The sequence below is a fragment of the Nyctibius grandis genome, chromosome 9 (genome assembly GCF_013368605.1).
Source record: "Nyctibius grandis isolate bNycGra1 chromosome 9, bNycGra1.pri, whole genome shotgun sequence".
Lineage (NCBI taxonomy): Eukaryota > Metazoa > Chordata > Aves > Nyctibiiformes > Nyctibiidae > Nyctibius > Nyctibius grandis.
The window spans coordinates 31,039,894-31,283,686 of NC_090666.1; the positions used below are offsets into that span (position 1 = coordinate 31,039,894).

At 43.6% G+C, this 243,793-nt stretch overlaps 3 protein-coding genes across 6 annotated transcripts; 2 read left to right on the forward strand and 1 right to left on the reverse strand.

Moving 5' to 3' along the window:
- The first annotated feature begins 38,712 nt into the window (after positions 1-38,712).
- Positions 38,713-93,103, forward strand: SLC15A2 (solute carrier family 15 member 2). Of its 3 annotated transcripts, XM_068407707.1 has the most exons (23): positions 38,713-38,837; positions 53,978-54,024; positions 57,356-57,443; positions 58,059-58,200; positions 60,065-60,157; positions 61,246-61,345; positions 66,505-66,595; positions 68,755-68,832; positions 71,476-71,558; positions 72,809-72,895; positions 73,226-73,315; positions 73,662-73,706; positions 75,932-75,964; positions 77,040-77,128; positions 79,134-79,215; positions 81,135-81,260; positions 82,064-82,228; positions 84,847-84,893; positions 86,534-86,644; positions 88,042-88,138; positions 90,588-90,734; positions 91,775-91,879; positions 92,736-93,103. In XM_068407707.1, exons 1-23 carry the CDS (start codon positions 38,771-38,773, stop codon positions 92,910-92,912), a joined length of 2,190 nt encoding a protein of 729 aa, XP_068263808.1. In that variant the 5' UTR covers positions 38,713-38,770; the 3' UTR covers positions 92,913-93,103. The 3 variants fall into 3 exon arrangements, with proteins under 3 accessions (XP_068263808.1, XP_068263809.1, XP_068263807.1); XM_068407708.1 differs by lacking the exon at positions 91,775-91,879; XM_068407706.1 differs by lacking the exon at positions 38,713-38,837 and having other exon boundaries at positions 53,893-54,024.
- A 40,147-nt stretch (positions 93,104-133,250) lies between these two features.
- Positions 133,251-170,095, reverse strand: HSPBAP1 (HSPB1 associated protein 1). 2 transcript variants are annotated; one of them, XM_068407682.1, is made up of 8 exons: positions 169,928-170,095; positions 159,720-159,905; positions 153,921-154,105; positions 149,663-149,799; positions 146,290-146,407; positions 138,556-138,639; positions 135,510-135,620; positions 133,251-135,302 (listed from the first exon to the last, which is right to left on the reverse strand). In XM_068407682.1, the coding sequence occupies exons 1-8, from the start codon at positions 169,962-169,964 to the stop codon at positions 134,745-134,747; spliced, it is 1,416 nt and encodes a 471-aa protein (XP_068263783.1). In that variant the 5' UTR covers positions 169,965-170,095; the 3' UTR covers positions 133,251-134,744. The 2 variants fall into 2 exon arrangements, with proteins under 2 accessions (XP_068263783.1, XP_068263782.1); XM_068407681.1 differs by having other exon boundaries at positions 146,290-146,461.
- A 328-nt stretch (positions 170,096-170,423) lies between these two features.
- SLC49A4 (solute carrier family 49 member 4) lies at positions 170,424-243,195 on the forward strand. Its single transcript, XM_068407937.1, has 9 exons — positions 170,424-170,876; positions 190,142-190,235; positions 202,628-202,896; positions 208,494-208,623; positions 213,936-214,044; positions 214,680-214,747; positions 219,706-219,833; positions 232,894-233,076; positions 236,403-243,195. The coding sequence occupies exons 1-9, from the start codon at positions 170,516-170,518 to the stop codon at positions 236,516-236,518; spliced, it is 1,458 nt and encodes a 485-aa protein (XP_068264038.1). The 5' UTR covers positions 170,424-170,515; the 3' UTR covers positions 236,519-243,195.
- Positions 243,196-243,793: the final 598 nt, after the last annotated feature.

Sequence of the window (243,793 nt, forward strand, 5' to 3'; positions counted from 1 at the left end):
ATGAGCGTAAATTTCCTTTCAAACTGTATTAGGTATTATCTGTTAAATAACTAGGCGAGCACAGAGCAAGCTGAACCTCTGACCTGCTCAAATTAAACAATTCTCTCTGGGTGAAGCTGAATTAAAATAATCCCGCTGGATGGGAAGGCTCCCTTTCTGCTTTGGCTCTGCAGATCAAACACTGTGAAAACAAACAGTCTTTCCAGCCTTGTGCCCCTTTTCAGACCATCACCTGCCTTGTTCTTGTACAGTATCTCCTGCGCTGGTATTACAGCTCTTCCCCTCCCGTGTGTAGGGACAGAAAGGGTGGTGGAACAGCGCAGATGTACTGCGGATTGCCAGTTCACTCCACTGGCAAATAACCTAGTGCCCCAGACTGTCTGAGCTCATATGCAATATTGTTCAGGATGTGCTTACTGCAACACGGGATTATCATCTGCTCACGGATCTTTGGTTGCCTCAAAGTACTGTTCTTTCCTCAAGGTGTCTTTAAAGAACGCAGCTATTGCAACTTGACTCCCTCTGTTTTTCCAACCTGTGAATACAAAAATAGATCGATTTTACCTGGTGTGTTTGGCCTTTAAATTGGTGGAGGAATCATAGGGCTTTCAGTTAGCAATGATCTGCCGTACAAATGTGTGTCCATTCTGTGCTACATGGTGAGCACTGCATCTACCACCTCTGCAGCAGTGAGGGGCTGTGGGGTGCAAATAGACCTGGAAGAAGCCTCTTCTTTGACCTGTGACATCCTGTGATTTTATGTAAGCAGCATGTCGAGAGTCCCTGACACTGGAAGGGATGGAACCAAAGGGGCTTAGTCTGTCCTAAAATACAAGCCAAATATGCTTGGGATGCAGAATGCAGTTTTTCTTTCATATTTACTGCTACCTACCACTCCCTTTGCCAGGTGGGAAAGTACAGGCACAAACCTCAGCTCCTGCCAGTCACAGCCCCTGCTGCCTGTGCCTTACATCAGCATTCCCCTCACCTAGCAGCTATATTGCTTTCCTCCTCTGCTGTCTGGCTCTGATTGATGCTGTCATTTGTGTATTGAGACAACCAGAGCCTATAAATCCTTCCAAATACCCTATTATTAAAAAGGGATCTCACCTTCAACTTTGGGGTAGTGAGAAGGGCTCATTATGCTTCTGTTTGTTAGCTGTGCTTATGCAGGCAGTGTCTCTTGGGGCCACAGATAACGCTTGGATGTGTGGTGTAATACAGTCAGCGAGTCGGTTGCATGCATCAAAAGGTGTCTCGAGGGCAGGCAGAGCTTTCAAAGGCAGCAGCCTGCAGAAGCCGAGATTTTTGCAGCTGCACTGTGAGGGCTGGCAACGTGGGGATGGGCATTTGTGACTTCCAGGTGACAGCTCTCTCCAGAGCGATTCAGAGTGGTGGCACCAGCCCAAGGACCCTTTGTTGGTTCCTTACCTATGGCTGAGGGTGAAGATGGGTATAAAACCAGAGGGCCTGTTTAGCCAGTGCTAAGCCTGCCTTGGAGAGCCTGTTGCAGTGCTGTTTTGGAGGGACTGAAACAGCCAGTATGAGCAAGGCAGGCGCTGTCTTGAACTGATGAGAGGCTTCTCAGCCTGCTCCCTCCTGTGTCCCTGGGGCCCTGCTTCCATAGGGGAGGGCAGCCATGGTCCGTCTATGCACCAAGACTAACCTACAGGCCAGACTACAAAGACATCTATAAGAAGAGTCATCCATGTACAGGTTTGGCAGTATTGACTGAAAAAAATAATGCTGAAGCAAATGTCTATCTTTGTGCTCAATTGGACTGAATTTTCCTGTGTTCTGGAGATTTCTTTCCCATTTTTTATTATTTTGTCTCAGGCTGAAGGGTCTGTTTTAGGGCCAGCATAGTAACTATCATAACTTTGTCAGCCTGACATATCAGTATGGTGCCAACCACAGTTATAGAGACCCTGGGACCACTTCATCACAGCAGCTTCACTCCAAGGCTCCTTTTAATCTTTCCTAATAAAATCTAAATGACAGTAGCTGTTCCAGTCATGAACCAAGGAAAGCCTCTCATATTATTTCCTCCCTTTTTTTTTCCAGTGTTGGGTTCTCCATTTTATAGTGACAAATTTATATCAGAGCTGACATCTTCCAGAGCTGGCTATGTGTGTCTGAAACAAGTGGCACTTCTGTTTAGTGACTTTTCTCAGCAGACAGAGTGTTTCCAGAGTGATGTGGAAAATTGTATCATTGGGCCATTGCCACCCTCAGCAGAATCCAGGCTGAACTTCCTGATGCTTATGGGTGGTTTTGACCAGGAGCTGTTATTAAGCTTGGATAGAGATTTGCTGCAGCTTCTTCTGTTAGAGATCTGTCCCGTTGATCATAGAATCATAGAATAATTTTTGTTGGAAAAAACCTTTAAGATAATTGAGTCCAACCATTGACCTAGCACTGCCAAGCCCACCACTAAACCATGTGCCTAAGCACCACATCTACTCGTCTTCTAAATGCCTCCAGGGATGGTGACTCCACCACTTCCCTGGGCAGCCTGTTCCAACGCTTCATAACCCTTTTGGTGAATAAATTTTTCCTGATATCCAACCTAAACCTCCCCTGGTGCAACTTGAGGCCTTTTCCTCTCATCCTATCACTTGTTACTTGGGAGAAGAGGCCAACACCCACCTCACTACAACCTCCTTTCAGGTAGTTGTGGAGCAATAAGGTCTCTCCTCAGCCTGCTTTTCTCCAGGCTAAACATCCCCAGTTCCCTCAGCTGCTCCTCATAAGACTTGTGCTCTAGACCCGTCACCAACTTCACTACTACTCTTCGTTGTTCTTGATGGTGCTGAGGTGCCTCGCTGCCCTTCAGTCCCACATTAAATGAGGAGAGCCAGAGGGTCCTCACATGCTTCTACTTTCCTCCTCTCCCCAGTGGAAGATAGTAGAAGGAGAACTTCAAAAAAACTGCACAACCTTTTCACTTGAAGCATGAGTGGCATTAAATGGCCTGCCTCGCTGGGACATGGGCCTCGCACTTGGAAGGGGAGGGAGGGTGGTTTGTAACAGATTTTAGATCCTGCAGGCTGTACAGTCCACAGACTTGGACCAGCCCTTGAGAAAAAAGTCTTTGGCAGTAAGAGTCAAGCCACAAAAGTGTCTCAGCCTTCCCAAAGTGTGAAGGGTCAGGGAGCTGTTTGGAAATCCTGTGGCTTGAACCTCAGTCTGAGCTATTTCTAGCACTGAACACACTGGGACTGGAGCAATAATTTGGATTATGCCCATGTCTTTTTCTTATTTTTCATTTAACCTGCTGATGACTGCTGTCTTGTATTGCTTTTCAGATCTACTGAGAGCAACTGCTCATGACTGCATGAGTGGGAATGGATGTTTATGACTGATCCCTTGGTGGCTGCAAACCCATCAAAACCCATTTGATGCTCCATCAAAACATCACACTCAGCTTGGTTCAAACAGGTATTTTTTTCTGGGCTGTTCCTCAATCTGCTTCTAGCAGAAAGATGGAGAATGACCAGAATCACTGAGGCTCTCAGAGTCCTGGTGAGAAAGAAGAAGGATGCTGGCGTGGGGAGGGTGTCAGTCCGGTGGGCTGGATGCTACCCCAGTCCAAACACCCCATGGGCGATACGCTTGTGTGTTGGGGTTGTGTGCTATGGGCAGGTAAGTGCAGGATTGCTGACCCAGACTCCAGGCATTTCCAGGTTCCCCTCATGTCATTCATAAGTCATGAAGCTGGAGGGAAGGCAGGAGCCTGCACTGGTAACATGAGAAATCCAAGTGCTGTGGCAAGGAGGTAGGAGCTGGGGGATGATATCCTTTCTCGTCTCAGTTAACCTCTTCATCCAGTGAATTTGCACTGGTCTGGTATGGGGAAGACCTGCTCCAGCACAGACCTCCCCTTTGACCTTAGGACTTTTTCTTCCTTTCTTTTAGCAATTGGCCAAGTCACGTATGTAAGGGAAAGGGCAGTGAATTGTAATGAAGACATCTTCCATCTCCTTTCAGAATGCATGTCAGGGAAGGTGATATCTGGGGCCTTATTAATACCGCAGTGGTGAAATGTCACTGACTCTGTGGCACGAGCAGGTCTTGATTTACATGAGTGTAATAGAGATCAGACTGAGGTCCTCAGACTTCAGTGTCAAAGGCCTGCAGGACTGTATTACATTTTCTTCCCTGCTGATGAATATGAAGTCCTGGGGGAAATGAGTGGTGTGGTCTCATCTGAATTCTTTCTGGAGTAGTGTTGCCTTCAGAAACTCTAACTGGCAGTCAGCGCCTCTCTTCTTGGCAGTCTCAGCTGGAAAAACAAGGAACGAACAACATTTTTGGCATCGCTCAGCCATCAGTGTTACCTCATTTAGCTACAAGTGGGGTTGTTACCAGGAATGTTTGTCGTGTCTAGGTGGAGAATGAGATAATATTTAGAAGTCACACTATGCATATGAATCTCTGTCACTTTCTAGAGCCAATCCCAAACAGACCATCTTTGAAGGAGATGACATCTTTGGTTACATTTCCAGTCTTTACTCAATATCCAATGTCCTTCCATCAGCCTACATCTTTCTGCACGACTGTTTGGCCCATACACACCAGCATCATTGCCCTCTTGTGCTGATACCTTTCCAGCATGCCTTGCTGGAGATCTGGCCCTTTAGCAAAACTGCATGTGTTTTTGGGAGACTTGACCTTGGAAGACTTCTGGCCAAAATGTACCAGTCTCAAGAGCTTGGATGTTACAGGGCATCATCAGCTCTTTCTATCCTGAGTTACTTGCGGTTAGCTCGTTCAGAAAACACTGCCTAGATTGACATTTGCTTTGCTGACTGTTTTCAGTACTTAATACTTCTCAAGTTTTAGAAGATGTAGGGGAAAGTGAACTAAGATCAGATCTGTAAGGCATCCTAACATGAAGTTAGGTATCCTGATCCTTTGGTCTATGAAGGTTGTTTTTGTTTTGGTAGTAAGATGAGCGTTCTGGCTGCTGCTGCTGCAGGAGATGAGTGAATATTTCTTATTACAGTAATCTTCTTGGGTCCTGTTTCCCTTCCCTAAGACTTTGTTATAAATTACAGCAGAAACTAAGAGGTTAAGGGAAAGTTGAGGCTGTTTCTATTTTTCGTCTTTCCAGGTGTATGTCCTCCCAGGTTATATGTCCTTGCCCCATTCTAAATTGCAAATACCCTCCAAGGGTTTTCTCCCCAAGGACAACCTTGTTACCACTGAGGCAGAAACAAAGCCACACATGTCGTAGTGATTTCTGGCAGCAAACAGTCTGAGTAATTCAGGGGCTGTTTTCAGGGTGGACGAGGACCTTGCTTCTCACTTTCAAGGGACCAAATCCTTTTCATCTGACTCTATCCCATGTAAAGTTTTTGCAAGTTGCCTAGAGCTTGCTACAGACTACTGCTGTCCAGAGACACTTTCTTCAGTCTGTTGCTTTTTGGTGGATCTCTGAAGAACATCATAAACCGTCAGTTTTGAAGCCTAACAGATCCCTAGAGGGTAACTGAGGCTCAAAGAGTTACAGTAACTCCAGCGACATCTTTTTAAACCCCTTTCTTTTCTCTTACAACATTTTAAATTCTTTGCTCCTGTGGCATCTTTTAGCATGTACCAATATGTGCAGTTTCTAGCAGAGAGCATCCAAAGTTCTGTTTATGGGGGGCTTGTGTATGAATTATTACCTGCAAAGCTAGCAGTCAAGTAGTGGGTTATAGTACTAATTAAAGCAAATGTCATAGCAAGAGCATGCTGACGTTGTTGGAATTAATGGCCCAGAGCATTACTACTTAGCACACCTTTTGAAGTTAATGGAATCATATTAACTGGGATCTTGGAGGGACTGAAGGATACAGGGTACATTGCTCCTGAGCAGCACCTCTGTTATTACATTAAGGCTGGAATAGCATCCAGGTTCCTCCTGCCTTTTGTGCCCCCTTTGCACAGCCATTTCACAAATGGATGGCTCTGACAAGGCCTGGGGGGAAGGTTGTTTGGTCCTAGGGTAAACAGTGAAAAAGTCTGTTCCAGCTGTGGTTGCAGAGAATCACTCTGCCTCCAGAAACCACTGCTGAGAACTGCCAGCCAGCCTCTGGCACAATCCTGAAGGAACAAGGAGGTGGGTTCAAAACTATTGTGTACCCTTGTCCCTGGGTCTGATTCTGCAAATTCACCTCCCCTCCACAGAGCTTGTTCTGATGAGCACAACCCAGGGTATTGGCGCAAGGCACAGTGTCAGAGCACTAAAAAAAAAAGTGTCTGTCAGCAGTACTGAGTCCTTTCAGATATTTGCGAGCTGTGGTGGCAGTGAGACCAGTGCAGTGTGTGGTTAGACCTAATGCCAAGAAAATTTTAGTTCTGACATAGCAAAAAGCAACTCATGGAGGGCATCTGCTTTCTTTGAAAAAATCTGAGAGAGCTGATACTTTTCCATAGAAAACCAAACCTCAGAACTTTTAATACAGTGCTTTGTGCAGTTGAGGAAAAAAGGAAAAAAAACCACAACAGTTTTCTACTGAGAATTTTGGTTCCAAACCAGAATGTTCTCATTTTCATCCAAGTTTTCCACACGGGGGAAATACTTTTCAGGCATTTCTCCTATAAAGTAATTAACCACAGAGGAAGAGTGGATGATTTCAGAAGAACAGGAACACATACTATCTCTAGATAATGATATTGAATCCATTGTGCACTGGGAATGAAAGTTTTTATGATATGTAGATTTGCTGTGCCATTTTATTCTTGTTGAGTTCAGACTTACAAAAAAATACTCAGCTGTGATATAGCATTTTCTCTGTATTAAGAGGAGTACAATTATTAATTGTCCTTTGCAACATTACTGGGATGTAGGTTCATGATTACCATTGACTAAACTTGTAGACTTTCACATTATCTCCTGGGTTAACATAGGGGAAACATTCATATGTGCTTGAAACGATGATGATTTGATGTCAACTCAATCTCCCACTGCATGGAAGTTGAAACAACAGCGTGGTTGAGCCGGTGCTGCCCACATAGGAAGTTCCCTGTCAGCTCCATGCTGGTCTCTCCCCCTGCCTTGGGCACCTTGGGGGCCTGACTGCGATATGCAGAGCTCATCACATATGGCGCTGCTCAGCTGGGCAGGAGCTGGAGCATGGGAACCCTAATCCTGCTGCAGACTTACTGCATGATGTTGGACACGTCTCCGCCTTACTACTAGGTCGGCTGTGCAGCCACCTGTAACTGGCTGCAAGGATCAGGCAGGGTTTGCCAGCAGAAAGTTCTTCTGTTCAGGGCAGTTTCTCAGGGCTTGTTACCCTGACCTTCGCCTGCAGAACTGCTTTGCTCCTAAGCAAGTGCAAAGTGCTCCTGGCTGTTTAAATCTGTCGCAGTTCTGTTTGAATTGAAGGATTCCTCTGTTCCTCGGCAGAGTGTGTTGTAAAACAATCAGTGACATTTGTTAAATGGAGAACACGTAGGGCAAGGACTCCATCAGCTCCGAGAAGACAGTGAGTAATGATCTCTTAATGTCTGAGAGCTTTAAAGCTACTATAATATTCTTCAAAGTCAAGATAGTGCGGTGAGGCCCCGCATTGCTATCCTGTGTTCAGGGGCAGGCTGTCACTGAGCACGTAGCCAGCCACCATACTTCAGCAGCATCTATATGGAGGAGAAGGAATTAGTTGCTGTGCAACATGCATCAGAGATGAGACAGATTTATTATTTACTTGCAAGCATCCCTGTAGCACCCATCACTCAACTGGTTACCCGTGCCTGCTAGACGCTGCTTTGCACTTCTAGTGGTGTCTGCTCTGCCCTCTTCCTGACACAAATCAATACACTAAGCCTCAGTGCATTTGGGAAGGAGGTAAAAGTTGCACAGCCTTCACCACAAAAGGGGGAGCGGAGGGGAAGTGCTTGTCTGTGATCGGATGGAAACTTGCGGTACAGCTGGATGTGGATCTCCGTGTTTTGGATCCCTCAGACCTGTGGTGATCTCTGTCCAAGAGCTTCGTCTTACCCCTTGGGCAAGGTCCTGTCCCTGGAGGGCTCAGAAGAAAAGGCAGGACAATAACTTCATTCTGAGTCCCATACTGGGATCAGTTTAGACTGACTGTCTCTTCCCCTTATGTGCAGAGCTCTTGAGCTGAGGGGAGCAGCTTAGTGGAGGAGGCTGTCCTGAGCATTTGCAGGACCTGCGAAGGCTCTCTACCAGCCAGCATTACCGCTTCTGCCATGCACAGCACAGGGCTGAACTGATTGACCTCGTCTGTCACCAATATATGAAGATGCATATTAACGCTACTTGAAACTTGGCTGAGTAACAACTATGTGGTAATGAACTGTGCATTTTTAGCTTCAGAGCCTCTGGGACAGACGGATGGAACCAGAGGGATGATTTATATCCTCAAACCTGTTATTTACAAGCACTCATGTTCCTCATCTTCCTGTAGACAAATTGAAAGAGTTGTAAATGTGCCATATACAGTCCCTTGAGCTAATGCTTATGGGAGATGAAATTTAAAACTTTCATTTGTCCTGGAGAACTGAGCCTGAACAGCATTGCCATGGAAATAGGTACAAAACTGGAAAATAGGTGGACACACTCCTCACAGTCCTTACTATAAAGAATTGACTGTTCATATAGACACAACAGAAGAAGCAGGAGTGAAATCAGGTCTCCTGAGTGGCAATTCACCTTATTAATCACTGCCACTAGTGACTAGTTAAGGACTAATTAAGGGCTAACTGTGGGTCATGAGAAGTGAACCAGCTACCAAATAGGCAAGGCAGCATTGGGCATTTATTCCCTAACTGATCATATAGACCTGAAAGCGCACCCTCTGCTTTTAGTAAGCAGGGGACTACTGACATTTTAGAATTGATCTGGAAAACAATTCTGCCTTGTTTCTAAGGAAAAATCTTGTGTGTGTGCCTGTGGGAATACAGCCATTATGTGAGATAAGGTACAAAGCGTGGTAGGCATCACACCTTTGAATATTTGCACTTCTTCCTTTCTGGACACTTTTATGAGTGACCGTCTGTTCAGTAGGACTCACCCTGTGCTGAAACATTTGGAAGAGCAGGGGTGGCGAGGGACTGTTATTTTCCTTTGCAAATAGTCTGGTGTATCATCATTCCCCAGTGCCTGTGGCTTACCACCCAGCATCCTGAGTTTAAGGAAGAGGTGAAATATAGCTATTTTCTGTACTTTGTCGGTTTTCCCTGCAAATCTGCTTTCAGCCTGGAATATGGATTTTGGAGGGCTAATGTGGAAGTCAATAGCTCTAGTTAAATGGACTGGATTCCCTTTTAATTCTAGTAATTGGACTGGCTTGACTGGAGCTGTTCCTGATCTACAAGAAGGAATTGCCAGTTGTGCCATGAACTTCTTATTTAAAGGAAGAGGCCAAGACTCTGTAGGGCTTTGTGCCTCCATTTCTCCTCTCCCACCTTCACAGTCTTGTTTCTTGCTGTGAGTGGAAAGCACCAAGTACAGTGAATCCCCAGTGCCTGCTCTGGCTCATGGGCAGAGCTAATGGCAGATCCTCAGAGTCCTGACCGGAGGCTATGGCATAAGCCTTCTTTCTGTTCCTGCTATAAGGCTGCCACACATATATCTAAATCACAGGAGGAGAAGACTTTACCTATTTGTCCAGGGCTACCTCAACGTAATGTTACAAGCAGATCACCAAATTCTATGTTCTGGATCTGCCTTTCTTTCTGTCTGTACATGGATCAACCATACCTAGGAGCTCTGCAGTACCTGATGAAATGGGGCTTCACACGGTAACTGCACCAGTCTCATAGTCCTGAGGCTCTCAGGGCATCTGCTTGCCTGCCTGTTCCCCCGATCCTGCTTGGGTATCTCAGCGCTGTGCTAATACAGTAGCGATATTCCAATACTGATCAAAATACATCTTCCACTGCATTCCTTTGCTAGCACTGCCGGACGTTTTAAAATAGCTTCCTTAGACCTGATGCTCCCTGGCTGTTATCTTCATTTCCCGCACAGCTCCTAGGTGTGTTTTCTCTTTTAACCAGATGTTCCATGTAGCTGGTGATGGTGAATGCCCTATATTTTCCAGAACTACTTTTGTTGTTATCTGCACATTATTTATTCCTCTCCGTCCCAGAGATACAGTCCCTGTCACGGCATTGGGTCCCCCCTTCCCTGCAAAGAGGCAGGAGGAAAAAAAATTGCTTTATAAATTCCCCCATTTCATCACCTGCTGACTCCAGTTCACCCCTATCATTTTTACTGGAGTAATCATCTTGTTTACTTTCTGTCTGGTATAGACTTCTCCACAGTGCATTATGCTTCCTGGGAACCTCTCTGTAAGTCTGATACTCAATATCTCTTTCTGGCTCCCTAATAATCCTCCTAACTCACTTTGCCTTGTTTTTATAGGTCTTCGAGTCCCCTTGCTAGGTAGTTCATATCTTTAATACAATTCTCCTTATTGCTTGTACTCCTCTTTACCTTCTGGCCTAAACACATTGGCCATATTGCCTTGGGTTTTGCTCCAAGTCTAGACTCCTGTAATTAGCACTGAGCTCACAGCAGGTGAAACAGTAATTTTACAGAGTCGCCCATGGACCTGTGCATATGAGAGAGCATCCAGGGGCAGAGCCCGGGTTTTTCTGCCCCCCCAAACTGTCTCTGCCCCTGATGCTCCAAAGGCTCCTCTTACACAGTGCTGTTCCTTTCCTTTTCTGTGGCCTGTTGTTATTTCAGGCTTATTTGGCATTTAGCACAGTGGAGCTGGGCAAGGAGGTGTCTCCCACCTGCAGATAAGAAAGATGTCCCCCTGGTAGCACTAGTAGGGCCATTATCTCTCATTTTTGAGCTTACATCTGCAGAGAGTCCAATGCAGGCTCAGTGGAAGCAAAGGGGTGGATTTGACTGCATGCTCTAAGGCATGTGGAAATTAACACCAGCCTCTCTACATGGGCACTTTCAAACCTTAAATGTGTAAGTAAGTTAGAAAAAAAATCTGAAGATATCCCAGTATTGCACTAAAGCTGGGAAGAACTCAGGAAATTCATGACTGATGGAAATGGATAGTGGAGGATACTAGGGTGTTCTGTAGATCAGGTTCTCAAAGCAAGCGTGATAGTCTGTTCTGCTTCATAGATCTCTTATATTTTATGTCCTTGATTATATGTGCAAGATTGGTGTCAGATAGCTGTAACTAGTCCCCAGTTGGGTACGCATGTGAAGCAAGGTAACGTATGCGTGCAATTTCTTTTGCTCCAGTATCAGGAGCGAATCCAAGCAAGGTTTCATCCCATAACCCAGTCTTCAGCTTGTGCCCATGTCAGAACTGATTCAGTCAGTCCTTGTGAACCACAGCCCTGCTTCACTGGCGCACAGGCTGGGGCCCTGTTCTGTGCAGTATGACTTGGGGACACTAGCAATGGGTAAATGGCAAAGAGGCTCTCATCCAGGTCAGTATCACTCCCACTGTTGTCTGCAGGCTTTTCACAGCAAGCTGTGTGAAAATAAAGACTACAGATGAACTTTCTCCTAATCCCAGATAGAGAACATTTCCTCTGATCAGTATATTGGCTTATCTCCACATGCAATGCAGAAATTCTTCAGATGGGCACAGGACTGCTAACAGGAAGAGAACATCTCTAGAGGCAACATGTTAACAGAGTGGAAATAAAAATCCTTTCTCCTTCACATTGCCAAGATAAGATGAAGTGTTCTCCATGTCCCTGACCTGTCACCTGCCTTCCTGTCTTGCCTTTTTGTCTGTGGCAATAATGAGGATAAGTGATCCAGCAGGATGACTTTCCATTGAAGATCCAAGAAAGGCCAGAGAGCTGAAATATTGTGAGGTTATTCAGAGAAGCAAAGATCTTGAGGAACAATTACTTCTTTTTTTAATGGCAAAAAAAGCTGTGCCAGTATGACTCCATCTTCCTGGTGCGCAGAAGCCACAGATGTGCTTTTAAGGCCCTACAAGTGTTGGCTTGTGCATAGCACATCTTGTGCCTATTATTGCTCTGCTTTCTTGCTGGAATTTCGAAACACCAAAGCTTGCGTTAAAGTGGAGGGGACCAAGACCAAGTAAGACATAAAGGCATCATAGTGGAGTAGTTATGGTTCTGGCATAACAACAAGAGGCAGTGAGGACTTTTACTTTGGAGAGGAGAATGGCGCTGAAAACTCCTGGATTCTTTTATTTTCAAACCAAAGTGTGCCACACATTGTGTGGAATAGAGTAAAGTATTAGAGACACTGTTTAATGAGATGTTACAAGCAAAATTAATTCAGTTGGCTGAGAGGTAAATGCTACCCCGAGGCTTCAGGGACACATTTTGTATGGCTAGAATATGAAATGCATACTCCTGTCTCAGAGCGGGGTGGTATGTGTGTGATTTTCTGTACTTGATTATTAATGTGTATATTTACTTTGTCTTGATGGAAGAGACAAAAACAGAGGTAGGGAGCTTTCTGAGTAGTTCCCCAAGCCAGTGTTTCAGCAGGACTTTGGAGCCTCGTGAATCTTCTGGGACAGGGGTCCTCTTCCCTGCCTGCAGGCCATCTAAATGTAGGCTGAGAAGACTTCACCTCCTCCTAAGGAAAGGGTTAGAGATGGGCAGAAGAATTGCCTGCCAGAGGAGTTGGTCTCCCTCCAGTGACTAGAGGGACCATCTCAATGAGTAGGTTAGACTACAGGTGTCACTGCTGGATGGCTGAAGGTAGGCAAGAGGTGTCCCACACCTCTGGACACACTTGCAGAGATATCTAGTGGGAGTTACCTGTCTGCATCTATATTTAAAGACTCTGGGCATTCTTGCATTCTGTAGACAACACCTTGAGGGCAGCTGGGGATAGATGTGAATGCTACCCATTTCAAGTAGGTGAATGTACCTGCTCCTGAGTACTGGAGAAAAAAATAGTTTCCAATTTGAGCATTTGGGGAATAAAATGGTAAGATAAAATCCCATAGTTCTGATTTCCCTGTTCATTTCCATCTTCTGATACAAGTATGTTCTGACGTCAGTCATGAGAACTGCTGGCTCTGGAGTTAATGCTGCACAGTGCCTTGGAGCAGAGCACAGCAGCGTTCCTGTGCCGCCTCTGTTTTGAGGGTTCATAGGAATATTAGCTGGACCTGAGGTGCAGTCTGGGAGGGAAAGCAAGACAGGCATCACAGGAGATGATCCTTTTTGAAAGGATTATTTTCTTTATTTCATTCTCTTTTTGAAAATCATCCATATTGTCTTCCATTCCCAATTCCTCAGCAGTTTCAGTACACTTAATTAAAAGATCATATTCATCTATGCCTGGTGCCCTAGATAGCTTCTGCTTCCACTTTCAAGAGAAGCTAAGATTCCCTAGTGAGGATAAATGGGGAAAGTATGAGATCAAATTGGGTAGATACAGTTTCTGTGGAACACAGGGAGAAGGAAAGCATATGTAGAAATCACATCTCCTGACAAGACTGCTCGGGCAAGACATTAGTCACAGGCTGGGAGTCAAATGGCTTTCTGAATAACACCAGGAAACAGCAGCTATCATCAAATGACACATCTCAATATGATACTTCAGGGCAAATTGCTTAATGCATATGCATTTCAGCTTAACTCGCTGTGAAATAAGAACAACACAGTGTTCACTCATCCCCAAAAGTAAATACGTAGGGAAGGTAATAAGTTCTCTAGATATTCATGTGATGGAATGATACATCAGTGTGTAGTGTGCACTGAAGCTTATGCACTGCTGCCTGTTCTTGACAAACATGCGATTTCATATGGGGATATCTGGAAGAATCTATTAATCATCCTGGACTGGAGAAGTTTCACCAGTGTCCTGAGTGGGAGGTACTGTCCCATTCATGAGAAGTGCTCCTACTCTCTGCTACATGCCAATGAAGTTTCTGTACTCGAGCACTCTGAATGTCATATGCACGTTTTTCCGTGCATGCCCTCATGCGCATACATGGTGGAAAACTAAATAGGCTACATTCTCTTACCCCTTAAGCAGAAGGTTATGAAAATGTGAACTCCATAGTTAAAGTTGTAAAACCAATTTCATAACTCATGTAGTAATGTTCCCTCTATTTAATAAGGCAATTCGTTGATCTGCAGCAGCAAATTATACTTTTTGAGCATTTAAGTAATACTTCCACTTGGCTTCCAGTTTACGAGGCAATTTAATATTTCCCTGGGCTCACTAGTGCTGACTGTACAGAACTTCTGGTGTTGGGCATTTATTCAGCACAGAAGCTTGAACAAAATTATTGGTATTTTAGGCACAATATGGGAACATTTCCTTTCAGAAATCTCCCCTTTGCCCAGCTACCACCAGTGCCATTGGAGTATGCCCAATCCTGGCAAACAAATCCAAAAAGAATGGATTAATCCAAGTGAGCTGCATAGGTAGCCAACACAGGAACACCTGGCCCAAACGGGACATGGTGCCAGATTTCTAAAGCCATCCTGACCTGTTCACTGTCTCTTCAAAAGCACCAAAGGACCCGGTGTGTCCCCTGAATAATGGGGAGATTTCAAACATAGTAATCAAGTGCCTTGAGGAAAAATATTTCAGAGGGAGCCATTGAACAAGAACTGGTGGTATTTGTGTTGAGTCCTAAGTGATTTGAAGAAGATATTTTTATGATCCTAAAGCTGTTTTGGTTTTCTGTTTAGGGCAGCTCATGTAATTAAAGATACTGCTCCTATCTACAAACCTTCTCTCATCTGTAGCCATTGCCATCAAGATGCAGCCCTTGCAGTGCTGACAGCAGAAGTCCCCTCGTCCCATCCATTTGCAGTCATGGTTGTACTGGAAATCTGCCAGGACACTGGAGCTGATTCCTGGAGACAGAAATATCCTGCTTGTAATATTCCATTTTCCAATGGATTCTACTTCAGCTAAAAGCCTGCCTTAGCCTGGAAACATAAACATGTTTATTCCAGGATATTTCAGAACATTTTTGAGAAATTTCCTTTAGGTGGCAGCAGGAGTACAAGAATATTCAGCCTCTTCGAAACTGGGCTGCTGCGGTGGCATGGCTTCGTGCTGAACATAAACCCAGTTTTACAACCCTTTCACAGCCTAACACACATGAGTTTTTATTTTCATTATTAGAGCAATGACTTGCTGATGAGCTGAAGTAATGAGTCAAGACCTCCTCACCTGACTGGCCAGTCCTTTAAGTCTCTGTATGTAACTGCTATGACTGTCTGGACACCTTAACAATATGGAAATAATGCAGTCCCTGCCTAGGGGTTCTCAGTCTGGACACAGTATCGCCTACACATAACATTGTGATGGAGTGTGAAAGGCAAGGAGATGGGGAGGAGAATGCTCAAGATTACTGTGTTGCTTGTTCACCTGTTTTACAAGTTGAGGCAAAACTATCAATTTTCTAAATACAATTGCACTAGAGCTGCTAAATTTTGCAGAATTCCCCATCTCTGGGATGGCCCTACTGCTTGCTTATCTGCTGGGAGGCTAAAAGATGTTTCTCGATTCCTCCCCTCATTTTCAGACTCTTTCTTCCTTCAAGTCTTGTTTGTTTTGGAAGGAAATTCCCAGCTGATGTGTCCATCACATTCCCTGTGAAATGCTTTGAAATTTATGGTCTGCTTCTGAGACAAGGAAGCCTGCAAAACCCTTTCCCTTTGGACATCGGTATGCCTAGGGATCTCTTGGGAAGAGGAACAGGGGTCTGGAAGTGTTGGCTCTCTGAAGTCCCTAGGATGCTATTCAGGCACTTCCATCCAGCTGGAAATGAGCCAGTAGCTCTCAGTACTGCTGAGGGGAACCTGCCTCAGGCCAGGCTGGCCTTGGGCTCGTGGGAAGCAAGACAGAGGCTGAACTATGGCTGTTGTCTGTCCTTCACCATTAAGTGACTGATGTGGGATCTAGCTGGGCACCCATGGTTGGAAGCCTCAAGTGATTGCTCATATGCTGCTGTATAAGAGCCTGCTCTGCTTCAGATCCTTCTGCTTTCTGGGCTTTCTGGCCCCATACTCCTCATTTTTCAGTGCTGCTCTGGAGGAGAAATCATGTTTTTCCTGTATGTTGGGCTCCTGCCTTCTCAAGAGGGCATCACCTTTTTGAAGAGCAAGCAGATACACCTGATCTATACATTGCAGTGACTCGTGGAAGCTGCTGGCTGCTTGGTATAGGTCCCAGTATCCTGGCATTCTCCGTCACACTCAAACCTCCTTCCATTCATCTGTCAATGAACAACTACCATTGCCTCACACCCTCCTGGAGCCTGGCCATTTATCCAGCTTTTATGGTGAGTAAATAATATGCTCAGTTATATGTCTGGAATAAGGTTCTGTACAAATTCCTCGGGCAATCAATATACAGAGTCGTTTTATGTTAGAAATAGCTTGTTCCAAATGGCCATATATATCTTTATTATAACTGTAAATTCCCACACTGTCACTGGAAGCAACATATGCCTTATTGCCCAGCTTTGGTTGCAGAGCAAACTCCTTTCCTCCTTCCCTTTCCAAGCTTCTTTCTCTCTCCTTCCGTCCCCTTGGCTCAAGGCTTAGGAATTAACTGACCTCTCCAATGCACCGCAAAATCTCCTTCCCTTCCTGATACAAAAGTGTCCTCTTGGGATTTTTTTCTCCTCTTGAAGACCCCACTGCAGCTTTCTTCCACAAAACCAAATCAGGCTTCGAATGTCCATGCCCTATAGCCGTACTATTTTAGCTGTGTTTTCTCTGTCAAAATTATTTCTATGGCAAAAACCTTGAGAGCTCCTAGCCAGCACTGAGCCCCATGCTGTCAGGCGCTGTACCCAGTGCACAAGATGGCTTTAGCCATCTCATCCCCTCACCCCCTCTCCCCAAAGGCCAGTAGGCTGAGAGGGGACATAGCTAGGACAGCTGACCCATACTGACCAAAGGGATGTTCCTTGCCATATGACATCATGCTCAGCAATAAAAAGCTGAGGGAAAGTCAGAGGGGGACATTTGTGGTTAAGGCATATGTCTTCCAAAGCAACTGTTACACATACTGGGGCCCTGCTTCCCAGGAAGCAGCTGGACATCCGTCTGCTGACAGGAAGTAGAGAATAAACATCTCTTTTTACTTTGCTTCTATATGCAGCCTTTGCTTTTCTCATTAAACTGCCTTTATCTCAACCCATGAGCTTGTCCATCATCAAGATGGCTTTAGCCATCTTGAACCAACAATTTTACCAGATGTCCACTGCATCCTCGGTTAAGGTCTCTCTAGATCTGGGGACTAGTCTGAAAGGTTTGTGAAAAATGAAGTTGTGGGACCTGGGCGGTCAGATAAAGTGAGGGCAGTTCTGGCCACATTGTGGAATACAAACTGCACTGGCACCACAGGCAAGGATGGAGGAGACGGCTGGTTTCTGCCTGTCAGCATCTGGGGGGCTGCTTCACAACCCTGTGCTTTAACTAGAAAATCGCTGGCAGTGGTATAGAGGGAGGCTTTTGGTAACTGTGAGTCTTCTCTGTGGGGAAAATGTAAAAAAATTTAAAAATCAGATGAGAGGCAGAGCATGGTGATATTTGCAGATGGAGAATGAGAGCCCTCGAACACAGGCACAGCTGACCCCCTAGAAGCACTCCCATTCTCCTTCCTGAGATAGGGAAATGAAAGCTATTTGCAGGGTTAAAGTTACAGGCATTGGAGACAGCAAAATAAACAATAATGGCTTGAAGAGAAGACAGGGAGATGAAGCATGGCTGTGCCCTGGGAACAGCGACTGCTTGCTCAGCGTGTCTTGCTGCTGTACACCAGCTCAGACTGGGTTGCACCTTCAGACTTTGAATTACTTTAGGGGAGGTATCTCTTTTTACTGTTCTTAGCATTGTTGTGCTTGGAGACAGCAAGCAGGGATGTCTTGCTCTGGCACAACTGTAGCGAAGCTCTGGCTAAATGACATCCAGGGACTGCTGTGGAAGAGAGGGGTGATGCTCACGGGGGTGAGGTGCATGGGTTGTAGCTTACTGTGGGTCTCAGCTAAGCTCAGAAGAAAGAAGTTTCTTTACAAATCCAGCATGTTTGAGCAGAAGTGCTGAGGAGGCAACTAAGATGCCTCACTGGGAAGCCATTTTTTCTTTTCAGGATGAGGGTGGATAATCAAGTGCATCATTTGCAGGGCTAGGCCTGGGTGGAGGGGCTGAAACATGGCCCACAGGTCTGGGACTGAGAAGTTTCTCCCCACCCGGTAAGAGCTCCCCTTGGAATAAGAGTATTTCTCTGTGCCAGGGTCTGGTGCTCTTCTTAGCGCAGAGGTGCCCACATCTTCAGCTGTGGAGATACTAGCTGTGGCCAAGCCATGACCTTGGGCCAGGGCTCTTGGGAGACTTGCTGCCAGCTCCGCGGTCTGACAGAGAGGTGATAAGTGAAGTTGCTCAGCATGGTTACGTGACATGTTTGGGAAGGCTGTTAGTAAAATACAGCCAGGAGGACTTGCTCCAGCCTCCTGAGACAAGGACTGCAGCTCCGTGAGCATCACCTCCCTGTGCTAGACAAGGAGAGAAACCCCGCTACAGCCCCCTGAAGGCAGCACCGCTTGTGTGGGGAGGCAGAGCTCCACCAGAAAAGCCAATGTAATCCTGCAAAATGAAGTCACAACTGGAGGCAACGGGCACATTCTTTGCTGGTGTAAATCACCGTGATCTGATTGACTTTAGGGTCAGCCTTGGTATTGAAGATGTCACAAAAAGTTCCTTTGAAGGAATCTTTAGAAAAACGTTTTTGCCTTGGTCTCCTGTTAACTTGCCTGTGATAATACATCTGCAGTATGCTATCAGCGTGGAGTTTGCTCACGAGAAAAAGAAAGAAGGAGAGAGACTGCTGTTCATCTTATTGACTACTTATTCACTTCTTTAAAAGTAATTAGGAGTTTAATCAGAGTTTCTATGGATTTTTGGGGGAATCTGTAATTAAAATCTGCACAGTCCCCTTGCATTATATACTTAACTTTCTCCCAGAGCTGCTCAAGTATAATATTCTCACTTCCTCTAATGGAAACTGTCAAGTACTCCAATGTAAAAACGAACAGCTAACCAAACTGCTGCAACAGTCCGCCAAACCGCAGGCCCCAACAGTTTTTTGTTGTTAGGAAAGGTCTGATCTGTGATAACAGCCCAAGCTGTAGGTTAACAGGCCTGATCAACTCCAAGCTGCTTTTTCTCTAATGAATAGAGATGTTCCTTTTCATCAGCGTAAAGAGTGCAGTGTATGGAGAGGGGGAAGGGAAGGCGAAGGAAAAAAAGCCATCTCACTGCGTAGGGATGGAGCCAGTCTCTTGATAAGCTTTCAATTAAGAGCAGATTAAAATTAGTTTTATCTTCTCCTGAAAATGGCAATGACGTTAATATAATAATACAATGTAATAACTTAATAACCCAGTTGGAAGTGACTCATCCACATTGGAAAGATCACAATTTTGGTGCCTAGTTCTGGGGAGATTAAGCGTGCCCGTCCCTCGCTCCTGCAGGCGTGCAGGTACTTGTGGGGAGAGGCAAAGCTGGACAGTAATTCACACCCTGGCTGCTTCTCCTCCCTGGCTGGTCCTCAGTGTGGTTGGATCGCCTACCTTCAGGGCTGCTGGGAGGTGAGAGTTGTGTCCAGTGTGGCTGGGGAGATGATTAAGGGCTCTGATTTGCCTTGAAATGCAAATCTCCTGATAATTAGTGTATTCCTGGAGAAAGATCTTCACCTGATGGCAGGCATTGCCTTTGGAGGGTAGCCAGGGTTAGCCCAGCTTTCTCTCTCAGCAGCAGACCTAACAGTCCTTGCTTCTTCGTTAGCCCCTACCTGGTAGGGAGGGCCCTGTGTCCTTGGCCCAGGCAACCAGCAAGGGACCAGTGGCATCCGGTGGCCCCAAGGGAAGGTGAGACCCTGCTCTGAGCCACAGGCAGGAAACGCATTTGTTTCCCTGTGGGACAGAGCAGCTGGTGCCTGAGTTCAGCCAAGCGTCACCACCACTCCCTGATACGCAGCCCAACACACGGGCACAGCCCTGGGATGTGACTTTGTTCAGGTTGCCTCAGGTGCCTGGGAAACCATTGAGATCTGGTCTCCTGGTCTCCTTTGTCTTTCCTTTTGCTCTAATGTTTGTTGAACTGCTCTTTGTGCATCACTTTGAGTTCCTTGGTGCCATCCTTCACAGTTTGAGGCCACAAGGAGCTGGTTTGGCCTGTGTGTCTGAGTTTGCATTTAGACACTCAACTGCATTCAGATCTCCCTTGTAAGTGAAGAAATCTCTTTTCTTGACCACATCAGCTAAGCAATGTGTTCCTGAGCACGGAGGTCAGGCTGGCAGGCTGGCAGCTACAAGAGAGGATTTTCTTCACTGCGAACTGCCCCCAAACTACCTGTCCCCTCACCCCTATGGGGCCCAAGGCTTCCAGCAGCATCAGGAAAGTTGGTGCTTGGACAGCTGGTTTGGAGGTGTACATTGAAGCTATGCTGACTTGGGCCACCGCTTCAGATCTGCTCCACACCAATTCCTCCTTGGCTCCTTTCTGTGTGCCACTGGCTTTTCCCAGTCTCTGAACCCAGCCTGGTCCTGGAGGAGTACTCTGTCAGCATTTCTCTTGCATGATGCACAGAGGCATAAGCGGAGCCTGAGGCTCCATTTTTCTAAGTACTCTGTTAGCACATGGCACCTACCCCCAAGCAGTTTGGTGTGACTGACAATGGAGACTTGAGGTGCAGAGGCATGTGGTGGATCCGTGTGTAGAAAAAACTGCTGAGGCTCAGCAGAGTCCTCCAATGCCTGGACCTTACTGCTTACGCAATCCATTGCTCTACCAGGGAAAGGACAAGGTTCTAGAGCTTTGAGGTGTAGCAGCCTGTGTCTGGCATTGCTAGGAAAGGATCCAGGAATCAAACACCCATGGCTGGTTGTTCCCTACTTCTCAGTCCGACCCATCACATGCATTAAGGACTATACATTCTGCTGGCCTTAGTGGGAATTTCTCTCTTCTGTTCAGGTAGAGGAAATAGATTTCCTCTGCCACAGGAGAGTGTTAGTGAAAGCTGCCCTGTGCAGTGTTTGCTGCCTCGAGCTCAGGTGTTGACCCCTGCAATTAACCCAGACTGTCACCGCGAAGAGCCTGATTGAACTGGTGTTGTGGGATAGGGCAGTTGCTCATTCAGCTCATGTCTGGATGAGGCTGGATGATCTCAAACATGCCCTCTGCTTTCAGGGACAAAGCTGGTAAATCCATTCCTGCAATCCAGACAAGGTAGCATTTTCCTGCTCCTCCTGGACAGATACTACATCGATTTATTTATGTCTGGGAAAAACACAGTAAGAAATACTTCTTTTTTTTTTTTTTTTTTAATGAACCCCTGCTTAAGACCATAGCAGTCCACTTTCCTTTTAATGTCAGTGGTGCTTTGAATGCAGGATGCATGTCTGGTTTACAGCTGCTGAAACCTGTAGTCCCACTGCAGATTCAGGCCGGCTCCTGCAATGAGCTTCAAGTTCTCTGTTTATGCAACTGCCTGGCTTTGTATTAAATCCCTGTGAGGGCCAAAAATCAGCCTCCTAAGGGCCTGATTGCCAGAGCAAAACCTTTGTAGGCACTTCTTCTACAAGGGCCCACTAGCTGGAATTAGCCTTGATGCTTACCATCTGTTTGATATGACTGCATTGCTGGTCGTTCTACCCAGACAGTTTTACTGTTAATATCAATCCATTACATCTGCTGATCAGTGCTCTGTTGTCAGACATGAGACAATGCCTCCTGCCCCCTTGGAGGGCTGCTGATGTTCGGTATCCTCTGCACACTCTGCAGAGCAGATGGGATATGGCTGATTCCTCACCATCCCTTGGCAGAGGTGACTGGTGCAAGATGCTAACACCATACCTGGTGCTTAGCCCCTCCGAGAAGCTGAAATGATCAGCCTCAGAGAGAGAGGCAGGAAGGAGCTTCCAATGCAAAGTAATCTCTGGTGTCTTTAGCTCCCTCTTCATTGGGCTCTGCCAGCTGCCCTCTAGATTGAGGAGAACTGATTTGGCTGGGGATGATTTGCTCATGTTGTTACATGGGTCGATCAACACTGTGGCCTGTAACTCATATGTCAGGGAAAGGTATTTGTCTCTGTGCCCTGTGTGGTGATTTTATGGAGGAGGGTATAAAATGCTTCTCTTCCCTTGTCATGAAGGCTGTCATCCTAGTCCAGAACTTGGGCATTAAGGTTTACCCATGAGAAGTGATCAGATTAAATGGGTTGTCTTCCCAGACAGAGCACTCAAGACCTCTAAATAATAAAGTGTAATGATGTAGTAATTTTCAGCTGACAATGTGTAAGCACTTGAATGAGTTACCATGCTTTTGTGTGCTGGCCACTCTGTTATGTGCTGGAGATTTCCTGCACTTCAGTGTGTCAGTGGCTTGCTTGTGCCCTTGAGTTTATTTAGCTGAAAACAATGAATTAAAGTAGCTTTCTGGAAAGACAAACACTTACCTGTGCCCAAATGCAAAACCCTTCAGAGCAGTATTTACTCATGTCTGACCTCTAATGTGGGCCTAACCCTTTACCTTTTGAGTTGAGTGACTCACTGTGATTGACTGCAGGATGGGTCTGCTCAGCCCAATGCAGGTGCAGGGTGAAGAAATTCAGTGGTAAAGAAAGCGAAAACCAACAATAAGCAACTGAAGTAACAAGGATATATCAGCCTGGAGAAAAAAAGACCAGATTTCTTCCCCTTGGCATTATGGGCTGTATTTTTTCCATCTATAAAGTGGGGTGTGTAGGACTGTCATGGTCTTAAAACTCTAGCTTTAATTCAGAAATGCCTCTGATGCACTGGAAAGTCATCCCATGGAGAGTGACAGCATAACAATGCTGTGGCCATGGCTAACCTCATTCCTTGTGGTTTTCCCTTTCCCACTCCTGGTTGTACAGCTGGGGATATTAGAGTGGAAAAGAAATGACTTGAAAGCAATTAAACTGGGAAGTGTTTAGATCCTCTGTAATAGCTATAGGGAGAGGAGAGCAAGGGAAAACAAGGGAAAATGAGGAACGGGAAGGGAAGGAAAAGATAACAAGGGATTTCTGAGGTGTAAAAAGGACATTGCATGAACTGCATGAGATGTGGCATCAACACTGGCAGCAGGAATCTATCTGTCCATCCTGCGCTGGTCATGGAGCTCAGTTTCTTTACCCTGCTCTGGTTTGATTTTGAAGGTCACTCAGCACCCATCTGGGATCAGGAAAAAGTGTCCCTCATTCCTGTGTTTTGTCTGAGGTGATGCCCATCAGGTTGCTTTTCACCACTCGTGGTATTGGTGACCTGGTTTCTCTGTGCAGCAACTTGTGGTGGCAAAAGGGAGGACACAGTCCTGGGACCCCAATTGTCCCCAGGTTTGTGTCTGACCTCATATGTCTCTTTACACCAGAGTCTGTCACTTCAGTGCTTACTGGGGCGCGCATCTGTTAGAGGAGCTGCCTGTGTCGGGAGGGGATGAGATAGGCTTTGTTGCTTATATTCAAGGATAAACTTTGCAGCCTCTGCAGTACTGTCTGAATGCTCTTCTCCCTCAATTGTTTGAGACAATGAAGGCAGCAGTTTCTTGTTTGGATTTATGCTGCTTCAGAAGGTTAAGCTGTGTCCTGCTTTCGGGTACTTCTGTGTCCCATCACTCACGTCCTATGACAGCGGATTTGGTAAGTGCCTGCTTAGCTGCAGGACAGCTGCTCACCAGTTGGACAACTGCATGGATTTGTTAACACTCTCAGAGGAAAAGAAAAAACGTGGGGCATTTTGCAATGGGAGTCTGATTTTTATTGTAGCAATGATATAGGCTGTTTTCTTGAGCTTTGGCCTGTATAATTTTGGCCTGATTTTGAAGCACTTGTTTTTTAATAGTTTTTCATTGACTGACACAGCAGGCTGCTTGTAAAATTGTAACAGAGAAATTAAAATGTTGCACTCTATAGAAAAATAAGCCATTTGTGTTGTACATCATAAACGGGGAAATTTAGCCTTTGACAGCAAGAACAAGCTCAGCTGATTGTGGATGTTTCTGAGGATGCTTTCTAGCTTTGTCCCCTCTGAACAGCATAGTCAAGATTGGAACTCCTACATGGGTGTGTGAAAGGTCCTTGTCTTTATTCTTGAGTGACCAGGGCTAGCCAACATTGATAACTGTCTTCAGTGTTCAATAAACTGTGTTTATTGTGGTTGGAAAAAAGTAGTTCCCCTTCTGGCAGTGAAGAAGGTGTGATTTGTAAATACAGTTCTGAGAGCAGTGCTGTGGCTGCAGATACAGTGAGGGTCTGACAGAAACACAGCAGAGCTGGATTATGTACATGTCGGTGTGCGGGAACAGAACACCCTGTCAAAACAGACTCTGATTACTAGAGCTACTGCCCTGGATGAGACCCTGCAGAAAGGAGATACTGTGCAAAATGGCTCATGTACCATAATTCCCAGCCATGTTTACAAAGTAGGAATTCTCCAAATTATGTGGGACTGGAAAAACATGCCATTTCAAACGTGAAATATCTTTAAGAAAAGTATCTTACATTGACCATGTTGTAGACACTGAGATGCCTACTAAGGCTTGTTGTACAGGTCACGGCTGTTTTCCCTTGAACAGATCATATTGCTTGTATATATAGAGAGGTGTTTTTTCAAAGGATCTCCGCTCATCTGGCATGCTTTTGTGGGTTTTCAGCTCTCAGGAGCCTTTGCTCTGCTCTGCTCTCCCACCTAGGGTTCTCTTTGTCGTTAATTTCCTCTGGAACAGAAGCACCTGAGCTGCAAACTCAGATGCTGGAGGAGCACTTGGGAATGTGCCACTTGCCCTGTTCCTGCACTTTTGCCTGAGCATCTTCGGCCACATCAGGGGCAAGCTCCTGACCAAGGTGGACACACCTCTATACTGGCAATGCTGTTCTTTTTTAATTATTCTTGTTTTTCTCTCCCACCACTTTGCCACCCCGTCTCTGTGCTGAGAAGTTGATTGAGGACATACCTTGGCCTCTTCCCTAACTTAAGCCTGGCATCATCTACAGGCTGGATGTAGCAATGAGCAATTCAGGTACTGATCCCTGGCTGCCAGTTCATGCAGCAACGTGGCAGGAGAAGCTTCCCTTTCTTAAAGATAGGATTCTCATGGTAACTGCAGATACGCTGAATTGTCCCTTGAAGCACTTATCTCCCTGATGTGTGCAGCCGCCTCCTTGTCCTGGGCCTGGCCACTACTTAGTCAGGATATAGATGTTTAGTCTGTTTTAATTTGTTCCTCACAAATCAATCCCAGAAGCCTCCCAGCCATTTCTGCTGCCTTTCTCCCAGTGCTGTTCAGTGTGTTGATACCCAGCCCGCTGCTGGAGATTTAAAAACTTATATGTGTATTTTTAAGCAAGCAGCTCTCTGCACTGAGCTCTTGGAGAGCAGCAACTGAAGGCTGTGTGCACAGAGGTGTACAGGGAGGGGAAGCTGGAAAAGGGAGGAAGATCCACCAGGATGCTTGCTGTCTTTCCCTGACCCCATTGAGGACCTGCTCAGAGCCCATGCCTCATTTCGAGTCTGTTACCTCAGTTGTCAGGGAGCTGCTGGAACAGGCTGGGAACAGGCTGTGCTGGTGCCAATGGCGCTACACAAAAAGGCATTCACAAATAACGAAGCTCTGAAACACCCTGAGTAAAAGTGTCAGCAGCTTGAATTGGGGTCACTTGTGCCTTGGAGAGAAGCGGGCTGGGCTGGGGGAGCAGGGAAGAGACCTCCCCATCTTCTGCCTGGCTGGGAAAAGGGCCTCCAAGGCAATGGGGAGCGAACCTGCTCCTGCTGACTGTCCTTGGGAAAGCCAGGCTCTGGCAGGGGTCCTTAACCCTCCTGCAGATCAGGGTCTTGTCACCCCAGTCTTCTTCAGGCCTCACGTGGATACCCAAAAAAGCATGCTCCCAGCCACAGAGCATGACTTTCTGAGGCTGCTGTAGGCAAACAGATGCTGCCCACGGACCAGCAGTTCATGTAGCCTGTCTGCAATGCCCTGAGCAGCCTTGGACAAGTTGCCACTTTGTTCCATGCCTCAGTTTCCCCTTTTCTATAACAGGATAATAACGCTGATCTACCAAGGGGAGGGTGGGAGGTGAGGAAGGATGTTTGTGTCATTATGGCTGTCTCTGCCTGAGGGGCTGCTGCTCCCAGAGAGTGAAAGGAGGTTGGTTTTGAGAAAAAGGCAGAAGGATACTTCCCTTTGTCATTAAAACAGTGGCTGGCTCTGGTGACATGATGACACCTCTTCATGCTGTTTCTTTAAAACAGGAAGGCAGATCCCACCAGGTCCAAGTAGCACCAAGGGTTTGCTGAAGCTTAGAACTGAACCAGCCAGTCTGTGGTCCCCATTTGAAGGTGTCATGCCTCTGGCTAAAGGAAGCTCATCAACCCAAGTCATAAGGACCCACCACAGCAGGGTATGTAAAACATAGGCTTTCCACTGGCTATACTTGCTTCATGAATTACCTTTGAGGTAAGAAGATAAGATTTTTAAGGCTCTATTGAGTGGGAGCAAAGCCTTCCCCTGCCTCCCAGGTGTTTAATAGTAACTAAGCTGCTAAAGGCCTTTGCCAGCATAATTTCTTCTTCAGTGCAGTACCCAGGGTTGAGCCACCAGCTACCTGCTCTGAACACATGAGATGCAGCCCTGAGGACATGTGGGATGTAGCTGTAGTGTTGCTTTTCCCCATACTGGAATGGTTAGCGAGTGTGCAGATACCAGCTGGATGTGTGTTCAGGGTTATTACAAGTACAATCACCAAATACTGTCTCCTGAAACCCTGGGGCTGCTTTGCAGCAAATTAAAAAAGAGAGCAGAAGCCCATATGCTATTTGACTGGTCAGAGTGAGGAGAACAAATTAAAGTGCCTGTTTTAGCGCAGTGAGACAGCTGTGCTCCTAAGGCAGTTCCTGAGAAGCCACCTATCCATGTTTGATGGAGGGGAAAGCATCTGGCCTAGCAACAGCCAGTTAGCTAGAAGTGGCAGTGCTGGGTAATGGTTGCTGTTGAGGAAATCTTCGGATGACAGCTTGGTAAAGACCGAGGGGCAGATGCAAGCCCCAAACACTCCCCACTTAGTGTCAGGTGCCTTTCATGGGACTGTCACGTGCCAGGTGAGAAGGAGCTGTGACCTAGGCAACGGGGCTTTTTAGGGCTCAGTGGCAGTGGATGTCAGGTGTTCAGCGGCATTTGTTCACTGTTGGTTGTGACTCTGAGTTACCATCGGCAGAGTGAAGCTGGGGAACTGGGTTGCAGAAACACTCTTCATCTGCTTCCCTTCAAAGTCAGGCAGCTACTTAAAGAGCCTGTAGTGGTTTTTAAGCAGTACAGATGTATTATGTATATCATGTTACTGTTAAGCCTTAGTGCACTCTGGAAATGTCTGGCATTCTTATTCTTCTGTTAGCAAAATGAGGGTTAGGAAGTTTAAGTGACCAGAATCCCAATAGATTTCTGCATGAGGAGAAAAGGTGAGAGTATTTTCATGCCTTGCCACAAGCATAACAAGTGATGATTGCTAACTGTGATTGTTCTTTATTTCTAACATAGTTTTCATAACAGAAACAGAGTTGGAAATTAGAGAAAATGTCACTTCAGTGTTAATAGATCACAAGAACCAAGTCGCTCAGAGGATGTAATCCCTCCCAGTACGTGTACATAGATGTTGGGTGTGTTTAACTGTTTCAGCATCCAGCATACCGTAGGGGGATTTTCAGCACTTTCTTTTAACCCCTTGTTGATGGTGCTTTATAGTTCACAAGAGATGATTCAACTAAATTAAACCACACCAAATCTAGGCTGAAGTTTCCTTTACTTAGCGTTTAGGTCTTTACACTTTGGAATGAGTTCAGCCTGAGGTATGCATGGTTTTGGATGCTCCTGGGCTATTCCTATGTGGTCCAGAGCTGAGAAAAGTTGCTCTGTTATCAGGAGGTTTTAGTTTGCCAAGCAGTGTCTACCTGTCTGCTGAAAAGGTTCTTATGGGTCCACAGTCAATAAAAGGTTGCAAATGATTTTTATAGAGGGCTGATGCTTTAAGACAAAAGAATAGTTTCTTTCCTTTTCCAGGTGAAAACTCATCCCAAAGATGAAGTGGTTTGCTGAAGGTCCCTCAGAAAATATAAAGGAGAGACAGGAGATGAACCCAAGTCTTCTGACATCCCATTTGATGCTCTCTTAACTAAACTGCATGCCTGCATTATGGGAAACTCAGCAAGAAACATGGATAATGAAGCTGCCCAGCTGCCTGGAAGAATGACTCTGCTGCTATACAGCAGGTAATCCTTTAGATTTCAGAAATGACATAACTTGTATATAGGAAGTTTAGAGAATACGTCATCTGAAGACACTGCCATGTTTAATGCATTTGGTACCAATGATTTGCTTTCCCTTGGTATGCTGTTTACAGAGCAGCTGGTGCAGAGCTGTTGAGCTTGCTATTGAAGATGAAAGGCTGGTTGTTTTTCAAAGCCCTTTGTACCTCTTTGCTTCTAACTGGAGCTGTCAGTGCAGATGCTTTTTATTTCCTTTATCACTGGAGGTCTGAAGTCCCTTCTCTGAAGATTTCCTCAATTCAAAGGAAGATTTCTTTTGCTCTTAGTCCCAAAAGACCTGAAGGGTCTTTGCTCTTTTGTTTGGGCTGAAGACTCCACAGGCAACACCAGTGCTTTCGAAGGACTGCTGAAAACCTTTAACCCCCAGACAGCCAATGTCCCATCCGAAGTCCTTTGATGAAGGCATGAGGAATTCACTCTGTCCTGCTCATTTCTGTGGCCTGGGAATGAGAACATGCCTCTTGAACTATATAGATGCAGTGAAAAATTTCTGGTAATTATTAATTAGTAGTGTTTACAATGGTACATAAAGGATGGAGCTTCCGCCCTCAAAACAGCCACAGAGAGCACGTGTTAGGTACTGTACAAACCCTCCCAAAGAGATGCTCGCTGAAGTTGTTTAAAAGCCAAGTAATCAAGGCAGCAGAATCTTCCCCGTTTCAAAGCTGAGGCACTGAAGCTATGGGAGGTCAGGTAATTTGCTCAAGATCATGACAGGAAGATGAGACATAGCTGAGAATTGAAAACAAGGTGCTGCTTTGGTACCTTAACAACCTGATTTTCCTCTTGTGTACCATCTCTCATGCACTGAAATAGGCTGAATTACAGGATTTTCTCTCTCATACACTCTTGTCAGCTGGTGGTTCTGTTACTTTGGTGGGGGAGCTGTCTTAGAAACCTCTCTGATCAGTCATTAAATCTGCATTATATCACTTTTTTTTGAAATGTTCTAGCCAATGAATTTCTCTCAGAGCCTATCTAATTGGTCCTTAGCGGCAGTCTGAAGGGCAGCCCCTGCGATGCCCATTCCAAGCACGCAGCCTTCCCACCCAGCCTGCACCAGCAGGGTTATCTGTCAGTGAGACCAATGCTCCTAAATGGCTACATCGCCCAACTGGAAAGCAGTCTATGCAAATCTCATAACGAAGCTGTACTGACAAGAACTGGATCCTGAGTGTTCTTCAAAGCTCTCCCCATCAGTGCATTCAAGTGACTTCTGCCTGATTAAAAATGCTCTTCAGCTAAATGTGCTTTTCATCTGTAAATGTGTTTTCTGTAAGTGACTCATAAAAATGATTCCAACTGGTATTTTTCAGGTTGCGCTGTAGCCCTGCTGCAAACACACACCCCTTGCTGACTACACAGTATAGCCCTGGAGGGGAGCTGCAGCTGACCTGCTGGTGAGCTGTGTAGGGCTGAAAAGCCCATAGCCCAAACCACTCTCATCTTAGCTGAACGAGAGAGAAACAGTCCCAAAGTCATATAGTTCACTAACAGCCAGAGCGGATCTTGATCTCCTTGCTGGGCAGTTTTGGTGAGTCGATACCAAAGGGTGAATGCTGAAACCAAAGGCAGAATGACTCTAGATACATTTCCAATTTCCATGTTCTCCACTTGTCAGAAAGTGATGGCACCTGACACTGGGAGATCCAGGCAACTATCTGCTTGTTTACTTTATTTCTTGGGGTAGTGTTTACACAGCAAACCACATGCAGAACGCACACAAACTTCTTCCTTCTGTGCATCCACATATGAGCTACTTCTTTGATGTTACTGATTAACCATTACATAATTGAGATTAGAAATACATGAGTGTGGGGAGGGCGACATGGCTGCCAAAGAAAACTTGTGTCCTGCATCTTAAGTATCAGGTCACCAGAGAACTGTGTAAAGAGTAATGAAAATGCATATGGCTACTGCTGAAGGTAACTGCATCTCAGTAGGGAATGTGGTTCTTTCTCGCTGTTATATTTGACCAATTGCACTGTATCAGTGCAAAAAACATTCCCCAAACTCAGAAGACTAGCTCCAGTCACACCAGAAGTCTGTACAGAACTGGTAACAATGTGAATCTTTCAAGTCGTAAAGCATTGCACTCAATTTGCTTTCTCAAACTGCCCGATCTGAGAACATCACAAATTCTCTGATTCTGTTACCAACATTGCTGATTTCTATTTTAAAAGGTTTTGTTGATTTTTTATTTTGTAAATTTTAACCTCTTCAAAAAATATCCCAAGTGCACTGAATATGTCATCTCCTGCCACAGAACCCGTTTGGCTTAATAATTAAGAAAGAGATTGATCACCACCAGCAACAGACATAAAAGATTAAACTGTGTATAACTGTTCTCTGTACTAATGCAATAAAAGTGGTGTTACTTCTACAGTGGTAATTTTAGCTGCAATCTAAATCAACATCCTGTTGATGATCAGACAAATCTTCCGTTAAACAGAAACACAGTGCAAGTGAGCTAGTTAGTATTATGGGCACATTATTGTCTTTACTTTCCGCAATCAGCTTTTATTCATGCTTTTACAATAGGTGTAAATTTTTATATTTCCTTAGGCAAGCAGAAGAATGAACTGAACTTCCAGAAAATTACTTAAAATAGGCTATGGTAATAAAAAATAGACAATCCTGTACAATGTGTAAAAGGTCAACGGATTAGAGTGCTGAGTACTGCAAATGGGCAGCCCTGCTATTCTGGGGCTGGCAGTCAGGCAGCTGAAAAAGAAAAGCTTGACTGGCACGGTGTTCAAAGTGTGGTGGGGTGTTTTCTGTATGAATATGTGTTGGGGAGTTTGGGAGGGGAGAGGGAGAATGACGGGGAGAAAATTCTGTGATATGAGGCACAGCCTCTGGGTGAATGGTGTTTGGAAGAGGAATCTTCTCATGTGAGGATGGGGAACTTGCTCTTGTGACAGACCTGGGCTCCCTCAGCTGTGTCTTGTCCTCATCTCTCAATCCTAGGCTGCCCTCAGCTGTGACCAGGTCTAGGAGAAGTGAGGGAGACCAGGGAAGTGGCTTTGTACCTTTGTGTGATATACTGACAAGCACACTGTGCAGAGAGAAGAGCAATGCTGGAAAGCTCTGGGTTTGATGCTCTCAAGCAGTACCAAAAATGGAGGGCAGCCAGTTTTATTTTCCCATTCTCTTAACAATGTTGCTTTAAAAAGTTGAGAGAAATCATTGAGATCTTGTTATGCTAAAGTTTCAAGGGCACTCACGTCACAGAAAATCTTGTTTCCCACATCACTGTATTTCCAAGCTGCACTGGCTCAGACAAGCAATGTGGTGGCAGCTCACACTCACATTACTTCCAAGGGTGGAGCTTTTGGTTTTCTTCTTTTCTAGGTCCACCCAAAGGAGCCCGGGTCAGTCACAGGATGCCCTGCATGCCTCTCTCTGGAAGCTCTAGATGGATTTATGCTTGCAGTTGATTTGAGGATCACCACTTTACTTTTGTCAGGAGTGCAATTCATGTTGGCTTCCAGGATAATCTGTTCAGCTGAACATCCAGACAGACATGTTAATTATTATCCTTTCTGCTCCTTTAATGTCTCGATAGTTCCTTGCCATCCTCTTCCGAAACAAGACCACTCATGAGTCAGTTTGAATGCTACATGCAATGTGCTGTTCCAACCTGACAGGGAACAGCTGTTCTGTGTGCATGGCTGCATGTTGGGAAATGTTTGGAGCTGTCCTGAGGCTGACCTGCCTCATATAGCAGTCACTGCCCTGTGTTTTCCCTTCAATAATCTTTCAAACCATTCTCACATCTGACTGGCATTTTGTAAACTCTCATGAAAATTGGTTGCAAAGTGCTATAATTGCAATTTTCAAGCAAAAGGAGAGAAATGGTGGTGGCAAATTCAGTGGAGTATAACTGAAGACAGTGTCATGCATTACATTATAGTTGGCCTTTCTATCTCTGGGCCTTTCTTTTTTTATGAGTAGCAAGATGACAATAAGTCAGCTTAGGTTGACTGTTCCTTGCCTGAAGAGCCGTGCCAGTGTATCAAGAGATGGCCGTGTGATGGACAAGTTGAATATTAAGCCTTGTATGTTTGCCGGTCTGGATGATTCCTCACTAAAGCAGCTTACATCAGTGCAAGTTCAGATCCTAATGTAGAAACAGCCTCCTTTGCAACCAACAGGGCTGGGCTGGGCCATGGCCTGTTTTCTCAGGCCTGTTCCAGTTTGCAGAATAACCCATTTCCCTGGGCAGGAGCAGGCTGCACCTTCTTAAGTTGCTTAGTCAATTTGGTTCACTTAGCGATAGTAGGATGGGTATAGCAGCCCGGCTTGCTTTGTCCTAGAGAACCGTGTCTCCAGGGACTCTTGAGTCATCTTCTCTGCAGTCAGTGACAGATGGGGGTGGCTTTGATATCTGCTTGCTTTTTCCTTGGGGACTCAAATGGAATCAGTAGCTCATTGTAGGTGGGCTGTTGCAGAGCTACTGAATGGCAGTGCAATTGTATTTTGATACCAGTGGAGAAATCCAGGGCTGATTACCTTACCTGTCGGGACTAGAAAGAGCATGGAGACTTCCACAGCTGATGGAAAGAGAAAAGACATGGGATGGAGAGTCTGTGAATCAATGGCCATCTACATGTTGAAGAACAGAGAGGAAAACCCATCTGTCAGCTGGTAGTGATAGCTTATCACCATGGTTCTGGAATGACTTGGAGGACGAACACTCTCCAACTGCACACTGGAAGCAGAAGGTTCAATGAAGTGAGCTTCTGTTGTGTGCCCTGAAGCCAAAGAACATATATTTCAGGAACAACCCAGTGCTAGCCATGACCTTTTGTATCCTATCCTTCTTTGGGGCAGTCGCTTGGCTCTGGTGCTCTGTATAAGCCAATCCTTTGTCTTGGTTTTGGCTTTCCTTTGCCTTCCCATTTCTGGCTCACCTTGGTTCATCACATGTCAAATTCCTTTCCTCCTTGCTGCCTGCCAGGGTCGGCCATGGGCCAAAAGTATGGTAGAGCAGAAGGTACCACATGCATAGCTTGTTTTCACTGGCCAGGTACAGTTGTGCAGTCTAAGCCAGTGGTCCCAAAGCTCTTTCCTTAGCCTGTGAGTAGGCAGGGAGCCTGTTGCCTTCAATGACTCTTTTGCCTAAGGAAGCACTTTGTTACTTGTCCTACAGCAAGGTGTTAAGTGATGCAGGCTTGCCTCTCTCCAAGCCATCTGTCCAGCCTCTGATGGAGAAGAGGAGCTGTTCAATGTGTTGTTTAACCTGTGTTTGGCCATCCGTTGTTTGGGCAGACCGGCTGCCCTTCACTGGCTTGCACATCGATACAAACTGGCTCAGGCAACCACCCAATGCATCTGCCACAGCTTTACAAAGTAGATGCAGCTTTCATTGGCATGGCCAGAGTCATCTGTTCTGCATGAATGAAGCTGCCCAGCATCTGGCACATCTCTGCACTGCTGGGATCTGTTGTGAAGAGTGAGGGACCGAGTACTCCAATAGCCTGACTATAGTGCAGGACTTAGTCGCTGGAAGCAATGGCTCTGCCCTTATGTGGTTGCCTTTGAGCTTCGAGCTAGAGTGAGCCAGGCTCCTTCCCTATTTAAAACCAGCTGGATCCACAGTGTCTAGCAGTCACAATATCTGTCACATAGGCAGTTTTTTGGGTGCCCATGGCTTCAGTTTCAGTGGTGGGTGCTCTCTCCATGGAGAAGTTTGCTCTGGCAGCCAGCATATAGCTGAGGTATCTGAGAGTCTGCCCCAGCAAGGGAGGGCTGGATGGGGTGGATAGGTGGGGCAGATCTGGCCCATGCAGGCATCAGGTCTTCACCCTGTGCAAGTAGCCATCCTTTTCACTCTGTCCTTCCGTAACATCAAACACAACCCCAGAGCTTGTCCTCCTTGGCTGGCTGGTAAATGAGCCATGTTTACTGCAGAGGCAGCCGAGGCAGTGTAAACTTGTATTGCCACTCATTGGCAATAACCTGCCTCATTGCATGTGCTTTATCCACACCAGTGCACCATTAGCAAGGTGGAGAAGTGGCAGGAGAGTGCACTGACAATGCCGTTGTCTCCAGCTCTAGAAGATCTGGGAAGATAATGGACTTAGAGAGTCAGAGATGCACATTTCCACTCCACCAGGATATCTGAGATTTAGAAAACCTTCCTATCCTGAAGAAGAACAAGCTGCCTGCATTTTGAAAAACTGAAAAACATGGCTTGAGTCAGTCAAAATGTTTTTGACATGTTTTATTTCAACTGCGAGCTTTTAGTATGCATTTGCAGATTTTTTTAACTATAACAACTAAAATCTTTGAAATGATGTATTTGAACAATTTTGAAACTTTATTCTCTCTCTCATTTCTTACATAAAGACAACCTTCTCAATTCCTTTCTCCTGCAAGCCCACATTTTTTTGCTGGTCTAACTGAGTCCCTACTTCCTGCTTAAAAAAAAAATCAGTTGGTATAATCTAAATCTGCTTGATTCAATTAGAAAGAGTATTTGTGGAGCTGCAAAGTCAGGGAGTTTATCTCTTGAATGCTAAATGGTGGCAAAGAGGTCACCACTAGACATAAAATTAACTCTAGAACCAGTTTTTCAAAGCTTCTAGCTCAGTTTTAAATGCTGATAATTCTGTTTTTGGATTGAGTCAGGAAATCACAGTAAGAAGCCTCATAAAGCACCTAGAAATTATTTGATAGTGAGACAATGAGACACCAAACAAACACAAATGTGCTTCCACATGTTTTATAGTCCTAACTGCAAGCAAAGACATTAACTACTCGTGCACTAGCAGTTGATTCCTATAAAGAGCTTGAGAAAATATATGTTCTTGAGATTTACCATGACCAAGTCTTTCCTCATACTGGGTCTTGTAGCTACTTGACTAATAATGTGAGGCACAAGGGTACAAGCCACCTAACAGCTTAGCACCAGAGTAAATCTATTCAATCCTTGCAGCATGTATTGGTTTTTAACTAGACTTTGCTCCAGCTCTGTGTCCCTACCACACAGAACTGTCTCACTGGTGATAACCCACTAAAATCAGTGGAGTTAGTTACACTCTTATGTCTGCGGATCTGGTCCTACAGGGTCCTCTTGGTCTTCTGCAGCCCCATATGCCAGGCCACAACTTAAGCCTGGAGTATGACCTGCCACTGGGCTCCAAGGCTGGCATATTAAAATATATGGATCTGTACATATTTGTACATATTTTGATGATATATCTGTAATTGTTTGAACAGTTCGGCCTGAGGAGGATTGAACTGAGATACAAAGGAAGCACCCCTGTCTGGCCAAGATACAGCAGAGGAAATCTCTGCAATAACTGGTGATAACAAACCACAGCAATTACTCAATTAAAGCTAACTGCATCTTTAATCAAGACAGTCAATCTAAGAAGCCTTTGGGATTTTTTGAGAAGGATGAACTCCTAATCAGTGCAAAGGGAATTGCTCCTATTTATTCCAGGGTTGAAGTTGCCCCCAAATTTGCAGATGCTAATTTTGAAAAAGAGAATCAATCATTAGTTTTTAATAAAGATTTTGCTCCTTGGGGAGATGGAGGGAGGGACTGAAAGCATTTCCCCGTACGGTTTAGAGTTCATTAGTGCACCGATCGGGGAAAGTGTGCAAGAAAAGTGCAGTCAGATGAATATTCCTTATTTAACATCTGAACCAGTAATTCAGAAAAAAAGCAATTTCTTCTAAATCTGAGTTCCAGGTGACTGCCTTTTATCTGAGCTCCATTAAATTATTCCCCTGCTAAATTCTCATGAAATAGTCTGTTTGCTCCAGCAGCTGTTGACTCCCTGAGATCATTTTGAAACCGAAACATTGTTTTTATTAGTGATGATCCATCTTCTACCCCGGTGATGTGAGGGGCTTGAGGAAGGTGTTTGTGCCTGGGTTTCAACTTTCCATACTGAATCACTGCTGCTTCACTGGCATGGGGGCAGGCTGGATGAGCTGGTTCCTGCTTGTATCCCTAGCTGTGGGTAGCACTGGGGTACAACAGAAAGATGTGAGACCACCTGGCAGCGGTGCTACTGCCAGCCAAGTCAAGAGGCAGTGTCCTTGGCCTCACACTCAGTGCACAAGCTTGTAGCTAGATCCCTCTCACCCTCATTCCCACCGCAGTGTCTCAGCAAGGTCTCCTCAGTCTCAGTTATGATAATTTCTTCCTTCCCTGATTGCCCCATGTGATTCATCCCCAGGGCTTATTTCTGTGTGGCAACTACTAGACATAATTTTTCTACAGTCTCCTGTTTATTCTGGACTTGCACACTGAAAATTTCCTACATAGCCTTTTTTAAAAACACAGATTATTTGTTTTTACTGACTGTGGTCAAAGTAGCTGTTCTGAAATCCCATAGGGACGGAGCATTAGGGGCAGACAGATGTGGTGAGCTGGGCCTGCTCCACATACCAAGTGCAGCTGGCTGAAAATAGCCTTGACCTTTTTATAAACTGAAGTATTGTCCAGCCCTGTTTTCACTGACCTGATGTGTTAACGTGCTGGGGGGACTGGGCAGGAGAACTGTCTCAGCATTTCCCAGGTGGTGTTTGCTTGGGGCATATTTGCCTTGACAGATTTCTTCCCGTGCATGAACTCTTGAGGCAGAATGAATATTTTATAAAGCTTTTTATATCTCTGTCTACAATTTTTATGGCAAATTGAGCTCCCATCATGTTGTATTGCTTCTCTTCCTTCCTCTCCTTGGTAACCTCACAGTCATCAGTGCCTGGATTCCTGCTCTTACGTACCTCGTTTTCTCTCCCTACTGCCTCCGAGGAGAGCTCCATATCCATGACCTAGCATATGTGGCTTTGACGCTAGTTACTGGGATCTGAAGGGCAGTTCACATGGCTTGAGCAGACTAGGGCTTATCTAGGTGCGTAGAAGATCCCAGAAGTCTGGGATTCCCTGCCAGGAGCAGCAATGGGAACTGCAAGCTTATTGCAGGGCTTTTAGGCTCCTGCCTCTACACCAGGGAGCCTGGAAGCCCCCAGACACCAAGGGTTTGCAGGGTCCTCGCTGTGGAAATGAGACGGGTTCCCTGGGCAGCCAGATGGTACTGAGGTCTAGGGGTCGAGATGTCCTCACTCCGATGCAGTCTGCCAACACACAAGGGGCAGATGTTTCCCATCAAACCATTTTACTACAGGTTGAACTCCACAGACAAGGCAGCTCCTCCAGCTTCTCACCAAAATAGGTGAGAGGAGAATCAGGCTCTTAATCTCAAGGGACCCAATGGCATCTAATCATGTCCTCTGAGTTATTCCTTTGGAAGCATCCTGAATGTCTGGTTTATCCCCTCTAAAATGATTGGTACAAGGCTCATCAATCAGCCTTCTTTAACAATAACCTGCCACAGGTGGTTTAGCAACCTGAGCATTGGGGCTGAAATAGTTGCACTCTCTGGAGCCCTGTGCCTGAACTGGGAGGGAGCTGCTGGTGCCTTTGAGATGCTTGGGTGCTGAGAGGATGGGAGCACGGGGTGCCTGGCCAGCTGTATCAGGCTCTCTCCTCCTGCACCATACCAACTCGGGAGCAGCAAATTTCAGTTTTACAGTGGCTTATGCAGGCAAGGCTGAAGAAAGTGAAAACTTTTCTTCTTTCTCAAGCAATTAAAGAACCCACTGCAAGCTGCATTTCAGTGGCAAAGTGATTCTCGCATGTGTAGAAAGTGGGGGTGCCTGAGAAGTGTTTGGTAGTCACAGGAGGACTGGCTTTTTGGAGAAGCTGTCGGTCCAGCGAGTTTCCCTCCTGCCTGCCATTCACCAAAGCCTAAATCTAATTTTAGGCATTAAGATGAATATGAACTCTTGAAAACATATGGCATCAATTATGATTGCTGATCACTTTTGGTAAGTTGGCTTGATACACCCAAACCCTCTGAGTTACTTTCCATTCCCCAACAGTGAATGTGAAAAAAGGAGGAAGCTCTAGGGCTGACAGAGACCAGGTCTGGCCAAGCTAGCGCCAACACGATCCCTGTTTTAGCTGTCTGATCTCCCTGTGGGACCAGCTGTTTCTACAGGAGCCCTGCTCTGGAGCATGTACAAGTCACAAAGAGACTCCACCAATAACTCTACACTTGCAAAGGCACTGAGCAGTACAGAAAATATGAGACTCGCCTGAAATACATGAATGATGAATTAAAGAGTTAATGAATCCTGAAGAAACTTTAAGTTTGCATACAGAAATCAGAGAGGGGAGGTTCACCAGTACATTTCTCTGGCCAAACCCACAGATGAAGATTAACTGAAAGCCTTCAGGGACAGCAAACGGAACAACGTTACTGTGAGGCCAAGAGCTTGTTTTGCTATTTGTTCTCTGTATGTCAGCATACAAGTGCTGCTGTGGGTACAAGAAGAAATAACCTTATATTTATTCCCTACATTCATCTCAGACACATCCTGAAGTTTAAACAGTTCATAGTGCTCTTTTTTTTTTTGTGTTGGACCACTTCACTGCTTCCTCCATGGAAATCCCTCCATCTGAGGACACTAGACCAACATGTTTCATTGAGACTTGCTGCAGATATTTCCGTAAGTAACGTGCTTTGATTGTGTTCCTATTCTTTCCGCATTCCCTGGCTGGGAGTGCTTGAGCAGACAGACATTGTGTGAGGAATGTTTGTGGGAGTGGGCTGTTTTGAGGCAATCGTCCAAAATATCCATGAGAGAGCTTCAGAATGAGAGTTGTGCAAATGTGCACTGCGAACCCGTTTCTAAGATGTATGTTCATCTAGGTGAAAAACTCTGAAGTGTACGATGTAACCTGTGTGTCCCGTTGTGCCTGCTTATATTGCAGATCACTAATGCTGTTGAAGTACCTGAAATTGTTTGCAGAAACTACTTGACAAATAGTTCTGAAAAACAAATAAAATTAAAAATTCCATCTTTGTTCATAGGGGGAAAAAAGCAAAAGGCAGAAAATGAGCAAGCTACTATTATTTTTTGTGAATTAATCACCCATCTCCAGATCTGACAAAATAATTGAGGAGGCTGGAGTCTCTTTTTGTTCTGTTTTCAGCCAGTGCTGGAAGCAAAAGTGCCAGAAATCTCTCTGCAAAGCCTGTTCTGATGAGATTTCCAGCCAGTTTTATGAACCAAGTTGGTTTGGATTAACTGTGAATAAGCCCTTGGGCAGAACTAGCAAATCATGTGTTCATTGATCACAGACACTTCTGTGCATGGGGTCTGACCCAACACTCAATAAAGGCAATGAGAAACCTACTGGGGCAGCTTGTCTGATAGCTGTGGAGCCTCTTTGCAGTTCTCTCCAAGGCAGCCGGCGTCAGCTGTTCCCAGACACTGGAAACTGGAGGGGGGTGAATTTTGCTTATGATCCATTCACCCAATTTATGAGGGTTTGCATCAGGCCCAGGGACAAGTTCTCTCCACTGTTCGCTGCTCAGTTTAAAAACTGGTGTAGCAGATGAGACCTAGTAAGAAACAAGCTTGTCTTTTCCTCATGCTGCTCTGATGCCCTGTTTCCCAGCAGTAATTAACAGGGACAGTTGCCTACTTCTTCTGGGATGGTTTAACTGTGGGGACACTTTCAGGGCTGTCCCTGGAGGCTGTCTCCACAAGTAACGTTTTTTAAGTTATGCCCCTCTATTGATCCCTTGTCTGAACAATTTCCAGTGGTGCTTGCTCTGAGCCCAAAGGTGTCTGCAATCAACCCCATAACGATATTTGAGAAGAGCACTATTTTAAAAGGCTGCCTCTCCTGGAGTGTGCTGTGTGTTTTAAATGTGACAGGCTACACGAGAGGACCCAAAACAGAGACATTTGAGAAAGCTTGAGAGCTTTTAATCCTTGAGCCCATACTTTCTGACTTTGGTTTGGGAGCCTGTAACATGTGCTTTTCACTTGGCATCCAAGCCTGGAGCAGACCATGTCCTCTCTCCAATCCAGAGGGAACCAGAAGCCTTAAAAAAAGCAAATTCTGTCAGAAGCTTTTGCCTGAAAGTGAGTTCCTCAACACGGTAAGAATGACTGATCTCGTGATATTTCATAATGGTGGAAATCTTGTGAGGCTGTCCCCTACCTTGCTTTAAAATGCCTTCCCCTGTGCCTGGGTTCCTCTTATGCACCCAAATCCCAGCTTCCGTCTAAGCTAAGCAGAAAGTTGCAGTCACTGCTTCAAGACATGGATAAAACCTTCTATACCCCTCTGTACCTTAAGGACATTTCAAAAATAGAAGTTAAAATATCTACACAGCTATACAGTCAAGCACAGAAAGAAGCCAGTTTGAGATGAGCAAGAGTGTGAGTTAATGGGGTTTAGGTCTTCACCAAGTAATTATGGGATAATTAATTTAATGACATACATCTGTGGACCCAGCTGAGCTGTACTTGAGTGGTGATGGTGAAAGGCAGTTTAAAAGGCAGCATGTCCCACTAGTCTGTTGGTGCAGTGTTACTGTGGGGCATTGGATTTGCTGAATGCTCTTTAGGGGTGGGGTGTCAGCCTTATGGTATAGGGCTCAGCAGCTGTTTCTCAGGTTTGTGTAGCACAACAGTGCTGTCGTAGTGTGATTGCAACATGCATAAGACCTGCTTGCTCTCTAGCTGCTTCTTCTCATCCTGCTGCCATCCTGGTTGCATTTGCTATGCTGCCCTCAATGTATGCTGCCCTTGAATGCACATACTGTGAGTTCTCTGTAGACAGGTAATCCTGAGGTCTTTGCTGTTTTTTTTTTTTGGCTTATGAACACAACTGGAGCATGTTTGAAGGACTGGTTTGTATCATTAAGAGGGAGAGAATATAGGTTTCCAGGTTCTCCTTGTATCACACCTTGACAACCTCTCCTTGCCTTGTAGTCCTTCTGAGAAATGAAAGAGTTAATGTATTCTCCAGCATCTTTATCATTCCTGCAGAATAATCACTGTTTTAAAGATGCCTGCCTTGATATTACAATGTAATACTCTGCCTGACTAAACCCTAAAAATGTGGTGTCTGGTAGATAAAAATCATTGAGAATAATCATTTAATTTGAGGCATCAATAACTTCAGCAGAGCTGTTAGGACAACTGCTCAGATTCTCAGAAAATGGCAAAGAAAATTTTTTTGTGTCGAGTAGCTTGCTTTGCTTGCCCTACAAGTTCCAGCTGAGGCTCCTGGGGGTCAGATTTTCTGGAGGTGGAAATCCAGTATTGAATGTCTGATGGGGCATCAGGGCTACCAATCCTGCTTGTGAGGCTGTGTGAGAAGGTAATATGTGTGTTGAGAACTAAAAGCACTGACTGAATGATCATTCAGGAGTTGTGGGCCCAGTTCTTGTTTCTGCGGCTCGTTTTCTGCACAACCTTGGGATGGTTTCTCTTTCTCCTTGTCCTTACGTCGCTTCAATTGCTGGACCAGTCTTGCAGTAGGTGGGAGAGAATGGGAGAGAATAGAAGAAGTTGGACCTCCCACCTGCTTCTTCAAGCAGTCTGGACAGCCCCACAGCTGGCAGAGTTTCTGCTTGGAGTGACTTGAGTCAACCAAGAGCGAAGGCAGTAGGGAACTGTGATCCCTGTCTCCATAAGAGCTGTCACTGCGCTTCCGAGCAGCTGCAGCACCAAACTGTGCTTGTGGAGCCAGATGCCACGCTGGAGATGGGACTTGCAGGGAGAATCCTTGAGGCAGTGGTTTTCCTTCAGAGCTTTTCTTTTAGAAGGTGGATAGTCCTCTGTCACTTCTTCCCAGTTTGGTGGCAGTTACTTGGGCTGACAGCCCTCAATTTGGAGGCTGATGCAGGAAGATGGGTTGGAGTGAGCCTGTGTTTGAAAGGGGTCTGTGCTGATTAGGGTCAGATGCCATTACCATAAGGGCAGTTAATTGAGAGGGTATCAATAGACAGCAGGCCATCTCTCTCTAATCTTCCTTTCCTGCCTGTTATTTAATAAAACTACTGAGAGGAAGACTGCATTAACTTTACTTTTCTTTAATTCTGTGACTGCAGTAAAAGCCAGTATTAGAGAAGTCACTGAATACAGGGTAGAATTGATTCTGTAAAAATAATATCAATTTGTTTTCCGTCTTTGAAAATAAATCTGATCCTTAGTAGAAAGATTTACCCGTTGCTGGCAGTCCATCAGCCAGGACAATTTGGTCTCTGAGTACTTGATTAGAATAACTTTAAGGAAAATTGTCTTCCTGAATCAAGTAAGGGTCCTTTAACCTGATGAAACAGGGTTTGCTTATCTGAGAGGTTAAGACTCAAAACACAGTCTGGGCTGCATTAGATGAGGCCTCTTTTAGAATGACATAAAGATGGAAAGTAATAAAAACACCATCTGTCATGTCTAGTCAATCAGATCTAGTATAAGAGAGGAATTATTCTTCTGACTTTACCGTTATAAGATCGTCTGTTTGTTAACAATGGGAAGTGTCAGGAATGCTGAAAACTGGTTTTATTGCCTCAAATTATTTCTAGCTATCTTTATCTTGGAAAGAATGAATATTAATCTGAGTTTATACAGCAAAGAAACATTTCTAGATGAGTACAATGCTGAGGCATTCCATGCGGAGTCTCTGTAGTGATTTATTGTTAGAAGTAAAAATGAATGAGAGATGGAGAAAAAGTGCCATATACACTTTGCTTCTGAGACTGATTATTTTTATAAACAAATCTCTTGCAAGTTACTGGGCACTCAAACGTTCTTTGAAGTCAGTTGAATATATCTCTTGAGTGGCCCTTTGCATCTTAAAGGACTGGTGTGACTAGATTTTTCTCAGGTAGCCTAGACATAGCTGGAGGTCATGGAAAAGATGATTGCATTTTTTTCACATGGGTTTATTAAAGCTAATAAATGTTGGCACTAATGGATTTCTCTGTCAGTGAGTACCAGTGTGCTCTCCTCTGTTTATTAAGGGCTACACAGGAGCACTTGGAGACATCGAAAGGCTGAATGCCAAATAGCAAAGACATGCCAGCTGTGGGCACAGGAGATGGAAGGGGTGGTGGGAAGACTGTTCCAGCATATCACAGCACTGCTGTTCATCAGCTGGGGTGGAAATGCCATCTGCCCTTGTCACGCACCGCAGCTGAGACTGCAGTGGATATATTAACTGACCTGAATGGGCACGTCTTCCATCATCTATCAACCCTTGCTGTAGCTGGTACATGCCTATGCTACCTCACAACCCACGTGTACCATTTCCATCTTGCTATTGCAGCTGATGAGCTTTTCCCCATTTGCCAGGCAGACGTCCTCTCCAGGGAATAGGTTTAAGAGGCAAGTGCTGGGACCAGTGAAACCTCTGCTAGGTTTGGGTATTTTGCTTTGCTCAGATTCAGATGGGATTGGTTGCTGGTAAGTAGTATGTCCAGATCAATAGCTGATAGCTCACCACAGGAAGATACTGGAAATCTGCGGAGGGTTTGTATCCTTGTAGTGTACGAGGAACTGCTTAGAAATAGAATAGAAAAGCAGAAGGGCATGGAGGTGAGTGTAGTAGCCTGAAGAGTGAATGTGGCTTAATCTGACTTCAGTAAACCTCCTGTTGTTGTGTAGGACTCATGCTTTAAGCCTGTGTCTGCAACCACTCAAAACACATGTGGCTGGCTCTGCTCCTGGTGAAGCCAGCAAGGCTCTGCTGATTTGCAGCACAGCAGGCTTGTCGCTTGCAGGCACAGTAAGAGCAACATACACCCTTGCCTGCTGCTTGGGTGTGTGCCATGCAGCTGCCCTGCATGTTAGCACTGCTCTGCAGCTCCTGGGTGGCCACAAGCTAGAAAATACCAGAGGTGGTTTTTCATGTGCCCATGGGAAAAACATTTCTGTGTTCAGGGTTGCTGTTTGCATGAGTGTTTGTAGGTACGTGGTGCAGGACTGGGCCATTGTGTGATGGGTACAACCCAGTGCTAGATCTCAGGAGGAGGGAGACAGGCTGGGGATAGAAGAGGAGGGTTAGAGCAAGTGCCTGATTCAGTATTCAATCATAGCCAGAAGATGAGCTCTAGCTAAGCTCCTGAGACAGGAAAGGTTATTTCTGGGAAAAAAGACTGTAGAGCACAGGGAAGTTAGCATGTGCTGTGGGAGTGATGTCTGTGAGAGGCTGAGCATCCCTGGTCCCACTGACGTCAGGTGGATCTTTTGGGGAGTGAGCGCAAGGAGGAAGAGGCACAGATGAATTCTTCCTTCTACGCGAGTATAACATTTCTCCCCCAAAAGTAAGAGGGGATTTGCCATGAGTGCCAGGGGAGAGCAGACTGCCCTGGGCACACGATGGCCAGAACAACATTAATTATGCTACAAAGTGTCAGGATCCCTGGAGACCCAAAAACTGTATGTTTAAATCAATGTTAAAAAAAGCAAAAAAAGGTCTCTAATTTATGCCTGTCCCTCTGGGACCTGATGCAGGGAAAACCCACATGACTATACTTCCCACTGGAGCTGGTGAGAGCTACTCACACTCACTGTGTCAGCAAATTGAACCCCATCTTCGCTGCAGAAGGAGGCTGAAAAGAATGGATGGCACTGCAAGCTCGTTATGAAAATGCAGGGAACCAGAGTTAATGAATCTTGGATGAGCCCCTGATCCATCTGGCCCTTGGTGTGGTGGTGGAGGGAGCTGTTTGGGGAAGGTCGGATTAACGTCTCAGTGGAAATGACAGTCCCTAGAATGCAGAAGGTCATATCATATCTGTCTGTGCTTGCATCTGGGAGAGGTCACTGTCAGAGAGCTGATCTCTCTGGATTAGATCAGCAGGGGTTTTTTATCCGAACAGAGGTATTTTGGGGATTTACATGTTTTCTGTCCCTGGCAGCTTGCCCTGATGAAACACTGGTTACGCAATTGCAATCTAACTTAAACTGTAGTCAAAAAATCAGCTGTGTGCTGGGATACGGTGAGATTACCCTCTCTGGATGGCAAAGATTTGAAATTGTGCAGTGCGTTATGTCTCCTGACACAGAGAAGCTTGCGAAGAACAAAACAATCAGGCTGTTTACTGTGGATGCATGGAACAAAATGGAAAAGCTGTAATTAATGCCTTCCCTGAGATTCTCCTAGTCCTGTAGCCGGATTAGTGAATGAAATCATTTGCCCCAGATGTACAGTAGATTAGTGCTGCTTGACTCTTGTTTTATGGCCAGTAGAGTTAAGGCTAGAAAACTTGAAATATGTGCTCAAGGTGCCTGAGGAGTAGCAGAACTGAACCCCAGGGTCCTGCTGCCACATCCAGTAGCCATACCCCCTCCTTCACTGCCCCATAGACCCCCCTGGTGCCGGGCATCCTAGCGAGAGGCAGCTGGCAATGAGAAAGCAGGAATCCATCGCTGAAGGAGAGGCTAGCAGTGAGTAAAAGCAGCTTTTTACTCTGGAGCAGGGTGGGAGAGGGTGTGGGACTCACCACCAGAGAGGAGCTACTGGCCAGCTGAGGGGTCAGTGCAAAAAGGGAAATTCCCAAGGCAGTATCTGTCCCAGAGGCTGGAAGTGAGCACAGAGAGGAGGGCAATGCACCCAAAGGATGACTGAGACACTGGATGTGATTGTCTTTGAGTGTTCCTTCAGACCCAAGGCTGCTGCAAGCTGTGATCTCTTCAGTAACTGAGCTATCCCTCAGAGCCTGTAGCAGAATAAATCAGTAGCTGGTTTTTCTTTGCTGTGATAATACTACAGGCAGGGCAGCTTAATGGATAGACTGCTGGGCTGGCATGCAGGAGGTTTCAGCAGAGTCTGCCTTCGTCAGGATGGTTTTTTGCTCCTTTGCTTGTCTCTGAAATGGAGATAATGATACCTGTTCAGTGAAATGCCCTGAGACCGGCTGCTGAAAGGCACTCTGTAAGATCCTGGTTCTGCTACCACCAGGGAGAAAATGTTCTTGGAACACCAAACAGTCCTCAAGTGCTTTTCCAAAGTCCTGCCGCACCACATCCATCTTTCTTTCAGCTGCAGGTGCCTCCCACCTTCTCACTGCATGAAAGGGATGACCCAGCCTCAGCCCCAGGCAAGTGGACCGGGTAAACCTTCAAATTTTTCTGTCTCCAAGCTGTCTTTGTTATTCAGAAGTTTTGAACAAAGAGCCTAAGCTATGCCTGAGCCAGACAGCTATGGGGTTAGGTGTGTGAGGGGCTAGCACACCTTGTTTGTTAAGGGCATAACAAAGACATTCAGAATTGATCACTTACACCCTTGTGAGTCAAACAGTGCTGACTAGTGTGTTAGAAACTGAGCTCACGTTCCCTTTTACACCTATCATCTCGGCTCTCCTTTTCTTGATTTGTTTTTTTCAGAGCATTCTCTCTGTTGCTGACTTTACATACCTATGTGAACAGTAAAACTAGCTACTGTTTTAACTAGGGACTGTCTCTAAGAAGCGGGCATCATTCCTAAAATGCTTTAAATCACTATAAAGGGGAAACTGTCCCAGCAGGAAGGGCAGAACATAGAAACAACCCAGAAACTGGACATGTTCCCATGGGTCCAGATTGCCTGTGGCACCTGGATGTTTATTTTCTCTATGTCTTAAACTTACTGAAACCAGTGCTACCAGTCAGCTCTGAGTCAGGGCATGTTACCTTATCCCATAGCATCACATAAAACTTAGAACTGGAAGGGAAAATAGCTGGAAAGGAATTCAAGAGGTCACTTAGCCCATCTCCTTGCTGAGAGCATGAATAGTTAAATTATTCCTGATTTTCTATGCAGTATTTAGCTTCCTTGGTATTCACTTACTGTTAATCAGTGGTCTGTTCCGAAAGACCACAAGTCTTACTTTGGAGCCAACTTCCAATTTTTTGCAGTGGCTTTGCGATACTCCCATCTTGAAAGCCTAGAAGGTAATTTAAATTTGTGGTTGTATTTTGTTTGTGCTGGGCTTTCTTCATTTCCTGCCTCAGCTGATCAGCTCTGTTTCCCTGTGTTTTGCTTGGACATTCCCTTCAATGAAGAGAAAATTCCTAATATTTCTGTGCTATGATAGTCTCTTAAAAAGCTGTTTGGAAAGAAAAGTCCTTTCCTGCTGTTTTTTTTTTCCCCCCTAATCTTCTAACAGACGTCACAAGCATTACCAAGTAAAGCTTTTTATTCTTTGCAAGAACTATTTTCCCTCCAGATTTTCTTCTCTGTTGCGTTGCTTGGCCTGTAGTGCTCGTACTTCTTTTCTGCTTGTTTTTCACAGCACTTGCCCAGAATCTCATACTGCTAGCTTTGCCATGCTGTGCTTTGTACTAACCGATGGTACACCTTCTCATGACCGACGCTCCCTGGATCCTGGCCGTACATCCTACATTCTGGATTTAAATCCTTCTTACCATCTATCTTTACTTTAATATGTCTTGTGTGAATAGCCTGCTCTTTTGTAGCCGTAATTAAAGTTTTGCTTCAATCCTTCTTTCACATGCCACTTACAATTTACCATTGTCTTTTTATGAGTTGTTTGTGCTGTTGTTCTTCCTTTCACTTCAGCCTGTGCAACCCTTGCTGCTCTATCAAATGACTCAACACCTGTAGGAATTTATTCCTCACTTCATTTTGGAATTTGATCTGCGATTGGCTTAGGCTGCTCACTATTACACATATACGTAGCTATTGGTGCATGTTTCTCTTCCCTGTAAAGTTTGGATGTCTCTTAGTGTTTCCCTAGTGCATCTTTCTAGTCCTCCGGCCCAGTTTCCTTGGGTCAACCTTTGTTCAGCTAATAGCAGAGTTCATTAGAAACTACATGTCTGTTTGTAGCCTTGACTACATTTTGTGAATTGAGGAGATGATGGGAGATATGGGACCATGAAGCACATGGGACTGAGATTTCAGTGCAGTGAAGAGGGGAAGGATGCAGATGGCTTCAGGACCGTGATGTGTGATGATGGAAACCCCATTTTGCTCTACTGCTGAACATACAGAATTTCACTGTGAGCCATATCTGTATCTGCAGAAAATATCTGGGGCTTTCACCTGCAGAGGAGATGCCTTAGAGCCTTTCTGAAAGGAAGTCACAGCAGTTTAGAGGAGGTTATGGGGGGAACGCAGAAAGAAATAAACAGCAGAAGTGTGGTAGCAAGAATGTTGGTCCTTCCTTCAGGCAGCTCATAGATTTAAAGTGAAAAAGGGTCTAGGAGGATGGCATGTCAATGTTATGTCTGCATCCCTGTGTGACACGTGAAGAACCAGGAACTGAAGCCAGTCTGTCAAAAGGTGATGAAACCCTGTGTCCTCACAACCTTAACTACTAAAAGACGTATATAGTTAAGGCCAGCTCTGTAGCTGGTGTACCGCACCAAAACTTTGGATTAATGGCCAGCTGTAGATCCTGTCTAGTCACAGGTCCAGTCCCTGTTCTCATCCAGAAGTAGTAATTTTATTGAAAGATAGTGTAGCTGCAGTGTGAAGCGATTGATCGTGAACATCCGTGAAAGATGCCATGCAGCTTTAGAGGCTGTATTCAAGGAGAAAGGCAAATTCCCAATGACATTTGGGAGCTGACAAGAGATTACTTCAGTTTGACTTCAAGATCAAAAATAAATGAAAGTTTAACTATTTTATTGGTGACCAAAGGACTGTTGTGAAGTGACACTTTAACAACAGGGTGAGAGCGAGCCAGGATTGCTCAACGAGGTTCATCTCTGGGCACAACAGAGCTGGGGTTGTCCAATGCGCAGGAAGCAGCAGGCATGGCAGAGGGAAACGGCAAGCTGCAGGCTGCAAAGGAAGCCCAAGCTGGTGAGAGAATTTTTTAAAGATTTCTTCTTGCTAATCATAGAAGATACTGAAAGCAAAAAGGCACTAGGAGGGACGAGAAGTTTCTCTGATTGTTATCTGATTGTTGCAGGTGACCACATGACAGGCTTTTAAATACAGATTAGGTACTTGATATTGTTAGTGCTATTAATCTAAATACCTTTATACTTTTGAGTCTATAAGGGCTGGTGAATAGACCAGAGATGCTGGTCTGAAGGCTTCTGGCATATTTTCCTGGTTGTTTAAGTGATTTGATACATCATTTTCTTGAATTACTTTGAAGTTTGAGAGAAATCTGCAGGCAATGGAAACTAGTCTTGGTCTGTATAAATCAGTTAAGCCATGTTCTTTCCTATAATCAAAGGACTGGAGAAAACAAGCCAGAAGAGACCTGGAGAGATTATCTTGTCCATCCAGGGCCAGGTCATTAAGTCCAAAGTATTGCTGACACACATTCATCTAGCTTCTTATAACCTTGTCTTGCAAAGAGAGAAAGAGAAAAGAAACACAGATATGTTAAGAGGGCTATAAAAGTATGACCAGTGTATATGAATTCAAAGTAAGACTCGTTATTAAGAGACCAGTGTGGCTGAGCTGAAAACCAAGAAGGGATTGTACCACAAGATGAATGCAGATAAAAACGAAGAGATCAATTGAGTATAAACAGATTAATGTGCGCAGCACTGCAGCAGGAATCAGTGAGAATCTGAGGACTGTAAATGCAAGGGGGAAATGCAGATTGTCTGCCTGTGGATTTGGGAACTATAAAAAATTAAATGATGAACTGAAAGTCATAGAAAAGTGTATTCATGGGAACTTCTGGCTATGCAAGGCATCTGGTAGCTGAATATTACATTTAAGCATGAATCATCCTGCAGATTCCCCACTCGCATAAAGGATAACTAAGAAAAGAGGAAATTTTATAGAACACAGTCCTAGCTTTTGTGCTTACCAGTTGAAGTTGTTTAGCACATGATTTTCACAGAAATTCAGGAAGGTACCTCACCCATCTGCCTGCTCTGGGACAGGACCTGATATTTAGCCAGTCCCTAATATGTTCTTATATAACAGACATCACAGAATCACAGAATCAACCAGGTTGGAAGAGACCTCAGGGATCATCGAGTCCAACCATTGCCCTGACACCACCCTGTCGATTAGACCATGGCACTAAGTGCCATGTCCAGTCTTTTCTTAAACACATCCAGAGATGGTGACTCCACCACCTCCCTGGGCAGCCCATTCCAATGTCTAATAACCCTTTCTGAAAAGAAATTCTTCCTAATGTCCAACCTGAACCTCCCCTGGCGAAGCCTGAGGCTGTGTCCTCTTGTCCTATCGCTAGTTGCCCAGGAGAAGAGGCCGACTCCCACTTCACTACAACCTCCCTTCAGGTAGTTGTAGACAGCAATAAGGTTACCATCAGGGATTGCCTGAGCCCCAGCCACACAGTCTCTGTTCCAATGCTCACCTGTCCTTGCAGAAAGGGAATTTGGCCAAAAGCAGCCACAAATCTTTTTTACTGAAAATAGAGTCAGTTATTTTTCTCATCTTATCCTCCATACAAATGGAGAGTAGTTGGTCTCTGTGGCTGCTTTTCCTGTCAATGGGCAAGGGTAGCATTTGGTAGTCGTCTTCCCTGAATTTCATGTTTTTCATTCCAGAGCCGCAAAGTGGTTTCTCCCATTTAGCAACATAATTTTGAGTTCGTACTCTGTTCTCCCTGAGGCTTGCTCCACGCTGGTTTTGGACACAAACATGAGCAGCACACTGGCTGTGCTGATGTTCTCTTTGCTCATGGAAAAGCTGAGGACCTCCGTGTTTCATGCCCTCCTAATCTGATGGAAAGTCATTGATAGCTACTCTGAGAGGGATTTCCCAGTTGCCCACTATATGGGTACTTTATCTGGACCCTGTTTACCTTATGAGACATTAGAGACACTAGAGTTAGGATGTATCACATCCACAGCTGCTCTAGCTGTTACACCACTTACCCTGTCACCGAAGAACAAAACAGTCTGGTTTGAGAGCATTTTTTCCAATCCAAAATGGCTGGTTTGTAATCCTTATTCTCCTTTTGGTGCTTAGAAGGGATTATCCGATCAAATATCTCTCTGGCTATGGGGGAACATGACTGGGTTGTCCTAACCTGCCTTTTTAAAGCCAGTGGTGATGCTTGTCCTGCTTCTACCCTTCATAAGGAAAGTGGCTCAATACTACATTTGGCACTTGAAGGTGATCTTCATCAGGCTCTAATTATTTGAGCACATTTGAGGTATCCAGATATTCTTTAAGTCGTTTTTGTCTCATTTCACCCATATTCCTACTGGTTCATTTTAATGGTGTTATGTATCTTGTTGCAATTTAGTTTTCTTAGTGAACACAAACAAAAAGGACACAACCTTTCTGGTTTCTCTGGATGAGCTTTTGTTTTCTTGTTTTCTAGTTTAAATAACAGACTTTCATTTTCCTTCCTCTTTCTCCAATATTGACAGCATTTCTAACACCTTTTCTTATTGCCTTTTGTCTCCCCCTGCTAGCTGTAACTCATTTTGTGCTGTAGCTTTGCAGCCTCTATTGCTCTATGGTTGATTCGTTTGTTTATACTTGTCTTCAGAAATGCCACCTTATTTCCATTTGTGGTACAATTCCTTCCTGATTTTCAGCCCAGACACACAGGTCTCCTTCTGTCGAGTCTTATTCTGTATTCATTTGTATCTGAGGTGCTCGCAGATTTATTCTCTTTAACTTCTTCTTGCTGTTTGCCATGAGTTACCATGTATTACCAGACGTTTTGAATTCCTTTTTCCCTTTCTATCTCAGAAAACCTTCTGGCAGTTAATGGTCTAAACATCTCTGTAGTGATATGTTAATCCCACCAACTGATACGGTTTTTCATGCTAGTATTAAAAAAAAAAAATCATTTATCTTATGTGATGCATGGAACTGTGTACATAGTCAGGAAATACAGATGTGGGATGCTGAAAATATTAAGGCATCACATTGCAGCAGCATGGGAGCCCTGCACAAGAGATGGTGAAACCTTTTCTGTCTTCCTTTTCTATTAGTCCTTTAATAACTTCACTGCTGCATTTGCTCTGCTCACTTATGCATGGCAGAATACAGCAGGTTTCTACTGGGAGTTGTCTAGAGATACTTGGGGCAGTAAGAGATACCACCAAAAGGCTCAGAAATATTCCTTCTGCCTCTAGCACAGGGCCAGACTTGTGGGACACAAGAGTGCATACTAACCTGGTGTGCAGGAGGTAGGACCAATGTACACAAGCCCATACCCCAATGTTGGGTATGCTTTTGAGTCACTCTTGCCCATGAAATGGGGTTAACAAACCCTAGCTCCCTGGAGGCTATTGGTGGCACCTGAGAAGTAACCCCAGTGAAAAGCAAGGTCGCATGGGTGGGCAAATCACTGGGAGGGCTGAAAGTGAGGAACTAGTCTGTGGCAGTATGAGGAAGGTACCAAACTGTTGCGTTGCCACTACTGTAGAAGAAAAAGGGAATAGGAAATGGGTAGATGTTCCTGGCCTCATCTGAACTTTGAGCTTCATGTTTAGCTGCCCAGTTAGCAGGAGTGAAACAGGATCCCTGGGGATCTTCAGAGGAAGCAATGCCAGAGCACATGAGGGAATATGGAGAATAATTATGCCTGCTCTGTGCACTATGCCTCATCTGAGTCCCTTATCTAAGTGTTCCCTATGTCTTGTTAGCAATAACTGAAGCCAAATTAAGGACCTGTGGTGTGAGAAAAGGCCTCTTTCCTGGTTTGTCACTGCACACCTGGTTCCTGTGATACCCAAGCACTGGCAGAAACTCTGTACTGGAGCTGGGGAGGAGTTTATGGAGACTCCTTTTAACAGCTGCAGGTTCTGGGCATGGTCTGTACTTTTGCTAATAAGAGAAGGGAGAAATATTTGGGACAATTCTTTGAACATTTGCCTTTTAAAGAAGCCAAACGTAAGGGGAAGAAAAAAACCCCTGCACTGCGCCGAGAATACTGCAGAGCCACAGCCACTGAGGATGGTTTATGAGAAGGTTGTGAATTTTGCTCTGTAATTGCAACTGGCACTGGAAGAATACTGATAAAGAGCTCCTCTGTTCCCATGGGAAGGGCATGGAAGGAGGGATAACAGAGTACCTGCAGGGAGCTGAGCCCACCTAGTTGCAAGGGGATTCCAGGGGCTCCCAGGACAGTGTAGGATGCATTTGTCACATAGGGAGTTCCAAGGTGGCCTTTTGGGTATAGGAAGTAGAGATGGGGCTTGGGGCTGCTACTGGGTGCTGGCTGTGCCCTCTGAATTAAACTATCCCATAGGAAAAGGCAAGGTCATTCCAGGGAATTGGTGTGGGAATGAACCCTGGGTCACTTCACTCCTGTGATAGCAAGGAAATGATTTAACACAGTGCGGGTGTCCGTGACATCCAGCATCCGAGGGTTTGGCGTGATGAGCATTTTAGTAGTTATGACTTGGGATGGATGTGTGGCTTTTCAGTGGAATGAGATCCCTGTAGTCCCTGCAGAATAAACCTGTCATTACCGCATCGGGAGGAGATGCACGCTCTGCTCCTAAATCCGCAGGCTGTAGGGGTATCTGGGACCTGGGATTTTTATTCAGCTCACATCTGTTCAGCATACAGTGCTGTGCTGGGCTGGGGCACGCACGCTAGCTGGGGGCATGCCAAGCAAATAGGAGGTCTGTGCCATGAAGTGCTGACAGCCCCAACCTGTGAATGATTTAGGCTGTGTTCCCTGACTCTTCATGAACTCTGGGGTTGTCTTTCCTGGTAGCATCTTCCTCCCCTTTCTGCCCTGGCTGCACAAATGTGTTCAATTAGGGTTAACTCAAACTGAATCAAACTTCATGCCTGAGGCTGGAAATCTTCCCAGTCAACTCACCACAGCCACATAGCATGGTGGGAGCCAAGGCGAGAGAGGAGATGAACGCTTTTCAGAGAAACGAATCCAAGGAAACTTTGTTCACTTTTATTTCTGCAGGAGATGATCCCCCCAAAGGAGATTTCCCTGTTCAGAAAAAATCCCCGGTGAGTGTTACAGCTGGTTTCCTTGCTTTTCTTTCTGCTCAGCTTGCTCTAAACATTGCAAAATCTCTCTGTTCTTTCCTCTGTTGTGCTCTGGCTAGAGACAAACACCCTTTCTTGCAGAGAGTTGAAATAAGCATTAACAACTCAAGGCAAAAATCCCTCCACTAACCTGATTAAGTTAAGAAAGTGCAGCTTAAAGGGAGAAAATTAACTCTCTGAATGTTTGGGAAAAAGGGTAAGGGTTTTGATTGCTGCCTGTTTCCTGAACACTACTTTTCTGGTGGGAAAGGACTTACTTCTCTGAATTGGAGGGGGACGTTGTGTGTAGGAGGAAGGGAGTTGTCCTGTACATTTGCTTAGTTTGATGAAATCCACCAGGGAAGGGTCCACAGATGCTGCAAAGCAGAAGGAAGGACAGGGATTGAGGACAGGCCGCTGATGTGCGTTACAGAGCCCAACTGTAGTGCCAGAGCCTCAGGTTTACATCTTTGGCTCTGATTCAGGTGAATATTTTGCTGCCTTGCAGCTTTGATGTTTGTGCAGGTTTTCAGGCTAATTCTGGTTGAGTGCTTGACCCCTAAAAACTGTACACTGTATTGACTTCAGGGAGAACAGGGCTTGTATTGCACCTGCTCTGACTTGCAGGACAATGTGGTAATACTTGCTCTTAAAGCTCACAGTCATGTCATTAGCAAGCCAACTATTTAACTCACAATTTTAAGTACTATGCAGACATTAACTATTGGGTAGTCAGGGCTCCTAGGAAATACTAATTTTGTACCATTTTGCAGCTAGTCAGCAAGAAGCAGAGGTGAAAACAAATGTCTCCTGTAGCTGGCACTTTAAGTGACCTTTCTTTTTTCCAAAGACACAGACTATCAACTTCCACAGTATCTTTAAGAGCTCCATAATCCCACAGATCCCAGGCTCACAGTGGCAGCTAAGCACAGCAGACTATCTGTGCACTCATGAATCCAGGCTTAGCCTCTTTGCTTTTGCTGGGGCTCTCTGCTGAGCAAGGTCCTTCTCCGCGAAAGCGAGCAAACTGCATCTGGCTCTCCGCATGGATGAAAGCTGCCCGCTTTTGGATGTCCAGGCAGGCCACAGGCAGGTCAGTGATACAGCGGAGAGAATACGTGAGGGTTTCTGCGTGTGCTGATGCCTTCTCATGACATACAAGCCAGATGGAAGTACCGCTGCTTGTAAGTTGTTGCTCTGTGTTTGTAAGCACCTACTCAGGGTCTTGGCTCAGGCGCTTGGGGAGATTTAGCTGGGAAGTCACCACCTCCTGTTCTCCTTTCCCTGCTTGCCCCTGCTCATCTGTAGGAGGTGCCCATCCCAGAGCAGGAGTGGCTGAAATGGGTCACTGCCAGGTTTTCTGTCACTGCGGGTCGCAGCATGGCACTTGATACCTTAAACCGCTGCAGCTAAATCTGGCAGGGCTTATGCATCGTGGGCAGAGGGGTGAGTTCAGGCAGCAGGATTCCCGACACCTGGCCGTATGGGTTTGAACAGTCATGCTCTGCATCTCCATCAAATGTTATTAAATATGATAGCGAGATCTGTGAAAGAGAGGAAGAAAAATATCCCTGTTATAAATTTTTTACTTCCAAGTTCAGAAAATGCCTCCAGGCACCCACAGGAAACATAATTTGCCTCTTATGGCTTTTCTTCTTTATTATGAAATACTTGTTGGAGAAAGGTATTCTGTGTGTGCATGTCTGTGTGTGCATTTACAGCTTATATATGCCACCATTTTTAGGCTAGTCTAAAAGCAGGAAGCCCCAATGAGGTTTCCAAGGGAGCCCACTCTGTCTTGCAAGCCATATGCTGAGCATGATGTTTCAGAGTAAAGAATAAATGAAATGGATAATTATGTATTTACTCTAGTAAAGCAAAGAGGCCAAGGGTTTCTTAATAAAAAGGCAGCCCATAAATAGTGAGAGAAAAATATGTATTTAAAACAGGACAAAAATATTTGTTCTTTAGAGATGCTGGGTTAAGTAATGGAAAGCGTTATTTGTTTTATTTTTGTTTGGGTTTTTTTTGCAGACAGCCAGTCTCTTCTCTTTTGTTGCTTTTGTATAATGTTGAGCAAGACACCATCATTAAGCTAAACTCTTCTAAACTTGATGATGTTGCTTTGGGAATCCAAATAAGCTCAGGTCTCTTGGTGGTGAAATAAACCTGAATAAACACATCTATTTTGGTATCTGTATTTGCATTCGGGACTCTGGGAAGAAATATAGGAATTCATTATTTCCAACACGAGGCACAGAAATGCATGTGAAGAGTTCATCTCACTTCACTGGCTCATACCATGGCTGTTTAAAACCATAAATATAAATGCAGCTGTTAATATCACACTCTCCCCCATCCCTCACCAAGTGCTTGGCCAGCCCCTCTCTCCCACTAATTGGCAGAGGCTGGGCAGTGCTGTGAAAACTTACTTTCCCTGTTGCGAAGCAGTGCCCTGTTGCTTCCAGCTGCTTAGCTCAGACTGCAGTGGGGTAGCAAGAGGCATGGAGGCCCACATGAGGTCATGCCAAGACTCAACCATTTAAATGCCTTGTATTTCACTTGGAACTGCTGATTTTAGCTCGAGTAAAGTCAGATTCAGAGTAAGAGTGGCCATGCTCAGATAGGTTTGACAGTCCCATCACTGTTTTGTTTAGTTTTGATTAATAAATTGAATTGTCCATAGCTATGCCAGCATTCTTGGAATACAAAATGGATGCCATGCCTGAGGGAGAGGAGGACACAAGGCTGATGCTCTGCGTCAGTGAAGGTGGTGGCACAGTTCAGTGCAAGTGACGTGCAGAGACTGAGGGCAGTTGTCACATGGGAGGGAGCAGCTTCACATGGAAGCAGACAGCAGCTCCCTGGGGTCTACCATCTGCTGAGGCAAGGTCTGGTACTAGGAGAGGGAGCAGTTTTGGGGTAGGGTAGTAGCTTTATGTGAAGTGTAGGAGAAAAGGCATCTGAAGGTGTTTTTGCATCTCGGTGGGTTTTTGCATTGCAGCGGAGAGGCGGTAGGACTCTTCCACTGGATTTCCTGGAGCTATGAGCATGGTGGGCTGCTGACAGCCCCCATGATGATCCTTACTGGACCCATGTTGGCCAGGCTGATTCACTGGGGAGTCTTACTCAAAGCAAGATAGGTGTGGGGTCCCCTCCCTCCTTTGAGTCCAACCCACAGGCCAGTCAAGCAGCAATGGGCGCCTGGTTTTTGGACTGGACTCCTCTCCACTGCGCAGGCACTGTGGGGATATGTTGCTGGGGTGAAGGCTTTCACAGAGTTGGTTGATAGGTTCTTATTTGTCTCCTGCAGAAACTCTGTGGCTCCAACTACCCCCTAAGCATAGCCTTCATCGTGGTGAACGAGTTCTGTGAGCGCTTCTCCTACTATGGCATGAGAGGTATGTGGCCTGTATCTGGGAAGAGACTTTCCTGTCCTTGGGTGTATATACACGCAGGCCTGGTGTTCCAGGGCTGTGCTGTATGTGGTCTCAGCTGTATTTCAAAGTAAATTGGCATTTTGGGATGCAGGTATGAACAGTGTGCCCTAACATTGATGCTACACCTGCTCTGAGCAGAAGCTGGGACTAGAGAGCTCCAAATGTTCCTTCCACTCTAAATTTTTATATGATTCTCTGTATCAGACCTGGTTTTCCGGTGTGTGATGTCTTTCATAGTTGTGTGCAATCAGTGTGTTTGGGAATTGAGTTGTACAGGCACCTAATTTGCAAATAGAAAATGTGCATGAACAGAATTACAGGTTATGGTAAGATAAGCTAGAAATTATATTTTCCAGCTAAACATAAATCTTTATGAGCAAAAAATGCCTGATATTCATATATCTCATTTTAGCTTTTCCTGTGTCAGTGATAATGTGGAACAGGTCTGAAAGCACAGATCTTTCCACAACAGTGCTCATAGCTGTTAGACAAATCAGGTTTTTTTGTCACCATGATCCTGCTTACCTGCAGAGGTACACATTAATTATCTGATGTGATTTGTTTGTTTCCTTTTAGCTGTTCTGACACTATATTTCTTAAGCTTCTTCCACTGGGATGAGAATCTCTCCACCGCTGTGTACCATGCCTTTTCTGCATTATGTTATTTCACACCTGTAATCGGAGCCATCATGGCAGACTCATGGCTGGGGAAATACAAGTAAGTGAAGACATCTGTCTAATTCAGACAGAATCTACAGAATGCAGCCTGTGCAAGGGCAGTGCTGTGTGTGCTCTCAGTTTATAGCTAGCTCAGAGTGCAGCAAAGACACGCTTGCGGAGGTCAGCTCCTCTCTGTTAATGGATGAACAGCTGATCTGTTTCCTCATACTGTTCTGTGCTCCTCTTTCACCCAAGGGCCAATAGGCAACAAAGTTGGAATAAATTAAATGTCATAAACACACTTGTCCTCCACTGTCCTTCCCTGCCCACTGTGAGGAAGCTGAGGTGCAGGGTGATTAACCCTCAGATTGCCAAGATCTGCTTCTGAGAAGGATTCAAAGATGGTGAGGAAGTGGTATTGTCCTCTAGATATCGCAGTTTCAGATGAAATGTTGCTAAATACACTATACTTACTTATCCTTTCACAGCATAGGGAATGTGTGAGCACACCCATTTTTGTGCCAGAGGAGCCTGGCACTCAAATAATCTCCCTTAGCACATAACCAGGTAAACTCTCCCTGAGTAAGTTAGGCAGTCTTCCTTTCCACTGCTAAGTTGTGGGGCCATCATCTGCCCCAGAGTGGTGGTGAGCAGCTGGATATAGGACTTTCTTTGCTTAGCACTGCTTGTTCATTGTCTGAGGAGTCTTGGCTGTCAGAGTGATGAAGCGCAGCCAAACCCTTCTCTCTAGGACTAAGCACATCTGGCAGAAGAGTCTCAACAGGAAAAAAACAGCTGCCATATGCCTTTCCAGCAGAAAGTTCTTAAGGAGATATCAGTGTTCTTTTTTCTTTGTGCTCAATTTTAGTCATTCTCTTGTCCTTTTGAATGAAAAAAATAACAGTGCGGGTTTATTAACTTCATTATTTAAGGTCATCTAGCAATGTTTGTTGGTATTTGAAGATATCTATCTTGCAGCATGATATTGTGAGACGGTAAATCCTTATGCAGACTTTTGTGCATTAGGCAGGAGACTTTCCCTGGAGTAGTCCATGTGACTAAATGGGAGGTGGCTTTTGCTGTAGTAGCTGGACCTCGGCCAGTACCAAGGACAGGATAACAGATTAGAGGGGCTTTTAGGAATGATGTGATGTGGCTCTAAATTAGCTCTTGCAACTGGGGTTTGGATGTGTCGAGGACCACTTCTGTACTCAGAGCTCATAGGGCTTCTTCTAGTGCCTCTGTGCTAACAAGTCCTTCCATTCCCTCTGTGTGTGTCTAGTCTGCATGTAAATACATAGACATCTCTTAATCCTGAAGGTGATGAAGGAATAGAATGCACTCAAGAGCCTGATCCTCCTGGTCAGATTTCTTCTCCTCCCTTACCAAGACTTGGGAGGCAGATAGATGAGCTCAATCCTTCAGACGTACTTGAGATCTAAAACAGACTTGTAGTGGGGAATCCACACTCCTAATTCAGATGTGTTAGTCAGGTGGGTTGAAAGTAGGCAGCAGTTCCTATAGATGCCTCCCAGTCAAGGGATTCACTTAGGTGCATGCTACAAAATGCCAGTTATTAGTAATCTGGAAACTGAGTTGGACCTGAACAGTACTCTTCTATTTGCAGCCTTCCATGCGTGACAAGACTGGAACACTTTTAGTTTATTCTGCTCAGCAACCTCTGCAAAGAAAGCAGGGGCTATCCCTCCTTAATCTGAACCCATTTGCCTATCTCTTTCTTCCAGCACACTCAATGTTGACACAAAAGAGTTATAGCTGCCTGCACTACCAGTGGTATGAACAAACCAGTTCATTGTGTGTCTGCCAAGTAGACCTGTCATATCAGGAAGCACAGGCACACTCTGTTTTTGGATCGTACATCACCCAGCACCTTCAGTCACTGCTGTTTGCTTTCCTCACAGGACGATCATCTACCTCTCCATTGTGTATGTTGTTGGCCATCTGATAAAGTCAGTCGGTGCAATTCCATCCCTAGGCAACCTGACGGTTCATGTGTAAGTAGCTGTTAAAGCTGCAATACTGTAGTAGATTGTGATGGTAGTTGGTTTACCCAGGACTGTAATTGGTTTCACTTCCATCAGGCCAGCAGTTTGAGGGCTGTGCATGGGTTGCTTTTATCAGGGGAGGGTTTGGGATATCTGAGTAAGAACAGAAGGGTGGATCTAGAGTGAATGCACCAGGAGCTGGAAACCACCACAGAAACTCTAAGTCCTTTGAGACAGGGACCTCTGATCACGCCCTCTGCTATACTGTGCTACTGGAGTTTGATCTCCTCCATCCAACTGCCTGCACCAGGCTCATTCCTCCCTCATTTCCTCATCAGGACAGCTGCCCGGCTCAGCAAGGTTTGCCTGTGTGCATGGGAACACAAAACCAAAGATACATTTTCTGATGTGATAGAGGAAGGGTCTGTCTCTTCCATAGGGTCCAACCCTTCTTGCCCTCTAGATTCTGAACTGGTAGGCTTGTCAGAGTAGTTCTCCAGCTGGCATCTCTGAAACCACCAAGCTGGTTTTGCCTAGGTGGTCACAGCTCTAAAAATATGCATGTGCTGGCAGAACCACATCTCATTTCCAGAACAGTTTCCTTTTGTCCCAGATCTGACCAGTCCTGACACTTCTGTTCCCTACAGACGTAATCTGTCAGGCCAACAATGGTATTTTGCGGAGCACTGGGAAGTAGAAATCACCCAAGGATAAGCCTAATTCAAACAGTTTCTCTGTGCTTACCCAGGCTGGAAGGCTATAGGAAAAGGCTTTTTAAAATTTTTTTTTTCTTTTTCTCAGTTGATCTCTGCAATCTTTTGTTTTCATATGAGTGAAAAATAATCCCACAGATCTTTGATCTCTAGTATGTCCATCAGGCCTCAGAACAGCAAGAAACTGACAAAAGCCGTTTGGTTAATTGACTGGTACTGAATGCAGAAGTGAGTGTAATTTGTTTTTCGCACTTATCTGGCTCATCATCACTACCCATGTGCAAAAGACAAAGATACCAGAGGAATCATGTTGGGTGACACTGAAATACTCTCACAAGCACTGGAAAGGTTCTGCAATGGTGATATTTTTGTTCTTGCATGAAGGATCCTGTCTATGGTTGGTCTGTTTTTGATCGCCCTTGGAACGGGAGGTATCAAGCCCTGTGTCTCTGCATTTGGTGGGGACCAGTTTGAAGAGGAACACGTAAGATTTCTTTTCTTTCATAAAATCTGCGGTGTCTGCTTAATTTATGAAGATGTTTATGTGATCAAATCCTGTTGTACTAGAATAAGGGCCAGTTTGCTAGGAAAAGACATAGTAAGATGTGAGGTAGGATGATTTGCATAAAATTTGAGAGAATCTGAATGCTTCAGGAAAGGAAAATGACAGCAGAACAGGACTGATATCAGGAAAGATAGGTCATAATTGCATCAAATCATCTAAATATTAATTGGACATCACAGTAGTTGGAAAATACTGTATTGTGTATCACAGAACTGTAGCCATTTCTGAACCAGCTTAACAGGGGTGATTATAGTGCACTGCAATGGGATACAGCAATTGAAAAGAAAATTGTATTACCAGCCTATGCTTCCTTGGGAATTTTCCCTCAAATCAGTCATAGTCTGTGTCTTAGATGTTGCTCAGAAAGACCTGTAGGAAATTCCAGTCTTTTGAAAGTAGTGCTGGTACCAAATCTACTCAAAATGTTTTCTAGATATTCCAGAATGGAAAGTTTTGAAGAGTTCGGAAAATGTTTCTTTTTTAGCTCTGTTTGTTCTTTGCATCCTGTGAGTTGTAGTCCAGTTGCTTCGTGTCCTTGTTCTCTATTGCGAGTGCTTAGCCCCTCACCTGTGCTAATCTCAAACTTTATGCAGCACAGTGGCTCAACCAGGGATAAGGTAGTGCTTAAAGAAGCGAAGCAGGTCAGGAAGTACTAATCCTCAGGCAAAATGCATGATTTTCAAATTGGCCTGAAACTAAACACTTATATTTATGTTGACCTAACACACAAATAACAACTTCATTTTTCTCAATGAGAGTATTCAAATCAGCAACTTCTGTGCATGGCATAAGTCCTCAAATATGTAGAAGGCCACTGCTACAAGAAAGAAAACAAGTGTTGGGGTCTGTGATGAGTAGGCTTAAATTCAAGGATTATTTAGGACTGACAGTAGGAAAAAAATTCCAGAAATATATCTACAGAAGTACTGGAAAATACGAGGACATTTGGGAGATGGAAATTCCCATCAATGGAGGCATTAGACTAATGGTGTGTCAGGAAAGGCACTGGTAGAGTTGGACAAGGGATGGCCCTCTGGCCTTGGACTAGGGATGGGAGCCCCGCGGGGCTGTTTGCTGTTTGTCTTTTGCAATGCTCCAGCACGTAGCCAGCATTTAATGAATGAATAATACAGACTAGAATGTTTATTTTAAAATTTTGGGAAAACTCGTGTTTTCTGCACATGAGCTGTGTGATGGTAAAGTGATGAAGCTTATGGTTACTAAGGAGTTACAAAATACAGGATGTTTCATGGTCACTTGTTCAAAGCAGATCCTTCTGCAGGCATGTCCATCCTGTGCTGTCAGTTGGACCCAGTGCTTTAGAGGATGTTGCAGAAGAGGGAGCAGCAATCATCTGGTGGTCACCAGCCTCCCCACTTGGCCCAACTCTGACCAAAAGCAAGCTGGCAGTACAGCACGCGCGCTCTGGGAATACACTGCGTGCATACTAGCATGTGGGCATCCCAGCTTGCAGTGCCAATAGTTGTCCCAAAAGGATTCTAACAGGTGTTACAGCAACATTTTCAGAAGTGCTACTTCTATGAATATTAATGATTAATAATGTTTATCCAGCATCTTTCAATTACCACCTAATTACAGTATGATAATAGGTACCACTTATCTGCAGAGTGTTTTACAGACCTCACCTAATGAATCTCAGCACCCCAGTCAGGCACATACATATTATTATCCCAAACTTATAACCACAGCTGAGTTACAGAGAAAAACCTGAATTGTCCATAGGTGTGTGGGCCTGTGCCCATTCTCCAGCATTCAGACTACGCCCCTCCAGGAAATTTATCAAATAATAAGGCTCAAACATTCACCTGTGTGTTGCCTTCAAGAAAAATTAATTTAGAGAAAGAAAACTGTAAAAAGCCTTCTGATAAGGACAATGTGTTCTGCTCTATTCATTCTTTTCAGAATAGAAAGTTTTGTATTTTCCCATTTTGAAATGACTTGGCCTTTACAAAGAAAAAAAGGTTTTATGCTCTGTGATAGGAAATTTAAGTCTTCAAAATTGGAATGAGAAGTTTTGATTTTGTAAGGAATGAAAGGTTTGGGGCCAGCCAGAATATTTCTCCCCTCCAGAATGGTGTTTGAGAGGAGTTATCATGTTTTTTATCTTCCACTCCAGGTAAGATGAAATAAGTTTTGAAAATTCCTGGTGAAATGAAGTATTTGATTCCCCCTTAGTTTTCAGGACACCAATAAACTTCAGCTGAGCCCTTAAGTGCACAGGCTTAGTTGTTCCATCTGGAAACTAGCAATGTGGTAGTTCTGTATATAAAATGAATAAATTGCCCCTGCTATTCCCACATAGAGACAAATTTATGTTTTGCGGTAAATGCACACCATCAGTATGGTTTTCTTTTAAGTACTTTATAAGTGTAATAGTCTTGGATCTGCCACTTTGAGAACAGTACTACTACAAACAGTGATGGACACTGATTCAGCAGGAGATCAGATAGGGAAAGTAGATTTATCTGCAGGAGATTTCCAAGCATCTTTGTCTATGGGATTAGGAGTCCAAGCAAAAAAATGCCTGAACAAATTATATTTACGATATGTTATATGAATGCAAAGGCTGTTGTGCATATTAATTGAGGACTGAAGCTGCTTTCAAACAGTGTTTAAGGTACTAAATAGCTTTCTCTTTGTTTCTTTATTTTCTGGTTGCCAAGGAGATCAGGATTATCGTGTATGATACCTTTTCTCAAATTAGCTAATCCAAATCATGTTGCTAATGTACGCCTGCTCCAAAGATTAAGAAAATAGGGAGAGAATTCTTTTTTCCAATCAGTGTAACTTGCAAGCTGCTGGGTCATTATTTTTGTATTAACTTCTGCTTTTCTCTCGCCATTTTTTTTTCCATCACTGAAATATGAAAATGTGTGAAATAAGATGCTCCAAATTCTTTATGCATCACTACTCTCTTCTCTTACCAGTGCATTCCTTTTGGTAATAGTTGCTCTAGATTTTATCATGTCGAGAGCTGCATGCTTGAGTTTTTCTCAGGTCTCAGAAATTCTGAGTTGGTCAAATACGAAGGATTAGAGATATGGGATGAGAATTCAACTAGAAGAGAGCAGGACTGTGAGGACTTAACTGCACCACCCATGTCAAGCCATGGCAGAGCTACTCTGGGAGCAGGAGAGATTGCTGAGGCTGCTTATTTCTCTAGATTTCCTTATGATGACAAATAACTAGTCATAAAGGTAGAATGAAGAAGAAAATATACTTTTACTAGCATAGCAGTAGAAAGTTCCAGGTAATGAACTGGTAAGGATAGAAATGGAGTATAAGAGATAGTAAGACCCAGTGCTGTTTGCTATTAACCATGGGAAGACGCTATAGAGATGATTATTATAAGGTTTACAAATCCTTTAATCCAGGATAAATCATTTATGGGTAATGTATGGATTGGATTGCCTGGGACATGCTAGGAAATAAAATTGTGGAAGAGCCAAAAGCTCAAGTTGATGACATCTCCATAACTGTGCTGGGGCCAGGCAAAAAGCCCTTAATCCAAGTGAGGGGACCCCCAGACTCCTTGGAGGGTGGCAGTGGGAGGCAATGGGGCTCTCGCCCTCAACTTCCCAGTATCTGCTTCACAAGGGGACATAAAGAAAAGCCCTCCCACCTGCCCACCTTCCTTGCAGTAATCCCCTGTGATAAGAGGCTTCTTGCCATATGGAGTAGCAATATTTCATGTTGGGTGCACCATCAGTCACAGGAAGTTTTGTTACATTTTTGGATCCCAGGTTTCATTCCTTAAAAACTGTCCTCTTTTAGCAGCCTGCAATTCTTCACATTTTCTCCTGTTTTCTAGCCTTGTGAATATTGTTGTCTCAGGGAGCAGAAGGAAGCAGGACATATTAGAAGGAGAGAGGACAGAACTAGGCCCCTGAGGAGCTTCCTCACACTCAGCTAAGTTAAAGCTTTGCATTCAAATGATACTCAGGTCATAGAGATGTGACTCAAGGTGCCCTAAGGAGCTCTCTGCCAGGCACCAAGCCAAGTCCCAAGCACTTTGCCGACTACCTTTACAGAACCTGGTGACAGCTGGGAGTGAAGCCTCAATACACACAGAATACATTGGCTGCCTGGGCTTGGGCTGTCCTTAAATGCTGGTTTCACTGACTCAGATGTCCCATAGCTGGTGATACAGATGAGCGTGGGACAAGTCAAGTACCCTGCTCTTCTTTCTCCACTCTTCTCGCCCACCCAGGCACAGGGAGGAGGTTTAGCACTGTGATGTGCGTGCGACTGTGCATTTATGTCTCCCCCACAAGCAAGGAGAGACTGCTCTCGGTTGAATGCCCTCACACATTACTCCTGCAAAAAGGACCAAACTCTGCATCAAGGTCTTGATTCCTTCCAAATTATGAACTATGCAGGAAGAAAGAAGATCAACAGGAATCCTTTGACTGTATGAACTATAATACGTTACAACATCAGTTAAATTCTGAACTCTTTCTCTTAAAGCTCATCCCTCCATCGGGCTCTTGAATTTGCTCCCATAGATTTAGTTTACCGTATTATTTGGAGATTGACTGGCCTCAGCTTGGTAATCTCTTGTTTGATGGATACCTCTCATTTACTGGCACTCTCTCATCTATGCTGTCATTAGCAGGTCCTCAAAATACACAGGTTTCTTCTTCTATTTCTACACAGGAGAGGAGGGAGAAAAAAAAAAAAAAAAAGAGCTCAGACATGGGAAGAAATGATGAGCTTGTCAAACCGTGCCAAATTGGATTGAATTAGGTGACAGAGGATCTGAATCATGCTACTTGTTCTGAATAAGTAAATGCTCCCCCCTCCTTCCAATCTCACAGGCTCGAAGCAGTGGCTTTTCCTCTGAAATGCCAAAAAGCCCCAAAGCGCTTCTGAAGTAACGTGAGCTGATTTGTGTGAGCATTTACCATCACCTGCACGCAAGCTTGTTTGCTTAACATTTTATGTGCTGTGTGTCAATATTTACCCAGTCTTCCTAAGAAGAGAATTGATAGTGTTCAATTTGCAAGCCCAATGCTGTGCATTAGCCGTGACATTGATATTGTCTTCTCTTGTTTTAGACCTCGGAGAGAAGCAAGTTTTTTTCCATCTTCTATTTATCCATTAATGCTGGAAGTTTGATCTCCACGTTTGTAACTCCTGTATTAAGAGGTCAGTGTTGATTTAAAATAAGACAATAAATTAGCTGCCCTCTGACTACTCTGCTGTGTATAGTTAGGCTCTTATGACGACTGAATGGCAGAAATTATATTATCTGTAGAGTGGCCAGTGTATTGCATTTATGCCTTGTTAATCCTGCCATAGCAGCTAACAGATTTATAGTACAAGCAGACAAGTCACAGAAACTATATTCCTGGTTGTATTTCAAAGCCAGCCTGAACTGTAGAGTTAAAATATGAAAGGTGGAAGGACCTATATGGTCATCTATTCCTCCCCATTGCCAGTGAAGGATTATTCCCCCATCTTGCCTGCAGGTAACCTGTGGATGGGAACTGATCTCTGCTGTCCTGTGAAGGTGTCAGGGCTGAAAAACTTCACAGGGCTGGTTTTGAAGTCCTGCCTTCTCCCTCCCACAGGCTGCTGCTGACTTCTGGAGGGCTCTGTCCTGGCACCCAGGCGTGTCTTCGTGGGTCTGCTTTCACGATTGCAGCCCTGAGCAACTAGCCTTGAAGACAAAGCACAGGCCTATGACCCACTTAAGACCTACTTTACATTCTAGCCAGATTGCACAACCCCTTTTAGTCTTGCTGCACTTATTTCATTGTATCGCAGCACCTAGAAGCTAGGGGGATTGGCAGGCTCTAAATACAGACACAGAGACAGAGCAGCAGGCCATAGGCGATGGGGATGGGGACAGGGACAAGGTAGCCTTCACACTTAGTAGCAATTCTTTTCATTCCGTCCCGTGGCCTCCTGGAAGCTTTCTTTGTTCAGAGTGGTTATTTTAACAAGCTGTTCATTTCACAAGGCTGTGGGCAATTATGCTTGTCTCATATTTACACCATGCATATGGGCAAAGACAAATGCTGTATCTCGTGCTCTTTCTCTCACCCGTGTCCCCAAGTCAGCCTTCTGTTGGGAAGGGGCTTTTTGCTCAATGTAGTCAGTGGGCAGATGAAAATCCAGTCCCCTTTGAACATCAAAACCTGTGCCAATATAGCCTAGCAATAAACTAGTTGCAACAGGGAAATGAGGTGGAGAGGATGGGGAAAGAGTAAAATTTCTGCAAAGTGTGAAAGCTTTTCTTGGAAGAGCAAGAAATGCAGTTCATAGACATTTGGCAGAAATGTGGAATATATACTTTTAGGTGGAGAAGTCCAAATAATTTTGCATGTCAAAAGTTCAGTGTGCCCATAATGTCTCGCTGCCAGCTTTGTTGGATTTCAGCTAATTTGCTGAAAATAAGTAATAAATGCTATGCACGCACACAGCTATGCAGCTGACTGTGACTGCCCAGGGACAACAAACAGGAACACCTGAAGGTTTCATGGGTTGGTTTCCTGTTAACTATGTTGGCTTTATTTTAGCCATTTTGTTATTACTCCATGTAAAAATGCAGTAATTCAGCCACTGGCATACAAACACAGACTCCACTGCTGGCTTCTTGTTTGTAACTGGCCTTCTAAGTTCATGTGGTGCGACAACTGACCTGGTCCAAGAGGCACAGGGTTTCAGTGAACCATAGCTCAGATCGATCAAAGCCATGCTGTAACAAACCTGGCTTCTTGATGGGTTATTGCAAAACCTGACATTTGGAGCAGGCTGCCTCTAGTGAGATTGGGAAAGTGGCGAGAAAGGGAACTGGAGTGTTAAAACTAATCCTCTGCTCCCACTTATTTAGTAGGGGTATTGGCTTCCACTTTGTCCAGTGTAGGTAGCTATGAAATTAGATTCAGGTTTTTAGCTCAATAACTCAGGCAGCTGGCACATATAATGTGGAAACACAGTACTGGTTATTTAGATCTAGGTAAATACAGAATGGCTTCAGATTATTTTAAGTGTTGCATGTTTTTTCCCAGTTACAGTTCCTACTACTTCTTTCTACCTATTTGTCTCCCCCTCCCTTCTACATTCTCATCAATATCCCATTATCATCTGCTTTTGCTGGCAGACACTAACCCTGCTTCCAAATTGCCTTCATCAAGGGAGGACAACTGTTTCAAGGAGATTCAATTCACAGTGTCAAGCACCAGCAAAGAAGATTAAAAGCCAGGGGAAGTGACTGATTTGAGGAAAGCAAATCAAGGCCCTGCCCCGGTAACATAAGTCTGACTGTAATGAGGTGCTTTTATTTTTAACTTCTTTTTCAGGGGATGTGAAATGTTTTGGAGAGGATTGTTATGCCCTGGCTTTTGGTGTCCCAGCAGCACTGATGGTGTTGGCGCTTGGTGAGTGGAAACAATAATGCTTATAATAGGAGTTACCATTTTTGAGTCCATGGATAGATGAGAAAATGGACGATCTCTGTATGGATACCACCATGGGAAACTCAAGGGTTTAAGGTCATCCAACAATTCCACAGTTCAGAACAGGAAGAAAAATCACTAGTTCTCTTAGTGGTGGGCAGACCATGGTTTTACTGTGATCCTTTATCATGATACTGGTGAGAGGGTTGTCTGGTGGATGTTTCACAATACAATAGCCTTGCTCTCTAAAGCGAAGGGAGGCACCAAAATGATTCTCCTGATGACTTGCAGCTTTGCCTATGAGCAGGCTTGGCCTTTGAACTGCAAACTGGGCAGTCTTCAGAGTTCCCCAGCTTATAGAAGAGAAGCTTAGCGTGCCACTTCTAACCTTTCCACAAGCTCTTTGAAGCTTGGGGCCATCTTTAATGGCTCAGACTTTTGCTTCAGAATCTATGCGCCACACAGAAATCACAGAAGGAGCTGAATGAGATGTTACTTTATTCTGAGCTGTCTCAATTTGCTTGGCTGAAGTAATTCCCACAATTACAGTAACTGCTTATTATTATGTTGCAATAAAAAGCCCTTATTGTTCAAGTGTCAGGAGGCAGCCGCAATCACCCTACTTCCTAAAGCTTGTATCTTAGCCTCATTAACGTACTTGTCAAGACTTCTTCCTCAACCCTTATAAAATACTCAGCAATTTCCACATCCTTACTGTTACTGCTTAGTAGCCAATGCAGAGGACACCCCATTAGCTTTAGTTTCACAGTTCCAAGCTGCTAAGGGGAGCAGTCCCCTTATTATACTACATTTGAGAGGTTCTGACACAGTATGGGGTGACTTCTCATTCAGCTTGTTAGCTTAAATGAGAAACCAAGCAATTGTGTGATTTCACCACAGCATCTGTGATTTGAAAAGTTCGTCCCCCGGAGAATGTGAATATTGTTCTCTCCCCTGAAACTTCCATCAGAGAGAAGAATCAGGACACTGGAGATATGTCATCAGGCCACAGCTAACGTTACAGCAATTATTTTCAAAAAAGTGCATGGTCACGGGCCTGAGAAGCTTCTCTCTTCCCCTGTGGCCTGTTCCTGTCAGTTTAAGGCAGCACAGGCTCGTCTGTGCACCGTTGTGTGATGAATGTTTCTAGCAGGGTAGTAGTTGCCCAGGGGAAAATGGACGTATAAATATTGCAGTTTTGGTGAGTCCATCAATCGAAATGTGTTTTTAGCTAATGTCCTGCTGCCAGATTCCATGGCCTGCCTGGCAAAGCAGCTCTGTGTTTGTTTGTAACACGCTAAAATGCTCTTGGAAGTGATGTATTTGACTATGTGAGCAGCACGCAGAACTGGAGAAAATACCCTTTCAGCCCTGACTGGCCTTCTCCCTGTGGTGATGGAAAGCAAGGATAGATTTAGAGGCAGAATGGAAATCTTAGAAAGCAAGATTTTCTGGGCTGCTTCAGTTTCTGAAAGATGGGGGGAAGATTGATACTATTTAATTCCAAATGCCAAACCTAAGGCAGGAGTCTCAGTTCCCAAAGGAGTCAATGGCATCGCCAGAAGGTATTTCAGCAAACCTAATGAATCACCTTTTAGAGGCGCCAACAGGTCCACAGGGAGATGCTAAAAATTAGGTAGTGCAACTACCCACTCTGGGTGACTTTGGACAAGTGTCTTTCACTGCAACTGACCTAAACTGACTTCAGAGTTCTGCAAGTTAAAACTGGATGCGAAGGGTCTTCATAGTCAGAAAAGAGAAATGGTGAGTTCCCTACAGTGTCCCAGGCCTTCTGTGTTAGGACAGAGGTGCCTGCCTTTGTCCACTGGCTGTGGACTGACCCAGACAATTCGATTAGTTTAAAACATTGAGATTAGTTTGTTTTATGGATTTCACACTCAGCTTTTATTGTGCTTCTCCCTGCTAATGTCTTTGGAATTGCAATGTGCTCAGAGGCTCTCAAAGAGCAGAATAAATGGTCTGTAATCAGATAGCCTGCTCTCTGACAGGATTTTGAAGCCTCTGTCCAATATTATTTGTTCTTTGAGGGAGAAAACCAAGACAAAACAATATCTTAAATTGTATATCCCTTCATAGAAACCATAAGTGGAAATAATTTCTGTTAACACCAGCGTGTGATGCAGTGACCTTTGTGGCAGTTTCCACTGAAATGTGCGTGAGATGCAAGTACACAGAGCCTGTGTTGGATCTGGATTAATCCTCACACAGCTGCAATGTCTCAGGGCTGATTTCCAACATCAGGAGCAGCAATTCGATGTGGATTGTATTTTAAGTTTAGCCTACAAAAAGCATAGATGGGGGGAATTTTCAAAGCTTTGATTCCCAGCATGAATCAGATGTGGAGATGCCTCTTGTGCCAAAGCAGATCATGAGAAGATGATGGTGACTTCCTAGGGATCACACTGCCTCTTGTAGGATGTTGTGTTTTCTTCCATTTAGGCATTAAAGGAGTCCTATATATTTATTTTGTTAAAAGTGCAGTCGTGTAAGCCCCAAGGGGAGAGGATATCTGTTGAATACAGGGGTGGGGGATCCTTCCCAGAAGCCAGTGCAGGATTAAGCCTCATTCATGGGAATTCCCATTTGGATTATAATATTTTTCAGTTGTGTTCATTGCTGGAAGTGGACTGTACAGAAAAACGCCACCACAAGGGAACATCTTACTTGAAGTGTGCAAATGCATCGGCGTAAGTGTGTGCCATTCTCTCTTTTTCATGCATGACTGTGAGCTTGCAGGTCAGAAAAGTGCAAAGGGAAAGAGGAGGTGACATTTGGAGTTCTTCTGTATGCTGCTACTGGAGATCTTGCTGATGAGCTGTAAGGAATAAGAAACACATTTAGGTCCTAGTTTATTCTTTCAACATTTCAATTGTTTTTCCTTAGCTGCATGAACTGTTCAGCTGATGTCAACAGAACCACTTGCGGCAGATGCTGGTGGAGACTGAGCTGAAAGAAAGATTCAGAAACTTGCAGAGTATCAGATATATGACTCGATTTTTTTCAGCTGAATAACTTTACTGAAGTTTATCAGTTCAGCAGACCGTAATAGTACACATTCATATTATGCACATTCAGCATGTTCCCGTAAATGCAAGACACCTGCTGAAGTCGCATTATAGCCTTATCAATTATTTGTCATAGTGTGTGAATATAGTATGTGAAAAAATACTTTCTTATTATTAGGTAGATAATGATGTTTCTTTTTCAGGAAGCTGTTGCTAACAGCAGATATTTTCTTTTTACCTAGGTCAGTCCCAGTGACAGATTTACCTTGGGGAAACAGGCCAGATATTAAAGACAGGATTTCTGAATGAGGTCTGCCACTCTTTTTACCAGAGTGGCTGTGTTCAGTGTGATCAGTGACTGGAGCACACAGCATAAACAAACAAGTTACAAATTCTGTGTCACTGATTTATCCTCCAGTGAGAAACCAGCTTGAAAGCTGGTCTAGGAGTGGATGATACATGGGCTGCACAAGGAATATGCAAAGAAAGGTGTACAGAACAAAAAGGGAGTGAGAGTTCTGGTTTTGATGTTGCTTTGGATAACGAGGCATTTTCTCCCCAGCACAGTGGTCAACCTGACAGGTGCTTTTTGGAAGAGAACTGAAGAAATGATATGTAAAGCTTTATTGTATAGCAGGTTTTAAATCAAGCACGAAACAGTCTTTGGGGGCTACTGTCAGATTTGTCTCTGAAAGACAAGCCTATGAGGTAGTTCATTCCCACATCATACCTTTAATCAACCAATGTCACAGAAACTTCCCTGCAGAGAATTGGTCACAAAGCATCCAATCTGAGAGTTTGGAAGGGTCCAGCAAAACTCCCTGAATTTTCTGGCACTGCTTACATTTGGGGATGGGGAGGGCAGCCTTGAGTTGGGAATGTGACAAGGGCAGATACACCACGAGCGAGTTCTCACCTGTTTTTCTCCCTAGTTTGCTATTAAAAACCGTCTGAAAAACCGCTCCCATCAGATTCCAAAGAGAGATCACTGGCTGGATTGGGCGTCAGAAAAATACTCAGTAAGTGATGCTCTACCTGGCAGTTTTGAAGGGGGGAGGGGAGAGACGGGCAGACAGACAGGGGAGACAGTAAGACTGGCCTGGCCACACCACTCCTCACATACACCGGGCTATGATTTGTCCTGTCCCTTCCCACATCTGTACTCTCCTGACCCTTAATGGACAGTTTAGGTGCTGCACTGAGATGCAGAAATGCAAATATGTCTAATATCATGAATAAGTGCAATGAATAACTGCCATACAGAAAGAAATAGGAGCTCTCATGTTTTGTGGCTTGAATCACCTGTTGGCTTTTCACCCCCATCTTACCTTTTTGCCTGTTCCCTTTAGAAACAGCTGATTGGGGAGGTTAAAATGGTGACACGCGTTCTCTTCCTCTTCATACCGCTGCCAGTGTTCTGGGCCCTGTTTGATCAGCAGGTACAGTACAGTGCATTGCAGGTCTGCCTGCCAGCCTGGGTTTGCACCCTTGTCCTGCCAGGGTAACACCAAAGCATCCTGGGGGCACAGAGCACCACACCCCTATGAGGTGTCCAGGGCCTTGCTAAGGCAGTACCCACCATCACTGCTGACCATCCCTTTACAGTCCTGCCGGGTGTCAGGCACAGGAGGGTGAGGAGGAATGTGCCTTGCCTACTGACAGGTGTTACAGGGAAGGGAAGGAATAGATGGGAAATAAGACCTTCAGCACTGTCTTCTATGTCCCCGTGTTTTCTAGTCCCATAGGACATCTTGAAGGCTTCACAGCTGTCTGTTTTCTTCTTAGGGATCCAGGTGGACTTTGCAAGCCACAAAAATGAATGCTGATTTTGTAAGTACTTAATGTCACCAGGGCTGGTAAGACTAGTAGTAACGTCACTGCTCTTGCTTTTTAACTGGAGTCTTACAGTACTAAGAGCATCTGCTTGATGAGTCTGGGTGAGTTGCACTTTTGGTGATCAGAAGCGAGAGGCTCTGTGCAGCCACGTTCAATTCATCACAGCACATCTTGGCAAGGAACGAGGGCTAGGGAGCCATCAGCAGCCTGCAAGGTCAGGAGTGCTGACCTACTGGCAACCAGTTGCTCTGTGACCTTGAGCAGGTAGTGTTTCCAGCCTGCTACCCCCACTGGAGACAAGGGAAAGTTCACACAGCCCTTGTAAGGTGTAAGTAGAGCTTTTGTAGTTGTATGTTTCTGCTCTGGCTTACTTGGTCATACATTAATGAAGCCTCTGAAAACCAGCAGGAATCTTGTGTATAGGGTAGAGATGTGATGAGGATTATTCAGTTAGCAAACATAAAGTTCTTCAAAGATGTGAATGGCAAGTGGTGCAGGGTACAGTGGCAGATAAATGTGCATCAGGTCTCTGTGTAAAGATGCCACCATACAGGGCTAGTTTCCAGACATATATATTTTAACAGACCATCTAGATCTTACCTGTGGATGCTCACATCAGAATTTAGGATTGTAAATACCCATTTTCCAGTTTAAAATTGACTTAAAGCCCAAAATTTGTGCCCTTCTATGTCACTCCTGTTAAAAATTGGGCTCTCAGCATGTGATACTCATTAGGCTTAATTAATTAAAATGAGGCATGAAAAAGACTACACCTTGGGTAATATTTATCCACCTCAGAAAGACAAAAGAATGAAAGTTCATGCAGTCTTTGTGATATGTATCTAAAAACTTTGTTTTCTGCTGTTTTGCTCATGTGCACTTAGTGATCCATTAGCAGAAGATCTAAGAATCACCAGGTGTCACTTATTAAACTCTCCCTGGTGGAGAAGGGCATATTCAGGGCTTTTTTGTCACACTGACTTGGATAGATTTTTGGCTTGTGTTTCAGTCTCATCCCCTCTGCACTGGTGAGTTGTCCCAACTCATGAAGGTAGGAATTAAGTGCAACATCGGCGTGATCCCACCATTAGGCTTGTTGGAGTTCACGTTTGTAATATTCCATGCTTTTCCCTTCTGCAGACAAAGGGCTCAGCTAAGAAGTCTGGAGTTAAACAAGGAATGATTTAGTGTGAGATGAAATATTTGCAGTCTTGTTTCCTAATGGCACATTTGTATAGTGTGCACACAGTAGCAGGAGGGGATATTTGGCTGATATTTTTAATTGTAAGACTCCTTTACTGTGACTGGTGGTTTCCACTCTCCCAGGAGGCAGCTGCCAGCAGAGAGGCAGCCATTCTAGATTCAGCTCAGGACAAGCCTGGCAGGCAGGAGACAAACTCCCGCAACACTTTCTTGGAAAGATATTATTTCCTTCCTAATTTTTCCCCCTCTTCTCTTCATCTTAATTTGAAATGAAAAGCATTGTGTGGAGTTCAGACAGACACCAGCTCCTCCCTGGAGGCAGCTCATTGGTTCCTTTTGGGGACTGGGATCGTTCTGTCCATCCCTGTTGACCTTGTCCGATTCTTGCGGCTGGGTACAGTGAGGCAAGTGCGAGGCACCTCTTATAGCATTTAGGACTCTTGGCTCAAACCAAGAAGTCACAGTTGACCAAAGCCCATTTGGTGCCCTGGGCAGATGGAGGAAGGAAAGAGGTGTTTGTGCAGCCCACTGGCTCAGGGATGGTCTTTTGTTATCCTTTTGGGGTGCTTGGGAGAAATGCCAACAGAGCTCAGAGGATCCTGTAGCTTGAGAGCGCTCACTTGTAGGATTTGGGCTTTTCCCATTACAGAAGCAGGGAAGGAGGAAGCTCTAAGTCCAAATCCCAACTGGGACACTAACATGCCCATTCCTCCCCACTCACCTAGTTCATGGCTCAGCCAGTCTGAAAGATGGGTCTCAGTACCTGTCATAGGCTGTGTCCCAGCCGCCATATATCAAGGACCGAGTGTAGCTTCCTTCTGCAAAATGATTCTTATCAATCACTGTGTCCTTAAACAACAAGTGTCAAAGCACAATATCAGCTGCTAAAGCCAACATAAAGCATTTGAGGAAACCACCTTTGCTGCTAAGGCCTCTACTGGACTGGTTGCTTATTTGCCATATGCACTGTTATGTTATGGTGTTTATGAATCACTTGGAATATCTTTTTGTTTCAGGGAATATATGTCCTTCAACCTGACCAAATGCAGGTAAAAGATACTGTAGGGTAGGAAATAACCCTTAGAAATGTATTTTCTTTTTCTCTTTTTTATTTTTCTCATGGGATCAGTGGCCTTTCTCTGCTCTTTTTGAAGGTAATAGCAGTGTTCCTGCTGACTGCTGTGATGTGGACTTGGCCTTATTGCTCAGTAGCTGTTTTGCAAGCTTAGTCTTGGGGTTCAGAAGACCCCAAGGATGTCCTAACACAGGGGTTGAATCCTGCAGAATAGTGCAGAGGCGTGGGGAGACATGCCACCATAATAGTTCTTGAACTAGTGCTGGCATGTGGACGATACAAGCTGTGTCTCCTTTTAACATGCCCTTGTGCTGGGATGAGCATTGTACCTGAAATATGTTTCCTTCCTGCGTTCCTACAGGGCAGATGAATATGTGAAGGCTCCAAGATGGTCCTGTGTTGTCACAGTTGATTACAGTTCTTATGCTGAACAGCTCTGGAGAAATTCAAAGCTGTGCTGTTCCCTGAAATCTTCCTTCGAAACTGGAACAGCATCTTTCTCTGCTTGTTCTCCATCATTCTCTATTTTCTTGCTCTGCCACTGCTGGCTGGCAGACAAGCTCTGGCCCTCCCAGGAGAAATGTAGTTCCTGGGGAATTACCAAGCTGTGTGGAAGTGCGAGAAATTGCCAGTCTCACAGAATAGTACCTGTTCCTCTAGGATTTTGCTGAAGTCCCAAGACGTTTCCATTATTGCTGATTTGTTGTAAGGTCCTGCCACAGCACCAAAGGTCACCTGCCTCTATTGTCAGTGGGTTTTGTACTCTTTAAAAACATATAATGCTTCAGTTTTCTCTTCAGGGAAATTGGGCCAGTGATGCTTTCTTACCTCTTGGAGGGGAGGATATGAACAAAATGTATTCGTGCCTGTGAAAGCTAAATAGCAGAAGCTGTCGAAGTGCAAACTATGATTATATTTTAAAAGGAGGTTTTTAAGTGTTTGTTCATGTCCTTTCTGTAATGGAATTATTTCTGGAGGACAGTGCTTTATGAGTTTAATTACTGAAAGTTGCTTCCTAGTCACTAAACTCCCATTCTTTTGTATTGCAGTTCTTAAATCCACTTCTTATTCTTGTCTTCATCCCAGTTTTTGACCTTGGGCTCTACCCCCTGATAAACATGTGCAAATTTAATTTCACGTAAGTACTTGGGGACAATGCAGATGCCTCAGTGCTTTTTCTTTTACAGCAAGTGTGCAGAATATCTTTTAAGGAGGAGAAACACAAATTTCCATTCACCCTTCCTAGTACTTGCCTCTACTTCAGTCCCAATAGGCAGCATCATGCTTTTCCATAGGCCCTGAAAATTCCAGGGAAGAAAATTCAGTGATGTTGGATTCTGCTCCGTACAGATTTTCCCTGAAAGCAGATATGAACAGTCCCTCTTTGAATTTGATCAACATGTTCTTCACCTTATTTCCTATATTGCCCCTAAATAATTCCCTTCCTGAAAGGTCCCTGTGGGGCCATATTCACTGTCCCACATGGGCTACATGTGGTGTTGTGAAATCAGATTCTACACTAGGATCTGAACCAGTGAGTACATAAGGGAATTTCCGTATGGCCCAAGCATTTTATTACAAGTGTATGTTAGCAAGAAGTACAGTGCAATAGGAGCAGACCTCCAGGTTGGTTCTGAGACCCACTTTATGCATTTGGGGGCTTTTACTTCAGGGTATCTGTAGTCTGTCTCTGTGGACTTCAGCAGTAAGAGTATATTAGGTGCACTCACAGAGTGCCTCTGTCGTGCAGTTTCAGCTGAAAGGAACCAAGTTTCCATGCACAATCACCACTTCTCAATGTGACCCACAGTGCGTGAAGGGATGATGAGTGGGAGATAGGCTTAAAAAGCATGTTCCTAATCCAAACTAAAATGCTGAATAGACAAAACCACATACAATGGGGATCGAAGGAGCCTCAGAAGCCTACCCCTTCACCCTGCTGATCCTCTCCTGTCATGCTGAATTACTTGCACCTAAGGACATATCAAAGACATTGTCCAGCCCTGCAATGTGCCCTTTGGAGAGCACACATCAGAAGCTGTGCTTCTCCATGCTACCTCAGTGTGAGACCATGCCCTGGACTGAGCCCCAGCTCGACAGAAAACTTCCTGCCTGATGACTAGTTCACAGACTAGATTACCCAGCAGCACAGTCATGCACTGATCAGGACTGAATGCCATCCTGTTTCTGTCCCCTGGATGTAGGATACTAACAGGCTCCTATCCAGTTTATCTGTAGAAGAGGCTGTGAAAACACTGTAGCCTGCAGGGTGTTAGCCTATGGGGCTGCAAAAGTTTGTGCTACAAAATCCCAATGCAGCATTGAAGATCAAAACAATTTTTTTATTACAAGATGCAAGCAGTAAATATTTTCTTATCCCAGAGCATGTAACTGAGAGACAGAATTTGGGTTCCTATTCGGAATTTCCCACAGCCCAGTCAGTCTGGAATATGAATCTAGACCATTACAAACAGCGGAGACCACTGAATCTAGAACCAGATTTATTTCAAATCTCAACAACTCAATACTCAGTTTGGACCTGCTGTTCTGGACCTATTTTATTCTACTTTATATCAGATTGTCTCATGTAACTCTGGTAGAGTTGCACTAGTTTTGCTCCAAATTCAGAAGCAAGCTCTTTATTCTCTAGAAATGTAAATGAATTGGCATGAAAAATAGCCCAGAATGATGCCACAGATGGCCAGAAACATTGATGACACAAACTACACATTTTTTCTACTCCTCATTCCTGCTGCTAAATAGCATGCTACTTTTCTTTTGCCTTTCCCAAAAGGGACTTGAAGACACATAATTTCTAGTGCTCCTTCCAACATCACAGGTTAACATAATGCCATGAGCTACTCCCACTAGAAGAGCTACCAACAAGATAATACGAAACTTGCAAGCAAAGAGCTTTTTTTTCACGGCATATCAGTTTTAATTGGCCTCAGTGCTGGCCTCATACAGAATAACAGAATAGTTTTAAGTTAAATGATTGGCAATTTAAACAGTGCGTCATCCCCAGTGCCACCTGTGGGACAGTTTATTACGTGGTTTTGGCACATCTTTGGCTTCGAGGAATGGTATTCTATATTTTAAATTACTTTTCTTTCTTAATGGCACCTCTTTCATTTGATCCACAGACCTATTAGGAAAATGGCAACAGGTATGATCCTTGCAGGGATGGCGTTTGGACTTGCAGCCATTGTAGAAGTCAAAATAAATGTAAGTATAGCACAAGGGATTCCTTAGAAATCCTTTCTTTCCCTGGGGTGTTTTTATTGATGCCTTTTAGATAATCCTTTTAACCATTGTGTTCCTTGATCATAATTTTTAATGTGTTCTTTACAATTAAGCATACTGATCCAGTTGCTAATGATAATTCTTACTTTGTCTACTTTTCCCTCTCTTTGTCTCTTTCACTCTTTCTAGTCTTTGCAGTTTTGCTGTGCTGGTCATCTGTATTGGTCTATGTTCTAGATTTCCATCGTCAAAGTGCTTGACAGACATCTAGTTAATGCTAGTGATTAATTCCCAACAGGTAGTCTGTTCTCTCTCCTATTTCTTGCTGTAGTTTGCCTATATTTTACTGTTTGGGGGTGGTGTGTGTGTGTGTGTGTGGTGGTTTGTTTTTTTTTTTAATTACTTTCCTACTTTAGGGTGGGGATGTGGATTTTTACAAGACCAATTGTTTCTCCAGTGAGGCGGGTGAATGCAGTCACTTCCATAGCCACAGGCGTCAGTGACTGTCAGGCATCCCCAGACATGATGGCAGCAAATCTCTTGTAAATTCAATGTTAGCCCCTGCAAATTTGTACTATTTGTTTACATCTCCTGACCAGCCTTATGCAGACTTTGGCTGACCTTTGGCTCATGAAAGTTACTGTAGGATTAATTTTTAAAGCTTCCCTGTATACTTAAAATGTTCTGTTAGAGTGGCTGACGCACAGCCCTCGGTTAATATCTGCTAGTTCCTCAGGTGAATCCACTGGCAAGTCTCCCACTGAAATGAGACTTTGTAGGTTCAGGTCTTCTTTCTGATCTCTTTACCTGAGCAAAGAAATGTTCTCATTGCCACCACCAGCAGCTCTGGCTGAGCACTGAAGCTCTGCTCTGGCTGTGGGTGACTCCTCTGGGCAGAGGCAAGGTGAGTTAGTGTTTCCTTCTTGCCTGTGCATGGAAATTTTACCCTGAAGGCCACTAAAAGCTCTAGCAAAGAGGGCGATAGGACGGCCCACCTTGGCTTGGCTGTGGGTAGCACAGGCAAAAAGCCACAGTAATAGGATTTGCTGAGGCCTGTTGGTCCAGAGCACCATATGGATACAGGGAAATCAGTGTCGCCCTGTCTTCTCTGACAGTGTGTCCCCCCACTGAGTTAGGTTTGAACTACCCTGCCTGCAATACCCAAACTATAGGATGAGATGATGGAAAAAATTCCTGGCAGCTACTTGAAAATAAAGTGAGAAAAAAAAAAAAAGAGAAGTTTAAAAAAAAATCATTGTTTGCAGGTAGTACAAGGCTGATGATGCTGATTGAAGTACTCTTTCTAGGAAATTATTCCCGACAGAAAGAGATACCTCTGTGCTGGAGGCATCATCTTCCCTTTCTCAGGAAATAGGGAATAAGATCTGTACAGTCAGCTGTTAGATAGAGTAGTGTCAAGTGATGCAAAAGCACCGATTACAGACATGGAGCTGGACTGGGATTTTCAAAACCGCTTAGCTTCTGGCCTAGTTCTTTTCCCAGTCACTGACTGCAGTGGGAAATAATTATTCTGATCACTGCTTTTGAAAGCTATGCACAATTTTTTCCATTCTGATACAGCAGTTGGTTAAATCCAGGCACTAGGGAACTGTATAATGAAAGCAGTGACATTGCTCTACGTACCCAGCAGTTGTGTCGCCTGTATGCTTAGCAGTGTCAAGAGCAATTTTTGGGAGGAATGATAGGATGGCTATTGAGCTACTATGAGGAAACCTCCCTAAATAAGATTTATGTTCAGTTTTCTCTCAGTGCAACTTCTGATGAGGAAGGGATGGAAAAGTGTCATTACAGAGAGGAAGACTATTATGGCTAAAAATGAAGAGATATTAAAGTGCTAATAAAGCATACAGATAGCACTTAAAGCCTTTTACTTTAATTAGGAAACTGATATGCCTCAACTTGCCCCAGAAGAAAGTTTAATTCAGGTCCTGAATTTGGCAAAGAACCCAGTTCAAGTAACAATCCAAGACCGGGACCTATTTCAGCAGCCCGTGGAGGCTTTTCAGGTAAGCATATATGCGGGGCTGGAAGGCCTGACTTGCGTCCCATTGAAGAAAGGGTGGGCTTTTTTTCAGGCATTTTCTAACAAAGCCCACAGATGTGAGAACTTGTTCTACTCCACTGCCTTAGAAGTGCATGGGAATAGCTTTAAAAATGGAGCATATTATCTCCATTGATTGAGATAGAAATGAAAAGTTTGGAGACTTATTTCCATGGCAAAGGAGGAAATGGCTAACTACATTCACCTGTGGTTAGGAAGAAAAGATAGTTGTCCTGACATGAGCATGTAGAGACATTCAACTTACCTCTCTCACTGCTCAGACCGGGCATTACTGCTGTGATCTGGATGGCATCTGAAAAGTATTTACCTGCAAAGGAGGAAAGAAACATGAAGGCAGTTAACTCCGCATGGGCGCTGGGTTGTTTCCTATGTCAGCTTCCAGATTACTTTACAGGTCAGGCTAGTCTGGGACTCAGCCCAGCAGTCCATTGGCCATCAAGCTGCCTGCCATGTCTTAGATGTAGTCCCACTGGGGCACAGCAGGACCAGGGGAAAGGGTAACTGTGTGGGCAGAAGGTGCGCACTGGCCTTCGGGTTGTGTCTGGCAAGGAAAGGTACTCCAAGCTCTGGCTTGACCAGCCCAAAGCCTATAGATCAACATAGGTCCTTTGGTGTAGAAACAGCTCTGACTGTTAACCTCTCTTTACAGGCTCCCTTGAAGAGAGGATAGGGTTGCACTTGGTGGGAAGAGCCAGGTCCTTTTTCTCATCTGAAGAAAGTGTGTAACCAAATTTGTTTTTTCCACAGAACCCAGCTGAGTACTCAAAATTAATATTGAATGGAAAGCAACAGAGCCTTCGCTTCATCCTTCAACGTCAAGGATTGTCTCTTGCTTTTAACTACACCGTGAAGGAAAAATCAGTATACAGCTTAATTGTTTTTGAGGCAGAAGGAAGCCTATCAAGCCGCTTAGTGAGTGTGGGAGTAAAGTGTAAATTCAGTATTAATTCAATGGCTGTGATGATACAATGGGGTAATAGGCTCATTAATTAGTTTGCTCAGTTGCAGTGTCTGTCTGATTGCTCTCAGATGCTCTAAACCTGACTTCTTAGCTAACGGCACTGGATCTGTACGCATTTCTGCTGGTTGATTAATAGAGGCATTATGGCATCTGAGAGTTGCTGGGCACACTTTAATCCAGTGAATGCTGCAGTGGGAGAGCAGAGTCATGCCTGCTAGGCAGCAGAGCTTGAGAAAGCCAAGGAAACAGCCAGAGATTTTCCCCCAAAGATGGTTCTATAAAGCAAAGATGTTAAAGAGGCTCTAGGGCTGGGCATGGAATAACAGCATCAGAGAAATGATTCCGGGTTTAGTTATTGCAAGTGTTTAGTGAAAATGCACAGAAGGCCCATTTGTTTTGCTGAACAGAATAAATGATTAAGCTCATTTCAGGCTCTGCAGCAGGGCCGGCTGCATTTGGACTTTTGTGTATTGCTGCAACAATCACAGAGAGGCATGTGGGATGTATAGGGCTGGATTCTGATATCTTTTACATGCAGCTGTATCTCAAGAAGCTCTCTTGAAATAAACGGTGTTATTGCACATTGTGGCAGGTGTGTATGTATGTGTGTAAATGCCATCAGAATCTGTCCTCATGCTAAAATATCAATTCTCTTTGCAGTTCTTCAGCCTCCTACCTTGCAGGGTTGCCACACCAAGCATTCAATATTGTATTAGAAATCACATAACTGTTTTTAAAAATGAGGAGTTTTAAGAAATTGTTTTTTCCTTTGGGGCTTTTTTTGCTGCTTTAAGGTTTAGAGCTTGGGGCTCATTATCACACAATGTTGTTAAGTTTCCCTGTCACCCTGATGACTGTGTGCTGTTATCATAAGAAATGGATACTCATACAGTGATTTTCATATAGTTCTTAAGAAGAGAAAGCCTGAGACAGGGTGGAGCAAAGCAATCTCTGAGCTTCAGGACATCTCTGTGCTGCCCTAGCTATCTAGCCTGTGTTTAAATTAATGTCCACCCTGGCATGGGCAAGCTCCCATGTACTGGGGAATAGCAGTGCTGTTGGGTGATGCTATTGACCGATCATTCTCAGGGAGGTGTGGAAGTCAATGTGGTAAATGATGCTCACTTTTCCAGCATTGTAACACAAGGAAGGCAATGCCAGCATCACTGCTGTGTTGCAGGGCTTGCCCTGGAGTAGCCACACCAGCAAACCTCACTGCTGGGTTTGGCCTCCTCACTCAGCTGGGGGGTGCTTTCCTGGAAGGAGCCAATCTGGAATTTGTTTCTTCTCCTTTGTGGGCTGTTGTGTGGGCGGGAAATGAATTTGAGAGCTCTGGGGATCATCGATGAAAGTGAGTAATGATTTGGCTGGCCTCTCTGCAATGAACTAGAGTGTTAATCCCCATGTGTCTCCTACAAATGATGTTGTTGTTTATTATTTATTGCTCTGATATTTATTATTCACTGTGGCTATTATTCAGGGCATACATTATTTGTGGATCAGCATATCACACTGAAGTACAATAGGCATTTTATATATATACTGAAATTCTGGACCTTTGGTCTTAGAAGCTCAGGGTTTAACATTGTGAGGAAAGTGTGGAGAAAGGGCCAGAAAATGTTAAGAGAAAGACAGTTTCTGAAGGTAAATTTGGTCCTTTTTGACTTGCCTGGGTTCTGTCTGTGGGCAGTGCAAACTGAAATTGCCAACTTAAGTGGACATGGCACAACTGTGGATGTCTACCAGCCGAGAACCTTGCTCTGTATTCTTTTTGTGTGACATATAATATTCTGCCTTTTTTTCAGCATTGTGCACCAAATAGGCTCTCCTCAAATCAATGTAGATCATGTTAACTATTGAGCTGATGCTCTAAATGTGATCTCCAGGAGAGGCACTCTCACTCTCCAGTGTGCCCAACCAGGTGGCCGTTTCAAGGATGTGTCTGTGGAGATTGTGAGCGCAAACAAGCTCTATGCATCTTGGTCTCTCCTGCTCTCTGCCTGCACCATACAACAGTTTAATGGCTTGAGGGTCAGGGAAAATATGAGTGATACGTGATGATCAGAATAGTAACCTATTGGTTCCTATTGGCTTTAGGCTTCTGTGAAGTCCATAAGTATGCCAAGAATCAAGGTCTGGAAGTTAGGCAGTTACAGGTTTTGTAGGAGTAAGGCACTCATGTTTAATTGTAATTAATCATTGAAAGAGACTAATCTGGATAATGCTCTCTTACTATCTTCAGATCAAGACAAATACTTTTTTGGAGGGTGTTACATGCCTCAGTAGAAGGGTGACTGGCTGAAACTGTGTAGCCTTTGTTATGCAGGAGGTGAGGAAAAAAAGTATGATCTCGCCATAAGCCCTTGGTGGAGCTGAAATTTTTGACGTTGGCTTCATAGTACCAGGACTTCACTTCTGTCGCCTGATGTAAATCTTATGTGAGAGTCCAGTTGATTTCCATGGGCTTTACAATACATGTGTAACTCCACAGATACTAGTATTTTCTGCTACACATTGTTTATAAAGCAGCATTAATAAATGTTTGCTTTTTTTTTCTTCCCCTTTTTAGATTATAGACTTGGAAGCAAAGCCAGAAAATGGTTTGGCAGCTGTTAGGTAGGAATGGCTTTTTTTGAGGATTTGGAGGTGGTGGGGTAAGGGAAACTGCTTTTGTCTAATACAAACTGTATGTAACATAACCCAGATGTTCTCAGGTTGGAATCTAGTCCACATTTCTCATGCAAGACTCAGGTGTCAGCTGCGGAGGCTGACAGTGTGTCACCTCCCACACTTGCCATGCAGAGCTGAGCATTATTGCTGCTTACTGCCTAGGATAGTCTCAGCTGAGATGGCAACACAAAAGATCTCCTCCCTTGGAACAGTGGTAAATTCATTTCACTGTGTCCCACCTCTTTGGGAAAGAAAGGAAAGAAGCAATCTGGAAAGGACCCATTGCCATTTGTCCTCTGCAAACTGGCCAACCCATGACATTCACTTATCTCATTCAACCTTATGCATAAATGCCTACTAAATCAGATACTGTGACAATTTTACATCCTTGTAAACAATTCAGCTGGGCATTGGGCTCTGCTTAAGCAGCTAGTCTACTTTCCAAATTTGAGTTAGTCCATGAACAGTCCTGCACCAGTCTGTGCTGAGATGCAGTCTCACTGAGGTCACAGTTACCTCCAGCACCACACCACCAGACCTATGTGAGGATGCTGAGTTGCAGAAGCAGCAGGTTTGCAAAAAAATTAAGAGGATTCCAGCTGGATTTTCTGGAGGATTTGGGCAAGCTGCAATTTAAAAAAAAAAAAACAACCAACCAAACAAAATCCCCCCAAAAGCTGGATATCATAAAACAATGACCAACTCCCTTACCTGAAAGCCTGTGTTGACAGTAGCAGAAGAGCAGTATCTCTTCATAGCCCTGTGTTTGTGAAGGTTTCTACTAACTAAACTCCACCTTGGAGACTTGATTAATATCTGCAGTCACAAATGTTTTATCTTTTCCTGTGAACATTTTTGACAGAATCCCAAAACTTTCCCTTCAAAAATTTTTGAAGAGGTTTCACTAGGAAAAAACTATCTTTCCACTAAAAAGTTACTTTTGTTAAGCACTTCACTATCTTCAGGGATTTCACCCCCATTTTAAGAACTGAAAATGAAAATATTTTAAAACATAGATCAAATGAAAAATTTGCTAACAATTTTTGAGCTGTCAAAAGGAAACTGTCTTTTGTGTATGAAAAAGCATATAAACACTAGATGAAAAAACCTAAACCTGAAGATTCCCGTGAAAGTTTTGGTTTTGATGAAAAGATCTTATTTTGCTAGAAAACTGTTTCCCGCTTGTAGAAACTCCTTGGAAAGTATGCCAGCATGGTGCACATGCTCATCAGGGCACCCAACTTTATAGTTTCCTGGGGTGGGCTGGGGCTCTGTCCTCTTGAACAGCCACGGAGCAATCTTTGAAGGTCTCTGAGAAGAGACTGCCTGGAAATCCTAACCCACAAAAAGCGGGAGTCACTTTTCACCGGAGAGTAAAAGGGTAAAATTACACAGCAAGGAAAACTAATCTTATATTGAAAAACTGAGCAACAAATCAGGCAAATATTTTGGTAGCTTACAGGAGAGACTGTCGTAACCTTATGGAATTACAGAATGCTTTGGGAGAGAGAGTACACTTCTTCTAAAGTGTCTGATGTTATGCTTCTCCTGCCCTGACAACTCAGTGAAATATGCTTTCTTTGCAGATTCATTAATGGTTTGAGACAAGATGTCAACCTCACCATTGACAGCAAACGGTTCATTGCTGTTCAGAAAAACTACAGCGCTTCTGAGTACTCACTGCTAGAGAGGGACACGTAAGTTTCCCTTGCTGTGCATAAGGTCCTTGCTGAGGCCTTTCCTTGGGTACAATGGGGCTTTTCTTGGGTAAATAGCAAAACTTTCGTTGCTATTGTCTTGGCATTTGGTTGTGGGGGCAGATGTTTGTAAAAAAGCAGAACTATTTGCTCTGCACAGAGGAGGGGCTCTGGGCCACTTGTGCGTGTGCAGAAGCACCATGCATTTAGTCTGCAAAGTGTCCAAGCCAAAAGACAGCAAATCAGTATCACTGTGTGTAATATGCAGTTAAATAGTTTCAGCCTCCAAACAGTGTCTGGGATAGCTCCCTTTCCATGTCTGTTACTGCTTTGGTAAGATAAAATCAGTAGGGACAAAACTTGGAAACTTTATTCCCATGACATGAGTATAATGACATCCTAATTCAGGCCATAATCTGAGTTTTCTCAGAGTCAGGCCAGGGGAATTTTGGAAACCCAAAAAACCTTTCGAAGAAGTCCAGATACAGCACTTCACTTTCTCTGAGCTTTTATTCACATTATGTGGGGGGCCTGGAGGGAAGAGTGCATTCCTGTGCATCCGTCAGCAGAGTAAGGTGGGACACAGTGAAGTCCCCTCTGCCATTTGATGCTTGCTCTATTTTGATATTCTCTCAGGCCCAAACTCTTAGTGTTAGAGTGCTCTCAGGGAAAGGCCAATTCATATTCCACACTACAAAGTGTTGGTATGTGGGCTGGTAACATCAAGTAACATTACGTGGCTTTGAAGGCTGGGCTTGTTAGACAGGGGCTCCATATGGCCTTGGTTTGGCAGCATTGGAGTTGGCTCTTGTAGGGTATTTCTGGCATTTGCAATGTTTCAAAACAAGGTTCATGGCTTTTCTCTGCATCGGCTCCATCCAAAATATTTATTGCTGCAATTTAGTAGGGTGCAGCAGCCATTGTAGCAATGTTGCTGAGCCTCTGTGCTATCTCACACATCCAAAATCAGATGAACAAATATGAATGCTAATTTTCTCTTTTGAAAGGAAACAAAGTAACTTGTGGGTGCATGTCTCTGATTTCCCGAAGGCTGCTTGAGCCTGGCTAACTTGTCTGGCCACAGTTCCTAAAGGAGAAAAGTTTGGAAGGAAAATAAACCTGAGGAGGAAAAAAAAAATCAGTGCTAGGAAGAAGCAGAAACCATTTAAAAATATTAGCAATAGCCCAGGACATTAGGTGAACTCCAGTCAGTGCCTAAGTGTTTCTGGAAGGAAAAGAGGGCAAGAACTCTAGTGAGCGTATGACATAAACATTACTGCAGCTTTACATCATGCATCCTCCCTACTCCATTGTAGGGGCATGTTTGATAGCTCTGCACTGTGCTTTTTTGTCTGTGGGACTAACTAGGAAATACTGTACTTCATCCTTTTATCTAGATATAATAATGGAAAATGCGTAACTGAAATGGGAGAGTTCACCCTGGAGCTAGGGTTGCTCGACTTCGGTGCATCATACACCATTGTGATAACTAACGTAAGTGTCCCTGTGGTGGTAACAAGCTCCTCCTGTTCTAGTCTCTGGCAGTGCTTTTGTTCTTATGTTTGTGACTCTCACTTGCTTTCTCCACCCTGAGAGACCTGAGCAGTAGCCATCTGAAGGCAGTCCATTATACAAGGGCTAGTAAAATGTTTTGGCACCTACATAACCAAGGTGGGTGGGTACTCATTCCACCTTATACTGTGATCTTGTCAGATCTCATGAGTAAAACAAGAAGAAAGATGTTTTCCTTGATGGAAATCCTCCATGGAAAATCATGTGATCCATGGTTTGCGCTGGTCTCCCGCCATCCTCATTCAGTTAACAATGACCCAGTGCACTGCAAAGAGCTATTACATTCTGCCAAGAGCTGGCTCTGCTTGTGGTCTTTAAAATACTGTACCTGGTGGTACCTCACACCTGAAAAATTCTGCAGAAACAGTCTGCTGTATCCTTACATTTAACTCACTGATCTAAAGGCTGATCTTCCAAGACTTATGGATTATGCAAGGTGGAAGAGGGACAAAGTGTTGAGGGAGGAGGTTGGTGAGATTGTGCATCTGGTTTTCCTCCTCTCACTGTCTGTACAGCTCATTTGGAGCCTAGTGTAAAGTCAAGGCATGGTTTTCTGAACAACCTAGCTCTGATGGGGCGTGAGCACTGCTGAGAGGGTGGTTGCTTTTGCCTGCCTGCCAGCCTCTTAGGCACGCATCTCCCACCCTGGTCCAGCTGGCAGGAACCACAGAGATGAACGTGATCAGCTTAGTTCCCATTTTAACCTTTCCACTGCACAGGCACACAGACAAACCAGGCCTGACAGAACGCACTGCTAAGCTGCCCTCTGGGACTTTGACTACTGTGTTGTGATGAGCAGAACAAAGTGCTGTCAACTACTTCCTGGCAGTAACATTTCCCTGTTGAGCAATTAATGGGAGCTGTTCATGTCTGCGGAGTCCAAATATGTAGGAGGAAAAATATAGCTGCAAAGCACCTGGCATTTTTTTTTTTTTAACTCCAGTAGCTGGAGTGGGATACACAGTTCTGGAGGGAACAGGCAGATGCTGCCATCTGTGACTGCAGAGATTTATGTACATAAAGCACATGCACACTTGAAGTGATGTTGGCCAGACCCTTCCTCCATGGCTTCAAGTCTCTCACCGGATGAGAAACCAAGTAGAGAAGTTGCGTGAAGAATATTACACTAAGAATATTGCCCCAGAGCCTCTGGCAATGCAACTGAGTCAGGGCCAGCTGAGGTAGATGTGTGCCACCTCACTATGGGCAAGAATTCCAGTTTGTAGTCTCATCTACAAAAGTCCCTGCTGTAGCCATGGCTACTCGGGGGTGGCTCTGTGCCTCAGCCTCTCTGGATCCTGTGCTAGTCGTTTAACCTTTTTGACCCTCTCTTTTTCCATCTGTCTCCCTGTGGTTTCCTCCTTCTGTAGAGAGTTAGTTTGCTCCAGGCCAAGATAATTTTTAATTATTGCAGTGATTTGTACTGAGCCCTGCTCCTCTGCCAAGAGTACTATATAGAAGAACCAAGAATGCAATATATTAGTCTGGTAATGTGGCTGAACTGTGATGCTTAAATCATGGGGATGCTGCCTTCTACCCAGCCTTCCTCAGTGTGCAGTTATAGTATGGTGCTTGTGACATTTCTTTATGGGCTAAAGAGCAATGCACAGCTCTCCTCTCACCCCTTTTAGCCTTCTGAAATACACTCTCTTGATTTGCCTCCCTGCATGGTGATTAAGTACATCTTGTAAACATGCTTTGTATTTTCCCAAGTACCCTCCTTAAACACAGGGTTTTCTGTCTGAAGTCATTTCAGCCTAGTGTTTTCCTGGCTACTAGTCAAACCTTTCTGCCTCTGAGCCTCTGTGCATCAGAGGCAGTATTAATTGCACCTGGGAAAGCAAACAAAATAATTAGGAATACAGCTACCATAACTATCTGAATACATCTGATACAGGGCAGTCTCTCCTGCTCTTGGTATTCCTGAACTGGATTTGTTTGGGTGTCACCGTTACAGTAGGGGAGTTGTACAGTGCCGATGAAATGGGAACAGTGGCCGCATGGATGCAATAAGCATTTATCCTCTCATCCTCTTCTGACCTTAGAGACAGCAGCAGGTCACAGTCCCTGCACAAGTACCACACAGGCTTTTCCCAGCCCCACTACAGAAGGCAAATTGCTGGTTTGCAATAACTCATGCAACTCTTGCGGCACATGAGTGAGCTGGGACAATTCCATCCTCCACCTCTGCCCTGTGCAGTAGGATTCAGCCTGTTCCCAACAGGCTTGGAAATGGCAGGGGTCAGACCTGTAGTTTTGCTTCCAGTGTAGAGATTTTGTTCTACCTTTGCTTAAATTCACTGTTGTTGTCCAGGCTAAGAAGGATCTGATCTTTCAGCAGCTAATCAGTGTGACTTTATTTTCCTGCTAGGTTTCTGGAGGTGCTGTTAAGACATGGAAGTCAGAAGACATCAAAGCCAACAATGTCCATATGGCTTGGCAGTTGCCACAATACTTATTAATATCTGCCGGGGAGGTGATGTTCTCCATTACAGGTCTGGCCTTCTCCTATTCTCAGGTATTCCACTTAAAGATAAGGGGCTTACAATTAGACTTCAGGATTTATTCCTGCATCTGCTATTGACTTGTAATATGTCCTTTGGCATGACGCTTACGGACAATGCTATCTGTGCTTCAGCTAAAAGTGGGATTATAACACTGCTTGCTGGGTGCCCTCAAGCTAAATTAATTTATACTCTGAAGATACCTGTTCTCAATTATACTCAGGAAACTCCTTTTCTGGTAAAGCTGAGAACAGAACAGAACTGGATAGAAGTGTATTTTAATGTGAAAGTTCTATATACTGTAATATCATGTTTTTCTCAAGGTGAAATATATTGTGGTATGTATTTTCCAGTGATGAAAAAGCAAAGGTATCTCAAGAACTACGGGGTGGCATGGGGGCTTGGAACCTGCTTTAAGCTGAGGTATTGAAGGGGTCTAAGCCTACCCAAGTCTGTAACAAGGGAGCAGGGGATAATGAGTGTGCAAGGGATGATTTGACTGTAGTATACTATGTTGTGTGGGGAGAAGGTTTACAAGAAGAGAGGACTGAGACATTACAAGATCAAAAAGCTGAAGATATTCAAATTTATCCTTGGACTAAAGTTTAGAAGTTTGTTAGTGAGGGTGGTTAATCCAGTGGGATGATCTGTCGTTGGATGTGGAAAATTTGTCATCAGCAGGAAGCTTAACATCAAGATCCAGTCTTTTTCCAAAGGCGTACAGCCATAGGGCACCAGGCTCCAAGTTGCAGGGCTTGTATGGCTCCCTGGGCTTCCTGATCTTCCAGTTTCAGATGATGCAGGTTGGGGATGATCAGGATCCAGCTCTGCAACAACAGCATCTCCTTCTTCTTGTGTCCTCCTGGATGACATGTTTTGAAAGCTCCTTGTATGCAGCTGTTGAAATTAACCACAGAGGAGACTCTCTGCAGAGGAAATTTTACCATCTCCTAGGCTACACCAGGCAGGACATCATAGGGTGAACCTATGGGTGAAACTAGGGCAGAAGGGCACAGCGTGATACCCACTGACCAGGCCCTTCTCCTCGTTTCAGTCTCCAGCCAGCATGAAGTCGGTGCTGCAGGCAGGCTGGCTGCTCACGGTGGCTGTTGGGAATACCCTTGTGCTCGTTGTTGCACAAGCTGCACCAATGGCACAGGTATGGTTCGGCTCTTAAAACAGAGGTAATGCTTTAAAACCGGCCTGGATGGTGCTTCTGGATGTCCGTGTCCTGGAGGCACAGCTTCTCCTCACAGCCCCAGGCTCCTGCAATGGAGTCGTGGCAGCCTGCACCGAGCTGCCTCCCAGCCAGGGCTCTGTGTTGCCCTTCGGGAGCAATGACTCTCTCTAAGCCTCCCAGTGGCAGTACATAATAGTGACCTGCACCACGATAATGTTGCTGGAGCTCAGCTCTAGGCAAGTAGGCTGTATTTGGGCCTGGATCCTGGACATGATGCCAGCCACGTTGCAGTTGCTTACTGAAAGCAGCTTGCCTTCATCCAGCTAGCCCAGTGGGCCCGCAGCCTCCTCAAGCATCTAGATTGGGACTCCTTCAGGGCCAGCTGCCTGTGGCACCCCTGAGATGTCAGGCTTGCATGGGGAGGTTGTGGTGCAGAACTTGTTTAATTCAGGCTATCAGACTTCTTGGATGATGGCCTGAAGGCATGAAATGGGGCTCATTTCTGGCTAACATGAAACTGCCGCTCCCGAAGGCATCTTGTGGGCAAAAAGCCGAGGCAGGTATGTTCCAGTCAGGACAGATTCGTAAGAAAATATTTAATGAAACTAGCCTAATCTGACTAGTTTGTTTCAAGGTATATCACATATTCATAATTACATTATGTGTTCATGAGTTTACCAGAAAACAGGATGAGAAGGTTTCTATCTTGTGAGCAATCTCGGAAGATAAAAAGTAATTTTCACCCAACTCTTTAAAAATTGCTTGGAAGTGCAGAGAAATCCTCTGGACTGAGAGTCTAGGGTCCCCTGACCTGCTGTTCTTTTTTCTTTCCTAGTGGGCTGAATTTGTCTTGTTCACTGTTCTCCTCTTTGCTGTGTGCATTATTTTCTCCATCATGGGATATTTCTATGTCAGTGTGGATCCAGAGGACCTAGAAGAAAAGGAAGAGAAGAGAGAGACCTCAAGCAGAGGAAACATGATTAGTCTCGTTACTCAGAAAACAAAGCTCTAACACATGATGGGTTGTTTTGTTTTGGTGTTTTTTTTTTTAACTCAGTAGATGGGAGGGTAAAAGAAAGGTGGGGACAGCGTTATTTTATATTATAGCATTGCAGTCTTTATTACTCAAATTGTAGCCACTTTCTAAATGGGACCAAATAGCCATCTATAAAAACAATGGGAGTCCTGAAATCAGAGCAAAACTCCCTGGGAAAGCTTCTCTGGTATTAAAAGCTCTTATAAGTAAATACAGTGTAATTTAAAACCTGCCCATCTTTTAAAGCATGGAATGCTTTCCTATGATTTTGGTTTAAACATATATTTAAGGCAGCAGGGAGGAAGGGTGGAAGGAATGCCATATGACAGCAAAATTTGGAGATGTTGGGAGAAAAGAATGAAAACCCAGTACAGGAATTAGGGAAGAATAGATGTTACTGACAGATGAATTTTTAATGCTATCATCGAGCACTGGAAGTGTTACACACAATCCCAAAGGATTTCTTCATGTAACACTCCTTATGAGTATTTCACCTCATTATTGCATGTTATGAATGGTCCTGATTTATGACTTTCACCTCCAGGCCCAGAAGTAATAACAGGGAATAAAATTCTGCAGGCTAAAATATTCCCAAAACACCACTGAAGAAGATATGTACGCTACCATCTCTCTGATACCCATTTTTTCCTAGAAGTTTTTAGCAACTGATGGTCTTCTTTGATTAGACGTGATTAGAGTATTGGTTTATGCTTTCTTATTTCAGAAATCCAGGCAATTATTTGCCATCTTCCTATATATTAAGACTTTACTGGGCATTTCCTTTTACAGCACCTGCCACTGCAGGTTAGGATATGGCTCATTTCTTATCTCATGCTTCAGTTATTCCCCACTGGGAGACATATTGCAGCAGTTTCTATAAAATTCCAGGCATCCTGCAGTGAGTTAAACAAGGATGCACTTTATCATTTTTTCAGTCTACAAGAGGAGACCATGGCATAGGAGATTTTCCTTCTTCCTCCCTGTTTTTGTGCCTCTCTACCAAACTTTGGATATAGCTATTTTATTGGAATTGTGATATAATTGCCTGATTTTCCTCACTTGCGTGAAGCTGTGATTTCATGTTCTGCATAGAAGTAATTCAACCATTGCTGATCTACTAAAACTCCTGAGAGAGTCCCTGCCTTCCTCTGTCAATCCAAGGCCACAGTTGTAACAGGTATGGCCTAATTTACAACAAGGCTGTCAAATAGGGTCTTCTGGTTCACAGATGGTAGATTTTAAATGGTGCTTTCCTCCTTCGTCTTGGCATTGGCCATATCTGGCCACTGATGCTTTGATTCAGGAGATCATAAAATACATGTTTAATTTCATTCCTGTTCAGGATAGTTCTAGGGAATACTCTCAGATTGACATCTTTGCTACTTTAATGTGCTGCCTTGTGTGTGTGTCTTCTTGAATAAGGCTGAGAAAACCACACTTTTTGGTTTGTAACTGGAAGATTCACAGCCTCAGATTGTTTCCTTTGCTTCCTGTCCTAAATGGCCATGAACTTCCACCGGTAGTTCTGCATAAGCTCCTGCCTGCTGTGAAATAGCATCTGGGTCTTGTGCCAGAGGGAGACCGTGGTCTCAGACAAATGACAGCAGGCTGCGGGTGTGCACACAGAAACACTTAATGTGGTTCAGTCGATGCAGGGCCATTTATTAAGCTGTGGTGGCTGGATCTGGGCAGCTGAACCCTTCGACTCAGCGGGGAATGAAGGGCATTGAAAGCCATCTATTAGGTCATCCGACCTGCTCCTCAGAAGCCAAGTGAGAATTATTCCCTCTGCTCCTTTCTGGTATTGTTCTCCTGCTGTGATGCTTTGTGTGGGTTCTTTCTCCTCCAGGCATTGTTGTTTTCCTAATCCTGTTTTATGTTACACTGTGAATCAGCTCAGAGGCCGCTGAATCATGCTGCTGTGACGTTGTTTGACCGGCTTCCAATCTGAAGTACTAATAGAAGGCATTTCTTTCTCTCCCCCTCAAACAAGACAAAAATCCCCAAACTAAAGGAATGGACAGGCTCCAGTAACACTGAACAGACACAATTTAGAATTATTGGAGCATTTAATTTTTTATAAGCCTTGAATTTCAAAATATGTTGGGCTTTGAGGGCATATGTGGTGAAGAGACAATTTAAAATTATTGGAACACTTTCCTTGGGAAGCACTTGGTACACCACAGCTCAAAGTGGCATGAGGGAAAGCAAGGTGTCCAGATGACATGATCTTTAAGACTACACATGCTCAAGAACCTCTTGATTTTTATGTTTTATTTCCTTACTGGCAGCACTACCAGAAGCTGTCACTCACTCTGAGCTTAATTTAAAAGAATTATTCCAAACTCATAAAAGATACATTTAGGATGTCATCTGTATCTACTTTTTAGACTCCTGATGCCAAATTGCCCCTTTCCAAACATCGCCCTGTTCCAAACCATTGCCATAATGCTGGGGGGAGAAAAATTGCAATTCAGAGTTGGGAAGGTTATGAACAGGAATGCAATGATATAAATAAAGTGCTAACACGAGGCTGGGGGGTGCTCCTGGAGCCCCTCTGGGGAATTGCTTGCCTGAGGGAGTGAAAGGCTCTGTTCATGTTTCTCTTCCAGCTGACACAGTTACTTCTTCCTACCTGCTCATCATCACCTATTGGAAGCTTTGTCCTCCTCTGATATGCCTGCTTGGTTGCTGGTATGATCGTTCCCCACTGTTTCAGCTGCAGTCGTAAAGCTTTGCTAATTGGACCCATTTATCTGAAATGCACCAGCAGTTTGGAGGGATTTCCACTGGGCATGCTGAACAACCAGCCGGGAGCAGGCTAGGAGCTGTAATGAAGAGCTGCCCTTGCTGTAGCTGGAGAAGGTGGCAAAATAGTACATGCAGCATAGCACTTCTCCAATTTTAGAGCCACAACTCCATCCTTGGAGCCTTTTTATCACTTTCAAATGGACCCAAGACTGAATCAAAGATTTAGGACCTGGTTCTGTGAAGTATTGACGTCTCTGGGGTCTTCTTCCATACGGTTAGCTCAGTAGTGGGGCCACGCACAGCTCTTAACACCCAATTTTAGAGTAATATTCCTTATTCCTCCCAATTCTGATTTAGGATCAGAAGGAGAAGCCAAATTACTGGTAGTATATGTAAAGCTTTATGAACCTCTGTAGAGAAATACAGCCTGCTGCCTGGCCAGCTTTGCCTGTCACTGAAGGGAGTCTCAGCTGTTGGTGGAGTTTGCCCTGGAGCGGATTAGGGAAAGCTCACACCAGCTGTTTTGGAGGCTGACCTATAGAAATTATCGTATCCAGCTAAGGGACAGTAATCAGCTGGTGGGGATCTGTAGGTATGTTGCTGCACAAGCTTTCATGGAGATTGCAGGGGCTTGACTTCACTGTGGAAGTATGTGTGTTAATCTATTTTTCTGAAGGATGCTTTCTGATACAGTTTTTTTGTGCAGCAAATTTCCCTTCAGTTGCACTGGTTGTTATTCAACACATTTTCCCCCTTAGCAGGTTGTAACTGTGGCCAGTGTTAGTTCCTGCTTTGCATGAGATAAGCATAAAAATGAGATTTCAGATTCAGCAAAACAACTTCTTGGCTGTGAGTTCCTTAAATTTACCTCTTCTTTCTGAGGCAGTCGAACGCCTTTAGGTAGCAAGCTGCTCTGTGCAGCTCAAGGGTCTTGCATCTTTCTTTTCTTCCCTCTCCCTTTCTTCACAGCCCCATAATTCCAGAAGATGAGTTTTGGAAGATCCCAGATGATGAGCCCTGGGAGGGCTGCATGGGACTGGCTCAGATGCAGCTGGTGTGGACTATCAGCACTGGCTGGGAGGCAGGAGCCTGGCCAGGCGCAGGAGCTGGTTCCTCTCTGGAGACTGAAATGGGGCTGGGCAAGGTAGCCTGGGGCAGGGCTTGCCCTGGTGGAAGATGTGGTTTTCCCAAGCAGTGATCTGGATGTGAGTTTTATTGTGAAAGTGAAAGGAGAAGTTTTCACTGGCCTTGGCTTTGGCCTGAGGCACTGCGCAAGGAGGCTGGAGACTGACAGGCAAGGAGGAAAGAAAGGGCTATTCGGTCAAGGTCTTCCCAGCTCCTCAATGAACAGCTGAAATTCCTCGCATTGAATTAATTGGAGAGAAAATGAGATGGAAGAAGAGGAAAGCTCAGATGATTAAATAGTGGATGACTTCAGACCTTTCAGAAAAGTGCTCTCCTAACCAGTGGTGAAAGGCCTTCGGGGGAGTTAGTCACCCATGGCTTGAAAACTGATTCATCGTTCCAGAGTATTGCAAAAACCAGCATACAGTCCTGCGTCAGTAGGTCTGCAGTGACTGGAGGAGGAGGCGGCTGTGCTTTGGTGACGCCCTCACCATCCATGGCAGCCACCACCTTGGCTTCCCCTTGGGACAGAAAAAACAGCTGAAGGTGTATTACACATGGGGGTAGCACAGGAGGGAGAGCTAAAGTTAAGGATGGTTAATGGGCAGTTTTAGCCAGGGTCACACACAGAGGAATAATCTCCTCACTGTGTTCAATTTCTTTGCCTAGCTACAAGAAACACTTTCTATCACCAGCAGCTTCAACTTGAGAGTTCAGCTCCATGGCAAATACCACAGCTGCTGAATTTTGGACGGTACCAGACTCTGCATTTCATTATCACTACATTTGTTATTGTGATATAATTTTAAAACAGCATTTAAGAGATGTTTCTGGTCCCAGATGTTGACAGATCTGGCCAGGGTTTTGCATGTTGATAGCCGGATTTATGCTAGTCTTTCATGTTAATGTGTGCGATAAACCTGTCATGTACAAGTAGATGTTGTGGGGCCTTTGGATTTCCCCAGCAATTTAGAAAAAAACGAACTCCCTGGTGAAGCTGGCAAAGCATGAACTGTGCCGTTGCTTCTTTGTCAGAGCTGCCCTCGTGCTTTGTAAAGCAGGGACCCCCATTCATCTCTTGCAAAGTGCTTCCCAGAAAGACAAAAATGGTGGACACTATTAAACAGTTTGCCTTGAGAAGGGCTTATGCTGCATTACAGAAATTGCATGAAGGAAAATAATTGCTTTGCTTAAAATCCTCCTTCCTCACCATCTCAGGTGGTCAACAAGGAATGAAACAAGTTGTTTCTTAGTGAACTTTGAATCAGGAGCTGCTGCATCTTCTTAAGGTCTTTCCATGCTGTATTTTATCAGCAGATCAACATTAACCTAGTATCTGTAGATCAGAGGATTGCCAGGATGCAGAACAGCCACACTGCAGGCTCCCACTGCCAGCTGATCAACTCTGATCTCTTCATTTTTAATGAATAGTTTTAGCAGTTATCCTGCAGGGCTCAGCCAGAATTGGTCTGCATTTAGGCCAAAACTAAGGACCTGAGAGACTTGTAATCAACAAGATAAATAGCAAAACTCTCAACCTGCTAAAACACTGGGTTAGTGCGTAACTAAAATTTTACTATGCTTACGGAAAGTAAAAACCTAAACAAGAATGCAGCAGTTCAGCCTAAGCAATGAAGACCTGCAGTTGGAATCCAGCAGCATGGCAACTGGCAGCCAAGCTGAAGACACAAAAATCAAGCAAACATCACTTCTTAGATTATTTTTTGTTGTTGCATATGTTGTTCAGTCTGCTTGGCCTGTCCTGTTCAATCTACCCATGTGTGTAAGGAAAAGAAGCTGAACTGACCTGTGGAAGCCATGCACCCTCCCCAGGCTGCAGCTTGGTTTTCCTCTTGTTGCAGACTCCCAAGTTAGCTTCAAATAACTCCCTTCTTTAGCAGTCAGCCCCCTCATTCCCACATGCTGATCTTCCCTCCCCAGAAGTCACTCAGATTTCTCCCTGATGACTTTGCCAGCCCTCAGCACCTTGCTTATTCCTCCTCTCATGCAGCCTCTCTGCTGCCAGCAACAGCATGTCTTCTTGGGCGTTGTCCTGGCTAATGCTGCCCACTTTCCTACAGCCGGAAAAGCTTCTCACCTGCGGGACCACCATATCTGGGCAGAAATCATGCAGAGCCAAATATCTGCTGGTAACAGGGCATCTGCCCTGGCTTGCTTTGGCTCTGGCCTCTTGTCACAGCCTTGTATGACCCTATGCATCTTCTGTAGGCAAATCAGTTGAGAAGCATTGGGGTAACCCAGCATCTCTGCATGTCTCTCTGATCTATCCTGTGCCCAGTCAGCTGCCCGCAGTCAGCCCTTGTGTTCTGCCATGTTAAGCTGCAGGGACCCCTGGGCTGACACACTGCTGTTACGAGCCATGAAGGGTCTGTTTGTGCTGCCTGTGGCCCTTGGTGGCCCCAGACTGCTTTAGCTGGTGTTTGTTTATACATTATTTATGGTCAGGCTGCTCTTTCCAGCCTCCCACTTGTGCTGGAGGCCCTGGAGTCCCAGCCTGACACCCCAGTCACTTTGTGAGTCTTTCTCTTTTAGAGAAATGGGAGAAAGCCACTCAGGTTGTGTTCATCGCAGCACTAGTGTGTGGTCAGTGGGCTTCATAGGCAACCACAGATCTCCCATCAGTGTGGACGTGGTAGCCGGTGAAGCGGGGCCAGCTCCTCTGCCAGTAGTGCTGGCACAGGGACTGCTGGTGTGGGTAAGGCTGGCTCTGTGGCCTTCCCAGGCTTGACCAGGGTGTTTTAAAAGCCAGTGTCAATGTTTTGCTGTGAGACCTGTGTTATTAGCATTGTGACGCCAGGCTTCAGCTTCTGAATTTGCTGCGTGAGGAGCAGCAGGCTGCGTGCCTGGGCAGAGCTGCTCCTCCCAGCACAAGGACCTGTGCTGGTGTTGCTTGCCCATGGCAGAGTGCTTTCTACTCCTTCTTCATCTACTTACACAGCCCCAGTGACCAGGTCTCAGGTAACTGGCATCTTGCAAACCTCCCAGTGTTATGTGCTCACCCACAAGAGAAGTTTCTTTGAGTGGAAGTGAATTTAGTTGCTTTGAGCTCTGACCCTACCCAAATCTGCTTGGAGCTGCTTGGAGCCTTTGTTCGGGCTCTTTCTCTGTTTAACCTGTGCATCAAAACACTCTCCATATAGGCCTTCATGCTATCCTCACCAAAGACAGGAACCTCTCAAAGATCATGTACCAATATGGATTTTTCCTGCCCAAGTTAGAGATGAAACAGGCCAGTAGGAATTCATCAGGTGCCAGGAGCTGCTGCCTTTCAAAAAGGCAAGCTGCTGTCAATCATGGTAGCCCCCCACGTGCGAGGTCATGCAGCCCAGCTCCTGCTGTGCCCTGAGCTCAGCAGAGGCCAGCAGATGCTTGGACACCTCTCAGGGGCTGTAGCTCCCAGGTCCCAGCACTGGCCAGCTCACCTGTGTGCCATTTGTGGTCTGTCAGCGCCAGCTTTGCTTCTTGACACTTTATACAGACCAAAATCTGCAAAGCAAAGAGAAGAAACTCCCCTTTTTCCATAGAGGGTATTTAATTTACTTTTCCCCACTCCTTTCTCATTCACAGCTGGTGTCATTAGCTGCCCTGTTATTTCAGGGCTGGCCAAGGGAACTGCGCAGTTCCCCCATCTCATCACTGCCTTGGAGTAAGGGGAGGTTGGGGCTCTCCCACTCTGCCCATCCATAAGCACCTTCCTGGAAGTTGTCCTCAAATTCAGGACCCCCACTCCTCCAAAGAACACATCCCTCATGAGACCAAGGATTCGTCATGTTTTTAACCAGCCAGTCTGAGTAATATTTGCATTTCACCCTGTGCTGTCTCCTGGCTGTGTCTTTACAGTTGGAGCTAATGTCACTGTTTTTCTTTCCTTTTTCCCCCCAAAGGTTGTCCTGAGCACCTGCACTCCCTGTATAAAATAAATAAATGCCCTTGCCTGTTTGCAGGCAGATAGTCTGTCCATCTTTTACTGAAACTTTGATAGTGCCATGAAGAATCTCTCTGAGCTAACAGTGCCAGTATAGTCCTTTACATCTCTACCGGAGGACTTCTTTGGCCCTTCTTTGCACCATCCTCTTGTACATGCTGGGTAAAACCAAAGGGCGTGTGCTTCATTTCTCACAGCCCACAGCACTCCTCAAGCTTCTGCAATGCAGGCTCCGAGTTCCCTCTTCTGTTTGAGCTGAAAACTATTAAAAGCCATTGAGTGCTTCAGAACCAGCTGGTTTTGTGTAGTAAAGTTTTTTTTTTTTTTTTGCAGTTTTTTACTGTGTTCACATCCTTCACTCACAGCTATGGAGTGAAACACTGCTCCAGTCTTCTCCTGTCAACCCTCACTTTTCCGGAGAAGGTTGGGCTTTTAGCTTTTCCATGAAAACCTTATCTTTGGTGCCTTTAGTCCAAATGCTGTCCATTGTTCAGCATCCCTTGAAGCCAGTGATTTGAGCTCCTTCCTTTGGATTTTTGCTTCTGTCTGCTCAGCATTTCTTAGCTGGTGTCACTGTATTACATCTCCTGGGGCCCACTGACCTACTGGGCTGAAAAAGAGCAGAGAAGTCATCCCAGTGGTTTTAAAAGATGTACCTAGACTGAACCTGCTCAACTCTGAAAGTTTTGAGCTCTTTTTCAGCTTGTTAGAGGAAGAGCAGGCACTTTTCCATGTAAAGGTGTGCTCTCATGCCTACTGCTTCCTGCTCTGGCTGGGAGGGGATGCTGCCAGGTCAGAGCAGCTCTGCCAACCCCAGCACTTTGCTCCTGCTTTCCTCTGGCTCTGCATTTCCTGGCTTGGATTGATCTGCTCTGGCCCTCTCCTAGGTGGGTCTCTTGCAGTAGTGATATTCACTCTGAGGGAGCCATTGCCTCCAACAATTTATTTAACTAGTCTCATGATGTTACTCCTGGTGACACCCATCATGGGGTTTATTTTGCCTCTTCAGTCTCCACTGTTGTTACAGGTATCTGCTGTGGTTTCTCTTGATTCAGACTGTCAAGCTCTTGCCAATTTTGTCTCCTTGTCATGGCTTCCCATTATCAATGCTGTGCTTGGAGTCCAAGTGCCCTTCACGACACAGATCTGCAAGCTAAGTAAGCTTAGCAAATCATTAAGGCAGACTTTGACCACTCCTGTCTCCATCAAAGACTAGGATTAAATTAGGTCCCTTTGATAAACTGATCTGATGGGCCAATCTGGATTGCACATGTGGTATTATAAGCCTCGTGGGGCTTATGATTAAAAGACATAAGAGAATGCAATTATTTAGAGAGCTACTGGGAGACTGCTGTAACACTCTAGTGACTTCTTTATCAGAACAAAAGAAGAGCCCAGTTCTGCAGGGTGGCAGGCAGTCCCTGGGAAGTGTCTGCAAGCCACTGGGGGAGGTGAGAGTCACATTTGTCTCCCGCAGGTTTTGATGTGTGTGATAACACTGAAGGGAAGAATGTCACTCTGACTGCTTCTGTCCCCAAGGCACTTGCTCCAGGAGTGAAACCTTTCACACGGGTGTCTTCTTTATATCTTTCTACAGTTGCTTGGGTTTTTTCCCCCATAAACTACAGTTGTCTTTGCAGGAAGATAGAGCTCAGCTGGCTGTCTTTGCTGCACTCTCATCAAATCCTGACCTGCACAGGGAGCTCAGTGCAATCTAGGCTGACTCCCTACATCAAATCCTCAAGCCTGGGGCTGGATCCTGACCCAGCAGGAAGAGCTCTGTTAGCTTAGGCTCTGCATCAAGACCTGATGATGAGAAATGTCGGACTGGACACAAATGCAATTTCGCCTGTTTTTTTTCTCTCAGGTTACTGAATCAGAGCTGGATGGCATATGTAATTGTAGTAGGGCTATTCTTCTCTCTCTTTTTTTTTCAAAAAACATTCATGCTGCATTTTAATTACAACCTGTAGAATACGTCCAAATAGTTTGAGCCCAAATTGATCTTATTTTTCAGCCAGGAAGCTTGTTTTTCATCTATTATAATAATAAATGTGCTATTGATAATAGTTTAGGTGCAATACAGCAAAGCTTTGTGTTATGCATCAGCTCTGGAGGGACAAAATTTTCTTCTTATCCATTATTGATATGACAGTTTGCAAATATTTAACAAAGAAATTACCAGGTTTTCCTTGTTCTCTGCTTAGTTTGCAATCTCAGTCTTTTTGACAGCTGAATTCAAGATTAATGATGATCTTATTTAAGGCAATTGTTTGTGAGCAGGTTTATTCTCTAAACCTACAAGTGCAGTAGGAGAACTAGCACTGGCACTTTCAATTAAATCTCATCCTTGATGAAGCAAATTTTTAGCTTTCTTCCCTCTAGTTCTAAGTAGAAATAGGATTTGCCTGGTAAAGTGCTTAGACCTGTTATTAACTTCTTACTTTATGTAGTCATTTTAAATATAGCAGCTTAACATGAAGGGCTGGCAACAGGATCTGTTTTTCTCTCCCAATCCTGAGCTTGCTGGGTCTGTTCAGATTGTAAGTGCTTTAAGAGATAGGTCCTTGCTGAGCACAAGCATGGGAGCAGTGAGACCACCTTGAGCCTCTGTAGAAAAGAGAGATCCAGAAGGACATGCTGGATTTGGTCCTCGGTAAAGCACTGGAGGCAGCACTGGGAAACATTCAGTCCAGGTCCTGGGACTGGTAAAACACATCCATGCTCTGCAGCAGCTTCCTCTCTGCCTGTTCCAGCTCTGAGCACAGGGTAAAGAGTATGGGAAGGGCTGAAGTGCCAACATCTGCCTGGGAAGGTTGTTTCTGGTGTAGATGGCTGCAGGTGAAGCAAGAAGGGTGCTACACCCCATGGGAAAGCCTGATGCATCCCCGAGAGTTTAAGCAAGGGTTAGTTAACCAGTGGGGAAGCTGTCACAGAGACAGGGGCATCTTCTGGGGGAAAACACAGCACCAGAACAGAGAAACAAAGCAAGCGTGAAGCACCCCCTTGGAGCACGTGCTGGGCACTGGGCCATTTCTGCCCTGTGGTTTCTGACTGTGACTTTGCATACACAATACAGGAATTCACTAGTGTGTGAGTCAGGCTTTGGAGATGAGAAGTGAATTTGTTCTCAAGTAAAATCACCTTTTGTTAGCAGAAAATTTGTGAGTTGGGTTCCCCAAGTCAATAGCGTTTGAAAATCATGGATGATTAAAAGATAACACATTTGAGGGTTCTTTTGTTTGATTTTTGTGGGGGGTCTTTTGTTTGTTTGCCTTTTGGGTTTGGGAAGCTGGATGCTGCACATAAGTTTCTGCACAACTGACCTGGCCACAATTTTTTTAAGGCAAGAAAATCTGAGACTCTCCTTAAAAGAGGAGCCCCCAGGAGTTCTGAAATACCAAACGTCACACCAGCAAAAATGACTAAAGTTGGCAACTCCAAGTGTAGCGTATCACATTGGTCTTAAGCAAAAATAAGCCAAACCAAACAAAACCTGATGGAACAGAGTAAAAGCAGACAAGCACCACAGCCTGGCTTGAAATAATGTGTTAATAGAAAGAGCGTTTCTTCATTACTTTTTATTTGATAAGCAGTAAAACCACAGACTCACGCTGAACGCAGTTTGTGTGTGCCCTCTGCTAATTGCCCATCCCCATCTGCAATGCAAGCACTCATTACTCACCTCCCTCCGAACTGGCCAGTGTGGAGCAGTGGGGAGAGCGGCACAGCTCTGTATTTCAACATGTCTGCACATGTGTTTTCAGTCCTGGAATAATCTCCATTTATGTCAACATTTTAGCCTGGTATTTAAGTCTTCATCTCACTTCTTTTTAAGGCTTGCTTAACACTTTTCCAGTTGATTGATGCAGCATCAATCACAGTAATATGCCAGCTATGATGTTCCTGTTAATAACTACCGAGGAGTCGGGTGGCTCAGGGCATTGTTTGGTGCCCTGAGCTGAGCACGGGCATTTTCTCTGTGAATGCCAGGAGGGATTTGCTGACCACAGCAACTTGCACCTGTACCGGCAGCAGCAAGAAACTGCCCATCATTTGGTCCCCAAGCATCTCCCAGCTTGGGAATATGGCTATCGATGTGGTTACATTTGCAGCCCTCTTTTGCTGTTGGGCGTTAAGGTTTTGAGAAAAAACAGCCTTACATGCAAGTCTGTGAAGTGGCACTACCAGCTGGACACCCCAAGGGTAAACTGGCTCCAATTACCTACTTTGCTTACACCAACTGCCATGTACTACAAATCAAACCAGCCACAAGGAACCAAACTGTTAAGCTGCTTTCTCTCAATCATTAATTATGAAGATACCATCACTCACGTTTGTAATCTATGAACTGTCCTGTGATAACTGATCTATTTTTTTTCAGTTCAGTGAGTTGTGATGGTGAGGCTGCAAACAGTTTTAACAAGCGATTCCCGCAGGGACCCACTCCTGCAGGTCTGAGCTGGTGAAACATCCTTTTCATGACATGAGGCCAGCACAGAGACCGCACGGGTACAGATTTATGTTCCTCCCGTCCTTCTGGCCACTCTCTGGGAAAAGCCCAACCCAAATATGTCCTGCTTAGATGGTCTGGCAGAAGAAGGCCAGGCAAGTATTTGATACCCCGAAAGTCAATTTAAGGAGAAGCTTTCAGGCCAAGAGGGTGTCACCCCAAAGACTTTCTCTGGCATGCTGAACACCCCAAAACTTTGCTGGGATCCATCAGTCTGGGTACTGACTTCCCCTCTCCTGCTTTCCCATCTCAAATGTGTTTATTCTCAATGTGGCAGCGCAGTGAGAGGGTCTCTTATCCCCCTCCCAGGGCAAAGGCAGCAGGTATGGGGCAAACCCCATACTTCTTTAGGCCTCCCCCAATTCCTTCTGCTGGTGTTTGGCCCTCCTTACACACCTCTACCCTTTCCTGCTGCTGGGAAGTGCAGCAAAGTGGGTCAGAGAGGAAAAGCCCTCCAAAGTTGCTCATCCCACCAGGGTCACTTGCTGCCCAGGTTGGCCATGGTCCAGAGACTGAGTTACCCATGGGACTTGCTAACAGAGCATCTGGGACAGTCTTGTACTATTTTCTCCTGTAACTGCTTCCCAGAAAGATGTCTCCCAGCTGGCCAATCTCCTCAGATGTGCACATGAGTCCATGCGTTTGATCGGATCACTGATAGAGGCTCTGCAGCCATCTGGATGTAGGGAAGAAATGACAAATCTACCCCCCACCAACCACACCTTCCATGAGATACTGATGAATGAGATCTTTATTGGCTGCTGGGCTAATTAAATAGAAGTTGCATCATCTTCTAGCTGACAGGCTCTACTTGCTCCTGAGCAGATTTTGAGAGGACCAGATGAATAGGAAAATAAAAGGAGAGACTGTGGACTGGATCCAAGGATGTATCTGACTGTATCGTGCTTCAGACGAGCTGGAATTTTGTCCCACCCTTCCCTGGGGAACAGGGACAGGGCAGGGGGCTCCTGTGCTGCAAGAGTACACAGGGAGGTGCTGTCAGAAAAGCCAAAATTAATGTAGATAACAAAAAGGACAAAATAGTACCCTGGTTTTAGATAAGAATTTCTGAAGCCTTGTCTTTGCCCCAGTCTCTAGCTTCAGCTTCGAGCAGCTGGTACCCATTGCTCTGTGCTCCTGGTTCCTGTCTGTCACGCAGGACTAACAACACCTGCTGCCAAGGGCTGAACTGTCGTGGATGCTCTGGCACCACATGACTCCCTGAGCCTGGAATTTTTTTCCTCTTGTTGCCTTGAAGTCCAAAGACTGCAAAAGGGGTGTCAGGCACCCAGCAGCCCCCACAGCCGAGGGGTTTCCAGCCCTCTGCAGCCTTGCTGAGGCCTTAGGAGAAGGATGCTCCCCTCCAGCAACAAGGCTGTTGGGGCTTTGAGCCTGGTCCTTCATAGCACATGGTCCTTTGAAGATGAGAGGTGTTATGCGTGTGCGCGACACAGTGTGCCAGCTGCCAGCAAGGGGTGCAAAGCCCTCTTTGCCTCTTGCTGCTGTTTCCCCCTGCAGGATGAGGGCCAGGGTCCAATTTGCTTCTCTCCTCCACACTCCTGCCTAAACCTCCAAGTGGGGAGTGTGGATGGTTCAACAGGAGAGTCACTAACAGCAGAAGTTGCTGGGCACCCATGTTTTGGGTTGGTCCACGACAGAGCTGGACCTGGTACACAGTAGATCCTGGGATTGAAAAAATTAACTGAAATTAACGGGCAAGCCCTCAGTGACTTCAGTGGTGTCACGTTTTCCCCAGTGGACTCTGTGGGCTATATCTGGGCACATCCAGCCTAAGAGGCTTGTCCCATGTTTAATTTATGGGGTGATGAATGAGTTCTTAGCATACAATGCACTTAATTCCATTTTGGCCTGATTTATGGTGTGATGTGAACTGCATGTGAAGTTTTTAATTCAGTAGGTGGTGACTCTGATTCAGTATATTGCGTGTGACGGAAGAGGTGATAAATTTGATTCCAAAGGTGATGCATCAACTTCAGTGTGAAGTGCATCAAATTTATCACATGGGACATTGGTTTCAGTGCATGACACCCCAGCAACGGCAATGCCAGGATGGTCAAGTGGGATAGCTTCACTGTATTGCCAGTGGTCCCCAAGTCCACTGCCTCCCCAGAGGAAAATGGCCCTTGCTGTTTGTCTTTTATTCAGCCTTGCAGGACTTGAAGAAAAACAGTAAAATGGCCCATCAGGTGCTGGTCAAAATATTTGTCTTCAATTAAATACATGGCCCAGGTAAGGGCTTCTGATATACCACCAATTTCAGGTCTCAGGAAGATGCCTCTGCTCATGGGAATCTCAGCACCTGGGAATCTGAGCAAATTGGCCTCATTTTGCGTTCATTTCATGACTCAATATTTCTGCTTTTAACTCAAAGTCTGTCTGATCCACATCGCGGAATGAGGATGTGGAGTTTGAGTCCTCTCTGGGAGAGGGAGACTTTAACATTGGGCTCTCTCACACCTGTAACTTTTGAAGGGTATTTTTAAAACACCCAGAGAAGACACCTCCTCTTCCCCCTCACTCTACACTGGGGATGCTTTTGGGATAAGACTTCCCTGCTGAAATCAAACCATGCCTTGATGAGGGGAACCTAATGGCATTCAAGCAGCAGATGTCTGGGCTGATGGGACTTGGTGCATGCAAGTGGGACAGCCCGGGGCGTGCTGGGGACTGAGGGGGCTCCCAGTGCCTGTGGTACCCAACCCCTTCCCCATCCTCATGTCTCAGCACCACTGAATCCAGCCCAGGCACGGTGGAGCGTGCCGAGTTGCTAATGCAGCTGAAGAAGACATGAGAGGGCTGATGAAGGGATTTGGTGACAAGCTGAGCAGGAAGTAATTACTTTTCTCCTTCTCTCCTGCTCTCACTGCCACAGCCTCTGCGGTGGCGAGGATAAATGCAGTATATTAGCAGCAGTGAGTGGCAGATTCACTGAGCTGCAATTTATAACAGTCCTCCCCAAAGCCTCATTGGAGGGCATTACGAAGCTACCTTCGTAAGAGGGGATAAAATGATGAGAGGGTCACTCTGGGAAAGCATTTGGAAACCCTCAGGAAAGGAGCTATTTTCTTCTCTCCAAGCCAGGTGTGTCTCATTGAGCCAACCCCAGCTGAGCTCCGAGGGAGGGTTAGCACTCATACACCAGATATTAAATTTAATCCAGTGAGAAGGAGCAGATGCTGATGTGCCAGGCCTGTCTGCCACCACGTCTAATGCATAAGGATGGCTGAAAAATCTTCCATCAAAATGTTTTCATTTTTCTTGAAGAAAAAATAGAAAACTTCTACTGAAAAAAAACCCAAAACCCCAAGGCAGAAAACTTATGGCTGAGAAAACTTTGTCTTCAGACTATTGATAAAGGGTTGCTGCTGCCAGAGGGGATAAAGAGGAGGATGTTTTTCATCAGCCATGTTAATCTGATCTATCCCTGCATGCAGGCCTGTGCGGGCAGATAAAATAAAACAGATCCTGATACGCTGATGAGCCAAACCCTATCGCAGGTTCCAACAGGGGACTCTGAGCTGTCTGGATGGAGAGGCAGGGGAAGGCTCTGGCTTATAATATACCCCCTGGGGAAGGGTGTCAAGCATCAGGGACAGGCACTGGGATAATGTGCCTCTGGTCTGCCTGCAGAGAGCTGTTTGCAGGCTCGGTCCGTGCTCTGGGCTCCCAAAACCTCTACAGCAAACAGATCACGCTGCTCCTGCCGCTGACAGCCCAGTTCCTGCAGGGAGAAGCAGCTTTAATCCAGTCCTCCACACTCCAAAAAGGTTAAAAAAAACCACACAGTCATACTTTAAATGGTTTAAATAGTACAAGGGAGAGGAAATGTTAAAAAGCACCTCTTTTGCTCATGGATCTGGACTATTTCAGCACCACCTTGCAAACAAACTTGTTCATAACCAGGATAAGAACCACTGGGTCTGGGAAGTCACTGTGCCTGCCCCTCCATCTCCCAAGCACCCCTGTGAGGGGAGGTATGTGCCCCGCTGTACCCCAGCCACGGGGACCAGGCGGACTCAGGGGTGCTCCCACCACTGCCCCTTGCAGTGAATCTCAGCAGCTGAGCCTGCGGGGACCAGGAGTTGGGCAGCAGGGAGCGTCCCGGCCAAACGGTGTGGATTCTGCTCCTGCATCCCGGCTGCAGGGCCACTCACCGAGCCCCTGGCACAGACCCCCCGCAGAACCATGCAGCCACCCTGCGGAGCTTCCCGGCTGCCAGAACATCTCTCAGTTGTAGACAGAAGCGAGTAATTTATTTCTTCGTTTATTTGTTTTGCATGGGAGACAAGGCTGCTGGTTTATAATGTTGAACAACCATTTTAGCTGAGTGCAGTATGTCCCATAAATCAATCGCCCTCTGCAGGGCATTAAGCAGTCACCAGGAACCAGCGGTTTTATGATGCTTTTTCATGTTACTCTGGCGGGACTCTGGGGCTAGAGTCTCAGCTGGTGTAACTTGGCCTCACTCTCCAAATCCAGGTGATTTATATTAGCTACCTGATGCTGCTATGAACTACTGCAAGTATTTTCATGCAAATAGTTTTAAAATCTTATTTGGCCTAATTTTTACTGAAGGAGGGTTCATATATTGCTTCATGGTGTTTTAAAATGCATTTGACAGAGCACTTATTTGCCTCAGGTCAAACTGTATGACCCAAAGGCACCTGTCACTCTGAAATAACTCTGGGCCAAAGCATTATCTAAAAGGAGTTCCCTCTCCAGTAGTACGTACTCCAAAGGTTACTGGTCCCGTTTAGCCAGGCCTCCCGGGGGCTCGATTTCCTCCTGCTTGAATTGCTGAGGCTCTCAGTAGACATCATGGTTTCCCTTCAAACCCTTTATCTATCATTTGCTTAAGAATGGTGAGGCTGCTGGTGCTGCAGCCTGTTGGGATGGCTCCTGTCTTCTCCTTGGTTCACCCTTCTCCACTATCTCCATCCTTCCATCCATCCATCCATCCATCCACCACCTTTTATCTAGAGGGCAAGATCCTGGGGCAGGAACTGTCTTTCTTTTCTCTGTTTTATCCCATTCCTTGAGTGGCAGGTTTTTACTGACTTGCAAATATACACAAAGCCCACTTCTGTCCATGATCAAAAGGACGTGGCTGAGCTAACGTTCTTCCAAGCTGCTTAAGGGTGAGCCCTTATTTTTATTTTGAACTGCAGTTTTTTAATTTCTGCTGGCTAAAATGAAGTTCTTGTGCCTTGTGAGCCACACACATGGCCTCTCAACGAGGTGGAAATCACTGATGGGGATTCCTGTACCCTCCTGTCCTGCAGGACCCCTCACACTTCTAATGATCAGGTGGTCACTCTGTGCTGTTGGATTTCCTGGAGATGTTTGAGACCTGGGTGATTTGCACCATTTTGTCTCACTCCATTTTCCCACATTGCTCTGCTATTATTTTTTTTTTACACAGAGAAGAGGAAAAGGAGATCTGAGGCCTCTGGGTAAAATTAATCCTCTGCACACTCAGCTGGACATGGACCTGTCCTGGCTTTTGGCTTATTTTCTGTGCAGATAGAGCTAAACTTAGTTTCATCTGTAAAATTTCCCATTCACATCAGAGGATGTTTCAGTTAACTGGTAATCCATGATGATGAGTTTTCTATGAACTACAGGACCCAGGAGGCTTGAAGAGAGTATCTGAGTATGTCTTTCCCTTCGGCATGGGGCATTCGGAAATGGCTGGGGTCCAGACTGATATAAATACCTCCCCTTTAAAAGGATTTAAGTTGTAAAATTTGGGCAGTTCCTTGTTTGTTTTGAATCAGCTTTCCCTGATTTCCACCACCAGCATCTGGCTTGGCACGATTTTAACGTACAGCTTTGGGTTGCAAAGAGAATTGAAATTTTCAGACATAAGGTGCTAGCTTCGTAAGTGGTAATTGCATCAACTTAGGATCAATGGAGCAGAATAATATCTGCCCACTAATAATGGCTTAATAAAATTAATAGCATTGGTCCTGTCATGAATTACTTTAAAATAGGGATTGTAGGATAGTAATGTAAACAATCATTGATTTTTCTTGGGAAAGTAGAGTACTGTAAACTAGATATGACTCTCTTCAGTGTGTAGTTGATACCAGACAATGCAGAAAATGTATCATATTACCTCGAAGGTGGGTGGAGAGGGAAAAAGCAAACGGGCCCCCTGTGGCACTGGGGAGGCGATTAGATAAATGAAATGAGCCTGGACCAGAAGATGAAAGCTCAGAGCCGCATGGCACTCAATATTGCTGCCATCCAACCTGACCCAATTAATAACACATTAGCACTGAACAGGTCTGTTCAACGGTCCAGGTCCGTTAATTGAAATACTGTGATTAATGGCATTGAAGGAGATGAGGAATACTTAGAAAAATGACGGGAGTCTGCAGCTCCGTGCCATGGCTGGTGCATCACTCGGCGGCGAGGGAGATAGAGGGCGGCCATGCTCCTCGCAACACCCAGCCTTCGTGTTTCAGCACCCCCCGGCTGGGCTTCGGTGCCCTTGACATCCTGCTAGCACCCTAGCGCTGAGCTCAGTGTCAATGCTGGTGTTGGAGAGGTGGCAGCTGGAAGAACCAAATCCATCCTCAGCCTTCCCTGTGGGCTCGGCGGCACTGACACCCGTGGGGTTTCCACGCCGGTGTCCGGGCTGCATCTGGCTGCTGGGGCGAAGGCAGCCAGGGTCGGGCTGGATGCAGAGCAGCCGCTCCCACAGCTGCCAGCACCCATGGATGCCACATGGGGGGACATTGGGGCCCCAGCAGCAGCGTGACTCCGTTCGCACCAGCTCACACACACCTGATGTCCACGTTCCTCCTTCTGGAGGCCAATTTTCCTGTCGATTCCAATTAACCTCAGCACTGACATCTCAAGGACAGCTCTGGAGGTGGCTTCACAGAAGAGCAGCAATTCAGAAACGTGTTATGGGGCTGCAACAGTACCTCAGAGCCCAGCCTTAACTACAGCAAATGGCCAGGAAGAGCTGTACAGTGATTGGAGCTGTTGCCATTTTCAGAATGATTTGGCTGCAAGATTACCTTTGGTCCTGCTCATGGCCTGCCCTCTTTCCCTTATGTCGGTGCCTGTGCTTGAACGCAGGGCTCAGCACAGGAGTGGGCACGTGGTGCAAACCCCGGCCATTTACCTGGCAAAAACAGTTCTTCCCTTTCTTCTCCCTGTTAAATACTTGCCCTGCTGCCGGTGCGTGAGCGTGCCGGGGAGGGGAGCGGTGGGCTTCACTTCTGGGGAGCCAGGGCGAGCAAGCAGCTCATCCCAAACCATTGCCCCCAGCCGTGGGGAACGCAGCATCAATGCTTCAAGATCTGCTCTGCCCTGGTCCTTATTGGCATTTCCATTGTCCCCATGAAAGCTTGGGGTGAGCTTTTCCCCCCGTGCCTCGGGGCCAACCGTGCGCCCATGCCTCCCCCCAGGCACGGAGCCTGCCCATGCGACCCTGGGAATTCACACTCCATTTGAAATGCCCAAATCCACAAGATTTTGGAGGACAGTGTGGCTAACGGGGACGGCCCGGGTGCCTTTGCTCCTGGCAGAGACTGCATGTGCTGCAAAGGCTGGTTTCAGGCTGTCAGAGGCAAAAGGACAGAGATACAAAAGGAACGGCAACACCAGAGAGAAGCGGGTTCAGAAGGAGAAGCCAAAGCACGGCTTTTAAAATGGGGAATAATAAATGTACAGAAGGACCCACAGCGCCGCAATGAAACATTCCTCAAATCCTTTGTTTTTGTTTCAGATGATAAAGGAAAATCGTTAGGGCTCAATTAGTCATGAAAGGCAGGGGTCCTTCTGCATCGCACCGGCTTGAGGAAGTGACTCCTGTTCAAGAGCACATCTTCCCCCTCCGGTGTGGGATCACTAAATATCAAACACTTTATTTGTGCTATTTGCATTGCCTATTGCACCCTTGCGCAGGATGAAAACCCTGCGGCAATAATTGATGTATGTGGTTTTAAAGGCGCTCGGCTCTCTGCCTCGCAGAGCTTAAAACAAGCAGGGAGCTGAAGGAGGGGCTCTGCACGGCGGAGGCTGCCGGTGCCGCGCCAGCAGCCCAGCGGGATGCAAAGGAAAAGAAAAAGGGAAGGAGTGACAGATGAGTTTACGTGACCCTGACATGGGGAGATAAGTGTCTTGGCCACATTGCCTTTCCCTTGGGGATGGAGAGGAGGGGACAGGGCAGGTGACAGCCACTGCCAGTCCCAGTGTGTCACTGGGATGAACTGGTGTCCCCTCCCCGCTGTGCTGGGGGGAAACTTTGCTGCAGAAGCCTGTGCACATGTGTACACACATGTACATTATAAAGCAGTAACTGATGTTGAGGTGATGGGCGAGAGAAACTCCAAACCGGGGAGGTTCCTGAAGCCGTTTGCATGCTGGCCCCGCCACCAGCCCTCACTATGGGACTGGTGGGACCCTTGGTGGTGCCGGCACGGGGCTGTGGTTCAGGCTGAGCAGCCAGAGGAGACCTCAAGAGGAAATAAAGTAAATAATCCATAAAAAAAATCCCCCACAACAGAACAACCTCCCCCAACCCCTCTCTCTCCACAGACATGACTGCACTGCACACAGGCTGTGATTTGTTTTTGTCACCGTGGGAAATGTAAAGCACAGCAGCTGTGTGTTACTTACTGCTTTCATTCCCTGTCTCTCTCCCTTTATTTCTTTGCCGAGACTGCACATAAAAGAGCAGATTAGTGTCTGTGCTGCTCTCACTGTGCTCAAAGGCAGGGAGGGCAGAGGAGGTGCCTCGAGCCCCAGCATGGCCCCGCAGAGAGGAGCCACTGAGCAAGGGGCATGGAGGAGGGATGAGCACCCGGGTCTTTGCCATGTTTCGGCACATGAGAGCCCGTGTGACGGGGCAGAGCGAGCATCCCCGAGCAGCCACCTCAGGGCAGGTCACACAGCAGGGACGGGCTCTGGCACAGGGCTTCATCAGGAGCAGGTCGGGCACGGGATGAGGTCGGGTACCGGCTCATCTGCCCATGGGGAAGGAAGATGCTTGTGCTGCTGCAGGCACCTCGACAGCTTTGGGAGGAGAAGCCTGGCCGGGCCTGCCCAGGCTAAAGCAGAAGGGACTCGCCGTGGCTCTGGGACTTGGGGATTTAGTTTCTTCCTCTCCATGCAATTTTTTCCTTCCTGCAAGCGGGGACTGCAGCAGGCTAAACAAATAAGGAGCTGTAATGTAATTGTAGATATACGCTCTTTAGGAAACGAATTCACGTTTAGAGCGCAAGCCGTAATATTTTGGTTTATTATTTAATTACAGAGTTTGTAAACGTAAATGGATTTAGACCCTTAATTTTAGGGGGGCTTGAATTACCCTCCATTCCTTGTTTAATATTCAGGTGGGAAAGCTCCCATGTTTGCTGCAGCACGTCTGGGGTGTGCAAAGCAGCCGGGCATTTTCACCGCTCTGTCTTCTCATTTGTAGAAGTTGGGCCAAACTGTGTTTTACTGTAAAGTGCTTAAAATTAATTAAGTGGCAGAGCATAAAGGAGCGGGTTTGAGTCCTCCTTCCCCCAGCAGCACTTTGCAAACTGTGATAAACTCCCCAGTGAAAACCAGGAGAAAACTGAGCCCCCGGTCGCCAGCTTTTCTTTTGCACCTGAAAATTTAAACCCTGTCTTTCTGGGAACGTTACCCGATTAGAAATTGTTTGCCTAATATTAGCCATGTCAGATGAACCCCCGATGGTACAAGGCCTCCTTGGCTTGAAATCTGAGCTCTGTTCCTGCGCGGTGCTGGGAGCCCGTCTCTTGTTTTAATCAACTTTTGTCAAAAGGCGTGAGCACGTGTGTGGGGCTGAGCCGGTGCTGGAGTATCCCCATGATCTGCCCCTGCTCAAGGTGACTGAGGCCCCAAAACACTGAAAGCTGAGCAGAAAGTGCTTTTGAGGACTCACATCTGAGCCCTCTGCCCACACAGGGGTTTGATTTTCCTGTTTTTCCTCTTAGGTGGATACTACGCTTCCAAAATAGCTGCTTTTCTGGGAGGTTTTTCTTTACTTTTCTTCTAGTGAAGGTTTTTTTCAGGGGAGTTGCCTCCCTGTTTCATTGTGACGGGGTCCTCCCTGGCCAAAGCTCTCGGTGCGCCCCAGGGGATAGTGCTGGCTCTCGTGCCAGGACCCCGCAGAGGCACTGCCTGCCTGGCCGGGCAGGGATGCTCCTGGGGCGGCTCCTGCGGGGGTTTAGGGGTAACCCCCATGAGCAGGAGGGCAGCGCCCATGCCTCCCCACAACTCCCTCTGCCACCCCAGTGAGCCCGGGGATCCCACACCACGTGCCTCCCAGACACACCACCAAGCAATGGGGCCGTTAATTCGGGGAATCAACTTGTTGCCCAGGCAAGGTGCTGGCACCAGTGATGCTGCTCAAAAGTGAAGTGTTTATTTAGGGAAAACCCATTGCTGAGCATTTGCATCCCCCTTCGCCATTAAGCTGTTCAAGTCAGATATTGCCAGGCACTTGCCCTGGGAGGCACAACAGTGGGGTGGGGGTTTGGGCTGCACTCCTGGGCATCCTTCCCTGCTGCTCCCCTGTGATGTGGCCAAGGCTGGTTTGGGGATGCCCCACTTGTCCCCCATGAGGAGGGGGACCAAGCCATTTTCACCACTCAGATGAAGCCCAAAATAGAGTTAGAAACTTTCCAAAGCCCAGCCTGTGGCTACAGGCCGTCCTGGCCAGTGCAACGGTCCCGAAGCGCCTTGTGTGTGCCTGGGGACAAAGGGAAAGCTGCAGCTTTTCTCACTGCAACCTAAGAAAAAAATTATTTCATTTCCATTGTCTATTTTGAACTGTGTTTATCTCAGGCTGCTCATCCCCTGCAGTTCCCATCTCCTCATGCTTCCTCCCAGCATCAGCTGTGTCTGCAGGCAGCTGGCCAAAGGTGGGAGCTACTGTGCAGAGATGCTGCACGCCTACATGTTTAAAACCCTTCTTTACCTTGCAGGGAGACCCCGACCAAAATCAGGGAGGGGGTCTGCAATCTCTTCGACACCTCATGAGGCATGTACGTGCTCCTACCCAGCTTTTCAGCAGCAAGTTATGGACAACTTAACCTATAGGTCAGCTCTTGTAAACAAAACTCCTCACTTGTTCAATGCTGAGTAAAACTCTATAATCATTTCTTCATGAGAAGAGTCTGCAGAGGGTCACGCTAAGCTTGGTAACATATTCTTGGGATGCACACTCTGAAATAACTATTCTCCCTCCTGAACATCATGTTTTAACAACAAGCTGCTTTTTTTTTTCCTTTTAATGTTGTATGATTTTAAATCGCTGCATTCAAGCAGATGTACATTTGGTGTCTGGATAGATGATGCAACATAAAGTAACGACCATCTAATTCCTATCCATCTGGATTTGCCATATAAATAATTAGAGTGAAACACCTTTAGAGAGGAGGCTGAGGGGGGCTGAGCCCATCAATGAATGGCAAAAGAAGACGTCAGAGTTAGCATGACGTGTTCGTCTTAATCCCTCACTGCAATTCAAGAACGCTAAAAATAAACCCCCTTCGAGTTTCGGCTGTTTACACAGCTGTAGCATAAATATTTAGATTTGCAATAGAAATGCTTGCTCAGCCAAAATCCTTCCCAGATCTCTGGAGTCAGCAGCGGGGGGCTTAGAGGGGCCCAACATTTCCTTGGAAAAATGAAAATCGATAATAATTAAAGCAGGGAGAGATGTTTCCGCAGCACAGCTCAGCACTTGTGTAAAACTAACTCGGCTTGTGTTCTTCAGGGGGTGTGTGAAAAACTCCCCACGAGGGCTGGTAAACGCCGTTACAAGCTGCCGAACAAGCACTGCGTACTGGGACCTTATTGACGCGGCTGGTTTGGACGCTGGGCGGGCGATGTGGAGGGCGCAGCCATCGCTCCAAGGGCTGGGGGTCCCCAGGGACCTGCAGTAGCCACAGCAGAGCGTGCCGGGCTGCTGGGACAGAGAGGGGTCAGTCCAGTGTGTTTTCTGGCCGTTGGGTTCTCCATCAGGGATGTGTCTGGTGTTGCCCCAGCCAGGAACCACCAGAGGAGGGCCACGAAGATGATGAAAGGGCTGGAGCACCTCTCCTATGAAAACAGGCTGATAGAGTTGGGGCTGTTCAGCCTGGAGAAGAGAAGGCTCCGGGGAGACCTTCTAGCAGCCTTCCAATACCTGAAGGGGTTACAGGAAAGCTGGAGAGGGACTTTTTACAAGGGCGTGGAGTGATAGGACGAGGGGGAATGGTTTTAAACTGAAAAAGGCCAGATTTAAGTTAGATATTAGGAAGAAATTCTTTGCTGTGAGGGTGGTAAAACACTGGCACAGGCTGCCCAGAGAAGCTGTGGGTGCCCCCTCCCTGGGAGTGTTCAAGGCCAGGTTGGATGGGGCTTTGAGCAACCTGGTCTAGTGGAAGGTGTCCCTGCCCATGGCAGAAGAGTTGGAACTAGATGATCTTTGAGGTTCCTTCCAACCCAAACCATTCCATGATATGATTCTATGATACTTCCATATGTTGTGTTTTTCTCCCTGCATTTTGGGAAGTGGCAGTGGACCCCAGATTGTCTTTTGCCCACCTCCTGCCAGGGGAAAGGAAGGCTTTTACTGCTCTAGAATATTACACAGGCAGGTATGGCATCCCCCACCCAAGGGAGGGGATGGAGAACGAAGCTGGCTCCTTCCCGCTGAATGACTGCAGACTCCTTTGTAGATAAAAATCTTTAAGTGGATTTTCCATCTGGTAAACCATCACTTTAGGAAAACCATAAGGTATAGCAGTTATTAAAAAGAGGATTTTTACTAATGCACCTACTGTGTCTTCATTATGTCAGGGCACCTCCATGAAGAGATTTGCGGAAGAATCCATCCATTCATTTCCACACATAATTCCTCAATAGCCCATTTGCTTCAAAGATTTTTATTGACTTTTACTACTACACGAATCCTCAGATATTTATTTTTTAGGCCCCAGGGGACCCACTGAAAAAGAAATCCATTTTCTGAAGTTTTATGACAAAGGTTTTGCTCTGGATAAAATCTTCCCCTTATTTCCAAACTTCTGTTCTCCACAAAGATGACTTTGGCGGGTCTGCTCTTACGGCTGCCACAGGGCGTGAGGTATGGGTAAGATTTTAGCTCCCAGAAATAAATAAGAATATATTTCTCTTGGGAAATTCTGTGTGTTCCCATGTTGTTCCCATCAGCATCATCTGCCTCCATGCCTGACCCATCTCTGTGCAGGCCAGTCTTACCGCGGACTGGCCCTTATAGATCCCCTTCATGCCCTCCAAGTCCTGCCTGCGTGATGGTGCTGGGAATACAGCAGCAGGGCAACCGGCTGGTGAAAATCCTTTGAAATCATTCCTGATGGGGCCGCAATGGAGTCCAGCTCTCTCCTGGTGAAAGGTTTTGCTGTGCATGGATATCCTGTATCCCAAGTGATGCCTCCCATGCTGATTCGGGCTCTGCTGGAGGAGCTCATGGAGTTTTCTGCCACATGTTGTGCTTTGATCTGGTGTTTTTTTTTTTTTTCCCAGGGCTGCTGCAGCCAGTGCAGGCAATGGAGAGTGGCCAGCAGGTCGGGCTGGTTCCCTCCATGCAGCCCCTTCCCAGCCCCCAGCACCCAGGTGTTTTTCAGTGCCAGCAGCCGGAGAGGGATGAGCAGGAGGAGGTGCCCCGGGGGCTCCCAGCCAGCCCAGAGGGTACCTGGGACATTAGCCCAGGCTGGCAGGATCCCTCCTGGCCAGATCGGTCATGGAGATGGCAAAATTTAATGAGAAACAGGCAAAACTTGGACTAATGAAAACTTTTTTCCCTATTTCCATGAGCCTCGTGCAATGTTTAAGCTGTGCAAGGGCAAGGCAAACTCATGGCACTCTGGGAACATTTTCTATATCAGCTGTACTTTTTTGGGGGAAGGAGCCAAGTCTCTTCTTGTTTTGCTTTTCTGAGGATTGGGAGTTTCCAAAAGCAAATCAGATGCCTTGAAAAATACGCTAATATGAGTGTGGGGATGTCACGCACATCCATTAGCAAAATAGGCATTCGAGGCAGCCCAGCAATCCAGGTGCTCCTGGTTTGTGTAGCTCCAGGATGATGGTGACCCATGTAAGCTGGAGGAGTAGATTTGACTTGTAGCTTAATAAAAATATAAACTGTCTGTGTGCAATCCTGCTCCTACTGAGGTCTGTCAAGATGAGATTTCACTGCCTTGGTCTCCAACATGGTACGGAGTAGAGCAGGGTGATGGAGGTGAGGCCAACAGAGAGGGTGGAAGAGGAGGATTTGAGGGGAGCAATGTGGCCACATCCATCTGCAGCCATGAGACAGGCACAAGAGGGAAAACCAGACGGTTACACTGTGACAACGCTGACACAGCTAAAGGAAATATTTAACTGGACATGTTTGCCATGAGGTGTCATTGGAATTAAGAGCCAACACGTCCATGAAAGGATGAGGTGCTACACGGATGATGAGCACTTCCAGCACTGTGTTTATTGAGGGACATAAACCGCCATGCTTCAGGGAGTGAGCCAGCCACGCTGGAGGGAGAGGAGGAGGAAGGATGCTGCGGGCAGACGGGCACTTTCTGGTTTTCCCTATGAGGAAACACACTGGCAAAAAACATGGCTGGGTTTGCTGTTTGTCTGCCCACGTGGTGCCATGGCAGTGCACCAAGGGCCACTGCTAGCAACTATCTCCATGTGGCACTTGTACAGACAACCAAGCTTCTTCCTCCATCTCTTGCATCCCACTGCTGTGGCTGGATCTGTTGGGACAGTGTCCTTGTCCCTTTGCTTGCCCTGCCCCATGCATGCTGGCAGGGCTCCACAAGCAGTGGTGGGACAGCAGTGAGTCCTGTGGGCAACTGTGCAGCCTGCACTAGGTGGCCCACCTCACCATCACTGTGAGCACCTGAGGGACATCTCCAGACCTTCACAGCCCAGGAGTTCTGCCTCAGAAACTGCATCCGGCAGTAGATCAGGGCAATCAGCCCTAATCATCCTGAATTATCACAAGTCCTCCTCCATCCCAGCTTTTCTGCTTCTCCTTCCCCCAGAACTTTGCTCTCTCATTAATCAGAACAGAAACTTTCTGTCACCACTGATTGCATCGGTCGATGTCAGTTGCCTGGAAGGATAAATACAAAAGGTGGAAAGCGGGTGCCTTTGGTACAAATAAATAGGTGCCAGAGAAGATAATCTAATTACACAGTGATTGAATTAAGTGGAAGAAACTGCATTATGCGCACAAAATATCTGCCGTGACGACTGATTTGAGGCATGGTCCCTGTTTGGCCAAGTGATGGGGTTTGGCTGGGAGGGCTGGGGAGTAGCTCCTGCCCAGTGCCGTTGGGATCATTGTGGATACGTGGGCTCATCCCTACTTTTCTTGGTGAAATTGGCTGCTGGCAGAGGGAGGCCGGCATTAAAATGCTCTCGTTGTCTGCTACAAATTTTCTGTGCAAGAAAAAAAGGACTTTAGAGCAGATGAGCCTTATGGCTGGGCTGTGTCCTTCCACCACCGTACCTCCTGTGGGATTAAATGGGACAAACTGGAGCAGTTAAGGGACAAAAAGAAAAATCCCACTTGGATGTGTGTCACTGAAAAGTGAAAGCCATGAGAAGTTTATATAGGAGGGAAGGAAATATGGATTTACAGATGAAAAAGCCAAGGCAGGGTCCTGGAGCCAAGCGCCCTGACAAACGCGCCGCAGCCCGAGCGCACCCCTAATTAGGATGAATTTCCCCGCTGCTGGAGTTAATGCATTATATATTGAAACCATTTGTGTTCATTTGTAGCAAAAAATTACTTTAAAATGTTATCATTCATTTGGCTTTTTTGACTTCTCTATTAATTCTATAAATAATTGTTGAAAAGGTTGTGTTGAGGTCAGTGAAAATCATCAACATTATCCCGTTATTGGTCGATAAACGCTGTGCAGCGGCTCCCTGTGGTTGGGACGGCGGGGAGGTGGTGGCTGACCTGTCGGCATCACCGCAGACCCCCCTGAGCCCCCGGTTCCCAGCAGCTTCCCACTGCCCCTCGGTGACACGGGGCATGTGGTACATCCGCGCTGAAAACCACCTCGTGCCCCAAACGTCGTGTCTCCCTCTTAATTGTTAGGAAACGCTTCAGTTTCGATGTAAAGCTGCACCCATCTCCTTCCCGCCTTCCCCTTGCTGTAAATTTTCTGTCCTGCGACACTTAAAAGAAAAAAGCAATCTTCTTAATCACACCATTTGATAACACAAACAGAGGTACAAGGTAAAAGGCGGCAGGGCAATAAGCTCCTCCGTTGTGTGCCCTTCAATCTGGCTCGATAAATGGGGATTTCACTGGCACATTTTTCATGCATTAGCATTAAAAGTGGAGCAAGGCTATTTTCTTTCCTTGCAAGGTGAGACAAAAGAGCCGTGCTTTCAGGTTCAGCAATGTCAGTCTTTATTTCAAGGGGGGAAATTAAATAAACGAATCTGAAGCAGGAAGGAGGGAAAAGCCTTCAGTACAGAATTTTAAAAAATTATTTCTGGGGCTCCCCACATCTTCCCGATGTTTCGGCCAAGTCCATAAAGCATTAGGGAAACACATGGACACCGTCAGCATCCCACCACCCTGGCCAGGTGCAGGGGTAGCAGCCCCCTCCCGCTGATGCTCCAACCCAAGAAGCTGCCAAGATTTTTTAAAAGTAGCCCGTCAATTACCTGATTCTCTCAGAAGAATTTATTCCGGATAAATCCAAAGGGAGAACGTAAAAGGTCTTTATGTTTAATTTGATCAAGGCTTTAATAACATCTGGCTGGATCAGTATGCAGGTGCCGCTGCGCTCCCAAGAGTGGGGCTGGAAATGGCCTCCCGGCACCCCATGTTTGCTGCTCTTAAGTGATTTCCCCACCAAGTTTGCGCCGCTTGCCAGTAAAAAGGATGCTGTGGGGTGTCAGTGGCTGCTCCTGCAGGCACTCTCGGGGAGCTGGTGGTCCCACCGGCACCGATCTACCCCTACCCATCCATGGAGGAGCGGAGGAGCTGGCCCTGGCAGAGCCACCGTCATGAACTGGGGGAGAAGGTGCTCTGCGGGGTGGCTGGGGGTGGGAGGGCAAAGGGGCAGGGGATGGGGGCTCGGCCCCTCTCACACCTCATGCTGTCATGTCGCTGTTCTGTGGTGGGGCTTCTCCTGGGAAGGTATTGCAGCAGCTGGCACCAGAGAGGGATTTCGCCTCCCCTTAAATCACGGGAAGATGATTTAAGGGACTGAAAGCTTCAAGCCAGGACTTTTAACCGAAAAGACGCATCGATTTTCTGTAACTGATGGAATGAAAGAATTACTGTGGTGCAAAAAAAAAAAAAAAAAGAAAAAGGAAGAAAACTGTTCAAAAAGCCACCTTGGCACGTGCTGTGCATTGGTGGGGCTGGTGCTCCCGGGTGCTGGAGACATTCCTCTTGCAGCCCCAACCTGCACGGCCACGCAGGCATGGTTTTGGGTGCTCTGTGGTGGGAGCAGATGGAGCCCAACATCTGGAAGGACCCCGGGTGATGCTCCCCCTGTGCCACGGGGAGACCCCCGGACAGGGTGGGGGGGGTTTGGGAATCACACCCAGCTGCAGCCCAGCAAGGAGGGAGGCGTTACCTCTGCTCGCCAGGAGGGACCAGATTTCCTTGCTGGCTTTCCTACCACACCTCAGACATTTTAATCCCCCACCCCACACACCTCCCACCAGGGTTATTATCTCCATCTTGCAGATGAGGCATGGAGGGAACCACGTGGGACCAGTACCAGGGCTCCCTGCCTCCGAGTCCCTCCTTTTGTGTGTGCAGCCTTGGCCCCACTCTGGGGTTTAGGGATCAAATTAGAATCATAGAATGCTAGAACGGTTTGGGTTGGAAGGGACATTAAAGATCATCTAGTTCCACACCCCCTGCCATGGGCAGGGACACCTTCCTCTAGACCAGGTTGCTCAGAGCCCCATCCAGCTTGGCCTTGAACACTGCCAGGGAGGGGGCAGCCACAGCTTCTCTGGGCAGCCTGTGCCAGTGTCTCACCACCCTCACAGCAAAGAATTTTTTCCTAATATCTAACCTAAATCTGGCCTCTTTCAGTTTAAAACCGTTCCCCCTCGTCCTTTTGCTACATGCCCTTGCAGTGGGGGGACAAATGCCAATGGGATGAGGACGGGGAAGCAGGGAGAGGGGGTGTCTCTTTCCGCCGGGGGGTTTGCAGCCGCCAGCAGCAGGATGCCGGGAGGCTTTGCTCTCCCTGCGATCGAAGCTGCTCCGCTGTGTATGAATAATTGAGCTCCCCCTCGCCCGTGCCCTAATACCCGGCCATGGAGTCAATCGCTCACTTTCTCGCTCGCTTTTCCCGATGAATATTTCATACCTCCCTGGGGCAGCAGCGCAGCCCGGGCAGCCAGCAGGGCCGAGGCTGGCTGGGGTTTAGGGGAGCACCCACCGCCCGTGGGGAGAGGATGGGAAAGGGCAGCATGTTACATGGAAAAATGCCTTGAAATGTGTCACCGAGATGTCCCCAGTGCTCACAGCTCTCAGTTTGGTGGCTGCATCTCTCAGAGAAGGAGCGGAAGGCAGGAGGGCCATGGGGAAAAGCAAATGGGGGTCACTTTCGGGCTCAGCGGGCACCCTGCCCGCTCTCAGTGCGGGATTCAGGTGATCCCCATGGGGAGCAGCTGCCCATGCTGGTGGCAGCCTCTCACCCCGACACCCCCCTCCCCGGCACTTTGCTTTCCCACTGGTGCCCAGGAAAACCCCCCAGAAACCCCTTGCTCCATGGCCATAAGGAGCTGGCAGCGTTCCCCCGGCCCTCTGCGAAGGCACTTGTTAATTCTCTATTTCTTCCTTAATTACACAAAAGCAACAACCCATCTATCATCACTTTATGCTGCAGCTTAAATCCACTATTAAGGCAGGAGTGTTGCAGCTCAGACATTTTAATTAACATGAATGATCTCACCTTTGTCCATAGCATCTTTTTACATGGTATTATATCAGGTAATTGTTAAACTACTCACTGGCTTGGAGAGGTCTGTGCTTTCATTAAAACGTCCTGCTTTTTCTGACCCGTCAGATTACTCACATTTTTAAGCCTAGTATTTTCAGGTGATTTGAGTTCAATCAATCTGCAAAAAAAACCTGATGAATTATTTAGAGCACTGGTGGTCTCAAGCTAGGAAATGGGGTTTGGTCAATGTTTCTCCAAATTTCAGGAGCTTCAAGGTGCTCCCAGAGCTGGCTGGGAAATCAACTCCCTATTGACCAAAGCAATCAAAAGAAAGAACTGAGTAGTTTAAATTCACTTGAAAACTTTCCACACTTGTGGCAAAAAAAACCCCACCCAGCATTCATTAATTTTTAATGTCTCCTTTCTTGTTTCCTCTCTTACCAGAAAAAAGGCTAGGGGAGAAATCATGGGCTCTTCGATCAGGAGAGGAAAGCCCTTCCAACTTTTTTGAGCTTTTTAGAAATGCTGCTTGTGGTTTTTCAATGTGAAATTTCATTGTAAATGGAGTGGGGGATGAAAGAAAACCCAGCCCACAAACCCAACCCAGAAATCCTTTCAGGGCACACTCGGACCTGGGTGAAGCTGCTGCTTCTGACTGATTTTGACCACTGGAAAATGTCAGTTCTCCTCTCAAATCAGGGAAAATGGAAATAATTTTGTGGAAGCTATGAGGACTGGCTAAAGCACCTCACCTGCACGCCCCCCCTCAGCCCTGAGAGCAGTCAGTGATCCTGCTTTGCCACTAAAACACAGCCTGGGGGCTGCAAGAGGCTCAGTCCTCCTCTTCCCAAGGGCAGCTCCTGCCTCCTGGGTTTGGGGAGCGATAAGGTGAGAGCAAGACAGAGACACGGGCACGGGATGAGACTTTTCCTCAGCTGAGCAAGGACCGAGACACTGGGAAAAGCCTGAACTTTGGTTTGAACACCTGAACCTTCACCTTCTCCTCTTCCTCACCCCAGGTTGCTACCTGAGAAGCAGGAGTGGGTCTGAATTAGAACAGCCCAGGAAGGAAATCTTACCACCGCTGCCCTTCCCCATCAGCACTGGGAGCATCGCCTGTCCCCAGCCCACAGCAAACCAAGGCTCCAGCACACAAAACCTTTGATGGTTGCTCACCCTCCGTTATCACTGGAGGAGAAGCACCTGAAGGCCCTAATGGTGCTTCCCAGCTTCACCTGGGACCCACACCCGCCCACAGGCTCTGGAGCCCCATTTCAGCTCAGCCCTGGGGCAGCAGTTCTGGCTTGAGCCTTGCCTTCAGAAGAGACTTTAGGCCCATGCTGTTATGTTTCTCCAGCTCATTTTGCTCCTAGTTGCTGGACTTTGGTGGGGCTCTGGACCTGGTTCATGGCTTGTTGTGTGAGGAGCTGTTGATGGACTCAGGTACTAGACCCTGTAGTCCCGCACCCCATTGATGAGGGTCACTCTTGGCTCCCAGCTTGTCCTGCTGCTCTCCAACAGTAAGTTGTTGCGCTTTGGGAGGTGGTAAAAGCAAAGCTGTGTGCTTACTATGTTGTTATGCAGGGTATGAACCTGGAAAAAAGAGCTAGAGGGCACCCTGAGTTAAGGAACTGTCTTAATTTTTGCCATGTATTTGACCAACCCATGTGTGCACCTTTTCCAGGACTGGGGTGGGTCTGCTGCAGCGTTACCCATCCCACTGGAGATATTCATTTGGGTCATATGAACTGTGTGGGGTAAGGGCTGTTGTGTTGTCCTGCTCTGAAGAAGAGCCTTTGCTGCTGCTGGGCTGTGAGCCAGATCTGTAACTCCCAAACCCACCCCAGAGGAGGTGAAGCGGGGAACAGCTCTGACCTGCAGCCCTGTGGATGTGCCACCCGGGCCCAGGGCTTGGTGAGGCTCTTCTGTGCACACCAGCAGCTCGGTGCAATGCTAACGAGAGCCGTGCTTAACTGGGTTAATTATATTCGTGTTGCTAGGATCACTGTGAATTATGTTAATAGTAGCATCTGGGGAAATTACATCTTCATTAATTGGTCCTGATTGCTTTTTGGTGGTTGCGAGATGTTTTTTGACTTTAACATGCAGGACAAAATTTATTGTAATCAGCGTATGAAGTAAATGTCCAAATACCGGTACCTTGCCTTGCTAATTAACTCTCCAAAGAGGAAGAGATGGGAAAGACCTCCTTGGCCATCTCTTCCTTTCTGTGTTGTCCCAGACAGGGCAGGCTTGTTTTCACACAGAATCACAGAACGTTAGGGATTGGAAGGGACCTCAAAAGATCATCTAGTCCAATCCCTCTGCTGGAGCAGGATTAGCTAGATCATGTCACACAGCAATGCATCCAGGCGGGTTTTGAATGTCTCCAGAGAAGGAGACTCCACAACCTCTCTGGGCAGCCTGTTCCAGTGTTCAGTTACCCTCACCGTAAAGAAGTTTTTCCTCATATTTCTGTGGAACCTCCTGTGTTCCAGCTTGCACCCATTGCCCCTTGTCCTGTCAATGGATGTCACTGAGAAGAGCCTGGCTCCATCCTCATGACACTTGCCCTTTACATATTTATAAACATTAATGAGGTCACCCCTCAGTCTCCTCTTCTCTAAGCTAAAGAGACCCAGCTCCCTCAGCCTCTCCTCCTAAGGGAGATGTTCCACCCCCTTAATCATCTTCGTGGCTCCGCGCTGGACTCTCTCTAGCAGTTCCCTGTCCTTCTTGAACTGAGGGGCCCAGAACTGGACATTGTATTCCAGATGTGGCCTCACCAGGGCAGAGTAGAGGGGGAGGAGAACCTCTCTCGACCTGCTGACCACACCCCTTCTAATACACCCAAGGATGCCATTGGCCTTCTTGGCCACAAGGGCACACTGCTGGCTCATGGTCATCCTGCTGTCCACTAGGACCCCCAGGTCCCTTTCCCCTACGCTGCTCTCCAACAGGTCTGCCCCCAACTTGTACTGGTACATGGGGTTGTTCTTGCCCAGATGCAGGATTCTACGCTTGCCCTTGTTCTATTTCATTACATTTCTCCCCGCCCAACTCTCCAGCCTGTCTAGGTCTCTCTGAATGGCAGCACAGCCTTCTGGTGTGTCAGCCACTCCTCCCAGTTTGGTGTCATCAGCGAACTTGCTGACAGTGCACTCTGTTCCCTCATCCAAGTCATTAATGAATATATTGAATAGTACTGGTCCCAGTACCGACCCCTGAGGGACTCCACTAGATACAGGCCTCCAACTAGACCCTGTCCCATTGACCACCACTCTCTGGCTTCTTTCCTTCAGCCAGTTCACACTCCACCTCACTACCCGATCATCCAGACCACACTTGCTCAGTTTAGCTGTGAGGATGCTGTGGGAGACTGTGTCAAAGGCTTTACTGAAATCAAGATGCAGGAATGCAGAGCTGCAGGCTGCAAACCCCCTCGCCCTCCGCGGAGCAGGGGCTGAGGCGCGGCCAGGGTCCCTGTTTCGGGAGGCGATGGGATTTGCTCGGGGCTTTGGGAAGGGGCCAGCCCCGCACCCCCCCGCCCCGCCGCCGCTCGCACGCGTGCAGCTGGGCGCCCTCTGCTGTGTCCCAGCGTGGCACCTGGGAGCCGGGCGAGCCCCCGCCCGGGTACCCCCCCCGCCGCCCCAAAACCGCTCGCCACCTTCCCCGCAGCCCCTTTACAACAGGATGGTGGGCAAAGAAGCAGACCCCCCCCCCCCCCCCCCCCCCCCCCCCCCCCCCCCTCCACCGCAGCAACCGCTGGGAGAGGCTGGATCCCACTGAGCCCTCTCTTGCTCACCCCCAGTCCCCCACTCCCAACCAAGGATGCTGTGACAAGCCCCCACGAATGTCCTGCTCCACGTGGGGTGCAGCACCCTGCCGTGGAGCGGGACCTTTCCCCCAGGGGAAGGAGGAGAAATGCATTTGTGCTCCCCGGCTTTTCCTCACAGGCTCTTTTCCAGCCGTGGCACCCAGCGAGGTGCTTTGCAGCATGGCTGGGCGAGTGAGTTTGGCTGCTGAGGACTTTCCCGAGTGCTTTTTGTCTCGTGTGGCTCCTTCCCTCGAGCCGCACCACCTCCCGACCCTCCGCGCACACCCCATCTCGCTCGGGCCCCTCCTCAGAGGGAGCCGCGCATCCTCCCGAGCGTCCCCAAGCCGCTTTATGCCCCTGCTTGGGCAAACCAGCTCCAGCAAAGCTGGCAGTGGGGAGCTGAGACATCACAGCGTCCAGCTGGCTCCTCTCCCCCGCTGCCGGAGGGCCCTGCGTGTCCCTCGGGTGTCCCTGATCCCTTGTTTTGAACCTGAACGTGGCCGTGGATTTGTACTCGGGCCCTGAGCTGCAAACTTGGGCTTGAAGAAACATCCCCAGGGGCCCACCACCGGGTGGAAGACGGGGCTGTTGGGGTATCAGCAGAGAACAGTCATGGTGAGAGCGGTGATGATCTATATGCTGTGTGTGCGTCAGTGTCTGCAATTCTTTAGCTTTCAGCCAAGGTAGCAGCAAACAAGGAATTAAACCACATTTGAATGAACTATCGTTATATAGCAGAAATCTCTGTTTTTAACCACGGTGGAGATCCTAATCTCTCTGGATATAAACCCAAAGCTCTGAGCGAATGCAGAGCGTGGGGCGGAGGTAATGCGTTACCTCCCTGGGGAAAACTGGGCTAAAACTCAGGCCAGGCATCGAGCTCCTTGTAACTGATGAGGCTGTTCGTCTGGGGATGGCAATAAATCGTATTATGGCCCTGCTTGCTCTGCCGTCTATTCACACAACACCATTTTTCATTTTAACGGTGGTTTTTCAGCCAGCTTTGTTAGGGCTGCTGCTAATTGGACTGGATTCATGTGCCAGGGCAGGCGAAGGCCGGTGCTGGGTAAATGGGAAGGGTGAGTATTACTGCCTGGTGCTTTGAATGGGCATTGCCCAGGCTGTGGGGAGCAGGAGGAGGGGGCATGGCAGGGGTGAGAGAGGAATTTAGGAACAAGTTTAACCCTCTGGCTGCCATGGAAGCTCAGAGGTGCCCTCCCCATGGCAGTGATGGGGCAGAGAGTGGCTCCACATAAGTCAAATAGCTCCTAGAGAGATGAAAATCCTTTTTTGTGAGTGACCTTTCTGACCTGGAAAGATGCAGGCCCGCCTCTTTTGCTGGGAAATTGGGTTTAAAAGTTCTTTGGTGTTTGAAGTGTCAGCTTCAGACCTTAATGAAGTGGTTTTCATGGGTCACCACAAGGAATCAGAACTCATTAGTGGGACAGTCTCACCAGAGCTTTGGAAGAAGCAAAGTTTGAGCTAGAAACTGTAACACGTGCTGAGCAGGGAGTAAGCCATGTCTGTTCTATCACATTGTCCCTGTCGATAGGTAAGCAATAACACAGGGACCAGGACAGCTGTAATGCACATGAGATTTGGCTGCAAAGCAACACTTCTGGCTTGTTGGGACACTTTTACCCACTGCAGGGATCCCCAGGTCCCTCAGCACAAGGGCCCTGGGAGGTCAGAGAGCTCCTGGGTTTCTGCTTGCATTCCCAGGGCCTCTGGGAGACTTACACAAAAATCCTCCCCCCCATCCCTGACCCACAGCATCTGCCACCCCTGGGTCCCCACTGCCCTACGGTCCTCCTTGGAGCCCTGGATACTGTGGTTCTGCCAAGCTGACTGTCCCAAGGTGACCAGAGCTTCTAGCTCCCAGTCATCCCATTATGATGGAGAAACCCCACCAAACAGATGGAGAAATAAATGTCTAGCAGAGCACCCATTTGGGATGTCTCCAAAAACACAGCTCTGAAATGTGTGGCTTTTTAGGCAGAGGTGCCATCGTCCCACTGCCCCTTCAGCTGATGTGGCAGCATCTGTCCCCACCTCACCATGGGATAACACCTCTTCGCCTGGAGGACAGGAAAGCATGGGGCAGAAGAGCTATGCTTCTCTTCCTCACCCGCTCAGGTGAACCGGGTGGTAAAACCAGGCCATCCATTTGCAGTGGTCTTTCCCCATCAGCCACTGTTGTAGTGACAACAGAAATGTCAGGGAACTCCCCCAAAGAGGAAACCTGCCCATGCCGTACACCCAAACAGTTCACATTTGTAGCCAAGAAACACAGCAAGGAGCTTCCTAATTGGCAAAAGTACTGACTTGTAGCACCGCCTTTATTTTAAAAGGCAATTAGCACTGTGGAAGGATTCTCTCTGCCTCTTCAATATGCCACATTCGTTAGTTAAAGCTTCAATTTATGGTTAATGCTACGGCATAACATATGTCACAGCTCTGCAATTGAGTTGCTCTGTGGCATCAAGCACACAGAGCCAGAGCAGAAGTCCCGAGAGATGTGAACGTGGTGGGAAATAGTGCCGTGAAACAAGATGGTACCCGCTGAAATGTAGTGGGGAGGTTTTTGGTGAAAGATGAAACCTCTGGAAGATGTAACTATTTGGGGTTTTCCCTTCCTGCTCTCTTGAGAGGTGGAACTTTTTGATTTGGGTATGGTTTTTTCTTTGCAGACAAGCGAAGTGCAAAGGTGAGGGCTGTGCTTGGGGACAGAGAGCAGCAACATCAAACAGCCGAGGGGAGACAAACCAGACTGGGCTGTGAAGCACTTTGTAAAGCAAATTTTGGGCAAGGAAGACCCAGGGTTTCCATCAGGCAATGGGGATGGACGGGATGTGCGTGGGGAGATGAACATGCTGGCCAGCCTGCTGCTGGGTCTGGCCCCTGGGCTGGAGCATGGCTTTAACGTCATCCCTGAGCCATGCGGTGACCAGCAGTTATCATCACTGGCTGTCACCAGAGAGGTCAGAAATAATTTACTTTTAATGCTATGAATATGTAGAAACTTGTCTGAGTTTCTCCACCGGTGGCCATGAATTTAGAAACGGCATCAGAAATCACAGCACTCGGTACCCTGCAAATCGGGGCAGAGCTATAAATTTCCCTTATTGGTGCGCCAGCCGTTTGCCATACGTGACTTCCCGAATTTGTGGTCATTTCTCTCTCTGCTCCTGTGTGCCGAGGGTACGAATGAGATTTTATATTGCGCCTCTGAGACACAAAGTCCTTCTGGTGCTTTTGCCAAGCATCCTAAGCAGGCTTGTTTGCTCTCTTCCCTGTCCCCTTTGCTAATGGCTTCTGGCCACAGCCTGGCCCTTAAATCATGGGCTGCCCCTGGACAGGCATAAATGCGGCTCCCCCAGACAGAGGGTATTTGTTCAGAGCGGTGAGCAACGCGCCTCTGAGCACGCATGGTTCAGCCCCGTGAGAACGGCTGCTCCTGTGCCGAGTCCGAGACGGGTTCTCTGACCCAGCCACCAGGGACAAGTCCTGCAAAGACCTTCAAAACATTCAACAAGCCCTTTCAAGGACAGTCGTTCTGAATGCAAAGGGAGAAAGCGTTCAGCGTAGGTATCGCAGGGGTACGTTAACGGATCTCTGCGCTGGGAGGAAAGCTCGAGCTGAGGAAGCTCACATTGTGGGGACTGGAAGGCGGTGTCGCCATCCACCTCCTCCACTTCACTGCCTGTGCTCTTCCTCCCCCGCCTGTATCTGTTCTAGATATAAAAGATTTTTTATTGCAAGACTAGTTTTTGCTCCGTGAATTAAAATGAAGCATTTGCAACTGCTCCCAGCAGCAGTGCTCTCTGACTGGTGCCAGCCTCTCCGGTCAGCCTGGGGAAGGAGACAAGGGCAGCAGCAGGATGGAAGTGGGCTGTCATTAAAGCCCAGCTCTGCTGAGGTGCCCCCATGTATCAAAATGGGGCTGCCATATTCGACAGATCTGCTCTCTTAGAGCCTGGGGAACCACTAAAAGGCAGCAGATATGACTAAGATGTTTCCTAACTGATTTTTAATCTTTTTGGCACAGCAGTGCCAACACACAAACATGAACTGTATCAACGGGACTGTTTATTAAATTCCGGTCTTGTCACAGTGGTGCAACCCCATTGAGACAGTTCGGTGTATTAACATAAAACAAGGAAAGTGGATTTTCTCAGATGCTGCTGAGAATTGCATCCTGCCTGTGGGTTGCTGCTGAAAAGGATAGATTGGTGTCCTCAGGGTCTGAGCCCAGTTACGAGGGTAGAGCAGGACATTGGAAACTGCAGCCTTCTGGGCCAAAGGCAGAGCTGATACAGCCCCTACTACTAACTCACAGTCAGTTTCAAAGCCAAGGTCTCCAGCAAACTACATGTACCACTTTGTTTCGTTTCTCCTTCCTGGCCAGCTGGAGGAATGAGAGCTAAATCCTGCCCCATCCAGTAGCTGAAGTAACCATACCCAAAAGGGCCCATCAAGATAAGGTTTCTGTGCTTGTTAAATGCGAACCTTCAAGCCTTTCCAATTTAATCCAAGTGTGTTACTTTTTTTGGGGGGAAAGGGGGGTTAAATAGCAAGGTTTCCTGGGTTTCTGACCTGTTGGTGCATATCTAGAGCACTGACCATTGTCCATCAGGGCCCTGACAACCTGCAATCTGTACAAAAGCAGAGAGAAAGCACCTTTGTCATCATTATTTTTCAACTATAGATTGCTGGAAGGTGATATTTGTGAAAACAACACTAGCTTTGTGTATTTGACAGGGAATAGGCATAAGGCAAAGGAAATATTGGGAAACAGAGGGCTGGTGGTGCAGGGTTTTGAATGTGGAAACAGGTGAATGATAGAAACTGGTTGGAAGGTGCTAGACATGAGCAAAGATAAGTTTTGAAAGCAAAGGCTTCACAGGAGTTGTCCCAGAAGAGCCCCTCTGAAGCCATGGCTAGGGCAAATGCCATTCTCTGTTGCCACTGCAGACAGAACACAGAGGAGGCGAAAGCGTTCCAGAAGACCTCAGCAGCTTGCTTTCCAGTTTTTTCAAGCCTCCATGCACAGCTTCAGTGTTAACCCACCTTCTTCCCTGTATTTTCAAGTTCCATAACCTTTAAATCAAAGGACTACCCTGCCTTCAAAAACAAATCCCAGGACTACTATGCCTTGAAGAAAGGATGGTCTTGTACAGCAACCACTTACAACCAAAAGAAAAAAAGTAATTAAATTTTTATTGTTATGGTAAAGAGTAGGACAGAAGCTAGAAAGTCATAACTGCTTTGTTTTGTTCTGTGGAGATAGGGAATGGTGTGCATCTGGCTTTAAATAAATCATAACAGTAACTTCCTGATGGCCTTTTGTCTCCTAGCCTCAAGTGCTTCTGAACCAGCTGAAGGATGCTTTCTTGCGAAGGGCTTTTGTCTCACTCCCTCCTAGAGCTTTGTGACAAAACCTATGCTGTTTTGTGGGAGGAAGTAGATGCATTCGTGAGTGCAGCACCTCTTGGCTGAGGTTAGGTTTATTTGAACTTCTTATTTCTAACGTGGTCCACTGATCACTTATTGACCATTTTACTTTAAATGCGGTCAAGGGCTGCAGCCCACAGTGAGTCAGCCTCCCTTCTCCCACCCTCAGTCCCCCTGTGATGTTACCACCTCCTGAGTCTATCATCAAGCCATAGTGGTTTCACTAGTGATGCTACTCTGCATCTTCCCAGCCCTGGGAAGTGTAATGTTGAAGGACAGCACAGAAGGGCTTTTTCAGCCCTCCAGCTGCTGACCAGCTTTGGCAGTGGAGGCCTGTGATCAAGTGCAGGGTTCAGCGTCTCTGGTACGCCTCTTCAGGACTTAAGTTGCCCACCCTGAGGCCCAGAGCTCTAATCTTTCTGCTGGGGTGATCCTCCCTCTCAGGAAGCTGCAAACTGCAATCCTCATGCCTGTGGGGATGAATCAAGTCTATTACTTGAACGTAGACATGGATCAAATGCATCCAGCTTCAAGTCTGCTCTCCAGTTCTGACCCCAGCTGTGAAGCATTAAGTGCTGCCGTATCTCTTCAATATGGCTTAGCCACATTCACTCCTAGTGACTGCTGCTTGCAGGGTTCACCGTTGTGGTGAGGGATGTCTTGAGCCCAGAGCTGGTTTGCTTGGTACCTGGGGCAGTGAGGGTGCTCAGACCGAAGCTGTCAGTCAGTACAGTTGGGCTGCTCCAGTTTAAAAGAAAAAAAAAAAACAACAAAACCAAACCAAAACAAACCAACCAAAACCAAGAAACCCCTGCAAGAACATGACACATCCCCTTCTGGCAGCTTAGGTCTAGCAAGCTTAATCCAGGAGGAATGACAACCTATGCTGTCACCCCCTGAAATGCAGAGCCTGCTCGTTTCTGCACAGCTGCCCCAGCCGATGCTCAGAGCTGTAGAACGCTTTACAGATCCCATCCACACAACAAGGTGGGATTATAACTGCGTGTGCTCTGTTTTGTTCGTAACACCGAGGAGCTTTTGACTAAACACACCTTTCTCTTCCCAGCCATCACTAACCAATTATTCTTCTTTCAGCTCAACTTCAATCTGCCACTTAACCATTAACTGTGTCTGTACCTAAAAATTATTTGAAATGAAACATTCAGTTATTACTGAGCTTAAACACCCAGAACAAGGCTGCCATTTGGTTTCTCTATTTCAGAAATGATAAAGCACTCCAGCACTAAACTCTTGTTCTTTCCAACAGTAGCCGCGCCACTAAACTGATGACATGTGGATTAACCAAACAGTCTAGCAAATCATTGGTAGAAAGGGCTGTTTGTGAGGCATTTGGACTGCCGTCTGAATCCATTTGGTGCGCAGGCATTTCACAGTCAGTACTCATTACTAAGCGCTTCCTGGTGTGGTGTAATTCTCCAAAATGTCCTCCTTTATTTTCATGGAGAAGATCTCCACTGTCACGTTCAGCTGCAACCGCACCCATCGAGCTTGTTTCTTGAGACTGTGGTAAAACTTGAATAAGATGAGGCCCAAAAGGTATTTTCTGTAACTTTTCTGCTTTAAATGTTGACAAGCCAAATTCATGGGTTAGTAATCTGCAGCCCTCTGGTTCACAGCCAGCTTCCCTCTTCTTCCTCTTGCATGAGGCACTCATCATTTGCTCTGCACCAGTGCTGCTGGGACGTGCCTGCTCTGACACACTTCCCTTTTGACATTTGAAATATGCAGACACTGCTTTATTCAGGTACTGAAGATTGATTTCATGGGATGTTGCCTCAACCTAAGAAAACACACAGGATACACTCTGTTAAAAGGAGATATGTTTCAATGCAGTGTTGCGTGATTATCTTCCATGAATCACTTTTGCTACGTGAAGGGAAGGAATTTAAAATTCTTTTTCTCAGGCAGCAGAAAGACTCGGGGAGCTAAGCAAAATGTCAGTAATTCTCTGTTATCACTGCTATAATGGGAGCAAGAGAGGGCTTACCTCGGTGGGATTTAGCCAGAGATCTCCATCACTGGGATTTTCTGCTGATTTTATGGCACATACTAGCATTCGAGTTATTGCTTCTTCTACACGGGCTTCATGATCTGCATCCTGCCTCAAGGGAACAAAAGTGTTCGGAGATAGGTTAGCACTTGAGTCTCTGCAGAAACGTGGAAGTTCTTGGAAAGAACTAAATGGATGGCCTTGGTTTGAAAGCCATACTTGTGTATGTGAAGTCAGTGAAAGATTTCAGACTTTTCATGCTCCTGCACATGCGTACAGCCCCCACATGAGTAACAGCACAGGCTTTGGTGTGACTACTCATCTGAATAAGGATTTGCAAAAAATAGATTCTAGTGTGTGTATATAATCTTTTTCTTTACTAGTGTTCTGTTAATTGAATCTGGTGCTTGAAATTACAATGCAATGTTAGCATTTAATTAATGTATACATTTAGACAGCTCTTCTGGACTAGAAGGACCATGAAAGTACATAGCAAATTTTATATATCTACATATTATGTCTAATTTAAGTACTTAAAACACACATAGCAAGGCAGCAGCTATCTGGGGGCTACTTACTTACAAAAGTAAGTCTTAAGGAAATTCAGGAAATATTTTATCATGTAACAGTAGCTGACATACTGCTGCAGTTTTAAACATCAGCAGAAGGAAAAACATGTTTCCTTTGAAGGTCTCCTGCAAAAATACAAACTAAGTTATCAACCGGTTCTTTGTTTCAGGCCTTCACTTTCTGCATCATCCCCTCGTGCAGCTGGGCACCAGCTAGTTTAGGTTAACAGAGCAAAACTTTATAGGATCTTTTTAAGCTTTCTATCCTACTTAACTGAATTTCTTGTATGTGGAAGGAACCACTAAGACTCCAAACAAGATGGGTGGTATAGTTATTTCAATGACAAGTGCCTAGGAGAGGATACATAAATTTGCTTTCATTGAGATGCCTGGACACACAAGTTTTGGAAGAAAGATGTAACCTTGTCAGCCCACAGCCCTGAACTGCCTAATTGTGGCTTCGGGGAACACGTCAAGCAAACCATGCATCTTGCTAGTATGAGTGTTGAAGGCAGTAATTCATCCTGGAACCTGGAGCGGAATTTGGGATAGAAGCAGGGAGAAGTGCTCTTAGCATTTTGAGGCTTTGGATGCTTGGCTAATTAATAGCCTTGTATTACAAGCACCCAAACCAGAGAGTTTGGTATCTACATGCGGAAATTATTTAAGGTATTGCACTCCTCGTATTCATCCTGGTCTGCTGAATAACAGAGTTGTACCAATTGCATGAGAGTATGCTAGGAAGCAAGGAATACAAGGAATACTTTGAGTAGCTCACATCCAGCTGAAAACAAATTAAACTTCTACTCTGAGGTCTTGCCAGTATAATTAATGGCTTCACTAGGACTATAAATGTTGGCATGATTCACATCTGTCAATATGAAAGCAGCTGGTAACAGTTGCAAGCAAGAACTGCTTGATCTGGTAATGCAAACGTTCTCAGTATTGTCTTCCAGCATCGATGTCAGAATTTATTTTTATGGATGGCTTGCCCGACACCTAACAGTGCTGCCAGCACCAGCTGTAGGGATAACTTCTGTAAGTAACTTTCACCTGGGTTGCAATAGCTACACTTGCTTATGGCAGCTTGTGATATTTGGGGAGGGGGAGTGTGTGTGTGTCATTCATTAGCAAGATCCAGAAAATGTTCCTCTGCTCATGATGCCATGCCATACAGGACTACCCGCTCTTGCTATCACCAGGTGGGATCTTGGTGACTTCTGCAAGACCTTTATGACCAGAAAGGCCATGGAGTTTAGCTCCATTTTTTTTTTTTTCTCTTGCAGCACATAAGATCAGCTAGAAATGCTATAGCTAACGCACCACCCAGCCACCTGGGAGCTACCAGCCTGCTGCTACTGATCCAGTCCCAACCTGCTCCTCCAGAGGGGGACAATTTGTGAGGCACAGCTTAGGGTACAAGTGTGTGTGGTGACATCAGGATTTTCCAAGCATGGGGCACATAGACAGTTCTTCTGAATTACCTCAAAGGCTGCTCAAATTTAAGGCAGGCTTAGATGGTTGCTCTACCATATCACTGGTGCTTTCTCTGGCACTGGATGCAGCCTGACTGTACATGGGGCTACATAAGAGCTTGGTATGGGCTGTGGGCCTGCTGTCCTCTCTCAATACATAGTCTCATCTGGAAAATTTCTCCACGAGGGAAACACCCAAGTGAGTTCCTCTGCTCTGCAAATGCTTGGTTTGATGTTGGTAGGAGAAATGTATCATTGGGTCTTTGAACAGCAGCTGAACGCATGTGTTCATACCCCTGGAGATTTCCAGTCTAATAAAGGTTTTTTTTTTTTTTTTTAAAAAAAAAAAAGGCAATAAGTATTTTAGTGAGGCAGCTTTCACAGGCCATTTCAAAGGGTCTTTTTTTATATTAAGCCAGGATTAATGATAAAGTAATTTGAATCAGAAAACCTTCTGGAGCATTAAGATGATATCCCTGGGATCATCCCATACATAGTGGTTAACATGAGCAAGAAAAATCAAAGCCTGGGGAAAAGAAAATTAATTAAATACTTGGGAAAATCCAACTCCAGGCAAATCAAAACTATCACAGAGAAATGAAAATTCAAAAATCCTCTGCCACTCCCTTCCTATCACATTAATCTGATTTAAATTCTAATTTAGCTTTGCATATAAGCATGTGCTTGAGCTGAAGCTGCTGTTTTGTCATCCCCTATTCAGCACAAAGCTAGTTAGCCCATAAGAAACTGGACATGAAAAGTTTAGCTTGTGTTTAATTGTTTGCCTGATTGAGGTAAACTTGCACATGATTTTCCTGATTTGGGGCTTCAGATCTGGAACCTGGGAAGGTTCTTCAGGAAAAACTGTATCCACAAGCGCTCTTCCTTCCCCAGCCTCTGAATACAGCACACCCAATGGGGCTGAACCTGGCAGGCAAGGGACAGAAGTCCAGGCAGACACGGAAGTGCTACATCACCATGACACAAAAAGGAAGATACCAGTTCAATCCAGGAGTTTATGCTGACAGTGATGGGATCAATGGATTCCACATAGTGCCACCAGTGCCTTGGAACGAGCAGGACCTGGAATCAGAAGCATTGCATTAGGGTACTAGCAGAAGCCTGAAGAAAGATAAGGTGTTTTAATTAAGGTGACGTGGGATGCAGAGGCATAATGAGGCAAGGAACAGGGGTGGGAGGTGATCTTTCTTTCTTTCTTTCTTGTAAAGAGCCTTTTCTGAAGACTTAAATGCCCACTCTCTCTTCCCATTTTATCAATACTAACACGTAAGAAGTGGATGTGATCCAGAACTACCTCTCATCCAAAGTCCTTCTCACGTGAAGCAGGATTGTAACCTTACAACTGCTCTAGGTAAGCAAGGTCCAGCTGTACAAAGGGAGTGCAGCTGGTGTAGCAGTAGAGCAGGGCTTTAGAGGAAGTCTCAGCCAAGCAAGAAATCTTTTGTAGACTCTCCAACTGAGCAGACTTCCCATTTAGAAGGACTGCCAGCTGGCTTCCCCAAAAAGCAGGTATCTTAATGCTCATGTAGGTGATTAACAATATGTAGCTTTAATTCTGGTAAATAATCACTGCTATTAAACTTGTTACTTTTAGTAGATAGGCTTTTAAAAGAAGGTGTCCCAGAAATCACGACAATCTAGTTTAGATCAGAGCTTTACAACTATATCAGGATGATAGCTGTGACATAAAATTGATTCTAACCCATGGCTTTTATGGTACAAAGACATTAATGTTGTTTTGGTGATATAGTACAAGCTTTACAGATTACTGAACATTGGATTAACACAGAGCCATCAAGGAAAGCATAAAAGATGGTTTTTGACAGGGAATAAAAATGGTCGGAGATGGATAAAAATATACACTTCAGAATGGGGAAAGTGAAGCAATGATCTGTATCTGAATTGCAGTCAATTCTTTTTCTTGGTAGACACAAATTACTTAAAAGAATGTTCTGCTACCTAGATAGCCCTGTGCTTCATTATACCAAAACGTGGCTAATGAGAAAATGTCTGTGTAGGAAACAACGACTGTGGCCCTAGGCCTGCAAACACTTACTTACAGGACAGTCAGAGCAGAGTCATTTCTGGGCCACAGGACAAAATGTTCTCCATAGGTTTCAATTTAAATCAAACAAAAAAAAAGCATTGGCTCTCTAAAGGTCAAAAACATTTGGAAATTGTACCTTAATCCAGTACAGCATACAAAAGAGAGAAGGAAGTCAGTCTGTGGAGGGCCATTATTTAAAAAAGACCATAAATGAGTTATTCCTGACAGCTAAAAGTGTACAAAACCCTACACTGACTGAAGCCAAAATGTGTTTTCTACACAGAACAAGTTTCAGGGTGGTGCTTTTATCATAGAAACCTACACTTTTAAATGAAAAGTGCACTTGCATTAGATGCAATGGGTTTATCTGTTAGCAAGTGTTTGCCCACACTTCATTCACTGCGGAATCATACAAAAAACCACTCATCTGCTCTATAGGAAATCTTACATTGTACTCTGTTCTGGGTGCTGTCTGAATGACAGGGTATAATGATGAAGCCTGGAAAATTTTGGTGTACAGCAGAAGGCGGCATAGCTTCTGGAGTAAGTAGTGGTTTCCAACAATGGGGTCCTTACTGTGAGAGTTGCGTAGGAAGAGCAAGCTTGTGACACGCTGGAGAAGTGGATGAAGACGCTAGGGAACTGGGGTATGGTGCAGAGAGACTATGTAGCAAGGGAACAAAAGCAAGAGGCAAATTAAGCGAAGTGTATAAATGTTTCAGTAAGAGGGGCTGCCTGGAAAAAACAAGATGGAAATTAGGAATGGGATGTGCTGGCTCAACTTGATTCACATGCAAAGTGGAGACTGAATTGCTTTGGGAACAGGAGGTACAGCTAGGAGGAAAATACAATCCCCCAACTAGTCCAGTCTCTTCAAACCAAAGAGGGGGAACTTGGTCTTTGGAAAGACTAATCAGATTCTACTTGCCAGCGGGTTAAGGGTAATAACTGCAAAGTTGTGTATTTCTGCAGCTGGAACTGTTTGCTAATGCAATTTATAGAGGAGCTACAGAGCTGTGACTCAGAGCGGCAAAACAGGTACCATACAGATAGTTGCTCTGCATCCTTTGTTTTTGGGCAAGCTTATGCTTGTTAAAATAAGGATTTATAGCAGCAAGAAAACGGAAATTATCAAAAAGCAAAAGGACTAAAACTTTAAGGAAGACAAAGAAATGGAAAAGTAATTAAAACCAAAACATACAGCTGGCAAGGGAGCAGCAGAACTAACAAAAGACCAAAAAAAATCCATCAAAGACAGAAGTAGAGTAGGATTCTTCTACCTTTACAAACTAGTGTTCTAGGTTGGCAAACTAAAAGGAAAAAAAACCAAACCCACAACAAAACTAAAACAAACAAAAACTCACCACCCTTTCCCCCCCCAACTATCAATTCCACAATAAAATAAAGCAGACTTCCATATGTTTAGGAATATGGGACACAGATCTAGCTACATTTGAAATTACATTTCAATAGGAAATGTCAAAGTAAACCACAGTGAAATAACACACGTGCAAAAAAAATCCAGCAAACATTTTACAGGGAAAAGGTAAAGTGCAAAAGTAAGACAGAACTATTCCAAGCTAAGAGATAATCTTGGGTTAGCCTGCTTTCTACAGAATATATCTAGCTTTGTGGGCTGGGAAGATACTGATCTCAACAGCAACCAATCAGATAATTTTAGTATTTAGGCTAGTGATAGGCAAATATAGCAGATGAAGTCAAAGTAGGACAGAAATCCTAGAAAAGATAAAACGAAATTCTGGTCTGTAACAGGAGGAAAGAAACCAAGAGAACAGATGGGAGAGCAAGTGGAGCAATGCTGAAGACTTGTACAGCACCGAGAACAGAACAGGTTTAAATTCTCAATGGACATGATTATCTTGATACAGTGCAAAGGTAGAGCAAAGGTGGAATTGCTTCAAAAAGAGAGCGTACCCTGAAGTGAAATATTATACCAGGAAATTCCTGCTCGTTAGAAAAATATATTTAGGTAAATGCGCAAGAAAAGGAAGCACCAAAGAACGCCAGTGTGATGGGAAGAAAAAGATGGGGGGGCCTGTGAGGGGACGCAAGCAAATCCTAGAGCTGCTTGCAACCCTGGTGATGAAAAATAAAATAAACAAATGCACAGCCAGCTCTCTGGGAGCATCACGTGAGGACTCTGAGAGCGCTGTCACCCCAGCCTGTGCCAGCTGGTGCCTGGCTGCCCTGGTGCTACGAAGGCACTGCTTACCCTGCCTCCCTCCCGAGCTGGCATCTTCCCATCCACTGAGATGGAGTACCCAGGGCTGATGGCATCAAACACAGGCACAGCCCTGGGGAGAAGCACTGTGAACAGGGAGGGAACGGGGCTGTTGCCATGCTGTGTCTGGAGGGACCCGGGCGAGGGACTGACGGAAGCTCAGGGAAGAGGTGGAAAAGTAAAGTTAGGAACTGGCAGCTTTCACCTTTGGTTTGCTTGATGTTTTGGGCACTCGTGGGGTTCTCCATGTGTGTTGCAGGCTGAGTGGTGTTTTCATCACCAATTCTAGTGTAAATTCAGCTCCTGGACTTCTCTGCCTCTTCTGTGATGGGGACAATAGTTCTGGTGTCCAGAGATTGAGCTGGGCTGCCTGCCTTCTCTATGGGGTAACTTGGGGCCAGCTCTGCAGTTTCCCACATGAAAATTCTTTCTTCTTTCCCCAAAACATTATCAACCATCTACTATGCATAATGCTGCAGACAACTCTGAATTCTCCTTTACTAAAATCACTTAAACTCTTCTCCAACAAAAGCAGTTTTTGATTGCAACCCCTTTTTAGAAGTATTTTGTATACTTCAAGCTGGAACATTTAATTGCCTTTTTAAAAGTTGCAATTACTGCATTTCCTGACTTACTACAACACTTTTTTGGTATCAGTTATATTTTTCTTGGTTATTCAGACTGTCTGTTCTGCTGTTCCCCACTTTAAGCCCAATCTGAAGCTCTCACCCCTTTTCTTTAAAGGTGGCACATAGGGAAATCCCTCCCTGACTTCATGAAGATTTCTGCTTGCTCAGGGTTCGGTTAGAAGTCAGAGGTCTGCCTGCGCTGTTCAGAGCTCTGGCTGCCAAGCAGGATCCTGCGGTGAGTTAGATACTGCTGCAGCAGCAGCACAGAAAGAGAAAACCTTGCAGCTATACACAGGAACTTAGTGATAACTGTAGTTGTGGACACAGACTGAGTTTGAGACGTGTTTCTTTAGACTTTGAGAAAGCAGGGAAGCAAAAGCAGGGGAGGAGAGCTTCTGAGCAGCAGACCACGGTCAGGGACAGCCAGCAATAACGTTGATCTTTTTAAAAATAATTTTTTCCCATGCTGTGACAATGTTTTTCAAGGCTGGAAGGGAGGGTCCTTCTCTGATTTGATGTGCCTCTAAGACTAGCTCAGTTAGGCCCGTCCTTGCACCTCTGGTGTCTAGACCTGCACTGCAGCTCCTCTGGCTCCAGGCTGCACCTGGGACACAGGGCTGGGAAGCAGAAGAGCAGGCAGCTGAGTGCTGCTTGTAACAGCATGGGTCCTGGTGTCCACTACCCCTCCTGTCTGGGGTAGCATGAGAAAGAATGGCATTGCTTGTGGGAGTCCAGCATACAAGGTGCTTGCTCTCTGTTAGGGCAGATGTGTGGAGCCTTATGTGTCTACCTTCAGACAAGCTCAGATGCACTTTCTAGTCTTTTTACCATTGTCTAGTTATACGGATATGGATTAAGAGGAAGATGAATTAAGAGCAATTACATTAGCGAGCAGGATGGAAGCAAGAAGCTAGTGAGAAGTGGGGCAGAGGAAAGAATGATCAATGATTTTGTATTTGTATAGCATCTCATTTTTGTAGCCTTCTCAGGTGGTATCCTTCTCTCCTATTTTTAATCATCAAAAAGGTTAAACATCTATGTGTGTAGGCTGCTTTTATAGCCTGTGCTGAAGGACAAGATGGGACGAACATTCCTGCAGAACTATAATTGTGTAAGATGGGGAGGATGAATTGCCTTGCAGGGGTGCAAGGTTCTTCCCACTTCTGGCAGACAGGACATCTGTCCTGGATAGGTTTAACTTGAGGGTGGTAGATCCTACTCTAACTCTCTTAACACTTGTCCCATATTGTGGGGTGGAAGACACGTGGTGTTTTAAGCAGTATTTGTGAAAACAATCCAGGTTAGTAGAAATATTGCAGAATTTTTGAACAAATAAAAAAAAACACCAACGCTTTGGGTGAAAACTCACTAGTTCAGTGAATACAAATCCACTAGCAGTCAACCTCCTGCTCCATACTTGCCACTCAGCCTTACAATGACCACGTAGGTGACCAGGTCCAAATATTTATAAGGAGCCCTTGTGTGACACAACTTGAGCTTGTAACTTTGTGGATGTAGTAATGTACAGCTGCAAACCCTTAAACTACTCAGCTGCCTATTTAAGTAAGTTAGATATCTAAATGTTATCGTAATTTGTATTGAGAACAGATCACTAATTTTTAACCAGAAGTTGCGTTAAGACCTCTGTGGAAATGCAGCCAACAGCCACTGGTCAAGTACAGGATGAAACCTTATAAAACCTAAAGTCTCAGCCAACTACCAAAATTCATAACAGAGGTTCACCTCTGAACAATACAGTGAAAGGGCACAAAGGATGCAATTGAAGGAATTAGTTTTTGAAGCCTTAAATGGTTGTAGAAAAATGTCTTGTAGCCAACAACGACCAGAAGGTGGCAGGAGACACAGTAAGTTTTTGATATTCAAAGCTGCACTCACCCTACATGCAGTTGCTCTCCTGAATACCTAAGAACACATTTGTCTTTATTTTTCAACCCTTTATTGTTACAATATCTAATCCAAAATGTTCTGTATACCCTCTGGGAAGGAGCAGAGATGCTGTGTATTATCATAAAATATAGCTGGCTGCAAATTCTGTAGTAATTGTATTAATTCTACATGAAACCCACTGCTAAGCACATATCAAGATTGTTATTATTTAGGGATCCTCTCCCTTGTTAACAAAGGAGTTCTTCTAGGTCATTCCTTTCCTCTCCATCAAACAGCAGCAGTCCCCAGCCACCTGCCCCATAAGCTTCTGCATGAGATGCTGGAAAGCACCACCCAAAAGGTGCTGATAAAATGGATGAAGGCAACACCTCACTGCTCCATCATTGCCTCTACGTTACTTTCCCTTCAGAAATCCAAACAGTATCTCCTTCATGGCAATGCAGACAATTTGTATTACTGAGCTGGCTCAAGATCTTTATTCCTAGCAAGATTAATTTGTAATTGCTTTAAGCCTAATTAAAATTAAGATAATATTAAAGGTTCACTACTATACTTGATCATTCCAAAGGAGATTGTAAATTGTAATAGCGTTGGGGATCATGGATAATGCAGTGCTGAATGGATGTGGCATTTTTATCAATAGTAAAAATTTGTTCTTTGTGCTTTAAATTATTGAATGCTGCAACCTTACAAAGTGCAAAATGCAAAACTAATCATTTGCTTTAGGAGTATGACTAGGAGCTAATGTAGTGCAAACAATGAAGGTCGGTCACAGATTCCCCATTTGCAACTGTACCAGCAGAAGCGCATACTCTTCCCAGTTGATAGATATCATCCTCTTGTTGGAAACTACTATCCTGCTCCAGTCTGCCATCTCACCAGTTCACAGGAGTGCTCCTCATTCTGTCTCCTTAAAATTACCTGGATTAGCAAAAATCCGTTCTTTAAATTGTTGAAGGCAGCTGGGTTTGCCAGCTAGGGGCAAGAGAACGCTCGCACAAGTTGCTGAGCTGGCAGGTCAAAAGAGGTGACAACATCTGGTAGGAGAATGGTGAAAAGGCCCTAGAAGCTGCAACTCCACTGTCTTCAGCGGTCGGAGCAATGAACGTTGCAAAATTCCTTTGGAAAGGCCTGACAGTTTGAGATGTGCAGGAGTGCTTCACAAGGACGGGCACTGCTGAACAAATTAAAAAGGGTAATTCAGGCTCCAAATACGGACCACGTTGATTAAATGAAGGAGGACACCATTTACGGCAGGAGACTAGGAATTAAGAGTCCTGAGCCCCACTCTCATACTGCTGCTGACTGTATGACTATAAGGCAGGAACTTATAACTGATCTTTCTCAGTAAAACACAGTTAATAATATCCTCACATTCTTGTAAAGCACTGTGAAATCCCTGGATGGAGTGCGCTTTAAATGCAAGTATCATCATTACAATACTCTGCTATTAAAGCAACAAGTTGGGCCAATATTTCCTGGTGAAGGTTATTCACTATCAAAATATGAGTTCCTTTGCTTGCTCTACACACTCATTAATCAAATACATTTTATGGAACATACTGGTTTTGGAGTAGACAGGTTGGAGTACTGTTCAAGAAAGTTTTAAAGCAGACAAATCGGAGGTGATTGCAAGAACTGTCATGGAATCAGGCAGCCGATTGAACTAACCCTCCAAATGTTTATGGTTTTTGTACAAAAAAGGCTAGTAAAATAACTGTGAGCAAAGAAAGTTCCCATGCTTAGAAAAATGCTTCAAGCCTGAGTGCAGAGCGTAGGGAGAGGGAAGTTCCACAATCAATTTAAGATTTTCTAGCCCTTAATTAGCCAGTTAAATAATTTACTAGAATCTTTAAAGTAATGTAAAGCTTGTATGTGAATGGTACCTGTCCTGGACTGAGTGTAACCACATGGGCTGTTGTGTTCCTAAACTTGGGAAAGCGTTTCAGATCAGGGTTGGCAACGTTGACTTTGCTGAATATGCTGGATTCCTCATAAGGGATCCTGGTGGGATAAAGGAAACTGGTGTCACCAGGTGGGAAGAGGTGCCATCTCTTCCTGAAAATAGAGAGAAGATAAAAATGTATTCAGTGCATGTCAGTTACAGCAAAGAACTAAAGGCAGCAGCAAGGTTTTCAATAAAACATAAATCTGCCTCGCTGTGTGAATCTCCTACGCAGTGAGAACACAGGCAGTGCTTACAGGCTGTCTCCTAAAAGTGTTTTTAAAATATTCCACTTTTTAATTTTTTAACTGAAAAGATTTACAGCTTCTCACAAATTATTTTTAAAAGGCAGATAAAATTAAAAAAAAAGCTCTCCCATCTGATTCCTTCTTCCTCCCTTTTACAGAGCAACATGCAGCATTTACAGATGCTCAGAGGATTAAAAACTGCTCTATAAACCAGGGGAAATAGTTTTGTTAGAGTAATCTACTTTTGTTCACTGCGTGAATAGCTGCTGCACCCATGTCTGTTTTAAAAGGAGGGTATTGTGTGTTTAGAGTGGTAATATTAAAGGGGTATGGACATTGTCTGCTCCCTATCATCACCTACAGTACTTATTTGGCTGTAAGTCACAAACCCCTCATTCTTAGTAAAACTCGCCTCGATGCTCCTATGCCACAGATAGGGCAATGGCACAAATAAAAACTAGAGACATCCATAGACATAAGCATCCTGAAACACCTGTATTTTTTTGGTGTTATCAGTCCCACATGATGAAAATGTGGCTTGCGTGGGCCACTGGGGTTAAGAACTCACTGGCGTGACTAAATGCCCAGATGGAGCAGGACACGGTCGTTCTGCTCATGAGGGCATTCGTGTTCCAGGTTGCTCTCTATGTGCCCAAAGAAGCGGGTCAACACATCACAGTGCAGGACCCAGTAGAGCTGAGACACTGACCTTGTCCTCAGGAGCTAATGTCTCTATTTCACTGACGTAGACCAGATCAAAGAGAGAAAAAAAGAATATGCCAGAACTGGTGGTGCCAGTTTTATGAGTACTATAAATGAAGTATCTCAGCAGGTACATATGTTATTTAGAAATAGGAGTTTTATATGGCAGTACTTTAGGTGATGGAAATGCCCAGAAAGGAATACACAAAGAGAGAATTTATTACATTTAAGATGTGCCAGACAATCAGTATAACAGTGACCCATGCTCTAAGCAATGGAAAAGTAAAGGCAGTACTTTGCTGCACAGTTGGACAACTTGAGCAGCTCTCCTCTTTTTTCCAGACTTTAGTGAGACCTTTTCTTTTTGTCCCTTGCCTTGGTATTCACTTTGTTTTTGCCTACTGCTGCTGGTTGTCAGTTCTAAGTCACAGATCTGAAAATGGGAGAAAAGCAGCCAAATGGCACAAAACCAGAAGAGACAGGAATAGCAGGATAGCCAGAACTACAGGGATCGGCACAGATGGAAGTCCCATCGACCGCTGATATTTGTTGGTAATTACCAAAGCTACTGCTGGGTGCAAGCACAAAAAATAGTTCTCCTGAAACTCAATCCCTATTGCAACTTTATTTTGTCCTCCAAACTAGATCCTCTGAAGGGGCAGAGAATAACTAGGTTAGGAGGCTCATGGGTTAATCCTGCAGGCTCGTGTCAAAGCAAAATCATGTAGCAAAAAATTAAGAAGCCCAAGGGATGCAAGGAGGAAATTCAAGATAGCAACAAAGGGCTAAGGAGTCATCCCTGGCTTTCCTGCAAAGACAAATCTATTTAAGTTTAGCATAAGCTTATATTCTGTTACAAAGCCTGTCTTGTTTGTAAGTCTCAAAAGGGAATCCTTCTGCTCTGAAGAAGCACAGGACTCACAAGCTTGTGGAAGTTTGCAATCTATTTATAGGCTTTGCTCTGAAGAGAAAAACAACTTTGTCTTTTCAGGCCATGCAAAGGCTTTAGGCTTCTTTCCCTGACAGGAACAAGGATTTGGTGCTACCAGAGTGCGAGGAAGTGTCTTGGTAAGGCAGGCAAAATTGCTACTTAATGCTAGAACTCTGGCTTGAGTCCAACACCTGAAGGCAGAGATCAAAAAGGCAAGGCAGGTGTCAGGTCTGCTAGATTACTGTACTTATTTAGTACACCTAGTATTTAGGTGGATGCTTAGAAGATATTTAGGCATTTAAGTCTCATGGTTTTTGATGAGATTTCTGGCTCCTAAATACACTTAAGTGGCTGGACTTCAATGCAGAATGCTTACTGATGCAACCTGAAGTCTACAGGACTGGCTGCAGCAAAGGGCAGTGCTGAGCGGGGCTTCACTCTGCCTTCATCTCTGCTGCATTTTCCCAAGGATCTCAAGGCTGTTTATCAACATGAATGAAAACCCGCCTGAGCGCTAAACAGAGTTACCCTTCTTACAGATAAGATGATGACAAATTTATTTGCCTGAGGCTTTAAAGCCAGTCAACCAGTCAACCTGTGGCACTGCCCAGCATAGAAACCAGCATACCTGATTCCCAATCCTGCACCTGAATCACACGGCCACCGTGATTTTACTGTTCTATAAAGTGTCAGAGTAATTAATCACATTAAAATCCCACTGGCAAATTCCTCCTTCCATTATATACTATCAAACATAAAAAATGCATGCAACTTGTTTTGTTACTCTAGCTTTACTCTAGCAATAATAGATAACAAAAAAAACCCTGAGGCCAATATAGAAGGAAAGGAGAAAAAAAACAATGGGGGGAAAGAAAAAAAAAAGATAGCATGCAAACAGGCAGAAAGATATAGCAACAAAGCCACATGCCCCCAGAATTAGTTTGGAGCTTCAAGTGTCCCTTTCAACTTTGCTCACAGCTGGCTGCTCTCATCCTGATGTCTCCCTTTTAAATTAATTCTAGCAGGCTATTAGAGGCTCTTGCACAGAGAATATCGTAAAAGTCTAAAGTAGTTGATTTCTGTTTTGTTTCTGGGCTTTTTGGTTTTAACTCTTTATCTCCTAATTCCAAATTCCTGAATTCATAACTACTAGGAAGATTAAAATGTTTATTACTGGACTACATAACACACAGATCAGAAAAGATTTCTTAAACAGAAGAAAATAAAATTGTGTTACTTCCATGCCTCAGTCAAACTCCAACCCCCTGAAGTTCTGCAATTTCCTATAGAACAGTTCTGATGCTCTTCAATCAATGACAGCGCAGAAAACTAAAATAATCAGGACCTAGAATTAATACTCAACAGTCCAAAACCATCTTTATAGCATAGTATAATGTTCCTCTGTATTTGTTATAGGTATATGTGCTTGTTACCTTCCTTGTACTTGCAACACTAAGTTGCAGCCATAGGAGTCCAAATGGCAGGGGGTGTTTGCTCCTTCAGAACCAATCCACAGCGTGCTCTCTTTTCCACTTCTTCCAGGAAAACCAAAGTCAGACCACCTTACATCCTACAGCAATGAAAAGGAGTTTATGTAAGCTGCTGAGCTGATTCACATCCTGCCCTCAGTTCACTGAGTCTCTTGTTTTCTCCCTCCACCTCAGTCGTTCTTTATCCACTGCAGCTGTTACTCCTTGGTGGGGTTCCCCCACACATGGCCTGTGCCTCTTCCTCCAAAATTCTGTTCTCTAGTAGCATTTATTCTGCTGAATTTTGTCTTTTTCTGACTACACAGTCTTCCGCGTCTCTGTCTCCAGTTCCCATCCCAGTCTTTCATATCATGCAAGTTACCCGTTTGCTCTACAGAAGGGCTGCCCAGCCGCTCATGGGCACACATGGCTTCTTTTCAAACATGTTTTTCCTTTCTCCACTCTTAACCATCCACCCAAGCTCAGGATTCCTTTTAGAAAAATTCTGATATATGGCATTTAAAAAAAAGAATGGAAGGAAGGAAAAACCCCTATTCCCTTATCAAACCAATTTGATAATCTGTGTGGCATATTTGCTCTCTCTGCTCCTTTCTCAGCTTTATCCAGGTATTTTGGAAATGCAGACTTGATCCCATCTCTGACCCAGTGGTATGCTGTTTTTTTTAAGTTTCTTATTATTTAATGGACACATCCTTCTCCTGCCTTTGCAATTGCAGAGGCAGTGAACTTAAACCGACTTGATTATATGGTGAGAAAGGGCAGAACAGGTATGCACGTGTTACGGACATGATCCTGGAGCTTTCCAGTCCATTGATCCTCCCACAGGCAACCCCTTGGGGACGACAGTTGGAACGAGGGACAGTGAGGTATTTTTCAGACAGTTCAAGGGGTTTGGAGGATGGCTCTGTATAGCCTGGATAAAGCTTTCCCATGTTTCTGTAGCTCGCCCTGCCACCTGCAAGGCCTGATCATTTGTTTATTGGAGAGCACTTGAAGTATACTGGCCAGAGACACTGGTGCCTTTTGGCCGGAGCCCCAGAAACCAAGGTTCAATTCCTGGCTTCCTGATGGTCTCAGGCAAATCACCTCATCTCTGAGCTTTATTTTTCCCATCTTGAAAAGGAAGATAACTGTATTTGTTCCATTTCAGTAAAGCACTTTGAGGTCATTCACATCACCTAACTTTAGGAACCTAATTTAAGCTTGGCTCCTGCTCTTGTCAAAGCACTCTCAATCACCCCTTGGAAAAGCCTCTCTCTGCTGTCTATAAAGAAAAAAAAGGAGTCTAGCCTCCTAATTTAAGTATGTAAGCTAGCTGCTTGCAGACAGGTGGATGACTATCCTTTTTTAAGATCTATGGATGAGGAAAAGTACAGATAGACATTATTATAAGGATGACTTCACCATGACTCTGTATCTAGAAACCCTCAAAATGAGCAATAGCCTTCACAAAAATTAGGTGTTGCTAAAGATTTTGAATTTCAGAGTTATTGATTTTAAAGATATCATTTGAAAAAAAATGCAGAAGTGTAATATAAACATTTGTCAAAGGCAGCAAAAAATCAAAACCAAAAAGTTGCTCCTATAGATTTCAGCAGCCATAAAATTTAAAACCCAATACAACTATTTCAGTGATAAAGCTAAGTGTAACACCGTCTCTACACTTTAATCTCACACCTAAATAGTTTTTTGTATTTTGTTACAATTTAAGTGGAAAGAAAGCACACATAATCAATATTAGATTTAAAAGAACTTCTTGAAACTGCTGCAGCTGTAGTAAATAGTTGAAGCGATTATGGGTAAAATAGTTTTTAACCAATGAACTGAAAAGGAACTGGTAGGGTTACTGAAATCCTGTCACAGTGGGTTCCTTTTCTACAATAAAAAGCCACAGTAAGAAGAGTTGCACTAAAAGGTGTTCCAGCCATAACAGATGGCACATTACTTGTGAATTATATTTATTTCATTTGCTGCTTATAATGAAGTTAATCTGTATGCGTATGTCACTTTAAAAGGTCTCATTTCTATTTAAACTTCATGCATATATCCTGCTTCTGATTTATATCTCAAATTCTGTAATGAAATATCAACTGAACAAAAAATGTAACACGCTAGATACTGCTCAGAGTTTAGAATAATGGAATCATTACCGTAGCCCACACAACTGTAAATGATAAACAGTGCAATCTAAATTTCAAACAACTTCTAAATGGCCCTATTAATCACTATAAATAACAGTGTAGTTGGCCTTCTTTTCCCCTTCAGATCACCTTACGTAAATCTAAATAAAATCTAAAAAGAAAAAAGGGGTTATCATCAAATTCACACAAGAACAGAAGAGAATTTCTACAAAGAACTCTTCTGGCTGGTATAAACTGTACAGCAGTGCTTCAAAAGCCATACAAGTCTGGAACTGACTGATGCATTTCACTCCCATGCCTGTGAAACTGGCAGATGACATACACCATATTTGCTTGCATAACACCATTGATTTTTTTCCTTCCCAGATTCTGCTTTAAAAAAAATCCACGGCATAACAATTACATGTGTCTATCCTAAAATCGCAGCACAATGTGTTGCTTGTTATAGGTCAGGTGATGAGGTTGTGGTGCGACACCTGCACACAAAATGCAATTCCTGGAGCCTCAATTTTGTTTTTGAGTGGGGGCAAGGGGAAGAAGGAGGTAGGAAAATGGTTGTTTCCTTGAAGTGTGTTTTTATTGACTGAATGAAGCAGGAGGCTATTCAGGTCTTCTGAGCTGCTATTATCTTGTGCCATAAAACACAGGAAAATGCTGTCTGTTGAGGCAGAAAGAGAAAAGACCAAGGCAGGACCACAGATAGAGGAAGTCACTCAAAGATCTGGGGAAGCCTGAAGCATCCCCGGAGCTCCCAACTTAGTTCAAACAACTACCCAGTATCAGAGTTGTGCAGCCCAAGTTTATGTGATCCCAGTTGTGTTTCAATGTGCTTACGAAGGGACAGAAGAAAGAAAGGTAAGATAGTCTCTGTGCCCAAACCTTACCTTCTGAGCCACAAAACAATAGGAAAGGAGACAGTCTGAAAAAAGGCTGCCACTGAAAAACACTAATTTTACTGGTATAAAAGAATAAAATACATATAAGGAGCATGGGAAATGCTTTCTGAGGCAATAATTAATTTGAGGGGGCTTATCAGTTTGTACGCTGTCATCCCAGTGATACAGTTTATACCAGGAAATTACAGTTTGCAGGGAATTATGATTCCATCTTCACATTTGAAAGTATAGAAATGAATAAGGCTTCATTTACTACTCTTTCTTTATACCTTTTGAAAAAAATACACTTTTGTAGAGCTATCCTTAATTTTGCCCTCCTACAATTTGCAAGGAGAAGTAGCAGGAATATAGATGAACCAATACATTGAAATAGCAGATAGACATAGAGAAAGTAAAAGAAAATACCCCAGGTTGGTGTCCTAATACCTGCATTTGGAAATTACCATAGATTATGTACTTCCATGGACAGGTTACTTCATGTATTTTACTGCCTCCACAGACAAGCAAGGTATAATAATCCTGCAGACACACAATCTCTCCTCCTTGCAAAAAGTCAATCTAAATATATTTAAGGGAAGGAACTGGGCTACTTGAGAAAATGAGCCACAAGGCAAAACCACGTTACAGCCGCGTTGCTACAAGTGAATCCATGCCATCAAATCCTCCCTCCTGAGTGGAGCTGTTAATTCAGGTACCATTCGGTTACAAGGTGGATCTGAGGCAGCAGCAGGGTCCCAAGGTTGCAAGATGCCAAGTCTACGGCTGCCTGTCATCTCCACACCCTATTCCTACCTCACTTTCACACCTTCAGCAGAGGGTGCAGGGAAGGAGTTCAGGTGCAGAGGTCACACACGTGACTCGATGCTCCCCAAGCCGGCCCAGTCATAAAATGATGCTGGGCTAAATGGGAAGGGGAGTGCTGCCAATCTAGTAGTTGTTTTTGTCACTTGGGGTGTTGTTCTTAAGTATATAAGGAGACCCAGACTTTTAGATGGCTGCCACTTGGTACTAGTTCTCCATTAGCCTGTGCGCCAGTAGCTTTTATTTCAAAATTTTAAAATAAATGGCTAAAGGAGCAGAGAGGGGATAGCAGTAGAGGTTTCAGAAGCTACACTAGATAATTTGTAATGATTAAACTAGGAAGAGATAATATTAATGTTTTACCTGGAAAATTTCTGGCTTGTTTTCAAATATCCTGGCAATGTATTTGTAGTCAGCGTAAGCCCAATATTTGGAGTTCTCATAACAACTGAATGGTCCAGAGAGACAAGAAGGCTGTCCACAACTCCAAGCCAAAAACTCTTCAAGTGTAGCCTTCACGTAGCTACACCTGGTTTCAAACTGGGGAACTAGAGCAACAAAAGAAAAGCCAAATATTACATGTGCATTGAGCACAGAACCAGTAAAAATAATACGTAGTTTCTCTCTCAGCTCTGGTTAAATGCAACATGAGATACGAAGTGGGACTAGGTGGCCTGACTCTGGTCAATAAAATGGTTCTCATCACCTAACTCATAATTAAAATCTGATACTATTGCTTTTTCATTAAGGTTTAAGTGACTGGCTGTTACCTTGAACTTGCTGTGAGGTAAAAGCACACCAGTAGTTACTGTTGTTCATGTGCAAGGCACCCTTCAGCACAGTAACTCAATAATAAGCCCAAGTTCCCCAAACAACTGAGAGCCTGTCCTTTGCTTCATCTCCCTTCTTAAGTGTGAGCTGCAAACGTGCACATAAGTATTTGGGTACCCTTTATTTTGTCTTTGTGGTTTTATGTAGATGGACATGTTCATCTTTCCCTTTCCCTAGAGTAATAACCAAATCAGCACAGTAATGCGTAGGAAGCAAATTATGGAGCCACATGCGTGCCAATGATCCATCTAAAATGCTGTATGTCCTTATTTTTCATTTGGGACTGACAAAAGCATATTGCGGTGTTCCTTGGCAGGCATAAAAAGTATTTACCAGCAGTGTTTTGCTCCCGTCATGCTTTGGTCAGGCTGACTGATAGAGCCTTTCAGCTCAAGGTCAGGTCACTTGGAAGGCCTACAAGATAATCCACATCACAGCACACTTTAATTGTGGTTCATCAGAGATCTTCATTTCCCACAGCCGCTAATTGTGCCAGCTTCAAAGAGACTTATCCAATGTAAGAAAAAAATATTACTTTACTATAACTACTACTGGGAAAAAATTACTGCAGCCTGCATGAATGACAATGACAAAGCTGCAATTTAACCTTGTGTAACTTGCATAGAGCTGCTCAGAAATGGGATCCTTTCACTGCTGTGAAGCAGCAGCTCTTTGTTCTTTACCGCTCTCATTTTGTTATCGCAGCAATTTCCATAGAGTCTCATACATTTTTTCTTATTCCCTTTGGGTGGGAGAACAGCTTTTACAAACCTTTATTGCTATCATTTTGCCATTTTCCATTGTAGTAGCCTAGGTAGTGGTTTTCCTTCCCCTCACCATCAAATACATTAACTAAAAATGTGAGATAAGCCCCACTATTCAGCAATCCATAACCCGGGTCTGTGCAGTAGAAGGGCTCCCCACCCAAGAACTGCATACAAGACATACAAATCACCTGCAATGACCAGATCCCCATGTATCTGATTCTCTGTCTGTGTTGCAGTTCAATGCCCTCTCCAGATACCCAGTCGTTAATGCAATGCACATCATTTTACTAAAAGATGGTCTGATGGAAAAATTAGATAAAAGATACAAGCACTACTGAAAAAGGCTCAATATCTGTATTATTTTGATGAGAACAGAGAATGCTTAGGGCACTGCCTATTTTCCAAGACAACTCAGGAGCAAGTGTATTAAAGGCAAGAAATATGCTCTTTCTACTTCACAGTGTATTTTACTCTGAGCTTCACTCTAAAAAATCCAACTATGAAAGGCAAGACTATCTTCTAGGATACAGTCTCCTCAGGGCAGGGTTCTTGGTTTAATTTATAACTTGTTCAGTACCAAGGTATGGGTGCTTATGGAAAAACAAATAGCAATAAAAAATGTGTTTGGGCAATCTGGACAGACTGCTTAGATGGATTTGTAGACTGCAACTAGGGTGAAAATGTTAGCAATGGGCAGCTGAAAGCAAGAACGTTATTAACCAGTTTGCTAATATTAATGACTAAAAGCTGTAGGTGTTTTATTATTGATAAATTGTAGATTAAGCCACGTAAGTCTGAAGTAAGCTACCAGTGCTGTCTGATGACATGGTACCTGAAGGCATGACAGTCCTCCTCTCTCCCACCTAATGCCACAGATTGAAACCAGAGGCAGGGAGAGAGGGAAGAAGTGCTTTTTGGAGGAAGCAGCTTCCCTCCTTAGTTAAGGTCTGGTGCTGACAGACGCCAAATTCTGTTCTACTCAGAAAGACAGTGTTTGCAATGTATACTAAGGGAAACATAGGGAAAAAAAAAAGGATAATGGCCTTAGAAAATACCCTAAAGCTCCAGTAAGAATGCAAGTTAAATGTCTTCTCCATTTCTTTAGACTTAAAAGAAAATCAAATGTCTATTCACAGCTGCTGGGGAGTTAAAATTATTTACATTAATTATCCAAGCAAAGAATAGCCATTTAATACTATAACAAAGCACAGGCACACTCACAACCCAAAAAGCTGGCCGTCCACATCCAAGAACCACCTCAGATCTTGGCTTTATGCAACATTTATGCAACGTACAGTATTTGTATTATATTTTCAGCCTCCTATTCAGCAACTGAGTCTATAGCCACCTTTGCAGTCCCTCTCTATATCAAACCTCAGAGGCCTGAACACTTTCGCCATCCTTAGTGGTAGAACCTCTTGGGCAGATGTCCAAGTTGCAGCCCTTTTCTATCCAACTGCGTATCTGACAGCATCAGCTCTACCCAGCATCTCTAAGAGGAATTTCCTCCAGAGATCTTGTGACTCATAACTGATCAGCATGACAACCTCTTCTTCTCTCCAGCTTCTTCACAGTAAACTTATTGTTTATTCATTTTACTACACAACCAGAGAAATGGTCAAAATAAGAAATGTCTGCATACTGAAGTCAGTTTTGTGTGAGCTTTCTTCTTCCTTTGTAATTGCTGGTGTGCTCCAGGTAGCCATCAGATAGATGGACTATAATGCTGCATTTTCTCTGCCAGAAACTCAACTTCCGTAGCTGCTGCTCACTCTTTATCCCACCTCAGAAAAATAAATCTTTTAGCATGGCTGGAACGAGATGGGTAGGGACTTCCTCATTAATAGCACCTTCATTGTTCTTGTAATGAATGCTGGTACTCTCTCTGGAGGTATCTTATCTCTGTCAATGCTTAATCCTCTGATTATATTTTTCCCTTCTTATGGACACATACTGCTTAACTTGTGTAATCAGACAGAATACTATCAAACACACAAACTTAGGTAGGTACAAATAATTCACACAAATAATACTGCTAGCTCCCACATTTTCCATGTTTCAGATGTGCCTTCCACATCCATATACCTCAGGAAGTTCCAAACTAGCAAGTATAAAATCCAAGCAACTCCCACCAAGTTGCCCCATTTGCAGTTCTCACTTTTTTATATTAAGGAATCTTCAGTTTGGGAATCCTCACCCAGGCTGCAGATGTGGCACTAAAGAAAGAAGAGAAGTTGTCACAGTAAGAGGTCTCAGATAATTTCAGATCTTCCAGATGAACCTTGTGGCTTAAATAATCTCAGAAGCTCTGAAGCAGCCATTTCAGAGTGACACCAAAATATACCTACAAGCAGGAGAACAGTTTCTTTCTTGTACATGTTTCTGACTCAGTGGCAGGGGTAGTCCTGTCTAGTCTTAAGGCAATGAATTTATTGTAAACATGGGAGAACTATCCAGAGAGATCAATACAATTTTAGTTGTATTCTCCTGTTGCTTTCTCTAACCATATCACTGCCTCCGTTTCATCTGGGAAAGTTAGCGTGAACAATGATAAGAAAGAGAGGCCCTCATTGAAAAACAATGTTAAGCATGCAAGAGTGAGATCAACCATCTCCCAAATGACAGTGCCATGTGAAATGTATTATGTTATTTCAGACTCTGAGATGGCTTGGCTAATGGCTTCACTAATATATCCTTACAATGCAAAATTTTTATAGCATCACAGGTCTCATTCAGTTACAATATAACCCCTGAAGGCTCTACCCATCTTCTTGAAGACATTTCTAGCTCACATTAGCATATAATGGAGGTTCCTGGAGACAAACTGACTGCTGCCTAGGGATTGATGCCTTTAGGAAAAAGCAAAATACAGATAGATGCAACTTCAATATACAAATTCCAATTTAAATCCACTCTATATCCCTAGTTACTACAAGTTATTGTCAAGTGATGACTCTTATCTACTTAGTTGGTATCATCAATCCATTGCTTAGCTACATAACACTCCGTCAATCCCATCCGAAGCTTTCCCAGTTGGCATACCCATTTCGCTCTCAAAAAGTGCCTGCTAATTAATGGAGACTAGGACCAAAACTATCCTTTTGCCTGGTAAGCCTTGTGTATTACAACTGAGATACATTAACAAGGTATCAAGGAAAACGTCATATGTACGCAACGTCTTCCCTATTGGCAATGGGATGCCTTTTACATGTTGTACAAGAACTGGCTGATACCTCATTAAACCATACAGATATTGCTGTGAAGATGTGTACCAACGTATTAATTCTATACCTCAGTTATCCCATCTGTAGAAAGTGAATAAATAACATCTGTTTTCCCAGGAGTGGCATAGGAATCAATGCTGGTGAAATGCTTTGAAATCCTAAAATGCCAAGCATTTTCCTTCTAACACTTCTTTCTGTTTCATCACTTCTCTTGCAAAAATTGAACATGAAATAGTATGGTCATGATGCTGTGAAGAAAGCAAATTTCACACGGTGTTGTTAAGTAAGATACTGTGATGTAATCCTACCACTTCCATAGGAACTGGCAGACCCTCATCTGGAGTCTTTGTGCAGACCCTACATTCCAAGAAAGAGGCAGTCCAACTGAAGAAAGAAGAGTGCAGAAAGAATACTTAGGTGAGGTCTAAAAAACCATGACTTACATTGAACATTTTTAAAGCACTGGGTTTGTCTGGCCCAGGAAAAAAAAAAAAACAGACTGAAGGCAGACAAGATACTTTAGGCAAAAGGGAGGAAGTGCATGGCAAAATGTATTTTGGTGTGTGGCTGGGAGGGCAAAGGATGTACAGGGCACGAATAAAGCAATGCATAACCCCTAAAGTGGTGAGCAGATTGCCACGTTGGAGCATGTTTCCTGTATCTTCCCTCCCTGGTATGAAACTCTGCCTGTCCATGGATAGACTATGACTAGTATTGTGTGGCTACGGACAGAAATGAAGTTGTAGTATTTAAAATCAAGTGCAAAAATTGTCTTTCTCCCAGGGCATGTTCCTAGATGTCTGAGTGAATCTGGAGGGTTAGAGGTGAAATTGTTGTAGTGGTGTCAAGTGATTTTCTTAATGCTTTATACTTCTATAGCGTCTTTCACCACAGGACCTTAAAGTATTGAAAACCACCACAGTCTTATAAAACCTCTGGAGGAAGGTGAGAATTATCACCATTTTGCAGATAAAAAATGAAGATAGACTGGTTAATTGGCTAATTCTTTAATGCACTCAGGTTTGTGGATATGGAAGCTCAGCTCACGTGAACAACTAAATCATGTATAACACCAGGACCAAACACACACACTACAAAGCAAGAAAAGAAAACTGAGACACTTGATTCTTATATGTTAGCGTTATCCACTAGACTTCCTACTAAGAATAAACACATGAGAAAGGAGCGTTCCACTGCTGGCCAAATCCCATGTCCTAAAAGCAAAGTCTGCGGTGAAAAGCAATACATTAGAGAGTGAACAGTAAGAATGGAGAGGCAGAGGATTGCAGAACCTAAAAAAGAGAGTTGTGACATGTAACACCTGCCCATCTCAGCCTCACCTAAATCCACCGTCTTCAGACCGAGCCTAAACTGGATTGGCTTTCCATCCAACACTGTAGAAAGGTATTTCGCATTCCACTCCAGGGCTGGCCAGTCGTTAACCATGTTACAGAAGACTGCAGGTTGCTGTAGAGACATCACGATTTCCTTGGTTTTCTCAGGAGTAAATGGTTTGACATCCTCACCTATGTAAAGAAAAAACAGCTGTAGAGAGATGATTTATGATACATGAAATGTTACCTACCATCTCCCACAGCATAGGAAACATTAAGAACTAACACCTCCTTTGCTTATGGCTGGTTGTTTTATTACTTTTGTAGATTTTTTAAAAGTCAAATTTCTACTGCAAACACTGAAAGAACATTCTTACGCTAAATCAAAGTTTAAAGCAGTGTATTAGCACACAACATGTAAAAAAAAATAAAAATAGGCATGTGCTTAGAATTTTCACTTGTAGCTTAGGCAATAAAGCACTGTAGTCAAACTGTACAACAAAAAACCTTAAAAATAATGTCCAGAGTTTAGAGAACATAAAAGTTATGAGCAACAATCTTTCTGCATGGGATTTTTTCCAAGAAGCGTGGCGCACTGTCAGAGATAGCAAACCTATACATTTGATTTAAACCAAGGAACAGCAGTGTACCAAAACAGCAGGTATTTTTAAAGTGTTTTAAAATATCTTTTAATCTACTGAATTTTAGGAAAAGGAAATTGTGCCAATCCAAGAACTAGACTAACCCAGGATTTCCATTTACTCCTTTGCTGTTCAGAGATTTATATGCCCCACTGAAACTGTCAAGCTGAAATGCTGGTAACATTGAATAAACTCAGCACTTTCAGAACAACTTTTCTTTAGGGACATACCGAGAAGGAAAACCTGATTTAAAAAAAAAACAAACCACAAACAGCTCCATAGAGCTGAAGCAGTGGACTACAACTCCGGATCATAAAAAAATCCATTTGTTATTTTAACCTGTATTGAAGTTAACTCATCCAGAATTTGTATCCGTATAATGCCTAAGATTTAACATACCAAATCGATAGGTATGGTTCCCCGTGACTCCTAGCACCTCATTTAAAACAAACCAACCAATTCAGTCACTCTATTTAGGGGTCAAATTATGGTCTGGTATGCACGATGGGTTAAATAAAAACAGGACAAGAAAATTCCCTTTACTGCTGGCTGCTAATTTTGCCTCCCGCTCCTCCCCGTGTGTGGGTGGTAGGACAGGTAGTGGAGAACCAGCCAGTTCCCCACTGGGAACAAGGTCACCAAGGAAGGTTCTTCAGGACTGTTTCAAATCTAACAGTTCAAAATAAATATATGAATGCTGAGTGTGAATGGCAGGAATAAGAGGAGCCCTGTGCATGGTGTATGCCGTATCTCTTTGGTAAATTTTGTGAGTCCCCCTTCTTTCGACAGGGTTTATACTCCAGCATAGCTGTACTTTTTAATTCTCTAGATTAAGCTGCTGACTTGACACAAATTCAGTGGGAGGTATCAGGGCTGGGGTTTCCTACAGTTGAGGGTTCCCTTCTCCACGGACTTCCAGGGAAGCTGAATCCCTCTCTCCTTTCACTCATGAAAACTCCATCTTGAAGCTTTAAAACTAAAGACCTCTGATATTTTATCTTCACGAAACATAAGATTTTTAAATGGCTTCCCTTTCTTAAGGCAGATGACAGGACTGAGTTTGGGTTTTGGTTTGCTTTCCACGTTTCCTCTCATACGCAGAGCAACACTTGACAGGATGGTGTTGCTGTGACACAGAGATGTCTACGACACTTGGCCTTCAGTCTCGCGCTCCAGCAACTTGCACAACCAGGACATAAGGAGGCCTCACAGGGACCGTATGTCTTACCATATGGTCTTCCCTAACCCCAGAAGGAGGCCCTGGGGGTTTCCAAGCAATAGGTCAGTACACCTAGAGGGAGGAAGTCCAGAGAAGGCAGAAAGACCATCTGCAGACACAACAAGATGTGCTGGTGCAGCTACCAGGAGCTGGCTGTAGGCATGGCAAGAGGCTAAAGCTCAGCATGTTTTTTTGCAGTGATGCTGTTCAAAGACTAAGGCAAGACTCAGTCCAGATCTGAACACTCCCAGGGGGATTTGTAAAAACCTCTTCTGTCTTTAACCGGTGCAATTATAGTACCGTACAGAGGCGGCTTTCACGATGTGGGAGCTGGCTGGCCTTACGTACCTTTAGATTTTCCAACTCATAAAAATGAAATTATTCCTGCTTAGGCTAAGTTTATCACCGCACAGCTGTCTTTTTGACTAGTCAATTGTTTTGTTTTAAGGGCAGTACATTCAATTATTTTAGAGGATGTAAATCCAAAGAAATGTAAGAAATTGGTGGCACTTTTTTGGAAGATTTTGTAAAGCTGAGTTTTACTGCAAAAGCTTCAGGTTTATCCTGTAACTTCAGTCAACATTTGGGATGTGCTATCAAAGCAGAAATTTTACCGGGAAAGGCAGGAAGGCTCACTGAAGCCAACTGTTGATTCTGTGTGGCTTTCTAATGTGATTTCCACAGGCATACTGTGCTGTTGAAAAGTGTGGTTTTAACCACAGTGAATATACAGTGGGAAGCTCAGAGCTCAAGCTACTGGGAGCATCTGTATCAATGCCAAACAAAAAAACATGATTAGACTAAATAGCTTCTCCTCTACTGAACGTTAGATGGAGGTTTTTGTCATGTCACCACGCTTTATTCAGCTGTAAACCTATCTCCCTATAAAATTTAGAAACAATGAAAGAGGACAATCTTAGTAAGATGCTAATCATTCCTATCTTCAAGCACTATTAAAATCATTGTTAAATGAGTACATATCTTTTCCTGATACAGATAACCACATACAATACATATGACATAATCAGCAGTGAAGTTTGAAATGTTTTAGAAAATGTAAAGCATTAGATAAATGAACATCAGGGTTTTTGCAAAGACAAATGGGGGATTCTTGCCAATTTTTAAGTGTCTTGATTCAGTTATGTATTCCTTGGTGAGAACAGCAGTCAGCTAAACATAATTCTTTCCCCGTAGTATTTGTCAAGCATATCTAAATGCCTGTTAGAGAAAAGGCACGCGATAAAAGGTAAATATCATATACTACATCAAATAGATATTATGATAATTTGGATAATTCTGCTCATGACCAACAGAGATTTATGATGGAACTATATACTGTAGGAGTGGTAAAAGGTAATTAAGAGAGATATCTGAAGATATCTCTTGAAAGAGAGATTAGCAGAAAAAAAATGTAATTTAAATTAATAATAATCTTTTCCTTAGTTATTGTTATCATAGCTTCACAAAGACCTCATAAGCTGGGCTCTTGCTTCTCAGTATTTCCTACCTTCAAATTGATGGTAATTGATTCTTAGGCAAAACCTGAGGTTGTATAGCATATATAAGGGCATATAATTTGGGCACGGATGTGTGTAAGTACAAGGTGTATAAATAAAATGTGTTGCAAAGAAACAAAATGTCCATGACACATCTTGGGCATTAGGTATCAAATTCCTAGGGGAGATCAGGTAGCAGGAGAGAACAGAAATGCATATTTCCTTTGAAAAGAAAAGCTCTGCTGGAGTCTTCGTTTTCTCAGTTGTACTCTGCTCCAAAAGAGAAAAGGAATACTGATTAGTTCTGTCCATCAGGCTCAACAAATGATGTGGCTTCCCAGTACAAAAGGAAGCAGGAATAATTTGCCTCATGTTTTGACTTTACACAAGGCGTGTATAGAATCCAACCAGGAACTGAAAAACCAAACTAAGTTTTAGCTCAAGTTTTGTAACAGCTTATATAATTGGAGGACAGCATAGGTGTTCTTTAGAAAGGTAACATATCGCGAAATAGAGATCTTCCAATTAAAAAACCAAGGCTCTCCAGTCATCTTTACATAAAGTGTTGTCAAATATGAAGACTTATCCAGACTTCAGCACTGAGGGCAGGTAAAAGAAAAGCGATGAACTGGCTAAGTGCTTTCCAGTAGACTTTGTGCTTTCTCTCTAAGAGGGAAAATAATTTAATGTTTCTGATTAACAATTTTTCTGAATAACTGAGTGGGGTTTGGGAATAAAGAGTTTAGCACAGTAGGCAGTCTGACAAAAAGTGGACTTGATCAAAGTTGTTCAGAAGTTAAATGTACTGTCATTAAAAAACTAAATGTACTGTCATTCATTTAAAATAATTTAGCAAATTAGAAGAGTTCATTAATATGTGGTAGTTGGCTTCTGCCAAAACACCCCGCTGCTTAAATATGAGATTTAATTGAGAGGTATTAAAACTATTTTCTAAAAGAGGGAGTACAAGGAAATCCTGGTAATGTATTTGGTATAAGCATCATCAAATTGTTTTTCTTGCAAATCTGTAATGCTTTGTCATCCTTATTTCTTTCAAAAGTGTACAAAAAGTTAAAAGAAAAAAAACACGTTTTGAATACATTAATACAAAGCAGACAGGTTACCCAAAAAATCAACTAACCTTGGAAATCTTAACTATCCAACAACTAGGAGTAAGAAAAGAGAAGGTATGGGAGAGGATGCAGAAATTCCCCAAACCAAAGAGAAGTGACTTGGTTTGGAGGTCAGACTTAATGATTTCACAGTACATTAACTCTGTAAATTAAAAAACAACTTTAAATAATCTGCATGTGATTACATGCACTGTAATCAGCCTGCTCGGGGCAAACAATGCATCTAAATATACATAGGTAGTTTTCAGGACATAGCACACGAACATCTAGGTATTACTTCCTGACCACTTATTGCTGTTACTATTATTTTTGACTCTGGGAATGTCAATACCGCAGACGCAGCATAGCTGAGGGGCATCTAACCCAGATTTGCACAGATATTTTGGCTACCGAAGGATAGTTAGCAGTTGCATGGAGCCTCTCAGGACAGACCGGTCAAACGCATCTCTGTACCGGTAAGACTGGCACCTGAAGCTTACTCTGGTAGCCTGAAGTCAACACAGCCTTCCTTCCTTGTCTGCTACTGCGGAAGGAGGGGAACAAAAGAAACGAAAGAGGCCAAAATAGGAATTAGTATTTGCACTCAGTTTCCAATCCTGCTGCAGCAGGGCTGAGCATCTTACAGTTTTTCTTACAGTAAGTCTGAGTGACTCAAGACATGAAGTAAGACAAGAGCATGGGCTATGCCCTCAAACCTCAAACTGTCCTTCTGATAAAGAGAAGGAAACAGCTGCCAGACTTCTTAGGGGTGGGGTAAGAGGTTGAGCCAAGAATACAGCACTGGGAGGGACTTCCCACCCCTGCACTAAATGACAGCATATCATTTCAAGCATATATTTATGAAATTCCTTCCTAAATCCCCTAGAGCTCTTCCTAGAAAGCTCCTCCTGAACCCCTGGCCAGCTTCTGCCTGTTGTCTCTTCTCCTCCCATGCAGTAGTGCGCTTTTAGAAAGCAGATATGTCGGTTTTCAGCTAACTAGCTGCATATTGAATGACCTCAGCTCCTCTGGTCTCCTCTAGTAGAAGAAACGCTTTCCTTTCCTTCCTTGTCCTTACAGCTCCTGCCCGCATCTTCTGCCATTTGAAATACTCCCTTCTGCTCCCACCCTCCCAAACCCAGGAAAATTAGAATATGTACAACTGACAGAAGTTACACTAAATGTATTTCCAACGAACTTCTGATTGGCAAAATTGCTGAAAGCAAAGTGAAACACAATGAAACTGCAGCACTTGTCGGATAAATGGCATTTCATTTTCTTTTGAAGGAACAGACTGTGGTCTTTGACCAAAACCTTCCATCAGGATATAAAAGAGTTTCTCCAACAGGAAAGACTGTTCTTCCTTAAGCTAGGCTGCTACAATTCCCCCTTTCTGTCTGTTTGGGGTATAAATTACACCCACCTTTTGCTGAGGAAATTCAGTAGCAAAGCCATTTTTTCCCAATAGCCCACCGGCACCGAAACAGATTTCTCACAACATTTCCTAATAGATGGGAAAATTAATACAAAACTTAATACTAATATAACATTATGATTGAAGGTAAGGGAGCTGGCACATCAGGGAACTAACATCTATATTTCTACGAAAAAAAGAATTGATGTTGTAAGTAAATTTTATTTCTATTTCTTTTTCTCTTGTTAGCAGTAAATATGAATGCACTACTCTTAAATTGATGAATGTACTGTATAAAATTCACTGTCAAAAACTGTAACCATTTATGACTTTATTGTTGTCCTATCCTGCAAACTTGACTGACAAGAACTTCAAAATGACAGCAACAAAAGAATCTAAATCTTCTAAAAGACACCATTTTCCCACAAGCTATTGCAGTAAATAGTCAGTAACAGTCAATAGTATTCTAAAAATACATTCTTTCCCATGTCATTGTAATAAATAGTCAATAATACAACTGAGCCTTTTGAATTTGATACACAAAAGGGTTATGATGGATGTAAACAAGACTTTGTTCACTATTATACTACATAGGATACAAATTATGATTAATGACTGAGTCAGAGGTATAATTGTTAGAATGAAATTATACTTTAAAAGAATAAAAGAAGTATTTTTAAATTACTTAAATTATTGAATTGAAAGAAACAAGAGAGACCCACTATGTGAAGCTCAAGAACAGTTTCTGAAGTGCACAATAACTAACATGCACAATCAGGGTATTAGATTCAGGGACTGCCATTATTGTAGGAATATTAAACAAAAAGCATGGCTATTATTTCGTCTGTTTACATCATTCCATTTCTTTCAGCATGGGTAAAACAAGCAGAAGTGAGCTTAACCTTTGTTTCAAGTTGCTATTTCTCTTTATAAAGGTTTCCATGCAGCAACATGAAATTTGTCTGTGCAAAACTGTTAACAGTGTATGTTTTGAATCTTGGGGTTCGTATAAAGAATGTAAAATCTTGCATTGACATCATGTAGAGCTAAGGGTACATTCAACCTAATACAGTTCACCAAAATGTGAACTACCAAGCTCTTCTAATTTAATTTTCAACATTGACATTTCATTAATGTTAGTTCTGGTTTAATATAAGTATCAAACATAAAAGAAACTGTTTTTACTGAAAAAGCACAGCCTTATTGCATAGAAGCTTATCTTTCACGACTTTATAATACAACAAGCTGCCGCTGGTGGTGTCAACAACATATCTTTACCATCTTGCCTCCAGAGATTTTCTTTCTCTTTTCTTTTTCAAATAACAACTGCCTGCAAAGTTTTGTTATCTGTAAACACCAACAGCTAAATATCAGAAAAGATCAAGGACTCTGCAGGCCCAAATGTCCACTCAGATGCGCAGGAACTCTTGTTCTAATCAGCTGCACTTGCTTTTCTAGAGACTGAAGGTGACCTTTAATTTTAGAAGAAACCTTGACAGTGCTGCTGCTTTGAATTTTGGAAGCTTCTTGCGATGATACGCAAAATTTACCAAAACTCAGTATTTGTCAACCTATATCTGGAAAAGTCCTTTCAGTAGAGGAGTTTCAGTATTTTCAGATTCCTTTTAAACATTATTGTTGCTACGTCAACCATTTACACGATAGCTGATAAGCTGAATTAGACTCTCCAGATGCCTCAAGGTTTTAACAAACCTGTCAAAGCCTTCATTTTATCTTAATAAGCCAGGCTTAAATCAGCACAGTCCTAAGTGCGAACTCATAAGCAGATGAGCAAGGCCTGCCTCAGGGATGGGATGAACATTTGGCAGCAACAACAGCTTCAGCCATATAATTTTTATCCGTCACCACTAGTCTATCAGAGCTTGAGGCCACCAACTCCTCCTAAGGTGAATTCCAGAAGGTTTTAGGCCAGACACAGGCAGATAGGCGTGAATACAGAGACGCAACCACATTGAGAGCTTTTAGGTTGGAAATGGAGGCACCTACCAATGGATACACTATCGTGGTTGGGCAATCACTAACTGGATGGGCTTCTGTATCATAATTTTGGATCTAGGTGCCATTAAGTCCATGCAAGTGCAGCTATAGGCATGAAAGTTCTGGGCCAGGAGACAAAATAACTTTTTCACTTGCCTGAATATATGTGCACTCCATCTGATAATATTCAAATCTCTTCAGCTACATTATAATGAGGTTAAGGCAAGAAAAGATTTCCCCACCTCAAATATTACAAATGTCAGTAATGAGAACAGTAAAAATGTCACCACACGGAGAAAAGAGTGAAATTAGCATATTTAGAGAAGTATTATCCCCATGAGTGAAATAATGCAATCAGCTAGCTGCAAGATAAAGCTAATTTGGTTTCCAACAGTTTATCAACAATGCACTGCTTCTTTACATTAACAAATTTAAATGGTACCATATCCTGCAAACAAGAATAATTCACACAGAATATTACACTGTGATAATTAAATAGCTGGAATAGAAAAGGTCAGGCCACGACTGAAAGATGCGCATATGGGTTGTGAAGCTATGAAAAGATGAAGCGATTTCAAATCAAGTAACGAAAATAAATTATTTAAATCATGATTAGGCCAATAGTAAATAACCCTAGATTTTTCTGAGCCTATGTTGACAGCTTCTTTTGTTGCTGTTTCTCAGAAATTTATCTTTCTTGCTGATCCATGCAAGAGTCAAAATATCTTTAAACCCATCATAGGATGAGGTGGCTTGGATAAGTTATCATAGAGTTATCCTGCTTACATTCAAGTTTTCATTTTACTATGCAGGTACTAAGAGGCCAGAGGCAAGTTTTGCAGTTAAAGAACACGGCAAAGCCCCACTTGCCTTATTTCTGGATGAGTTTCCTGCCACTAGAACAACCAAGAAACCCCCACAGTTACTACAGTTAACTGAAAAATGTTCAAAGAGAAAAATATTTTTTCACTTTGTTTACTTCTGCAAATGACAGCACTTTGTCTTTGGCACGATGCCACCGAATCAATTACATTATAGTAGTAACAGCCATTGTAAATTGAAAGAACATTTTGGCACGGGCTAAACTATACTGAGGTGGTAATGTATGAAAAAGACCTAGTAAAACAGGGAATTAATCTTACTTGGAGCCCCAAGGCACTACTGGAATATGCATTGGTCATGATCAAATCTGAATCTCGTCCAATATTTTTACTGTATTTTATTTTTGTCATTACAGTTGTACATGTCAAGCTCAAATTTTAGTTTGTTACTATCCGTATGTCCCCCGTTATTTAATTGTGCATTAATTTTATTTTTCCCGGGGAATTTCCCAAACTTTTCTACACAAAGTCTCTTTTTCTTTTTGACCACAGTTCTGCTGATTTCAGTCGGTATAAACTTCCTATTTGAACCTTTAGTGGAACTTCTAATTTGAACCTCAGTCTAGCAGACAGAGCTGTGTGGGCTAAACAAAACGCAACATCCGTATGGTTTGGGAAGAATTTAATGGCAGTGTGCGATTTTGGCTGCAAAACTGTGGAATGGGCACCACGTGTGAAATGCAGAGGTATGCTGGCCAGCACATCAACAGAGTTATGACACACCAGGTCTAAAACCAGCCCGTGCGGATCCCACTGCTCAGCTCTCCCTAGTTAAGCACACGGGCATTTATCAAGCCAAGTTGTAGTCGTTGTGACAGAATGCCTAAGCAAGCCAAACTGAAATGGCTCCTTTTTCCAGGGAAGGTGAAGCACTGTGCAGCATACAAGCCATTAATTTTATGACAAGTGCAGATGGTAGATATACAGATAAATACCCACGCAACCTAATGGAATGCATATATATTTCAATCTATTTAAGTGAAGAGTTTCTAATGAGCTTTGTGTAGCCCACACGATGGTATATTCATCCGAATTCTTTTAAAAAGGATTTCAGTGCAGGCTGTAACTGAATCCTACTATTTTTCCCCCTAATTCGGACCGTAGCTGGTTTGCATCCATTTTTTTTTACTTGCCCCGTTAAAAGGACGGACACTCCAGAGCGGCTCCGCCGTATGAGGGTACCCACACCCGCTGCAGGGCCAGCGTAGCTCTGCCCGCCGCGACCGCACCGCGAACAGGCCCGCGCCGGCGAGGGACGTTCTGGAGGAGGAGCTGCAGCAGAGGCACGGAGGCCCCGCTCACGCCCCCTCTTCGCCCTCCCGTTCCGGCCCGCGGCCTGGAAACAAGCCGCGCTGCCGGGCCAGGGCCTCTCCGCCCGCCGGGCCGCGCCAGGCGGCAGCGCGGCGGGCCCGGTAGGGGCGGTGCTCTCCGCAGAGGGGCGAGGGGCACCTACCCGGCGCGGGCGGACAGCGGCTCTCCGCCCCGGCCATGCTCCTCTGGCTCTCCCTCCAGGGCGGCTCTGGCGGGCTCCCCTCGGCACCGCCCTCGCTCACGGAAGGGGGAGCCCGGCCCGCTGCGCCCCGCCGCGCGGGGCGGAGCCGCGGCGGCAGCGTGACGGCCGGGGCTGACAGCGGCCCTGAGGCAGGGGCTTTCCCCCGTCCCCTCCGGTGACACCCGAGCAGCCCCTCGCCCCCAGCGGCGGCTCTGGCGGGCCGCCCCGCTCCTGCCCCGGGACCCGAGTCCCCGCTCCCTGCGCGGTGACGGCCCGGGGGCTTCCCCGCCCCACACGCCCCCGCAGGCCGCGGGGCTGCGGCTGTCCGCCGGTACCGCTCCCTCCCCGCGGGCGGCGGGCCCGGCTCTCCTCCCCGGCGCCGCTTCCCTCCTCCCCTCACCGGCGGAGGAAGGAGGCGGCCGCCGGCCCTCCCCGACCGCGCATGCGGATGTGCCGGGCCGGGGCAGCGCCGCCGCGCTCGGGGCTTGAAGTGTGGGTGTCCCTGCCCCCGTCCCCCTCCCCGGCGGGCCCCCGCCAGCGCCCCCGCAGATGGGCTTAGGCTGGAGCAGCGCGGAGGAGCGGCAGCCCCTCCTGCCGCCGCCGCCACAGCAGCAGCAGCAACGGCGGCGGCCGCAGCCGCGGGGCCCGGCGGTGCCGGCGGCGGTGCCGGTGCCGGTGCGGCGGCTGGCGCCGTTGTCGGGCCGCGTCTACGGGCGGCGGTGGCTGGTGCTGCTGCTCTTCTCGCTGCTGGGCTTCGCGCAGGGCCTGGTGTGGAACAGCTGGGGCCCCATCCAGAACTCGGCCCGCCTGGCCTTTGGCTTCAGCGGCTGGGACATCGCCCTGCTCGTCTTCTGGGGGCCCATCGGCTTCGCGCCCTGCTTCTTCTTCATGTGGCTCATGGACAAGAAGGGTGAGCGGGGCCGGGGGCGGCGGGGCCGGCGGGTCGCGACTCCCCGCCCCGCTCCTGCGGCTTCCCCCGGGCCAGGAGGGGACGCCGTGGCCGTGGCCGTGTCCCGCCGAGGCGGCGGTGAGGGGCAGCGTGGTGGTCCCGAGGCCGGGGGAGGGAGCGCCGCCAGCCAGGGGCTGCCCGTTGTGCTCGGGGCTGGTGGCCTCGGCCTTGAAAGGGGATGACTAATAACTTTAAAGGCATCCTGAGTGCTATTTTCAGTGCACTGCTCAAACAAAGGCACGTCAAAGGCTGTTCACAATGAAGGTACTTAAGCTGTTCCTAAAGCTAAGAGGAATTACAGCATCATATGTCATGGCTGAGGTGTGGGTCTGGAGATGTGCTTCCTTCTGGCATTGCCGTGTGGGTGTTTGACCTGGAGATGGTCACGTTTTCTGGTAATTAGCTGTAAAACAAACACCTGTGTTGATACTTAGATCAAGAAAAGCCAGTGCTTAGGGTGGCCGCTCCATCTTGAAAGAAATACTTCATTTTTAAAAGTAGACTGGACATGAAGTCAGTGGTTTGCTTTTAGGTGCACTAGGGTGATGCAAAATCAGTGACATAGACCAGAAGTTGAGCTTCAGGGTTTCAGAAGACGAGCAGGAGAGACAGTTTCCTAATCCACGTTCAGGTGGTTGCATCTCAGTAGCAAGCTTCTGAAAATGGCGTTTGGCTCTGGAGAACTTCTCCAGGGCCTGCACAGTTCATCTGTGGTCACCCTGGGGACCGCTCTGGCGAGGTCGAGTACCTCTGTTTGCGACAGAGCCTTTTGGGCCTAAATCCACAGAAGCATTTAGTCTTTTAATTCCAGACTAAACAGGCCTCTAAACAGGAGATAGGAGTCTACGTACCCTTGTGGCTCCCGATGTTGTGACACGCATTCCATTTATTTAGGAATTAATAGTTCATTTGTGGGGAGGGAAGGGGGGAAAGTGAAGGCAGGCAGGCAGAAAAGTGGTAGCTGAGGCGGCTTGTGTCTCGAAATTGGAATTGCTTTTCCTAAAACTGAAGAGGTGTTGCGGGGAATAAAACCTACTGGGCTGAAAATACGCTCTCCAAATGAGTCCATGGTGGCTGTACAGCCAGTCTCTCAAGCAATTCAGGCTTAAGTCGAGAATGTTTGTCTAGACTGCTGTATAATAGTGTTAATTATCTTAAAATTAAACTAAGTTATTTTGTTTTGTACAGTGAAGACAATGACTCCGCTCATGGTATGAAGGAAATAAAGCTAAACTTGAACCTGTGCTAGAAGAATCGAGTCTGTATTTTTATTTCATGATTTTCTACAAAGTTGCATTGCTCAGAATAAAAAAAAATACTGGAAAAGTTGCAAAGTAACTCATGGAAGAAGAAACATTAGTGTTTTGTTGTTTCTTTGATTGGTAACGTAGTTGCTGGATTTCTTGGTTTCACACGTAGCTTGTTTTAATGAGAATATGTATGTAGCTTGTTTTAATAGGAATATGTATGCAAGTGTTTACTCATTACCGTAACTGATTGCTTGAATGGTTTTCTTTTTTATATTTTTTGTAATTTCCATGTTCATTGGGGATATTAATATGAACTACCCCTTTGCTCTTGCTTTGTTGCTTTTCTTCTTGAGAGAATTTTGGTTGATAGCCTGAATCAACCTGAATCAACCAAATCAACTCCTTGGATTTACGCATAAGGAGTACATAAGGGCTTTGGAGCATGTTCTTTGCACAGCAGCAGGTTTTGTGGGGGCCCTGTTGTCTTTCATGCTGTTTTCTGAGTCTGGACGATTCCTACAGAGGATGTTGTGCTCTTCACTTTGGAGGTGATGGTGGAGTCCTGCCACTTGGACTCGTGTGGAGCAAAGAGAAGAGCAGCTGCTGCCCAACTTTCCCATGGGGCACATTTCCACTGGAGGCACGTTGGAGGGAGGTATCTGCTCTTTGGAGTATGCATGTTCAGGGAGGACCGTGACTCTACTACTTTGAAGATGTAAAGTAGGTTGGGTGTGACCTTGCAAGGGCAGTATTTCACTTGCTTAGGGGTACAAATGCTTGTTATTACACCCAGTTTACTCTCTGTACCAAAAATATAGAGAAACGACACCATTTACTCTCCTGGCTTCAATCATCTGTCACTGGAGTTAGCTAGTAAAGGAACTGTCAGGAAAAAAAATGTATTTGTGAAGTGTCAACATGTAAAACCTGGCATGTATCAGAAGTATGACACTGTAGATGATGCATGTCAGAATTTGAGAGGAGATTCTGCTTTTAGATAGTCCTATACTTCACAGTCAGAGGTATATCTAACTGGTACGTAGCTGCCTGCTGTCAGTTAAGTCTGATTTTGCATTATGGTGCTTCAGACGAAGTCCAAAAGTATTTGTCTTTTTGGTATTCAGTTGTTCATTGCAGCATATAGTGTGAAACATAAATCTGTTTCCATACCAAACTTCTGTTGTACTATTTGTGTGCCTGTTTCTTATTTCAGTACTGCTTATGATGGTTTGGTCACTTTTTTTTTAACCTTCTAACAAATTAGAAGTTGAAAGATTGACTATTAAGCAATAGGCACATTAATAATCCTACTTGGAAGAAGCTTTTCTTGGGCTGCGTGATTCTGTTCTGTCACAGCTTCTCAGAGAAGTATGGGGTCCTCTGGGAGGACAGCTGTGTTTATTTTTAGTACAAGATATGCTAAATAAGCTCCAAATTATCTATTCTCCAGTTCTGTATAGGAGGGATCCAGGGTGGAGAAATTACACTTTTCTTACTTTCTAACCTTGAAGGGTTTCTTGGCCTTTGTGACCTTTTCCCTCCTGGCCTGCCAAGTATGTCTCTTGGATTTTTTTTTTTGTGGAGGCCTGTTTGCAGGTGACACAGGTAATGCAGCTGGAGAATGGGGGGAACGTATGGGCTGGGAAAGGTGTATAGATGGTGTCTCTTTTAGCTCCCTGGGAAATTTCTGCAGGAGATACTACAGGCAACTATATGCCTCCCCAAAAGACTCCAGTGACCTGGAATGGCTGTTAGTGTCAGAAGCAGCATGACAGTCTTGGTTGGCTAAGCCCACGTTCTGTAGATCTACAGGGATTTTGTGGTTTTTATGAAATTGAGGGTGAATTTTCATCAGGAGAGTAGTGATGGTCTTAGCAAGACTATATTTATGAAAAAATCTTACTTAACGGTCTGAATAGGCTCAGTAGGAATAGGCAATGTTTTTGAAGAGTATTAGCACTGTGTTTTAAAGGGTCTTTGAGGCATTGGAGAAAGCCTGGATTTAGCTGGTGTTTCTGTAAGGTATGTAAATAGAAAGCTAGTTCGTATTTTTTGCTGAGCTCTTGTCATTCTCAAAAATACACTGATTTTCAGACTCTTAGCAAGGCTCACGTATCACAGCTGGAAATTCTTCTTTGGGGAGTGAACCCTGTTCCTGTCTTCCTGCTTCCTCTGTCTGTCTGGAGACTTCTGCCAGCGTGCTTTTCCTCAGGAGCCTGGGGGAGCTTTCTCTGCTCCTTGGCTGGGTGCTGTAACAGGGACAGTGGTGGCATCTGTAACCTTTCGTAGTCCTATTCTGGGATGGGTGCATGTTGAAATTCAGGAATTATTTTTGCATGCATCATTTTTTGGTATGTGCCATTTTGAAGTAGGTTTGAAAACCCTTTTCCATAAGTAGAACTACAGGTTTTGTCTTGGTTGGTTGGTTTCTTGCTGAAGAAAGGTCAAAAGATGAAGTGTGCCGTGGAGCTACATGTGTCTTATCTGGTTTATTTTCTTTAGCAGTAGGATTAGAGAGTCCTTGTTTAAATGATAATTACCATTAGAGATTCAATAAGACTGAAATTAAATGGGAAATTACTTCCATGTGCGGTTGGATGGACCCTTGTTGTTTACATGATTAAAATTAGCTACAATTTGTCACATGATGCTTGAGTGTTTATGGTTGTTTTGTGCCTTGAGTGTTTAATTTCCTGGGAACTGTAAATATAAGCATACAGAACTGTTAGGATGTTTATATATCTAACTCGAAATTGAAAGCTTACGTACTTCTGTGGGTCTGGTTCACTCTTTTTTATTAGTTAAGTTCATAGTTACAAGGTGAGACCTAGAAGCAATATATAATGTCAGTCTTCATTATGTTCCCATAAAAGCAAGAAGAGGCAATGAAGAATGAAATACTTTGTGATAATTTACATTAAACAAATTGAATAGAATGGTGATATTTTTCATTCATTTTTGGAATACAGTGAACACAGTTTTATATTGAGTTTGAAGGAATGTGACATATTACTTATAAAAGTGAAATGTAATCTATTTCTTGGTCCTTTTTTATAAAATGGTATGTGCTTACATGGGTTGCATAGATATTCCTAGTAACTTTATTTTGCTGAAATGAAATTTACATAGCATTGTTATCCTAGTGATTAAATCATGAAAGAGAGAGAAAACTTCAATAATCAGATTTTGTTTTTTAATGGAGATTGGCTTGTCTATTGAAACCATTAATGTTTTCACTTGTATGAATAGTTATTTCTTTCCTGAATGTCAAACTCTTGATTTTATTGCTGTCTCCTAAATCATGCTTCTCAGTTTCCTTCTCTGAGACATTTGATAGTTCTTATCTCTTCCACCTGCGAATTTTGAGGTTAAATCCTTCAATACAGTCTGACAAAATAGTCATGAATATTGAGTACGAGTACTAAATTGGGCCTTACTAATATAAAAATGTCCAAATAACTATTCTCTGTACAAAATAAACTACACATGATGGATAAGGAGAATTCTGCATAACAGCTTTCATGTTTGAAGTTCCCAGGTTGTCACTTTGTGCTGCATGCATGGAAACACTGATCTTACTTTCAGGAAACCTTTGGACTCCTCTAACTCACACCTAGGGTCACTGGGACAGAAGGGAGAAGACTTCAAGTGAACTTGTTCTCCCTGTAGATTTTCATCTAGGAAGTGTTTGTGAAATGCCTTTGGTTTTATTTTGAGAGATGTGGAGGTGGGTGTAGAGAGCAAAGAGGATGCAGGATGTTGTTCCAGAAGTCAGTGGAAACATGAACGGTCAAGTGAAGCCAACAGATGGGGAAGACTTTCTTTCTTTCAAGTGTTTCCATTGTGCTTGGCGTCTCAGGGTCCTTGTCTGTCATTCAGGCTCTCAAACAACATGGCAGTAAATATAAATTGTAGCATGTTACTAATAACTTAGAAAAACTGCAACATGTCTAGTTGCTGATAGGTATCACTGTTGGTATAGACAGACAGTGTGAAGTACTTTCCATGGTGGCACTCACAAGACCATGCAGAGTTTTGAATGGAAATATTCATAGTTCTGTCATGTCCCAAACAATCATAAACACATGGGGTTTTGCTTAACAGAAGGACAAAAATAGGCAAATCACGAACCTTAAGTCTGAGAGTTTTCACCTTGTGGCAAAGAAACACGTTTTCAGCTCCTTTGTGTCATGATCTCAGAAACAGACTTTTCTTCTCTCAGTTGCATGACTGCAAGATATGTGGCCAATATTTCAAAATGACCAATTTGATAATTCACATGTCAAGTTCATGCATGAGTCTCAGCTAAAGATGCCTACGATAAGACCTGGCAGAGGGCTGTAAGGCTTTAATAATATAATATATAATATAAACTAGAAGGATTTACACACTTCAACAATAGAAAAGGTTTATACAGACAATATGGTTTGGTAGGTTAGTACAGCCTACGGAAAAGAAAAACCCATGGGAAAACTTACAGGTATGAAAATGTGGGCAAGGAGCCAGTGAGAAAGGAAAGTGTGATGTTTCTGGCACTCGACTGAAATATGCTGGCATTACAGAGAATAGTCTCATCATAAACAACTGATTCTACTCAGTAGCATTTATGTTAATGGCAAAGGTCTTGTTAACTCCAACTAGAGCAGCAGAAGGCTCTCTTGGATTTAACGAAAGCTAAGTGTGAACTTAGTGCTTCAGTTTAAAAAAGGAAGGGGGCAGGGGAAGACAATGCCTTGACTTACATGAAGTGAAAGCTGTATATATTTGGTGAAAAGGCAAGTGATTGAAGCACTTCAATCAAATGCAAAAGAAGTTTGAAGGAACATATCTATTTTACCCCAGTCTGTTCTCTCCTATCCTGTGGACGTATTCTACTGCATGCTATGAATGATGCATATTTCATTGTCTTGTAAGTGATACAGATCCACACCTATCGAATTCTGTGAAAGGGATTAATTTTCCTAAGCTAACAAATCTTGGAAGAGATGAGATGAAGTGTTGTTTTTCATGTGGCAAGATGAAAGAAGCAATTAGAGAGCCGACTAGTAAATCCCACTAGAGCAGATATTTGATCTGCTTGATTTTACAAAACTTATTTTGTTGAGTTGCTGGTGTGTATGTTTGTATAGACATGCTTTTCTTCTACACCATCAGAATAAAAGAAAAAGGAAGACTGGACGAAACTTAGCTTTTATTGCTTAATTTTATATACCGTGGCTGCATGAAAGTCCACAGAGCATTTGTGCAAGTGCTTGCAGAGTGAGGACTCATTAGAGAGTTGATTGGCCCACCCTCACCGGAGTCAGGCATGCTGCAAAAGACCACTTGAGATACACAGAGTGATTAGCAACATAGAGTGGTTTAATTAGGATCTGATGAGTTGTATTAACTTGATGCCACTGCGATTCATCATAGCAATACTGGATTGTTAGCAGCACTCCCCATACCTCCTGATGGGCCAGGTTGAGTTGAAAGCATTAATCATGGCTGTAGACAGATGTCCTTTTCTGGAGCTTTTTCCATGAGATGGTATCACCCCCAGTCTCTGCTTTGTACTGTTTCCACAGACATTTCTCTTTATACTACTACCCTTTATGCAGCTCCCGTGCTCTCTGCACTCTTCACACGCTTCTTTGCCGCTGTGGTAGTGGTGCTAGGACAGCTGCTTGAAACACCACGTGCTGAAGAATATCAGGAAACTGCATGCTGGATTTAACATAACTGTGTCATGATGGAAAGTAAAAACCTAACATGTTTGCGTAGCTCAGGTGAGAATAGTAATGGCCATGTTATCTGAGGATAATGTTATTTTGAGGCTTTGGTGCTCTGAGCATACAGGCCCAGTGAGCGCGGGGTATGTAACTTGCTATACCTTGATGTTGACAAATTGATGAATAGGGAAATAATTTACCAGTGTAAAATGCGATCCCGTACTTTTTATTATGCAGCTGTTAACACGAGCAGTACTAAAGCACTTAGGCATCCCAGAACTGGGTCAAGACACAATTCCAGCTAGGATGATGTTTTGTGAAGAGTAGCTTTTGGAAGCTGACTACTGAGTGTATAATTCTAGGGCAGCTGTGCACTGCTGTCTCCCCTGTTGTATGCTCACGTATTTCCACTACCCCTCACCACCTTCTCTTGACTCAAATCCTTCCTAATTTGACTGCTTCCTCTTCTCTATCTCCTGTCTCACCTGTGTGTCTCCTTGCTGTTGTGGTGTGCCCATCTTGTCCTCCAACTTCCCTCTGTTCTCCACTCCTCCTGCTTGTTGAGGAGTAGAAGAGGTTGGATGCGAGAAACTCAGGGCTCAAAGGAGTGAGAGCAGATGTGAGAAAAGCCCTTGGATAGGTGGGAAGAGATAGAAAGAAGGGGAGAGTATGGGACAAGGTAGTGAGTGGGTGAAGCATGGGAGGCACGGATGCAGGAGGGAGATCTAGAGCCAGAGGGCAGGGAGTGGTGGGGATAGGAAAGGTGGAGGAACGAGCTGAGTAGGAGGGCACAAGGAAAAGGACGCTGAGCATCTTCCCCAGTGAGCAAGAGGCAGCAGTAAACGTGACTTAGGGAGCCAGCAGCAAATGATGGGGGTGGCGGGCGCCTGCACCCCTCCTGGGCTGCCTGCGCAGCTCCCCAGCCACTGATCAGCAAACACAGCTTTTGTGAACTGGCTTGAGGAGCGCTTTTAAAACCAGGAGCTGAGAAGTCTCTTTGAATGCAGTTGACCTTTTTGCCTTTTGTTATCTCCAGTAAGGTCCCAGTCTTCTGCCTCTGCACAACCCAACCTCTGAACTCTGCCTGGCAGTGCCTTTGTTTGGCCAGAGGGTGTATTCAGTCCTTCCTTCATCCTCCCGTTCCCCGAGGCACCCTGGGCCACAGCCGCCTGCTCCCACCGACACAGAGGAAGGCGGCTGTTCCTCCTTGCGTGGGTTTGGTCATGACAGATGTCTAACCTCGTGATGGAGTCACAAGCGGGGTGCTGGGGTGGACATGGCCACTCTGGCTGGTGTCTGTCTCCTTCTGGAAAGCCTTGTGGAATGGGACAGAAAATTCTAAAATACTGTTATGTTTTCCACTGCCTTGCTGCATTTTAAAAACATTTAAATTTTGCCAGTCTCCTTTCTTCTACAAGTTTTTAACAGTTTGGCAGCCGTGCTGCATAAAGGCAGCTGGTGCTAACTTCTGTAACAGAAGTGACAACATTAATTCCACTGTTATCAAAGTCCCTTGGGCTTTCTTGTAGATTTTTATTATTAAAGTAGTAAAGTACTTAGGAAAGTTGTATTGCATTCATTTTGCTAGCTTTATGTTTGTACTGTATTTATAATCCCTAGCTATAAGTTTATAGTTCTGTTAAAGGAAGAAAAGAGTAGATCAGGTTTTGACCTGTGAAGGCTACATCTGCTTCCTTTAAAGAAAACTGAATCTGTTTCCTTTAAAGAATTAATATGATATTGTTTGTTTTTCCTATCGGAAGAAACTAAGTATGAAAAAAGAAAGACCGTTTTCGTTTGGTAATGCTGAACTAACCCAGTTTTACTGATTTCTAAATTCCAGTGACAGCATTACCATTGCACAAATGAAATGAATTTTATTCATTCTTTTTGGCCAGTGTTGTTTTTAGGAGTTAGTTTCGTGTTATGTTTGAGAAGTGAAAAACAAATCTGAAGTGAATGCAAAAACGAGGTTCATTACTTATTAATAAAATTTGAATATTTTCTGCTGTGACAATTTCTACCTTTTTTTTTTTTTCTGGTGAGAAAAGCCCTGCTTATGGGAAAGGAGCCATGTAAACCAGTGGTATTTGCTTGCCTTTTCAGAGCTGAAGAAGTAGATGGTTTGTAGTGCAGATCCTGAAATAGTGTTCCGTGTTGTGAAAACTTATAGTCAGACATTGCCAAACAAAAATATTTGGTTTAAAACCACCCAAAAACCAAAGTCAGTGCTGACATGAGCAGAAGTAAATTTAAGAAACATGATGCTTCAGTAATTCTCTGTTAGAATATTTTGCAAATTTTCTTGGAGAACGTTGTGTGAGTTCTCCCAGTGGCAACCCAGCGTAGCCTCCGCTAAGCAGACCAAAGACCTCGCTGGTACAAGTTTCTTTAAGAATTTTTTTTAGAATTTTTTTTCTTCTTAAAAAAGTTCTTTAAGGATTTTTATAATCCTGGGCCAAAGGAAATCGTGGCTTGCTCTGGCTTTCCCTCAGTGGTGACACTCAGAGCTATTCCATCGCTTCCTGCCAGAATTTTGTTTTTTAATGCTTCTCACGTGCCTGTGCTATTGTGGCTCTGTAGCCATGCTGTAACTATAATTATGCTGCAGAAGCTTGTGATCAGTGCTCAAACTTCCTCAAAAGCTACAAATTAAGCTTTCTCAGGCAGATTTGTAGGAGAGATGATTTTCAGATTTTTCCTCTTTCTAAAGCCGGAGATCCATATGACTCAGGCTGCGGGAGTGATGTGTTTTGAAAGTGAGAGGTTTCTGCTTTTTGCAAAGTCTGCTGATGTTTTTGTGGAATACAAGACCTGAAATACAACTGCATTGAGAAACTTTTTGTTTTATGTGGTTATTTTTGATGAATGCCCTCCCTTCTGAATATTTGAGAGAGGCAGAGTTGTTATATTTTAATTGATTAATCATGTGAACCTGAAGAATTGATTAGGAGCCTTAAAAAATGTAATGGGTTTAGGACCTGTTACAGTGTTGCAAAAGGTGTCTTTTAGGATGAACTATGTACCCTAAATAGTGCCTGATGCATTTTAATTTTTAATTAATTTAATTTTGCGTTTAAGAAACATTGAAACTGTTCATAGAGAGGAAAATTGAAAGCTTACTCCAGTGACCTTTCCTACAAGTCACAAGACCCGCATGGATATTACATCAATGGGACTCTCAAGGCTCTTTTTTCCCCCCAACTTGCAGCAGGGGTAGTAAAAAGGCAAAACTTTGCACTTAGTGTCCCGCTTAGGGGATGCACCAGGCAGTATTTAGCGTGGCTGCCAATCCTTGCTGCATGGTTGCTTCTTGGTACTCAGTCGTAGCAAAGCAAAATGCCTCTGTATTTCTTAAAATGAAGAATTTCATGCACTGTTGGGTGGTGCGGGCAAGTACCACGAAGATAATGACAGAACATCTTCCCTGATAGATGTGTACAAGAGAGATTGTTTATTCTCTCTGTCACCACAGGTAAGGATCTGTAGTTAGTTGTGTGGTAATTAAGGCTGCTGTGCAGTCGTGAGTGCTTGAAATGAGTAGGAAGAGAAAAGAAAAGCTTCCCTCCCACTTGTTCAGTGCTGAAAGGGCTTGGTTTATCAGCGTTCATCCAGGAATACAACAGCGAGAGCTAGAACGATGGCTTGTCTTGTACTTTCTCTCAACTTCTTAATGAGCATCCATAATTTAGCTTCAAAATTAATGAGGAGGTTTAGTCCCCCACTGGATCATTAGCTATTTTGGCAGTTGTTCTGCATCTCTGCATGTATACAGCAGCACACGTGTACACACATGCCTGCTCTGTTATGTAGTTTTTCAGTTTATCGAATGGCAAAGATGGATTAAATGATTCACCTGAACCTTCCTGTTTCAGTAAATATTGGAGTTGAGAGTAGAAAGCAGGTACCTGAGGTGAAGGGAGAAAGAAGAACTCTTACAAGTGTTTGTGTATTAATTTCTCAGATTAAGCACTCAGCTTTTTTTTTTTTTTTTTTTTTTTGTATCCCAGCACTGCACTGACCCCAGGTGAAGAGAAGACCTGATTTACTAGCCTTTCCAATACTAATGGTGAGACTGGCTCATGTTTCCATGTGTTTATAGCCTGAATAAACAAGGCAGAGGGGAAAAAAAGAGAAAAGTGAAGCGGAAGATGAGTGACCTCCCCAATTTCATAAGTCACGTTGAGAGATGCAGGTCCCACTGCCCCAGGTCAGTGCTCTTCTCTTAGAGGCTCTCTGCAAGGATTGAGAGAAGTTCATTGCACTTGGATGAGTTGCAGATAAAATGGATGCTCTCTGCAGTAAAATGTATAATATCAATAAATAGCTAAAATAATTGGTCTCCTTTGAAGCCAAGAAACATGGTATTAAAGGATAGGAGTTATTTTAGTAAAGAGTCTAAAACTGATTCTAAAATCAGCATTTTGATCTGCAGGCAAATACCATTCAACTCAGTGCTTTGTTTATCTGTTCAGGCAAAATGTCAGTCTCTGGACTGATAAATAGAATTTACAACATTGTAGAAACTTGCAATGCAGATTTTTAATCTGCATCTTTTGCCATTTGTTTTGCTATTGTTGATATTGAACTGTTAGGATGCTTCAAAATCCTTATCTGACATATGGAAGGAAATGTCAGTACTTCAAAACTACCTTTTTATATATCCAAAATCTCAGATTGAGCCTGTTCAGTTCTTAAAATCGAGACTACTTTAGTAGCAGTACCAAAACTTTTGAACTGCTGCACAAACTCTGAAATACTTGCTTTGTATTTACTGTATAGTCTGCCACCAATGGTAGTTAAATCCATGTTAGTGGAGCTAACTCTGTAAGACAGCATACAAGAGCTTGGGTCATTAAGTTTGTACCAACTACGCTTAGAGGAGGAGAGAGTTGGAGAATTAAGCAATACTTTCCTTGACATCTTTTTAGAGATTATGCCTAACATGTTATGCCTAACATGCTGAGATGATGTTAGAACAGGATGGGTCCACTGATCATATTATCTTGACCTGAGTGACGCCAATGAGACAAAAGCACACTGCATCCTCTTGACATGGTTGTGATGATAGCTTATTCTTCCTTCTAACAGGTGCAGTCAAATTCGTGTATCTCAAGTAAACAGAAAAATAATGATTTTAATAGTCTTTAATGAATGTTAAGGCAAAAAAAACAAACCACACCCCCCGCCCCCCGTAAAGCAAGAATAGTATTTACAATACAAACCAGAAGTGAGTGGAGCAGTTAGAGTGTGAATACATAAGTGTCTTGGTTCCCTTGCAATCAGGATGCACATAGAGGAAGATGCAGCAACTCAGGAATTGTGAGGTGATTGTGTGATTGTCGTAATAATTCTCAATTGCATTATATTTAGCTTTCCTTCTCACAATTATGGCCTAGCAACTTCTATATTTGTTTATATATATATATGTCTATATGAAGTGTTCAGTCATTTCCCTCAGGATGACTGTCTTCTCTCTGAAACACTTGGCTGGCTAAATTTTGTGCTTTGAGTCTCTTCATTTCATTGGAATTTTTTACAAGATTCTTAACTAGCCTCAAAATTCAGGAGTGATGCTCTTCTTACAAGGACTCACATGATAACATTTCTGCAGGGAATGCATGGTTTTAATCTGAGAGTTATACTGAAAAAAGGACCAGAGGGAATGCGTGTTGGCTCTCATATTTTCAGTTTTGCACACAGCCTTGCTCTGTCTGTCCAACAAGTGTCAGCAGCAGAAATTACTTTATCTTTAGGTCAGATGTGGTCCCTGGCACCAGTCTTTCTTCCTGATTTGGCAGGGACTTCCCTGTGGGTTCCCCCGCGTCGCTGGTGATGACACTTCTGGGATATTGGCTCTTCTGAATTTCTGACCCTGATTAGAAAGTCCATATCAAACCACAGGAACCATTTTACTTGAAGCTGCTGTGTTTATACATACAAAGTTTGTTTCATTGAATTTAAATTTTGCAAATAAATTATAAGACATTTCAAACTCCTCCTGATAGCCTGGATGTTAACCGGGCAGCTATTGCTGACAGATTCCGTTACAACAGATGTAAGAAATTATAAAGAGAGAAATTGCCCCTCTGCAGATCATTACTGCCTACAACTACGTTTCAAGAGATTTCTAGTACATATTTTGTCTGTGGATCCCAATCTGCCTACTACTTATGTGACACAGAAATTGGGAGCACAGTGTGTAGTGGAACTTGCCCTTCCCATGCCATCCTCCACTGAAAGGTGAAACTGGGCGGTGTTATAGGATTCATAGGGGAAAAGGTCTACTTTTTGTATCCTAGACAAGACTGAGGGTTGAAATGTAGCTTTGAGTCTAATTTATTTCAGACAGGTCCTATATGAAAGGGCTTGGTTCTTACTATTTGATACCAGAAGGAGGCTGTCACCTGTCTTGCAGAATGCTTAAACGAAGTCACTAGGAGTTTGCTTATTTTTTAATCAGAAAAAATATACTCAAGTCCTAAACCTTTTCGGTTGAAATTTGGATGCTATTTTGGCTGTGCCACACAGAGCCAGGGGAACAGATAGAAACAATTGGCTTCAGTTTGTTTTAAGAACACAGCTTACGAAAGACAGGACAATAACAGAAGCATCAGCATCACGTAGCCAGAGAAAGGGAGATCCAGGTTGTGCTTAATAGCACCCCATGACATCTTGGCCATCAAACTAGGAATAATTTTTGATTAGCTACATGTGACCTGGTAGTTGTTCTTTCTGGCATGCAGTCTTTGTATTTGGTTCCCAATTTTTCTTGCTTCCAAGTGTTGTTGATGCTGTCTTGAGAATGTATTTATTTTCCATTGAGTTTCCAAACACAATTTATTCTCCTCTGCAGTCAAGCGCTTTTGTGGAATCCAAGGCAGGCCTGATACACTGATTCTTCAAGTTTGTTCCGTGTGTTAGCAGAAAGATTGGGAACACATCTCGGCTATGAAGTCTTTTTACACCAGTGAAAAGGTTCTTTTCTTTTGAGAATTGTATTGCTTGATGCAAGGATGCTTCTTCTGAAAGAGGATTGCTGCTTATCCTCCTTAATGACAGTAGTCAATCTGGCAAAGTGCAGGCACAGCAGAAGTTTTATTCACTGTGTTTAATAGAAAGGTAGCAATTTTTTTCTTAGTATTTTAATCGTGACAAAGATAACTGATCTTATGAGAGTAAATGGCACAGCTATTAGTATAATTTTGCTAGAATTACATTTAAAATACAAAGATTTCTGGAGCAGTAGATAACGATGAAGGAGGAAGTTCTGTGCAGAGCTTTCAGGTTTCCCTGACGAAGTGAGATGTTTAATCAAGCTTTTGTTTTATTATGGCTAAATGTAAAGGCTCGCATTAAGGAGGAGGAAAACCAGACCCATCCTACGAAATGGAGAATTGGTATCCAGCAAAGAAGGATGCTTGAACAATAAGGAAGGTATTTAGACAAGGCACAAAAACAATTCCAGGACCAAAATAAAATTGTGAAAGACTTGAGGCTCAGTGCTTTGCTTATTGAAACCAAAGGTAAAGGTTCTTTTTTATAGATTAATTTCATAGAAGGAAAAATGCAAGGGCCTGCACTTTGTTTTGTCAAGAAAGGCAAAGCAAGAATTTGTTTGAAAACGGAATTTGCTTTAAATTGGAAGGGAAAAAGCACAATTTAACAGTGCATTGTTGGAATGGCTGTTGAAATTGGGGAGTTTTTAATTTCTTGGTGTGTGTGCATCAAGACAGGATTTCGTATTTTTTTAGCTGGGTGTGATTTAGTCAAAATAATAGTGGAGTAGTTAAGCAAATGCTTTCAGTTCAGTGTCAGAAGGGACCGTTCTTGCTTCCAGCCTGGTCTTTAAAAACTGTGAAAATGTGGAGCAGGCTGATGTCACTGATTTCTAATTAGAGCCTTGTTGTGTTCTGTATCTGTGAGGACTGATTTTAGTAGCAGCAGCTGAAGGAAGGAAAATCCTCAAATGTTAATGCATCCGAGAGTGGGGTATGTGAGCTGTATGAGGGAAATCCACTGCTGCCGTGCCAGGCGCAGGGCTGAATCCAGCAGCCTTTCTTATGGCCAGACTTTCTTAGCAGAAAGGTGAAAAGTGTCTGTTCTGCACATCCAGCTGGAAGTTTTCACCCCAAGATATATGTTTCATTAGGAGGGAGGGAGAGAAAAAAACAATCCCAAACAGTATCTGCCATTTGTGTGATGCTCTGAGCTAGAAGTGTGTTGCTCTCCATGGGTCTGTAGCTGGGGAACTGGGGTGCTGCCGTACGCTGGCCTCAGCCCAGGGGGGATGCCCTACCACTAGACAGCAGAAGTAGAAACTTCCACTTCTTGATGTGGGAGGGGAAATGCATTTTCTTTTCATGTACTTTGAAAAGCATCTTGAAAGTAAGGCATGCTGGAAGAGTTGTGGGGGATGCAACACCCACGTATTGGATGCTATCACATGATGATGCTGTGAGGGAGCCAAAGAGCAGCTGGGTGCCACTGGCAGCCACTGCCTCCCATGCCAGTGTGAGACCATGTTGTGGTGTGTTGGGTTTTGCTCATTTTCTATGTTGGGCTGTGGGTAGCAGAAGGCCCTGGGTTGTGCGTTGCTCTAACAGCTGCTTTCCCAGCAAAGAGGAACGGAAACTAATGGGTCAGCTAGAAATATCCCAGGGGCCACATCTGGTCAGCATATCCTGCCAGCACAGGTAATCGTTAAGGTTTACTACTACAACATGGTCTTGGCTGGATTAAAAGTCTGTGTTTTGCAGGAGAGTTAAGAGGATTGTGAGTTGAGAGTTTGTGTTAAATCTCTAATAGTGGCAGGAGTTTGGGGGTAGTTGTTTTAAAAAGAAATAAAAACCAACAAATGCAGTGTGGGCTGCTGAAGTTGTAAAGCAGACTGTGTTATTAGCTGCAGGAGGGTTAAACAACAATATTGACTGTTTTACTCATAAATGGTAATTAACATGTCTTTTTATTACTGACTCAATTTCTGCTGCTAGCTCAGGCTTTTCTATTACTCTCAATGACGTTTGGCCATTCTGAACGTGGCCACACTGCTCAACACTCAGTGCAACCTGTGGGCCTCAGAAACCTCCTGCAAGAGCAGGGTGGGAATGAGCAGCTAATGAGAAAGGCTCCAAAGAACAGAAAACTTCCTTCAGTGTCAGAAAATCCCTTTAAAGGAGTTTCTTCCCTTTCCAGCCATGTGTCAGAAACCTCTGATACAAGGAGACTGGAAACTGGATGATGGATTTTAAGAAGCTGTAGCCTCCCACCCCATCAGTTACTGCTTGCATTTACAGGGTAAAATTAATGAAGTTAATTACATCTACTCAAACTCTTGGTTGTGTGAATTACTTAGATCTTTTAAAATAGAGAAATAATTTCTTGCAGGGTTCATGGGCTTTTTTTTTCAGGCTTGGTTGGTTACTTTGGTTTATTGCCCCCATGATGCATGCTGCTGTCTGAAACACTCCAGGGTGCCCTTTTAGAGTAATACAAGATGTCCAATTCAGATTAAGGGCCACTGCAACGTTCAAAGCAAAAATACAGAAATAATTATAAAAGTACTATTAAAGACCAATTTCTAACAAAGGTAAAAAGGAGGATGGATTCGGAGAGTTAAAGTGTAAAGCAAAATAGAAGGGGAAGGTGTTTAGAGGTTAGAAATACATCACGTAATTAGCAAAGAAAATGTCTAATATGCTGCTTGTCTGACAGTCTTTTACTTGTTCACTTTGGTGTCATCATTTTCAACATGCAGCTTTAACCAAAGGAATTTTTAGGGGTGTGTTTGCATGTTAAGGTGGGGAAAAAAAAAGGCCAAAGAATAATCTGTGTGATCAAAACATTTAAAAGTGGTACATTATAGGGTATAGTATTCAAGATGAGGACTTCAAAGAATGTTTGGAGAGATCAAACGTACTTGATTGTGAGGCTTTAACGGATAATTGTATTTTAAAATTACCTGATATGTGAGGCTGACATTAAAGATAGGCCTAGAGTTAGGGCTGGGGGAAGCTTCGACATCCAATTCAGTTTTCACCGAATTGCATGTTGTTTTTCTTAGGAAACTTTTCTGCAGATTTAAATGAAAACTTTTTCTTGATTTGTGGTTTTTGGATTTTTTTAAAAAATTAAAAATCAAGTAGAAGTTTTTTATTTAGAGACACTCCTCGTGCATTCTGTGGTGATTTAAACTTAAAATTTGTATAATATTCATTTCATATGGTGCCCTGGACTTGCACCTGGCCTCTGCCTCCTGTGGCACCCTGTGAGCAGGACCTTCCAGGCTGGCTGTCTCTGTCCTTGTGTCTTCTGAAAGGCAGAACGTGCTGTGTTTTGTGAAATGTGATTCAAGAAGACTGTGGTTTATATGGAAAAAATGAAGGTGATAAGTACATTATTAGAGCTTTCCTGAACTATTACAGCAGCATTTCCAAATGGAAAACTTCAGATTTTTCAGTTAAGAGACTTGTGTTTCAATTTTCTGTCAATAAAATTCTAATTCTGATGGTGTACAAGTTCTCATTATGCACAAAAGCAATGCTAATAAAGATTCATTTCCCAGGAGAAAAGGCAAAAGCGTCACATATGCGACCCTGATACAAATAATTACCCCCATAACATATGCGGAATGGTAATAAGGGGTTAAGCATGCCATGTGAAGGCTCACGTGGTGTCCCAACAAACATGAAGAACAACAGGATTTTGAACAGCCGTATTATCCACACATTTAGTTAGGGCTTTCTGAACACGCACACTTGAAAAACCAGTTTAACAGCAACATGTACTGGTTGAGCGCAGAGTCAAGCAAGTAAGTCTGGGCAGGCATTGGAAATCCTTTCAGGAAACAAATATTCTTTGCTGATGATCCTTCTCCAGGGCATCAGGGATGTGAGGTGTCCTTCAGAGTCACAGGTCTGCGTCTTGCATTCCTTTTGTTAATGACTGAGCCATGCCGAAGGAAGTCATACTTCCATTTCAGAAAACCTGTAACGTTAACTTGTTTTTGTTTGGGTTGTTTTGGGTTGGGTTGATTGAGAGAGGAGTCGTCTTTGGTTTGGTTGGTGCAGTGTCCAGCACAAGGAGTTGCATACCTGTGAGTGAGGTTCACTAAGAGCTGTTGCAATAAGAGCAAAGTGATGTCTTGTCCTCTAAAATTATATTTTAGTAAAATACATGCTCTAAAACCCACATAAAATTCACATGGAGACAAAATATTTAATGTGACTACTGGTAGAATTGTGCTGATTACAGGAATCATTAACATAGAGGGAGTGCCTCTGAAAATTAGGAGTTGTAGAAGGAATCAAAACCATTTGTTTCTTAGGGACTTGTTCTTTTTCTGTCTGTGTTTTGGGTAGTTACTAGTTTCACCTAAATGTTAGAGATACTGTGTGTTTGTCATCATTTAATTGTTTTGATTATGTTCTACTAAGAACATGGAAGCCCTTTATTTTCTGTTTGTTGCTGTGAAATTGTTTCAAGTTTTACGACTTCATAATAGACTATATCAGTGGGGTTTAATTGTGCATATTTATGATTTTGGCATTTTAGAGCTGTCACTGTTCTCTTTCTGTTTGCTGCTGATGGAAACACCTTAGCAGCAGCAAGTAAACTGCTGGCAAAAGGAATTGCAGCTCTAAGATAAAGTTGTTTCTAATCTAAGTGCTTCTCAGTTGAGAATCGCAGTATGAGGAAAAAACATATTTAAGGAATCAGTCAATTGTAGTTTTTTTCTAAAGTACTATATTTACAACCTCTGACAATTTGTGCTAAGCACAGCAAAAACCTGGCCTAATTGCAAGGACTGCAAAAAAAAAAATACTTGCACGTTTTCCCCCTGAATAAATGGTTATTTAAGTGGTTGGAAAAGAGTAAGTCCAGATTTTTCTTTGGATCTACCTAGATTTCAGATCACACACTGGAGCATATTCCCTGATGCTTCTAATTCTAAAGGGACTATTGTACACTTTGATGATACTTTTGTTGTCACTTTTCACTTCCAAGAGTGTCTGTAAGATTTTGGGTACGGTCCTGTGCGACAGTATGCCAAGAGTAAGTCTTTGTAATTCTGAAGTGTAAGTGTAGAAAATAACACAGGATTTCACAATGTATCTGTAATTCATATCAGCATCAAAGTGGTTATGATTTGAAAGAGGTATGCATTACTTCTGTGAGACTGCATGTAAATATCTATACTTAGGTAACAATTTTTGTGCAACATTGCTGACTGAACTTGCAAAATGCTGCTGTTTTTTCATCTTAGGTCTCAGGGTAACTGTGTTACTCACATCATCCCTCATGGTATTGGGAGCTGGCCTGAGATGTGTTCCAGTTTCAGACCCAGAAATTAGGAAGAAGTAAGTGAATTAGTTATTTTTAATATACATATTTTATACTTTGTGCTAATGTAATTTTTGCTGCAAAGACATGTTAGTACAAATTTTCTGTATGAATTTGATACGCCGAATGTTTGTTGTGCGGATGTAGGCTTACATGCTTCTTTGCTTCTTAAATGGATTTTTCTAGTCCTTCTTCTACATAGTATCTGAAGATCAGAAAGCCCTTTACAAACTTGAGTTAATTAAGCCTCACCCCATCCTGCATAACTAATATTAATCTGCTTTGCAAACAAGGAAGCAGAGATTTACAGACGTTCAGAAACTGGCCCAAGATCACACAGGGAACCATGCCACAAACCAAAAATATGTAATTTGTATGCAAATGTTAAATAATTAGTTCATGTTTCTCACGTTGGATGTATGGGATTGTTCAGTGAGACAGATGAATTTACACAAATGGCCTTTTTCATGTAGTCTCTTCCAGTCTGCATTCCAAAGTAGCCTTGTACTTTCTCTGTGGTTGCAATGAATGCCTTCTGTACACATGCAATTCAAGAGTTTGTGATAGAGACAGATTCCTTCCTAAAAATCACACAATCCAAACAATTAATTTGTCCTGTCAACGTATCCTGAACCTGGAAATCCTCAGTAAGTACAGGAATCATTTTGTACAGCCAGGGAATATGGATCACTTGTTGTTCACTTAACTTTCTTTCGCCTCTCGTGCTGAAGGAGGAAGGAGTACAGGCATTGCTACCTTTTTCTGCTTCTTTGAAAACAGTAGTAGCACTAGCTCTTCACTAGTTATGCTTGCATAATCTGTAAGCACTAAGAAAAGAACTCATTTATAAAACCTTTTTATTTGTGTTTTTTTTCCTTTGAATTCTAGTCAGCTTCCAGGCATTCCTTGTATTATTTCAGCAAGTTCCTTTTTTTTCCCCTTAGTATTGCTTACCCTGAAAATCAGCTTGGAAACCTTTAAGTTGAGAAAGAAAATGTTTGGTGTGAAGTAGAAGGTGGACGACTGGGTACCATGGATAAAACAAATGAATAGGTTCAGAGAGAGGACTGAGAATGTAATAAATGCATTGATTGTAAAACTAGCCCCAATCAGAAGTAGCTAGTGTGTAATGAATGGCTTAGTAAACCAAGTGCAGTGTGGCGAGTAGGGGGGATGCAATTTCAGTTCTTAGGTACTTAGGGAGCGTATAAGGAAATCCAAGGTGCTGCTGATGTGAGCTGCCCAGTGTTGCCCATTTCAATGTGGTGTTCAAGGACTTTGTGAGCAGGGGAGGCCGAACTAAAGATATTGTGCTACCCTTCCCAGTGACCCTTTGATGGTGAAAATGTACTGTTAAGGTGGCCAGGAACATCTGTCCTCATTGTGCCCCTGTTTTACCTTTTCTCAAGATGCTAAAGGATGCTCAACATCCAGTTCATCCATTCTGACCAATCTTGGGTTAAATATATATGTCTTTTAAATGAGCCAGATGGCTTAAATGCAATGAAATGTGGTGTCTTATTTAGCTTTTAATTTATGATTTATGCCAAAAGACTTGTGCCGCCCTAGGCTTTACCAAAGCAAGGATGCAGACTGTAAGAACCCAAGAAGAAGTTCCCAAATGAGGTTTAGATGTGAAGTGTCGTTTGAGGAGTGGGAAGGAGAGTTTCCACATGTTCTGATCATCTTTAAACAAGGTTTTCCAGTGTAACTGCAGCAAGGAGACCTAGGAGAACAATGAAATAAATGCCTAAGGAGAAACATTCAAAGAACAGCTTCTTTAACTAGAGAAGGACAGGCTGTGGACTCTATAGTCTGGTGAGCCGTATGAAATATGTTGATACATTTTATTGAAAACTATATAGGCAAAGAAAAAAGAGCACGAGCAGAATCCTGATGGAAAAGGTTACTGATTTTATTTATTCTTGCTCTGAAAATATGCATCATCTCCAGCTGAAGATGATAAATTTGCTTACTTAGCCTACTCAAAAAAAAAAAAAAGGAAATTTTGAAGAATTGCTGCTCTATATTAAAAAATCTACAGAGAATTAATTACAGCTAACTGTGAAGCAAAAGGATGGTTTTCAGTGAAGATTTCTTGAGACATTGTAAATGTACACACTGTGTGATGTTATACCAGGTAACCCGCATTGTTTTGAGGGCTAGGACTGAAGGCCAATTTTCATCAATTACTTGAAGTGTGATACCAAATAAAATAATATTTTTGAGATGAGCATTACTGCTTAATGCATTAGCAACAACTGGCTGAGCACTAAACTGTGCACTTATTCTGAATGTGTATATGCGTTAATATGACAATTTGAACATTACAGTCAGATGGAGAAGATCACACACAAGCTAATATTGGAGCATTTCAGAAGCCCGTGTAACTGGAATTTCTTTAAATGCTTTTGCATGTTTTGTAATATGTTCTTTCAGTCCCTGGGTAATCTGCAGTAATATACTGAAGGATTTGCATGGGACAATTATGTCAGAGTTAAGATACATAAAATGACAAGAATATTCATCAGGTTTGTCAGGTTTAGGGTTTTTTTTTTCTGCTTTGTAGCTGTCTCTGCTCCCTAAGCTCTTGTAATTCAACATTAAGGAGAGCTACTAAAGCCCATTGCCTATCAGAGCAATCACAAATGTGAGGAAATCACCGTTAAGACTGACATTTCATCCTGACTGCTTTATGCTCCTTATCTCACACAGACCTGTAATATCCAAGTGGGTTCCTAAGCTCCTTTCTAGTCTGTAATTATTCTTTCGGCTCTCGTGTGTAACAGCAAACTAAGACTATCTCCAGTTCTCTGAGTTGTGTTTTAAACACAAACCTTAACCTCTGTTTTCAGTTCATGTGAAGCCCCTGTATATGCGTGACTTGTATGAAGGAAAATTCAGGTTGCACATTTGAGTGTGTCTCTTGAAGCACCTATTCCTTATGGTGAATTTTCGTTCTCTGCCAGTTTGTGACCTAAACTGGAATTTGATTATTTTATTGTGAATGCTAACATTACTAGGAGGCCATTTTTTTTACAGACAAAATCAGGATTGTTTTTTCCCCCCCCCACATAACACTTCGTATTTATCTCATATTCTGTGTTTAGGCATAGATTTACACACAGCTTAGGTCTTCCTTATGGTTGTAAAATAATACATCTAGGCAAAAAGCTATATGAGCTGAAACATGTAAGAAAGAAGGAAGTAAGTGATGAAATCAGCCCATAGCCATAAATCTGTGGCTTTTAAGACTGACCGTGTGATGTAAGACTTCTTAAAATGTTTTGAAAGACAGGATAATTAAAGACATGGAAGTAAAGGATGTAACATAATTTGTCATTTGTATTGAATATATTAATTAAGCAATTTATTAGAACTTGGTATGGTGTGGGCTGGTAGGGTTTGGCCTTCACATTAGATTTCACAATAGAGAAGTAGTTATTGAGGACCTTGAGTCCGGGCAGTGAGAGGGCGCTCCTTGGCAGTAAGTATCATTAAAACATTTGCTGGGAAGCCAGCGAAACAATAACACAGAGAATGACAGTGGAAACAGGAGTGGTTATTTACAAAGTTATTTATGGGGGACGTACCGGTAATTGGTAGTTCCTGTAAAAGAGCTTTTTCTTTAATAATGCCAATTCTGAGGGTTTTGAAATTTTTTGCCTACTCTTAGATATATTGATGTTAACTTTTCCCTTTATTATATTTGTAGATTCGCTCTTGCCACGTCTTTGGTACATTTTGTTTCTATTAGCTGGTTGCAACCTAGTTTGTATCAAGTATTTTATTCTTGTTAGATACATTCTTTAATAGTTCCACATTTTCTCTTTTTCATTCCTGAAAGCCTGAAGAATGACATGGGATCATCTCATTATTTCTCTTTCCTGGTCCTAAAATGACCGTGAGCCACCATTCTCAGGCATGAAAAATGCAAAGGGACACTTCAGAAGAGGTAATTCAGTAAAGAAAGGACATAGCAGGATTTTCATATTCTCTGGCAATACTGAACACACTTCTGTGCTAAAAAAAAACCACCCCGAACTGGAGCAACTGTGGAGAAGAGGGATTAAAATGTCCTAGAGAATGAAAAGAGTCTTTTAGGAGAGGATGGTAGAAGAATCTGCCTGTAAAAAAATAAAGACAGAGTGTGATGCATGTTGCATGCTCCCTAACTCACTGGGGAAGAGAAATGAAAAAAGTAGTTAATCTAAAGCATGGTTCTGGGAGTAAAAAGATGAATAAACGTACCTGTTTGTGTGCTGTAGCTCAGGGAGTGTGGGAGGATGTTAAGATGGAGCACTTGCCTGGCGCTGATGGCACTTGCTGGTTTGTGCTTCGGCTGCAGTGCTGGGTGAAGGCTGAGTCGGGTTAATCCATAGCAGCAAAAAAAGAGGTAAGTGGGGGGAAAAAAGGAAACAGGTCATTCGTGGATCGGTTCTCATGGGGAATATTTAATCTTTATAGACCTGTAACTTAACAGTTTAGCTTGTTTTTATTACCTTCATCTTGTATGCAGGGTTTACTTTTTAACCTCTGCCCCAAAGCTGCTGTTTTAGGCGAGAGGTCCTGTGAGTTGTTCCTAACTGGTGACGATTTTTTTCCTGCTTCTCCTCTTTGCCGATGGTAGTGGTGGATTCGGGGGGTGATGGAGCATCCCTCTGGCTGCCCAGCGGTCCTGCCTGCCACTGCCCGAGCCATGCGTCCCGTGATGCCCCAGCAGCCACTGATCTGCACTGCCGCTTTGGTGGCAGCCAAGTTGGCTTCTCCTTCAGCTGAAACAGCCTTAGTGGAAACAGGAGGCAGCTTCACAGGTTTCATGACAAATACTCTTTTCTCTTGCTCCTGTGCTGGATTTCGGCCGTGGCACTGTGGGTGTCATCTGCCTCCCCCAACGATGGGGGTAACTGCTGAATTAGCAATTTACAGACTGTGTAAATTCTTGAAGATGTAAATCCAGTAGATATGTTAAAGGAAACTGAAATCTCAGAAAGGGCTTGGTATTGCAGCAATGTTTAATGGGCAGTGTTTCTACAAGGTCTCAGCTAGTATAAGCCTATGCTGGAAGGGAAGAGAATTTATATTCTTTGTGGGGATACTTAGCTCCATCTCATATAAAGGCAGGTGTTATCCTCAACTGTAGAAAAGTTTTAATTTTTTTAATCGTATTGAGCTCTTTGCCTTAGTCTTGTGACTCATATTCTGCTGGCTAATTTCTGTCCTTTAAGAAGAATTAATATTAATTGAATTTATATCGAAGTTGCTGCATTATAATCAAAACATCCTCTTGCTCTTTCATTGAAAAATTGTGTGGGAGTGTTTAAATAGGTCTTGTTTATCCCATTCCCTAATTTGCTGTATCTCCTGTATGTTCCCACTCTTTTACTAAAAAATTCTGCTTAGGACCTATCTTGTGCTAAGTAATCTCCATCAGCTTTCTCCCATGGCATCCCTGATAGCAGCCAGTCCTGGTGCCCTTCCCTGATGACTTGTTTCAGTATGTTTTGCCTCATTAGCTCATAATGTAATTGCCTACTTTATGTTTACAGCAATGCTGTTTATTTTGGGTCTGTTCATATTTGATGAGCATGTCCTCCATTAGTGTTGCTTTAAAGATGTCTTCTTTTAATAATGGGTTTGTGGAGTGGGTTAGCTTTAAAAGAAAAACAAAAAAAACCCCAACTTTTAATTAAAAAAATGCCAAAAAGAAGCTTTGATTTTCATGTGCCGTCATCCTTCAAACTTGGATAAAACTTTAAGTGAAGAAACCCTCTTCTCAGCCATGTGACAGCTGCGATGGCTGCACAATAACATGGCATGATGATGCAAGGATGTGAGTGAATTTGTCACCATACTGCCAGGGGTCTTGCTGTACACCTGCCTCGTCCCTTTCCTCTGTCAGGACATCTGATGGAGACATCGAGGTCTTGGCCTTAGATTGCTGCTTCCTCTCCTTGCAAATCCTTGTCTCTCTCTTGGCAGGCTCTCAGTAATAATAGTTTTGGACTAACTCCGTTTTTCCAATCCCTTTAAATTTAAAACCTAAACTCACTGTTTTTCAGACCATTGCAAATGTGTTTGCTCTTTTCTTTAAGAGTGGGAGAAGAGGCGTGAAGCTGGGATGCCTGGGAGATGCTGTGGTCCATTCCAAGTCCTCTCCCATAATGGTGTGACTGACTGTGCTGAGGCCATGGTTTGTACACTGGGTGATGTGAGCCCAGTTCCTGATGAAAATGGTCAACAGTACATTTTCAAAAGTTCTTTTCTTTTCTTTTTCACTTTATTGCTGGAGATAATGTACCACACAGTGACTCAGGCTTTCCACTTGTAATAATTTTTCTTACTGATGGGGAAAACCAGCTCTCAATTATTCTGCATATCAATGGTCGCATGCATCAAAAACAAGCTAAAAAATGCTAATGGCCTCAACCATGAATATCCAGAAGGCATAAAGCTTTTGTAGTATAAATATATCATTTAATGAAAATAATGAAAGGAAGTGCATTCCATGAAATTCATCTTTCAGAATGATATTTTTAATAGATGAATTCATTGCTTTACCCAGAGGTATCTTTCTTTCCAGTCCTTTTCCAGACATAGAGCCTTATTGCACTCTCTTCGGGTTATGAACAGGACAGCATTTGTATCAGGTTCTCCCCATACTCCATAGCAGTGAATTACTGGAAAGCATGAATTTGACCTCCCTAATTCTATCTTTTGCCTTAAAAAGCACCTGAAAAGGTTCCTCTTGACAGAGGGTTCTTTTCTTGTGTTTATTTTTGTGAGTCTAAAGGAAAAGTTCTGTCCTTTTGTAGTAACTTGATTGTGAAAAATCAGAGGCGATTCTTTACAAAACTGGTATCAGTTCCCTCTGAGGTATAATAAATCTCCTAATGTATAATGTGGGTAAGTCCATGTCTTTTCATATTCCTTTTCCTGGGCAAGCAACTTGCCTCATACATCAATGTAGCCACTCTAGAATAGGAGGCGTTTACTTGCTTTGTTGCCATGTAGTGAGGCTAAATTCAATAGCACTTGAAAAGTGCTCTGAAGTCCTCCAGTGGAAGGGTCTCTTTCATTTGCTTCCAGCCGTTCCCACAATGAGCTAAACACTATATAAACTCATTTGTCTTCCAAATTAGCAGGAGCTGAACAATCCATTTCTTTCAATGAGGGAAAATGTCAGGCATGTGAAAGAAAAATCAGCCATCCATTTCTGTAAAACGTTAACTTCTTTATCCAGAATCCCTTTTTGCGTTAATTGTTAGGATCAGCAATTAATTTACTAAACTTTTTCAGACTAAGAGGCACGCTACAGCGCTATCTTTGTGCAGCAGCAGGCTAGCGCTCTCAGTGACTTCGTTGCTCCTTACGCTTTGCCAAACAGCAGTAAAACTGAATTACCAATTTTTTTTTTTTCCGTTGTGTTTGTGTAGAAGTTTGAATAGTGACTAAGTGGTCAGTTCTCATGGCAGCTAGTAGAAAAAGCACGGTAAAAGTTTCAGGGAAAAAAACTGCACCAAAATCTCGTCTTCGCAAGGCCCTTGAGATGAGCTCTGCTCACTCCTAGGATCCAGAGGAACCTAATTTCCCCATTGACCAGAGGGTCATCAGAGGCTGGTAGAGAAACTCTGTTTTTAGAGAGTCAGAGCAATGCACTGGGGCCAGTTGCCTCGCTCTTCCACTGTGTTGCCTGCCAAATAAAAGGTGAAAATCCTTTTTCCACTCTGTTAGTCAGTGTTAAAATACTGATACGACTTCTCCACTCCTAGCCTTCCCAAAACAAGTTCAATTAACACGTCTTAGAACTGAGCTTTGGGGACTTACTTTAGTGTTGTAGTTTAAATCCATTGTATTAAAAGTAATTTTTTGAGTAAGTAATTTTCCCTCTACTGTTGCCTTTGTTTCCCCACCTGAGCACAGAAACTAATGAGATTTTCTTTCATGTAAAAATCTCTTAAGTCCAGCCTTGAGACGTATTGTGGTAGAAACACAAAATGTCTGGGTTTTTTACATAGAACAAGTGTTTATGTAACACACAGCTTTTAAATAGCTTAACAAATCCCGTACCTGACAGGACTGCATAAAATGCATAAAAAGTTTCAACCCATACAGGGAGAAAAAGATAAATAAAGCCAACTGTAAATGGAAGCTCTTTCCTGTCTTAACTATATGGTATTATCATCAATCACTAAAACCTTTTTCCTGTATAATGTCACTTTTTTTTTGCATACCTAGTTTGCTCAGTGATACTGTAATTTCAGCATTTATAGCCTTACTTTGTTTTTGTTGTTGCCTGTTAAGATATTGCAACAGTGACAGCAGGGAGTGAATAAAGCAGGTATAACCAGGTTACTTCCTAATACTCATATGAAGTCTTCTCTCAGGGAAGTGATGAAAACTGTATAATTTAAGTTATTTATAATGTGACTTGACACAAATTTGGATAAGAGATGACAATATAGTACAATAAGGGTTTCTCTTCTCTAATTTCTATTGCTGTATTTGCTCTATCCCTTGTTCTATCTTTTTGCAATTCAGAGGCCAGTTTAGGAACAAATGTGATCTTTATTTTGTGCACAGGGAGGTTTGTGTGTGCATATATAGGTCTGTGTATTATTTTTATTTTTATATATATATATATTTCTTTTATATATATATATATACACATAATGTAAATGTATAAGTTATCCGTTACTGTGATGCTCTGGCACATGGTGTTTTGCACTAGCATTTACTACCAGTCCTCAAAGAATTTTTATTTATTTTTTTTTTTTTGTAAAGGGCTTGTGTTCAACTGCAAGTTATGAGTTTGGCAGAGCACACAAATTCATTAGCACAGAGGTCAGGTGTGGAGAAACCTTGAAATTTCGAAATGAGTTCCTGACCTGGCTTCTGAAATGCTTAGAAACAAGATATTTGGGGTTGATGTTTACTTCCCCACTTTTGCTTTAAGCTAGACAGTCATCAATTATTTTGTAAGTTGGGGATGGATTTCTGGTGTCATTTTTTCCAATTTTCTCTTTCATGATTATGATTATAAAGCCTTCTACTCTTGTGTTATTTTCTATTATTTGAACTCAATAACTTTCTGCTTTTTGATACATGAAAATAATTAGATGATGATTGGATAAGTAATGTATCTGAACACAGAGTAGAGCTGGATAAATAACAGATGAAAATTACTCTGTTAGTGTAGTAAGTCTGAAAAATATTTTTCTATCTGGGTTCCATCAGGTTTCCACCTGAGCTGAAGTTATCTTGTTAGCCCTTTTGTCAGGGAAGAGAAATCTTGTTGTGCAGAATGAAACTGAAATAGCAACACGGAAAAATGCAGTTGCTCTTTGTACGTTTTCAGTAGCAGAAACAAGAAGAAAATCGGCGATAAACAGAAATGTATGTCTCGTGGTGTTGGAGCAATTTTTAGCACTGACGGTGTACAAGAGGAGACTCCTATGGGCTGTGAGACTGAAATCTAGTGCGGTGATGATAAGACGCTGTAAAAAACAGCAAAAAGCCACCCATACTGTTGTGTTCATATTTCTCTGTCAGATGGAGCGGCTGCTACATATGTCTCCTGGAGTAGCAGCTTAGTAAATGCACTGAATCGCGTTTTGAATCTCTCGTTCCTGCCTCTCTAGGGAAATGAGTTAAGGATGTGTAGAGGAACAAAGCAAATAATCTTTTTCTCAGGAAAAAAACAACTTAATTCAAGCCGGTATTGAAAAAGAGATAAAATAAGGTTTAGGCTGTTATCATATGCAGAGATATTTGAGGTAGTAGCTTGTATATCAGTGGCAGTTTAGTCTGAAAATAGTGTTTATTAACCCAAATATGTTAGACTTGAAAAATTAAGCAATATGAAGATAAGAGATGTTCTACCCTGGATGATAATGTCAAGCTTGGTAAATGCCAAAAATGCAGGTGGAAAGGCAAATCTGTGGGAACAGACAGCACACCAGGCAGGGCAGGGCAGGAGGGAGAGCAGGCAGGAGAACACCAAGAGACAAGACCTACAGAGAGACAAAAATTAGCTCTTTCTTTGGAAAAAAAACTAAGACAGAAAAATAAAGTAGAATTAAAATTCTAGATTAAGATACTACTTTCTCCCTTTGGATCTGCAAAGTAAAATTAACATCTATTTTTCCCTCGAGTAGAGAGGTCAGTTACAGAGCTTTATTTGGATGGTGGAGTTTGATAGACATAATCTAAATCTGAAGTGTAAGTACATGAAAAGACTGTGTATAATTCTCACAATATATAAATTGGGTTTTTTGTTTGGTGGTTTGTTTGGGGTTTTTGTTCAAAACTTTTCTTCTTCTACCAGATGAAGTGCCTACACGTCCATAGGCGCTACAGAAGAACTGTTGTACTTTTTTCTGATTTTGGTGAGTTTTATTTGCCCTTAGGATTTCAATAGGGTAGGCATATTTGAATTAAAACAATAGTATCGTAGTTGTATAAATGAGCAGAAGTGTTAATATGGCACCTGTAGCTATAAAGGTTATTTTGTGGTAACACAGTTTTATTAGCACACAAACACCACAATTTAAGCATTAAATTTGCTTCAGAGCAAGAGGAAATACTAAAATAAAATCTTTCTATGTTGCAGTTGTTACCTCACTTGCTACTGAAATGCAGCTGTTTCTGGGGACGCAGCATAGTTCTGCAAATACCTTGGAACAGTTTAGGATAAGTTGGAGAATAACTTGTTGTATTGAGATAAGTACAATGAAAATACCAAAGTACACAAGGTTACCCTGGTTTGTGCAAAGGACACTGAGTTGGAGAGTAACCGTAAGGGATTAGTGTAATGTCTCCTCCATAAAAACTATACCAGAACATTATTTAGATAGTGCTTTTAAGTATTTAAAACTATTTCATTTTATTTTATTGGGGGGCCCCAGTTTAACAAGCATTCAAAAATCCTGGGCATGCCTTGGTGATGTCCTTGGTGTCCATCTGAAGCACATAATGAGCAGATAGTAATGAAATCTATCCTCGCTATGTGAACTTTAAAAAAAAAAAAAAGTTACAATTGCTTGTATTTAAGAGTGGATATTATTTCTGTCCCAGCTCAGAAAGTGTTTTCTTCAGATGATATGTAATAGCTTGTTCTTTTTTTCTGTATATTTTTTTATAAATTTTATTTTAAAATTTATTTTCTAATCCACTGTGAATTAGTAGAATCTATTCCTGTTTATTGCCATCTAGCTTGTTAATTTGATAAAGAGGCTGTCAACATTTCTTTTGCATATTTTGTTCCTTTATGTGCTTTAAAAATCTCCTGCTACACTGTATGTTATTCAGCCATTTGTGGCTTGAAACATTGCCTAAACGCTAGCATATGTTTCCCCATTTTCAGGCCATAGCTTTTTATGTCTGACAACTCGAGTCTTGCAGCAATAACACTGAGTTCCTGCTATGCTTAGAAAAACACCACCCATTTAAAAATATCATCTGCCACCACTTTATTGCACAATGGATAGATCTACTTTGGAAGGCTGCAACGTTTTGTTTGACTCGCTAGCTGTTTTTTAGACATGAGGTTTTTACATAAATTCCAAAATGCTTTTGCTTTTCATGACTGATCACTTTTTGGAAAAGTCAAAGTGGAAGGTTTCTGGCTGATTTCCACATGTAGAAGAGCCTTCAAAAAGTCCTTTCTGTATGTGCTCATTGTACTAACATTAAGCCAAAGTTTTTAGAGACTTCACTGCTTGGAAGTACTATCTCTGTTCTGTCACCAATCTTATCTGTTAAATCCCAATGAGTGCGAAAAACGAGAAAAATCTGGGTTTGCTTGGCTGTTTCAACAGTGTGTTGAAAACGGCCAGATTGCTGGAGAAGACGATTCTCTTGGAAACCTCAACAGCCCGGCCTCCTCATCTGTAGGCACATAGAGCTCATCTGAGTGTGTAAATAAAAATAAATAATGCAGTGAAAAAATATGCAGAGTATTTTGCTGAAGTGTTTCGATTTTGGATCTGCCATAACTAATTTAAGTCTTCTGTAGGGTTTTATGCAGGCAAGGGGTCAGGTTTAAGACATTTGTATTTAAAGCTTTCCTGCTACTACACCTTTTCTACTTTTATATCCTATCATGATACCTTTTTTCCTGCAAAGAAAACCCCTTTTATTCCTTCTTCCTTTCCTGCTTTGAAGAGAACGTTTGCTTCTCCATTTATCTGAAGTAATGAGAACAGAGTAGCTCTGGATTCTTTAAACCAGTCTAATTGTGCTTCTTTTAGTGTATAGACGGTCTTCTTTTTGCACAGGACTTCCATTTCTTTGTGCAGCCACTCCATCTCCAGCACTCAATCTCTTATGTGCTTTTTTAATTTAAAAAAAAAGAAAAAAGGCAAGCAATTGTCATCCAAATGACTGTGGTCTCTATTCTCTATTCCAGACTGATTCACGGAGGGCAGCTCTTAAATGGCTTGGCGGGGCCAACTGTGATGAACGCGGCACCATTTCTGTCCACGACGTGGTTTTCTCCAGATGAACGTGCCACAGCAACAGCCATCGCGTCGCTGCTCAATTACCTGGGCGCTGCTGGCGCGTTTCTAGTGGGACCTCTTGTAGTGCCATCTCCTAACGGAACATCTCACCTCCCGCTGGTATCGCAGAGCAACACTGAGCACATCAAGGACCGCATTGAGGCTGTGCTCTATGCAGGTGTGGTTTAAAAATAAAAATTAAAAAAAAAGAAAAAAAAATATAAAAAAATGTACTTTCATATGTGTGTTTGGTACTTGTGAACCACTACCCTCTAGTGGCTGGTCTGCACAGAAAACAGTTACTGACTGATGGAAAATAATGAAGTGGTAAAATGTTGTACCGTGAGAAGGGTTAATATTTTTTTCCTTTTTGTGTAGGAAAGATTTAAAAATAGCCTTTCATACAGACTGATTACAAATGAAGTGTTTCAGTTGTTTGTATCGGCTGATCTTAGGAGAGCTTACTCTTACCCTGAGCTTCCAAATTGTTTTTTGCTTCTTGAATTTTCATTTAAAAAAATGTGTCCATTACAGGTTGTTTTTTTTTCTTTTGGATTTCCATCCTTATAAAAACAATAGACTTTCAGCATTAAATTCTTTCCTGCATTAAATCAGCCTTAATTTATGACTTGCATATGCCTTTCAAATGTGATTAGATTATTAGTGTTTAAGACTCTAACATTGAAATTAAAACTCAATAGATTTTGTTTTTAACTAAAGCTCCATAATTCTTATGTGGTGAACAATTTCAGTGAAGTGACAACAGCTTAGTGGAAAAAAACCACTAATATAAAATTCACCTGATATAACTTAGATTTTTATGTCCTTGCTCTTTTTCATGAAATGGCTTCTACGGCTCTTTATGTCACTTACAAAAATTAGCAGCAAGCTTTAAGGAAAAAGAGTTGCTTAGGTGACTTAAGAGTCTATGATCTGATTCTTAGTGGATATAAATTGGTACAGCATTAAGAGCAGCTGAACTTTACCATGTCATGGCAGTTGCACACTTGGTTGGGTTTTTCCCCCCTTATAATTGCAGCCTTTGAAATTCAGCCAGGAGTTACTCCTAAGTGTTCCAGAAGTCTTAAATTATGTATACTGTGTAGTTTATATGCAGGTTTATGGGATTGAGTTAGCTGTTTGCAATCATTTATTCCTGGATGTTGTTATTATGGAAATTTTGTCAAGTTAATACTTCTGTTGAGCGAGGGCCACTTTACTGTTCGTTTTAAAGAACACGTAGCAGAAGTTGGATCACTATTTCAGCAAGTATTTTTGAGTAACCTACTTTTTATTGGTCTCAAATGTATTGGAACAACAAGGAAATTCGGGTTTGATTAGTCCTTTTTCAGAGGTAAATATGATGTTAGACTCTGAAGATGGCAGAGGCAAATGGCCAGTGTGAAAGATGGAAAAATGAAGGCAAGTCAGCTTTTGTCCTGAGGAGTGGTAGATAAGGGGAGGAAAAATCTAGTAATTAGAGAAGTGCTTTGGCTCTCCCTCTCCAGATTTTCCATGAAGAGAGGAGAATTCATCTGCCTAAAGGAAGTACAGTTTTGCACCTAAAACCACTGTTTGGAGTCTGGTAGCCCTAGAAATGTTGCTTTCAGCAGCCCATTAGATTAACTTTCTGCTCTGTTCTCTTCTGGGAGGTTTTCCTAAGCATTTTCTTCAGAAACTGTGATGTATCCTGCTTGACAGCAAGGTTCAGAGGTGTGTCTTGCCTGCCCCATGTCTCAGCCCAGCTCTTTCTGCCTTTCTGAGCTGGCAAGGGTTTGGGAACATCCTGTAGACCTGTTTGGGATAATTGGTCCCAGCATAAGATGATCCTACAGCAGCTCTTCAGCTTCCTAGGAAATGTGTTTTGGGGCGCATCTGTAGTTCTCCCTTAGTATTTGAAAGTACTTTGAATAGAGATGGGTTTCTTTGCACAGCTGCGGTTGTAGTTACGTTGTATGAGGTGCGTCTTTTCAGGAGCTACAACCCCTTTTGCCATTCAGGCAACAAAAAAGAGTTGGTTCATGAACATTGCTGGCCTGTGGTGAATCACAGTGATGGTGGCAAAATGTCCAACTGGTTTAGAATTGGTGGGAACTGTCAAAGAAGGGGTTGCTTTGCATCCTTTGTGGGATTTGTCCTGTCTCACCTCAGCCCTTTTTCCCTGGAGAGCTGAAGGAGCAAGGTCCCCGCTGTCCGCTTCCCCTGTGCTCTATTATGCCAGGTAGGCTCCAGAGGTGGAAGGAGGGCTGCCTTGTGGTGGGTGACTGCCTCAGGGTAGTTGTACAGCTCTGTTTACCTGTGGACCAAAAAATACCCGATAGGTGTGGTAGGATATTATTTGTCCCCTTAATCAGCTGGGCAGAGAACGAAGCTCAAATTGACTTCACAGGTTACTAGTAAAGGTGTAACAGAATGTGGCAGAACAAGGAGTTGGACCCAAGCGTCCCACTTCCCCACTTCTTTAGCAAGTATGGTCAGGCTTGGTATGACTTCTCCTTTCAACCACTATGGGAAAGCCAGATTCACAGGATAAGCACTCTGCATTCCTAACGGAGTTGTGTTTGTGATGGAGCTTGTTGCTTTTGTGTGAGGTAGTGTTAGATAAGCAGTCTCCAAAAGTTATGTGATGACTTTTAAAAGACGGTAATGATGTGAATTGTTAAGTTGGGATCAGTAGCATGCCAAGAGTGTGCTAATTTTCCAAGGACTTAACCTCAAACATGATTATGAAGCAATTGCTTATAAACCCATTCTGAAATTGCTCTGTTAACTCCAGTCTTTTCTGTGTTTTAATAAATTGCTGTTCCTTTATCTCAAACACGGCCTAAGAGCTCAGCTGAATTACCACAGCCTCTTTCTGTGTCATCTGTGTCACTGCACATTCAGGTTCACAGCTGAAATAATACAGAGGTAGCAAGTCAGGATTGAATTGCATTACCTGAATCACATAAGGAAACTTGAATTACTCTGGACTGCAGCCAGAGCTTTTAGCCATGCGCTCTCCTAAATACCAATGTAAAATCATTATTTGTTTAAAAAAAAACAGTGTGTGTGTATGAAGTGTCTTCATTCCTCCCATTTCAGGACAAGATGGGGAGGAGGATTTCTGGGTTTGGGTAGGTTTTTGTGCTATGAGTAGCCTATCTGAAGGAAAAAGACCTTGTATCAAGGAGGCTTTTGTCTCTGCAAACGTCTTTTTTTCTGTTTGGGGCTTACATAGGCAGCAGCGTGCCTACTTGCTAGGCTAAGATGCAGGCATCTCTCCACTTTGACAGTCACAGGTCGCTGTGGTATGGTACCCAGCGTCTGTGAAGCGTTCCAGATTCACTCCTCAAGAAGAGATCTACACGGCTGTATTTCTGCACACTAATTTATGCTGACTTGCCCAATTCCGAGTGCTTTGCTGCATCCATTGCGCTGTTTGAGAGGCCAATAGCTCCTATGGAAGAGCTCCTCTTTTGCGACTGCAGCTCCCTTGGTGTCAATATTGACCTATTTCTTAACTTTTCTCTTGCTTACTTTTACTCCCTACTTACATTCCCAGGGCAAGTTTTAGATTGTATTTATCTAGTCTGGGAGAGTAAATGATGATGGAGATAAAGGTGTGGGTTTTCTAATGAGGAAGGAATGCAACATATAAGAAATGGGATGTGTTTGGCAGTACCTGGACTTTTGATAGAGATGCAAGTGTGATACACAAAGCTAAGATGGCACTAAAGACTTTTATTCTTCAATAGAGGGAGCTGCTTTAGTTTCGAGAGTGAATTGTCCTCTTGTTTTGTGCATGAGGGCAGTGCTTACAAGGCAAATTTGTTAGCCTGGAAAGTATAACACTGGGAAACATTAGAGAGTTGCAAGAAGGTACTACAAGGACTGCATGCTGAATTTAATAATTAAAAAAAAAAATTAAGTGTTACTATACTGCTCCTGCTGCAGCAATTTGACTTGCAGGAATCTTGAGGCAACCCGTAGAAGAGGCTCCAGATGGGCACCTGTTATAAAATATTACTGTGACTTAAATTATCAACGTGTTTTACATTCTTTAGAGAAAGACCTAGCCTTTCCCCTTACAGCATTGCAGTACAATGAAGTTAAATAAAATAATAAGAACTTTGGGCAAAGTTTATGGTTTTGTGTGGTCATGTTCTTGTTGCTATACCTGTCTGCAGTCTCAAATCTTCCTTTACTATGTGATTAAAGTGTGCGTATGCATGTACATATGTATACCTATAAACCTATATGTAGGCCTAGATGTAGGAGAAGGGGATAAACAGCTTTTGGCAAGCCTTGCTTCCCTGTACGGTATCATCCTGTAATGACAGAGCATCTCATCCCTTTCTTAGATCTGGGATGATCAGTTACAGCCAGTTCTTTATTCATTGCTCATGGTCTCAAAAAACAATGTACACAAAGACAGAAACTAATCTGGAGAACAGAGCAGATATAGTGAGAAGGTCTAGTTAAAGTGCACTTGACCCTTGAAACATGCAATTAGAGCATAGCAGGAAAAAGAGACAGCACATAATTCAAAATGAATCCTTTAGCATCTGATCATGAAGAATGGCACTGCCACATTCCCAGTATGCCTTTGAAAGAAATTTAGTGTAGACTTTTTTTCCATATACCAAATAGAACCATTTATTTCCCTTCCCCACCTCCAGCTGATCCATTTAGACTCAGTGTTATTTACGTTTCAGTTTCCTGAATTTATTTTCTTCTGGTTCAGTGGAAGAGCTGGCAAAGTGCCATGTTCATATTGATTTATTAAAAAAGAGAAGAAAAAAGAAAATGAACGCAAGTGATTACCCAGCTCTGCTGGAATTTATTTGTGGTGTTGGTGAACATGTCTTTGTTATAAGATCACAGGTTCTTTTAACATAACACACTTCAGCTATATGTTTTCCTCTCCAGCAGCAAAGAATCTTGTTTTCAAAAAGGACAGGGGAAATATTTGGATTGAGAACAGGATCTACATTGTAAGAAGTCTGTAAAACAAATTAATTAGACTGACTGTGGGTAGAGTTGTTTTTCATCAGAATGTCTGATCACAGGGCTCGCTGAGTATTTTCTGTGAAGTGCTCATCACTTTGTAAGTTCAGGTCCAAATTTCTGCTATGAAATTTTTCAAAGATCTCGAATACCTGCTGCTGAACAAGAGAAGCATCTGCAAACAGCTGTATTCTTTAATTTTTCTCCCTGTTACCCATGCTCTTTCTATTCCTCAGCCATGGCTGCTCCTATGCTTTTCTCTTTACATTCTGTTGCCATGTAATACTGTTTGTGTCCGAGATGCTGCCTTGCTTGACCTTTCCTTTGCCTTCATCATTCTGTGAGTAATTGTCATTCCATGCCCTGGGGCTTCCCCAGCCCCATCTGTTTAAAATCTCCAGCACGCTGTTACCTGTACTGCGTTACTTCCATCTCGAGGAAATGTGTCTTTATAACACAGTTCTCTTTAAAGAAAAAAAAGCAAAAGCTTTCCTCTTGCTGCACTGAGTTCCCCAAGTGTGAGCGTGTTGCTCTGCAGCTCTTGTCACCGAAATGGACTGCCAGTATTTCTCCATCTCATTGATTCTGCATCTCAATTTGAAATTTTGCTTGGGGAGGAAAAAAGAAATTCTCCTTCAAGTTATGGAGTTTTGTTGTCAGGAGCAGTAAAGCACTTCAAGTGGGATTTATGTATTGGAAGCTGGCTGATAACAATGCTGTACTGAAATAAGTCTTTTGATGCTAACATCTGTTCTTGGTTTTGCTTTTCTTTGCCCTCTTGTTTAGAATTTGGAATGGTTTCCCTGATATTTTCCGCAGCATTGGCCTACTTCCCCTCGCGCCCTCCATTCCCTCCCAGCGTGGCTGCAGCGAGTCAACGGCTCAGCTACAGGAGAAGTTTTTGCAGACTTTTAAGGTAGGTCCTCACTGGGTTTCCACTTCAAAGCAGATCAGCACCTAAATAAATAAAAACAAGTGTGCTTTAATCTTCTCATTGAACAAACAATTTGGTTTGCAGTGCTTTTAAACAAAATCAAATTAAATATTAATGCTGAGACATAAAAGGATGCTAACTGCTAAAAAGCAGACATTAAATTTTAAATCATTGCATGTACCTCAAACCTTCATGCCAGAGTCCTCCAGCACCAACACTGCTTTAGTTATCCTGTTAGCAAGGCTTTTCTTATGCAATGCTTCTGTTACATCAGGTTATACAAGATTGCTAACAGTGTGCGTACTGCTAGGTGTGAGATAACTGGGCATAACTGACTAATAAGCTGCTTTCTTCCATACTTATTATATTGGAATGAATTTGAGGTTTGCTTGTCATTCAAAAGAATATCCAGCTGCTTTCGTTTAGCCATGGGAGCAATGAATGAACTGTCTGAAACCATTATGTAATCTATTAAATCTCATTAATTGTATGTTAAAATATGAAGTGTGGATAGGAGAAGTGTCTCCAGATGTGTTTCTGGACAGATTCAAAGGTGAATTAAGTTTCCTTTAAATTTTGGGGTTTAAAAAAAAAAAAAAAGGTTATAAAGAAAGAGACACCTCCAACTTCGCAACTTCTCCCACTTGGACTCTTTTGGTAAGACACAGTCCTGTCCCCCGAGTGTTTGTAGAATGTCTTGTGTAATGGGAATCTGATCTCAGAGGAACAGCTAAAGCAACTGTAATATTAACCCTGAAGAATTGTGAAGGCCTGTGCCCTGTACGTGATACTGCACAGGTGAACTTCCTGGGGCAAAGAAGAACCACTTCCGTGGTGCAGAGTGTGGCTGACTTCATTGGAGGGCTTCAAACTCTTCCTGTAATTGTTTTTTGAGTGATGTACTAATAGGAGCTGAATCTGTGTACAAAGGGCTGCTTGAAACTTGATAATTGTGGAGCTTTAGGCTTTTAGTTATTACAGACCTATTGTGGGCTGTACTTTCTAGAAGTGTATTTAGAGCCAGCAAAAACAACTCATCCCTTGTTGTTGGTGTTTTTTTTTCTGATGTTTTTGGAGGCTTTTGTTTCAGTTTCAGGGAGTAAATAGTTGACAAGATGCTTAATCCTGTGAGTTTGTCCTGGAGCAGGCTGGCAGTTGGGAGAAGGTGTGAATACAGCTGGCTGGTTAGTCTGCAAAGTGACCTACTCAGGATATTAAAAAATAGCAATGCCTATAAAGACACTTAGCACAAACAATAATGCTGTTATGCACCCAAGCTGGTGTGCAGTGAGACCCTGCCTGAGGGCTGTGTTGTAAAAATGTTGTTGTTGAACAGAAATCCAAACAGCAACTGACTCCTCAGGTGAAACATAAAATTTCTGTTGACACTACTCCATTTGGGAGCTTTATAACTGTTAGATTGCTTGTTAAAAGTGTTGTAAACAGTGGACCTGAGATACTGGTAAGGTCAGGAGGTAAACAGCAAAGCTGGCTTACTATTCACAATTAATGAAACTTAAGAAAACAAACTGAATGCTTAAATAATGGGCATAGTTTATAGTGTCTCCAAGAACCAAGAGGTTTTTTAAAATGCAGTCAGGTAGATCATTATATCTCCCTTCCCTCTGGTCTTTATGCATTCTTCCATGCTACCCCTTATCAAGGGCACTTCTTCATTCCTCTGTACATGAAACAATCAACAGTTCACCATTAAAGCCACTTATCTTGGGGAGCCTTTCAGCAACAATCCATCAAGCAAGGGGGTTTTATAAAAGAAAATGGTATCTGCTGTGCTTCAAGAGAAATCCATCATCTGGTTCATTAGGCTTCTAAGCTCTGTTGCCTGCCTAATCTAGGCTTCATAATTCTTGACACAGAGAGTCTTTCTTTTGACTTAATGGTGTAGACTGAAGGTAATCAGCTGATGAGCACCAGGAAATCATGATTTCCCCTTTATTGCAGACTTACCCTCTGGTGTGAGAACTGTGTGTAAGGCATTTAGGATGTGTGTGAGCTGGTAGGCTGGCCCCACTGTGCACCAAAAAACACTCATAAGAATTGAGATGTTCATCATTTCCCTCTTCTCTCCCCCAGGCTGCAGTTTTATTACTTCCAAATAAAGCTGCGTAGCATAACTTTACCATTGAAGTCATTGACCTTTTTCCTTGGATGCCAAAGGGATCTATCACATCCTTGCAACTCCCACATTCCTTCATGCCTTCAGGTCCTTGAGCAGTCATCTTCATGAGCTGCTTCTTGCAGAGTTGTGTTATACATGTCTTAGGGTCAACCATCCCCTGCAGGCCATTTTTGGGGGACTTGCTTAGGAACTTGGTTCTTCCTCCCGATTTGGAGGATTCCTGCTTCTGACAGATTATAATGATTGGCTGATCTCTGGTTATCTCCTGGTACCAACTCTCTCAGCCTGCAGTGGGAGACGACAGATTAGTCATGGCTTGGGAGCTAAGCCCAAATCTTTTAAGTCTATCACACACTGTGACAAGTGTAGTTTCAATTTCAATTAGAAAAAGTACGGTGCCCTTTCTCAGTTTCTTGGGTGAAGCAATATGACTTGTTTTTTTCCCCTCCTATTTCAGAATATGCCACAAATTTCCATGGAAAAATTTCTAATACAAGTAAATAGTTGATAAGTCTTAAAATCTGCATTAAGAAATCATGTTGTGATTTTTTTCTTTGAAGTAATTAGATGCTTTTAGCTGGTTATGTGCCTTTTATATTTCCAAGGGACTGTGTAAGCAATTTTGAAATTTCATAACAGGGTTTTTGTGCATCATTATTTCTTTAATGAAACTTTCATACAACATCACCATCCAATGATGGAAGCTGCTCAGAGTGTGCCTGATCTTAATAGGCCCTCTCAAAATTATTCTGAAAATGGTGACTGACTTTGACGGGGCTCCCCTCTGAGCCAGCCTGTCTTACAGATTCTAGTGGCGTTAAGTAGGTTTCTGAAAAAACAGAAGAAAAAGCCAATTCATATTCCAGTAGAATGGTTTAAGGAAGAGGCTAATGCTGATACCCTGTCATAAGGGCTGATACGATGGAAAACAGTGTGGGTTCACCAGCTCATGGTGTGACAGACAGCACATTTTTCTGTTTTGAGTGGAGCAGTTGCAAAATTGTAAAAACAAATACAAGTGACCGGAGCCATGAAAAGCGGAGCTGCTGCTTAAGGTGTGCGCTTCAAATAGCTTTAGCACTTAATGTAGCCAGCACTAGCTATTGCTGGACAAGAGGACAGAATGGCATCTGGTGATCGGTAACACTTTGTCACTGCACCCTTTCTCCTGGTCACGTTCTTTAATCTGGACACTAGGCAGGGTGGCAGCATGGGATCCCTGTCACTGGAGAGTGTCATGATGTGTGGATCACATGTAGATCATGATGTGTAGATCACGTGTAGATGTGGCACTTAGGGATATGTTCTAGTGGTGGACTTGGCAGTGTTAGGTTAATGGTTGGACTCGATGATCTTAAAGGTCCGTTCCAACCAAAACAATTCTATGATTCTGTGATGCAGAGCTGGTTCTCTAATGTTGGGACTCGGAGTTGCATGTGGCACAGAGCAGCTATCCCAGATGCTAGTCTCTCATGGCTTGACATACAGAAGACAAATACAGCACAGGAGATCTTGATCAAGTAAGTAAGTTACAAAGTACTCACTCCCACCAAAAGTAGCTGTTTAATGAAGACGAGGTTCAGATACCCAAAGATTTTGAATATTGAGCAAGTGTTATTTTGGAAGAGCGCATTCAGACTTGTTCCCTCCTTGCAATCTATGACATGGCTGTATAATGTTCATGGAAAATGGGCACTTTCCCTTTTATTTTATTCTACAGATATTGGAATAGTTTTTGCATGGATAATGTTAAATAGCATCAGAAAACCTGCCTTAGGAGATGCCAAGATGGTACAAGATAGACTACGATAAGAGTATGGCATTCTTAAGAGAGAAAAAAAGTTGTCAGGAAGACAGCAAACACTTTAGCATTCAGAGAAATATAAGTAGTGTGTGGAAGAGATGAAAGTTTAGGAGTTGTTTTTCTTTGCATTAAAAAATAAATGTGACATGAATGATATTGAAAGAGGAGGATATGCTCATGCAATAGAAATGTGTTATTCAAGAAGAGGATGTGTGAAAAAGAAGAGTGCAAAAAAAACGCTGGCTGGTGTGCTGTGCGTGGATCTTCTAGGGGAGCAAAACAGCGTAAGCTGCAAACCTCTGAATGTTTTGGAGTGTATTTGAAGCTCTTTCCCCTCCCTCTTGGCTTTTGTAACGGTGTGCTATCAAATTGGTGCTGCATGCCAGGGAACTGGTACTGATCAGGATCAATTTTATTCAAATTGTTTGGGAATGGGGGGAGCCACATTTTGTGGTTACATGGATATCCCATGGGGCAACCTTGTAATCACCATAAAGTCTCTTCACTTTAAAATACTCCTGTTGCAGAGTCCAAAGTATATTTTCTGGTTTTATTCCCAAATTGAAACATTTTTGAGGAAAAGTTGGATGTCTCTTAGCAAAGATTTCACATTTGCTTTCTGTTACGGTGGGTGGGTGAAATTGGTGGTCGTATTTGTCTGCCAACTTCTCTTTAGCTGTATACAATGAAGATGATTACACAGCTTTCACTGCTTCATCTTCACTGAATACTAAAGGTTGAATAATTTTAATTGGGAGAAAAAGCAAACACATTGCCTATTTAGAGCAGGATATTATATTTGTCTCTGTTTTTTGACAGTTCAAACTGTCAAAATTTTCCACTCTTGCAACTGTACCCATCTCATTCCCAGAGCTCTCCCTGCCTTTCACTAAAATAAAGAGAAGTAGAACAGTTTAAAAAAAAATACAGTTCAAAACATACGAATCTCTGATTTTATTCTTGAAATACGCTTTTTGTCATTTAAATTAGTGCTTATTGTTCCTAACATACACTTAGGCTAAGTAGGTTGACCATGCAAATGCATGGAGGAATTGCTTGTGGAAATGAGAAACACATGAGCCCAGCATGTTACAAACATCTTTGAACTACCTGGAGAGACTGGCTTTTTTTATTATCACGGTGCTAAGGCAGTAACATCTCAGTCACTGGAATTTCAGTGACACGGCCAGATACCTTCCTTGTTTTTCCTGGCTCAGTCCTCCTTCAGACCTCTGCTATTTTTCGTGATGGGCAGAATATATATTCTAGGGTGTCATTTACTCTAGAAGCTAATTTTGGTGCAATTTCTAATATAAGCTGCATCTAATTGCATATGTTTTGTCTTCACAGCAATTTCCGATTCTTGATGATTGCTTTAGCCTATGCTATACCACTGGGTGTTTTCTCTGGCTGGTCTGGTGTTCTGGATTTGATATTAACGCCAGTTCACGTAAGCCAAGTAAGTATCTCCTAACTGATAATCAGCCGCTATTTTGTAAATGGCATGTTTTTATTTTGCACTAGCATACAATTTTATCAGGTATTTACATTTAAGCTGCTATTAATACGTACCACTTTTCTCCTGAAATTTTAAACAAAATAAACTGTAGCTTTGGTATCCCAAACTGTCACGATTCTCCCCGCTGACTTTCCACCAGCGGTGGGTGCTTTCAGATCTGTACGCACCTTTTGACAAGACGGAAGAGGCAGGTAAACAGATGAGAGTATTGTTGGCTGCTGCACCTTTAGTAAAAGAAAATAATGTTTACCAGGTGGAAAAGACGAAGGGAGGAGAAAGGGATTTCTGAGCTTTTGATAGAGTATTATAAAAATCCAGAGGACATTACTCAGATTCTATAAAGAGAGGTCACATTTAGGGCATAAGCTACTTAGTCATACTTTCTTTTAGTGAATTTATTTCATTTTGAATATCCTAGAAAAGGCCTTGCACTTCAGATTGTTGTTGGGGCTGTTGCTAGCAGTTTGCAGCTCCTGCACACCATTTGTTCTGAAAGTAACTTCTTATCATCTTATTTTCTCAGCTTTAACACATTTCTCTATGTTTTATTTTGTTTTGTTTTTTTTTCCTGTCAGGTAGATGCAGGCTGGATTGGATTTTGGTCTATAGTTGGAGGTTGTGGTGTTGGCATAGCAATGGCAAGGTAGGAATAATTACATTTCTCCATTTCTTCAACTGCGTTTGTCATTTAGCTTATCCTTGTAATAACATAACTTGTTTTCTCTCATCTTCTAGATACTTGAAATGGAAAAAACATAGTTTTGGGATTATGATGTTTTTCTTGTAGAGAAATGATTTGTATATTCCATGTTAGTGGTTGCGGGGGTTGAGAACTCCACATGCATGTGCCCCAATTTGGCAAGTCATACTATTCCTCCTGACAAGTGCTTCCTGTATGCTCCTTTCAAACACAGTTCTTGTGAATACAGCTGCCTGGTGTGAAGGAGAGCCTGTTGTAGCACATTTGGAAAGCATTGAAGAAATTAGTGTCTGTCTCCTTCCATCAATGCTTTTGGGCATATTGATTCCCAGAGGGATATTGGGAATGTAGCACAAGCAGCCCTACCCACAGCAACATTACATTCCTCGACAGAGAAATTAGTCTGGGCCCATTTTGGCCAGGTTGCTGGATTCCTATATGGCTTAACTATTTTTTGTGATACTGCTATGGGTGGTATGTTTATACCTACGCTTTTAAAATACCCAAACACAGCTCTCTCTGGCCATCGTGAATGCTGATGATGTGGGGAGTGGAAAAGCAAGGAATAGATTGCCCTTCCAAAAGGCTGCTGCTTTTTTTTCATTGATGGTCCCTTTTTATAAAAACGAAAAAAAAAGGGGAGGGGGGGTGCGCAGGGAGAAGCAGTCTTTCAGGAGGTACTGGAGCAGTGAGTTTATAAAATTGATTAAAACCAGTCACATGTTCCTCTCGCATCTGGTGGGTATCAAAGCATTGTCCTGGCTTCTTTATGTCCATTCTTGAGACTCCAGTTCTGCAAAGAGTTTAGCACAAGTGCAGGGGTCTGTCATCATTGCAGTCATTGTGGGATTGTGGACCCAGAGAGACATCGTTTTAGGGCAGAGATTGAAGCGCTCTCTTTTTCACTTGCTGTGCATCATCAGAGTAAACAATGCATAAAGAAATGTGAGGTTTCTCATCCTGACATTTTGCAGGCTGCCTAGCAACTGCGACAGAGGGAGAGGAAAAAACTCCTGACCTAGGGAAAAGAAACAAGCACTTCCCTCCCATCCACTCCAGATGCAGGCCAAAGGACCTAATCCATTGAAACAAAGTTCACACCCTGATTTCCTCTAAAACCAGTTACTTTTATTGGCTAAGCTCAGATATTAGGTTTCTCTCTAAGACAAGTAGATATTTAAAAGCACCTGCTGTAAATGACACAGATGCTGTGGCAGGTTACATGCTGAAGCAGGTAGCGTGCTGGTTTAATCTTTTCCATCATGAGTTAATCTCTCATATATTTGCAACATTTCAATAGTGGAGGGGCACCCTTAGCAGCTCACTTAACTTTGCTAGGAGAGAATCTGCTAACTCAATGCCAACATGCAAATCTCACTCTTTATGGTAGATTAATTTATTTAATATATTGCCTGCGTTAAGTTTCAGGAAATGCTGACAGTCTCTTTAACTGCTTCAAAATTGAATTCAAACCTTGTTGAATACCAGTATTTTGTAGCATTCAGAGCTTTGCTTTTGAGTAAATTAAAAAAATACCAACAGTCTGCCTCCAAATGTGTCTTTCTAACTTGGGCGATACACAGTTCAAATGGGAGGGTTTGCACACAGAAAGGGAGGGAGGAGGTGATTTGTCACTCCTGATGGATGACTCTCCCTCCTAGGCCTATTCAGCATTTATCTGTGTAGAGCTGAATCAATGACGAGTCTGACTGTAATCTGCTGAAAGTTGTAATTAGGAAAATTAAGTAATGATTCTTGTCAAGGCTGACAAGTTGATGTATTTCAGTGTCAGAACTGTGATTTGCCAAGCAAGGAGCTCTCTCCCTTAACCACCTCTCAAGAAGCTGGTTTTTGGTGGGTTTTTTTCCTATTTTTTTTTCTGCTAATTTATCAAAGCAAAATTGGTGCAGTTTAGGAATATGCTCCTTCCATTTTTGTCAATGCAGATTCTACCATTTAGAACTGTAACAACCTGAGCCTTGCCCTGGAGCATTTGGTCCTGCACGTCCCAGTAGGTGTTAAATCATCTATATTTAAAGTAATGCCCAGTTTGGAAATTTCTTTATCCATCTCATTTTCAAAATGGTGCAAGTTTTCCTCAGCACAATACATAAATCCTCCCTCTCTCCACCTACTGCTGACTCAATAGCCGTGAACTTAGATATGTTTAGCTAATTTGTGTGATGCACTTTTGTAATTGAAAAGCCTGGGCTATTTTGGGCAGCTGGCAGGTGTTGTACCCTTTGCTGTCAACTTTCAAATGATACTGGTTTGAAGAAAAGCAATGTCAAAGAGCGACATTCATATCATTGCATGGAAACATAAATCTATTCCCTTTTCTCAGATTTATTTTTTTTGCCACATTTGCTAATGATCATAGATATTTCTGAGGTTTTGTCCTCCATGGCTCAGTTTTTCTTCCTGCTTTTAACCTGCAGTGTAGTCAAAATGCTGAAACTTTATGACATGGTGATAATTTCCTTAGCAACAGACAGTGTTGTCAGCAACACAGGTTTATGTTTTTAACTGTATGATCTAGTGTAGGGCTGCATTTGCTGGATTGTGGGAGACTGTTACCAGCAGTAGGCTCAGAGGTCTGTGTCTGGGTAAGTATATACCTTCTCCTGGCACGCCTCCTTTTTTTAGCAGCTGCAGACATCCCCTTAACATGCTAGATGGTGAAGAAGGATTTAAACAGAACAGAGAGTTTTGAAAGCAGATACTGGGGTCAGAGGATAAAAATGATTTCTCTCATTTTTTGATTGAAACAAGTATTATGAAGAGTTGACTGAATTTACGGTCATCTTTATTCTCCTATAACCGGACAAGAAGCAGAAGTCCCTCGATTACCAAGTTTAGGCTAGTTTGCTGTGTCATTTTTTCCCATTATTTCTGTTGCTGGCTGAGTTCAGTAGCTGCATAAACCTTTCAGTTTGTATTTGACCCTTCTGTGATATCTGAGAGCTCCTTGGAGCACACTGCTACCACTGATACCCAAACCAGGATCTTTGTGTCAAAAGGAGTTGCAACTGCTCAGTAAAGGTAGATGTTTGCTCCACTTAACTATCTTGAATGGTTTAGATGTGTATCGTCCTCCCATCCCCACATATCCCTGGTGGTAGGATAGAGATGGAGGACCCCCTAGACATCCCTTCCAGACCTGTTGTCTGTGAATGTCCCTCCCTGAAGGCTGAGATTTCTCACACTGTTTCATTAGACAGGACGTATGTAACTGCTCTTGCCTGTAAGGAGAAACAATAGTGATTGCTAGCAGGCAAAGCGGGGAGTCTCTGTGGAAGAAGTCTGAAGTTTGCACTTCAAGATGCTTCTGAGAAGCTTTTAAAATTGCTGATTTTGACCCCGGTGATCCCAAAGAATAATTCAAGAAACTGGCAAGCCACTGAGAATAGGTGATCCTGATTGCTGGCTTTGGATTGTCAGAAAAAAAACAACAGTAGCAGCTAACCTCTGACTAAGAGATCAGTGCATAAGCCACTTGAACACTGCAGTCATAAACTTTTAAGATTATATGCAGCATTGATCTTCCTCTACTGCTTATTGAATTACTTACTGCTAAATTCAATGTGGAGTTAAAGCACAGGGAGAATCAAAATAAGAGGAAAGAAATGTGTTTTGTTTTTTTTTTTTTTATTGCATGACTTGTACATCTCTTATGATGTATGTAGAGCTCTAGGCTTCCTAGTTCTCAAAATGTTGGCAGCATTATCTGTTTTATCAAGTCAGCTATATGGTACCTGCCGGTAAAGTGATGTTTGTTTGGGGAGAGAAGGCAGTTTGCTGACAGATGGGACAGATTTCATCATGGACCAACCTAGGTGGATTGTGCTGCCATTAGCCTAATCGAGGTAGGAGGCTATGAGGGCAGAAGACATTCTTTAGACATACATACCTAACTCATCTGGCCCAAAATCACATCTCCTAAGCAGGAGATTATAGAAAATTACTAGTAGATAAATGACATTGCCTTTTCTAATATGTCTTTTTTAGTACCTGTGTTGAAATCCCTTTTGAAAAGAGCAGTTGCACTGGTAACTGTGCCATGTGAGTGCTGTTCAGATGCATTCTGTCATTCTGTTTCCTTGAAAGAAAAAGGAAAAAAGAGGGTAAAAAAAAAAAAAGGCAATTGTACCATCAGGTGTTATGAAGATCATATTTCCCTCTGTGTAACAGTCAGACTGCCCAAGAATTTGTGGGCTTGTCCTCCCCCAGACTGGCAGTGGAGCATGTGTATAGGAGAGGAGTGGCACCAAGCTCTCACTTTCTGGAACATTTCAACCCAAAACAGTCACTGGCAAAGTGACCACCTGTGTAAGGAGTTCGTGCTTTGCCAAAGCGACCGAGAGCTTCATCGCCAAAGCATGCAAGGGTTCAGAAGCTGATCCTTGTCATCTTCGATCTAGGGATTCTGGTATTTGGAGTTTTGTCATTTCCTATAGGAGTGAATCTTGACACTTAACTGTGTCTTGAATGAAATACAGCAGCCTCCTCATATGCTAATTGAGCGGTGTGTCTGCCAAGGGAAACTGGCAAAAAAAAGCGATGTAAGTAGTGGTGTGATGTTGTGTCCAACAAATGCAGAAGAAAAAAAACCCTCCCTGTAGACCAAGTGTTTTCGATTGATGCCTTGAGAATTTTTCTGTTTTGATTGTTATTTTGTGACAGCTAAAAAAATCCATAGCTCTTCAGCCTGACAGCTAGAAATATCACCAGTCTATAAAAATGCCTTTTTTTCTATTTCTGAAAACGAGAAATGTTTTTAAAATTGTTTTTATAGTCTCCAGAATGTTTAATGAGAATATACTGAATTAATTGTCAAGCATCACATTTAAATAATGTGAAAATCAGCACTTGTACTGCTCTGATCTGTGCTTTTATTTTAGATTTGCAGATTTTATCAGGGGCATGCTGAAGTTTATACTGCTGCTGCTTTTATCTGGAGCAACGTTAGCATCAACGTGGTTCACTCTCACCTGTCTAACTAGTGTCACTCATCTGCCTTTAACCACAGGTATTTACAATGATTTTAATTCCTATTCTTTATAATTGGTATTGCAGGCAAATATTTGCAGTCTTAAAATCAACTATATTATAACCTGGTTTGGTATCTTTAGTAATATGGTAGTTTTACCAAGACCAAAAAAAAAGGTTTAGAAAACCTACTGAATCTGAAATCTCTTTTTACCAGCTTTGAATAACTTCATTAAATGATTAAAAACTAACAAAACCCAATCATAAGAACCCAGAATATACATTTAAATGTGATTTTGGGGCTGAGTGTTTTTCTGTTTGGAGTGTTTTGGAATAACAAAGGTGAGAAACAAACCAAGAAAAATCAGATGAATGGGAGTAGTGTTGCATATAAGAAACAGCGACATGTCTGTGAATTTAGGGTTTTGAAACTTGCATTAATTATTGGAAACACATGGTGCAGTTAAAGCCAAGGTGACCCATGGTATTTTCAGCCATCTAAATCTATCCCTGAACTGTGCTGTCCTCTTTTTTTGCACCTGCATGCAGGTTCAGGGAACTCTTCCAGCCCCAAATTAACTCAGCCTGTGCCTCAAAAAGATGGGAAAAAAAGCTGTTGACAGGAATGGGGAAAAAGCTTAGAGGTCAACGCAGGCTGCCAGTGAGTTGTACCCTTAGTTGAAAATTAGCACTGCTTAGTTCTTAAAACTCTGTCCTTCGCCTTCCTATCTGCGCCAAAGGATCAATCCACCTGTGATTCCAAGACCTTCAATAGAGTAATGAGTTACAGTAAAACTAAGCCATCGAGATTTTAAAAAATATTTATTTATTAAAGAATTCTGTAAATCCATTTTAAATAAAGTGCCATCTTCATTACAGGTGAGTTTATGCATTATAGGAGAAATCAAAATTGGTTTTTTTCCCATTTTTAATAAAGGGTTTGATGTGGAGAGCAGTATATAAAATATTGTTTTACTCAAATTAACTTTGAGTTTCAGTAAGTGTCCTTGGTGCGTTGCATATGTCACAACTATAAACTAAAGTGGGTACAGCAAATTGAAATGCATAATCAATTCAGGAGAAACACCATCTGGATGGATAGGTCAAATTTGTGATTTATCTTGAAATTTCAAATTTTTCAAAAAAATTTCTGCTGAAATAAAATGGAATTTAATTGATAAACAAATCAAATTTCATGGTGTCTATTGGCATACCAAATTATTATGCTTTTCGTTTCCATCAAATCTAAAATAAATGCAATAAAAGCTTATTTCTTGTGCTTGACTGCTTCATCACTACGAGCCTGCAGTAATGTAAATTTTTACTCTGAATTGATGCAACAAGCCAAACATATAAATGTCCCTTCAAGGCTGTGCGTAAGAATGAAGTGGAGGGATTTCAAGAGGTGAAAGTCATTGCGTATGTACTCACCAATGATCCAAAACAAAACTGATGGAGCTCTGTCTCTGGTTTTATTTTTTATTCTTTAAAGAATTCAGCTTGCAATGTATTTTCTAGAAGAATTCTTACTTCTTTATAGCAAGTTAAAGTGGGTTTTTTGGAAAGGTGATCCACTGTCAGGACATAAAAGCACCTAAGGTATTTGGGGTTTGAGATAATGTATCCTAAACTAACATTCCTTGATAAAAATCTAGGGATTAGGTTATTTTTTTTCACGCAGTTACCATTTCTGTTAAAATGGATGATTCCTTAGATTGAGTTGTAAATTATATTTTTAGAGTTTTCTGTCTGTGCTGTTCTTACAGATGTCATTGTAAATGTTGAACCCTTTTCTATAACATGCAAGCTTGTTTTGAATAGAAACACCAGCAATATGGTTCATTCCTCTAAAAAAAGCAATCTAAAGCATCAGAGCCTAATGTGCAGCAACCAAATAAGATCTCTTTTTTTTTTTTTCTTCTGTGGCATAATGTTTAAACTTCGTAGATAGGTTGTGAGGGTTTCATATCAGCCTTTTCTCATTAAAGTTCATATAAAATAGATGTAATGCTCCTGTTCAATTTAGCTCCTAGTACACAGAAAAGCAGTGGTGTATCTTTATGAAATATGCTGTTATGGATGAAAACACACAAGCTATTTAAGCTAATTTATAGGACTTCATGCTAGATTATTCCTCAGTGTAATGATGCAATATGATGATGACCTCTGCATTCCACAGTAATTGGGAGAAATGGTACATTTGAATTGATTTGGATGAACTACTTTTTTTTTTTCTTCTTTTAATTAAAAGTTTGAGATGTAGAGTATATCAGAGTATAAATCACAGAATCACAGAATGTTAGGGATTGAAAGGGACCTCAAAAGATCATCTAGACCAATCCCCTTGCCCGAGCAGGATTACCTAGATCCTGTCACACAGCAATGCATCCAGGTGGGTTTTGAATGTCTCCAGAGAAGGAGACTCCACCACCTCTCTGGGGAGCCTGTTCCAGTGTTCAGTTACCCTCACTGTAAAGAAGTTTTTCCTCATATTTATGTGGAACCTCCTGTGTTCCAGCTTGCACCCATTGCCCCTTGTCCTGTCAGTGGATGTCACTGAGAAGAGCCTGGCTCCATCCTCATGACACTTGCCCTTTACATATTTATAAACATTAATGAGGTCACCCCTCAGTCTCCTCTTCTCCAAGCTAAAGAGACCCAGCTCCCTCAGCCTCTCCTCATAAGGGAGATGTTCCACTCCCTTAATCATCTTCGTGGCTCTGCACTGGATTCTCTCTAGCAGTTCCCTGTCCTTCTTGAACTGAGGGGCCCAGAACTGGACACTGTATTCCAGATGTGGCCTCAGCAGGGCAGAGTAGAGGGGGAGGAGAACCTCTCTTGACCTACTAACCACACCCCTTCTAATACAGCCCAGGATGCCATTGACCTTCTTGGCCACAAGGGCACACTGCTGGCTCATGGTCATCGTGCTGTCCACTAGGACCCCCAGGTCCTTTTCCCCTACGCTGCTCTCCAACAGGTCTGTCCCCAACTTATACTGGTACATGGGGTTGTTCTTGCCCAGATGCAGGACTCTACACTTGTCCTTGTTCTATTTCATTAAATTTCTCCCCACCCAACTCTCCAGCCTTCTGGTGTGTCAGCCACTCCTCCCAGTTTTGTGTCATCAGCGAACTTGCTGACAGTGCACTCTGTTCCCTCATCCAAGTCATTAATGAATACATTGAATAGTACTGGTCCCAGTACCGACCCTTGAGGGACTCCACTAGATACAGGCCTCCAACTGGACTCTGTCCCATTGACCACCACTCTCTGGCTTCTTTCCTTCAGCCAGTTCACAATCCACCTCACTACCTCATCATCCAGACCACACTTCCTCAGTTTAGCTGTGAGGATGCTGTGGGAGACCGTGTCAAACGCTTTACTGAAATCAAGATAGACCACATTCACTGATTTACCATTATCTGTTCACCAGGTTATGTCCTTGTAAAAGACTATCAAGTTGGTTAAGCATGACTTCCCCTTGGTGAAGCCATGTTGACTGCCCCTAATGATCCTCTTATCCTTGATATGCCTAGAGACAGCACCAAGGACAAGTTGTTCCATTACCTTTCCAGGGATGGAGGTGAGGCTGACCGGTCTATAGTTACCCGGGTCCTCCTTCTTGCCCTTTTTGAAGACTGGAGTGACATTTGCTTTCCTCCAGTCCTCAGGCACCTCTCCCGTTCCCCACAACTTAGCAAAGATGATGGAGAGTGGCCTAGCAATGACTTCCGCCAGCTCCCTCAGCACCCCCGGGTGCATCCCATCAGGGCCTGTGGATTTATGGATGTCCAGATTGCTTAATTGGTCCCTGACCCAGCCCTCATCAACCAAGACAGACTTCTCCTCTATCCTGACTTCCTCTGGGGCCTCAGGGGTCCAGGGGTCCTCAGGACAGCCTCCAGCAGTATAGATAGAGGCAAAGAAGGCATTCAGTAACTCCGCCTTCTTTTTATCCTCTGTCTCCAGGGCCCCCACCTCATTCATCAGTGGGCCTACATTGCCTCTAGTATTGGTTTTACCTGCAATGTATTTGAAGAAGCCCTTTCTGTTGTCCTTGACCTCTCTTGCAAGGTTGAATTCCAAGGAGGCCTTAGCTTTCCTAGTTGCTGCCTCCCTACATCCTCTGACAACAGACTTATATTCCTCCCAAGTGGCCAGCCCCTCCTTCCATGATCTGTACACTCTCTTCTTCCACTTGAGTTTGCCCAGCAGTTCCCTGTTTAACCATGCAGGTCTCCTGGTACCCCTTCTTGACTTCCTACCTGTTGGGATGCTCTGATCTTGAGCTCGGAAGAAGCAGTCCTTGAATGCTAACCAACTATCTTGGGCCCCCTTACCTTCTAGTACCCTGTCCCATGGGATTTCCCCTAGCAATTGCTTGAAAAGGCCAAAGTTGGCCCTCCTGAAGTCCAGGGTTGTGATTCTGCTAGATATTCTGTTCCTGCCACATGAGATCTTGAACTCCAACATCTCATGGTCACTACAACCAAGGCTGCCCTCAACCTTCACTGCTTCAACCATACCCTCCTTGTTAGTAAGAACAAGATCCAGCAACGCTCCTCTCCTAGTTGGCTCATCCACCATTTGCATCAGAAAGTTATCATCAATGCACTGGAGGAACCTCCTGGACTGGGGATGGCTGGCTGAGTAGGCCTTCCAGCAAATATCAGGGTAGTTGAAATCACCCACGACAGCCAGGGCCTGTAATTGTGAGACTGCTCTCAGCTGCCTGTAGAAGGCCTCATCACCCTCCTCATCCTGATCTGGTGGCCTGTAATAGACACCCACAACAGTATCACCCCTGCCAGCCTGCCTCTTAATTTGTACCCACAAACTCTCAACTCACTCCTGATCTGCCCCTGGATAGAACTCAGTACATTCTAGCTGCTCACTCACATAAAGAGCAACTTGTAGGAGGTCAAATGCAGGCCATTGGCTGGCAGCTTTGGGAAGTGGTTTGAGGTAGCTGGTTAGGGTAGGAGTCACTCTGCCTAGTTAGTGGACCAGTGTTGACAGTAGACTTCCAGGTCCGTTGTCCTCTGTGTGTTTTTGTAGAGCTGGAAGATATGCAAAACAAAAGCAACCATCGTTGTGCCTTTTTGTCTTTTTTTTTTTTTTTTTTTTTCTTCCAGTCGAGATCCATGTAATGCTTTGTATTCCAGAGCTACTTTGCAGGGATCACTGACCACCTGCTGCAAAGCAGGAATTGTTGTTATTGAGAGTAACAGGATTTGATGTAGCCAGAAGGTTAATAGGCTCCTCAGCTTCTTCCTGTCCTGTGGCAAAGAGCACAAGCATCAGGCTTGGCAGTGCTGCAGAGACAGTGATGGATCTCGGTTCACATTTTCAGCCTCATCAAATGCTGAGGCAGAGCAAGCAGGGTTCAAAACTTACCATCATGGAAACTTGTGTGGGTGTACATTTGATCTTGCAAGGAGGTTTTCCCTTCCAACCATCTAGCTCCCATTTTGTGAGGGGCTTGCCCTGCATCCGATGATGTTCTCTTGAGCAAGTCAGACTTTGCCCTACAAAACCACAAGCATTGCCATCTTCAGCAATACCTGGAAACTAGTAGAATATCCACAGGACCTGATGGGCGACTGGTACAGTTAAAAGGGAGCTCTTCCATGGGGCAGGACAGTCGTTTTGATGAGAAAGCAAGAGACACCTTGTGGGAGTCTTTGCACTGGCCCAGGTGTTAAGGCAGGCTTCACCCTAGAGATGAAGGCTGGTTAGAGAACATCATCATCTGCTTCATCTCACCTGACAGCTGCTTGATCCATGAATAAAGTTTGCTTCCACAGGTAGACCTTACCAGTGGGTTCCCCAGGTCCAAAAATAGTCTTTACTATGTGGGTATTGGGTGGCATCCATGCTCGTTCCCTTCTTCTGAAGACCCTCTGCCTGTCTCTCACCTGGTCTCCAGAGTAAGCACTCAGCTGCGAACGTGAGCATGCAGGCAGGCTTTTGAAATGCTAAAAAGATGAGTTTGGCCAATTATTCACCCTAAAGGGAAGGGACGAAAATCTCTAAAGACTTGTCTTTAAAATACAAACAAACAACCCCCGTCTTTTAATCAGCATTCTTTGTAGCAGTTGCAGTAATGTCTGGTTTAAATATTTGGGGAGGAATTGTATTTGAAAAAATAGTCACAGCAAAATGTTTTTTCCTGCACTTGTTTGTGTAATATTCTCTTAATCCCTTGTAAATAGGCACGACATCTTTTAAAGATATTTCCTACGAAATGTAATTACTTAGAATGGGGACCTTTAATGCAGATATTAAAAATCAGTGACTGCTTTGTGTTTTCTTTAAATCATGCTGTTTAACATTGTTTGTATTGTGTAATGCCTGTGCCGCTCTGCATTATCATAATACGCTCCGTTTTTCCTCCTGCCACGGAGCAAGACAAGTTTTCTGTCACTTGCTGACTTCTTAATATACCTCCAAAAGATTTTATAGAAAGTATATTTGGAGTTGTGTGTGAACTATAACTGCTAGTGTGGGGAAAAAAAAAAGCAAGCAAGGCAATAATGATATAGTGCCATCATAGTTACTATATCATCTGTCTACAACACCTCTCATCAGCTAATCACAGCTCTTAAAAACCCTTGATTCTGGAATCGGTTTACATTTTAAGCAAGCTTGAATTTTCTTTTAAGAAATTTTAATTTTAATGTATATTATTTGTATTTTTCAGCAAGTTTCAAAGACAATTTTATGTACACATTGAGCATTAAAATAGCTTTGTCCATTGAATTCCCAGTGCAGCTGCTGGTCTGTTTCTCTGTGCCAAGTCCATTGTTAGTTTGCTTTGTACAGAACTTCATTATGTGAATTTATGTACAATGGGATACTCTGACCCAAAATCATTCTGTAAGGTATTGTAATGCCAGTTTCAGAATCTTGGCACTTTGTATTGCTGGTAGTATCTCTGGATACAAATACTAGCATTTTCCAAAAATTTATATGCAACGCTAGTAGCTTGCAGCTCTGATTGAATGTTTTCAGCATAGCATATGAAGAAAATTGTAATATTTATGAGCACATTCAGCAGAATTTTACTTCACAAAATCTTTTCTAGTGCTGCATGGCAGATACTTGGAATATGATGGCAACTCCAAGAGTTGATGACTATATTTAGGTTAAGCAGTCTACATGTTATTTTCAGGTTCAACAGGTTGAACATTATAAACACAGCTGTCTCCCTGTCCTCATCTACAAAGCACAGTATTGAAAACGATATGGTAATTATTTAATACTGATTGTTTTATTCTTTGGGTTTAACTACTTTACTATAAATCGGACGTGCTTGATAAGTGTAAGGTGAGGGGACCCAGAGGATAAAACAGTGCCTTGAAAACATGGAAACAGATTCTTTTTCCAGCTTCAGGATTAACCTGTTTCTGGCTGTGGGCAAATCATTACCCCCGCCTCCTGTTGTGCTTGTCCCACTCATGAGATGGGAATAATGACCTTCATCTTCCTGAAGGCTTCTGTAAATCCACAGATAGAGGAGAGCTTGAAGAAGAACTAATTTAAGGGTTTTATTTAAAAACAGTTTAAAAACCCAGTGTTAAATAGTGTACAATGCTTGAAATTCGGGAGGAGCATTTCAGGAATGAATATCTAGAAATCTGGCCCCTGTCAATATCCATCGATAGCAAGCCTCAAATATAGTATGATTTTCAGCCCCCCCCCCCTTTTTTTTTTTTTTTTTGAGAATCACTCAGTAATGTCTTCACTTTTCAGTTCTCCAAAGTGAATGCTCTGCTTTCAAAGTGAGTTCCACTTGCTTTTCTCTTGGGAAGTATATAGAACAAATCCAATTTGATCAGATTTTTGGTTACTTTCATAACTATATCATGAGATAAGAATTTGATCAGCGCATGCTGGAATGGAAATCCAGGCAATGAAACATACTGATGTTATAAATGTGCACTGCAGGGACATTCTTATTCTATTGTGGTTTTTGTTCCTGTAAGAGAATTACAGTAAAAATTACTGTCTTACCTTGAGAGGGTCGTATTTCTCATGGAAAAATTAAGGGGGACTTCTTCCATGACTGTTCTTACCATGGCCGGTAGCAAGAATCACATTATATCGAAGTTTCATTCCACTTTAACGGACTTTAGAAAGTTTGATAGGAACTAACTTTGAATTCTTCAAAGCATTCTTGGAGATACTAAAGTACTAAAGTCAACGAAGCATCCATCCACATGAGGCGTTATCCTTTCATTTTGGCATTTGGGATGCTATTTTAATGGGCAATAACAAAATGCCCTGGATCTCTGTATGTTTCACTTTAAATTGCATGCTGCACCCAAGAGAACATGTTCAGTTCTATTTACTTTCCTGTTTATCTATATGAAATTTGTATGAGTCCTGGCTCAGTTTGTCTGAGAAGAGAACTGTTACAAAATGTACAGAGTTCGAGTTTCTGGCAAAGGACTTTGGAAGAAGATACTGTACCACCTGCTTGCACTTGATACTGCTCTAGAGTATCTGCATTTCTTTTGAAAATTTATCTGCTAAATACTTTTATTTTTTAGAGAAATGGTAATACCTCATATTCTTTGTTAAAAATCAGCCAAGATGTACGTGCCAATGGGCTGATCAGTGGAGGTCCTTCCATTAGTTTCGTTTGGGTTTGGATTGGGCTCTGTAGTTATAAATTTCGTGATTATGTAATTTAAAGAGAAAATTGCTAAACATGTTGCAGAACATCCTGGGAAGTTCTGGGAACTTGTTTGGATGTCAGAGATATTCGAGACTCCTTCTGCTGTGTTTCAAGCTTATCCAAGTGCACACCATCATTTAAATCACCTCCCTGTTCGAATTCCTATTTTTTTTCCTAATTCTTTTTTTCTTTAATTAATTTTTATTGGTATAAAGCTTTTGCCACAGCTTGTGGCTGAGAGAAAAGAAATTCTGTTTCTGGGATACGGGTATGTATTTGCTGCCATTCTGTAGCTGAAGACTTGCAGGGGATAAGAAGCCAGGAAGGAACCTTCCTTCTTACCACTTCTTCTCCTTTTTCTGCTAAGCCGCTATATCACCATCAGTCCCCAGTCGGTACCTTGCTTCATCTAACTGGTAACATCCCTAGTGCTATTATCAAGGCACATTTCATTCCTTGCTTGTTTCCTGGCCAGGAGGCGAATGAGCGCTGAGGGAATAGCATGGGTTGCCTCACACCCCAAGCATGAACATTACATGACGAAGCCTAGCCTGAGCCTCCTGCTGTGGCAGCTCCGGGCCAATTCTCTCAAGCAGCTGTGCTTGGGTGTTTTGCCTTTCCTGCTCTTTTTGCAGTGGCCAGCCTATGAAATAGCTGCTTAATTCACACAAACATCTTTAAAATGTGACATTAATCAAAGTGGTTTAAAGAAACCCAGCCCAGTTCCATTATTTATTGATGTCCACAGCTGCCACTGTTTCAGGCACACAACTTTGTGCTTAGCTTCATAGGCAGTTAATTCCTTTTCCTAAGAAAAAGTTATCTTTTTTTTTTTTATACTAATAGCATAACACACTTCCCTAGCGTATGCTTATCCAAGCTAGTTGTTTGTCCTTGTTAGGCTTTAGGAGGTAATGTTGACTTCTTGGTAAACCATCTCTCTCTCTTTTTTTTTTTTCTGCCAGCAGTTTCATATTGTTATATTTATTTCCAATGACTGTCATCAAGATTGTCTTAATTGAAAAAAACAGTCGCTGTAACTTTAGCAGCTGTTCTTCTACAGTATAAAATCATGGTAATTGTGTTCATTCAATGCAAGGTCGCTGTAATGGAAAGTAAATGGTCTCCGTTAATAGGTGATATTCTCCCTGCTACAGTATCTTGTTGCTCTTGAGCTGGAATATGAGGTGTGCTATTTAGTGTGTGAAACAAAAGGCAAAAAAACCACTTTTGAGTTCTTATTTGACTTCTCCCTATAACTTTTTTCTGAAACTGCATATCTTATCTTTGACTTTCTGTCTAGTTGACCAATTGCATTTGTGACTTAATTGTCAAGTTAATGGAATAAGCTTGTTTGTATAGCACTCAGGCAGACTCTGGGTGATTTATAGAAACATGAAATAAAAAATATTTTCCCATCACTACAATATGTACCCATTAAGGGAGGCTTTCAGATGTGTACGTCTTCTTCACTTTCAGAACTTTTTGTGGTTTACCAGTTAAAAACTGTCATTTCCATTTGATCTTAGATCTTAAATTGGCATCTACTAGATAATATGTTCTGCCTGTCCTTTTGCCTTGACATTTCCACGTATTAATTCCAAATATGTGTGTACATATAAGTAGGGTAGGTATTACCTGTGTATACGTAGAGTATAATACATGTGCATTACCTGTGACCTCAGCTGAGGTGTTGTTATTGGTATTCAGCTGGCAGTTTTTGGCATGTACACATGAGGAAGTAACACTTTGGGGAAAACCAAAAGGTAACACTACCATGCTTTGCTCATGGTCGTATGGAAGTGTGAGGTGTGTGCTGGTGGGTGTATTTGCATGACGGAGGCAAGCTGTCATGACAAGGAAATGTAAGGGTATAGTTTCTAACAAGAGTTATTGTGCTTACTGGCTTATGGTCTAGTCGTCTTAATAGATTTTGGTAAGTGATGAGCAATGATGTAATTCAACTAGCATTTTTTAAACTATCAGATTTATTTTGAAGACTTCCGTTTGTTTTATGGAAGTTTTTGCACCTACTATATTGACTAAAATTTGAAGTCTTGATGGCTGCTAATCTTAGATGCATATTTTTACCTTCACCTCAAGTGAATCTAAGTTTCTGGAAATTATATGTCTAGAGATTCTCTCTGTTCTGAGGCACATGATTCCCCTTTCCCAGCTGTTGCTGTTTATGGAAGAGGTTTCATTCTTCCTGCAGAGGTATTGCCTCTGGCACTCTCTGTATGCGGCTCCACTTTTGGTGGTGATCGTTGTGGCTTTCAGCAGCTTCCTGACTATTCCCACTGTTTGAGTTTCTGATACAGACAGAATTACAGCTGGCTGCCACCTTCTTTTCTTTGGGGAAAGTTTAGAAAATTTTCTTGAGAAGTTACAAGTAGTTATTTATAGATATCTTCAGTTGAGTGTAATGAGGGGCAGATGTTCATTTCTCTTTAAGAGATTCTTCTATTTCATTTACGTAGTGGTTTCTCAAGCCAACACAACAATTTCAAACAGCTGAATATGTTCGGATTTGCTGGCTATACCTGCTAGCAGTTAGAGACAGAGCAATATGCAGTGGTGTTTGAGGTAAACAGGAGTTCAAAGAGAGGTTCATGAAATTTTAAATACTGATGAAGACTTGCAGCAAAAATCTATGGATCTTGTAACTAGGGAATTGGTTCTTCAGTTTTAGCTAGAAGAGCATCCTAGTACTGGTTTGTTTTTTTTCCTTCTTTGACAGCTCTTGAACGTACCTTGCATCAATTTCTTTGACTTTTATTCGGCAGTTTATAATAAGAGAATTTGAGGGTTGGAAAAGTTGCTATGTTTTATTTGTTCTTTTTTTTTTTCTTTTTTTTTCTTAACAACTCAGAACATTCTGGTGTATTAAAAAAAAAAGCGGGGGCCAGCTGTCCCTCCTGAAGTTGTGCCATCTGTATCATCTTTCTGGCTGGGACTTCTGTCCTCTTTTTCCTGTCCAGGCAAATCCTCTGTAGAGAAAGAAATATGTCTTTGTGCCTTGGAAGCAAACCACATCGAACAGAGGATCTGATAGATAGCCCTCTGCTTCTTAATGCCTTTCTCTCTTTTCTGTGATTCTTCATATTTTAAGAAACAGTGATTTTTTTTTTTTTTTGTATTTTTTTTTAAGCTGGAAGTTTCCTGCTTCCTAACAGTTTCTCAGTTGAAAGCTTGAGCAATGCTTAACAGAACATGAAGCAGAGCTGTTTCAGTTCTCCCCTTGCCAAGACAGAAGAATGTAAATTAAACTGAAAATGCAGTTTCTATTTTATATAATCATATATATCTCTATGAAAAAGATTGTCTAAGGATTTTGTGCCACACTGCAGTGAAAAGATGCTATAAATAATTTTCCTATGACTTGGTAACAACTTTGTATCTGAAAAATTTTTCTTTGTTTTCTTGTCATTTTGGTGGAAACTTCGGAAATTATTCCAGACTTTTCTTTTTTTTTTTTTCCAAGCCTTCTAATCATTTCCTTGTACTTGATCAATAACTTCAGATTGTCGAGGCTGCAGGTCAGGAAATCTTCCCTTCCCAAGACAGTACTTAGAAAAGAATTATTTAAATTTCTGAACAGGTACTAAATTCTTTTGAAGTTTTCTTTTTTCAGAAATAGATATAATAGGTTAATGAATAGATAATATAGGCATATTAAGCATCTCTATTAAGAAGTAAGCAAGTATTTGGCAGTGTCAGAAATCGTAGAACTAAACATTTGAGGCTACTGAAGAAATGTCTGTATTCTACTGTTGATTTCTCCAAGAAAAAAATTGTTGTACAGCGGTAAATAATCTGTATCATCAAAGACGTCCCATTCCTGCCAGGCTCTGGGTGCCCTTCATTTCCTTTTGAAGCCAAAAGGGATTCAATATGTTGCATCTCAGGCCGTGCTGAATACTAATGTCTTGATAACTGGTAGATCATTAGTATTTATTTGTAAAATGGAAGCAAAATTAGTTTTGACCTCTGGAGCTAAGTCAAAAGGTTAATCCATGTCCATTTCCAATTTGGTGCTTTAATTGCTCCCTGTCCTAATTGCATGTAGGACAGTAGTGTCTGTTCATTTCAGAGGTAAATCAAACTGTAGGTGATGCTTTGCATTCATAATTTTCTTCTGTTTGTTTTACTTACAAGTGAATTCTAAATCACTGAATGTGTCGTCTTGGGTTCTGTTTAAAAAAAAAAATCAGTATTTCTAATTTTTTTTTCCAAATCAATGCATGCATTCTGCCTAAAACTAGTGGGATGTGATATGCTTTATGATACACAGAGGGTAAAAATAAGTTTATGCATTTTTCTGTTACTTAAGCATTAGTATTCTTGACAGCTCTTGAATAGGGGGGAAAAAATACCAGCATGAAATTAATAACTGTTTTTGTTTCTGTTATAGCTACACTGTACACATCCTGCATTTTGTTGGGTATATTCCTCAACAGCAGCGTACCAATATTCTTTGAGCTCTTTGTGGAGACAGTCTACCCTGTTCCAGAAGGAATTACCTGTGGAGTTGTCACCTTTTTGAGTAATGTGTTTATGGGAGTGCTTTTGTTTTTCCTCACATTTTACCATACAGGTAAGAAATATAAGCTACTTTGACAACATAATTCTCTGTGAAGGCATACCCTTGTCAGTAAAGGGAGGATTTGTATGTATTCCTGTTAATAATCAGATGTTTGAATCCTCCTATGTAGCAGCAAGGGAGAAGAACTTTAATTGTTCTTTTCTGTATGCATGCTAATAAAAATGAAATGCTTTAGGGCAAGATGGATATAGTCCTATTCCACTTAGAATTTGCTGTAGCCACAAACCATCAAGATACACACAGTCGTCATATTTTTATAAAGGCCTGGATAATGTTACCATTGATAAAGTTTGTATCTGTGGGTGTTCAAAACCACAATAAAGCTAATCCAATCTCATGCTTCGGGGTATAACTGTATTGCCCAGGAGGGGCAGAGCAGAAATGCCCTGTTTGTGGTCAGCTCCGTTCCCTGGGTTGGATGTACCATTGCAGGGGAGTGAGCATCTCTTGACCACTGCTCAAAGATGAAATATTCACTCCTTTAGATAATCCAGTGCCCCAGTCAGGCACAGAAGTGTTTTGCTTGGTATTTTCATCAACTTCTTCAGACTTTCTCATTTCTCGAGTGTTATTTGATTCCTCATAACTTGTAATCGTAACTTTCAACTTGCTATTTAGTAGACTGTAATATATGTTATTACTCTAAGCTGTAAAATAAGAACCATCTTGCTTTCAAAGGGAAGTCGTCTTTATTAATGGTTTTCAAAGATGCAGATTTTTGGTTTGCATTTTGTTGTTGTGGTAAATGTTTGCTTCATGATGCAAAATCTGTAAAGCAGTATTTTGCTTTGAAAGCATTAGAAATTGCATACTTTTGTATATTATCATGAGTGCATGTACTTCTTAAGATGGTGTGTCTTATAACCAAGAGGAGAGTGACAAATTTCAGATTGAATTGTGCTTGAAATTATGAAGGTTACAGCCTGGGGCAAATTTTGAGTGTGGTTTGTGTGTCTTTCTGCCAGGGAATTGCAAGCAGGTTGACAGCTCTGTTCCTAATTGTGGTCTGTGAACACAAACTGAGAGAAATGAAATTTTTTTTTTTTTTTTGGATACTGACATTGAACTGCATCATTGTAAAATCTGAATTCTGTCCCTGCTAGCCTCAGGTGCCGTGATATTTAGTCTTAACATTTTAAAGAATGCTTTTATGATTAATACTAATTGGTGTGAACTCTGTTCACATATACTGTTATTTCCAACATGTACACCTGAGCTGAAAAGATTACACAGAATATTCTGAGAATTTTTTCAACATTTTTCAGAGTAACAATCCAGTGTTCAGAATTATTAATAATTGAGGAAGGGGATACAGTGTCTCACTTCTGACTGAAGAATTATGATAAAGTGAACTCGTTCCCTCATAAATAGGATATTTGGGGCCATTTTTTGTCTCTAGTATTTCTTTCCCTAGCGGGTATCAGTAAATGTAGGTAAGTATAAACCTGAAATTAGTATATCCATACACTTGGAATATTTTCCCTATTTTTTCAAAGGAAAAAAAAAAATTAAAAAGTAATTTGTGCTTAGGACAATCCATTCTCTGTGATGCAGTTTTACAAATGATCCAAAGTACAAGAGCGCATGTGGTCACTGGGAGGGGGGTCAATGCCAGTGGGTCCTATTTGCTCCTTTGATAAAAAATCCTTTAGGTGGTAGATAACGATCTTAAACATTTGTCTTTCATTTGATTCAAATACATGCTCTAATGGCATTTAAGAAGCTTACAGATAAACCAGAACTCAGTCAAATTCATCTTGTTCCCTCAGTCTTGCTTTTTAGGCCAAATAATCTTTCAGTAGTTTTAATTCAGGTTTCGCTCTTTTTCCCCTCGTACTCTGATATTGCAAAGGCTGTGAAAGAGCCAAGCCCTGGAAACTTCCCAGTGCATTGAAGATTTTGGTCCAGCTCACACAGTGGAGATGTAAACCTTTCTAAAACTCAGCCTAGCTGAGCTAGCGCTGTGCCCTGAGACCCAAAGCCGCAGCCTCTGGTTGTGGTTTCCTTCACCTTTTCTGCAGGGACTTCCAAGGGAAAAACAAAAGCAAATCGACCTTTAGCTTCCCGTGATTGATGTGTTAGCGTGCATCACAAATTCGGGATTACAAAACACATGAAGGATTCACAAGTTAAATTTGGTCTTTTAGGATGTTGGGGATAAAGTCTGTTTAATCCAATTAAGCAAGAGTAGTGTTTTATAAAGAAAATAATAGAAAAGCGTTTACCTATTGACTTCTGGCATCACATAACGTGGTCTTCTCCAAGCCTAGGAAAATTTTACTAAGGTTTTAATAAGATTACTTATTAAAACCTAAACCCTCTAAACAAATCTGTAAGGGGTTTTTGGTGGATGAGGGAGGGTGTGTTGAAGGTTACTGGTTTTGGAATGTTGATTTTTTAGGCTTTTGTCCTTTGCATTGTGTAATATAAATTGTGCTTTTTTTTAGCAGTATAAATTACAGATTTCAGAAAGTAACAGCGCTGAAGTCTTGATTTTGATTAACTCAGACCTTGAGGGAGTGTTTAGATTCTGTAAAAATAAATAAATAATGCTAATAAAGGAAACAAAAAAAAAGAAAGAAAATACCATCTCCGGTAAAATTAATGTTTCTTCAGTAAATTGACAGATGTACAAAAAAGGAAATTGTGGTGCACTTGTTAAAAAAAAAAAATTGAACAAGACTGCTAATTAATAGTCAAATATCAGACGATAGGATTTCTTGAATGTGGAACACAGGCTTTTAAGAGCAGTACATTATGTCTAACAGCTAAACAGAGGCTTCTGAGGAGCCATTTGTGCAGCTAGTTTTAAATTGGATTGATTGTACTACTCGCAAGTTTCTTCTGAGGAATTGGTTTTCCCTCCTCAAACCATGTAGCGGGTTTGACTGAAAATCAAATCCTACTTCTTACGCTTCTAATTTGTTTTAGTTTTCAATCCATAGAAGTCAAAGAACTAATGAGTAGAGTCTTCAGAAGTGGTTTATCCTCTATTAGCAATGATAGATCTTTTTTTTTTTCCCCCCCTTACGTTTTCTCCATTGACAGGTTGAATAAGGAGGATTCACATTAGCTGGAGGCATTGGTTATATATATATATTTTTATATATATATATATAAAAAACTTTGTATATACATAAAGCATCTGTGGAGAGATCTCATAGACCATGTTAACCATCTATCGATCAAGAGCTGTCAGGATTTTGGTTCAGAACACAGCAATTTCCTTCAGACCCGCCATCAATCAAAGTTTTGGTCTCTTTAAACACAGAACATGTTTGATAACTCTGAGGTTGGGTCTGTTTTCTGCTTTACAGAGTTCTCCTGGTTCAACTGGTGCCTGCCAGGATCATGCCTGCTCAGCCTGCTCCTCATCCTCTGCTTCCGCGAGTCCTACGACAGACTCTATCTCGATGTCGTCGTCTCTGTGTGATAACGCCGGACTGGTCAGGGGTTGGAAGAGACTGGAAGTCAGCTTTGCAGTCTGCACATCTGCCTGGATTTGCACGGCTGAACAGCAAAAAAACAAAGAAATTACAAGACTTTATTGTGACTGTATTAGAGAGGGTGAGGGACAGGCTGTTCTTATGTTCAAGACCACCTTGATTTGCGATGAATGTGGAACTTCAGTGGTGATAATGATGCCGAAATGCACAAAGAGGATATATCTGATGTACAGGTCCCGGTGCCAGAGCTGGGGCTCTCTGTTTAAAAGGCTGTTGATGTAGCGGTGAGGTGTACAGTTATGTGTGCGTGTGTGTGTGCGTGTGCTGACTCACGGTTATACGCACCGGGGTACCAGTAATCTTCGGAGTCTTCTATCAGAATAGAAATAGTGAATAATCTTAACAAAAAGAAAAGAAAAAAAAAAGAAAAAAGGAAAAAAAAATCTTTTTTTTTAAAGATCTCTCTTTTAAAATCGCTAGTGATTTATATAATGAATGTCAATTAAACAGTTAAGCTAAAACGATTTGGTGCTTGTACACTACATTTACATTCTAATAAAGTGATTTCTGATATAAGGCATTGGTACCAGGGTTTTTAGCCATACTAGTTATACCAAACAACCCTTGCAGTGTTGTTAGAGGTGTTTGTTATCACCCTGGAGCACAGGTAAACGATAGCTTTAGCTGCCACTGAAACCCAACTTCCACCCGCAGTCGCCTCTGAAATACCACCATGGTTCTGTATCTCCTGAATACAGAGCACCTGTGGTATCTCAGAAGTTTACTGGAGGGTCACTCTTGGTAAATGTTGCTGTTTTAAAGGCCACCACTGTGTCCCCTTTTCATCCCCTGTCTCCAGTACTGCCTTTTTTACTGTGAAGACCTGTTCATGCCACTGAATACTGTGGGTGTGGATGTCCGAGTCCCACTAGTTCTCTTCTGACACTCTAACGTGTGTGTGATTTTTAGGATTAGTTTACCATTGAGGGTGCCTAAATAACGTTGCTTGTTAACCCAAGTCTTTAAAATCACTGTTTCCTAAAATAAAATCTTTCTAGTTAATGAGGTGCCCTGATGGCAAAATGACAATGAGTTTCACAGTGAGAAATAACTCATGAGTTTTGGCATAATATGAGAAATATAATGCCAGCTCTTTTTATCAGTACTAATCTGTGGTCATTCTGGCCCTGACTTGAACATAAATATTAAAGACACTTTGAATAGTTTTTTAACTCGATTTTAAACCTGCTAATGATTTCTTAATTATATTCTTAGATTTCAGTTCAACATCATTTACAGTATTTCCACGTGTGTGTTCTGTGCTTTTAGGGGTGTGTGTTTGTGTGTGTGTGTGCGCGTGCATATTTATATCTATGTATACACAAATAAAACTTATATATATATATATTATATATAAGTTATATAAGGGTATGTGTTTACATAGGTTTATTTTAAGTGATCGTGTCTCTGGGTGGTGGTGTGCCACTGTTTGTGACTAAATCCGTCACTGCTGTGAATGGAAACACAGACGTAGGCTGTCTGCGACATGATTTTTTTTCAGGGGGTGAATGATTTCCCACCGTAGCAATTTTATCGCGGGGGGTGCGTGCAGGTGTTGGAGGAGGCTGGTGTGCAGGGTCCTGCGTCCGTAGAAGTCTGAACCAAAGGCCCTTTGCTCCTGTGCAGGGCTCTTCTCTGCCACCCTGGGGTGACACCGACACTGTAAACCCTGAATAAACCCTGAACTGAGCGCTGCCTTTCAGCCATGGATCCGTTCATTCTGTCTGCTCTCCTTTGGCAGAGGGAATATGCCACTAATACCTTCGGCTCGGGAGTGTATCTGTGCAGGACGATGAAAGAAGCTGTTCCTTGCTTTTATGTTTTCAGAGCAATGGGTATATTTACTGTAGTAACAGAAAATTGACTTAGCTCATTGCCTATATCAGCTACTAAATGATCTTTTCTGTATTGAAGCAGGCTCTTTGGAGATGATGGAGCTAACCTACACTGGGATAACTAAATCAATCTAACCAGTGCATGTGGAACCGCTGACATCATCCTCCTACCGTTTTTCAGATGAATGGTATTAACTGTCCAACTTCTTTTTACTATGTTTTAGTGTCTGGAATAGTTTCAGTATCCAGTAGCTGCTGCTACCTATTGTCTTCTGAAACCAAGGATCGCTTGCCAAGAATCTGATTGGCGTTGCATTGTCATGGCAGAATTGCAAGCTCAGATGGCCCTTCAGAGCTCTGTTTCTGCAATTTACTGTAGCTATATTAAGATTAAAATTGCACAGTTCAGGCACTGTCCCGAGTGACAGAGATTTCTAATCTTTCCACCGTCCTGACTATTTTAAGACGGAGAGGCAGTTCAGGCAGTATTCAGACTATAACCTATTCTGCTGCTGTTCCAGAAAGCATCGAACAATTTGAAATATTTGTCCTTGCTGCCAGCTGCAGACTCTCCCTACAGTCAGGGGAGAAGAGTGAACATCTTGTTTTAAACCCCATTGATTGTTTTTCTGAGTCAGTGTGAATTGCTCACTGCTCTCCTGAACTTTGATGCTTTGGTAGAAGTTTCTGTGTCTGTCTTGGGCACTGTAGTGTGTGGTCTTAATTACAGCCCTCGATGCCTCTGCACCAAAATAGAGATGTTACCCCAAGCGGAGGGGCACGGTGGGGCTCTGCTGGACACCTGCGCTGGGGTTGCAGGCACCGTTCTGCAGTTGGGGCTCAACCAGAGTTCCCAGCAAGTCTGATGGAAACCTGCCTGAGTGAAAACCAAAGGATGGCTCCCAAATTACTCGAAGTTGTGCAGGAGGCTGCTGCGTTCCACACACACCATGTTCAGGCTTTAGGATTTTATTAGATGAGCAAGTCTGGCTCGGGATGGAGGCGGGCGTTGCAAATGTGCTTGCTGAGACCTCTGCAAAATATTTTATCCTCTGTGCCCAGCAGCAGCATCCTTCTCTGGAGGAGCGGTCCATTTCGTGGCAGCAACCCAACTGAACCTGTGGGAATATTTTTTGGATGTGGGGTATCGCTAGGTCCACCTTTGGATTTACCGAGGGTCCGAGCTGTCAGGATAACTGTACTTTATTGGAGTTTGAGACCGCAGGGAGAGCTCTAAGCAATGCTGATACAATTAGCAGTAGTGCAAACAGGCTCAAAACAGTCAATATTTCTCTATTATTAAAGTTCTAAGTGTCTCTCTAACTTCTGAGTCAGCAACAACGGGGTTTTGTATCTAAATGAGGCATTACCTTGCACTGCCACAGAGTAGCTGACGTTGGCTGCTGCTTGGCCTTTGACTTGCAAGCAGAGCAAGGTGCCCTAGGAAGTTATATTTCCTTCTTTTTATGGCCCATAAGTTCATGGCCCTGGAGAACATTTTTTTTTTTCCCAGAAGTGCAGAGCCCCCTAAAATACAAATAATTGTGCTGTTTTATATTGAAAATGCGAGGAAGGATGCTCTGTAGTGATGGCTCTCTCTTTAATAGTTCTTCATTTTATGTATGGGCTGCTCCTCAGGCTTCTGCCTGGTTCGGAAGGCTTTCTTCTTGCACGCTGTGGAGCTGTGCTAGCTTTCATGCTGCTGACGAGGAAGCTCAGCGTTAGTATACGTAGGCTCCACTTACAGCACTGTTTACTGTCTCTCTTCACTGCATTAATTCCCTTTTGATTCCTTTGCCTTCCCATGTGGCTGCCTGCTCCCCTGAGCTGGACTCCATGCAGGAGATATGGAGAAGAGCTTCTGCGCTCCCAAGCCAGTTTAGAGGGATGGGTTGGCCAACCATCTACTTAATATGCATAAAAATATTGGGGTTTTTAGAAAATCATGCAAGCTGGAAGAAAGTGGAGACCCAAAGGATTTTGCACGTATGTGAGCAGATAGTCTGTTGTGAGCAGATAATCTGTTATGAGCAGACTATAATTTGCCTGAAACTTAGAATTTTAGCTCCCACACGTGTAGAGGCCAAGCTGCTAGGCACTGTGCATGTTAGGTGTTCAGGTTCACAGCATCACGGAGTTATTCTCAACCATCTGACAGAGCTGAAATAAATGGGAATGGGTCGTCTTTAATCTTGGAGAGGGTTCGAAAAGCCCAGTCTGCATCCATGTTTGCACCAGTAACTCCAGGGATTGCCAGGCTGATGGATTCAGTAAGGGGAGGGGGAGTTTCCGGAGGATATTTCAACACTGAAATATTGCGTTGGGTTCATGAAATCTGTATGAAATCTGAAGTTTTGTGATGACAGGGATGTTAATGCCTGGCTTGCAATACAGTAAACTTAGCAAGTGACGCGTAGTCTTGCACTGTAATGTAAACAAGCTGAACTGATTGATATGCATATATTGGCTGTTACTAGGATGGGAAGCACTATTTAATTGTGAGGATTGGCTGAAATATGAATGGGAATTACACAGTTTGCACAGTGGAGATAACTGTCCTACAATGCTATGACAGCAGGGTTTTAATTTTTCATCTTCATTTCTTCTATTGGGTCACTTGCAAATACTAATAATTATTGATGACGAAGGCTTTTTTATGTTTCATTAGGTTTTTTGGGGTTTTCTGTTAGACTAAGTTTGGATCATTGTAATCATTTGGCAAGACAACTGCTATGCTTGTATGAAAACATATGTTACAGTTCGGTATCGATTTGGTATTTGATGTTGGTGCCACCGTTCTCAGCGTGTTGAAGCGCCAGGCTTGGGGAGCAGGGATGTGGTGTGTGCGAGGAGGCAGCGGTGCTCAGGGATCCACGGTTGCACGAGGGTAAATGCTGACCCCAGCAAAATGAATGAGAACTTCATCAGCTTCCGTGGGTCTGGGATGTGGGTCCCAGCATCGGGGCTGGGAGGAGGAAGGGAGCATGTGTAGGGGGGAAAAGCCTCGTCGTGGTTGCTGGCTCCCATCCGATGGAGAGATGGCCTCCAGGCTTACTGCTTTGGGTGAGAGAGATCACGAGTATCGACACAGGCTTCACTCGTTTCCCCGCAGCCGTTACTGCTGCGAGGTGGGTTGTAGGTGGCACAGGAATATCTGCCTTGCTTCCTCCAGGAGCATCATTCCAGGCAGCAGCCCTGGGAAAGTCAGAAGATGATGTCAATCTGTTTATGGTTTTTGCAGTTTGTGTTTCAAGACAGATGAAACTAATAAATAGAGGAAGAAATGTAACTTGGTCCAAAGTTTTGACAAGCAAAAGCAAATATTTGCACAGATGTGCTGGCTCCTGCCTTTTACTTGGGATTGCAAAGTGCTTGGAGTGATTGGTGCCCTCCCGGAGCGTGGACCCGCTCCCACAGCCCCAGCCCTTGTCCTGCTGCTGCTGAACCCCAGCAGTGCTGCAGGGAGCTCCAGGCCCAGGCCGGGGGCGGCGATCAGGGCGGAGGGGAGGGGGAGCGCTGCAGCCAGGGTGCCCAGAAGGTGCGATGCCAGTGGGCGCTTGGGTTATTTGTGCAGGAGGGATGTCTCTATGGCCCAATTTTAGCAGGATCTCATTTTTTACTTCCTCAAGGATGAGGTTCTGACCTTTGTTTTATCTTTGTGCCGCTGTTTGTGCCACAGAAACAGCTGTGGCTTGGCACATGGCGTAGAGGCACTGGTTTTCCAAGGTGCTGAGAGAAGGCAGGTGGGACTCGGTCTCTGCAGTAACAGCTTTTCCTTCCACGGTCTCTCTCCCCTCTAGCTTCCCCCATGCGATTTCTCTGCTTGTTAGATCTGGACAGATTCGTTGCGCTCGCTTTGTTTCCCTACATGAGGAAAATACCATGAGCAAATCCTTTTTTTTCTTTATGGGGAGCTTTTCCCTTTAGGCTCAGGCCATTTCTCCAACCTTTGTCTGTTTGTAAAAGCCAGAAAAGCCCCAAACGTCATGTTTTCCTTCGCAGAGGGGATGTGCAGGTTTGTGTGATGCTGGGATGGGCAGCGAGGGCCTGGGCGCTGCCCTTGATCTGTTACAGAGCTGCTCGGGGGCTTGGGGAAGGGGTGCTCGTGCATGGGGTCCCTCGTTCTCCCCACCTGTAAGAGGGGAGGGGGACACCCCAGGTACCTCCCCACGCAGGGGCGTGCTGTGGTGGGGGCTGGGAAGTGCTTTGGGATCCTAGGGTGACCCCACGCTGCTCCCCACCAGGACAACAGTGTATTTTCCAGATATATTTTCTCTGTCTCTATGGTATTTACTAGGTTAAAATCTCCTTTTTCTCTACTAAGTTTAATGTCTTCCACTGTGCATTTTAGAAACAAGTACTTGATAAGGTGGAAAAAACAGCTTTTAATCATGTGGCACACCTACGGCTGGGGTTTTTTGAACTGTATGAACATACGGAGGAAGAAGAGGGTTTTACGTGTTGGAGGGCATCTTTGTGAACTATCCTTGACCTGAAAGACTGTTCAGTTTTACTGGAGTTTGTATGCATTTACTTTTGTAATTTTTTAAATTATTTGATAGAATTTTATTTTAGGGCAAATTCTACTTTTTTGTATGCAATATTCTGATGTGATGTATCTTCATTTTTAAGAAAATAATGTTGAAACCACTATTATACTTGTCAATGTAACACATCCACTGTGTCATTTCTTTTTAAAACTGGAATCTGACCATGAAGTGCGTGTTACTTTACGTACTGGTTGTTGCACATTAAAGAGGTTACTCAGATGTGCTGCCATCACTGTTCATTAATTCCAGAAAAATACGGGGGAATAGTTTATTTCTGCTGTACTATTGCTGACAAACACTGCAGATACTACTACGAAATGGGGTCTAAATGAATGTAGCCTCACCCAAAGTCCAACTCAGCCAACAGAAAAATTGCCATCGCTTTCAGTGGGGTTTTAGGGTGGGGGTCTGGCACTGCTGTTGGACCGAGGGTCCCTGCAGACCGAGGGTGACTGGGGCAGAGGGGCCCCCGGCAAGCGGGGACCGGGGGAGGGGAAGGCGCTGGTGGCAGTGGCAGCCCCCGTGCCCCACGACACCGTCCTGACTCCATATCCCACTCATCTGGGGTCACGGCTCGGGGTGCTGCAAGCGGGTGGATTTTGCTGGTTCCTATTGTTACATCTCTGTTGGTGCCGTTGGAAAGGAGACCCTTCGTAATAACCTTCCTTGTGTTTATTCTGACTTATAATTGAAACGGGCCCAACCCGGGATCTCTTGATCCGTGTTTATTTTCTAGGACCAGCTCTTCAGTAACGCCCTGACTACTTACCAGGGTAAGTTAAAAATAGCCTTGCATCCTAGTAGTGCTGGGAAGAAA

What these genes read in the sequence shown, in the direction of transcription:
- HSPBAP1 (XM_068407681.1), bottom strand. Translation starts at nt 169,964, where the DNA reads ATGGCCGGGGCGGAGAGCCGCTGTCCGCCCGCGCCGG. An exon ending in TCTGAAGACGGTGGATTTAG is followed by an intron (nt 154,106 to 159,719) that starts GTGAGGCTGAGA and finishes TTGTTGCTCTAG; the next exon opens with TTCCCCAGTTTGAAACCAGG. An exon ending in TCTGGCTAAATCCCACCGAG is followed by an intron (nt 135,303 to 135,509) that starts GTAAGCCCTCTC and finishes GTGTTTTCTTAG; the next exon opens with GTTGAGGCAACATCCCATGA.
- SLC49A4 (XM_068407937.1), top strand. Translation starts at nt 170,516, where the DNA reads ATGGGCTTAGGCTGGAGCAGCGCGGAGGAGCGGCAGCCCCTCCTGCCG. An exon ending in GTTGGCATAGCAATGGCAAG is followed by an intron (nt 214,748 to 219,705) that starts GTAGGAATAATT and finishes CTTTTATTTTAG; the next exon opens with ATTTGCAGATTTTATCAGGG. An exon ending in CCTCACATTTTACCATACAG is followed by an intron (nt 233,077 to 236,402) that starts GTAAGAAATATA and finishes TCTGCTTTACAG; the next exon opens with AGTTCTCCTGGTTCAACTGG.
- SLC15A2 (XM_068407706.1), top strand. Translation starts at nt 53,893, where the DNA reads ATGGTGGGAGCCAAGGCGAGAGAGGAGATGAACGCTTTTCAGAGAAAC. An exon ending in TCATGGCTGGGGAAATACAA is followed by an intron (nt 58,201 to 60,064) that starts GTAAGTGAAGAC and finishes CTTTCCTCACAG; the next exon opens with GACGATCATCTACCTCTCCA. An exon ending in TGTAACTCCTGTATTAAGAG is followed by an intron (nt 66,596 to 68,754) that starts GTCAGTGTTGAT and finishes CTTCTTTTTCAG; the next exon opens with GGGATGTGAAATGTTTTGGA.